This window comes from Lytechinus variegatus, chromosome 7 (genome assembly GCF_018143015.1).
Source record: "Lytechinus variegatus isolate NC3 chromosome 7, Lvar_3.0, whole genome shotgun sequence".
NCBI lineage: Eukaryota > Metazoa > Echinodermata > Echinoidea > Temnopleuroida > Toxopneustidae > Lytechinus > Lytechinus variegatus.
Window position 1 is genome coordinate 18,853,892 of NC_054746.1, and position 288,358 is coordinate 19,142,249.

A 288,358-nucleotide genomic window follows, 5' to 3' on the forward strand; every position below is an offset into this window, starting at 1 on the left:
ATTACACTATCGACTAGCCAAATTGACAATTTGATACTTACATGGTTTTCACTAATTTACATATCAGACATTTATGAATATCTTTAAATTGGTCTGATTTTATTCAAACTTTGATGACAGTGATTCGCTGAATTTTAGATTCATCAGAATTGACACAGCATTCTAGGCCTATAACACATTGGCCCATATTCTGAAGTCAGGTTTGACTTAAACTCGGGTTTAAAGTTGTGGTTTAAGTATGAGAAGCCAAAAGTGTCAATTTTTTTATTAAGTTGAACGTTTCTTATGTCTACTGTGCTCTTTCCTGATTTATCTATGGTGAAGACAATCTATTTATACTTCCTAGACATTTATGAATGATTTGAGAGCCAAATGAGCTGAAATATATCTCTACCATTAGTGATTTATGTAACAATTGGCTATCCATACTTAAACCACAACTTTAAACCTGAGTTTAAGTTAAACCTGCTATAAGAATACGGGCCACTGACACCTCCAAGTCTACATGTGACATAGTGTCAATTTTCTATTGTTTTTAAACTCAGTGAATGACTATGAAAACTGTGCACCAGACCATGGGAGCATTCGTTTATCACAGTTTGATGCAGAGGTTTTTTTGTCAGTAAGTGAGGACACTAATAGAATCGGGGGGGGGGGGGGGGGGGGGTCATTTCATGAAAATTTTTGTTTTCAGTGATTTTCACCGATTATTTTTCTCTGAGCCAATCAGATACAAGGATTTACAGTAGCTTATAACATCTGTCAGTGAAATCCCAAGGTCTGTCCTTTGTGCACTAGGACTTTTCCCCTGAGATTTCTTTTTACTCATTCCTCAATTTAAATATGAACATGAAGATACATCCACACATACACCATTTTGGAAAAAAATGTTCTTACATGGCTCGCCATTTCTTTATAATGTTGTACAGACAGAATTAACAAATACATATCGTCGCACGCATCACGAACCGTCCTCTCTGCGCACTTCGATGTGAAAGTTATTTTGGCAGAAAACACGTTTAGAGAAAAACTTTTCTAAAACCAGCAATAAGTGCACCTACAAGAAGAGCAAATTATTCACCGGCGTCTTCGTCCGATAGTTCAGATTCCAAAGTTTCATCCCTTATCTTTATATTTTCTTGAAGTGAATTATTTACGTTACAGCGGGCATCGTAACAGAGCGGACGGTTCGTGGTGAAATCGCGAGGCACGATAGCACACAGTATCTATTTCGCAGAAAGAACGGTTCGTGGTGCGTGTGACGATATAGATAGATGCAAACAAACACACACACACACGTATACCCACCCACACACCCATTCTCACACTTATGACACATACATCACACACATAAAAAGTCTTTCAGAATATATCAAACCTATACACATAAGCTGTTTTTAAAGGCAAGTACGATCATTTAATTGTGAATTACGTGTAACATCCCATATCTAATTCACTGGGAGCATTATGACAGGGACGGCATCGCCAAACTCCTCCTTTTTTTGAAGCTTGAAAATCAATGTCAAAAGAATGATGCAAAATGTACTGACTTCCAATAATGCTTGAAAATCGTGGATCATGCAGCATTCTACGGCTAAATATCATTAACTCCTCTACTGCAACTCCCTGATAAAAGTTTGAAACATCTTATTCAGTTTCACAAAACAGAACGTACAAGTGTCACAGCACAATGTCATCACATATAAATGGAATGGATAAAACATATGATTCATAATATGACTTTACTGATGCATTCATTGAAATAAACACACATCTAAATGTCAAGATTAGCTGACATGATCAACTATCCCTTCTTACTGAACCAAAAAGTTACAATACCATTGACTCTATAAAAAATTAAAAATTACCTCATAATTTGAAATAACTTAAAACATTTTGCAAAAAAACTATTAATATAAATATACCAGAATTAATTGAATACAAATATACCTAAAACAGCTTGCTAATATTGAATCAGATTTTGTGTTTACAAATAAAAAGTAAAGCTGAATATTTCTATTTCAAAGTTTAAAATATAAGAGAATAATAAATATTTCTACAAGTATCTAATAAAGGCATTAATAAATAACATACTATTTCAGTCATTCAAACTCTTTAAGTAATCAAAATAATTAATAACAATGATTCATGAGATGAAAGAATGAATATGAATGAATAAATTCTTTCACGTCAGTATTTCTGAACACTGCATTCATTAAATAAGTCTACATGATGCACATTTACAAATTCATACTTATATTAATATCTACAGAATAATGAAAATATATTATCATATATTGCAGAAATAGTACACAAAAATACACATTAACCTATTTTCTATATTTCTGTACACAGCAAAACATGTGACACTATTTATAAAATACATCTAAAAAGCAGTCAATTTTAAGGGGCACTTCTTTTTAAGTATTTCAAAGAATCAATAATTCATGGGATTTGAGAAAATAAAATGAGATACTTGAGATACTTGCATGCATGTCATTTTTACGTTAAAAAAAGAAGATTAAGAGATACAATAAATTAATCAATTTTTTTTTCAGTCTGACATGAGTGTTCCCTATAAATAGCAACCATATGACAAATTGAGTATTGAGTAATAACATGATTAGTTTACTTTCTTATCAGTTTCATTACCTCTCTGACATTATTCTTTTCCTAAATGTGGTGTTTGTTTCAAATCAATAATCTATCTGTGATAGAACACATGATCATTCATAATCCTTGAATACAGACTGTATATAGAAGTTTATGAACACATTATCTTGAATACATTCTACATGGCACAATGGAAGAAAGCACAAAAAGATAAGGAATCAATTCATGTCACAAAGATCAAACCCATGAAAAAAGTAAAGAAGACTTCTCACACATACCCATATAGAATCAAATCATAGCTCCACCTGTTTAATACCTTGAAAGTAAATGCACAATTCATCCTGATCGTCCTATATAATTCATTAATCTTGGTGCAATCAGATCCATAGGGAGAGACCCCTTCACATTAATCAGCTGCATTCACATTTCTTTACTTCACCATTCCATAGGCTCACACTAAAGCATCATATATACAATCATTAATGGATCATCTCATCATGTGAACAAAGCAGCTAATTAGCCTGTAATAGCAATGGCAATCAGGGTATTTGTTCACGTGACGGATGAATTCAATTATTTCACAAATAAAAACTTTATACAATGGTACAATCTGGATTCTTTCTGCTCTCCTTGGGAAAGCTCCCAAGGCTCTGGCATATACCGAGCAGTGATTTCAGGTCCGAATTAGCGAGGCACGTGTTGTTTCTTCAGCAAGCAATGAAGATCGGTCTATACAGTATTAATGCATGGTAAAACGTATCACTGCTGGATACTTGATGGGTATCAACCACCTTGCTTTCAGCACACAATGTGAGCATTAAATAAATTCTGTGACTCTTCAAGTATAATACACTGTGTACAATGGCATTCAATGATACATTACACGATCTCCCAAAACCAGTCAATCCAGAGGTCGATGATTGCTTGATTGCAACATAAGGATATGAGGCAGCAATGTCATTTGAATGGGGGAGGCTATACATACTTTACAAATTGCATGCTGCAATTGTCTTGGCAATGTCCTTAGCTGATTTCATTTCTGTCACGATAGATAGCATGTCAGCATGTAAAGTCAATGAGTTATAACTTGGCAGTGTTGATATCTGGTCAAGGCAGACTGAAATATGTTGACTAGATTGGGTGTGGTGGGCAGGAGGCAATGCCGAAAGGCCACACCCAAAGACGACACCCCTGGACCAAGGACAGCCAGGGGCAGCTAAAACTTCTCTTAAGACATTAGATGGGTGGAGGTCCATTGGTGTATCGTAGCATGGGATGTAATGAGCGAGCAAAGTTATTTGTGAGGGTGCAGCTATAATCTTCTTCAGTCATTGGTATAAGGCATGCCACACCTAGTAGTAGAAGCATTAGGAGGTGGAGTGGAAGGGCTGCTCGCACTGCTCTTGATAAGAATGGTCGTCCTCCTCTGCCTGCCAAAACTGGAGCGCTGTAAATGAGAAGAGAAAACTGAAATGAATTATGGGATTCATGTAAACATGTGGTCAAAATATTCAATTCAATTCATATTCTTTGAGAATATGCTACATTTTATTATTAGATTCTCTTCAAATTATAGATTTATCAAAATACAAAAACAAAAGACCTCTTACAACTGAAACCTCACTCAGTGTTCAAACTGACTAATCATATATCAAATGATGGTCATTATTGCCAATATCCTTCCTTTCATTTTTTTCCTACATATCTATCACTCTTTTTGAACGGGTGTTTTGTAAGTGTCAATTTATGACTATATACCGCATACTAGAATGGGGGTGGGGTTAGCAGCATGCATACATGTAATCACCAGTTTCTTATAATTTATGAATTTTGAATTATGAATTCTAAGGGTTATCAACCTATTGCAGAAAAGTTATCACTAAGTTGTATTGTTTATGTAAAGTTAGACTGCTATGATATGTTTTAATCTGCATTTTTGTGTGTATGTTATGTGTTTAAAGCTATTGGAAACTAAATTTTTCTCTGCATGCCTAGCATTCATGGACCAATAAAACAATCTTGAATGTGTCCTTTCAGACAACATCTCCCACAATAGTTACATTAAGGAGCACATTAAGAATGTAGTTACTCTAACATAACCAATGTCAGAGATTTTTCATAGGACCAACTACAATCATCATCAGAATATTTGTCACAGGTCATTAAGCATATATCACAGAGATAAATTTAGATCAATTGCTGTGTTTTAAATCGGTCATTTTCTGAGCAATAGGAGATATTTTGTATATCTATATGTAAGCCGCACTTTAAAATAATCAACCTTTTTGTATATCTGACTCCCATTTTTCTCGGATTTTTTTTTCACTCAACAAGCTGTTGAAGCCGTGGTAATTTCAGGGAATCACAAATTTTAAAGATATACTAGTAAACAGAGACAAATCATTTCGGTAATGGCCCACATAAAGGGGTCAGAGTATATACTTATGATATAGCCCATGAGAAACTTGGTTTTAACTCACCCAGCAGTGTCTGCAGGCGATCTTGCTGCTGCTGCAGCCGCTGCAGCTGCTCCAGCTGCACTCTGTCTTCCAGCCAGTGTACAGGTTGTGGCATCAGCATAATGTCTGATAGAATAGATAGGTGTACTGGTACGTCCGGCTATGGGACTTGAGAAGTCACTTGATACCTCGCCCATTGCTCCAAGCAGCATCACAGATCTTGGTTGAATAGGACTCTCAAAAACAGGCTGGATATAATAAAGAAAGTGAGTTTGACTTTAAATGCAATTAAGATACTGAACATCTGATCATATCCATGGCTGACGTTGATTGATATAACTTCAGGCTGGCTGAACTACATTTATTTTTTAATAAAATCCTACAATTTTCAAATCTGTAATATCCTTAATCACCACATGTTATAGGATTTTTTGTTGTCATTACTACTGAGGGATGCTGGTTAGATTAATTCACTGGACCTGAAAAGAAGCCAGAACATATCACAGCCCCATTAAACCTGGGAAATGGGAAGTTGTTAGGGCCTGAATACAGGAAAATAATCTTGAAGACTATTGAGTAAATATTTGTGTATTTTCTTGCATGGAGTGTTACCAGAGTTGATAGGAGTCAGCGCCAATGATGACGATTGACAAAAGTGAGAAAGTGGCTAAGTAATGGACTCAAGGTATAAACAAGCCTCCAGAAACTAAGAAGATAGACCTACCCTGTCCAGTTGGAACTGACTGGGATCCACCTTAGTCTCCAGGAGTTCTAGGTTATCATTGCATCTCTGAAGGAGAGAAGAACTCTTCTTGGCGATCAGGTGCAGTGTTTCCCTGGTCGCCCGACAGTCTGGTGAGTCCACATCAATCAAGAGCTGGTCTGCTGTGTCTTTCAAGGAGCTCACGCGAGGTATCATCTCCTCAAGCTCACGTTTAAATGACTGAAATAAAGAGAAAGGCAATGTTCTTAGTGTCTTACAATGATAATAATGACAAAGAAATAATGCAAGTTACATCATAACATCTGAGCCCTGTAACATGAACAAAGAGTTCATGAATCGTCCAGACAGAATTTCAGCAGATAAACATGAATTGTGTGATAAATGTAATGAAATTTATAGCATTAGTGTTAATGATACAGAGATGCCAAGTTCAAAGACCAGCTATGCGTGAGATTTTCTGTGAATCTGAGTGAGATCACAGACATTGTGTACAATGTATATGGGGATAGGCTGTGATAGTTGCGTGAGACAGAGATTTGAGGGGATGAACAAGAGTCCAAAATGCTTGAGTCTCACGCATAATGCGTGAGACTTGGAAGCTCTGATGATATGATATGTAATGATGTATTCATGTTTTCCTCACTTCTGTTCATTTATACCCAGGCAGTCCATATAGAATCAACAAAATAGAACTGAACACGATTGATTAATAATATATCTCAAAGAAACAGGGTGAATATGCTCTCAATTTTTATTTAAGTCTGACAAACATTAGGTTGATCGTCATTCTACTCAGTTTGGGGTAAATACATGTTTGCAATAAATCAAGGGAATATTCCTGCGACACTTTATGTTAGATGAAAAATACATTGATTCATATTAAGGATTATGTGTAGCTCTAAAATGCTCTGAGGAAAGTACTTATTCCCCTCCCCCAAAAAAAAAAAATCAAGAAAAGAAAATGCCAAATTTTTTTACATACGGCAAATATTCTGTATTGATTGTTGAGTATCTCTGGATCAGCATTGAGATCTATGGGTTCAGTCTCTGTCATTATTTCATCTATTTCATTTAGTCTTGTTTCAAGGTCTTTAGTTGTCTGATGAAATTCTTCACATTGCACAATAGCCATCTAAAAGGAAAACAAATGAATAAGCAAAACATATTAGGATCATCATTATATTCACACAGATTCATGGAGAGGAGTATCTATACACTTTGTTTGCAGCAGAATTTTATTCTTTATATATTGTTGTTGATCTTTGGCCTCTTGTTATTTAATTTAGAAAATATCAAAATAATTCCATTTTATAAGTTATCATTCTGGTCAAATACAAACGACAAATGAACAAACAAAGGATTATTTTCAAGAAGTTAAAGATGAATGTTACCTGGAGTTTCTTCTGCCAGTCTGCAGCCTTGGCACAGACCCCTTCCCAGCGTCTGTTCATGACCTGAAGTCTGTAGCTTAGCTCCTGACCTTGAGGGGTATCTGGATCCACAAACTGCTGGCTACACAGATTGATGGAGTATGCTATGGTTCGTCTTGCATTCAGACCTAACATGAAGTCCTGGTCATGGAGAAAATAGAAACTTTACATTCATATTTCATGTAATATCAAGATAGGAGCTGGCTTTGCATGCAATTAAGTTTGAATGAAACAATATTGAAAGTTATGATTGGACATATCAATAATCACTTTTGCTTTTTCATCATGTTGCTAATTCATTTGAGGTTTTAGATCATTTTTTCATTATTCATTCATTCTTATTCTCATCAACTTATTTCTTAATATTTTTAAATTTGTGAGTGGAAAAAGAATTATGTTTACCATGTTTGCTGAGATCAAATAAACCATCTTTGTCTTCTAAACACATATAAAAACCTTAATAATGGGATATAAAACAACATAGTATTGTAAAATGTAAAAATTTAGCCTCAAGTGTCAAACATATTTAGTTACATCATGTTAGATATAGGCTAAAACTTATTAAAGAAGAAGGAAAAGAATTGAAAGTAAATTATGATGCCATGGTTATGTGTCACGAGAATAGAGAGAAAAAAAAAACACAGAAAAGGAGAAAAAGTGATAGCAAGTATGACCGATATGCAAAGTAGAAATAGGGAGATATCAAAAGAGGGGAAAGAGAAGAGACAGACCCTTAAACAGAACTGAGAAAGATTGAGCAAAACAAAAGTATTCACTCTTACCCTGAACATTCTGATCATGTCTTCCAGGTCTGCGATATCCCCACCATTAGCTTGTGAAGTGAGTGTTGCTTCTGCTTGGTCTAACCAGGCAGTCAAATTATTCAGATCGTTATCATACTGTTGCCACGTCTGGTAATTATGTCTTAACATGGCTCCTTTCTCCATGAGTTCTCCTTGTAATACCTCCCATCGACCCACAAGATCTGAAACATCAAATCAAACAATATCATTATGTTCAGGTGGTAGATCAAAAACTGTAAGCTTTTCTGTAATTCTGACACATAAGATGATCTCTATATGCTTCAGTAGCTTTTGCCTTGGTAACACAATTACGTACACAAATTAGTACTGGCTGCAGAAAGAGCAATTGGAACCATTTTAAACACAGGAAAGGTTTGAATCTGCCACCGTAATGTAGGGAGGATGCTCAAATCACTTGTTCACCACAACACATAAAATGCAGGATGGTAAGCAGTATCTTACCTCTTAATATCAAATTTTACTCATCGCATTAATTTACTCAGTGGTTTCTTGGAGGTAAGTTCAAGGGTATAAAGATGGAAGCTTTCTCAAGATTGCAAACAAATCATATATAGCTCAGTTGGTAGAGCGGGAGATTCATATTCCGGTCACCCGGGTTCGATTCCCACTTGGTGCGCTAGTGCCCTTTGGTAAGGCATTAATCCTCAGTACCAGGTCCTTCAGAGAGGACCTTAAACCGTCGGTCCTCCGGTTGCTTGCTTACAAGCATTCATGCTTTCTTAGCAATCACGTAAAAAATTACCACCAAATATCACCAATATTAATGAAGCGTATCAAAGACTATGACAAGGACAATTTTAAAATGAGCAGAAAGCAATGTCTTCATGCGCTAACGAACTGAATATATATATGGAATCCAAAGAACTACAGCTAGCAATAAACTGAAGTATCAAGTTTCAATGTTAACCACCATTGCCGCACCATTTCCCTAATGTCATGCCTATAGTATTTACCTGATACTTGGCGGGCTAATGAAGGATGGTCACTGAGTTGAGGAGCCAATCTCTTCACTGCTGTTACACAGCTCTTACAATTCTCAGCAACGGTATCCTAGATAAGTAATGAAGACAAAACAAACAAATAAACATAAAGGTCACTGCTATACTAGAATACTAAAACTGAAACTATGTCATTCATATGGCCTGGAGTTCTGAGTACTATTCGTCGGATTGCATAGTTTCTAGTAAATGAAGCTTGGTATCATATTCACCATTGTTTTGGACAGGAGAACTATGTATTAGGATATTACATTTACAGCTAAACATGGAGTCAATATTTGGGTAAAATCCAATGAAAAGATATAAAATAAGTCCAATTCAGTTTATGAAGCTGAGGGTAGGACTAAAACTTACAAAGGTTGTTTTGACTTCTTCTACATCCGGACCAATGGGTGTTTTGCTGGTGACCATGTTCTCTGCTTCCTCTAGTTGAGATGTACAGCTGTCAATGAGCTGCTGGGCATACAGGACATCAACAGGTTCTCCACCTCGCTGCTTGTTCTTACCCCACCTAAGAAAATAGAATGAAAATGTGGTTGATAACGATGTTTCAATAAGTTGTTGGTCGTCGAATTTGTCTTCTTACACATATTATACATCTTCATTTTATTTTTGACAATGAATTTAAATTTTGAAAACTAAATCATCGTAAAAAGTAAAGCTTAACACAGGATTTAAAGATAAAAAAGATCTGATAAATGCTTCATGAATCTTCTGGTTCTTAATTTTCATTGACAAGTTGGCTCTCAGCCAATCAGATGCGAGGAATTTCAGTAGCTTGTAACAATTATGAAATGCTTTCCTGTACCTGACATCTGGATCTCCATCTGCATTGGTTGTCATGTACATGTCCCAGTCTAGAGATGATACCCCACTGGCCGGAGTTATCCTGCCAGAGACGTATTCACTCGGTCCGGGAGATGCTGACCGGGTTGCTGAACTGTCCCGAGACCTGGCCCTTGCATCGTAGGGTCTGTGATGGACTCTGCTCGGTGATAGGTGGGTAGGAAGGATTTCATCGTTGTCGCTCTCACTCATCGCCTCACCATCCTCGTCTTCCTCATCCGACGTGTCCGTACTTGAGAACTAGATGTTCAAATGTAACATTAAAGGTATAGGACATTAAGGATTTGTTTGTGTCCAGCCTATCGTAATATTTTGTACCCTTAGGATATCGACTTTGGTTTAACTTCAATCATGGTCTAGGTCAGTTAAAAATTATGGGAAGTCAAATTGTTTCCATTGCATGTTTCCTATGTTCATTTTGCTCTTTTCACATTTAGTGAAGAAAACTAGCATGCATTAATGATTCATGTGCCAAATGTACTATTACAACTGAGCACACACAAATAATATTTTTGTGTCACCCATTTTGCTAACCATTGTTATACCGAAATGTCGTAGACCACACATTATTTAACCTTTAAGAATGGTAGCCAAGTATTGTACATCTTTATTGTATTTATTGTAAGGTGGACAAGATAGTTGGAATGCTAGTACTATCAAATTATTGAACTTTTTGCTTACTAAAAAATATAATTGGATTAATATCATATGAACTTGATCACATTGTAAAGCATCAAAACTGCAAGGAAAAGACACTACATCAAATTCTTGGATTGGATTAAGATACCTCATATCAAAAGAAAAATTCTGAAATTGGCTTAACAAAGCGACAAAGTTACACAGAATTGGGCAAAAAAGGATTGTTTAAGTCAACATAACAGAATGACAAAAGCAGATGACAGATTACAACTCTAAACATACTAAAGACATTCTAGAAATGAAATTTAACACATAACAAACATAACTTTAAAAATTAAAGTTGTGAAATTACAAGCTTTTCACATATAAAGCCACAGCAAAAATTGGAATGACATAAGAGTCAAATATCATAAATAAAAAATAGCGCATTTGAATTAAAGAAAACAACTATGAGAATATAAGCAACAACTAAAAATAATAACACACACAAAAAAGTGATTTTGAATAGATTGGAGTGGTTAAAAGCATGGAATGACAAATCTTGTATTATCAATGGAATCTTTCGGATAAACTCGACCACAACAATATTGGTAAATTCATGAGAACCTGTTTAGATGGGGAATATAAGAGTAGATTTCCTTATCAAATTATACTACATATTTTTTCAAGAGAGTCTGAGAGCACCATATATTTCAAAGTACACAATCTTTTGTCTGGAAACTAAATTTCCTCAGAAATCATCACAGATAATAAAAACAAATCAATATAAAGTTTTTCTTTGGTTATAACTTTTTACTGTTTTCTCAGTGCTACTAGAAATCATAATGAAGCAGGTGGATACAAAACTTATGGACTAGACTTGGGATGAAACACTGATATGACAAAGTCAACATTCATACCTTAGTATTGCCAACCATGAAATAATCAAAAGGTATGCTAGAAGATTCACCCTTTAGATTAGACAGCAATGGATTGAAATAAACAGTAAATCAGTTTAAATCAGAAATGATTGGTCAAAGAGTGCATCTAGTTCATCCCCATTCTCATATAAATAGGGGGGGGGGGGTGAAGGGAAAATTTGAATAATCTGCTCTGTGTGGTCTTCCATGACAGGTACTTAATTAAAGTTTCTAAATTCAAATATTAAAATGTATAAAGTAACTTGGTACTTAAATCTCATCTTGTCATTATATACAATTTCGCTTTGTTCTTCCGTTTGCAATGCTAATTAATGCCTTCAATGAAACCTTTTTTTTTAATCTCACAAGAATCCCATGAGCACTTACTTTTACATTGGATGTGATGGCTCACAAATTTCATTTATCTTCACCATTTATAATGAAATTCATGATTTGATGAGTAAAAATTGTATATATTACAGGTTTTCCAAATAGTATTTTTAAAAACCTAAGCCACCTCATGTTGACTATCAAATTTTTGTTCATATAAGCAATAAAAAAAAACAGAAGGTTCATGTCAAGATTACAACACAATTTTGGTTTCTATGCAAGAAACTCTATGGGGAAGATAGGAAGATTAGAGCATTCACTGCACACAAAATCTACAAAGGAATTAGAGTTGAAATGCTCCTAGTCTACCTTAAGAATCATTAGTTAGGAGTCATCTATACAGAATTAGTATGCAGGTTGCATCACATGTGTAGACTATGCAAAGAGTGACAGGAAAGTATGTGATGATAACATTTCTGGCTAAGTCATACATTTGCTTCTTAAAATTCATACAATGGAAAGGTGAGAAACCATTCCTAGTTAAGACACACAATGCTTTAGTGATACTTTTCATTCATTTTTAATACATCATAAAAATTCAGTATCATCCTGTAATGGAATACAAACTATCAGTAATTATACAACATTATTAAGCTACTTCACTAATTCGAAGCAACATATCCAAAGTGATTTCTGATGACCTGCAGTCTTGTCAGAGTGTTGGCATATTACTTGATATCATTACTTGGATTAAGTTGGATACCTTGTCCCTGTGGTACCAACAAAAGAAGTCCTCCAAACAATTTTTTCTAGGGTTTATTTTCAATTGGTCAAATGCCAATTCGTCCACTATCCACATAGTCTGATTGCCATTTGGTCCACTCACCATGTCGTCTAATTTCCAGTTGGTCTAATAGCCATTTAGTCCATAAACCATTTGGTGTAATTGGATAAGTGTTAATTTGGCAAAATGAATGAAAAGAAAGTGGGTATTAGACCAAGTGGTTACGAGACAAAATGGTCATAGACGAATTGGTGATTAGATGAAGTGATTATTGGACCAAATGGTTGTTAGACGTAATGTTGATGGATGGAATGGCATTAGACTAAATGAAGGTAGACCATGTGATGAGTGGATGAGTTGGCAATAGACAAATCGGCAGTTTACATACTCCAGGATGTCAGATACATTGTGCTGATAACATGATATTTTTCACTTCAAAGTTTGATAATTACCTCAGTGGCTGTAATCCTCTCCAGCTTCCTCTGGAACTTGCTGACTCTAGCAAAGACCTCATCGGCATAGCCTCTAAGATCATCCATCTCTTCCTGTATCTGAACAGCATCGTTGGCATCACATCGCTGCATCAGGTTATGGGCATACCCATCGATTTCATCCAGTCTAGACTGGTTCAGTTCAATCTCATGTTGGAATGCCTAACAGAATGGAACAAGCAACATCATGATATATCTACATTTACCACACTCAACCTTGGTTTGGTTAATGTGTACTCAACTGGAATAACTTTCCTTGAAATGCTGAGGCACTTTAACATGTGAATAAGTAAGCAACCTATAAGACATCAAACTGAACACCTGGCACCTGTGAAAAGAAAAACTCTGGCAAATTTTTTGCCAGAATTTTTTTAATGTGTAAGTTTCAATGCCATAATTTTGTTTGCCAGAGTTATTTTATGGCAAAAGCTTTATGCAACGGGCCCATGATTCAAAGCTTTGCAATTCTCAAAAATGTGGAAGTCTTATGACTTACTTTCATTTGTTTTGTTTTGGTAGAGATATCCGACTGTGAGAAGTGTTCTATGTTGGTCAGCTGGAGGTCCATCTCTGTCAGCCATACTACCATACTCTCTCTCGTCCCTTCAAACTCATCTCTCAAACTTTGCTGTGAACGAAGACGTCTTAAAACGCTGCAGCACCTTCTTGCTAAGGCATCCCATCTGAAAAACAAACATATATAAATGTTTAACATTTTTGTCCAGCATGAAAATTACAAATCTAAGTAGACCCTTCACTAATTTGATATCATCTCATGCTTTACTCTGTTTGGCTAGCTAATCTGCAGTTGGTTCTGATATTGTCTAAATAAAGAGAACAAGATTGTGAAGGAGACAAAGACTGTCATTTCTGATTACTTCTAATGAAGCATTGATTTTTTTAAGCATTTAAGGATTGCATCTTAAATACTTCATTTTTCTAAACTGCAGTTCATAAACTGATAACTTGTATGACAGTCACTTTAGTTTTTGTCGTGCTTCCCGAAGTTAAGGATTCCCTTTCAATATATATGGTGGCAGCGGTGGGATAAGAAATTGTGTCTCAAGAACTCAGTGTTTCTTTTACACTATGAATTAATGAGCATGTTCTTACCTATCATTGGCAGCGTGGACAAGACCCTTGAGTTGATTAGCACCATCTGTTCTGCCCTCTCTTGCTAGACGACGGTATTGCTTGTTCAGCATCTCTAGTTGGGTTAGGTTTTCATGAACCTTACGTTGGAATGCCTGAAACAAAATTCATCATGTAACATGTTAAAATATTCACTTCTTTCCTACATCTGCAACTGGTTTATTGGATATTTTTTTTTTCAATGAATTTGAAAAAAAAATTGAAAACTAGAATTGTGTTTCTCTGACAGATAATAATGAAAAGTTCAACATTAACTACATGAATTATGAAATGCAAGCATTCAAAATGCCTCTGTCACTTCCAGATCAAGAATATACACATCAACTTCTCAATTTTTCAAATATTGACATCTGTGACCTTTGACCACATGATCCCCAAATCTCTCAGATCATCAGGGGTTGTTTCACAAATATTTAAGTATGACTTAGAGTCGCACTTAAATGCCTGGTTGCATGCGGTATAAAAGACATCTCTGCAATGATCTTATCACGCCAAGAGGGCACGCACTACTGCGTATTGATCAATAAGATTGCGTGTTTCATATCATGTACGTGTCAGCATTTAAGTGAGACTCTAAGTCATACTTAAATCTTTGTGAAACACCCCTACACTCCCATGCATACCAAGTTTGAAGTGGAATCCTCCAAACTATTCTTTGGTTACCAAGTTATTTTCAGGTATTAAATGATCTTTCCGGCATTTGATCAGATCATTATTCTTCTACTATGTACAATACATAAAGGATGAGTTGGAAACATGTAGGAAAAGATGGGTAAAGAAATGTATTCCCATCATTTAAATCATGATAATAGAGAGGCCTGTCCCAAACGACCCACTCAAAACCCTGTAATCCATTTAATAGACAAAAGAGAAAGAGTATTTACTTGTCAATATCATTTCAAACTCACTTCATATTTTTTAATTTCTTCTTTGACGATAATATATGGTGTAGAGGATGAATTGGGTGCAGCGATGGCTTGCTCACTCTTTTCTAACCAGTCAGCAAATCTCTCATAATCTTCTTTGAACTTCTGCCAAAGGCGCCACGTCTCCTCGATCCTGCACAAAAAGAACACCAAAACATAATTAACATTAGGTACACGCATCACTATCATTTCAAAGTATAATCACCATAGCATTACCGTGGGTTACTGAGTATACAATCTACAATTTAAAAAACAATACACTAACCATGGCCAGCTTTACTTGTCTACTATGACACTTCATCTTGAATTCTTTTCAAGGCATATAATGCAGTCAATCCTGATAAATCAACTAGACATAATAATCATCTCCGAAGTTAGATTTGCATTACAAGTTGCTCCCCAAAGAATAAAACTCTTTTTATTCTAATCTTTTTATAGCTCCATTACTACACTCTCAACACAATAAAAAATAAGAAAATATTTATGGAAAACCAATATTTGATGGTTCATTTTTTAAGAAAATAGTATATTCTACCAATTTCAGACCATGACTGACACATACATGTACATACACCTTGAAAGACCATTGAAGAAACTAGTGGAATGATTGACATGTCACATGAAAGTCTTGCATTGGAAACCATCTTAAAACCTTTTGGTATATTCTTAAGTAAATACAACAGATCATGAATAACATTTCTTTTCCTTCAATCAGAATCGAGAAAGAATGAGACAAACCTCATCTTCCTTTCTGCAGACAGAGTACAGATATTATGCCATCTTTGGTCTAACGTCTGAGTGGCAGTTCGGATAGCCTCACAGTCTGCATCGGTTGAACAGGCATCTTGATCATGAAGAAGCACTTCACAAAGGTTTAGTACTGATGCAACCCCACTGCTATGTCGGGTAATGTCTTTATGAAGTTCCTGATGAAGGAATAAAACAAAATAAGTGTTTATATGGAGTGGACATGTGGACGCCAAGTATGGTGGAGCAAATATAAAAAAATATTTACAAATATTGATGTTTTAATGGATATTCTGACTGACATGCCATTTGCCTCCATTAAACAGGTATCTATAACATAATCTCAAGATTGATCTCCAAAGGTTTAGTAAATATTCTTTTATCAACTTCTAGGGGAAGAATAGGAGAATTTAAAACTGAATCTGAGAGCAACAATGAAATGATACACAAGAACATGAAACACAATTACATCGATTCAAGGCTCTAGTTAAAAAGTGCATATAAAAATTACACAAACTGTTAAACTTAGAGACTACCTTTATGATGATAGAACATAAAAATAATTAAGATGACAAGCTAAAAAATCAAAACACTCTTATTTACATTCTGAGGAAATATATAAGATATATTTATTATTTAAACTAGGTATGTTTCACCTAATCGAGATAATGGTCAATATGGTTATCATGGGGCAATTCCATAAAAAAATATGTATGTCTGACCCCCTATATATGGGACCTTCATGAAATTTTCATTGTGTCCTATTCATTCCAGTGACACAAGGCCCAAAATTCACTGTTTCTTTTTGTGTTATTCCAACCTCTGGATGGCCTCAAAGTATTATGAGATGTAAAGACTGCACAATGAGTCAATCTGTCAGGCATCAATGGTTCTACTGCATGGAGACCCTATTTTTGAGCTCAGAGACCCTATTTTTGAGCTCAGAGATTGTTTTTCCAGTCCTTTTGTTCCCACATAGTTTAGAGGATGGCTTTCAAAGGGAAGGAATTTGAAAACCCTTTAGATTGAGAATACCTGTCCCGTGAGCTCTGTATCCCTTGACAAATGGAGGGATTTTCAAAAGAGTATTTTTTTTCATCAGACAGCCAAGTATTGTGGTGATTTTGATTCAGTATACATGTATATGTATTACGGTGGGGAAATTATAAAACTGTCAAAAGTGGTCCTATGGATGTGATTATTATTTAAAGGGGGAAATCATCAATTTATAATCTAAAAATGATTCTGAATTACCCACAAGCATCTAGTTTAAAAAAATATGATAAAATGTAGATGGTATGTAAAATTAAGACAAGCCAGACTGATTATCGATGGCATGCATGCAGTTAAAATTTATGCCTTTGCCAATGCCAGAGCATGAATACATTTTTCTAGGTGAATGTGAGCTTCATGCATCAAAGCAAAATACTACAAAATAAAAAATTTCCCAAACCAAGTATGTCATATTCCACTCATCAAAGTAACTTACCTCATGGAATTTCTGTTTGGTTTCTATCTCCAGCATATGACATGTTTCGTATGTGAGCGGAGTGTTGAGTTCTCTTTCTACTCTGCTCAACCATTCTCGTAGTTTACTCATGTCCTGTTCCAGCTGCTGGACGGCAGTCAATGTGTCTTTCAACTTCTTCACTCTGAAAGTATATTGAAATTTGATGAAATGTCATAAAAGCAATACTCACTTTAAATCTTATTATTCATTATCATTCATTTGAAAATTAAATAATATTTAGATGCATGCTCTTGACACAAGCAAACAGTGATTGCTTCTGATGATGAAAATTAAGGATTGACATGGGAGATCAGAAATGGAGAAGCCTCACACGTTCATCCATTTTGTGCAGAATCAATTTCAGAGCACGCAGATTGATTCTAGAAGCATACATCAACATCAAACATTCTCCACTTTACAGAAATACCCGTCAAGTACCATTTTACAAAAATTTTAACACCCTATATTTCAGCACTCTTTCAGTGACCTACCTAGGTTTAAGTAAGCTGAAAATATTGAATTCTTGGTCATCTTCCTCTTCTTCAACAATGCCCATGTTTATTTTGTACCTTGGGGTTACAGGAGAAGTAGCAGGAGAGGAGAGGGAAGAAGCCCTGAACTCCTTTACCGGAGTCTTTAAATCTGAATCCATGGTTGTATACTCCATTTGCATATAACAGTCAAGAATCAATCATATTTCAAGTTGGCACATTTTAGGATTTGAAAGTTTATAGGTAAAACCCTTGGCTGATGATCCTGGATCCTTCTCTCTGTATGTTCTCTAGCTTGAAATCAAACTTCCATTACTTAATCCTCAGAAATCAATAATATCAAGTCTTCTCACAGCCTTATTCCTCAGTGCAATATGTAGGCCCTACCGTATAGGCTATTTGGTCTTCCATTGAGTCATGTACAGAGAGTCCTATCTGCTGCAAACAATCCGTATATAATCCACATCAATGCTGTAAGGCTTTAGCATGTATTCCATCTGGATGAACGATATCCACAACTTGGAGAAAACCTGTGTTAAAAATCAACATTCTAATAATGGTGCCTACTTCACAATTACCCCCAAACCAACACACTTCTAAGAAGGCAGAAAGTGTGATTGAACTGAGGTCAAACAAACAACAAAACTTGGCATGCAGCCTTTGTAGATTTCGGAGAGATTTCGGAAAGAGTACCTTGGGAACAGCAAATTGAAAAAGCAGGAAAGTAAAAAGGCTTCACTGAATGCAAAGGAAAAGTTCTGAATGAAAATCAAATCCCTTTTATTCAGTACAGAGTACAGCTAGAGCAAAATGTTCTCCATACCAGGCCAATACTGGAACTCATCTACCACATTAATTGAAGCTTGGAGTATGTGCATGCCTGTCTAGTCGAATACCGTGTGGTCAATTTAATGACCAGCAATATTTGGTATGATCATGGCTGTCATCATCATGAACCCAGTGGACCAAAGTTTATAATCACTCCTTGAAATAAGATGGTAGATGGCTGGATATTGGCTCCCACGAATCAGTCAAGTTCTTTCCTTGATGTCTCACTCATGACAAATGACCCATATCCCCTTCAGACTAAATCTGTCTCAACTCTCCATCAAGATACTAGTCTGCAAATACAAGCATTGGTGGTGATACAGAACGATAACATTTGGTTAACTCATCAGTCTGTAAGTCTTTGGTAGTCTGATAAATCAAATGTTATCTCTTGCAGGCATATTTATATCACTGTATCACTGTGAAGTAATGTTATATCATGAATATGAACATATGTTCATGATATTTGCCTTGAAATGTTTTCGGGCTGGTGCCTTGGGTAATTAGGCTATGAGTTGATGATTCAGAGCCCTTTCACAACTTAGCATTGGAATGGTGTGGTGGTATACACAAAAATTATATTTTTACTCATCCAGCAATTAAAATAGGGAAAATATCAAGATAATGAATGGGAAATAAAATTTCAAATAACTCTTCAATATGCTGAGTATAATAAGAAATAAACAATGTTGCAGAAATCATTCGTAGAACAGGGGCCTATTACGCTTTGAAAGTAAGATATCATGTGCAAACATCAACAAGGGTCACAAACTGTTATGACCTTCCAAATAATTTAATCATGGCTGAACTTATTTATTGTTAAAAAGGCTAACACTGTAAGTACAAGAGCAAAGACACCCCTCCATTCTATATACTAATCCTATTTGAATAACCCCAATAAACCCATTAGGTGGTACCAGCAAATTGGTTATCATTCAACCTGTCTTAGGCTTATCACAGCTATACTGCTGGTCAATAAAAAGATTAAGTTTTGCAATTGAACTGCCCAAAGGATAAAAGCTATGTGATAAAACATAATACGGCTATTACACAAAGGTCTATGTGACAAAAAAATATAAGAAAAATACATACTAGGGCCGTCTGCACCATCCCGAGTTTTCAAATTAGCGCGCTATTTCTGATCCGCCAAATTATCCCGATCTGAAAAATCTCGAGATTGTTTGTAATGCAGACGCAATTATCGCGCTAGTTCGTAGGATTAATCTCGAAATTGCAATCCCAAGTCAACTCGGGTTTATTTGCAAAATAGCGCGCTATTTACGAATTATCGCGCTAATTCGTAGGTGCAGACGCACTCGGGTTTGGACTCGGGTTAATTTATTCATGACCTTCAGTCCATAATGCAATTCGCGTTCCATTTCCGCCTTGGTAAAAACATAAACAGCGATTATACCGAACGCATTCGAAAGTCAACTTTATCATAGCGTTCATCAATTCCCCAATCAGCAACGATGGTGTCAAGCCCCCGTGAATGGATTTTGGGAGAGACCAGACCGATGGGGGAGGCGCTCATTATCGACGATGGTCATAGTCAATAACAATACTGACAGCATTGTCGTCTTATTCCTTCGCAAAATGTGAGCAAATAGCATTTCTTTCCTCCCCCCTCTCTCTCTCCCCCTCTGTCGTTGCCTCGGAGTCCGCCATCATATTAAACGAAGAATACTTCACTCGCTTATAATTATAAGGCGGCTGAGCTGAGAGGATTGTTGCATAACAACGGTCGAATTCGGCGAAAGATTACATGTACTTGATTGCATATCGCGGGAAGTTATTCAAAAGCGCGGGCCGTTGAAACTCCAAGATCGAAAGTGCGCATGCTCGGAATATCGGGCTTGTTGCCTCGCTCGAGCAAGAATCGCTCTTCGTGCGATGGTGGAGACGGGGTTTCCTGAATCTCGAGATTAATCGCGAAGAGGGCTGATCGGGCTAAAATCTCGAGATTGAGCAAACTCGGGATGGTGCAGCACCGCCTACTGACTTTTAATAAAGTATAGGCTAAGCTGATACATTTGCAAAAAAAAATACAGAAAAAAAATTGGTTGGCAAAAAAGTGATACCTTCTTGTCTTAATAATTTATATAAAAAGTGTAAAGTTAGAGTAGAAGATCAGCAGCTCGAAGTATTAGTTGCCTATAGCTGATTTCATACACATTGTTTTCCATTTTCCTAGCATCAATAACAAACAACAATCAAATTACATAGTGCACCAACAATCTTCCAAAAGCCAAGGAAAAGGTCTTCACTTCAATAGAATATATAAAAAAATATATAGAAAATATCCAACGACATTGATTATTTAGTTTGAAAGGCAAAATAATTGCCAATGATAAAATACAACTCAAATGCTGGAGGAATCTTCATATAGAACAACAGCTTAGCAAATTTGACATCACTGTAATTCTGTAACAATTCACTTTCAGATACTGATCAGCAAAGGCTCAAATATCATGGTCACTGTACTGCAAACATTCATGACTCCCAAGACTAAAGACAGAAATCCTCTAAACTAATCCAAAATCGCAAGAAATAGTCAAAATCCTCTACAGATCCGGGCGTGTATGTCATACACTCTCTTGCAGGAACAGGTTGAAAGCTACATGGAGAGGCCTATACTGGTACGAAAGGATCAAAACTTTACCAACAGAGTATGTACACACAATTGTCAACTCTGCTCTCTAGCTGCTTGTAAATAATGCTTTTGTCAAAAACCAGTTGTTGTAAGGTGCTGATAGATGCTCACTGAAGGGGGTGGTGATCTTCTTCGCTAAGGGCACACAAGAAGCGATTCGCTCATGTCCTTCAACAAACCCAATCCTCATTATTTAGAGAATGTATTTGTGGTAAACACTTTCTATTGATTTTCTAACTTTTGAAATTTGAAAAATAAAAATCAATATCTTTTCTTTCCCTATTTGTTCACACTGACCAGAGAGCAAGGGAGAGAGAGAGAGAGAGAGAAAGAGGGGGGGGGGGGGGCTATACTCAACAAACACAATTATCACCTCAATCCATGAAGTAACATTATGCTTTATGTACCAAAAGTATACAAATGCAGCGAGTTCATAAAAAAAACTAGGGGATCCTTATCAAATTTACAGATCTTTATTGTATCAACTGATATCTAACCTTAAATCTCTCTACAAAATATATCCAGAAATAAAACATCTGTTACCATAACTGACAGAGAAAAAAGTGTGTGGAAGAAATAAACATCATGAATAGCATTTATTTCAATTCATGCACACACCAGGTAATTGATTTCTCTGCAGGATGTATTCTAACTGTGTCCTCTGCATACCATACATGCCATCAGGGAGTATATCATCAGTATATAGAGGGAGGCATTGACCTTAGGCAATATGGATGGTACACTCCGTAACTCCTGTCTGTAAGCTTGACCATGTACCCCCTGTCCTTGTATTTTGCATTACAGAAAAGCCCATAAGAAATTGATCATATCAAAAGTGGAACATTCATGTAGTCACGTGTCTCTCCTTTTTCAAATCTGACATGCCGCACATCCAAGCAAATGAATATCAAATAGATATCGGTTTTTATCTTTTTACACAGCCTCATCATTTCAACAAACAAAATAGATTTATTATAATATAACCATTCCCTATTTAACAGTCAAGTCTTTAATACAGGAAAAGGTAATAAATTATCGTTCATTTTAAGGCTTGTTTAATCATCCCAATAAGGTTTACTCAATCTCATATGCAAGCTCAAATAATTTATTTTTATAATCAAATCTTACGTGTCAACTAGATACTAATATAATAATAATGCCTTTTTCTCTTAAAAAAGAGAGCATATTCAAAAAGTTGTGAATGCATGCCTCCCAAGACCTTTGCCTGACTGGCATCCAAAATTTACTCGGATTTTACTCAACTTTTGCTCAATATCCAAGCTAGTGATACAATTTAAACTAAAGTGTTGACTCAACATTAAACGTTCACAACAAACTCATGATCCCTCTAAAACTCTGGTCAGCCAAATTATGTTTTTCTCTAACAGTGCATATCCTACGCAATTCAATATCAATATTATCTGCTCACTCAATCACAATGAATTAAAACATCTCAAACTCAACTTGCATCAATCAGCTACATGAATCTCATCCAACAGTCACTGAGTTTGCCTCACTTTTACTCAACACCCAAGCCAAGCTAATTAAATACATTCACAAATGTTGACTTAACTAAAAATCATTTAAGTTTTGACATATCCTGATTCCCATACAGAGTGTCCCACAAAAAAGGAAACCTGTTTTCAGAGATAGATTTCACAATCATTAAGTATGTTTTTTACTATAAATTTGAATCTCATCTCTAATTTGAAACCAACAGCGAAGCAATCATTCATACATGGCAGATAAGAAACAATAAATATTGAGGCATATCAGAAACGATTTGTGCAGAAACTCGCATGTGAATCTGAATCCACTCTCATTTCAGAGATCAGTCAGAGAATCTTAACAGAATATAAAAGAAATGCTAATAAGCCAATCGTCGAATAGGTACAGTCGTCGTTTCACAAACCAATCTTGTCCAATTTTTCTGAGCAACCTGGTTTTGAAATTAAAATTTCAAACTAGTCTTTTTAATGCATTAATGCATAAAAAAGACATATTATGTATGAAATTGAAGAGGAATATGATTATGTAAATGAAATATCATAATCAATTTGTCTTTAAAGAATAAAGACATGGGAATCCAGGTTTCCTTTTTCCTGGGGTGCACTGGATACCTCTTTCTCTTTGAAGCTGATTTATGTTTTACTCAAACAGTGCCTACCTTTCCTTTGCAAAACTCAATATGTACATGTGAGACTCAATCATTCACTCAATGACCAAAACAGTATTCAAACTTTCAAACTCACCTTGCATCCACCAGCTCCATGAGTCTCATCCAGCGGTCATTCAGCTTGGCCAACTTGTACTCAATATCACTGGCACGAGCCTCATTGCTGGCTGGAATTAGTTTCACTCCCACTGCTTCTAGATGGGTCTTGTTGGGCTTAGCTTGTTTGATCTCATCTTGATATTCCTAGAAAAATAAATCATTCAGTGATTTGAATTGAACGGAAAGTACTACAATAATTTAGATATCACTCACCTTGAGAGAGCATAAGAATGTAACAACAGAGACAATACAAAATAAAATAAACTGCTCTTCTGATAGATGTATCATTAACAAATATAAATAATGAAGCATACTAAATACAAAAACCTAAAGAGAAAGCACTGTTCAGGAATGAACTAATATTGTCAAATCTTCATCCTCATATATAATTATCGTACACATCTCATCAGGGAAAAACTCCTTTTTGAAATAACTCCATCCCATGATAGTGCGTCATTGTCATTATATTCACACTCATAATTTCTTTATTTAGACTGTCTCATAGTAAAATGGTTGCTTTTAATGATCACTAGGCTAATGATCACTCAGGAAGAACAGCATTAAACTACCCTGGGCGATAAAGACTTATTAAAACACCCATTATATTTTTCAAGTCTCTAAAAGCAATCTAAAAAAGCGTTTTTAACATAATCTATTTCCATTTTCACTGAAGTCAGAAAAACAATTTTTTCATGAAAAATATGAAAATCTTGCAAAGTGTTTCATAATCACAAATAAATGAGTTTTCACAACTGTACAGTTCTTCATTCTCCCAATTCTTGAGAACAGAATACTTTAAATATGCTATAGAATGTTATATACATGTGAGGATATGTGATAAACATCTATAGACAATACACATTGCTTTTTATTAAAGAATCTCTTCTTCAAATACACCGCTTATGTTGACCTAAGCCACTTTTAATATCTTAAAGAATGAAAAACAAAATAAGATACCATAATATCAAGTTGAAGCTCATCTAAATATTCCAATGTACTTGCTATGTCAGCCGGCACATCGACCATTTTGAAATAAAGCAACTCCATGACTCCTGAACTCACGGCAAAAATAAACGAAATCTAGCATTTGAAAGAAGTTCTTCTTGATTCCCATTGGTCAATTCTATTGTTCTCTGCAGGTTTACCCAGTCATTAACTACTTCCTTGAGTCACCGTTACACAGATAACTGAGGAAATGATTACTGTCTCTTACTGTCCTGTGTCGACGTATTTCCCTTTTACTTTCTCAGTCTCTCTCTCCTTCGCTATTATCCTTCAAAATGTGTTCCCTTTTACTCTCTCTCTTTCGCTTTATACTTTGTTGCTGCGTCTCCCTCTTACTCTCAATGTATTAATCAGTGTCTCTGCTGTGCTTTCCTATTTGCCATATCTCTATCACCCCCTCTTTCTAAATCTAGTACTCTCTCTCTGTGATTCCCTTCTACTCTCTCTCCCATGCCTCTTGAATGAGAATCTGTCAGATAATATCCCTGAAATGTTTCGAGTACAACGTCACTCAAGTTAATCTAAACAGGAACTAGTATGTCCATCTAATCTAAATTTCCTTCAGTGATCTTTGTATATTTTTTTAAACCCACTGTTTGTGATATCTATAATTCTACAGAAAGCATGTAATACAACATTTCCTTGTAGCTCTTAAATCCAATGCCACATTAGGCTCAACAGTAACATGCATTCAAATCTAGAAACAGAAAAATAATATTTTATTCAAAATTTTCATCTATTTATCTGTGCCCAATTTTATAGGCAATGAGTAATTTTACCATCCCATCTAAAACTACATTTTCATTAATATTCTGTGTGTGAATGGGTCCTATTCTAGATGGTTTGTCCTCTTTACAGCTTCCATCATTTACTTAATCCAGATTATCCACCCATCACCAAGAGCTTATTCTTCTTAACTTATCTTAAAAGGTAATTGTACTAATGAAAGGTAAACAAAAATGGATGAAACATCTAACCTAAAATCAAGCACTCAATATATTTATTAAAAAATTACTGTAACATATTCCCGGGGGGGGGGGGGGGGCACTCGACCAAAAAAGTGGTGGGGGTGTGCCGCGGGCGAGACAAAAAAACGGGGGCCTTGGAGCGGGCTTATTGTAAAAAGGAGGGTCCTCGGAACGGGCTTCGGAACGTCAAATGTTTGTGAAAACGGGGGTCCTTGGAACGGATCGCCAGTGTGTGAGCGCGTATGCATCCCTACGGAACGGTCATGCGTGCATGATGCAGCTAGCGCGGCCTCCACCGGGGAGCTCTGCGGCCGCTTTTCACCAAAATTGCAGCTCGTTCAACGCGATCGGAGCGGCGTAACGAAAAATATGCGAAGCTTTGGAGCAGATTTCTCTCTTCTTTTTTCTCGATAAGAAGAAAATGCTATGCCTTGGAGCGGCTTTCTTTGTTCTTTTTCTCAACAAGGCAAAAATGCTATGCCTTGGAACGGAAAATTTAAGTGTAAAAATGGGGGTCCCCTCCGCGGCACATACCCACTATGCATTATATACTGAGTGCCCCCCCCCCCCCCCCGGAACAAATTTCACTTGAAATTGGCCTTTATCAGATATCCAATAAATGATAAAAGAGAAACTTTGTTAGATTTTTTATACATAGAAGACATGTCTTAGAGTGTCTGAATGACATTCTATTCAAATTACATTTTTTTATCAAGAAGTTCTCATGAAATTTTATGAATACTTTACATACTAGTTTTAGTTGCCAAACTTGTTGAATTTAGACAGACAGCCATGAAACAGAAGTTCCAAAGGAAAGAGCAGAAATCCCTAACTGTTGATGGAGCAGGATACTGTTCAACTTCCGAGACTGCCGACTTTGAAATCCTTCAATTCCTGGATCAACACTTCCTTACAGAACACAACATCCAAACATCCAAGAATGGCTATCCAGATAGCTTACGGTTCTCCACAAACAAATAGATAAACTGATGGAGAAGCAGTTTCTTCTACTAAGTGCTGTGATATATCCTATAATTCCTTTGTAATATTCTTGAAGATGGCATGGTAGAATAAGCAAAGGCACAATGGTAACTGATTCTCTTCAGATGAATCTATCTATCCAAGTCGTTTCAGTCCTTCAATAGCCTCTTGACCTGGCGCAACCATCCCTATCAACTCGTGTGTTTCAGAAGTGCATAACTGCAGACCTTTCATCGCAATAGTGTCTTGTTGATACGCGACATCTAAGACGTCCCATGCAATAGTATTATTTCCGATGAACTCGTTCTTAAAATGCATAAATGGATAGGCTGTGACAGGAGACTAGCCAGACCTCAATGAGGGAAGGGGGAAATTAGATATCCTTTAGCAACCTCAAGAGGCATTCTGCGTCACTGCTACTGACAGGTAATGGTTGCTACCAGCTAGTACCTCCATGCGAGCATGCCACAGGCCTGTACAGGGTTGCCATCTCAAGTATGTTTGGACTGGGTCATGACATGGTGGGTGTGTTCATTTGCTTCATTAATGCTCTCAGCTTGATTTATAGCAAATGGCTTCTGAGATTTTTAAATTTCATTAAGATCAATTGTCCTAAAACCACAATTTTTCATCAACGAAAATTTCTAAATGAGATAGAGATATGATTTTACATTTCATTCTCCATTGACTCCACACAATGAAGGGTAATTTTCCCATTCATATAAATATCAAGTCTGATGAAATTTGAGGAACTCGTGGAAACCAAGTTTTAAGACTCAGATTTTTATATTACTCTGTAAGTAAATTCCATGAGAGATTTACTTCTCCAAAATAATTCAGGACATGGAATCTTCATGTACAAATTTCTATTTAATTTTCGGAAGTGTTCTTTAATTACAAAATTCATAAGGAAATTAATTTACATTATGTTTATCAATAAGAAAAAAAAATATCTTTCATAACCATTTCACAGTTTTTCTCGATCTTGACAGAAATCAATGCATATAACTGGAGTTCAATTTATGATTAAACTCATGACCTTTTTGAATACCTATTGTATGTGTGAACACTGCTATCCTACTGTGAGTGATTAGTAATTGTAGATGTTCATTCCATTTCACTGGCCTCCATTCTATTGAATCAGCCTCAATGGCCCACAGCCTTATTGCCTCTAATGACAAATTAGAAGGGTTATATTTCATGGGTTTGATATAGCTTGCATTGCTTGCCCGAACTATTCCCTTCAGAACTTGCTCCTGTGTGTTTACAATAGAGAGACCTACATAAAACAAACTAAAGGTTTGTTTCTCTAAACTTCAAGGGACGGTTTAATGCTGTCAAAATAGGAAAGGGCCTCAGTGAGAGACCCCACGCTTAATGTGCAAATGAATGCTGGCAGTGAGATTTCATGTTTAGGAAGTCTTTGGACCAAGATGAATCATTGCCAATGACATATGATCATTATAAGGGTTATGAAATAAATCAAGATGTTCCCTTCTAATTCTTAGGGAAAGCTTCATAAATAACACCATACAAATACTAGTTCTATAAAGAATTAGGAGTAATTTTTGAGACTATATTCAAACAATGTCATATAAACTGAAACTACATATAAAATGTAACTCCATTTTCATTTCATATTTTGCAGTTGTAAAATTTGATTGAGACAATATCCATCATATTTGTTGAAACTAGGCCTTGCTGAAACATACTACAAACCCTAGACTAATGCAACTGTCATGAACTCATCAGTGACTGAGTTTTACTCATGAATTAAAAAGTGGCAGGTGTGAAAAAAGTTCACTATAACAATTTATCACTAAAACACAAAGTATAATCAAGAGCAAAAGTTTGATACTAAGATGAAAGATGAGATTACATGTCAGATTAAAATAAAGAGAAAGTACCATGTCTGTCAAAATGGGTAAGCCTTTTCCAACAAATTTATTTGATCCCATGTACAAATTTTTGATGATCACTTATTGTCAGTAATATACAATTCACTTCAAAAAGGATGATAGAGAATTGTTAAGATTGAATGAATAAATTTGTTGAAAAGTTTTACTCCCTCTTTCTCTTTCCCCTTACCCCCTCTCTCAATGTATGTTCAAATATGGCTAAAAAAAATCTTTGAATATTCTAACTTACTTCAAGAAGCCGTACATCCTTCAACATGCTGAATCGTCCATAGAGCAATTTAAAGATTAAAGAGGAGTTATTACCAAAGACGAACAAAAGTTTGACTGTTATGAATCAATATCATGACTATCTTGGAATCACTACCACAAGCATGCAGTGGTGAGAATTGAAATTTTGTCTTCAAATTCAGAGTGATAATAGACCCTATAACACTACTGCTGGCAATTCTATAACAACTATTAAGAATTCTGTCTCAAGTACAATCATCAGGATTACATAACCTATTTACAAAAAACATGCAAAGGTGAAGAGACCTATAATTCCACTTCAAATTCATTTTGAAAATCAACCTAATTCACATCATGATTGGGATATCCATTGTGTAATATTATTATGCACTACTGCTGGTACTGTAGCTAGCATGAATGATTCTGTCTCAAGTATATTTTTATCGTGATTACATAATCAAGTTATCAATTTGTTATCTCTCTCTCCCTCTCACCACCTCTCTTTCTATTTCCCTATCTCTATCTCTCTTTCCCTCACCATGTCCCACATCTCTCTATCTGTATATATCTCTCTACCCCTCAGTCTCTTTGTTTTGTGAAGTTTAGTTACATTACGGATTAAATTGGTTTGTCTGGTACTTGGAGGTAGCATTATGCTGACATTTCTTATCAGCTCCGAATGCAAAATATACTACGGGAATATCTTTTTTTCACATATGGCAATGAAAGATAAAAAAATATTACCAATAATCTCATCAAATAACATAATCATGTCATTAAAAGTGTGTTGAATATGATAAGAATTATGCATGAATAAATTGGATAACTTTAAAGGTTATATAATTGATATTGAGCTTTATGTAAAGTTATGCATTGTGTTTAAAAACCTCCACATAATTTAATTATTTTGATACTTATAAATGAATTGAAATTTGACATGATAAATAAACATATACACAAATAGGCAAAGAATATTTGTATTTTCAAAGAATTTACTTGTTACTACAAGTAGCAAGAATGACTGAATTGATTTCCTAATAGTAGACAATGCAGTGACTTTATGCAGCACAAAATAACCATGGATATATCTTTTACAAGTACTCCCTCTGTTGACAAAAATATTACATCCAACAAATATGAATCTTGAATCTATTACACCAGGGACCCGTTGCATAAAACTTTTGCCATAAAAAAACTAAGGAAAACAAAATTATGCCATTGAAAATTACACATAAAAAAACTACGGCAAAAAATTTGCCAGAGTTTTTTTATGGCAAAAGTTTTATGCAACAGGCCCCAGGGGGCATTAAATCTATTTTATGATGAGGTATTTATATCTATAAAAAATTACATAAATATTCAAGAATTTAGGACAAAGGTGGCAAAAATCGAATTTTTATGAAAGGGTAATTTGCAAATCTTAAAATGGTTTCCTAGAACAAAATCATAAAATATTGGCAACAGGAGATAGTTGGAATTATTGCTAATTGATCATCAAATCTACACTCCAAGCATATATGCTACATATTCAAAATGTCTTTTTTGGCCCCTTATATCCTTTCCTTTAAATAAAATGATAAAAGAGTAATGTTTCTTCCTCCTACATTTGAAGAGTTTAATGGGAGAATGTAATAAAGCTACTTAAGTCAATCACTTTTAAGTACTCTTTAATTTTAACCTAAAATTTTGAAATAATATTGAACCGTCCAATGTCACTCACTGAGAGATGCCTGTATGAAAAGTGAAAAACAAAGTGTTATTCTTAGAAGTTATCAAATTGGAAAGAGCTTTGTTGGAAGAAAACTCTTCATAATAACAAAAAAGAAGAGAACTCACCCCTTGAAGCCTCTGTAGCAGATCTTCAATGCTGTTCTCTCCATTTTGTGACACCTTCATCTCCATCTCAGTCAGCCAATCGGAGAATTCCTTATATTTATCAGTGAAAGCTGTCCATTCATTAAGCTTGTCTGTGATTCGCTGTTTACGTTGACAGACCTGATGGTGCACTTCATCAAGCTGTTTGGTTAGAAGGACAATGCGCTCATGGAGGACAGACATGTCATCAGGACTGACTGAGGGGCATAACTGACTCTCCCTCTCGTACAGGATCTTAAGTTTACCCTTGGTGTTACCAAAACCATTCTCCGTCTCCTGCACAATCAAGGAAAAGAAAAAGCAGCATTAATTATCAATAACATACAATAAAAAAATGTATCAAACTCCAAATTTACCAGATACAACTAATCAATTTGATGTCCTAAAGAATAGCAATGTAATAGTTTATCCTTCATACAAAATAATCAATAGAAATGTTTTGGAGACAATAAGGATCAGCTATGACCTTTGCATAATTGACCATTTGGACTGAAAGAGCAGCAAGGTTCAAGACATATCTAACTTTTGGTACTAAAATTTTAAACTACACCAAGGCTAAAAGTGCCAATGAAAATTCAAATCTTAAATTATCTAAACATATGGTTATCATGGTCAGACTCACTTGCACAGATAAGACAGTGAAATGTTATGCATAACTCACTCTGATGCCAGTATAGGCCTACCTATTGCTGTCGCTTTTATTCTTTTCTGTTGATCTCATTTTTATAGTCATTATCATTAGCAATGCTACATTATAATAACCAACTCACCTTGCATCTTTGGAGTTCTCTCTGCAGTTCTTCATACTGCGTTGGTAGCTGTTTATCCAACATGCCATGTGCTTCTCTAAGCCAGGACTGAAGATCATCAATAATACTCTCTCCCTCCTCCCATCCACCAAGAATCTCTGCTAGCTTGTTGTCCTGTTTCCTAAGCCGACTGGTCAACCAGTGCCAACGGTTCTGGATCTCCATCAGCTGGTTGCGGAGGTCATCACCAGCAAGTCTGTCGGAATTCCGAAGAAGGGATTTGCCGGCTTCGTTGAGGGAGAGGTAGCTGCCTTCTTGAACACTAACCAACTTTTGAGTCATCTGAGATGAATAAATGAAATAATTTGTTTCCAGATAAATAGCAGTATACAAATGAGAGAAAGAGAGAGGGACATAGAGTAATATTTTCATCAGCAATGGCAATCACAATCTACTGAGTACTTTCAAGAACGAATGTATGACAAATCTGGATGAAAACTTTCATAACATGCTTTGAATATGTCAAGCTTATATAAACTCTGCTCCTTCCTACTCACCTTCTTTCCTCCCTCCTACTTACTATTCTTCTTGTTAATCTATCATTATCACGATTATCCTTAATACTGCAGCCAACATAACTATCATACCATTACCATTATTTACATCATCAACATTACCAACACCATCACAATCATTACCTTTGTCTGTTCATGGAGTCCTCTGAGTACTTGGAGAGGGGATGTAGTGATCCGATAACCTGTCACCTCAGCCTCCATATCTCGGAACCATTCATTCATCTTGGCTAATGATGTCCTGTAGGACTGCCAGTCCCTGTGTCACAATACAATTCAGGTCAAAGCATTTGGTCAGCAAAGTAACCATACAGTTTAAGTACAGCAATTGAATATATACAGACACAATTTGTCTGAACTTATGATTACCATAAATTATGAAAACATCATCAAATTTGTTATAAAGTATAAGTTATTCATAAGCTTTTAAATTTAGGAGCTTTCATTGGCTGAGAAAGAGTGTGAGATAATTTTAACATGATGACAACTTCATTGAGTACAGCTCATTACTGCATTGGATTATGCCCCTGATTCCAATTTGGAACATCAGCATTTCATTTCAAGAAAGAAAAACTTCAACAACATAGAACTTTGGCAGCATGTAGACTAGGAAAGGGGAGTTTGGTATACAGTCACACATGGTTTAGTGGTCACCTCCCTATAGCAGCCACCTGCCTAGAGAGACACCAAAACTGATTCCTATAATCGCAAATTACATACAATTCATACAGTACATGTTAAGTGTGACAGTGTCTTAAAGACCTTGTACTTTATCTCTAATCATCTTATCTTTGACTTTTCTTCTTACCTGATGTTGCGGTCAATGATCTCTTTCCTCTGGCTCGCCCTCCTGATGACACTCTGCCATTGGTCACTCAGCTGGGCTAGTTTAGTATGGAATTCATCGGGGTCATCGACCTCCCCATCATGAATCATCCGTTGACCATCGCTGATGATGGAAAACAGGATTTGCTGACGGTTGAAGATGTCTGCCTCGAACAGCTGCATTAGAAAATGCATATGTAAACACATTTTAATATTTTGTATTCAAGTCAGAGTGGACAGTACAAGCATCAATGGAAAACATTTTTTCTGGAAAGTTTCTGTTGTTCATTTCATTTCGATATGAAGAGAAGGGACCTTTCAGAGACCCCATGGATGAACTATCACTTCATGATATAACATAACATGTAAATGTACAAGACACTAACCTTACTACAAATCTGATCTTATATCAATAAGGGTGATTCCATGTGATATTCTTTATCTTCAGACAGTGATGCAAATAGCCTCGTGATCATGGAAGACGAGTATTGCAGTTGAATTCATAACTTGCATTTTGTTTACTTATATCAAGGAGAGCATTGTCTTGAATATAAAAGGAATGGTGGCAGCAGTGGGATAAAAAACCCAAGACATTGAAATGACCAGAAGGTGCCAATTTTCATGAGAAATTGCAAGCTCTTATGTCTACAGAGAAAGTACCTGTAAATGCATAATATCATTTGATGTATCCTTTGAATTACAAAGACACATTTGCAGACAAATTCACAAACAATGTAACATACCACCTTCATATGACTTTGTATGCAGAAGGGTAATATCCGCAAAGAAACAAATGCAACTGGAAACTCCACACAAGAAGTTCCAAATATATGTTCCAAAGACAGATGACAAAATTACTTTACCAACATCTATGACATGACAACTGTTGTTACATATGTTATAACAGGGGCAACTGTCCTTGATGCATTTCAAAATACAGTTTTTACAGTGCTATTGTCATATTTCTGGAGTAATACCCATGCAAATTATAATGAAAATGAAAAAAAAACTCACCTCATAGACTTTCTGTTGCTCCAGCAACTCATCGTAGCTACCGGCAATGTCAACAGCAAGGCTCTGCTCTGTGTCTGCAAGGAACTTCATCCAGGATTTGCATTTCTGAGCAAAGTTTTGCTGCTGAAGGAGCACTCCCTGAAGGTAGCGGTATTTCTCTGAGAGCCTGGTATAGAGCTTGTTCCACCAGTCGTTGAGCGTTGCTAGGTGACCTGAGTTGTATCTGTCGAGGCTGATACGATATCCTATCTCATTCAGAGCATTCACATGGGGCTGTCTCTCAGTGAAGTCAACAAGTAGTAACTGAAAGAGAGTCGGCACAATAAGAATTAAAATGCTATTATTTGTAATCTCAAAAGAAATCATTTTCAATTGATTACCTTCTTACATGAGGTACACATTTTCACAACCATTCATGGAATATCTTCAAGAATGTTAAAGAAGATAAAATAATTAACAAGTGGAATGCCTCTGGCCGTCTCACCTGCATCACGCAGTTCAATATAGCAGCAGTGCTGACTTTGAATACTACTCTAACTTGCACAAGATGTTCAGTGATACATGGTTACTCTTATGTCCACTTTTTATGAACTAGACCAATAAACTTACAGAGATATGATGGTTATTCAACAGATACACCCAATTCGGCCAAAGTTCATTGACCTTTGACCTTGGTCATGTGACCTGAAACGCGCACAGGATGTTCAGTGATACTTGATTACTCTAATGTCCAAGTTTAACGAACTAGACCAATAAACTTTCAAAGTTATGATGGTAATTCAACAGATACCCCGATTCGGCCAAAGTTCATTGACCCTAAATGACCTTTGACCTTGATCATGTGACCTGAAACTCAAACAGGATGTTCAGTGATACTTGATTACTCTTATGTACAAGTTTCATGAATCAGATCCATAAACTTTCAAAGTTATGATGGTAATTCAACAGATACACCCAATTCGGCCAAAGTTCATTGACCTTTGACCTTGGTCATGTGACCTGAAACGCGCACACGATGTTCAGTGATACTTGATTACTCTAATGTCCAAGTTTAACGAACTAGACCAATAAACTTTCAAAGTTATGATGGTAATTCAACAGATACCCCCCGATTCGGCCAAAGTTCATTGACCCTAAATGACCTTTGACCTTAATCATGAGACCTGAAACTTGCACAAAATTTTCAGTGATGCTTGATTACTATTATGTCTAAGTTTCATGAATCAGATCCATAAACTTTCAAAGTTATGATGGGAATTCGACAGATATCCCCAATTCGGCCAAAGTTCATTGACCCTAAATGACCTTTGACCTTGGTCATGTGACGTGAAACTCAGGCAGGATGTTCAGTGATACTTGATTAACCTTATGTCCAAGTTTCATGAACTAGGTCCATATATTTTCTAAGTTATGATGACATTTCAAAAACTTAACCTCAGGTTAAGATTTCGATGTTGAATCCTCCAACATGGTCTAAGTTCATTGACCCTAAATGACCTTTGACCTTGGTCATGTGACATGAAACTCTAATAGGATATTCAGTAATACTTGATTAACCTTATGGCCAAGTTTCATTAACTAGGTCCATATACTTTCTAAGTTATGATGACATTTCAAAAACTTAACCTCAGGTTAAGATTTGATGTTGACGCCGCCGCCGCCGCCGCCGCCGTCGCCGTCGGAAAAGCGGCGCCTATAGTCTCACTTTGCTTCGCAGGTGAGACAAAAATCAATGTGGGAGGATTTATGAATAACACTGGAGGAGATAAAAGACAAAATATTATCTGAATAACAAGGGATGGAAAAGTGTGCGTCACTTTTTAGCTTTGAATTATAATGCTTTAGGTGATGATTGCCTCCCAAAAGGACAAACAAATTTGCATGAAACAAATATGTGTTTGAGTTTTCATCTCTTACTCTCTGAGAGTAGATCAATTGGTCTTTTCCTGGACTGCCAATGTCAAGAAACTACTCTTAGCCTTCAGATGAAATGAAACATATCAGTTCAATAGCAAAATAAACCATAAACATTGACTCACTGTGATATTCCAACATCTTCCAATTTTAATCCTTTGTCTGAATGCATAATGTTCTGAGCCATAAGACACAAAAGATTGATATCAAACGCTAAATGGCATAGGCAAATCAGGATCATTGTGGCATGATCATTTTCTTCAACATATTGACAAACGAATTAGTGTTGTTCTTTCATATTTCCAATCCATCTCAAACCTATGCATCAACGGACCTGGTTTATATTATTCAGATATTTTAAGCTCACATAACGAACCTTGAGTTTATCCATCCTGTCTTTAATAGTATGTTCATCTGATGATCTATTAGGTTCTTCCATGTTGAGGGTGTCTTTGACTTCCTCAAGCCATTCTAGTAATTCCTTGGTCTTCTCCCGGAACTGTCTCTGATTCTGGATGTCTATCTCCTCCATCTTGATATGTCTTTGTAATGATTGCTGTAAGGTGTCTAGACGCTGCAGGTATAAACATAAACATGGGAATAAGATGGTCTGATATGCATCTTTTATATGACAGTAGCATGTAATGAATCAGAGTGGATAAATGACACACTGTATATGTGACACACCGAAATGTATGAAATATACAGACCAGGGGGGGGGGGGTGTTTCACAAAGATGTAAGGGTGACTTAAAGTCATAATTAGGGCCAATGTGTAAATGATATTAAACATACAAGCTCATTTATGCGGTAGAGCATTTCCTCTGAGAATGATTTGACCAATGCAGTGATTTGTTTATACCGCATGCAACTGGACATTCTTAAGACTTTTTAAGTCACACTTAACTCTGTGAAACACCCCCCAGAAGTAAAATTTGCAACAGTAAATTAAGACACTGGTTCATCCAATTTGCTTTCCTCTTAATGGTGTCTATCAAAATAGTTCCTGACCTGTTGTAGTACTTTTGTCCTTGAGGTAATATTGCTTGATGTACTAGAGTCCATGTATCTGACAAGCTGATTGACTAAGGTTCCTAGACCAGTTGCTACAGGGTAGCTTTCAACATCAACAAGGATCTCCTGTAAGAGAAAAGAAAAATAAGTTAGCTGCACTCAAAACATATAGTAAAGATGGGAAAATACAACCGTAAACATTGCTACTTAAATACATTTCAATGGAGAAATAGGACAGATTTGAAAAAGCAAATCTCTACAACCAGATCAAATGGTACTGCATTTTGATTCAATATCAACACAAATAAAAGGGTAGTTTAAAAGCAAGATGTGGATCGCATGTCCTTTCTCTCATCTTACTCAGTTGTTGCAACTCAGTTAGATAGTAACATGTGAGTTGGGCTAAACTTGAACAAAATAATAAGCATAGTTGATTAAAGACTATCATACCTGACATTTTGTGCATCTCTCTATCCTCTCCTGTTCCATCTCTTCTTCCGTTGGTCCTTCTTCCATCTCCTTACCAGCCAATACTTTCTCATCTTCTTTCGTTCCCTGCATGCACTCCTTGCTCAAGGTCTCCTTGTTTTCAAGGAACTGCTCAATCTCACTGTGTCTGTCTTCAAACTGTTGCCATAGCAATGTGGCCTTCTCAAATAAATTGATGTTGGACCTGAGCTCATCTTCTGCTTTGCTCCACCTATTGAAATAAAAACAGCGGAAATTTGTAATCTATTTATAAAATCCTTCTAACATACTGCCACTGGTATTTTCTTTTTCTGTGACTAGTAGCACCATCCAGAATCTGGTGTACGTGGGGGCATTGTGCGTTTTCTAAAAATGTACAAAAAATAATAATGATATCACAGTCTTACTCTTCTTCAACTCCAGGAAAAACCACAGTTTACTGCCCAACAGCCAATCAAACATTGACAATTCCTATGCAACTGTCATTGATGTAATTAGACCAAACACTGTTGCGCCATAGTACCATAGGTCTCCTGCAATCAAATCTTATTACCTGTAACATGTTCCTTGATAAATCAATTGAACTGAATCTATGCTCCCTAAGTACTACTGAAGAAATGGCAGCTCGAGCCAAGAAATAAAACTCTGTTGCTTTGAATTGTTTGGAAAAAAGTGCAACACATATCTTGTGATTAGTATCATTATCAATATATAAAGCTATGAAAGTGATGAATACCTTGAGGAAATGTTCTGGACTGTTTTGTCAAGCTCCTCACTGATCTCTGGAATGCATGTCCTTTGTAGTTGGTCAGCTAGCTTACAAAGAGTGTTTAGCTGGCCAATGCTAGATCTCAATTCTAATTGTACTCCCTATGACATAAACAGAGAAAAGAGAATGTTACTATCAAGCTTTATGTTGAACCACTTATGGATATTCACATAACCCTGCATATTGATACAAGCATCGTGTAGCTGTTCTATAGGAGGGTTGTATTAGACATAAGCATTTCATGTATTTGATAATTTCATTTTGAAACAGACACAGTTTCTAGTACATATACAAGAGCTGATAATATTCTTGAAAAATTTAACAAAATCTGAGTAGAGACACTTAACAAATGCACAGCAAAACAATTAAAAATTTGTAGGATCACAGCAAATTGAATAACGTGCAGTAATTTATGTCAGTATCGACATACACTAATATCTTTGTAAATATATAATGTGAGATTGACATATATTCCTCAAAAATTAATGTAGCATATCTTTAAAGTAGACATTAGTCAACCAAAATTAACTTTTCTTTCAGTTGGATGGAAGAAGCAAAGATTGCATTATTTGTTTAAATTCAATTTTCATTTTTGAAAATGCAGCCATAAGCATAATTTTGATCCTGTGAAACTATGGCTTGCCAACTGCATCACACACTGCAAACAAGATTGACAGCGAAAGGAAATGTCAAGTCTTTGTTACAGAAATTGGGATTAGCAATGATGAAAGTCAGAAATGGAAGATACCATCAGCAATAATGAAATACCAGAAGAAATACAACTGGAAAAGTGAACTGCATTCAAATTATTAGAGAATGTCACCTTTAATGATAGGAATTCCTGTGATATTCCATGAATGGGTAGGGGAAAGTGATAACAAGGGTAACAGAAAATAAAGCAAAATAATATACATTAAGCAATACGATATACCTATTTGACAACAGAGTTCATGCTATAAAGCTGGGCACAGGCAGTGCAATGTATTATCTTCTCACACAAATCACGTTGCAAATGTTTTTTTTTTAAATAGAATTAATCTTATAATGAATGAAAAGATACACAATGCAAACATTTGACACATCAAATAAAACCATTCCAAAAATGAATGAAATAGTATTTAATTTGGTTTTCATTAGATAGCCATCCTTCACATATCATTGAGTAAAATTCATTTCCCATATTCATATCCAATATCTTGCAAACAATACTTATGGCATAATGCAGGACAAGAAAACAACAAACATTGCTTGAGCAGAACAACATACCATCATAGAACCAGCTTTGGTTTAATGGCCAAATGTCTTGTCAATTACAGAAGAGCATTTTACAAAGCAAATAGTGATTTGTTTTGAGCCAGATGCAAAGATTTCAGTAGCAGTTGTAACAGTTGTCAATGAAAATTACTATTTGTATATTGAACTGCTCCCCTGCTGTCTAATAGAACACTCTGACACTATGACTAACAATTCTTCATCAGACAGTTTTAGATGACCACAAGTCCAATTTTTCTTTTCTTGTCATGAACAGTAGAGAGGCAACACTAATACAAATGGTCAAGAAACATTTGAATACTCACTGAGGAAAGCATTCAGAGGTCAATACTAAGCACAATTTAAAAACATGTTAGGTACTTACCCTGAGTTTAGTAGTTTGGACTTGGAGAGATTCCACTGTGCCCATGACAACATTCCCTCTGCTCAGGGTGTACTCTGCCTTGCCGAGTGCTTGCTGGACAGCGGTCAGTGTCTCTTGGTAGAGAGACCACTGCTCCAAGGCAGTGACCTGGTCAGCTTTCAGGTGCTTGACCAGACGTTGGAGGGCAGTCTGACGATTGACCAGTGGCTGGAGGGTTTTCTTGATGGAGTCTTGGTCTGAGGTAAGGGAGTGGGCTGTGGCCTTCAGTTGATGAAGCTCGCTGGCTTTGCTCTTGAGGTGCTCCTCAATAGCCTGTAAATGCAGCACATGACAATGATACACGCATTTAGGCATAACATTCACTTCCCTCCACAGAAATGGAATATACAATATGCTGGGAAATCTCCTAACTATAACACATTGAAACTATTAGAAACAGGATTGACATATCATCACAGATCATCATTACCATCATCACCACCACCAAAATCGTCCTCACCTTCATCATCATTTTTTACCTTTTCACATTTTGTAAACGTCTTTATCGTAAGTCGATTAGTTTGTCTTTTCCTGTGTTATATTTACATGTATATCTATGTAAGGGACCCCTCTGTAAAACAGCGTTGATATGTTATCAACGCTGAGTAGGGCAATCCCTCCGTCTTTTTAATGATCGTTTCTTTGTAACTGTAAATATATCTATCGTTGTTGTAATTTTTAATTGACGGAAAATAAATACAATACAATACAATCATCATCTGCATCATCAAAATAGTATAATTTTCATCTCTATTATTTTTGTCATAAAAGTCTGTTAACTACAATCACTGTAATTGTATTCCATCTCATCAACATTTTCATGACCACCTCTACTACAACTCTTTCAACAATGATGACAAGAGAAATGGTGTAAAAGATTGATTGAGTATACATACCTGACAGGTACGAAGTGCCTCTTTGACACTAGCCTCTCTGCCGATGGGTCCATCAAAGAGTTTGATTTTGTCCTCTTGATCTTTAAGTGCACTATTGGTCTCTGTGACCTGTTTGTCGAAGGCCTTCCAGCGCTGAAGGAGGAGTTCCAGTACTTTAGTCTCTTCACCAACTCTTCCGTTTAAGGCCTGTAATATCAAATATTTGGGTTTCAGACTTTTATGAATGGTCATCTATAAATTGATATACACACTCTTTAGCACTGTAGACTTTCCAGCATGATCCTATATTTATACTGTTTAGGTTTAAAATATTGCTATCATCAAGGACATTACAGGAAATTTTCAAGAGCATTATTGAATGATATAAACTTGAGTACTGAACTGCTCAAAAACATCTTGATTCTTAATCCAGATCTTTTTACAAAATCCTTCACATAAATATGTTGCTAGGATTAAAAATTATCATAGATAGGCAACAAATATATATTCTCATCTTCTGATAAAAATCAAAAGATTATCATATAACACATTTCCCATTACTTTATAAAATGTATGTGTATCAAAGCAAATCTATGTTACAAAAGTCTGTTACAGGAACCCCACTGTACAAATAACCTCCTACGAAGCGTTTCTTGAAGCAAATTGTCAGAATTTACACAGATTGTACAACGCCTCATGAGCTCTTTGTACGCAAGCAAATGGGAGGCAGAATGTCAAACATCCAGTTCATTGCGCTCAGTAGAAAATGAAGGTGAAATACACGTACAGCCTGCTGGCTAAATGCGCAATGCTGCCCGAGGTCATGTGCGCTAGTGGGATTTTTCTCTTTGCTTTCAATATTTTTGCTGCCTTTTTCATAGATTACTGCAGGGAAAAACTCTTTGTATCTTTCATATTTTCGCTAAACTCTGAGGCGTTGTACAACACAAAAAGCGAATATTCTTATTCGTGCAATGGTGCGAGATTTCGCATTCGTCGAAAGAGACACTCTATTCAACTTGGCTAACGCCTCATTGAATAGAGCATCTTTCTTTCACCTCTTGCGAAATCTCACACCATCACACTCATGCGTATTCCCTATTTGTATACTAATTTATCTGAGTCAATCAGATGCAAGGATTTGCAGTAGCTTACTTTATTTTTATTGCAAATTGACCATTTGTTTCATGAAATGAATGCTCCCCTGAAATGATAATATTTCAGTTCATACCTGCCACCTCTGGTTCATGGTACCAAGTTTTTCAGCAAAGTCTGTTTTATCTCCTCTCCGACTCTCAATATCCTGACTCATTTGAAGAATGGATTGATTGACAAACTCAACAGTCAGAAGATGACATGACAAGTCTACCTTGTAACCCTGTTAAAAGATAACAAATTATCAAGAGTCAATGCATGTGAATATAAACTTAGAATGTGGACATTTAAAATGTACGAAATTCTTCTATTTTATTACATCTCACTTTCGTTATTTTGTTGCCATCTTTGCTTTCAGTTAACTCTTATCCTGTGTATTATTAAATGCATGGCTGCTGGAATATTCAAAGTTGGTTTGGAAAAATGTCAAGTAATGGCAATTTGATAATTAAAAAATTAATGTTTTAAAGGTTAAACGAATAGTGAAACATGCATGTGTATTCTGTGTGTGTTAAGAATGCAAAAGATAGGATAATAATGGTCAATGCCTATGATTTGATTTTTTTTTTCTTTCTTCAAGAGCTATGACAAATTTCCAGTCTTTATTTTTATTTGAATTATTGATTTTTATATGTAAATTTATTGGCTTGACCCCTGTGTAAAAAACAGCTAGGTGTTTGGAATTATGTTTTTGCCGTATGTTGTACACAAGTAGGAGAAAAATTTGCATTAGAACTTAAAAAAAAAAGATGTCTCAAATGCTCATTTCTGCTTTGTTGAAAATCGAAATTGCATGATTACTGAAGATGCATTTAATTTCAGTTTTCTGTCACAGTAACAAATCATTTAGAAAGAGGCTCCTACATGTACTTCCGTTTCTAATGCACATGCTCTAGTCAATGGCTACATACCTTGTACACTTGTACGGCATCTTCTACATCATCGCTGCTTGTGTATATTTTATGTTTGTAGGAATCTAATGCTGATTCTAGATTATCCATCCATAGCATTAATTCATTTAAAGCTTGTCTTGAAGGAAGCAACTCCATCTGCAATAAAAAGAGCATTTTTAATTCATTCTCAAATAAAATTGACCGTATAGCACTCCTAGACCCAAATAATTTTTTTCTTCTCAGGGATCCAATAAGAAGATGATACCACCAAGTTTGCAAGAGTTTCCCATCCAAAATTTGCTTTTTGCAAAACTATGGATTCTCAAGTAATACTTCAAAAAAGAAGGTAATTATCCAGAATTTCTGACAAAAATACAGCTTTGAATATTACATTATATTAAAACTCAATATTGCAGCAGTGGAAATCATATTTACCTCTCTAAACTATTTGGGAATGGTAGAATCATAAGGAGGTATATAAAAAAGATATGACCATATGATTACAATACAATAGCACCGTGAATATTCTAACTGAAATCTACCTGTGTAATTTAAGTCAACAAAACTTACCCTCTGCCCAACTGACTTTATCTAACCAAAATGTAAGTAGTATATTGCTTTAAGCTGTTGATTTGAATAATTCCCTTTTATGAATAAAGCATCGGGATGCAGAATAACATAAAGCAAATATAGTCTATTAAGCAAGCTGGAAACAGACACGGGGATGAGGATGTCAGAAACCAACCTGAGATTGATGCAAGTCTTCCTGGAGCTGAGGTAGTTCATTTTGAATGTCTGTCCAATGAGACTCAATGCATGAGAGCTTCTCCCTGATTGGAGGGGTGTTGAGCTGCTTCAATTTCAATAGATGGTTGCCATGATTGCACGTTGATACCTTTTGAGGTGTGTGGGTTTCTATATCTTTTTGAAGTTTCTAGATATTTGGAATAGATATTCAAAATCACTAATTTACAGAAATACTTATCAAAGCAGGATCAAATCGTACTTGATTTGGCAAGAGAGACGGGAATTACATCTCTCACCTTTGGGTGAGTAATTTGTCACATCAATACAATAGTAGCAATTGCTTAAATTGAATGCATATGCGCCAATCATTAGTTGTAACACAGTAATTAACAGAATCATCAAATGTAATAAACTTCTTTCTAATATTGTACACATTTTCAAAATCTTTCCAGTATTTAACATTATTTGGCATAAGCAGATTTTGTTTCATTGACATGTTCGTTCACCCAGGGCTTTTCAATAAAGCTAAGGGATTCTACAAAATCATAACATTTAAGTAATAACATATTGATCAGATCACATTAGAGTGAGAAAACAATCTTATAAGTGAGGAATAATCCCATCGCTGCCACCAAAATAAGAATAGATTCCCCATTTTGTTATGGGGACATTTTCACTTTATTGAAAGTCCCAGAGCCATCTATTAGATATAAAAATACTGATGAAATGATATGGCATTGTTATAAAATGAAAGATTGAGAGCTTTACTTACAGAGAACTCTTCAAGTTGATCTGAGATAGGTTTTGTGGTGTGATCCTTATCCTTGAATGTAGCCATGTGATCAGTAACATTCCTCAACCAAGGTATCAGCTCTGAAGATTCCTCTTCAAACATTCTCCACTCCTCCAAGAGAGCAGTCCAGGAGGCTAGGTCATTCTTGACCCGTTGATTGACCGATGACCACTGGTCATGGAGTGAAGCCAGACGTTTGTCTAGCTGTGGTGATGTGAGGCTTTGAAGAAGAGCCTGGGCACTGGATTCTATCTGATGCAGCGACGGTTGTCTGCCCTCAAGTAGTCGTTTCATTGCCTGGGAATAAAGAACAAAATAATAATTTGGTAAGTCAGTTTCAAATGAAATTGATTAAAGTTAAGTAGACAATAGAATAAGATAATAAATGGTTACAGCTTGGCCTTATTCAACTTTTAAAAACCAGGAAATGGCATTTGTGCATTTCATAATACACGTGCGTATTAAGCTGTGCCCATATAATGACTCAGTGAGGGTTAAGGAGGTGGATCATTAAAAATACTGACAGGATTCAAGCAAACAAAATAACGAACAATCTTCAAGGAGATGAACTTTGCAGTTGGCAGTCAGCAGTGATAAATTATGTATTGTAATTGTGACTTTGTGCTTCACTTCAATTCACTTAAACAATGTTAAATTTTTTTCTAGGATGGACCATTACCTGATATTTATGAATGGCTTTCTGCACATTTTCCTGAGTATCATCGTTGATCCCACTCGGTACCTGAGCTTCAATAGACCCGAGCCAACTACTCAACTCTGTAAGACTGTTATCAAGGTCACGCCAATCACTGACCAATCCATCCAAGGTCTGGCCTCGCTCTGCAGACTGAACTGTGATGGCTTGGCTGCGACGGTCAAGCTCTGACCGCTGGGTATGGAAGAGTTGCTGGGTGAATGGGTCGGCTTTCTGAGCAATGGATTCTATCAGGATGTGGTGGGTGTCCAGGTCACTGAAAAATTCCTATATCAAATTCAAATCACTTAAGCAATTAATATATCAAATAATCAACCCATAATCGCAAATGCATTCCATACAAAAATTTGATGAGTTGCCAGGTCACTGAAGAATGACACCAAGGTCAGTTAATTGATTTATGAAACAAGTGGAATGCCTCTGGCCGTCTCACCTGCATCACACGGTTAAATATAGCAGCAGTGCTGACTTTGAATACTACTCTAACTCGCACAAGATGTTCAGTGATACATGGTTACTCTTATGTCCACTTTTTATGAACTAGACCAATAAACTTACAGAGATATGATGGTTATTCAACAAAAAACCCCAACATGGCCAAAGTTCATTGACCTTACATGACCTTTGACCTTGATCATGTGACCTGAAACTCGAACAGGATGTTCAGTGATACTTGATTACTCTTATGTACAAGTTTCATGAATCAGATCCATAAACTTTCAAATTTATGATGGTAATTCAACAGATACACCCAATTCGGCCAAAGTTCATTGACCTTTGACCTTGGTCATGTGACCTGAAACGCGCACAGGATGTTCAGTGATACTTGATTACTCTAATGTCCAAGTTTAATGAACTAGACCAATAAACTTTCAAAGTTATGATGGTAATTCAACAAATACCCCGATTCGGCCAAAGTTCATTGACCCTAAATGACCTTTGACCTTAATCATGAGACCTGAAACTTGCACAAAATTTTCAGTGATGCTTGATTACTATCAAGTCCAAGTTTCATGAATCAGATCCATAAACTTTCAAAGTTATGATGGGAATTCAACAGATATCCCCAATTCGGCCAAAGTTCATTGACCCTAAATGACCTTTGACCTTGGTCATGTGACGTGAAACTCATGCAGGATGTTCAGTGTTACTTGATTAACCTTATGTCCAAGTTTCATGAACTAGGTCCATATATTTTCTAAGTTATGATGACATTTCAAAAACTTAACCTCAGGTTAAGATTTCGATGTTGATTCCTCCAACATGGTCTAAGTTCATTGACCCTAAATGACCTTTGACCTTGGTCATGTGACATGAAACTCTAATAGGATGTTCAGTAATACTTGATTAACCTTATGGCCAAGTTTTATTAACTAGGTCCATATACTTTCTAAGTTATGACGTCATTTCAAAAACTTAACCTCAGGTTAAGATTTGATGTTGACGCCGCCGCTGTCGCCGTCGGAAAAGCGGCGCCTATAGTCTCACTTTGCTTCGCAGGTGAGACAAAAATCAACCACTAATTGCAAATAATGTATTCCTATTTTCAAAATCCACTGTATTATGCCATGTACATCTACATGTGCAATAAATATACAGATACCATTACATGCCTGTCAAATATATCCAAGAAGAAACCACAAGTATCAAAAGGACTGTATACAATAAGACTAGGTTTTTAGGTATTGGAATTGCATTACAAATTACAATGCATATGACATCACCGCCTAAAACGCATAAATCCTTTCAAAATGTTCTCTATATAATGATGAACATCTCTACATTCATTCTGGTTCTGACCAATCAGAATCCTCCTCCGTGTTTAAAACAAAGTTACATAGCATACATTTCCTAGATGAGGAATAACAATACTGATTTCAATCCATAGTTGCATCTGATTGGATCAATCACAACTACTTGTGAGACAGGACTAAGATTTAATACGGGAATGGTGTATATCGTACCTTGTGCTTTTGGAGTTGTTGATGAAGATCATCCACATCAGTAGCAGAGATGTTTTTATTCTGTAGCTTCCTCTCAGCTGTGTCAAGGAACTCCATGTAGTCTTTAAGGATCTTGTGATATTGTTCCTATTAATCAATGAAATTACAAAGACAAGCATCTTTAATCATTTACATTTCTTTTATTACAACAATAGCATTTAGCCCTATATAAATGTTGCATATCATTTTAATATTGTTACCATTGTCTCTAGTCTTAAAAGGACTTTCTGTCTGTTTATTATCCAGTAAACCGTCTTAAGAATGAAATACATGATATTAGGAGGGAAAAGAGAGAAATGCAAGACAATGTGAGGTGGTGTACAAACTTTCATTGAGAAGTCAATCCAAAAGACATTCATACCCCCAAGCACCATTTCATAAGGGAGTATTCTGAAAATAGATCAATTAGTTAAAAGAAAAAAAAGGTAAACTTCACATAGCTGACCTGTAATATCTTGGCAGTGTTGAGTTGATTACGTCGGTTGCCCAGCAACCTCTGAAGCTCCTCCCAGTTGTCCTGTAAGGTCTTGATATCATGTGCGATACCTGGAAGATGAGGATCTAGAGCTAGGAGGTCTTCTCCTTTCTGTACCAGGTCCCTGTACTTCATCTCACACCCGCTTGCCTCGCTTTCTAAGACCTGTCGCAAGCAAAAAACCAAAACGACAAATTGATCATCACCGATTTCAGTATATTGCACACTTCCAATATACATTACTCAAGCTTAGTTTATCTCATAAATAGGACATAATGGGTTAATAAACATTTACCTGCTAACAAAATTTTGTAACTTACCAAAGATTACCCACAGGGCTCGCCAAGATCATGTAATCTATGTATGTTTCAATGCAGAAATATGTATTATTATCCTAAGGGGATTTTATTGTGCTTATATATTTCTCTTTGTATCACTTGGAAAGTGAACGTCCTTGATGATTTTATGAGTGGAAAAAAAACCCACCATGATTTATTCAGTACATACAATGCATGCACTATGCAGATATTTCATGGCGGTGTAGATGCTTCTACAGAAATAGTGAATGAGTGGATAGATAAGAGGACCTACAATCACTAACCCCTATCCAAGGGACTTGGTAGAGTGTTATGATCTGCAATGCAGTGATCAGGGTTTTTAATCCAAATCTATTAATCTGTTGATCATTGAAAGTCATACTTCTGAGCCATCAAATCTTTAAGATGGGAGTATCATTATCCTCATCACACACTAGAATATTATTTTCTAAAGTATCAAAGTACAGTATTTGAGGATCACAAAATGTATGTATTGATTATCACTTGGGAGAATGTATATATGCATTAATACAAAGTCATCTATACTACATGTATATTCAGATCTGCAAAATACAATATCATTCTCCCTATAAGATGCTGAAATAGATGCAACTTGCTTTTTCACTAGTTCACGATGGTTATGCGCCATAAATATAATAACTTGTGTGAATATCTATTTTTGCTGAGATGTATAGCACCCACAACAAAGAAAGATTAAACAAAAATTAAAAAAACAAGTTCCATACAACCCTCATCCTATTTCCTATTCAAAGTGGTTCAATCTACAGAATACAGGTTTAAAGCAGATTTTAAAAATTCAAATAAGAAAAAAAATAATAAGTGTATAAAAATAACAAGAACAGCCCAACAAATAAAGCTTAAACAGCAAGAAAACGTAGAATTGTGGCAGAAACTGAACTGTATGAAAATTAATACATTCATTGTTGATTTATGTGATAGGAGGGAAAGAAAGGAGTTAGACAGATACAGAATGAGATGAAGGGGGGAGGGAGATTAATGTAGTGAGTGACAGGGGAAAGGAAAAGAGCAAGGGATACAGAGAGACAGAGAGAAAGAGTAAGAAAAAGAAAAGGAGAGACACATGTAGGGGGACTGGCAATTTGGAATACAGACAGGGATGATGAGAAATAGAAAAGGAATAAAGGGCGAAAATGGAAGACAAAGAAGGTGCATGAAACAAGTGATTAACTGGGGGCCGTTTCATAAAGCTGATCGTAAGTTAAGAGCAACTTTAAGAATGACTGGTGATCCTTTCTTGTGGTAAATGATATTGACCATTAAATGTTCATTGGTGATTATTTAGAGCATATGAAATGTTCACCACATCCTTAAAGCTGCTCTTAACTTGAATACGAACAGCTTTAGAAAAGTGGCGACAGGTAGACCTATCTGCATACCCATACATGTAGATACAAAGAAACTTTCCTCCAGAAGGAAACATAAAGACATGCAGGAAGCAAGAGCAGAGTGTTGAAGGAGGGGCAATTACAATCAGGAGGAAGATGGAATGAAATCTTGGGGTATTAGTGATAAGCAGGGAATATCAAGCTTCTTGCTATATAGCAGGATTACAAACGATGACATACATCAATGTGTCAGGTGCCTTTTGCTAAACCGAGATATTCTGCATAGCATGACAAGTCTCAGCAGATCATTTTTCTTAATTTTTCCAGAATTATAATTCCACACACTTCCAGTGAGATAGTTTAGAATACAAATTAATTTGTCCTTTACTAATTTTCACCTCAGTAAAAAAAAATGTTCTAAATCTTTGGTATGTAAATGTAAGCTGTGACTATGTTGTGAAAGTTGAAAGTGTAGCAAGTCCAAGAAGAAAGAGTGTGTGTGTGGGGGATGAGGCAACACTCTCCCATTGGTTGCTCTATAAAACTTAAGCCTCCTGTTCCGCCTATGCTGTATACTACATTACAAGCTTAAGCCCAGCCCAAACTAAGCCACGCTTTGCAGCTGCGACCCGACTTGTTGCAGAAAAATCTCAGATATTTGACATGTCGAATCTTCCTGTGATTTTGATCATTTCAGCCAATAAGATTTTTTCTAAATGATGACATCATGACTTTTTTCCTGAACCACTACTAAACAATAGACAAACCACCAGCTAAAATCATGGTCGTTCTTCTGGCCTGGCCACGCAGAGTCTGACACGTGACTACGTTGTTGCGCTGGATCTTCACATGACTCCACATAGTAAATTGGAAAATGACGCATCATTTTACTGGTCTAATTTGGTGTAACTGCTTGAATGGTCTTAAACTTTTGCATAAGATGGTTAATATGGCCAGTGACTGACCCATATATAATTTTCATGATAATGAACCACTACTCAAATTCATCAACTGAATAAAATCAAAGATATATATTTGGGATTATTAATCATATTTATGTTACTGTGACCACCTCCAGATCTTCTGGTGAAGAAATAGACCCTTTGGAGATGAAATCAGGAATTAGTGATTGATAACAATAGAAAATTGACATTCAAACAAATAAAAGAAAAAAGTATGAGACAGATGACCGCCACCTTGCAAACAATTCTGTACTGAAACTTTTAAACAAAATCTTCAAATGTGCACACTGCATAGAACGATGCAGACAGGAGTTCGTTTACTTGATACATGTAAATTGCATGAAAGCCTAAAGTGTTTCTTTTTCTATCAAAGGCACAGAGAAATCTATCAAGAAGGAATGACTGCAAGAGAAGCAAAGAAACTGAAATAATGGTCCTGACCTGGAACTTCAGTCTTTCCTCCTACGAGAGTGAAGGTACAGAGATTAATCACAAGAAATGTTAATGATAGTATAGACATGGACTTATCGCCAACAGCTACTGGCCTTACAACCTTCCCATCAGTGTCATCAGGATCCCATAGCACAAAGGTTAGCAATTAATCGTACGCTTGATTTTTACGATTGATTGTATATCGTAGTCAATGGAATCGGTTTTAGAAAAATGTTCTACGATCACTGCTAAGCTTTGTGTTACAGGCCCCTGATTCCATTTTATGACTGAGTGTGTATTCTCTGTTTACTGAGGAATGTTAACCATGTCTAAAACATTGTCTGACTGACAATTATGCAATGTCTCTACAGTCAAAACACATTTCAAACAATTTATTTTAGAAGGCAGTTACATGAAAGATAATTTTTATAAAGAGGCTATGCTGATTGACCTTGCACTTTTCAAATTCAGGTAATTTTGAGCTGGAGATTTGTTTGAATTTAACCGACTTAAAACGAGTTGGTACTTTAATCTAACCCTAACTTGTGCAGAAATTGGAATCTTAAAACAGATTTGGTTTCCCTTGCAAAACAATTGTTTATGCCTTTACAAAAGAAAACTCCATGGATTGTTTTCTTACATGGATAACTCATATGAGCATTTAGTAGCACTTTAGTAGTGACCATATAGTTTACATATTCAAATCACGTGCCACAGTCCAGGGCTAAAGCATTTTGACAATTATATGGACAACTTAAAAGCATTATACTTTAAACCAAATAAGAAAATACATGGTAAATAATGTTATATTCACCTTGCTTATATTGAAATCATATCCTAATACCAAAATATGTGGTAAATAACGTTTTTATTTACCTTATTAATATTCATATCATCTAATACACACTACATGGCATGTAATGTTTTATTTACCTTGTTGATAATGATATTATCTTCAAGTGAAGCCCCACTAACATTGCTTGGTGGGATGTTCAGTTGTTCCTTAGCACCTGTTAGCCATAACTGGAAGCTCTGTAAGTCTCTCTGTAATAAACAAATATCAAAGTAAATAGTCATTTCTTCAACTTAGTGGACATCATTAAAATTCCTAACAGCAATGGTTTACGAGCAGTGAGTCATATTGCTGGAGCTCTCTGCATATTTTGCAATGCAATATAAAATATTAGCAATTTATTTGTGTGTTTGAGAGAAGAGAGTCACAGATAGGAGGAGAAGGAGGGGGAGGAGGATGCACATGAAGAAGAAGTACATAATTTGACTTCACATCCAATCGTAAGGGGGGGGGGCAATTACTACAGTAATTGTAATGTTTCCAGCCAAACATAATACTCACAGGGATATTTTCAAAGGTTGAAGGGCCAAAATTCCACTGTCCACATAATTATTCTCAAATGTAAGCTTTTGGGTCTTTGGATATGGGAAAAACAAAGTTAAACAAAATTTTAAGAAAAAAATAAAAATGCTTTACCTGGAAGCCTTGGAACTGTCTGTTCTTCTCTACAAGCTGTTGTTCTCTTTGCCTAGCCTCCGTCTCTAGGGTGGTGAGTCTTTGATTGATATCGTCAAGGGACTGTTGCATCAACTGCTTACTCCTGGCTCCAGTTTCAGCCTGCACAAGGTGACATGCCTCGTTCATGCGCTCTAACTGGTCCTGGAAGGTTTTCATCTCTTCTTGTAGTGCCTGGAGAATAAAAATAGTAAGGAAAATGATCAAATGATGATTAAATGATCAAATCAATGATTATTGCAATCAGAATAATGATGACTAATCAGAAATCATTAGCCTTTCTTGCTCAAATTATAGAAAGTTCATAATGAATTTCAAATACATCACAAGTCACATAGATTTCAGATTTGTACATTAACTGCAGATTTAATCTCTCATGACAGGGTATTCATGAAGTAAAAGAGACCAAGAAGACTTCAAAATCACACTGTTTCTCTGTTTTACAGACCCCCCCCCCTTTTTTTTTAATACACCTGATCCTATTATTTAGCTAAGATGTTAAAGATTGACCGCAGCCAAACATTAAAGAACCTAACAATTACAAACTTTCTGCAAAGAATTCAATGACTTTAAGTAAAAAATGATCTTACAGCATGTTCCATGAGTTGAGTTTCTGTATCTTTACTCCAGTCTTCTGAGAAGAGTTTGAGTTGGACGCCATCCATCCATCCTGATACAGCTTGCAGGGCATCCTGGTATAAGGTCTGAAACTCATGTGCTTGCTCTAATCTAGACTGCTGGTCAGAAACCTGAAACATAGATCATTACAATTAGAGATGTTTACTGACTGATAAACCTTTAAAATAGCAGAATAGGATGATATTCTTAAAAGCATCCTGGTAACGGGTCTGAAACTTGCTCTAATCTAAACTGCTGGTCACATACCTGAAACATAGATCATTACAATTAGAGATGTTTACTGACTGATAAACCTTTAAAATAGCAGAATGGGATGATATGCCTAAAGGCATCCTGGTAACGGGTCTGAAACTTGCACTAATCTTGACTGCTGGTCACAGTATGCAAAACATTGATTATCACAATTAGGCATATTTACTCACTGATAAAACTTTAAGAATAGAATACAACAGAACATTCTTTCCTGAAGTAAAACATAGATAATCATTGACAATCAGAGATAACTATAATGATAATTAGCCCCTGTAGTGTAGATACCATTGCTTGATATACCGCAATGCTATGTTTGATAAACTTTTTTACAAAATATAGTAATGTTGCATCTGTTCATTGAGAGACTGTTAACACCAAATGTGAAATTTTCATAATTACAATAAAGGATACTGACTTCCTGATAAACTGTTAAAATGCCAGTCTGAAACTTCCACAACCTAGAGGAGGGCATAAATTATCAAGTATAAACCCCCTTAATCATAATGCTAGCATTTAGAATGCTTCCTCACACATGTTCAAAGCCTACACCACCCGTACCCAATAAGGCAAGAACTATCGCTTTGCTGTGTAGAATTGAATAAGATTGTAAAGCCCAGGTCAATGTCCCCTTCTATGTCTCTCCTATTCATCTGTCTGTGTCTTCCTGTTTCCCTCTGTCTATTCATCACTCTCTTACCCTTTTTCTTATTTCATGTCTTTTCACCTTTAACATTAATTTGATCTCTCTATCTCTCTCTCTCTCTCCCAAAACACATCTACAAGCTTTCAGCTTTCATCTGACAAGGTATGGCTGCCCGCTCCTTCTCTACCCCTCTCTCTCCTCCTCCTCTTTCCTTCTGTGTGTGATACATTTATTATTATGATCTTATTGACACTGCACCAATACAGGATGTCAAGCTGGCACTGGATGTGGATATTTTAACGGATTAGAAAAGTAAACACAGGCAAAACCTCTCAAAAATTGCAAAATAGTTGAAAAGCAGAAAAGCTCCAGTCAACCTTAAAGAGTTGATTGCAAATATTTGCATTCAAGGCCTTGGTCTTGCATGACTTAATTAAACTGAAGGTACAATTTAACTCCATGGGATGGTACATTCAATACAACAATAATTTCACATTGTAAACATCGGCTAGATGACAGAATAACAGCTCCATATTTAGCAAACTCTCCTCGGGACCTTTCCATGAAATTTGCCAGCACTGACTAAATAAATTATTGCTATGCCTCTCGACAATTTCAGTAAAATCATTGGTTTTGATAAGCTGAGAGAAACTGATCTCTGACTTTTTTATGGCAACTGCCAGAGAGTGAAAATTTGTCAGTGTTGAGAATCTTTCTTGCAAAGTCCTTTATATAAATTGTCAACTGTTTAAACTTTGCAAACTTTCTTTTATTCTCTAGTAGGCCTATATACCTCTCATTCTGAATGTTGAATCATCCAATGGGTATTGGATTCATGTTTTGAACTGTACCTTCAATAGAGTAAACAACTTGCAGAGTTAATATGTATAATGCTTGATACCCCAGGTGAGGGGCATACATGCAGCTAAATTTTGCAGAATTCCGTTTTAATTATGTGCAAAAGTTGCTTTTGTGTGATTACTGCAAATATCATTATAAATAGATTTTACACAACTTCCTGATTAATGTACAATGCAAAGTCCATGTGACAATGAAATTCAGTCCCTTTGAGTCAAATCAAACTATGCGAATCAAAGAATTCCATATAACTTCAGATTATTATTTATAATTGTGCTATTGAATGCAGAAAGGAAAGTCAATCAATAAATACTGAAGGCTTGTCATAATGCTCTCACTCTGATGACAAAATTAGATTATGCAATTCTAGCTAAGCATCTCAATCCTATTTAAGTCGTTAATGGGCAAATCAAAGGCATCTCAGGTACTGTATGTGTACTTAATGCAAGGCTAATATTCCTGCAATAACATTACCCTTGGAAAGTATAATTCATGAAGTAATAAAAGAGAAAAAGAGGAATGTTTTTATTAAATTTCATACCTATTTTAATGCTGTTGTTGTCACATCATCATCATCATCATCGCAATCACCACCATCATCATCATCACCATCATCATCGCAATCACCATCACCATCATCATCATCACCATCATCATCATCTTCACCATCATCATCATCGCAATCACCACCATCATCATCATCACCACCACCATAATCTTCACCATCATCATCATCACCACCACCATTATCTTCACCATCATCATCTTTACCATCATCATCATCAGTAATTTTATCACTTATATATGAGATTTTTACTACATGAATTCCTGGTATTTGGTAATTTCTTTCTTTTTTAAATGACGATGAAAAAGGAGAGTAGGATCCAGGGTAGCATTATATTTGAGACACTGCATGCAATAATCTGCACCATACTTCAGAATTTTGATTCTTTGCTTTTATTCCATCACGATGTCATTCCCATCATCGACTGACATCTTCAATGAAGCATGTAAAGAAGACACCATGAATAATAGGTTAGAGTCCCCTCTTCATTTCCTGATTTCCACCTCATCTGCTTGCCTTACATTTGCATGTGACTAAGTGCACATTTTATATCAGATGTTTAGCCATAGCCAGAATTGGCTTCTTAAAGGTCAAGTCCACCCTAGAAAATGTTGATTTGAATCAATAGAGAAAAATGAAACAAGCATAATGATGAAAATGTCATCAAAATCGAATGTAAAATAAAAAAATTATGGCATTTTCAAGTTTCGCTTATTTTTCACAAATCCGTTTTATATGCACAATTCAGTGACATGCAAACGAGAGAGTCAATGATGTCCAACTCTCACTATTTCTTTTGTGTTTTATTGTTTGAATTATCCAATATTTCAATTTTAAAGATTTGGCAATAATGACCAACTTGACTGAACCATTAAGTTTTTAAACAATGGTAATTACACATGTTCAGGGAGGACTGAAACGTTTCACAGAACAATGATGGAAAACTAGAATTATTCATATTTAAGATAATGATATGCAAAAGAAATAGTAAGTGATATCATCAGTCCCCTCATTTGCATATAGACCAGGATGTACAGATAACTGTTTTGTGAACTTCAGCAAAAATTAAAAATGTCATAACTTTCTTATTTTACATCCGATTTTGATGAAACTTTCAGTATTTTGCTTGTTGGATTTTTCTCTTTTTTAAAATTCAAATCAACTTTCTGTTGGTGTGGACTTGTCCTTTAAAATGCATCAGTCTATTAAGTATAGGGCCCCATCTCACAATCCTTGCTTCTTAGGGGTTCTACAAACCTTTCACAAATTTAATTTGTACTCCTTTGTCTGTTTTCTTTTTTCAATAAACTAAACCTGAATTTGAAAACTTGAACTAGTTACAATTTATAGTTGTATGCTTTTTTCTGCCATTCTGAAATGCCCATTGTAAATGCACAAGATAGCTCAGTTAAAAACTCATTTATTCATTTATTATTTTGTTTATAATGATGCAATGTCTATACAATGGACCAAACCAACAAGAAAAATCCATGGCTTCAAGGAGTCAGTAGATTGTTTAATGCACTCTAAAAAGACATTCTAAATCAGAAATTAAAATACTTTGGGTGTATTTTTCATCAGATAACCTCCGTTCTTATACTTGATTTTTTTTCAGAAAAAAGTGTATTCTTAAATTTCATTAGAGAAACAGTGTTCCTTTTATAACCAAAGTAAATCGTAAATTTGCTCTATTTATAATAGCTTTGTATATCACAAATAAACTTCAAATCAAATCTTATTTTCATGGTTAACTTCCCCAGCTTTCCTTCCACCTGAGTTGAGTCTTTTCCTTGAATGTTTGTTAGAAGCTCTCGAAACACAAGGCAGGAACAACATCTCCTCTGCCTCTCCTCAAATTGCAGTCCGAATCTAATTTTAGCAGCGGTGGCAGCAGCAGCATTGCTCCTGCCCATACATAATGCATGCTGATGTCCCAGTCTGAGAAGTGCTCAGTAGAATAAAGATACGGAGGTTGGGAAGGGAGTTGGGTTGAGGGGCCTCATATGATGGATGGTAAAATACACAGAGAATTAAACCAGAGAGCTGAATAGAGGGACATGCATGTATTCTATATGATGATATCCAATAGTCATTGCAGAATATATCTACTACTGAATGACATCTCATTTCTTGCAATGGATCAAAAAAGAATCATTGGATGGTATCTGAGCAAATGTTTTACAAATAATATTGCTATACACTATAAACAAAGTTTCATAAGTAAATATTGAATTGAGTAAAATGTATAGTGTTTTGTTCATTCTAGAATTTATATTTAATTCCCATGATTATTTTAACTTCTTTCCTGGTATGCAAAAGTACTGCTTCTTCTTTTCCATTGATTTTACGTTTATTTGTTACATTCAACTTTTTAACTTAGATTTTGTTTAAGTCCCTAGTGCTTACAAACAATGTGTATTTGCTTTGGGAAATAATAAATCATACGTTATCATAAAGTCAAGAAAAGCTAGAAGATTAAACACTGACTCAGCTTTTCAGTTAGGCCCACAAAACTCTGACTTATAGAATAACCACTGAAATATTGTTTTGATTGGAAAAATTATGAGTGAATATCCTGTTCCTTCTGGACATCATTGAATGATTTGAATGCCAATTGGAATATAAATGAATGCAAGATTTGCAAGCAAACACTGACTTCAACCAAATCCTTCACTCTTAATCCAGTTGGCGTAATCAAGATGTTAGGGACACCATCAGGTAGTAATTGGTGAGCTCCTAGGGTCCTACAGACGACTCTCCTCCAGGCTTCATCATCAATACACTCTATCATTCACCAACAGTACACTCAACTCTTAGTCTCCACGCTTAGAGGTTAGAATAGCCCTCTTTTTTTTAGTAGGGCATTTTTTTTTCAAAATAAGCATATCAAATACTGAACTAACTTTTCAGATTCATTTTCTTTCGATGGGAACATTTCAAGAAACTAGCATTGGAAAATTTCCAAGTTTAGCTCATAAAATCAATTACAAATATTTCAATCCACTGAAAGTTTGTAACTGTTTGCTGGACACATGGGCTGCTCCTTGCAAGAGAATTTCATAATTTGAAATCAATAAAGTTCAATAAAGTTTCATGGCTAAAGTTTCTTAAGTGTTTTATTTTATTAAAACATGGCCCAATGTTTCTTTATAAAATAAGCTTGCAAATTTGTTAAGTTCACATTCAATATCTGACAGATGCAACTATATACTTTTGCAACAAAGGCTTAAGAAACAAGGACTAATAATAAACTAAGTGTGCACTTGCAATTCCTCCACAGGTGGATACTGAGATGGGGCATTGATGAGGAAAGACAAAAAGAAGTACAAAAAAACCCTGTAATGCTCCCAGTGAAATTAGGCACTTTGTGAACCCTTGTTCAAATTAATCTTGGTCAATCAGAATGCATTATATTTCCCCGATATAATTATAATGAACCAGTTCATTGTAGTCTTCATTACCAGCGGCTTATACAACCCGGTGCAGTTTGTTGGAAAGGAAAATAGGTAAATTTCAAGGGTTTAATATGGGAGACTAGCACAAAAATAATATCTTCCTGAAAAGTGCATCTGTGACCAGATACTAGTATAATATGAACCTGGTTTTCTCTCCATTTATCTCCATCCAATTCTGTCACTTCTAATGATGCATATTGTGAATTTACCCATGAAAATCCACTCACTTTATCTTTCCTTTGAACCCTGTAAAGTTAATGTACCTTTAAATGACTATCAGTATCAGAGAGAGAATATAGTTTATCATGACAGAATTTAATTCATTAACTATGTGTTTGCTTCAAATCAAGGAAATAAATATCTGTTGTTGTGACAATAACAAATACAAATTCTTTCTCTATCCCTTTCTTTTTTCTCTATTCCTGTAGCTCTCTTGCTATAATAACTATAATAAAAGCATGTATATACAGTTAAGACATTGGCATATTTTAAAAGCTTTTCCCCATGAATCTATACAGCTTTACAGGTATGAATATATAATAATATTTGATGAAGTACAATTGATTGGACATTGATTACTAAGATAACAAAAAAAATCTGTTTCCTATTATTATAAATGGAATCCTACAGTAGGCCTACATAAAACATGAATATGAGCTCCAGCTCAGAAAAAAAATAGTAAAAAACCACAAACATTGGTTCTCTTTTCCATCACTTAAAAAAAGTATTAAAAAAATGCTGGTATTGGATAGAGATTGGCGACTTCCACATCACAAAATCAATACTGAAACGTGTATTCATCCATGTGGGTATTCATCACAAAGCACTTTAGCGCATATGGAAAGAGTTCGGGTTTATCCATATGGGTGTGAGGAAGATGAGAAGAGACAATGGAATATTGTGAATGATATTATTTTTTTATTTTACTGTAATACATCAATGGTTTAATAGCTCAGCCAGTTGTTGCCAATGATCAGCTGCTAAAACTAGATAGAAACAGTTCATCTGTTATACTAGGTAATATTACAACATACACATGCATTTAGCAAGACAGCAACTGATGCAGTGCATACACAAAGAGTTTCATTTATCACATTTGGGAAAATGCTAATGCAAAGCTAGTAATATTATCTTTAAATTTAAATATTCAAACCTCTCTTTAAATGTCTACTACTGAAACTTCTTGTATGTAACCTTATCTTATATTATTTGTGAAAAAAAAACATTATTGAAAATCATAAATATCATTCACATGTACATGTATGTATTCTCTATATTTCTCTCAATCCCAAACTTATTTATTTGATAAAACAATATCTGTTTTCCTTTTAAATGTGTGATTAGTTTCAATTATTGATGACAAAATCTGTGATATGAATTTACATGAAGGTACTGGAAAATGAGCAATTCACTGATAAAATATTGAAAGTGAATTTGGTAGGCAATTATTAACCTGGGATTCATGTTTGCTTAAAACCACTGGCCTTCCTAAATTATATAATTGCTTGCATTATTCACAAAGCAAACAGAAAAAGACAACCGATGGAAACAACAATTTTCAGGTATGCAGCTTGTGTGGGTGTGTTTACCACAAACCTGAATGGACAGGAATATTTATTGATGACAAATAATAGAAAAGCAAACGTGTCATTTGCCATTTTAACAATAAAGCAAGATAGTTTAGATTACCATAGAAAGTATGACCAAATCTATATCATAAACAGTATGCAGTGTGTCTAAAATAAATGTTGGAAAAAGACTTACAGGAATAGGCTTTCAAATTAAAACCTGCAATTCAGTTTGAATTTTTCTTGATATAATGAAGATGGTGATGAGAGTGATGATGATAATAATTTGGTGATGATGATAATAAGATGATGATAATGATGGCAATGATATGATGATGATGATGATAATGATGATGATGATAATGATGATGGTGATGATGATGATGTTGATGATGATGATGATGATGATGATGATAATGATGGTGATGATATGATGATGATGATAATGATGATGATGATAAGGATGATGATAAGGATGATGATATGATGATGATGATGTTGATGATAATGATGTTGATGATGATGATGTTGATGATGATGATGATGATAATGATGGTGATGATATGATGATGATAATGATGATGATGATAATGATGATGATGATAATGATGATGATGATGATGATGATAATAATGATGATGAAGATGTTGATGATGATGATAATGATTATGATGATGATAATGGTGATGATATGATGATGATGATAATGATGATGATGATATTTATGACGATGATATGATGATGATGATGCTGATGATGATGAACGATGGTGATGATGATATAATGATGACAAGACGATGATAGTGATGATGATGATGATGTTGATGAATGATGATGATGATAATGATGATGATGATATGATGATAATGATGATGATGATAGTGGTGGTGATTAACGATGGCCACATAGATCATGATGGCAAGGAATCGGTGATGTTGGTGTCATAATTATCATTTATACTTTGTATGATTTGCTTTACTTCTTCATAAATCACATATAACCCTACCTGAGACTCCATCTTAGCCCAACATTGATTGAGAGCATCCAGGGATGTCTTCAGGTCACCCTCTAGTTCATCATTGTGATTCAGGACATCAAGCTGAAGGTTCCTCCTCGCTGGCAGGTGATGGACAAACGGTGTATCCTAGCAACCACACAAACAACATGTTAATGATTTCAACCTATATCTACTATGGTATGTCATTATTTCCTTGTGCTTTCCCCTAACTTATGAGCCTAGTTATAACCAATGATATGTACATCAAAATACAATGATTTACTTTCAATCAAAGATACATGGATTATATAGTGTTAATAAACTTTTACAAATATAAATAAATTGAAATGAAGTGCATAACTAACTCCATTAGCAATCTGATCATATTACATATATACAAAAAAAAAGTTTTGTGCTTCCTAATATATGGAATGATTGATACATATCAGAATGTCTGGAAGTATTGACACGTTTTTTTTCTTTAAATAAATACTTTCCATAAGCACTTAAACAACATAAAATTTCAAAGAATTATGCAATTTTCTTACTCTTACCATTGATTGTAGACATAGATAAAGAATAATATATCAGGTTTTGAACAGTGATCAGAAAGTTAGTCCACATATATATCATTAGGAGTTTCAAATGATTGAGATAGAATCCCTAAGTACTAGCTGTTGACACATTGCTATTTCCTGGTCATAATATTAGCTCTTTGGCTTGGTGATATTAAAAACAAGCATTTTATGATTAATTGTATGACCCTTGTCATCCAAATACCACCAAGCAATGAACTAGAACAACAAGTAATACACAAAGACTTGAATTCCCAAAGGAACTAAATCCTTCTTTTAAACTTCATAGAAAAGGAATTTGATAATGTATGTATACAAGATTTTGTAGACGTGCAAGTATGGAAACATGAACTGAAACTTAAAGAGCCCTGTACAAAATCTCTCTCAAAACTTAGATACATTTAAATGTACCTAAAACAGAAAGTTAAAATACATTCTTTTAACAAAAGTTGATATCTGTCCTTATGGAATTAATCTCGTCCGCAGTGTCTCTGGTCATGCACCATGTCTTATACAAACAACCGTTACCAATCAGGCATAACACATAGTTTAACTGTAAAGTCACCTCAATAACCACCTACACTGTCAAACTTCCCACAATTTAAGTCATAACTGATAAAGTTATATAAATAAATTCAAATCACAACAAGAGTATTCAAATGACGGTTTATTTCATGGATATTCAAAAAGGGCATTTTACATATATTCCAGTGATGGAGTAAAGACTTGTCAGTTTATCTATGGTCTGAATTCAATATCAATAATCAATAATATCAATATATATATATATATCAATAATCAAAACTTTGCAATCAAATACTTTCAAAGTGTATTGTGGTTATTAATCTACATGCAACAGTGTATTCATTATCTTTATTATATTTTTTAATAAAATGATAACATTTTTATGCATACCTCTGGTCTAATAATTATGCATTACATCAGCTGATGATATAATCATTTATCTGCATACATTAATATGTGACACATGTGGTCTAATACATCCTAGTGTTGTATTCAATTACAGGCTGTAGTTGAATTATGTATTCATTTTGAGTGTGATTTTAAATATAGGCCTACAAATAATTCTGAATGAATGATACTGGATGACACTGTCTTATGTATTCAACAGCATTCACATACTTTAGCATTCAATCATATTGTTATTATTCATACATGTATTCTAATTTATTCATTAGCATAACATTGAAAAGTACAATCCCTATTTCATGATTTATTCCACCTTGTTTTCAATTAAACCTAAGACGTCAAAAACTATATAATTACCGGTATACATACCTGTGGTCTAATGTATTCCAGAGAAGCATTCAATTGTCTGTTCTTCTCAGCGACCTGCCTGGAGATCTCTTCCCATTTGGACCTTTGTTCTGCTAGTTCCTGGTCTATCTCCAGGTCCAGTGGGATCCCTTTACCCTCTTCATTGTTGTCAGATGGAGTCCTGCGCTTGGCTCCTCGTCTGGCAACAGACTTCACCAAGGCTTGGTGGGCCGACAGTTCCTCTTCCAATTTCTGAAGGGAAATAATTGTTAAAAAATGTTAATACTTTTTTGTGGGCTCAAAACTTTAAAACGTCATAACTTTCTTATTTTGCATCTGATTTTGATGAAATTTTCAGTGTTACATGTATGTTTGTTGGATTTTTCTCCTTTTATATTAATAAACTTTATGTTGGTGTAGATTTTTCCTTTAAATAGAAGAAACTAGTTCTATGAGATTACTACAGAATTTGAAGGTTTAAAATGAAATGCACAAGGTGTTGAATATACAAAAAAAAACATAACCAACATACATATCTTATTTTGTAACAACATGGAGATGATTACTTTACAGCCTGTTCATAGACAAGAGAGAGAGAGACAACAGACACCATGAAGAAGATTGACACCAGACAAGCTTGATTACTAAGGTAAACATTCCTAACTACATTAGTCTGTGTTATTAGAAACAGAACAAACATCACTTATGTAACCTCCTGAGAACACACCTAGATGAATCCTTGGATGACACGTTTAAAACCAATTTCCAAACATGATTATTAAATAAATACACAAAACAGGTTTGAAAGAGTCTGGGATTTATGAATTACATAAATTGACCATTCTATTTAAGCCTATTGCCAATATACTCCCTCCTCCATCACATACAGTTAAGTTAAAATAACTAAGAATAACACTGCTAAATCCATATTATGTAAATGTTGTTCAATACAATTTGATCTCAAACAAAATTTGTAGTCTAATTACAAGGGAAATACAAGTCGTTATGGCCTGGCAGACAAAACAGTGAGAAACATTATCACAAAAATTGAATACAATCGATAATATTTGCTAACTCAACTGCAACTATGAAAACAAAATCACGAATCCTTTCCCTTACAATTTCATAGGGGAAATACCAAAATAGAGGAAAACTTCCTGAGAGATGGGGGGTCAATGTCCACTATTTGATTCAAGGATGTAAGCCTAGTTTTGCCTCTAAAATGTGCTGTTTTCACAGCAAGCAGAAATCTGAGACAAATGGGTCAAACCAAAGTGATGAAAATATGGGGAATGCTGGAAAAGTTTGAAAGATATGACTGATGAAAATGTGTAAAGTTATACATCACTATAAGGCCAGAGGTTTATTTGACTGAAATGGAAGTAAGCATGGGTAGAAAATATGGCAATTTAAGAGCTAAGTGTGTGTGATATGATGTCTCTTCACTATCAAGCCAGTGCTTATAAAATAATAACCGGTGTGTTGGCTCAGTTGGTAGAGCGTTCGTCTCACAACCGGGAGGTCGGGGGTTCAAACCTCGGCCGCGTCAGACCAAAAGACGTTAAAAGATGGGAGTTGCTGCTACCCTGTTTGGCGTTCAACAATTTAAGGGATAGAGCCTCTTCGATCTGGCGCTGCACAGTGGCTGCCGGACCCACGATCAATTGGGCAAAGCAAATTTTCGGAGTAATCATTTCATGTCTATTTCGAACGATAAATTATGGATTTATCATTATCATTTATCATAATCTTAAAAAGTAAAAATATAAGGCCGCTTTCCCATTTTATATAGCTGACTTGGCCATTATTCTACCAATTAATTTTATTTGCAAGTATATCTAGTAGTTTTTGATGCAGGAAATACAGAATGTCAAGAAACACATCCAACATGCACAATATGAAAGATTGAGAGCAAGATTTTAATTGTATGAGAATACCTACCTTGTATTTAAATGAATTATTATCACCATGGCATGATTGTAGCTAATATTTCATTCACTTTTGCAAGAATAGACAATCTATCACAATCTGCATTGCACTTATAGTTCCAGATGCGCCTTTTCGCACAATTTTTCATTTTCCTAAGCCACTTGAAACCAATTTTTGTTTTCTTTTTCATGCCTGCACTGAGAGCAAGTTATCCTGGTAAAATCATAAATTAAACATTCTGTTTATGATAAAGGAAAGGGAACTCAATTGATACTTGTTCATTTCAAGACTAAGATTCCATCTTTTCCATTCCAAGTACATTTCACCTTGAGTCCATTTAATTAGTCAATAATGAGATTTGAATCATCAGTGAATTCCCATGCTAATCTACAACCTTATCATAAGTTCACAATCATTCCAATACTGTCTTAATTGCCATCCAATAATCACCTCATTAAACTTGTAATAGCCATTACAGATGATTTTTGGGCAATGATGAGTTATTCATTACACATTCTAGTAATTAATGAGCTTTGTTTCAAAATGATTTTACACCAACTACTAAATCCAGTGTCTTCTACAAGTGCTCTTAAAATGTGCATTCTATCTATAAAAAAAAACATTGTTTATAAGCAAACTAAAGTCCTTGTTGTTTCAACATGAATGACAGCTCTGTCTGCCTATCTCTCTCTCATTTACCTTCCAATCTCTGCCTCCTTAAAGTGTCTTTTTTACCAAAGTGGAAATGGCGCTATAAAAAATATGTTTATCATGATTGTAATCATTCTGCAAAAATATATGAATAAACAAGTTTTTCAATGCAGTAAATTGAGTCAAATCTAAATTTGTGTCAGAAAAGCTGTTACAGAAACTCATTCATACCATTTTAAACATCCAACACGGAAAATGGAAAGCAATGTAGGCGATATGACAAAGTCTGCACTTGTCTTAGTAAATCAATACAATAGAGGAGAAATACCAGCACAACACATTGATTCATTCTGGTCCTCTACCGGCAAGCTCTAATTAGTTCAAGCTTCATATTCATTAGGATCAAAGCTCTGCACTGTTTAACAAAGGAGGAAAGTGGCTAATTGCTCAGTGATTTAGAAACTGACTCATATTGTTTTACAATCTGAACTACAAAGGCACTTGTTCCTGGTGTCTGTCGATATATAAACAACTTGTACTGCAGTCTGTCATGGTGATGGCTTTGAAATAAGGCAGGTAAATTGCATCAAATATGAAGTGGATTAGACAGCACACATGAAGTGCTGTCAGGATTCATTTGGAAAGCATGGGGGTAACAATGATGCAGTGTGTGTACATTGGTAGATGGGCTGGATGGAGAACAAGGCACAGTGACTGCACAATGTTGACATAAGTCACTGCCGTACCTTCATTTTATCATCTTTCATTTGCCCGTTAACCAGAATGCAGTAAACAAAACTAAATTGTGATAATCATTATTTTAAAAAATTATCATGAAAAAATCAATTCCACCAGTGTATAAACAACAAGGTCATGAATGATAATGAAATTTTCCATGGTTGTGGTTAGATTCATAGGGAAACTTTGATCGGTTTTCACAAGAGTAGAAGTGTTTATGCCAGATGACCTATCATATGCTCAAGCAGCATGTGACCATAGAATAATTGAATTCACTTCAAAGTCACCACACACCTCATGTGGGGGAAAACAATGATCTGCAGTAATATGGGCTCCAAGCTAGATTTGCTGTGAGTTGTATAATGCCCTACAAACGAGTCCTGATAACAACAACTTGGTCATATTATTTGGCTTATAGAATAAAGTGCATATCCTTATCGATTATAAACAAAATATGGAATGGAGAATTTTGCAGGTACATATTTTATATATTGCAGAATGATAATATATATAAACAAAAATATGGTCTGCCAGTGTTTTGTTAAAATCCTAATGAATGCTTTGTAAACAATGCATTGCTTAACATCCTTACCTAATGCATGTATATAATCACACCCACAAGTATAAGGGGGTGAATGGCTGCAAAATTGGAAATTTAAAGGTTAGCAAGGAAGATAGCTTTCTAATCAAGATATGAAACAAGTGATTGAAAGAAAAGGTAACTAGAGAATATGTCTTGCCCAGGGATAAGTAATCTTTATTAATATACAAGGAATTTTTTTAAAGAGAAGATTTAATCAAGGCTCAGGGAAAAAATTTTTCATTGCATCCCTTAGATTGATTTGATATCAATATCCAATTCAAAGATAGTGTGTTTGTTTGCAAGTTCTTTGTACAAAAAAGTCCTTATTAAGTTATTTCTTGCACTATGCAGCTACACTGTATAGGCCTACATAAAAATCACCAGGACTATCAATCAATAATTACTGGTGCAAACTTATCATACCACATCACGATTGGAGTTGGAGTTGAAAACACGGATCAGATTGTAGCTTTGTTATATGTGTAGGGCCTTTGACATTTTATTGGTCAATCAATGGTTTCATTAGTCAGTGTTCAGATTTTAAAAAAAAAATCATTTTATAGCTGTAGCATTTTAATATAGCCCTGATGAAGAAAGGGTTGAAATTGAATGCCACTCTAAAATCAAACAATAGTCTCAACCAATCAGTGCACATTTTCATTAAATTACATTTAAATATAACTTTTTTCAAAAGGCCCTGATCTTCATGTGTGAACACGGAAGAGGAGACAGCAACCATTTTACCCTGGAATTTTATTATCATATCAAGGTTGTAAAAAGTGGACTTCATTATCAGTTGAAATGGATAGCAATTATTTTAGAGGACTGCTGTGAGAGTGTTGGCCTTCTCTCTCATCATCTGTCCCTGGCTGATTACTTGGTATGGATTTTGACCATCAATTAGCTAACTAGTGAGTGGTTCTGAGGTTTGTCCATCATGGAGATACATATAAACTACCAGCTACTATAACGAGGTTCGCATCACAAACACAACCATCCACACAATCAGGCAAACACTAATCTGCATTCTGTGATTTTATGACCCAAAATTACATTTGAATTTTGAAAATGAACAAAAATGTTATGGGTGAAGTGTGAATACATGAATACACTGTACATAGGCCCCCATGAAGTGAATTCAATGAAACAATGCTTCTCATTTGTTCCTATATCAGGTTTCACAACTGTAAACTACTTTATCTTAATGACTAACTTAAAAATTAAAATGGTATGATAAAGAATAAAGCTTTCTCATAAAAATACCTTAAATGCATGATAGGCAAGTTTAATTTTTAGGTCAAGGATGGATGAACAAGATAAATTATGTAATCTAATACAGAATTAAGAAAAACACATTTTCATTCTTTATATTACATTTCTACTCAATCTTTGTATTCCTAAATAATAAGGAAAGAAAGGGAACATATGGTTACTTAGAAACTCCCAACACTTGGGCATCTTGAACTTAACTTGATTTTTTAAAGCCCCCTTGTTGCAGCTCTATAAAGCAAAATATTATGAAAATGGTATAAAGGTGAATATCTTTATTTTACAATAAAAAGAGAGTGTGATCTGCAAGAAAAAGTTTAAATTTGGACTTCAGCTGTTTGAAATGTAACTTCCATCCTAACTTTCTGTGACTATGAAGTAATTAATTTGTGAAAATAACATCAAACAAAGCACTCAGTGATTAACAGCTGCACACTAATTTTCTAATTGCATGACCTTATTAAATTAGTGTATTAAATATACCCAAAGGAGTTTGACCTATGAAAGGTGACAGGTATCACTGGTCAGTCTGTGAAAGACATTGAGCTTGGTCAATGCCCATGTGGAATACTTAATAAATAAGCTCCTTCTAAAATCAAATTTTATTTGTGGAAAATACATGCTTACTCCAGAAAACTTTACTATTGAAATTAACACTTCAGAGTTTAAAACAAATAAGTCCAATTAAGGTCATTACAGATATAAAGTAATGTAGTGTCTGACTGATCTCCAGATATCACAAATCCTAGGCCACATTTACAATGGACCAGAATGGACAGACCTACATATATTTTTCACTATAATCAGAAATCAATATACATGTAGATTAATATTTGTGCTTTACCAACATCCACCCAGCATTTAACCTTTATTGGATAATCATGTAGGTATATAAAATGGAAGTAATGAAAAAGATGAAGCAAAATATTTAAAATGCAGCTCTGTGAAAGCTTGAATGCAGCTATAAAACACACCGAGTAAGATTCTTGCTAAAAAAAAAGGGTACAACACTGATTATTTGCAAAGGTTAAGGTATAGATAGATCTGGAGAATGTTTCGGAATATGAAAACTTTCAATTTTCCCTAACAGGCAGAGCAATAAGAAACAAAAATGCTCAAGACCAAAGAAACAGAGGACAAGGGTCATTATTCAATTATTGGACGGATACTCTGATTCATCCAGGACTTAAAACAACAGCCATATGGCACAGCTCATTGTGGAATGGCTCATGATGGCTGTAAGAAAGCCTACATGATTTACCTGAAATACAGCTATATGTTGAGTGTATATGGCTGCAATGCATGTGTGGAAGTAAATAACATTTCACTTGGTGTTGATATGTGAGATTATCAGAGCATGATCCCAAATAAAAAAGTATGCAGTAAAGATCAAAGGTCTATATAATCATCATATCCCTGGAACCACCATTGCATTCATGGAAGAAAAAAAAAACACCTTTGTCTGCATGGCTCAAATACACTCCTCCATGTACAAATCATACTTTTCAAAAGATTAAGAAAAGAACAGAGATTAAATTCTTAGTATAAACATGTTTCAAAGTGATTGGAAACTGTTTATTACATTGCACCTATTAGTGTATGCTGAAACATTAGGAAATCACCAAAATGATCAGCAGTTAACTCTGTATTACTTTAATTGCATGCACTGCAAGCATAATGCATTCACACAAATGGTGGGTCTTAAAATGTTTCTCCTAGTAAGTAGTATAATTCCTATATCATTTATGTAAGGGAATCAAATATACGCTCGACCACTCCACATGACTTTTTTTATTATATTTTTTCTTAAAGATGAACTAGTTGAAACCTTACAATGATTGTGTTCACCTACCCCATTATTTGAATTCTGTTCTGATGTAATTCAGTATGTAGAGAGCTATCAAACATGTCTTTTCATATAACAATAAAACACACATAAATTGGTCAAGAGTGTTATCACTTTATCTAATTCTCCATATTGCAGTAGGGGGTATGTTGCCAGGAGAATTTCCTACCAAAATACAGAACTCGTAACTTTTAAAGCTAAAGCTACATATTTCAAAGTCAAACAGGTTTTAAATCATCAATTATTCATCTGGAAGCAAACATTCTATTTTTTTTCAGTGTTAAAGATTATGAGACAATTATACCAACTACAGTATTGAAAAGTAACGGATGTCATTTATCATATCCACTGCAACAATTCATTTTGAGGTGAATGTAAGTCAGAGACTTGATACTAATAAAAAAAAGTATGACAATACTCTCTTCTCAAAGAAAAAACATGGAATAATAACTTGAGTTCATCATAATGCAAATCCCTTTATTCTATTCAGGACCCTCTTAAACCCTTCTAGCAATGTAACTAATTCTATGACCTGTAAAATTAGGTTCAGTGTGTAGATCATTATCAGTGCTGGAGAAGTGTTAAAGCTGACTCTAGATTTCTCAGGTCATCCATTTTGAAGCTTTTATCCAAAACTTGTTCAAATTTGTGATCAGAGTTCCACAAAGTAAACTACAGAAAATTTGATTTTAAAATGTGATAAGTTGAGTAGTTGACGACAAAATTATAAAAAGCTCTCAAACAGCCAGCTTAAGAGTTTGAATACAGAAAATATATATTTCATGACCTTGCCATGGAATAATACTAAGTTATTATGTTCAAGCCCAAGACAAAATGATAACATTGCTACAAATTAATATACAGCTAACAGTACATAGTTCCATCACTTAAAGTACAAACTTAAACATAGATTTAAAAGCCTGTTAATTCTATAGTGGCCCCTGGTTGCAAGTATGATCTATTAAAACTTTGTGAAACAAAGACATATGTTTCTAATAATAATTTGTCTTAAATGCCCTTAATTAAGTTCTTAGTATGATTTTAATTAAAAAGTATTATCAAAACAAAAATTAAAAAAACATCACTTGATGTGTTTGGATCAGTTTCAAAACACATGAAGAATAAGATCTTATTCTAATATTGGAGTATGACTCATACAAAACATATATTTTCTCAATGAATATTCAAGGGGAAAAGTAAAATTTAAAATGCTTCACCCCTTCCCCATAATAGGTAAAAATCATGTATTTACAAGACGAAAATCATATCCTCTCTAGTCTATATATATTAAGAAAATATATTTTCTAAGATTGAAATAAAAACAGCCCATTTATCTTTCAGTACACTTACTAGTCAAGTTTTGCAGTCTACCCTAATCTCTCATGGCACATAATACTTTGGACTGACTAAATAAATGATTATAATATCTATGATAAATAGCTTCTAAGATTCATTCAAAGATATGACAAGTCAATGCAAACCAAGCATGAGAAAACCTAGGGAACAGCACAGCTGACCTTTTCAGACTCCTCTTGCTGACCATATATTTGGCCTATTTTGTGCCGCTGTTTAAACACGTTTGTATGGGCTATGGTGACTTTGGGCAAACAAAACCAACATCACCATGATGTATTGTGTTTGCAATGATAAAACGCACATTCTTCCAAAATGAGTTGAAGAGAGAATTCGGACTTGATCATATCTTATATCAGAATTTATTATAAACAAAGAAAGAGTGCATCCTTCATTTAATTAAGCCTTTGAAATTAAATAATTAATTTAAAATGTTTACGAATCCATGAAGTTTGACATCCTCATTCAAAATGCATTTAATATCCTTATAATCAGTACCTAAAAATAAAGCTTTAAAGTTTAATTGACAGTTCCCACAATAAAAGTTAAGTTTAAAGGTAAATGCTAGTTTTGGTAACGATATCAAAATGAGTTCGTACAGAATCTAATAAAATGACCACCAAAGTGTCTGTTTGTATAAATGAAACGCATGTGCCAAAGGATTCTGGAAGAAATTGTGTAATTGCTGAGAAATCAGCAAATAAGCACAGGATTCGGGTAGGGCGTCGGGCATGACGCTCTAAGCAATAATTATATATTGTCCCACGTGCGCTTATCTGTGTTGGGGATCTTCGGTGTGAACATTTTTCAGCGTAGATTTCAAGATTTCACAAAGTTCAGTTAATGTAACTGTACCAGATCTAGATCCTCGATGATATACTGACTATTAAGCCTTGTTTTACAGACTTTCTCATGAAATCAGTGTTTACTGCAACTACTGGAATTTCTCTTTAATAATAAAATTGGAAGAATGCATTAATTTCCCACAAAAATATATTTTCTTTTGCATATTCAATTGACTTAAGAGACAACTGAATTGAATTCCATTAGCTTGATAAAATCAAACAAGTGAGATAACTGATGAGTCATATGTTTACTATAATGATATGCATGGAGTATTGATCATACTAATCTCTCCATACACATTTCTCTATGCATTGTGTATTATGAATAACTGCATACAGGATAATAATTATTTGTGTAATAATATCCTGAAACATCACATTACCATTATTTTTACTTCGTTTAACATTGTAAATGGCTGAAAGTGGTTATAGACTAATAATTCTACTGATATGTCAAATATCATCAGATTTAAAAACAAGTCCTCAGCTTGTTCCAATGACGTGTTTATCAGCCGTGTGCTTCTAATTGGTTCATTTATTATTAATAGAAGATGTGTGAGCAATGGCTCATGGTACTAGCTTAAAGAGGCACAAGTCCATAATATTTGATGTGTTTATCTTTTATATAATCTTGTATGTGTAATGTAAGACATATATGTATATCATCTGTCAGTGTTCTAGGTTGGCAAGATACATGTACTCTAATCTATATTCATGTATTTATTTCCATCCATTATCAGAGTGTGTTCAATTTATCAAACTCATTTTTTTTTCATTTCGTTTCTCCATTTCTTGCTAATTTCTAAAAGGATAAACCACATATTCAAATGAAATAGAAAATATGCCTTTCGTTGAGATGTGGTCACTAAACTGGTTTGACCCCGACCTATGCAGCTTCCAATTATGCAGGATTTCATATTGCTCCACATGCTAACATATGAATGAGAATTAAGCATTCAAGTCTCGTCTGTCCAAAGTCTACTACACTGCCTCAGTCACACCAACAAAACTGCCCAATGCTAAATCATTGGAAATAACAAAAGATTTGGTCAGTATGGAGTCAGTTTGTCACCAATGTGACTGAGGCTTAAGAAGCCATATGAACAATTGTTCAATGATGAGTGTAGAGGAGAGTGTAGGATTAGCTCAGTGCACAGATTAGGATCAGTTCTACTCTATAGGATAAGAAGCTCTTCTTTTTCAATTCTTCTGTGTCATCATGTATTGTTATTATTGGGGTATGTAACATAGAATTTGTAGGTACCCATCATCGTGATCGTTGAAGTGTGGTTCCTTCTTTTGACCTTACTTTGAAGGAAGATAGAATTGACATTGCCATGGCAACACAGGCCAACGGCAAAAAGAGTTGCATTTAGATTCAATTTAAAAACAATCAAATGCACGTTTTGAATGTGTTGTGATTGAAAAGAAAGTTTAATTGCTCAACAAATCAAATGCAGGTTCAAAATGAGCACCTCAGACTAGTTGAAAAATATTTTTTCCTCAATGGCAGTTAAAATTTATCGTTTGAATATGAACTTGTTTTTCTTTCAAAGTCGCTGATATGCAACCATTGTGTCCAGAAGAAAAATAAGTAGGAATGTGAATTTGAGCTTGACTGCTCTAGATAACAATATCTAGCCTTCAAAAACTGATAGAATAACATTAAAAAAAAGAAGAAAACAGGGTTGGGTCTCTTGTACTTAGAATTTACAAGAAATAAGAGAAAATAAACATAATTTCAGACATAAGATCTCAAAACATATATAGATTGCGTTTATTATATTAATGAATGATCAACATGACCTTTGCTGATTGTCTGCAAAATGCCAAGTATACAATGATTTTCAAAGGGAAAGTAGTTCAAAAAGTGCAAACAGTCACTGTTTGGAGACAAGAGATATACTAAATGTTATCTTTACCTTTTTAAATTTCAAAGAAGTTCTTCTTGTTAAAGTTGTACTAATTAATCATGCTTCGACCAAACAATAAATTATGGTATGCTGCCTCAACAAAATATAATGCAGTATTAATAAAGGATATTTCAATATGTTTAATCCTTGAATTGGTTTGGTTGTTATGTCTTTTTAAAATTCAAATTAGCTAACTTGTTGTTGTTGTTATCTTGGGTTTTAAGGCGCTTATCATTCAGATATGAATATTTACTTGACTTGCTGTCAAGTACAATTTTCTTAATTCAGTCCAATTTCTATAATTCTTTGATTTAATATAATACAGACACTCCAAAAATGAGATCTAAATTGCTGAAAAAATGTCATAAAAAGAAAAAGTCAGCCACACATTTGCAATACATTGCAAAAAAAAAAACAATTTTCATCAACCATAACAGAAAATTTGGTTACAAGAGATTGTCTCTTAGGGAAATAAAAACATAGATAAATCAAAACAAGCAACCCCCCTGATAAATATACTCTCCAGAACTTAAGTTAATCTGAGATTATTGTGAAACTGATCTTCTTGATATTTTAACTTCTCTGCCCATGGGAGACATTACTGAACATCAAAACACTCTCCATGTTTTATTTAGAAGTGAAAATCAAGTTTAGTTCCTCGACTTGTAAATACCAATGAACTTGGGTTGATAGGTTATCTACATCAAAAATCCCACTGATAAACAATGTTGAGTTTATTTGCTTTCAATTGGAAGTAATAGATTTCTATAGTAGTTTGAAGAATGTTTGTCTGTGGATGGTCATAGTCTATAGACTCTATTTGGGCCTATTTTTTACATTGTGAATACAAACAATATTTTATCAATATTTGGAAGTATATTAGGCCTATGTCATAATCCTAAATAATCATTAACACTCATTTTACAGTTTTACCTCATAGTATTAATTATGATATTTAAAAAATTCTCAAAAACTATCAAATTTGTAATGTAAAATAATTTCTGTTGCATGGTAGTGATTGTAATTAATATTAATTTGTAATTCTTTTTCAAGAAATGCAGAAGCTCCTGTTCATATGAGAAAAATGGATTACTTTCAGTGGTAAACTAAAATTTGTAATAAATGGTTTGGGACTGGGAGACAATTTCATGGGACAAAAAATAGAGTTGGTGAAGAAAGACAAATAGGTAAGCTATAAACAAATCTGAAGACTTTTCAGAACTTACTGTAAAGTATTAAATGTATCCAAAATGGAAATAATGAAATTCTGTTCTTACTAAAGTTCAAAACAGGAATTACACTATTTGAAAAAGATTACCTAAAAGGAGGTCAAATGAGACTAAAATTAGCACAATATCATCCCTCATTGAAATCAAACAAGAAGAGAATCTTGGTCAAGGATTGGCTATAGGGATCAACTTACATTTCCAAGCGGAACCAGAGTCCGACGCTTCGGGGTGATCGGGGACGAGAGCATGATTACGCATCCAGATTTTGGGTAGGGTCTTATCGGTCAGGGGTAAGCCTCAGGTCAGTGTCAGGTCATCACCTCTCTTATAGAATTATCCTTTTCTTCGGAGTCTATTTTCTTTAAGTTAGGAAGTTGTGTTTTCAGAGCAAAGAAAGGAAGATAGTACACAAGCTAATTGTTGCTTCCAAGCCACCTCTGCTCGGCTCTGGAGGGTCTGATAGCACCAGACATGCGAGTGGTGTGCGGATGTTAGGGATTACAGAGCAGAATTGATGAATGTGTTGAGGTACATGAAGGATGATACATTTATTGAGAATCAATATACAATTCCTCTATCTTTCAAGATTTCCAGGGTTTGAAAATTTGAATGAAGACAACATCAAATTACGGCCATATGGATGCAATATTCCAAGATAAGAAATCCAAGTGGTTGATCGGTTGATCAGTTATTCCTCCAACATACATTCGACTACACAGCTAGAAGAGGGAAGATTGGAGAGTCCGTTTTAAACGATGTACAGATATACATGCAGCAAGGATCAGATACATGTAATATCAGTCAAACATAATTGCCCATTATCAATAGAAAGAACAATAATGTAGCTGCAATGGATAGGCTCTCCTTGAATTCTGCAAATGCAAAAGGATTCATTTGACACCGCAAGTTTTATCCCTTTATAGACAGCTCCTATATATATGCTCTAACCACAAATCCTGCTGCGAGAAAGCTGTAATACTAACATCATCCAAGGCTCAAAGCTTCCATCATTACACTACATCCATCTCCTAGTCAACACAAAAGGCCACTATTTCATGTAATCTCGTGCCTACTGATGAAAAGTCATATTTTGTTTGATTGTAGATGCTTTAGTACACGTGATGCAGAGTGCAGGTGGTTTTAATTGCGAGGGGTTGTGATGGAGAGTAAAGAATCATGAATACAACAGCGCACGTCCTCCCTCCAGCCGTATCAGCAGACTAATGATTAGTGGTACGAGTAGTAGCTGATGGTGCAGTGCAGCACTGCATGCACAGTAAGACATCGACCTCACATCCACACCTGCACTCAATGAATGAATGAATGATGATGATTGGTGCGTTGTGTGTATGTGACTGTGTGTTTGTCTTGTGTTTACATCTGAGCTTGTGTGAGCATACTGAAGGGTGATCTCTGTTCTAATCTCTTTATTTGAATCTTTCATTCTCTTTCCATGAATGTTCAAAGGGGACTTCTTTTAAAATACTTTTACATGGTTGAATAAGACCTAATAGCTATAGCCTGAAAAGCATGTCCACTTTCCTTTGTTTCTCTCAATGCCAAAGGAATCAAGCTGCCTAGGTTTCATGGCCTGATGGCTGTATCAGATGAGCCTGTGATCACATGGTCTCCTGTCAAAAGATCAGTCTTTGCACATTTGGCAAAGCATGGCTCTACATCTGCCACACTACACCCAGGAAATGTAGATGTCCACCTGGGCTAGTTCTGTAAATGGATAGGGCCCAGTCTTTGAAAGGATGGATATTTCATATCACCTATTTATGCTATTCCCCATAAGATGGACTGTCCAATTCATTTTCAACCAAATGGTAAATTTATTTAAATCATTCATTCATACAACCTTAACATACAATGCATACATACATTCATTTCTTTAATGGTACAAATCTACTAGCAATTCTATAATATAATGCCTTTGGAAGTGATAGAAATTTGACATATAAAAGCATATAAAAACAAGGGCCTTGTTTCATAAAACCTGTTCACAATATCAAGTTAGAAGCCCCTGTTATAAGCTAAAGCTGAGGAACATGAATGATGAAATGTAAAAAAAAATATATAAAAAATACTGACATCTAGCTTTTAATCAGATTTAAGCAGATGGCAATTGATTAAGACTTCAGGAGAGCATTTCATGAAACAAATAGTGAGAGATTTGTAGTTACAAGCTACTGAAATCCTTGCAACTGACTGGCTCAGAACAAATAAGCCAGTGAAAATCAATGACTATTTCCTTCCTGAAACAGCCCCTAGGAATATAGTCCATCAGTTATCACATGAAAAAAGGAAAACAGTAGCAGGGAACAATATACTATCAATTATATTTGCCAATCTATTATATGTTATTGCTTTGTAAATCATGTTTTGCAGTGCTCGGCAATAAAACTACTGAACTTAATCAGACTTATTCTTCCACATAGAAAAGGCATGGTCCTCTTGAATACATAGATTTCAAATAATGACACGTAGACGAAGAGACAAATAAGTCCATATTCCATTAACTGTCGCTGTCATTTACATTGTTTGCACAGTTCAACGGTGAATAACCACCTATAAATTGTACATGTCATACAGCTTTCAGCATGATAAGGTGCAATTCATTTATACTTAAGTTTAATGTCAAGGCAATGAAGATTTAAGTTTTATCTGGCTTAATCCACTACAAAAATGACACTCAGGATATTCATAATATAACTATTTAAGGTGTCACACTCACTCTGCAGTAGTAATGAAAACAGGCATTCAAATGAGGGAAAAAAAAGTATTACCAAAGTTTTGAAAATTCAGGGTAAACAATATAGCGATAGGGAAGATGTAAGAGTGAAAACTTCTTTAAAGCAATAATTATATTTGCATATTTATCCACCGATTTCTAAGTTTATCTATACAGTCTTGAAGTTTTGCTTCGATTTTTTTTTCACAGGGAATAAACAACATGGTATCAATAGAACTTTCGAATGAACTAAACCAAGTAACTGACCTTAAAATATACTATATTTTCATGTTCTTTTTTGCATAACACCGAACATTGTTTAGATTAAAAAGAGCTGTTGGCTTCAAATGAGCTGTAATCATTGAACAAATATGAACACTTCTTCTTTGTTAGGATATTACATATTGCCAGATATAGGAGTACAACAACCAATAGGACTAGGAGCTCATTTATTGCATGGCACGTGCTCAGAAGCAAACAACTTCAAATTGTTTTGTTGTGAACGGAGGCCCCCGGGAGGGAGTGTGCTCGTTCTCTGTACATGTTTGATCATAAAATTGAACGAGAGAAAAGCTTGGAAGTATATGGCAGTTATTATTAATTAAATACACCAAAGGGAGATGAAGCAATGAAGAGAAAGGGATGGAAAGAGAAAATGAGGAGAGAAACTGATGACAGAAGAGATGGAGAGAAAATGAGACAGATCCAGGAAGATAGGGGGAGAGAGAAAGAGAGAGAGGGAGGGGGTGGGGCATAAAAGAAACCTTCAAATATCATATAAAAAATAAATGATTTATATATCAAATTGAATGAACAGTTTCAAAACATTTTAGCGCTTGATATATGATCACAAAGTCACAGACTCAAAGGAAGAACACTCATTTTTAGAATTTTACATAAAAATTGCTGAATCTGGCTATCATCCAAAATTTATATTATGTTTTACCACTCATTTTGTATATTTACATTATTTCATTGTTTCTATATGATTTCGAAAACAAACAAACTTAAGACACTCTCATCTAAAATGAATCATATAATGAAGTGTGAACTTAGTAGACGTACAGTACAAAATTTGCTGAGAGACAAAGGCATTCTTGAAATAGCAGAAAAAAGAAGTCACTAGAATTCACAATACAGCCTATGAAATATACACTATGATATGACACATAATATATTTCTCACCACAATATGACCCCCACTGACCCAAAAGCTATAGAACACTAATTTGATAACTGAAATAAATTATCAACCAATTTATCATCATAATAATCTGACTGGGAGAGTAAAGAGGCATGAATTATGAATGAATTGAGTTGTTTGGGGGAAACGAGCAACCCATAATTTTCTATTCTGTTCTTGCTCTACTCTTTCAAATAAAAGGAAATGTGGAAGAGGTGAATGTTTAAGAGATATTCATACCTCTTTAAACTTAAGAAAAAAGTCTAGTTATCAGTACAAAAATTGCTTATCTATCGCAATTATTATTTCATGGAAAATATATTCAGAAATGTACTCTAACCTATCCATTATGCCTAATACTAGAAATGTAGTAGAGAAGGATATCATACAACAAGGGACAAATCAACTTGTTCAAAATTAAAGGAATCAGCTTCTAACAGAATAAAAGTTATACTGTCATTTCTCAATTTATTTTAATAAGACAGAACAGTAGAGTTTTAGGGTCATAATCTAATAATATATGATTTTTTTATGACAATTTTTTAAATTCATTTATTAATTTATTTGATTGAAACATTATTGGATCTAACAAAGCATGTGGGTTTAGACAAATCAACTTCATTCCAGAAGTCTCATCGTTTAATACAATTGCATGTAATTTAAATGCCCAATAACAGCAATAACCAGAGCTTCGAAAAGAAAATACATGTAAGTTTATTCTTGTTTAGAACTCTGCATGCAAAGCTGTCAAGCTTAGGTTCCCCAACATTAAATAGAAGCATATATCCAGTTGCAAAAATATTTATAAAGAGGATATCAATGACTGAAATCATATAAAAAAGAATGATACTTTTACGTTTTTACAGTAGGCTGTGACTTGTATTGGACAATGACCCTATATATGGGGGGAGGGAGGGGATTGTTTGCAAATGATAATTAATTCTTCGCTGATGGCGGGTTTTAAAGTGGCTCCAATTCAACAAATTAACTAATGAATTCTGTTACTCAGGGAACACAATGTTACAATGTTCCATTAGGTACTAGGCTAAAAATAGGCCAATTTCATTCCACATAATGGGCCAATTTAGATTTTAATTAATTAATTCATAAATGAACTTTTTGTTGGGAGCATTTTAAAATTCTACTACGATTTTCAAAGGGGCCGCTCTATCACAAGACTTGAATTTAACAGTGATATAATTTACTCTTTTTTGGGGGGAGGAGATATTTGTTGATCCTCTTCCCTTGTTTATCATATGATGGTGCTCTATTTAGTGGCATGTATTTAACAACGAGTCAATTTATGATTTGGGGGTGTTTACAATATCTCTTCTTTTGCTCACATCCTTCACTGGCTCTCTAATCCTAATTTCAAACTTTGTTCCAGATTCATAGATCTTCTGAGGGCATGAGCAAAGATAGCATTTCCTAGAAAATCTCTGCAGTCAATACTTCACCTATATACCACTTGAACACCAAAAATACCTGACCTGTTTGATGATTCATCAAGCTTTCCTGTAAAGGTCCCAGGTAATCTCAATAGTATTCATATTTCATATTATGATGGATTTTTTCACGAATACTGCACAATATGATTAGTCACATGTGAGAAATCTACAAACAAACCTAGCTGTGACATGATTAAAATTTGAAGCAAAATCAAGGTTTGGGATTGCCCTTATTCATGCTGTCTCAGGACATTTTCAGATGGGTGCTCATTAAGTTAATTTTCCACGGGGATTTTCAGATTATTTACAAACTAAATAAAAAGCCAGACAACCCATTTTTGGATGGTGCAATTCATTGGTGATCATGAGGTATTTTTCAGTAATGCAATGAACATTGAAAATAATTGGTTTTAAAATTACAATTAGAAGATTGCCAAAGATGTAAAAAAATTCCAAGGGCCTCATCATCTTTTATTAAAAATGCAGCTCCGTATTCTGCATGCTCTCATAAACTGCGTCATTAGTATAGAACTAAAAAAAACATGTGAAGCTTCCAAAGTCATATAATCAACACGTAACCTAAACCTAACTTGGATTGAAAAAAACAAATTCATTCCAATTACAATTTCGGCACTTGTGTCAACACTCCAATTCAAACACATATCATGCACCATCACTCAAATTAGAATGAAGTTTAAAATACTGTGTGAAAGCTCTCGCAAAGTCAAAGACACCCCAAGAAAAGACGCTTCCTGACCTGACATGAACTACAAAAACCAACTCACCATGATGGCATCCGTGACCTATTTATCACACAGAAGGCATTTCCTATATGGAAACATGATTACATCAAGTATCTACTCTCTTTATTTTAATTTTAATGACTAAGTAGGTCAAATTCTAAAGCTCGATCCAGACAGATATCTTCTTTAAAAACCCAGTCATAATGGAGACACTTTGAAGGAAGTGGCATTAAATCACCAAGACAAGCAATGACACCAATGAGTCAAATAAACATAGAGCATGACATGCAAAATGGTATCATTTGATATGATTCATCACAAATGATTTAGTGTCCTATTAACATGGTACCCTAGATACAATTTAATTTTTTCAACATACATTTTAAATAGTAGTCTATTATTGGATACTTTCTTTTTTTACTTTCAAAGCAGGCAAGCCTCTTTTCATATCAATTCACATTTTTTAAAGACGATTTAAGGTAAAGCCACTGTTTCACATTCTATGTAATATCAGTAAAGCAAGCTGATGTAGAAGAAATGAGATGGTAATAGTAAAAAATAATAATGTATATGAAAAAAGGATTTCACAAAGGGTGAATATAAAGAAATGTAAATAAATCTAGAATTTAATTCGTCATGCGGACGAATTAGGTGGTCTGTCATGATTTGTCATTCAGTGTCGGCTGATGTATGAAATAAATCATTTAGATATCATTGATAATCTTGATCGTAGACATCCTAAGAATAAGTTTTGACCATTACTAAATGTGATTATTGATGTGGTGATGACAATCGTCAGACATACATCTTCAAACAGATACATACAAGATAGATGATTATACCTCACGGATCAACACGGCAATGCCGGCATGATCCGGGGAGGTCCGGGATAGTTTTGCCCCAGATGACTGTGAACACGGCATCAACACGGCAGCTTCACACGGATCTACACGGATCATGCCTGCAGAGCACGTCGTCAACACGGACCAATACGTCAGCAACACGGACCTACACGTCAGCTACACGGACCACCACGTCAGCAACACGGACCTACACGTCAGCAATACGGACGAACACGTCAAATGCGTTATCCATTGAGCTAGCATATTCCCCATAGAGATTACACGTAAGCAAATTTGAGAATTACAATTCCAATTTTGCAAGCGAAATACGGGCATGATCCCGGCATCTGATCAAAAAATGGAGGGCATATTTTCGAAAGCTTAGAATCTCGGCTACAACATACTAAAAGCTCAGGGAAAACTGACAAGAAACAATGGAGATATAGCTCACGAAATAGAGGAATGTCGAATCTAGTTTTGAGAAAAGGTCATGTCCCATAGAGATTACACGCAAAATACATGTGATATGAAAAAAAGTAATTATAATCTGTTTTATCTTGCTAAATTTAAACTTTTATACCTTTAAATTATCATAAAGGATCATGTAAGAAGTGGTAAAAAGAAAAAAAAAGTGAAAAAAAAATTCATCTTGTTCACCCCAGGACTCGAACCCGCGCCCTTTAAGAAGCAGTCAAAGCCACGATATTCCCCATAGAGAATACACGTAAGCAATTTTGAGAATTACAAGTCCAATTTTGCAAGTGAAATACAGGCATGATCTCGGCATCTGATCAAAAAATAAAGGGCACACTTGCGATAGCTTAGAATCTCAGCTACAACATACTAAAAGCTTAAAGAAAACTGACAAGAAAAAATGGAGATATGGCTCACGAAATAGAGGAATGTCGAATCTGGTTTTGAGAAAAAGTCATGTCCCATAGAGATTACACGCAAAATGAGGAAAAATGACATGCCTCTTTTCATCGCTGTTTTACGCAATGATGCGTTTCTCAAAACGAATATTCATGTTAAATAAGGAGAAAGAGTACATTCTAAACTACAACATATCGAAATCTGGGCGAAAAACGATCTATATTCGAGAAGTTACAACCAAATTTGCATAAATTTGATGACGTCATTTTTGAAAAAATGAAATTTTTAGTTTAGGCGCCATTTTGATGACGTCACGATATAATTTAGGGACATTGATGACATGAAATCAAATCTACAACTCATACTCTATCGATATATGAAAAAAAAATTGGGGGTCAACGGACTATTTAAAGAGCTACAGTGAATTTTCAATAGGCATGTTTTTGCCCATATATGGCCTATAGTGAGAGCTCGCGCGCACACGTGCTGCAGACTTTAACGGGTGTTAATTTCGTCATTAATGGTCGTAGAAGGTTGATCAAGGTATCGAATTGTTCAGAATTTTATTATCAATGCAATGATGTAAAAAAAACGGTGTTTCTGCGTTGCGTTAAGGTGTTACGCGCGGAAACGCGCACGCATGCGTGCGCGCGCGCAAATTTTTGAAATGCTTAGAATGACCTGAAACGTACTCTCGTTTGGTCAAAAAGTGATTTTGAGCATTTTGAAATTTTGACGCGCGCGTACGTGCGCGTCGTGACCTCCAGGTGACCTTTGATGACATGACCTGATGACCCTTGACCTGAAGTTGATGTGATGTAAATTTGATGGATTTTTGATAATTGATAATGGAGATATGATTGATAATGTGATTTTACAAAATGGCGCCTAGATGACGTCATCATGACCTGATGACCTTGAAAAGCTTATTTTGACGTGTCCATGACAGATCCCATAAATGACATGAAATTCAATGAAATTGATCAAGTCCATTTTGAGATAACTTGGCGACAAGAAAATCGTTAAAAATAAATAAATGTAGTAATAAAGAAGAAATTGACGAAATTAAGAGGTGATCTGTCATAAATGACAGACCACCTAATAAATCTATATTATCATTGTATCTATGGCAAAATTCAAGTGAAAACACAATATAGTTGTTTTTAAAATGAAACTTGAAATGAAATACAAATCCATTAACTCAACCCTTGACCTAGTAACTCCTATAATCCACAGTCTTAACCCTAAAAAGACTGGGGGGCTGATTCAGCCCCCCCCCCCTTCGACATTTTTCGCAATAAATCCGCCGCGAGAAATTTTTTGACCGCGTCGCTCGCTGACTTTTTACTTTCAAGTCTCGCGCAACTTTTGAGACCAAAATTGTGACCCCCGGGTACGCGGTTCCAAAATTACGCAACATTTCGTAAGTGCATGCAGACCCCAAATTACTCAAAAACGTGAATTTGTGTACAAATCCAATGCAAATAGTGTTCTTAGCCAAAATTCATAAATGTATCATTATTTTTCCTTTTACTGCTTAAAATCAATTAATTTTATCTTGTTTATGGTCAAAATAAAGTCCCCAACAATTTCCATTGAAAAAACAATAAAAAACAAAAAGTCGAAAAACAAAGAAATACATAAGAAAATAAATGTGATTTTGAAATTTTTTAAAAATCAATTTGATCAGATGCCTATCTAGAGTATGTGAAACAAAAATTAGCATTTCAGGGGCATTATTTTATTAATTAGAGTAAACTTATGATTTTACGCATAAATTAGCATAATTAATGAGACATGAGATTTTTTGCAGAATTTGATGTTATAGTTATGTAGATAATGCCATGGGTAACGCGTGTGCCAATTTTCGTCGCGATCGCGCGATCGACAGCCGAGATCATAAGGGGGGGCTGAATCAGCCCCCCCCCCCCCCCCAGTCTTCTTAGGTGTCGAAATAGCCCAGTCTATTTAGGCTTAATCCTAAAAATGCAAATTACATCCCTCAAATACATCACCACTAAGAGAGAACATGGACCATGATTTGCCTCAGCCAAGGCATACAATTAGCCCAACTTTGGAAATGTACGCATCTTTGAAAGCAGTGATCACATTTTGATTAAAGTATTTTCAGCAAACTGTCATATTTTCACTCTCAATTTTTACTTTGAAATCCATCCAAGGTGATGATCATTCCCAATCTCTAAACATGTATGATCCAAACATACACAGCTATAGTAAATACTTCTAACACCTGTTTGCCGGTGACAGGGATCTAAAAGTGCTTGTGAAGTAGGATCAATTTCAATCTCGCCTAATATCAGGAAGGTGAAATTTTCATTTACTAATGCTTGATCTTAGTCTAAAAAATAAACCTACCGTTAATCATGAACAGTTTTAAAGATGCTCTTGTGTATAGTTTTGGTAAATCCACCAAAATGCACCTATCACTATTCCAATTCATTGCTAGCTAATATGAATGGATATGCCCTATAACAGTTATGATGTGGAGGATATCAAATGAAAATGTGTTTTACAGGATAAATTTTGCGATTTTACATGGAAATTTAACTTTATCGGGTCACCCGATCAAATTAAAATATCTGTGTGTTTTTGTCTTTCAATTAAATCCTATTCCAAATCATGGAATGGGCTGAAACTTTCAAGATATGTTCTTTGTCTGTAACTTTTGGATATCTAATCACTAAATTTATAAGATAAGTGCTTGAATGCCCATTTTTTTTATTTAAAACAAGCATCACCGAAAGAGGGCGCTATATATCAAATATTTGAATATTTGAAATTTTCTCAGAGAAGTGCAGTTGGAAAAATATCTAACGGTCTCTACGCTTCAGTAAGACTGTCATATTAGATGATATTCGATTATCAATCACATTATTGACCCTTTACCAAAGCTATACACAGGCTTTAAAGATTATTTTTCTCTGTTGTTTTATTGATGCTATCCAAATGCACTCTTCTCTAATTCTTTTTCTTTACACTATGCATTGTTTATTTCAGGTATATTCATTATTTAATATCATGCCATTTCATGAATAGTTTCTATTTTAGAGTGCAACTTATATAAGAACCTATCTTTGCAGAAATAGAACAAAGTAAATACATGGTTAATTTGCTTCAGTCTGTTGATTCATACTGTATAAAGTGATATTTAATCCGTTAAACAAGAATCGATGTTGCAAAATACTCAATAGTAAAATGGGTATAATACTTTGAGTGCTACTGGTTCTAACAGGACAATAGTGAAGCAAAGAAGAATATATGTTGATGAAATTTTGATGAATACATCTATGTCAACAACTGAAAGTAAAAAAAATAAGTGATGATATTCACAGACACAACCAAACAAAATATCCATAAAATTGGGAGTTTTTCTTAAAAGAACATTTATATGATATAATATTAAAGAAATTAGTCACAAATAAAATAAAACAAAAAAAATAACAAAAATAACAATCACAAATACATAACAACAATGAAAGGGTGTGGAGTATACTATACTATTTGATGTCACTTTATTAATGCCATAAATACATTCTGTTTGCGATGAAGACGTGGACAAACATTCATTAATACACCACACTAATGGGGTGTTGAAAGAAACTTGTAATCAATTGCAAGTCTATTTTCGGTGGTAGAATCAATCATAAATTTTGAAATTAATTGCAAATTTGGAATTGATTGTTAATCTGCTTCTTGAAACAAATGGCATCATCTGATTTGCTACAGTTAAAATTGATCTATCACTTGTAAAATTGCAACAAAATATTTGCTATTGATTGCAAATATTTTCTTGCAACACCCCTTTAAAGTTTGTGAAATATGGTTTGGCTTACCTGTTGTAGTTCAGCCTGCTGCTGCAGCATCTCAGCTCCAACTTCCACAGGAGGCAGCTTGCTAGTCACTCCTCCATCTGGTGCTGACATCAAGCCTCTATGCTGCTCCAGCCAATCCTGGAGCTTGGCCACATCGCTCTGATACTCCTGAGCCAGTCGTTCGGTGTTCAGCAGCATCTTAAGGTGCTCCCTCTGGTCTGCAAGGTTTCTCTTACAGGTATCCATGCGGTTGTGAAGGTGCCGTACGGTGGTGTCAAGGTGCTCCGCCAGGACCGGTATCTGACAGGTGGCTGCATCAAGGGTCTGCTCAATGCTCTCCTCAATGTTGTTCAGTTTCTGGAGCTTGCGACTCAACTCCAACTGGTGGTTCTGGATGTGAAGAAAGAGGAAACAGTCAATGATTACCAGACAGGATGTTGAGAAACGGTTCTATGCTACGTAATGTCAATCAAAAGAAAACTGCTTAAAATTCCAGGTCCCTGTTTTACATGGTCTTGTGATAAATAAACCGTAATTGCAATTGATAGAAAACTCTTCAACTACACAATTTCCATCATCTCAGTTTATGACTGAATTGAATCTACATGTATCACAATTATTTGTGAGACAGGGCGAAAATCATATTGATGATCCCATTTATTTGTTTCTTGATAAATCAGGACTCCAAGTGGCCCAAAATTTTCACTAGGTCCCAAGGAACAATGTGGCTAAAGTATATAATATGGTAAGGAGGTGTTAAGTACAAGCCCAAATTGAAAAGAGCTTCAAAAAAATTGTTTGAAAATTGAATTCTATGTTGTTGGAATGCTCCACACTGAAAATCAAATGACATAAACTTAGAAACCTTAATAAGAGATTTCTTACATGATTTTGAAGGAGTTTTTCCTGAATATCTGAAGCACTTAATTCCTCTTCACCACTCTCTTTCTCTTCATCTGGTTCAAGCTGTTTGTTGAAGTCAGTCAACCAATCATCAAGATGTTGCAATTCTTGCTGATTGACCTCCAGTTTAACCTTCACAAGCATTTCATCTTCTTTCTCTTTCTACAAAAAAAACGGAAATGAGTAAAAAAAAAAATAGAAAACATAATGTTTAAAATAGGAATAGGAAAATAGGAGGTTATTATTCTTTTCAGAATAACCAACAACTACAGTGATGTTTGCAACAACAAAAAATGCTATGGGGAAGGAAGAGACTACCAAAAATAATTATTATCTAAAATTGTAAAATGATTTCTGATTTTGTGGCAGACCATGCCAAAAAAGTTAGCCCAAAAGACTACAACTACAACATCTACATATAATGGACAGTGTTTGCATATAACCTTCTAAATGTACGCAATCATTCAAGAAAAAAAAACAGATGAAAACTTGAGTATAATAAACTTGAATCCTGGTTTCTTACCTGTAATTTCTTGAGAAGTGCACTGGCATCAGTCTTAATCTTATCCACTCTATCCCTGAGATCATCTATCGTCTCTCGGACTGTGTCCTGGGGAATCTTCAACCTTGTGGCTTTTTCTTCAACCATGCTCACATTCTCATCTAAATCACTGCATTCGCTTATTAGATTCTACAATAAAACATCACAAAATAATGCCTTGAAACTCCAATTTATGACATGGATGACAATGATTCCACATTTACAAATACCTTATTACATAAGGACAAAACCTGAAAGTACTTTACAGACATATTTTTACCAGTCATAAGATTCTGGGGAATCTGCAAGCTCATGCGAATTTGTCGTAGTAATGGTTGGACCATCAGCATTGAGTTCTACTGATAATGAAATAGAGCAATATTCTATAGGCCTATAAAATTACTGTGATTGTAACTTAGTAACTGTGGTAACATAACAGCAGCCTTCAAAAACAGGGATTCCATTAAAGGTACCCTAGGCAAAGTTATCACATTATGTACTGAAGAACTGGGTAGGCTGGGTGATAATGGGAGTGTTTCATGACAGCACTTGCCATATGTTTTCTCTAACAAAGTATGCTTTATCCATTAGACCTGTGCTTCTCAGCGATTCAAACTCAATTCCCATTGTCAGGTCTGACTACTAGTCAGATACCAAATGTTGAAGAAATGCCTCCAGTCTGGGAAATAGTTGAACATCAATGAAATATGCCCACCTTGAGTTCTTGGATGTGTTCATCAAGGTTACGAGCCTCCATGGGAGTGTCTTTGATCTCTTTGAGGTGAGCTTCTGTGTTAGCAAGTCTAATGTTGATCTGGGATAGGGCATTCTGGTAATCCTCCTGCTTGGCTAAAGCCTCTTTCAGGAGACGCTCCTTCTCCTCCATCTATATAACATAAAACATACATGGGAAAGAAATAATGTGTATCACCTTTTACAAACACTTATTCTCAGTAATGTTAATTTATTCTAAATTGATTTCCTCTTTGAACCTGAAAACATTAACATGTGGTGACTTAGGGAACCTACCAGCATAGTTTGGTTGCAAATGTGCCAAATATCATTGCAAAGTTATCAATCTGAGTAGTAATTTCACAGCACTATATTTGATATTTGATATCTGACCAGCTGATATGACCAAAGACTTTTGAACCCACAATAACACATCTCTAAGGTCCTCCACCATCTTATTACTATGATCCAATATTCTCATTCCACCAAGGATTGTTAAGGAATACTTAATCATGATGGAATATTTATTCTAAAATTTGATGGAAAAACTCTAAACATTCAATGCAAGTATCAAAAACTTTCACAAGTTCATACACATACTGTAATATCAATCATATTACTGGCAAAACTATCAAACCCAAAGAATGCATGATAGTGCTGTACACTTTCCCAAATAGTTCAAAGTCTTGTTTCCTTTACACAAACATAGAGTTTTGTATTTGCTATAAAGTTAACTTAATTTATTCATATATTAAATTTGCAGTTTAATAAAATTTACCTTATGTTGTAGAGCATCCCATGAGCGATTGAGTTGGTCTATCTTCTGTGCTTTACCATCTGGTGCAGAAGGATCTTTCACATCTCCCATCAAGCCCTCATGGCGTATAACAGGAAGTGGCATATCCCTTGACAATGAACTTTTTGGCTCATCATCTGCAGAAGCATTCACTGCCTTGGCTGGTTTTGAAGATGTGTCTTTAGCTTCTGCAGGACTTTTGTTAGTTGTGCCTTGATGGTTATCCTTTTCCATCAAACCAGGAGTCTCTTCAGTGGGCGATGAATCCTTCCGCAAAACAACAACAGGTTGGATCTGCAGTGTTTGATCTAGGAGATCAGCAGCAGAAACAACGGGTTCATACTTAGGTTCATCTGGCAATGAGACTTGAAGGTCAAATTCTTGTGGAGCCGATTTGTGTTTTGCCTGCCATGGAACTGGTGATCCATCAGGAGTGTAAAAGTCAGTGGAATCAGTGTGATAGTGCTCGTCTGGAACATCCTCAATACTTGGTAAATTATTCAGTGGCACTTCAGCATATTCAGATGAATGTGGTATGTCTGATTTGGAATGGTGAGGAAGAGAATCTACCGAACTGTCATCCGAATCAGTAGTATCCTTCAATGTCACATCAGTAACTGCCATAATGCTTGGTCCTGAGTAAAAGCCTGAATCCCTGGTTGGGAGTGACTGAGCCTGTCCTAGTTCATCAGGGATCCGGTATGCTGGAAGTGCAATCATTGATTCCCCGGTTTGCATATCTTGTATCATCAAGGGATCATCCTTAGGATCATCTGTAAATCCAACAAGACCTTGCAGGTCATCTGACTCTGTGGCTGGAATAGCAGCTAGGTCTTGACCCGTCTTTGGATCTCTGACGAAAAAAGGAGCTACATCTTTTGTTTGCTGAGTGCCCGTTACAACTGGTAATCTCTTCAATTCTGTATCCTCTACAATGACATAGTCTGGCGATGTGGCAAGAGTTAAACTTCCAGCACCAGGAATTGCACCAGCCACCCCTAATCCACTAATAGCAGCACCACCATGATCATTTAACTCTGATACAGGAGTCAAAACATATGCAGCACCTCTGTCAGTGAGGATTTGCTCTACTGGTGGCACTGATCGAGAAGTTCCTGCAGTATCTGATGCGGAATCAAGCTGAGATTCTAGTATAGAAGGTTTCTTGTTTTCCTTTTCCATCCAGCCAAGTAAAAATGGTTCATCTGTGGCAGTATGAGTATCCCAATTTGATTCATCACTTGGCTCTAAGGGTTCTGGTTTGTCAATCTCAAACACATCATCATCAGAGTGAGTAGAGTCATCTTCTTGTCTATTCTTCTCTGGAAATAATATATCATCGCTTACACCAGGAGACTGACCACGAGCATTATTACTGTCATATTGCTGATCATTCTGATTAGTGCACTTGTCAACTGCAGGTTCAGTGGCTGGAAAACTGAATGTCAGTGGTTTCTCATCTGGTTTTAATCTTGATTCACTCACAAGTTCCTCAATTTCTGGTACACTTTCTGAAACTGCGATAGATGCACAACCAGTTGAGGGATCAAACACCTTCACTGCAGGGATATCTTTGGAATCAATGGCATACAGAGATGGATTTTCGTTCAGATCTTTGACGCTCTCTGCTGGTACAGCCTTGAAAGTCTCTCCCGTTGTTGGATTCCGGACAATGCATGGATGGTTGTGTGACAATGGCTGTGAACCAATAACAGATGGCATGTTGGCTGGATTCGAAGATGTAGCTAGAATGTACTCATCTGGTGAAGTGGATCCTCCACCTCCATCTCCCCCATATCCAACACTGTCTTCTGGTACTAGGATATAGGCTGGACCTAAATCGGTGACGAGCTGATGCTTGATAATTTCTGGAACAACCTTTCGCTTTGATGAATGAGGAACAGGAACAAGACATTCCTCATCTGCATCACTGTCGTCACTAGATAAACTGTGTCTCTTTTGCATCAGTAAGGTGGAATGAGGTCTTTGATGAGATCTTTCATCTCCTTCCCTAGACTCATCTTCATAAAACTTTATATCCTCTTCTGATTGAAGTGACCTCCCTAATGGAATCTCAGTTGGTATCTGGAAAATATCTGAAAGAGATTCCTCTTTCATATCTCCATTGGTGTTTTTATTTGGCGTTGTTGATGATGAATCTGGGAAATGAATCTGAATAGGTTTACTTGTATCATCAACAAATACAGTTGGCTGATTGTGTAAAACATCTAAGCTGTGAACTGCCTCTGCTTTGAATGTCTTTTGAGAGACGGGGTCCTCAATGAAGAAACTTTTCACCTCTGGTGTTGGTCTTGATCCGACAACCATTGGAAGATTGTTCAGAGGCTCTGTATCTGCTAAGATACAGGGCAAATCATCTGCATTGTCATATGCATTTCTCTTGGGCTGTCCCCTGTCACTTGGTGAAAATAAATCTTTTTCAGAATGTACTTTGCCAGCTTCAACCAGCTCCTCAATTGGTGTCAAGGCATATGCAGGTCCGAGGGATGTTAAAATCTGAATGGAGGCAGGTTTAGCAGGTTCATCTTTTTCATGAGCCAAATCCTCAGGGGCTACAGTATGCTGTGCAGGTGACTCCAATGCAGTCATTTTAGTAGGAATGGGTGAAAACAAGGGACAAACTGCTGATTTTGGATCAGATTCACCTTCTTCACATAAAGCTGTATCAGTGGATTCACCACTGCTTAGTTTGTTTGGAGAATCATCCATTATCTTGGCAGGGTCCCTGCCAGCTCGCATAGGAGATTGTTGGTCTGATGTCAATGGCTTTGGTACTGATTTATCCACAGTTACTCCTGGATCATTATGGGAGGAAGGAACTCCTCTTGATGAAGGTTGATGATATAGCTTTGCTGGCACAGCCACTCCAGTCTGCTTTGTTGCAGGATTATAGATAGTCATTTGTGGGTTACCATCATCACTACCAACAATGGCCATCACGCCAGTAAGGTCATTGACATCAGTCATGGGTTCTACAACCATAACTTGACCAGATTCAGGATCTTTAACATTCAAAGACTGGATGGGGGATTCCAGTTCCTGTTCCCCGATCACTAAAGGAGGCTCTTCTGATTGGCCTTGGCTGGCAAGGACAAAATCTACATCTGGATCATCATCACCTGCTGCTGTGCCACCAATGGCAGTAAAAGGCCTGAGGGTATATGCTGGCCCATGATCAGTTACAATTTGATGAGTAATGGGTTCTGTCATATCTTGTGTTATTTGACTGTTTGGATCAGGCTGGCTATATTGACGATCTGCAACAGGAACATTCATTGATTTCAAGGTGATGGCACTTGGAATATCACCTAGAGACTGATCTCGTGGGGCCATAACACCCTCAGAATCTGGATGGAATGTGCTTTCAAATAATGGTTGTTTAGAAAATTCACTTGGTTGAGGTGTAGTTGGAAATGCAACTATTTCAGTACTTGCTGTAGGATGGAAAATCACCACTGGCTTAGACAGATCAGCTGCCTCTGGCAGGTAAAGTGTGGGTTTGCTCATCAGATCATTGACATTAGTGGCAGGTTCTGCAACAAATTTCTGTCCTGAAACTTCATCCAGAATCTCTATTGGTTTGATTCCAGCTGAAGTTCTTGATCCAGTCACAACTGCAGCATTGGCCGGTCTTGCTTCATCTGCAATTTTGTACTCTGCATTCTCATGTTCTGATTTCTTACCAATAGATGATAGATCTTGAGGAGTTGTAGTATCTTCAGAGAGAGGTTGCAGCACATAGGCAGGTCCTTTATTTGTTATCAGCTGTGGAACTGGCCTAATTTTGTCTAGCTGGGGTGATTCTGAAGTAACAATCACTTCTGGTAAAGTTGTCGCAAAGGCTGTAGACGCACAGCCAGTTGAAGGATCATAGACCTTCACTGATGGACCATCTTGTGAATCAAGCACGTACAAAGATGGATTCTCATCAATATCTTGGAGGCTTTCTGCAGGGACAGCCATGAAGGCTTCTCCCGTGCTGGGATTCCTAACAATACATTTTTCCTCTTGTGTAAATGGTTTTGAACCAATCACTGATGGCTTAATTGCTGGGTCTGAAGATGCTGTTAATATGTACTCATCAGGAGTGGAGGATCCTCCACTACCATCTCTCCCAATTTTTAAGTTGTCTTCAGGCACAAGGGTAAAGGCTGGACCAATATCAGTGACTAGCTGATGCCTGACTTTCCCTGGTAATGTGTTTATCTTTGATAGTTGAGGTACAAGAACATCAAATTCCTCATCAACATCACTGTCATCTGACATGCTATCCATTTCGCCTGTTGTCACGGAACTGTGAAGTCCCATATGATGAGGCGCGTCCTTTCCGATGTTGGGTGTCCTGTTATAATCTTCTTCTATCCGTTCAGGTTTAATTAACCTTTCTGATGGTGAAATGGTTGGTTTCTGGAACATATCAGAGAGACTGTTTGGATCAGTCTGGCTATCAGTCTGGTTATTACCTTTCAAGGTAATAACAATTGGTATATCCCTAGAAGACTGGTCTCCATCTCGTTCAACAGCAGACCCTGTAATGGGTAGGTTATTACTTTCAAAATTTTGATTTGTGTCAAGTTCACTTGGGCAAGATGTTGGAAGTGCAACTATTTCTGTTCTAGTCTCAGGATGGAATATCAGCATTGGTTTATATACATCTGTCGTCTCAGGCCAGTAAAGTGTGGGCTCGCTCATCAGACCACTAACATTAGTAGCAGGTTCTGCAACAAATTTCTGCCCTGAGGCTTCATCTAGAATCGTTATCGGCTTGATGTTACTTGACACTCTTGAGCCTGTCACAACAGCAGGATTAGCTGGTCTTGCTTCATTAACAATATTGTAATCTGTGCTCTCTGGTTCAAGTATTCTCCCACTAGATAAGACATTTTGCACACCTGAACCTTCCCCAACAAATGGATGCATTACATACGCTGGTCCCTTATTAGTCAGAAGCTGTGAAACTGGTTGATTTTCATTCCATTCTGATAATCGTGACGAGGTTATAACTTCTGGTGCCCTTGATCCAAATCCTACAGATGCACAGCAAGTTAAAGGATCAAAAACTTTCACCTTTGGAACATCTTGTGACTCAATGGCATACAGAGATGGATTTTCATGAAGGTCTTGGAGGCTTTCTGCAGGGAGAGCCCTGAAAGTTTCCCCAGTGCTGGGATTCTTGACCACAAATGGTTCCTCCTGTGAAAATGGCTTTGAACCAATCACTGATGGCTTATTTTCTGGGTCTGAAGATGTTGCTAATATGTACTCATCAGGAGTGGAGGATCCTCCACCCCCATCTCCCCCATTTCCTAACTTGTCTTCAGGTACAAGGATATAGGCAGGACCAATATCAGTGATGAGTTGATGCTTGACCTTCCCTGGAAGAATGTTTTTCTTTGATGGTTGAGGAACAAGAGCTCTATCTGCCTGATCAGCTCCACTGTCACTAGTCAATACACTATCCATGTCTTCTACTAGCTTGGAATGGTCCAGTTCTGTTTGACACAGTGTGTCCTTTTCTTCTCTGCCTGGCCCTGCATTGTCTTGATTTACCCACTCAGGTTGAAGTGACTTTTCTGACGGAGTTTGAGATGGTGTGAGGAAATCTGACAGAGGTTTCCTTACTCGATCTTCATCAGCATTTGTATTTGGTAGTATAACTGATGCATCTGGAAAATGGATCTGAGCAGGTTTACTTGGATCATCTACAAAGACAGTTGGTTTACTATGTAAAACATCTAGGCTGTGAACTGGCTCTGCTTTGAATGTATTCTTAGACACTGGATCCTCAACAAAGAAACCTCCATTTGGAAATGGTTCACATCGAACAACCACTGGAAGGGTGTTCAGTGGTTTCGGATCTACAACAAGGCGAGGTACACTGTCATTATCTTTAGACTGCACTTTGCTGTCTCCACATGACTCAACTGGGGTCAAAAAGTATGCAGGTCCGAGCGATGTCAAAACCTGATTGGAAGCAGGCTTACCCAATGATTCTTCAAATTTACCAGAACCATCATGAGAATATGAAAGAGGATGTTCAGCTGAATGTTTCTCATTGACATCAATTGCACCAGGAGATGGCTCTAAACTTAAATTTAATGCAGGAGTTGATTCAACAGGAAACACTGAAAACAAGGGACATCCAGAATCTTTTCTTTCATGGGGAGATTCATCCCTACTGTTATCATCCTGTATATTGCCTCTGGCATCCTCACTCCTCACAGGCTTATTCACATCTTGTGCTGGAATCTGTTGTACTGAAGTAACTGGTTTTTGTTGTTGAACTTCACTAACTTCGCTAACTGGTTTTGTCACTAATTCATTAGGAGTCAAATCTGAATCCTCCTTGAAGTAAGGAGTCACTACTGGTGAAGGAGGGCAATATTGCCCTGTTGGCACTGCTACACCAGATTTCTTTGTTGTAGGATTATAGATGGTCATTTGAGGGTTACCATCAAGACTATCAATCACAGCAAGCACTCCACTGAGGTTATTCATATCTGTCATGGGTTCAGCAACCATAACTTGGCCAGATTCTGGATCTTTAACATGTATTGGTCGAACAAGCGAATCAAGCTCTTGTTCCCCAGTGACAACAGGAGGTTCATCTGTTTGTCCTTGGCTGGCTAGGACAAAATCCACATCTGGATCATCATCACCTGCTGCTGGGCCACCAATGGCAGTAAGAGGCCTGAGGGTATATGCTGGACCATGATCAGTTACAATTTGATGAGTAACGGGTTCTCTTACAACTGCTGATGCTTTACTGATTGGATCAGGGTGGCCATATTGATGATCTACAACAGGAACATTCATTGATTTTAACGTGATAGCACTAGGAATATTCATGAATGTTTGGTCTCTTTCTGGACCAAGAAGATTGCTACTTCCAAGATTTGATGGTTGGTCGTGCTCACTTTGGTCCGAAGCTGGAATTGCAACTATTTCTGTTTTTGTTTCAGGATGAGATATCACCACCGATTTGACCACATCCGCTATCTTTGGCAGATAAAGTGCGGGCATGCTCATCAGATCATTAACATTAGTAGCAGGTTCTGCCACAAATTTCTGTCCTGAAACTTCATCAATGATCTCTATTGGCTTGATGCCAGGTGATGTTCTTGAACCTGTAACAAGAACAGTATTTGCTGGTCTTGCTTCATCAACAATAGTGAATTCTGCATTCTTCTGTTCAGGTTTCTTTCCTGCAGGATCGATGTCGATCATGGGTGATGTTTCCTCATTCAGTGGATGTAGTACATATGCAAGCCCTTTATTTGTTTCAAGCTGAAGAGCTGGTTTATCTTCATCCAACATGGTCAAATGTGAAGTGTTGTCATCAAACTGCTCAGGATCTACAGCATTGGCCACATAAGATTTCCTCTGCTGAGGATCAATAATTTCTAAGGTGTTTGTTTGTGGATCAGACTGTACGTATGCAGTGACCTTATTCTTCAAATCATTAGGATCTACTATAGGAACAGCTTCTAAGATCTGGTCTGATGATGGGTCTTTAATTAGTGTAGGAAGTTGGTCCTTGACCACAGGAGCATGACCAACCACTTCAGGAACACCATCAAAGTAAGACGTCTTTGAGACAGTGTACTGTTTAGGTACAGGGTCTGCTGAAGAGGCTCCAAATGAGAGACCATCGGTTCTAAGATTTAAAGTTTTTGAGTCTGAGTCAAGAGGCCGCAATTCATATGCAGGTCCTTTGGTGGTTACCAATTGGTGCAGATCAGTAACTGGTTTCTTATTACCTTTTCCTAATTTGGATTTTTCTGCATCCATATCATCCATGTGTGGGAACAATGGCTGCTCCCCACTACATGTCTGAGTAACTGGTAAGTCTCTAGAAGGCTCTTTAGATATATCTTGTTTACCGATGTTCAGACTAGGCTGATAACCCTTTTTAACACTTTGAATGTTAATTGGTTCTTTGGCACTCTCAATATTGTCAACTTCTTTAGCACTATCTGTATCATCACACTCGATAGGAATCTGAACATCAGCTGGTCCTTTATCAGAAGGTGGTGACAATATCATCTCTTTTGTTGGGGCTCTGGTAGGTAAGCCTACATGACGTGTTTTACTTCCATGAGCACTATCAGCTATTGTTCCTCCATCAACATCACCTTCCTCTTTCAGTCTCTGAACAGGAGATTGTCCTTTGTCACCATCAGTACCAGAGGGATGAAAACTCTTCATCAAATCTGGAGCCAATTCTACAGGTGTGACTCTTAATGGAACAACAACTTCATCTAGCGGAACATTCTCTGGACTCTCGCAAGGTTTTGCCACAACTGCTACTTTATTTTCAGGATCTAGTATTTCCAATTCTTTTGTATCAGGGTCAACCATATAAGCTGTTATTTTATTCTCTATATCATCCACATTGTCAGTTGGTACAGCCTCCATGGTCTTGCCTGTTTTTGGATCAATGACCATCAATGGTGAAACACTTTCTGTAATCGGCACCCTCTGAACAACAACAGGAGAAAGATATGGTGTAGCTTGCTGTATGACGTATTGGGTTTGATGATCACCTCCACCGGGTGCATCTCCATCCTCTCCGGGTTGTCCAATTATGGAACTGGAGCCTGCTGGGCGAAGAACAAATGCAGGTCCCCTGTCAGTGATAATTTGAAATGGTACCTGTTTAGAAGGGTCTGATGTCCCTCTGGACGAGATAGTCTTTTCAGGATCTGAATCATCCAAACGTTTGTCAGCAGAACCTGGTCTAGGCGTAGATGTGGCAAGTATTTTAGGTGACTGTTCATGTTCGCTATCATCAAAAGATCTCTTTGAAGGTTGTTTAGGTGACTCTGACATATCTTCTGTTGACATTTTGCTGTCTTCACCTGACATTGAGGGAGGTACCAGTGAACTGTCAACTTCATCTCTGGGGCATTCATCATGTACTTCTCCTAATGAAGGATCACCATCAAAAAGAACCCTTTTCTCTGGAGGCTGCTCTTCAGTGAGGTCAAGATCACCATGAGGCCTCTTTGATTCTGGTGATGAAGTCTGCATAGGTTCTGGAGAAAATGATCTCCATGGAGTTCTTATAGGTGAACCTCTCCTCACTAAACGAGCACCAACACCAAACTCTGGAGTTGCAACCATAGGTGGTCCAGGAGGGGTGAGGGTGGAAAGATATGTCTGCCTGAAGTCTGTCCTCTTGGCTGCTTCCTCCTGGAGCTCTTGGGTCTTGTTATTGATAGCCTGAATCTCATCTTCATATCCTTGAATTTCCACTGCAAGTTCCTGAAACAAATGAAAATAGAAAATAATAAGTCATAGATATTTGTGTTATACATATTTTCCAACAATTGGAACATCAGATCAATTTAAGCACAATTAATATCTCTTGTATTTGCTGTGATGTTCAAATTCAAAATCCCTTGAAAATTGTTTAATCCACCAATACCTCATTCATATGAAAAAAGTGGAATGCCTCTGGCCGTCTCACCTGCATTACGCAGTTCAATATAGCAGCAGTGCTGACTTTGCATACTACTCTAACTCGCACAAGATGTTCAGTGATACATGGTTACTCTTATGTCCTCTTTTTATGAACTAGACCAATAAACTTACAGAGATATGATGGTTATTCAACAAAAAACCCCAACATGGCCAAAGTTCATTGACCTTACATGACCTTTGACCTTGATCATGTGACCTGAAACTGGAACAGGATGTTCAGTGATACTTGATTACTCTTATGTACAAGTTTCATGAATCAGATCCATAAACTTTCAAAGTTATGATGGTAATTCAACAGATACACCCAATTCGGCTAAAGTTCATTGACCTTTGACCTTGGACATGTGACCTGAAACACGCACAGGATGTTCAGTGATACTTGGTTACTCTAATGTCCAAGTTTAACGAACTAGACCAATAAACTTTCAAAGTTATGATGGTAATTCAACAGATACCCCCGATTCGGCCAAAGTTCATTGACCCTAAATGACCTTTGACCTTAATCATGAGACCTGAAACTTGCACAAAATGTTCAGTGATGCTTGATTACTATTATGTCCAAGTTTCATGAATCAGATCCATAAACTTTCAAAGTTATGATGGGAATTCAACAGATATCCCCAATTCGGCCAAAGTTCATTGACCCTAAATGACCTTTGACCTTGATCATGTGACCTGAAACTTGCACAAAATGTTCAGTGATGCTTGATTACTATTATGTCCAAGTTTCATGAATCAGATCCATAAACTTTCAAAGTTATGATGGGAATTCAACAGATATCCCCAATTCGTCCAAAGTTCATTGACCCTAAATGACCTTTGACCTTGGTCATGTGACGTGAAACTCATGCAGGATGTTCATTGATACTTGATTAACCTTATGTCCAAGTTTCATGAACTAGGTCCATATATTTTCTAAGTTATGATGACATTTCAAAAACTTAACTTCAGGTTAAGATTTCGATGTTGATTCCTCCAACATGGTCTAAGTTCATTGACCCTAAATGACCTTTGACCTTGGTCATGTGACATGAAACTCTAATAGGATGTTCAATAATACTTGATTAACCTTATGGCCAAGTTTTATTAACTAGGTCCATATACTTTCTAAGTTATGATGTCATTTCAAAAACTTAACCTCAGGTTAAGATTTGATGTTGACGCCGCCGCCGCCGCCGCTGTCGCCGTCGGAAAAGCGGCGCCTATAGTCTCACTTTGCTTCGCAGGTGAGACAAAAAGGAGGTATATATATCCACCACTTGAATCTACTTTTCACAACAATTTTATATATTCTGTCCAATAAAATGGAACGGCAGTATCTATGAAGTGTGAAGTGCAAAAGTCAAACTAACGTCAGATTACATATCAGGATATCTGCAACGTGCTCAGGTACCAAACACCAATGGTTAATTTGCTAGTATCAAAATACAAGATGTACCTTATGTTGTGCTATTTGTTTCTTGAGTTGTTCCATGCTTGTAGGTTCTACCGGTGATGCCATTGCATCTTGTGCTGTCTGCAACTTAGCTTCAAGTACTTCCAACTGCTTCTCATAAGCTTCCTGCAAAAAGGACGGATAAAACATATCCTTTTTATATGTACATTTTGATATAAATAAAGGCCCCAATTCATATTAAACCTGAAAGGGTACAGAACATCAATTCTCATAAAGTGCATTAAAGTGAGTGTGAATGAGTGCATACCATCAATATGTGCCCTTACGGAAAATCAATCAGATTATATTCAGTGTGTGCACATGCTTAAAAATGCTAGGATAAGATTTAAACCTCCTTTATAAATTAGGGCCAAACAGTCAATTTATAACAGTACACATTATGCAGAACTGCCAACTTTCATACAAAGTCCTGTTTATTTTCATTCAAAGACAAATAAATGGAGTAATCAATTGATTCATCATAGATACTTCTACTTGCATTTAGATTAAACTGTAGATCCTGAATAGTTTATAGAGCCAGAAATATGAGATTGATTTCATTTTCTTTTCATCTTCAGGAGGTAGAGGACCACTGACCTGTTGCACAAGAGATTTCTGTAGGACTTCACCGTGCTGTACAGCAACATCCTTGATCCTGGAGATGTTTTCCTGTAAGCTCAACAACTGAGGATCTTTGATCTCCTCACTGTCATCATCCTCATCATCATCACCATCAAGCTCGTTTGTGTGATCAGATGAGTTAGGGGCCAGGAGTTTGTGGGTATCGTTCAGGTCAGCTAGACGCTTGCTGGCAGATTCTAACTTCTCAAGAACCTCCTATCATTTAGAAATGAAATAGTAAACTGAGATCTTAAAAATGGAATTTATCTGGAATTTCTCAGGATTATTTCATAGTGTGTCTTCCCAATGACTTTCATTGAAAACCATTATAAGCCACTGAAATCTTTACATCTGATTAACTGAGTGCAAATTGGTCCAGGAAAATCACTGACAAGACACTTATGAAACATTTCCTGTAGAAGAGTCAGCAGGGTATTTCATTAGAGTGAAGAGGCAAAATGAGCCAAAGGTGAATTGACCTATTTCTTTTTATAAAAAAAAGCACTGCTTTGTTACATGATCAAGCCATCCCTTCTCTACATTTATTTCTTCTTTTTCCTCTTTTTGTTGTCATCACATGATTACATTAAAGCAACATCCGTGCTCTCCTTTGGCCCGTTTCATGAAGAGTACAACTATAGTAACTGCCATTGTTGAAGCTACAAGGGAAATCTTGTTTTTGATAGGCTGCCGAATCCTGTCACAATTGAAGTAAAGTTGTGGTTGCCTTCGGAAGCAAAGTTGCCATAATGGCAAAGATACCATAGTTATCACCCAAAAATGAAATGGACTCCGAGTAAGTTTCTGTTGCAATACCTTCTGATTTTCTAGCTGTTGACTGAGCGTCATTTGCTCCATGTCTGGTGAGAGCATCATGTCCTTGGCATCGGCTATCCTGTGGAACAGATCCATGAGACCACCCTGGTAGTTCTGCCATCTCCTTGTCTCCTCCTCCAGTGTTTCCTTGCGTTCCTGAGCAGTATCAACCATATCCTGGAAGTGTTTCTTCAGGTCATCGGCCTTGGCCTGGTGAACGGGGTCCTTCAAAACTTTGGCCAGAACAGGACTTGAAGACATCAAAGCCTCTACATTTTCCATTGTGTATGGCACATCTTCTAGTAGGGCCTAAGTTTGTGAAAAATTGATAATGGAATCTAATCATTTCAGTTAACTATTATTAATTCAGGATATTATTTGGAATTTTTGTTCTGATGTCACTGCAGCAAAAAGGCACTTTCAGACATAATCTTTCAATTCCAATACAGAAATTTACAAATTGAAATATATGTTCTACATTTTGAAGATGTCTAAAATCATAGTCAAAAGGTTACTCTTTCTTTCTTGTAAAGGCACTTTATACATATACTATGCCAATAATTTTTCTGCTAACTACAATGAACTAGCTCAATATATTTCTTAAAACAATATCTTAAATATGGTAGAGGAAAGAAAAAGTGGCTACACTGACCCTATGTTCCTGTAGTTGACGCAGGATGGTAGGCATACTACCCAGATTCAAGGTAGGCTTCACTGTATCAACCCCTTGATCAAGCCACCTTTCCACAGCTTCCTTGGCACTCAGGTGTTGTTTCCATGGCTCGATAGCTTTGGTCAGTTCATCGGTCATCTGGTCAGTGGTGTGGGTGACCTCTGCTAGATTGGTCTGAAGGGATGTAATGGTAGCGATGACAGCTCGTCGTTCATCTGGTTTGTTGGTCTGGTCAGTCAGTTGCTGGGCAATGTTCTGGACAGAGTGCATCACTAACTGAGCTGACTTCAAAGATTCCTTCAAATCCTGTCATTGATGATAGAGCAAGAAATATATTTCCTAAGTTTACAAAATCATCCAAAAAGAAGAAATAGCAATACCAGGGCTCGACACTAGCGGCGGTCCGACGGTCCCAGACCGGTAAAAATCGCTGTTGGGCCAGTAGATTTTCAGAAATTGGAAGATTTGCTGGTCCGACATGACCAGTAAAAAATATCATTGTCAGGCCAGTAATTTTTCCAAAAATAGCAAGATTTAAGGGTCCGACATTACCAGTAATAAAAACCATTGTTGGGCCAATAACTTTTCCAGAAATGGTCAAATTCACAGCAAACCATTTCCCCCGTGAAATTCTGGCATTCACACACAGAATACACACAGAATGAATCACACGTGTTACTAGAGTACTATACAGCATGCATATACAGTGTACATGTAGTCTGCCACACAACCCACATGGTAAATTCTCTATTGGCCGCACGAACGAAGCCTGGCTAAACTCTGGCAGAAATCTCTCACATAACTGTCAAAATCCAAGGTTCATACTCATGAAAGGCTCTTATAATGTCCATATTTCCTAAAAATTGGAGCAACTCTGTCATTTGTAAGCAGTAAAAGGAGAAATTTTCACTTCTGTTTTGGTTCAAACAGATCGGGTTTCGGGTGATATCGTCTGAATACATAATAGCCCCACATATGCATTTATGTGTGTGTTGATACACTAATGGTATCTGACTTTCTTTCGTAGCTATTTTAAATGGGAAAAGAAACTGATAAATTATTTATAACAGTTTTAGATTTCTTCCTATCTTTCTTTCCTTCTTATAAATCTTTCTTTGTTTCTTCCCTCGATTTTTTTGTTACTGTCTTTCTTTTTTAATTTCCCTTGTTTTCTTTAATTCATTTTTTCTTTCTATCCTTTTATAAAATATTTTCTCTATATTTCCTTTTTCTCTCTCTTTCTTTCTGATATTTTCTTTCTTTAGTTTTTGAGTCCATCCATCCTATATTCATCTCTTCTCTTCTTCCTTTCTTTCCTTCCTTCTTTTTACCCCTTTCTTCATTCTTTGTTACTTTCTTTGTTTCTTCCATCCATCATTTATTTACCCTTTCTTTTTTTATTTCTTTTCTCAGCCCTTTCTTTCTTACATTCGTTCCTTTCTTCTATCTGTCTTGTTCTTTCCTTTTCCCCTTTATTAATTATATCATTTTACCTTTCCTTTCTTTTTTTTTGACTGCTTGCTTCCTTTCTCTCCTTTATTTTTTCATTCCTTCCTTTCTTTGTCTCTCGGTCTTTCTTTTTTTTCTTCCTTTCATCTATTCTTTTACCTTTTCTTTTTTTATAATTGCTTGCTTCTTCCCTTTCTTCCTTTATTTTTTTCATTCCTTCTATCTATCATTTTACCTTTCCTTCATTTCTTCCTTAATTCCTTCCTTCTTTCACTCCTTCCTTTCTTTCTTTAGTCCGTCTTTCCATCTCTCCTTTTACCCTTTCTTTTTTATTGCTTCTTCTTTCTTTCCTTTACTACTTTCTGGATTTGTTCTTTCTTTCTGTATTGCTTGCTTCATTTCCTTCCTTAATTTCTTTTCTTTCTTCCTTTCATTCTTTAGTTCTTACTTTTTTTCTTCCTTCACATCTATCCTTTCTTTACCTTTTTTTCTTCCTTCCTTTCTTTTATTCTTTCTTTCTTTTCCTTCCTTCCTTCCTTTCTTTCTTTCTTTCTTTCTTCGTTTCTGTCTTGCTTTCTTTTTGTCCTTCATTTTCCTTCATTTTTTTTTTGGGGGGGGTAACGAAAGGCTAGAAAAATAAACTTGCGCCTTTTCTTAATGTTTTCTTTATTTTTTGGGACCAGTAGATTTTAGGTTCGGACCAGTAAAAATTTGAAAAACTGGGTATCTACTGGTCCGACATGAATAGGTTGGACCAGTAGAAAAAATGGGTTAGTGTGGAGCCCTGGTACCCTTTATCATATATCAAGGTATTCTGTGTCTAAATTTTGGCAGCGACTACTTTCATATATGAAGGGCCTTATTAAAAAGGTTTTGACAAAGATTAAATTTAAGCACTAAGATTTAATTCAAGGTCATAATATTAAACACATACGACCTCACATATTGCATTACATGATATAAGTTTATATTATAAACTTATCCAAGATTCAAACAGAAAAAATGGGGATGAATGTAAAATACTATTACAAGACAACCACTAACAGTGAAAAAAGAAAAAAAAAAACACAAGAGAGAGCAATTACCTCATGTTCCTTTTTGGCAACGGGAACATCCGAGATAGGTTTGTTCAACAGTTCCTTGGCTCTTTCTATGGCCTGCTCCACATCATATGTCTGTTGCTGGAATAGACGTCTGATCTTCTCAGCCTCATTCAACTCCTGGATGGTGGAGTCTAGTTTACTGTTCATCTCTGCTTTCTGTGATTGAAGGTCTTCAAGTTTCTCAGAGATGCTAGATGGAGGTACTGAGTGAAGGTCATTGTACTTTTGATGTTGCGTGTTACACAGCTTCTCAATATGTGCTAGTTTTGGATGGAGTTCTGATTTCACAGCCTGAAGTAAATAAATAACAAGTTGTCAACAAATAAAGACAACGAAAATCATAATAATGAAAATAGCAAAACTGGAAATAGTAGTAATGATATGATTTTTAAAATGCATCTAACTTCAAGTGTATAACTGGTTTTAATTGATTTCTAATGGTTCCAAGTACTTTACTTTATGAACTGTTCTAGATGTTTTATGAAGGTCTTTGAAGTATCTATGATTTCCTGGTAAAAAAAATTGATTAACACACAACATATCTCTCACATATATTTCCTGCTCAGTCAGATTACTAAACTCAAATAGCAAAGTGATCCAATACAAGTAATTTTCATCCTCACAAACTAAATTATTTAAAATGGGCTCCAGCACAAGAAGTCACTTATCAATAGATAAGAGCAAATCTTACTTCAAGTGTTTTAATTCTATCTTCTGCATCTGAAACAAGAGGACCAATACTAGCAGTCTGTTCCTTCAGGGTCTCTTTGCCATGTATAAGATCGGCTAATGCTTCCTCGGTCTCCGTTTCGAATGCTGCCCTCTCAGACAGCTCCTTCTCAATGTTTTCTTCAAGTCGGGTTGCAGAGTCATGTAACCTGACAAATGAGAATGTTTTAACATTTTGTTAACATAGGTGAATTTGACTTCAGAGTGCATTATGAACTAAGGTGGCTTTAAAGGGGGGAGGGGGGTTCCAAACAAAAACAAATGCACATTCAATGGATTGTGCAATGACCCAGGTGCGTTTCTATTAATTGGGAGTTCCATGAAATTATCAGATTTTCACATGCAACCCCTTACCCCTATTTTTCTCCACATTACCCAAGCGATGATAGATCGAGAGCATAACACTTTTTCAAATGAAGCACAAGTGGAGACATGTACAGTAGGGGGTTGGATGTACACATCTTATTGATTTGCACTCTAATCTTTCAATTTCTAAAAAGACAAAACAATCGCGGAAGAGGTTTACGGTACACCATGTGTAAAGTCCTGGAGGGACTGAGGTTAGAAAAGTGGATAGAATTGGAGGTGAATTGGAAAGGCGAGAAAGTGGAGGTTTGACAGTAGAGTCGGATATGGAAATCTGCTGTGAAACTGTTGCATCTGTAATACTAATACACCTTGGCAAAGTCTTTTTCTTTTCTGCAGGAATCCTGCAAGTGCAAACAATCTTTCATAACCTATACCTACATTTTATCATAAACAATGGACCTCATGGAAGGACAGAGTAATTATGTTAATGACCCAGAAATGGGCAATCCTTTCGATTATTTTATCTATTCAACATATTTGCAATTCATTTTGTTTATTTCCATTCATGCCATCTATGTTATTTATTTATGTTACATAATTATATTTACGTATTGTGTTTTAATAATCGGAATATAAATAAACAAACAATATAATGGAGAATACAGTGCCTTTGTAGTGAGATTCCTGTCAAAGGAAGATTTTTGCTTAAGAAAATTGAATCAAATTTGAAGATTGTTTATTTTACCTGTGGTATCTATCCAGGGATTCCTGTGTATCTTTGCTGACTGGGTTGGTTTCATCAGGCTGAGTTAGCATACCCTTGACTAACTTGATAGATGCATCTCTTACTCTTGGTGGTAGAGGCTCAGCATCATCTAAAATCTCCTTGGCAGCCTGAAAAATATTTTTAAAAAAAAGGATATACATTGCGATAGATAATCATGTCTAGCTAAAAGTATTTAGATTAATAAAATGTCTCCAGTCACCAAATACAAAGTATCACAAATGGTTGATATTACACAATTTATCACATATTCATTGAACAATAGCCAAGATACATACCTTCACCGATGCAAGTTTTCCTTGAAGATCGTTGATATCAGCTCCAAGTGAGATTGATACAGGCATTGCATCCTCAGCCTGACCTAGCACCTCTAGCAGTTCTTGTCTCCTGTCATTGTAGTCTATCCAGACCTGTTCCTGGTCCTCCACTCTAGTCCTGTCACTCTCTACCTGTTGCTGCAGAGAGTTGAAGAGATCCTCCAGGGAATGAATCAAGGAGGTTACAGCCTCTTGACCAGCAGGGTTCCCTTCCTTGTGGATTGGTTGAGAGTAGGAACGCAGGAGTTTCAGCTGGGTCTCTTGAGACTGTAGAATGTTCTCAATCTCCTACAAAATGAGAAACGGATAAGCAATTAAAGAGATTTTAAGACTATCATATTCATGTAATTCTGATTTAACAGGACTAATAATCACTTTAAAAAAAAAGGACTAATAATCACTAAGACAAATTCTTCGAACTAAGATACCAACAGAACCACACCATGCTTGTGCAAAATATTTTACTAAATGGATCCCAAGAACAAAGTTAACCATTTGACTTGACTTATAAACACTTCTACACCTAAAACAGATTGTACAGTTTACAGACTTACATATTCACTTTATGCTCCAATGAAAAGGTCATTCTACCATACCATTCAAAAGCTCATAATGTACACCCCTCTCATTCTAACAATAACTGAGTAATGAGAAAGAGAAATTCTAAAAACCTCAATGCAAATTATACCAATTTCAACTTTCATAATCTTACTTTATTGAGTTGTTTATTATCCTGTGCTTGGGGCAGACTGGTAGGAGCTCCATACACGGATCTCTCCTTGACGCCATTTAACGCCTTCTCCACATCATTGGCTCCACCTACTAGATCCTGATATTCTCCAAGGTATTTGCGCAGCTTTTCCTCATGCTCTCTAGCTCCAAGATCCAAGGATGAGAGCCTCGATTTGAGATTGTTCAAATCAGCTGTCACCTTTTCTCGTAGAGCATGGGTCAGCGATGGAGAAAGGCGATCAGCAAGATCTACCAAGTCGTCAAGTTTGTTCTGGTATACTGGCTCCCGTGACAAGAATTGCTGGATAAAGAAAATATTACTATGTAAGTGAAAATAATGCTGGAGAGCTGAGGATCTTGGAATGGTAAAATGCATTTGACCTACTGACATTGTTCAATTCTTACCTACTTTTTAATGTTAGTCACATTTTTTACTGATGCATCTATAACGTCTCTGACATTTCAAAGAAAATTATCAAAGTAAAAGATTAATCCTTTATGTAAAAAAAATCTGCAAAACACTCTTGTTCCTATCTGCAGCAATATCAGCTGCAGTTTTAAACAGCCCTTTTGCTTGGTGAATTTCACATCCCTGTCAACAGACTGTGGTTTGAAGACAGACTAATATATGAGAGTAAACTAATATTACTTCTTGTCCAGAAACTGCCCCAAGTTCTTTACTCTAATCTGTAATGACACAACATCAACCATGAACATACCCTGTGCTGATGCAGATCCTGCTCTCCTTGAGGATAGTTGATCCCATTCTCAGCCTCTTTCAGCATTCCCTCTCCTTCATCCACCCACTCCTCAACCTCTTCTCTTTGACCTTGGAATTCTTCTCTCAGGCTGACAGCCTCAGCCAGGTTGGTTCCCTTACTCCTAGAAGCCTGCAGAAGGTCAAGGTGAAGGGTGTCCAAGGTCTGTAGCTGATCCTGGAGTTTCGGAGTGATGGGTTCTCCCAGATCGGCAAACTTGGCATTGGCAGAGATGATGAGAGCTTGGGCCTGCTCTAGAGTGTTGTCCATCTTAGGTTGGTTGGTCTGTATGTCATGAAAATTCACATTGAGGTAATGATAATGTTATTATATTAATAAATGAAAATGATCACTACTTTGAAGAAATGAATAATCTTTGGGGTTTTTTTTACTTCATCCATTAAATACAGAATTATCTTGGGTTTTTTATGACTCCCAGCTACAGGGATAACTCACTGTTCATAGCCAGTGGGTAGGCTAAGCTCTGGTAACTTGATCACACATTGCATGTTTGCATCATTTCAATGAGATGACATAATAATCTGAACGGTACAAACCATGGTTTGGGTTTTCTGTCAACATATTTTACTTCTAAATCTTCCAATTTAAAAATTGACGTAACAGTGGATAATCAGTAAAGTAACTGAAGACAATGTACTTGAGTTTAAAGGTACCACATTTTTCTTTACAAGAAAATAATAAAGTCAAATATGAGCATGTTATGGATTCCTTAAGTGATATATAGTGTGCAAAGTAATTCTCTTATATTCCTGTATATGTATTTGAAAAAAGTTCCTTTGGATCATTACAAGTATTTTTACCTGATGTCTGGTGAATGCCTGTTTAACTGGTTCCACCTCCAGTTCAAAGATAACTGGCTCCTTCACCTCTTGGCTCCATTCTTCCAGCTCCTTCAAACATCTGTCCAGATTCTCCTTCAAAGCCTCCTTGTCACTGAGTTTGCCTTCCAGCGACTTCTGCCTCTGCTCCAGGTTGACCTTAGCTGCCTTGAGGTCAGAGGTCATTTTGTGGACAGTTGAGGTCACTGTTCTCTGGTCAGGTTGGTTGGCTGTTTGACATACAGCTTGACATTGGTCGGGGAGCAAAGTCATCACTTCTTCAAGGCAAATAATTTCTTCAAGAGCAATCTGGTGAGAAAAGTTAATATAAAATGAAACCAGCTGTGAAATTAGCTACCAAGTCAGGATTATAATTTTTGTTCAAATATAAAGTAGCTACTGATATCACAAGTTGGAAGCAGGGCAATTTTATTGCTAGCCCAGGCATCAGATGTTGGAAAGTTACACAATTTCAAAGAGCACCAGTAAGTGTTTAATAGATTATAATCTGTGCTCAGGAGTTGAATCCTTAAAGAAAACACTCGTGTATCATCTCTTCACCCTTATATAATCTTTTAATGATCATTTTGTATTTTGCAAATAAGCTTTTTTTATTATCTCAATACCATGGGAACAAGATTGCACAGCATGTCCATATAACAAGATTAAATAATAAAAAAACATTAATTTTCTAAATGTTGCCAGAGATGTTGAGGTACTTTTATGGTATACATGAAGTATTAATTGGCAAAACATTTCATTAATCTGAAATACCTTGCATTTGTGAAGTTTGGTCTCTGTATCCAGCCCAGGTTGTTCAATAGCAGGCCCTTCATTCTGATAATGCTCCAAGCATTCCTGTATCTTGGTCATGCCATCTTCATACCCTTTCCTCGCATCCTGGGCATCAGACAAACGTTTTGTTTGTGTCTCTAGAGCCTTCTTCAGTCCTTCATTGAGTTGGTCCAGTCTGGCAATGTCTTTGACATGAGACACCTGACCTTCTCTTGTTAGAAGATCACATCCATCATTGAGTTGGGTAAGAGGGGCTTGCAGCTTGTCAAGTCTTGCTTGCAGATCCTGTAAGTGACAGATAAAAAAAAACAATATTCGAAATTTCTCTACACTTGATATTGATATTTAATAGTTTATATAGGCACAAGAGCTCAATCTACGTTTTTGTTAGACCATTCATACCCTGCACTGCATGCTTTGTCTCATTAAGATGTTTCCTTGAATAATTCTCTTAATTGCCAAATGAACTTCCACTGAACTGTTTTGTGCCATATTGGTGGCAGCGGTGGGATCTGAACCCAATGCAATCGAAAACACTCGTAAATGTAGTGTGGAAATATTTATACAGGGCACAAAAAAATAACCTGAGTCCGAAAGAGGGGTATTGAAACCAATCAATAGGGCATCCAAAGTCATGGCCTTGGTGACCTTGAGACTAATTTAACCCCCAGCCATGATCGCCATGTTCTGGCTTGTCCGCATACAGTGTATACACGTTCTCCACTCTAGGGAAGTATTCAAGCAACAAGCAATCAAGTTACTCTAGAGGCTTAGCCAATAACAGTGACTTTCACACCTTACTTTGCCTGTATGCAGGGCACAGTATGTACATCTTCCATTCCCTGAACATTATCCAAGTAATGAGCACCCTAGTTACTCTAAAGGCTTACCTTGCATGTAGAGATCCGATGAGAAGCATCAACTGATGAGAGCCCTATGGGTTGATCAAGCTGGTCTACGGAAGATTTCAGATCCTGGAACTGTGTGTCACATTGACTAAGATCAGCCTCAAATGCTAGTCTGTCATTGTAAGCCTTGGTTAATCTGGCAAACTTCTCACCAGTAGAATCCACAGTCCTGTTTGACAATGACCAACAGTGAACAGTTTTTATAATCTCATTCAATTGTTCCTTCAGTTACAACCATAATGCTTTTATTTATTCTGTAAATTTAGCATTTTACAAGTTTGATTCTGAAACCCTATAAAGATTTACTGTTTGATAAATATTTGCAAGAGACTACCACTGAAAAATCTCATATTTGTAATCAGAATATTTTTTCATATTTCAAAATCCTAACATAAAACGAAGAACTCCTTTGTGAATCCAAACAGTCTTACCTATTAAATAAGGCTTGAATATCTTCAACATTTTGAGTGATCTGTTCCTTGTCATCCTCTCCCATTTTCTGTGCTAGGTTCTCCCCATCGGCAATGAGAGTCAGTAAAAGAGGCTTCTGGGAAACAGAGCTATCATTCACATTCTAAAAAAGGTTGAATCATGAAAAGTAATAGTCCAGTTCAGAGTTGAGATAATCAAGAAAAATCATCTGTTTTCACTGAATGTCTATATTAATTAAAAACCATCATAGGCAACATGTTCAGATATCACAAGTGTTATAAGTTTCACAGATTCATTAATTAACTTTTTGTTTATATAGCACATTTCAGACCCAAAAGGACACTGAATGTGCTTTACCAACAAAATATTAGCAAACATAAAATACAATAACAATTCTAAACAGTGGAATGAGCTAATTCTACATTTCAATAACAAAAACATCTAATAAAGTGGTGCTCAAAAGTTAGTGAGCCCAATCGACAGGGCAGCGGAGGGCAGTTTAACCAAATGGAACCATACATGATTGTTCCTCAATAGTAAACTATTACAAAATCACAATGGATAATTGAAAAGAACAGTGATATCCATATTACCTTGTGTTGAGAGATCTGCTTGTGGATATCGTCAAGTGGGCATTGGAGATTGATTGGCTGACTAACAACTGGCTGTTGTTCATCCAGCCATGTCTTCATCTGTTTAATCTGATGTTCTAATTCCTTGACCTTAGTCAAGCTGTCAGACATCAACTCAAATCTGGACACAGCTGCCTTCTCTGCTTTCTGGAATGTCTTTTCCAAGTCTGAGGAAATAAAAGATGGTAAATCATTGGCAATGCTTGTATAAACTAGAATCAATGATTGAAGGGTATTATGCTCGGGCAACTATACTTAATTTCATCCTTTGAGGAATTCAATAAAAGAAACAACTTTTTTATGTCCGATCCCAATTATTCTCCATTCTTACTTCACTTCACTTCACTTTAAAAACAAATGCTGCAGCCATGATGATTAAATATCCATGAGATCATTTGAGAGCATCACCATTTTTGTAAGAATCAGAAAACTATGACAAATCATTTCAGGAAGGTTCCACATGTAAGGGGTTGGATGTACATATTTTATGGAATTGCTCCATAGCAAGAGGTACAGTACTTTAATGTCAAAGGTTGCAACTTAATTGTACACAGGGTCTCAAGTTTTAATGGAGAATCCAAAGAAAAAATAAAATTTCCGAAAGCAGAACAAACATAAAAAAAACAGAAGTAGAACTTGGGTGGCTTAACATGCTCCAGGATAGTATGCTTGCATTTCTTGATAGTCTTTTTTTTCTCTCAAGATTTCCACTTTCAATAGGAATAAGCAACTTACCTTTGACTTTCTGTTGGACATCCTGGCTATCATTCTCCTCAGCTTTTTTACAGATTGGTCGACTGCTGGCTGATAACCATTGTACCCTAGAGTTGTAGCTCTTCACCTGGTCTTGTAGTGCCTACAAAACAAATAATCAATCTACAGCAACCTCTTTTCCAAGTGCATCTCAAATAAACCCAACAAAAATCAGATGATCTGTATTCCTATAAGACACAGCAATTTTACTAAGCTATCATTGAATCTGCATAGTAATATTTGTTTTTTCAACTGATGAAAAATTACTCAGTTTCTGAAGAGGACATTCTGATGTAATACTAAGGATTATATACTTGTATTTCGTGTTAACTAGGCAGTTCCTATGACTTGAGATAGAGGCATGCATGGCCATTGATGTTCTTTATGCAAAAGGGCCTTTGTTTAAGGTACCCTTTAAGTTTGTAAAAGTTTTAATCAAAGTGCAATGAATTGAATGAAAAAAACCAACACACTTATCAATTGATCATGGTGATTTTATCATTGAATTATGAATTGCTAAAGGGGCTGCTCCATTACCACAACCTGAAACCCAAATTCATACCAATCCTTAGATCAGCAGTGGGTAGGTGGAAAGCATTGAAATCGGGAGAAGTGTATCGACAATGTTGGGAGGAAGGAGTAACACTGGCATTTGTTCAGATAAGTGTGATAGAGTAGAACAGATGAAGCACCTTTCTTACCTTTGCTTCAAAGACCTGCTGTACTTGGTCTGGGATATCCAGCTTGGGAAATACAGGATCACTCAGATCTTCTTCTTTGGTTTCTAATCCTTTCAAGCAATCAGAATAGTACTTCCAGAATTCCTGCACAAGAATCAACATAATTCTGATGTTACAGTGTGTCATGATGTGTTGAACCACAAGGTACTAGATTCAAATCCCTGCTGCAGCACTGATGTTCTTTGACAAGACATTTTCGTACAGTTGCCACACTACTCACCTCATGTGAAGAAAATGGCAGAAAGTAATTCCTCGAAATTCTGTGTGCTGTAACAGGCTGCTTGGCTAAAGCTAGTGTAATAATATCCAATGTCCCATAGAGAACAAAATGTTATTTTTATTTAACATTAGAGGGTTGTGGGTTTTAAACCCAGCCACAGCATTAATTTCCTTCAGCAAGACATTCATCAATACTGTGCTGCACTTGACTGAGGTTAGGTAAATGGGTATCTGCTACAAGAAATTCCTTAAAAAGCTGTGATCAATTTAACTGGTAGCCACAGCTTTAGCTGGGATAACATAGGAGCGCCTTGAGCATCTGACAAGGTTGATTGAGTGCAATATAACTACCCCATATACATATTATTGTTATTATTGTCATCATCATTATTATCATTTATTACCTTCCTCTCATTAACACATGTCTGTAATTCATCTTGAGTAATGGAAACAATGTGTTCAATCTTGGTGAGTTGCTTGTCAATCTGCTGAAGATCTTGACGCACTCTTTGTCTCTCTTTGGGACTCAATTCATCACACAGAGATTCCTCCTCGCTCACCGCCTTGAATGTGGCTCGACGGCCTGCTAACTCCACACTGGAACCCTGCATACAAAATATATGGATGATAGTTAAGATTTATATTAATCAAATACTCTTTTCTGCTCTGCTTCCATTGAATGGTTTCAACAAATTTATGCAAAGTAACCCGGTCATGTTTTAAACAAATATGTAAAACACATTTAAATCCTTCTTCTTCACCTTCTCTGAAAAGTATTTTAACGGTTCACATCAATCTTGAAATTGATTTTCAATAAGTTTTTTTTTAAAGTCAGATCAATCATGTCAGACTGACAATTGTAATGCAATATCTCCTAAACACTAGGAATGTATCGAAACCCTAAGACCATTGTCTTTCGCTGCTGCTCCTCCAAATAAGAAAAAAAATTATCAGAATAGCTGAAAATGTTTTTTATTCAGGGATGATAAATGATGTACCTGGATTTCTTGCAGAACCTTCTCCACCTCCTCTGTGTATGGACTAATAGTGGTTGGTTTGGCGATGGACGACTGGAACTGATCCAACCAGAGTTTGAACTGATGACCTTTCTCCAGCAGGGCATTGTAGTCTGATTCCAAGCCTTCTAGCATGGCCTGAGTGCGCTGGATACGGGTCTCACTGCTCAGCCATTCTTCACGGATTTCACTGTGGGGGATTGATGTTCATTCATTGCGACATCATCACAGATATCATTTGTAAAGCAAATGGCCACCCGGGTGGGGGTGTTTCATAAAGCATTTCGTCTGACTAAAGGTTGTGCTTGCATGTAGTTACCAATGCATATTTAACACATATTTTATTGATATATATATATATATAGAGAGAGAAAATATCACAAGATAATATACTAAAGTTGTATGTACTGGATATGTATCTCACATTAAGGCCACCCTTTTGTTCATTAAGGTACCCTGAATGAATAACTGGATAATTCTAAAGATGACAGTGAATAACAAAATGATAATGATATTGCAGTTTTCTATAGTGAGTTGTACATCAGAAAGGTGTCTTGAAGTGCTTTACAATGTACTTACACACAATATATGCACTTTCTCCACTCCCTGGGGAGCATGTTAACAGTTTCCAAACTCAACTGTTATGCATAGTACATGATTAAGTGAATTATACTCACTGTAGCTGTTTCCTGATTGAATCTTCATCAAGTGAGCTCGCCATCCTACCAACCTCTCTGCTAGCTTCATCAACCTCATCAACATGTCTTCTTCTCTCAGGCATAGACAGACGCTGTAGGTGATAAACAGAGAGACAGACAGAGATTGAGAACATTTAATCTGACGATGGCATGATCCAAGGCTTTCAGATCTAACTGAACACTTTCTCTTCAAAATATTGTAAGGCCTACATTTTTAAGTTAACCATCAAAATTTATCATCTATCGGTGTATAGAAAACACTGGCCAAAAGTTTAATTAAAGCCTGAAAGAGTTTACATTATCAAGAATCCACAAAAATCAATAAGAAATTATGAGAATGATGTATGGAACATTAATACAAAATAAATCTACTATTGCAATGAATACAGACATTCTGGAATTAGAAATAAACTATTGTGACATTTACACGAAATTTGACTAGAACTTGGAAACAATTAATAGTGTGATATTCATACATATTTACTATGCAATATTATAGTTTCTTAGATCTTTGATCCTTCACCTCAATTTGTTTCCAACTCTTGGTTACACTTGAATACACACAACAATTTAAAATCAATACCTTATTACATAATCTCAGTGTTGTCTTTTCATTAAGTCATCTTTCTTCACAATGTCAAATGGGATTAAGCCAGTGTAATGACAGTGCTAATCCTTTTTATTCACTGGAGCATGGCAACTTTGTAACTGTTAACAGTTAATTCAGGAAGCAGAATCAATCATGAGGGGGATTAGATTCAGTAGGGACAGCTGATAAATTCATGCAATGTTTTTCTTCTATCTTTTTTGTTTCATTCAATAATTTTAAAGATTCCTTTACATCCTCAAAATAAACACTTGATAAAAGGTAACTACAAACTTCCAAAAAACAATGCAAAAGTTTAGGGGAATCACATGTATCTGGATATGAATGACTTATGTGGAGATAAATTATCACTGATGATTAGAATGCACTGTATTCACTATTCCCATTTCAATAGTGTTTCATTAAGAGCTGGTGTACACGATAGAACAAAATTCTGTTTTCTCAAAATTACCAGTCAAATAAATTACTTTTCTTTTACTGCCAAGTGCTGATGTTGTAAATAATTTCTTTTCCCCTCAGAATAGAATGAATGATCAATTTTCTTTGCCCTCTCTCAACAATCAACTCACATGCAAAATGAGAAGGAAAAAAAAGCAACATGTCAGGCTCTGCCAACAACCAAAATGCATTACTTAAGGAATACACAAAGTATGCAAGACTAACCCTGAATCTAACATCACTCTTAGATAGACAACTACTCCTGAGCTGGCCGAGACTTCTCCTCAATGGCCTTTTATGCAGATCCAAGACATGGTTAGCATTTTCATCACTGTTCCCAGGATTTAACATAGAAGCAGGAGGTGTCAGCTTCCTCCTTAGTTGGCTAAAACTTATCCTGGATGGTCTACCATGCTGATCTACAGGAGGTTTGACTGTATGGTCCACATCAACATTTCCAGGATTTTCCAAGGATTCAGGGGGTGTCCCTTGCCTCTGTCTCAGTTGGCTAAAGCTGGTTCTGGATGGTCTCCCATGCTGATCTAGAACAGGTTTGATTGTATGAACATTACTGGTTACAGGATTTCTTTCTGAGGTTAGGATTATCGGTTTATCACTTCGAGATAATTGGTCAATACTGCATTGTCCATTTCTCCTTGATGATCTTGTATCCTGATTGGCAAGAGGTTTGACAGTATATTCCTTATGATGATTACTATTCCCTGGATTCCCAAGGCTTCTTCTAGATGGTCTTCCATGGTAATCTACATGTTTGACTGTATATTCTTGATCATTGTTGCGATTCCCAGGATTTCCAAGACTTCTTCGTGATGGTCTTTCAGGATGATCTACAGGGAGTTTGACATTACATTCCTTAATATCATTGCTATTCCCAGGATCCATATTGCTTGTACTTCTCCTGGTTGGTATTCCATACTGATCAACATGAAATCTTAGCTCCACATCATTATTAATTCCAGGAATTTCATCTGAGCAAGGAGTCACCGAATCATTATTTTGCAAATTTTTCCTCGGGTTTTCCTCCGAATTAGGGGGTGCCACGTTACCAATTCTACTTGACAGAAATGGTCCTCCAAGCTCATCTTCAACAGGCATGGCTGTATAATCCAAATCATTACGATCTCCAGGACTTTCAAGCGGGGAGGGGGATGCCCCCTCCTCTTCCTGGGACTGTTCTGACCCCATAGCACTGAGGAGACTGTTCCTCCGACCACTACTGCAGCAGCGATAAGGTAGCATCTAATACTACCTGCAGTGTCAACAAGATGATCTAACTGAAACAGCGCGCCTTCTCCTCTATTCATCGCTATCTATAGCACAATTGGGAGATTCTTTGTAGAGTCTGTTATTGTTTGTACATCCAGTTAGAAGCAAGAGAATGTAAATAGGACTAGATGCCTGAGCCTGGATATCTACACATGACGGGACGGACTGAGAGTAAACAAAGCAGGGAGAGGGACTGGCTATTGAGTGAAAGTGCTCATAGAAGGCGGCATATTGATTAAAAGTTGTCTAAATTGATGTTATTGATCCTCAAGGTCTTGAGTTATAATGGAAATGATTTTCCAAGTGTCCTGCCAGGGCACATTCCTTTCCTTCTTAAAACCATTGATATTACTAGCCTATTTTATGACATATCAATTGATCTGCATTGTACATTCTTGTTTAGTTTTTATTGTTTTGTTCTAAAAAGTCACTGGAAAGTGTGATAAGATGCAGCTGGATATTTTTATTTTTTCACACATGTAGCTCTCTGCGACTCTCACCCAATTGTCCCCTCCCCCTCTCTCTCCCTCTCTCACTCTGACTATCTCTTTCTATCTTTCACTCACTTACTATACCTTTCTATCTCTATCTCTCCCTTTCTTTCTCTCACCCTTCTGTGTCTATGTGTGTCTTTGTGTGTTTCAATAACAAATTTAATATCTACATATTTTCCAAAGTTTCTTCCTGGGGACCTCTATGAATATTGATGAGCCATTCCACTCTCATATTATCATGAATTGAATACAATCAATATTCCTCAAGTAAGCCTTAGTTAAGCCCAAAATATAGGTGTGAATAATTGCAATCAACTTTTGTAATTAAAGTACGCTTAGATGTAATCTATATACTGTACACTGACTTATTATGTAATCATATGGACACAATTATCAAACCTATGTTAGATATACTTATAGTTCCACTTTACAGAGTCATGGTAAACACAACAGAATGTTCAATCACATAAAAACAACGAAATATCAATAAAAGAGAAATTACTAAAAATTGATTGAAATACTAGAAATAAAATTCATTGAAGGTAATCGTAACTGAGTATATCTGCACAGTCAAGAACTGACAAGAGGTAATGTTGCATGACCTTTCAATTTGAATGGCCTTTGTAAAGCTCTAAAAGGCTAAGATCTCATTATCACACTACACTGCATTATTGATTGGAATAATGATTGCCCATCAGGATGGGGTTTCAGGAGAAAACCATCAATGGGGGAGCCTTGGATAAAGATCTGTTGTCTTCTTATTGTCTTATAACAGAACATTACCAGAATAGGATTGAACCTTTGACCAATGTTAATGAAATATTATGCTCTGGGTGAATTGGGTTTGATTACTTTGCCTAGAAGAAAAAGCAACCCAACTTATCAGATTTATGCAGCAAGAATATTAAAGGTATTAAGCACAGGGCAATAAATGTAGTCTCAATGATCAGCCTCATTATGAAAAGATAATCACCTTTAGTTGATATGTGAAAACCTTCCATTAAAGTTAATGAGACACTGCTTAGCCTCAATGCACAGTACAACAAAAAGTTTTTAAGCATCCAGCCTTTAATATTGAGGATAATATCACATCACAAATTAAACCAAATTGACCAACTGTAGATTTATTTTTTAAATATTTGATAAATACAAATATAAACAAAATAAGAAATATATGAAGTGGATACACATATACACTACTAAAAAATGGCCAGTTCACATGTTTCTCAATGGTCCAGCAACATCACCAACCACCAAAAGAAATACTATACCACTATCATTTTAACAAATAAATGGAAAAACATAGAATGACACTCTCTCATAAGTTTATAGGTCAAAGTTCCTACTAAGCACATAGCTAAAACACTAATTGCAAGCATTTTGTTCACTTCAACAGTTGACTAAGATGATAATGGGAACTCACACAACTTTAATGCATTCATGAATGCAGATTATTTCAATTAATGAAAGTTTGAGGACCAGAATAATTTTAATTTTTGAGTGCTTCTCTTAAGACTTGATCTGCACTCGCTCAGCATTTCATCTCATCTTTGAATTGAGCAGGATCCTAAAATAGTGGGCTTCTGAGATCGAAGGTCAATCATTATTTCCACAGTGACACTGCACTGTGTGCATCCAATCCAATCAACAACTAATTCTGTGTGCTTTATAATCACTAGTGGTTGCCATGATAGTAATCCACACTTTTCCTTGTTACACTAGTAAAAGATAATACTGACTATAACTGAATTCATGAACACAATTTTTAATGCCAAGTGCGCATTCAATCCAAAAATTTGAGGGTGAATGAAAACGTTATTAGAAACTTTATTAGAAGCAAATGTGATCTTACAGGAAGATTCAAAGTTGAAGTTGAACATCACGTAATTCATTCATTTATCTCTCTAACTCACCTCTAGTGTCTCAATCTTCTCTCTACAGGTGTGGACTCTGTCATTTTCCACCTTCTCTACAATCTCATTGACCTCGGCAAGCTGACCCTTGACCTTTGACACTGCTTCCTCCAGCCTTTCAGCATCCGCCACTTGCTTGGTGCGTGCAGTCTTCAGGTCATTGGCCGATGCCAAGATGGTGTCTATGTCAGCACTCAATGCTTCAAGGTCAGGATCTGACTGGTCACAGAGATCTGCCCTGTGTTTGATCACATTCTTCAGGTCTGTCTGGTGCGTATGGATGTCGTCGATAAAGGACTAGTGATTCCAAAGATAAAATGCATTACTTACAGGTGGTGTCACAAAGCTATAATATTCATAACAATATGCAGTGCAACTTGAATTTAAACATCATCTAATGGAGACAAGAAATGTGGTCTTTATAAGCAGGTGGTCTTTGTGGTTAGTTCCTGTAGTTTTTCATAAGGAAAACTGATGACTAGAAACAGAATTTGTTGTCCTTCTATACAGGTGGTTGCTAACACCGGTCTTGTTAACCCAGGGTGGAGAGTGGCAGTCCTAGGCTAACACCACAAGTGTTTGCACAATATGGACTGCAAAATTGAGAACAATTCTGATTAATTCCTAGTCAGTACTTTGTACAAGATGCCAATGCATCAGCGATTTTGATAGGATCTCAGAATAATTGGGAATTTATTCCATCCTTTAGTGGCTGCAACAGAAAATGTTCATTCCCTTGCCCTACTGCAGCTTACTTTAATAAACTAATTTCAGATCGATTTCAGCAAACCTCTGTAAAAACATAGGTCACATTGGGAGAAATTTACATCATAAACAGACAGAAGATAAAGGTAAATATATATATCATGGGAATATATTGCTAACATTAGAACACCCAAGAAACTTACATTTGCATTTTTCAGGAGGTTCTTGGCTTCAGTAGGTTGGACTTGTGCTGGCTTCTCTTGTTCTAGAGCCAATGCTCTCTGAACCTGGTCCAGCCAATCTGTCAAGTCCTGCTTAGTCTTCTCAACTTGAGACCATTTATTGACTAGTTCTTCTGTCTGACCAAGCTGACTCTCAGTCTAAGGTGAAAAGGTAAAAAAGAAAATCATTTACATTAAGAAATTAATTCTCTAACTCACTCAGATGAATTGCAATAATATGTCACAGTGTCGTCATTATTCGACCACCTTCTTGCTATGGGTAGACCAAGTATTCATTTACAGTTTTCATCAAAACACTGACAAACCATCTAATTGGTCTGTTTAAAACAATCAAATAATCATTGCACACGTGAGAATTACAAAGAGTAGCCCAAAATCAAAACACTGTTGTTTACCTTTGTGGATAGAAAAAACTATATAATTCTAAAGCATCAATAAAGTTTCAGGCAGAAACTTAATTACCCAAGTCGCATAAGGAAGTTTTTTTTTAATGTCGAATCAAATTTTTTGAATAGGTGGACAAAAATAACAGACTTTGAATGAACCAGTAATTACCTGTTCTATGATCTGCTCGATCTCATTGTTTACTTTGGTTGCTAGGGCGGCCGTAGTGGAGTCTCCTGGTCTCTCTTCTACCCTCTCCTCTGCTGCCTGGACGAGCTGGCGATGCATCAATGAGGTGTCCAAGATACCCTACATACCCATACAGCAATGATATTAATACATTAGATACCTAGGGCTGCTTAATGAAGCCTTTTGATTTTGATTACAAGGCTAAATTTTAGAATTGATAGCAATGATCATTATGAGTGATCAATCACAAAAATTTACTGAACACATCACTCATCAAGCTTCATGTTAGTGTAACAGGGGGCTGTTTGTAATGCTGTTTGTAAGTTATTCATGACTTTACAAACAGCTGGAACATATTCGTGCACTAAATCAGATTCTCGATGGATTTATAATTAGCATCAGCTAAAGATGAAATATGTACACGTTGATACAAATTCTGGTTGTCAGCGAGCATTTGAATGAAAAATTTATTTCTGTCAAAATTAGATTAGATTACGAGGAAATTCAGTCCTACACCAACGAATACCAGGAAAAAATTTAAGTTATCTTATTCAGCACAAGAACATGTTCAAGTCATTTGCAGAGTCAAGAGTCGCAACATATATCTCTTTCAAAGAATTTCCAATTCTTTTTGCTATCTAAATTCACAATAGTCTGAGTGGCAATATCCAATGTGCATATTGACAAGCAGACATGAAAACGTGTACATTATTCGCTCCAAGAATTTGCTTAAAATGTGACACACCTACATACCAGTTTCATTTAAATCCAAAATTGCTTATTCTTGAATCCATGTGGTTATATATAAATTTCAAACAGTTTGGAATGAGCAACAAATTTCTTTGTGTGTGTGTGGGGGGGAGGCACTTCTGTGAAACAGCAAAAGTGAAACAAATGAGTGCTTTTTTGCCTTTTCTCTTTGGTGCTTTGATGTAAGATGAATGAATCAGATGCAAATGTTTCATACATTATTTGATTTGGATTAAACTCTTCACAACCATAACAACCCAAACATGATACATGCAAATACCTTTTCACAGCAATATCAGTGGAAAGAAAAGTGACGTATGCTTCACACAAACATGTACATCTTATATTATGAAAATTAAATATAGTACATCACACCTCATCCCAAATGCAAATGGAAATCCCTTGTTTAATCTGTTCATCGTTTCATGTAAAAAAAATCTCTAATTCCAAAATGAATTGCACAGTTTTTAATAATATCCATTACAGAGTATTAATAGTATTTTAATTATCACAATGCTTTACAAAATTTCTCCTCCTTTACAATAGTTTTATTCTTTCATTATAATGAAGATGTATGAAGCATGAAAAATCTGAATGTTGCTTTATATAACTAACAGGACTATGGTTTTGATTTGAAGTAAAAAAAAATAATAATTCAGTTAAATAGCCCTCCCCCCGCCCCAAAATCTTATACATTTTATGGAATATGAAAGTTAACCATGACAACCAATCACCTTAAGGACTTCAACCTGACGTTCCGCATCCTCCAAGCTGCTGGTCTCGACCTTTGACCCCAGCGACACCACTGGTATTTTCTGCCAAGCCTGCAAGAGCCAATCATGACACGACTGCAGTGTGTCAAGGTATTTCTGTTGCTGCTGGACGGCCACCTGCAACCGTGCCTGGATCTTTCTAGCTGTCTGATCCAGGGCTTCTAGCCCTTCCTCTAGCTGGGTTAGTTGCCCCTCTATTTGCCCGGACAGCTTGGGGTTGGCGTTAGTGCTGGTAGGGTCAGCTAGAAGGATCTGACCCTTGATGCGGGTGTTATCGAGTTTGGATGTGCAGGTTGCTAGTTCACGCATTAGACTCTGATGATTGTTATTAGTCAGTGCATGAATAAAACGGTAATAGAAAGCAAGGTACCAAACACCAGTGTTAATAAAGCAGGCATGGATTAGAATGAATAAATATATGTCTGTGGCAGAAAGAGTTGCAATAAAGTGAAAGTCCAAATATTAAATGCAACTTGATTATCAACCAATAAGAAGTGTCAATTTTGGACTTTCTGCAACAGACCTCAGGAATACAAACATGTTCCTAGATTTGTCAAACTGCTTTCTCGTTCTATCCCGTTTCATTAAACTTATGTTATGGTAACTTTTCTCAAGCTGTAACAACCATGGTGACAGCGCTCAACAGCCAATCAAAATCAAGTTTCCATGGTAGTATCCACAATAACAAAGTTACCATAGTCACAAATTCATGATGAAACAGACCCCTGATTTATAACTGTTTTAAACCACATTCAAAGTATAGTCATATATATCCCATATACGTAAACGTTAAGGATTCTCAGGAATTACAGAATGAATTGTATTCAAACATATCTCATAAATTGTATGTTGGCAGCCTAAAGAATTAAGGTTAATGCAGTTACAGATATTAGATATGGAATAATGAATGATGCAATACCTCAAACTTGTGACAAGGCCCGTATTCTGAAGTCGGGTTTAATTTAAACTCTGGTTTTAAGCTGTGGTTTTACTACGGAAAGTCAGTTATTACATAAATCTATAACAGTAGAGGTTCAACGTATCAGCTCATTTGACTCTCAAAACATTATTAACTGCCTGGGAAGAATATGTATGATAGTTGTCTTCACCATTAAAGAATAAGTAAAGAGCACAGTAAATGAGATGCATTCACTGTAAACAAAATTTTGAAACATTTGGCTTTCCATAATTTTAGCACAGAGTTAGACCATGGTCTAAGTTAAACCCCACTTCAGAATACGGGCCTATGTAAACAATGTTGTGAATGTCTTTCATTTTGTAAATTTAACAGGAGTAAAGCAGCAAGCTTTGGGTCATAAATATAAGTATATACACATAGCTATATAAAAGAAGACAGCTCCTATATTATTTACACAGATAATCATTGAGTTTGAATATTGATTTTATATGTCCTTAGCCATAAAAAAAACTATAAACAAAAATATGACTATCATAATATGATCCTCAAAGCAATTGAACAAATTGGTTTTAAAAAACGTTTTTGGATAAATCACAATTATTGAAGTAAATATACTTTTTAATGATCCATTCCGCCACAATTATTGAAGTAAATATACTTATAAATGATCCATTCCGCCAAGTGTTCACAGTGCTAATTGTCATCATTATATATGTTGTCAACAAAGTTGAAAGAGATTTCACTTAGAATTTATTGGGGAAAATAATATCAATTAGCCATTTTGAAAAAAAAAGTGTTTTTCATGAATGAAAATAGGTTGGGGGGAAAAAAGGATTTCATATGTTTTTGGGCAAACTGGCATCTATGAGTTAAGCACTCTAAACTAAAAGCATACACATCAAAATTAAAAGGCATTTTTTTAAATGACAATGTGATGTACATATGTAATTTCTGCTGAAGCTATAGAGTCTTGATTCTAAAGTTTTTAATATATCTGAATTTTGCTGCAAATGAACTATGTGAATATATCAGTTTATTATTTTACTCCCAAGAGCATGCATGTTAGAAATAATTTGTAAGATAAAATCTGATCTCAATAGGGCCAAAAGAAAATGTGACTGCATTGTAACGTCTATAGGTTAAAAGCTTCATTGCTCAAAGAAACTACTAATAATGAACATGAATTTGTTAATAACCATCACTGAAAAAATATTGGTGTTTCATTATTCCAAAGAAATGATACTCTTGTGACATGAAAGGCTTCTTTCACAATTTTGATATTCAAAAATTCTTTCTTCCTTTCTTTTGTGAAAAGTTTTTTTTAGTTTCTCCAAAATCATGAAATCAAAAAAGGTTTCCTTTTTCCTAAGTGGTATATAGTTGAATATGCTCAAACTTCTCTATTAAAATTGTCAGATTAATTACAGAAGGAAGTGCTTCATACACAAGTATTTGGTGTCATTTCTAGCATTCAGATTAAAAATATCTTATCAAGAAAGTTCACATATGCATAACATAAAATATGAGTGAAACATGTAAGTTCATGAAGAATTTAAAAAAAAAAACACAGCAAGAGAAAATCAATCTCTCAACGTAAAGTGCTTTAAAAGAATATCCTTTATATATGACATATCCCCCTCACTTCAAAAACATGTCTGTGATGTTACTTCAGTCCTGCATGCAATTGATTTTTGGAAATTGAAACAAATAGTCATATTGAATCGAAAAGAAATTACAAGGATATAAGATGCAAATTTCTCCTTTGCCAAGTATGAATCCATCTAAAGTTTACAGCAGGCTAATTAGCAATCTTCATGGCAAATGCTTGGTACCCCTTCAGGGTAGAAGGGAGGAATTTCAGTGCACAAAAACAAGAGACTAACCTGTTGCTTTGCAAGTTGTTCCTGGCCTTGTTCAGGTTCGCTGCCATCTTCACCAACGACCCCCTGGGAAGCAACGTGCTGTGATACCTGTAAGAGCGCCCTCTCAGCATCTCGCAATGCTTCTTCATATTCCTGGTGCTTGCTCACATTTGATGCAAGTTCTGAACATGTGGTCTGCAAGGAAAATCCAATATGACTGTTACTGAACAATTTTAAAGTTTATGTCATCGATTAGAATAGATCACTTTATAGATATGACAGTCATTTTTTTTTGCCTCTTTATCAACTGAAATAGAACTTTTAAAATTCAAAGATTCTTTAAAAACCATTCTTTTTATTTAGTGCCTATGAAAGATAATGCAACATTTACAAAACACTATATATTAATATCTTTTCAAATCATGATGTGTCTAAAATGCAGACATCTTCATGAACTAAAATTCTAGGCAAATTCAATATACTTATCTGCATATTGAGGTGTTCAACAATAACAAAATTTTATATTTCTGTTCATCATTTGATATTTCAATTCACCACTTAATCATTCAATTGAATCTGTAACAGGGCAATGAATTCATAGAATGTTCTTATATAAGATTTCAGAGATGATTTTTTTTATACACATGGCACAATATAACTTTGTTTTTCAATACTATGCAAACTATTATTATTTCAGAAAATAAGTCCTCATTAAAAAAAAACCTCCATTGTCCAAAATCTAAACACTGATTTTAATCTAAACTATGGTATAAAGATTTTGTTTAACTATGGAAAGCCAAATTTGACACATGTTCTATAAAAAGAGATATTCAATTGAAAAAAAACATCTGACACTGAAAGTATGACTGTCTGGGAGTACTAACCAAAATATTTTTTTCACCATTTAAGTAATAGGAAACAACAAAGATAACATAAGAAATGTAAAATTTACAAAAACAAGTTTTTTTTAACACTTTCAGCTTCTCATAATTTTAGTACAAACCATGGCCTAAGATAAACCAGACATAAAATTATGGGCATGTTGGTTTTAAAGTAGACATTTGCCTTCACTTAATCCATGTATAAAAATGAACTTTAATCCTTACCTGAGCTTTCTTCAAGAGGTTAGTATATCTCTGTGCCAATCTCCTAGAATCTCCAAGAACATCTTTGGGATGTGTGTTGTGTTCCAGGAGTGGCTTGGCCCTGGAATCCACCTCTTCCAGATTGCTTCCATGAGCGATGATCTCCCTCTCTAAGGCCTGTATCCAGTAAAAAAAATACATAATACAATCTCCATATCAAGAACACTGTAAAAGCATGCAATATACTTTGCGCAACTATCTGACTGACATGGAATATTTCCATTTTGTGGAACATGTTTAGGCCTATATGCATCAGTGCAATAGGTAAAATAAGATACAAAAATTTAAATGATCCTTGAGTAGACATACACGATATACTCTCTTCAAATCCAAACTGAAAAACAGTTATTATCATTATTACTTATTCTGCGCTTTTTCCCACAGGCTCAAAGCACTTACAATGAGATGCCATATTCATAGTTACTTATCTTATAGTCTTCTCAGCATACTTCTGTTACAGTGTATGATGTAAAAAAAAATGACTAGTCTTCCCCATTTCAGATCATTAACAACTGGTCACTACTTTTGTCTCTTGCAGTGAGAAACATGAACAGACATTTCGTAGTTCTCCATTTTTAACAGCGCCTTTGATAAGGCAACTAGATAATGGTCTTTTATAACATCCCAGATTAAACTGGATTGAAAATGGACAAGACATGTGTTGGATTAGATAAGATAAGACACGAAAGATTCATCTACCTTTCATAAGTATGGTAAATTTCTTCCACTTATTTATCAGAATCAATATAGGAACACTTACATAAAAAAAATCATATAAAATTGGTGGAAAACAAATACAAACCTTCCTTTTCTCAAGCTCATTGATCTTATCACTCAGCTCCATCATCTGCCCCATTTCCAAGGCAACAGATATCTCGGCATCATCCAGCCACACTGCAAATGGAACCTCTGACTCCTCATACTGTTCCCACTGTGCCATCTTATCCTTCAGGTCATTGTTAGTTGATGTCATCACTGATTCCAAGGCACTCAAAGACTGCATCATCTCATCCAGCTGCTCTCTGATGACCTCTTGACCCGAACCTGATGTCTGGGTCATGACCTTTTGACCCTGATCCTCTGCTTCTTTGACCTGGCTTCCAACATCGTTCATGGAGTCCAGCACAGGCTGAAGGATTGAAACAATATCTATGTTTCTTTGCACTTTTACAAACTACAACAATATCAAGTAAATACAGGCATTTCAAATATATGAGATTTAAAGAGTTTACATCATATCACATGTTGCTGAAACATTTCAAGATTTTTTTTCTCTCCTACCAAAAATTAATTCAATATAACAATGATCACTAAACACATTTTAGTAAAATGTTTAAGTTCAAGCCAAACAACCTCATCCCCTATCTAACTCAAATCTCATTTTCTATCATATATACTATTTTACTGCTACTAAACAAGAAACTGTTTAAACAGACTTCACAATGTTCACTCAGTTGAGAATAGCTTGCATTTTTGTTTTTATTCAGATGTGTTTTAGGGGAGCTCATCAATTCCTACCTTCAGTGCATCAAGTTTGTCTTGTACAGACTGTCTGTTGCCAGTGATGTCTTGTAATTCCTTGACAGTCATGTTGTTGGTTTGTATGGTGGCTATCATCCTGGCTACCTGGTAGTCCAGAGTCTCATGATCTGTGACATCCTCTTCTGATCTCTTCACAACATCCTATATTAATAAATATTGGAGAAACAAAATTCATTAATTTCTAATAAATTTGAAGGTTGCGATATTTAATAAAAGGTTACCATTCCACACAATAATACATTTGTTATTCCTCCAAAGGTAAAATACGATTAACATTATTTTTATGTTGACATATACAATATATTCATAATAATCATGAATTGCATGAAAATGTGTTTCATTGTCAAATGTGTGTGTCTGATGTAAAGAAATCCAATGCAGTTTTAAAAATTATTTTTGAAATATGTTTTTCAGCACCCTTTAACTTATGTTATAAGTCAGATATCATTAATCCACTTATTTCAATTTCCTATCAGGGTAGATTTCCTCTTAAATGAGTTTGATAACAAAACTGACCTGAGCATTTTGTAGTAGTGACCGGTATCGAGTGCTGAGGTCAGCTAGCTGAGGGTTAAGGATGAAGTTGGGTTGATTCTTTTCAAGAATTGGTTGACAAGCTTTCATCAGATCATCAAGCATTTCCTCCTTACTCCTCACTTCAGTTAAGAATTTCTGTAAATTATTGAATGAAGGATAGCATTTAATATATCATAAATAAATATACTAGGTAAGATGGTTGCAGAGCTCCTTTATCATAAGGCTCTATTTTAAGCCAGCTTCAGGTGGTGGAGAGTGAGAATATAGGATGAACGAAAAATGATACATCTAAGCACAATATAAGGTAGAAAAAAAAATTCTGTGCGTGTGAGGTAAATATGAATGCCCCTAAATCAGGGATTATATCCAATACTGTAACAATTGTGCACAGGAAGTTCTTATCTAAGGAATGAAGCAGCACACAGAACAAATAAACATACTAATAATGTTGAACAATTCGAAATGCAAGAAATGGTCTAATCTCTTCGGATGCCAGGCTATTTTGTGACATATTTCTAACTCCATCTTTCTCAAAGAGACAGATTTACCTTATCGTTTTCCATCTGTACAGTCTTCTCTTTAAGGTTTGACATCAGCTCCCGATCTTTAGATAATGTGCATTCTGCACTGGTCAACCAGGAGCTGAAATGGTCCTGGAGATTATGTACGATATTCCATTCCTCAATGGTTTTCTGCAGCAATGTTTGGACCCCTTTCACATCTAAAAAAAGAAATGGACAATATTTTAATTATCCAAACAAAACTATTGCATGCACTATTATGCATGTATCATCTCTGAAACATTTTCCACATATGACTGCATTTAATCTTACTTTGAATATGTATAAGTAAGTTGACAGCAAAATGAAATAACTATTCATATCAATTGATAGGGCACTCGCTGTTCGCTGGATGAAATGATATGTTATGATAAAATTAGTGGGAATTACCAAAAACGTAAGTTAATATGAAAAAAATATATATATATAGAGGCTTCACAGTACCATCCACTGTAAATTTCAACCAATTTGCGTGTTTGTTATGAATCTCACCATCATTCAAGGCACTCCACATCTGCTGCAACTTTTGAACTTCACTATCAATGATCACATGACCTTCTGTTGATGTCTCTGGACCAATCAGCTGCCTCAGATTCATCACCTGACCCAGCTGACCTTCTCCTTTGGGAAGAGTGTCAGTGAGGGCTTGTACATCAAGAAGTTTGTCTTTGACGGTCTCCCTCTGACCCTCTGGGTTGCAGAGGGTATTGAGCGATTGTTTTGTAGCCTCCAGCCATTCTTTGACTTTGGCAATATCTGAGTTGAACGCAATGTGGTTTGATGTCCTGGTTTCTGCTAATATCACATTATCCTGAAAAAAAAATAATTTCAAGACATATGCATTACAAGTAAATACCAATATGTTTAGATTGTTACAAAGTCAAGAAAAATATTAAGTTACAAATAACGACTCTAATTTCCAAAGGTAAAAGTATGAAGAGTTTAATTCATGCAATATGAAAGAACATACACTATATGCAAGCTGCACTTTTTCATGAATAATTCATAGACACAACTAATCAGTAGCACCATGCACGTAAACTCATTACTCAATCAATTAAAATTCAATAATCTATATTTTAACCTTGTTAAGAAACTGCTGCCACCATTGCAATTGGCTGAGGAGTGTTACCAGATACTTGTAAACAATGGCAACCTAATTTTACATCCTAAAATCAATTATAATTCTCTTTAGGTCTTATTGATGGTCTGCTTCTTACAACACAAAATCTGCATTGCTTTGCTATAGTTTCATAAAGTTCATATTTTGATTACATATAATTCTGATTAAAATTTGTCCAAGTCCAAGTGGTAATTTATCATATCTGTAAACTACATGTATGAAATATGATTTTGAGAACATTCATACAATATTAAATCATAACATTCTTACATGGCATCTCTGTTGTAGGTTTTCATAGGTCTCCGTAATATGTTGGATCTGATCATTGAATGGACTATATTCAGTCTGGTCCACCAACGACCTCAGCTTCTTCTTCAGATGTGATATAGCTGGCTTCTTCTCATTCACTGTACCCTCAATCCTCTGATTGATACACAAAAATCATGATAAAAATCATATTTTACCTTTGAAGTAATGAAAGTCGTGCATTTCCAGAAAGATTTACAATAATTCAAGATGAAGAATGAAGAAAATTTTAGATTACACCATATATACCTATTTATCCATGATTAAAAAGAAATATCAATAAGAACAATAAACATTTTCAGCATATTTTTACTATTAAGAGTCAAATTCCATTCTCAGATTTCTTTTCTTTGACACAAGACGTTATAAACAAATGTTACAATAACATAGAATTCCAAGTAACTTTGAACCATGGTGTTCAAGGTTTAGTACATACAGCATTGCTTCACTCTAAAGAACTCTGCATGAATAACTTTATAGTTATGCTCTTATTAAAATCAAAGGGAAACAAGACATGCATTTTAGAAAATTGTGGCACAAGTTTTTAAGCCACATCTCCAAAGATCTCCTTACAAAGAAAGTATGAAATCCTTACAAAATGTGTTATTGTACTTCTATTGTTGTTGTGTGCTAACATCACAATATTACCGTATTTTTTATATGCGCTTACAGAAAGCACATAAAATTCAAAAGAGTTTGAAATATTTTACCAAGATGGTAAACATAAAAGAAGACTTGAAATTCATTCTCACCCTACAATGGTCGACTTGTTGTTGCTTTTCATTGGCTGTGCTCAAAAGAGGAAGGTTATCAGTCTGTTCTTCCATATCCTTTAACCAACTACACATATCTCCATAATCTCTCTCAGCTTGGTCCCATAGTGCCAAACATGCCTGTATATTGTATCAATATTACATAACAATCTTACATCTATCGATTTCGAGATTTTAATTAATGAAATAAAATTAAGACACATTTGTCTTTTATTGTCATTCACTGCAGTAAAATTTGAGACATCAATATCTTTTGCACCAGACAGTGTTTGATCATCCAGCATTCACAGTTTGCATTATACTGTTCTCAATATCATTCTTTAAAAGATACAAATCGAAAGGAAAATTGCTGTTGTTAAACATAAGAAACCACTTAAGCATTAAGAAATAATAGAAGCAGGAAAGAGTACATGAAGAGAAATGATGAGAACATTGACCATTATCATCAATATCATCTCCACTTCTTCAACATCCATCATTCAATGTCCTGTACCCTTTTTCCTCTCATCTCCCTCCATTGTACAGACAAAATCTAAATATAGAGACTGGTCTCACGTTGGCATAGTCAAGTTTAATCAAGCAAATGAATATACCTAATTTCCCCATGTGTATTTCCATCTTATTCTCAAAGGCTGCAGTTGACTATATGCATGTACTAGAATACTGATTTGATTCATACCTGAAAATCCTGGAGAGCCTTATTGAGGGAGTCTTGGTACTCTTCAAGTTGTGTTCTGGCTGTATCAAGACTGGCTCTGATCAGGACCTGTCCTTCGGGAGTAGTATTGTGACTGGCCTTCTCAGCTTTCTCTTGCAATGAACCCAGCCTCAAAGCTCCAATACTCTCACATTTCTGAAGCTCCTGAAAATAAATGCATTTTATAAACTTTTATGTGATTCTGCAATTGAGGTCTGTCCCTTAAAATAGTAATTAGAACAATTGGGATTTCCAACAAATTTTACATAATCAAAACATTTTCTAAGGATTTTAATAAGATATTTCTGAGAATCCATTAAGTTCTAAGCTGCAATGCACAAGATACATCATGAGACAAATGACAAAATATGTGTTGGAAAAGAAATTAGGTAATGTACGTAGTTACAATGAGCAATTATTTGTATTTACCTTGAGTTGAGTGGACCTCTCTGTAAGAGAGTCTTTGTCACCAATCAGACTATCGTTGAACTTCTGTCCATCCAGCCAATCAGAGAAGGTGCCTTGGGCATCTAAGTACTGCTCATGTTCTCTTGTCATATGCTCACTTGCCTTCACAGCATCCTTTAGAATGAGATAAAAACATTTGAAAAGATTGAGATGAATGAAATAAAGCTCAAATGGCACTTGACAATACACCTCTTTATAATTGTGAACTGTTCTAGTTATACATTTTACGTTTCCTGAACGAACTGGGGTATGGTTTACTGCTTGACCTTTTATTACTGAAAATATCCAGCAAATACCTACCACTCTTAAAGCTACAAACATTTCTTTTCCAATAGCAGTAAAATTCCTTCAATTCCAACTTCCACTACATTACTTAAATACCAAGACCCCCCCCCCAACAAAAAAAGCGCCTAACACTTGTAAACGAAAAGAGACAATCAATTGTACAATTAAGTGTTAATATCAATTGGCTCTCATTATGTTACACTCCTGGTCTGTTTTATCTAACCCTGAATACTTAAGAAATAAAGACATTACCAACAATTCTACCAACTGTTAATTAGTTTCATGATTCTTGTTAAAATAAATGAAAGTATCCCCCCTAAAATTCATTTCATAGCTGGTACAGAAATTAAATTTCTTACCTTAGTTTTGAGTAAAATCATCTGATATTCTGATGTGATTCTTGTAGCTTCACTCACTACCCCAACATTCCCCATGCTACTGTCGAGTAAGGCTTGGGCAGCAGTGGAAACTGTTTCAATACTCTCTCTTTGGTCAGCAAGCTCGTCATGCACAGCCTAACAAAAAAACATAAAATAAACAAACTCATTTAGATCAATAAATAGTGCTTTGTGTAGCATTCATATCATTTATATGCTTGACAAATCATTCTCAGTAGACTACTTTTTTCTAATCCATTCATTGATATTGCTTTCCTCATCCTAACTGAGTGAAATCACTTACTATAATATGTATGAAAGTAGAACCTATTTTGAGTGAACATACTGCAGAAATGTATCTGACATAGTTAGTATTGTGACATGATATGAAAGAATGAAAAGGTGAAACTGTTTTTTCTAAGCTTTCTAAATATTTATCCGCACAGAATATCAAATAACTGCTAATGATATAATTCATGTAACTTAAATTTGTTTTTATATTTACTCTAAAAACCAAAATAAACAGCATGAAAAATATAGTATTAAAAGATAATATCAAACAAATATATATAAAGTAGATGGATCACTCTATTCAGAGCAATTAATATGATAGGTCTAAATGACGATACCTTGAACTTTTTCAGCTGATCTTGCTTAGCCGGCAGGTCTTTCTGAGGTTGAGCTCCTTGCTGATATCCTTCCCTAGCTTGTTGGATACCTGACTCAGCCTCGGCTTTCCTGGCCTCATAGGCTTGCCACCTGTCTGCACACTCCTGCAGCCTCTCACTGGATGTTTGCATGCTACTGTCCAGGGCACCAAGGTCTTCGCTGAACTTCTCCAGCTGCTGTTTGATGGTGTCCTGTCCTGGCGGTGAGGTGGATTCCTTCACCTTCTCCCCAAGGGCAGAGAGGGTTTCCAGCATCTCAGAGCAAGCTGCCTTTTCAGTTTGGAGGTCCTAGAGCAGGAAGATGGTATTTGATGTAAGTTCACTTAAAATCCAGACACAATTTCCAAAATGGCATGTCAGAAGAGCAAAACTTAATGGGAAACAGTTAATGCTAAAAGGCACATACTATTTACTTGAAAACAAAAGATGGTGTTGTATAAATCATGGCAGGAACCCTTCCCAGCATATTTAACAGCAGCTTTCCTGCAATACCCGTTTTCTACGGTATGCATACATTATAAACTAATTCTAAATGAAAAGACACTGAGCAGGATTCTGGCAAAAAGATGTAGCTCAGACTAAGAAATGCAGAGCTGCATTTTTCAGGCAGAAATCCTGCAAACATTTTATTACTCATCCTCACAATTTATTACAGACAAACAGTAGAGAAAGCAGGAGAGCCACTGTGAAATACACTTCATAGCAGGAATCCTGACGCAAAGCTTTAGTAGAGTACTTCATGGTTCCTTTACGAGAATCAATTACAAAATATATCTTTAATTCCAAGATTTATAATTTGACATGGAACTATTTTATCTTCATTAAATAAATGAATAAGTACAATGCACTGCATTTCACTTTGAAGTATAGGATGAGAAATTTGAATAGTTTCAATATGGTTTGGTAAGCCTTCATAACTCATCGTTTCGTATCATATACAGAAACTAAGTACACCAAACAAATGGGATCATCATATCCATGAAATTAACTCAAAGTGAAATATCATAAGAACTTGAAGTAGACGCAAAGTGAATACAATTTGAAAAAAAAAACCTGTTTAAGATATGAAAATAGCTGAAAAGGAAAAGGATGAACAGTCAATGACAGTGACAGGATACCAAAAGAGAAGTCAAAACCAAGAAAATGGAAATATTAGAAATAAAAAAGAGAAAGTTCAATACGATTGAAAAACAAAAACATGAATGAAGCCATCTTACAGCAAAGAATTGAACTGAAAAGAAGAAAATTAGAAAGCAAGTGAATGAAAGAAAAAAAAATAATGCAATGAGTGAAATTGGTTGAAGTGATTCAAATGCGGATAGAAGAAACATTTTTTTTTTCAATCTAAGAAATCAAACGATATGAGCAGAACCTTGAAAGTGATGATCTTGTTTTGTATGGCGTCCATGTTGCCTGACGTATCGGCCTTGGTGGATAGCTGATGTTTCAGATCTCTTATCTGCTGAGTGTAAGCTTGCTGGGTTTGCTGGAATGATTGGTGTTCTCCAACCATATCTGACTGTTTGCATGCACAATCCTGTTCAATACAAATATATTCATTCATTTCATCATTCTATCATTTTATTCGGCAGTTATTTTTTCAATCAATCATTTTCTGAATGGTCTCCTTTATTTCTTCATTCATTTATCTCCTTAAATCATTATACATTCAATTATTTCTGTATGTATTGATTTAATTTTTATCTACATGCTTTCATACTCATCTATTCATCTATTAATTTCACTTCTTATTTTCTTAGTTTTTACAATTATCAATAATATTTTTATAGCACCTTTTCTTGGAAAGGTACAAAGTATTTCATTATTTATGAAATGACACTTTAAAACATTTAGTCATTTATTCAGCTCGGCTAACAGACGAAAACATTGCAAATAGGTCTGCTTACAAGATTTTCTATTGATGCATTTTTTTTAAATGTACTTTTAGGGGCACTTAAAAAATTGTTTACCGTGAAATTATGTCAATAGTATTATCATCTTGAATTCCATGAAATGTTTCTGTTTTCTGTAAAGCAGAAAACTGGGACATCAGATAAATCAATATCAACATAGTCAACAAGGAGTTTGTTTAAAATAAAAACAGTTTCTCTATTGTTACTCACCTGACAATCTTTCTCAAGCTTTTCAAATTTCTCTACCAGCTCAGCAAGAGGTCCTGTGACCGATTCATTGTCAGGACTCTCCTCTCCAAGCTTTTGAGCATGCTCAGTGACCTTTGAAAGGTCATCCCGATGTCTGTCAATATCTTGTAGAATACACTGAACATAACAATGACAAAAGATATTGTACAGAAAAATTTCAAATCTCATGAAAATTACTAAACCAGTCATTTTAATTCTCCCCAGATTCAAATACACAAAAAAAATCAACCAATAGTAATTGATACATAGAAGAGAAACAAGATAACACCCAATGTAAATCTGATTTCATTGAATGCTATGTAAAAATGCAATGGAGATTCATTGCGGAAGACCCGTGGCATAGTGGTTCCGACTTTCACCTTGTAAACATAGGGTCGTGTGTTCGAATCCCACCATGGTAGCATCCTTTGGCAAGGCGCTAATCCACACGTTGTCACTCTCCACCCAGGTGCTGAATGGGTTCCCGGCAAGATGCGAAAGTTATTGTATGTTTGAATTTGCCAGCGCCATAATGAGGCTGCGATGAATGCAAGGAATGCTCCCCAAGGAGTGGAAATTGTGCACTTTTCATGCAGGATTGACATAAATCCAATGATCGGGGTAATAATATGCTATAAAGTGCTTTGAGCCAATATGGGAAAAGCCCTATATACAAACTAGCTGCTATTATTGTTATTATTATTTACGTCTTAAAGAAGTTAATCTACAATGTGCTGCACTCAACTCAGATGAGGTGAATGGGAACTCAGTAGGAATAGTTCCATAAACTAACACTAAGAAATGGATTCTAGCAGCTGGGGAGAAAGAAAGGGAAAAAATTTAGCTCACCTCCATAATGCCAGATATCATCAGTCACAGATCCAACTGGTTTCGACACAACACAATTTCACAGCCAATATTTGAGCACAATGGCTGGCCCAAATTGTGTCTCATCCAACTGGATATGCCACTGTACACTTGTAACACAGCTATCATCTTAATTTTTTTCAGACAGTTCATAACACAAGATTTGGGTGAGGATTGGGGAAGGGTATCATCTTACCTTGCATCTATCTAGTTGGGCTTTCTTTTCTGTCAGGGTTGCTTTGGGTTGTTGAGCATCTGATAGCTGTGAACAAGCCTCATCTAACCATCGAGACAGCTTGTCTTTTCCACCTTCAAAATTCTCCCAATCTTTCACGTGGGCCTGTGATTGAATAGAGTTTTTAAAAAAGTTGCTTACAAAGTATCATTAGCATTTGTGGAGATTTATATGCCATTTTTACTTTACTTAGCATATGGACATAAAACACATATCACAGTTACATATAATGGTCTGATGATGAAAATGCACCCACTTGTATTAATTTCTTTTCAAAGGTTGATTTGTATTACATCCTTTGCTTCTAAATGCACACATTCATGAGCTGGAAGGGGAATGATTCATGATACTTGACAAATTGTAAATAAAGAATAGAAGCTCATTTTTGGTGAATAATTTTGAATTTTCACCTGTAATTTGTCTTTAGTACTGTTCATTTTCTTCACCAGGTCATCATAGTCCATGGTCATTTCATCCACCTCTGCCTTCATCACGTCTTGACCGTTAGGAGCTGTGTGCTGTTGAGCTTTCTCTGCCTTGCTGACCATTGCATGCACAAGGCTCTGACCACGATGTCTGCTTGACATCAATTCCTATGGAAACCAATAACAATAAATGTGAACCATAAATAAATGAGAACACAGAGGGTCAGGACTCTAGCATTCCACATCATATAGGAAAACAATTGATAATTACCATTATAAGATTGCATTAAACATAATTTGAAATTGCAATGGATTAAATTTCCACTTTACATGGGGAGTCTCCTAATGCAACAAACATAATATTTGGAAATATGAGAAGCAAACATACACCATATCTTTCTAATAAAGCTATCTTTGCAGGCAAGTAAAAACCAGAGAACTAATGATTTCAAATCCTATTTGATGGACTATTTCATGAAAAGACATATGGGCATGAATTAGTTTTAAACCTACATGTACGGCCTTTGACTTACTTTACCAAAAATTCAAGGTTCATTAATTTTCAGATAAATAGGATGTGGAGCTGTACCTGTACGACCTGCAGTCTGTTTTTTATATCTGTTTTACTTCCTGTGAGGTCATCACAAGTATCTAACTTTTGACTTGCAGCATTCTGCCATTCCTTGCATTCTTTACTGGCTAACTGATACTTGTTCTCATCCTCAACTGCCCTCTCAAGGTGATGGTCCAGTTCCTGTAACAGATCACAAAGAATTTTTAAATAATCAGAACCCAAAATAAGTTAGCAAAATCAAATGTCAGATTTCTACACAGCTAATATGATAAAAGCAGTTCCTTTGAATTACAAGTGGAATGCCTCTGGCCGTCTCACCTGCATCACGCGATTCAACATAGCAGCAGTGCTGGCTTTGAAAACTACTATAACTCACACAAGATGTTCAGTGATACTTGGTTACTCTTATTTCCACGTTTTATGAATTAGACCGATACACTTACAGAGATAGGATGGTAATTCAACAAATACCCCCAATGCGGCCAAAGTTCATTGATCTCACATGACCTTTGACCTTGATCATGTGACCTGAAACTTGCACAGGATATTCAGTGATACTTGATTATGAATGAATGAATGAATGAATTACACTTAGGTCCAAGTTGCAAAAGTCAGATCAATAAACTTGCAAAGTTATGATAGTAATTCAACAGATACCCCCATTATGGCCAAAGTTCATTGACCTTTGACCCTGGTCATGTGACCTAAAATGTGCACAGGATGTTCAGTGATACTTGATTACTCTTATGTCCAAGTTTTATGAACTAGACCAACATACTTTCAAAGTTATGATGGTAATTCAACAAATACCCCAAATTCTGCCAAAGTTCATTGACCCTAAATGACCTTTGACCTTGATCATGTGACCTGAAACTTGCACAGGATGTTTAGTGATACTTGATTACTATTATGTACAAGTTTCATGAATCAGATCCAAAAACTTTTAAAGTTTTGATTGTAATTCAACAGATACCCCAAATCGGCCAAAGTTCATTGACCCTAAATGACCTTTGACCTTGGTCATGTGACGTGAAACTCATGCAGGATGTTTGGTGATACTTGATTAACCTTATGTCCAAGTTTAATGAACTAGGTCCATATATTTTCTAAGTTATGATGACATTTCAAAAACTTAACCTCAGGTTAAGATTTTGATGTTGATTCCCCCAACATGGTCTAAGTTCATTGACCCTAAATGACCTTTGACCTTGGTCATGTGACATGAAACTCTAATAGGATGTTCAGTAATACTTCATTAACCTTATGGCCAAGTTTCATGAACTAGGTCCATATACTTTCTAAGTTATGATGGTAATTCAACAGATACCCCCGATTCGGCCAAAGTTCATTGACCCTAAATGACCTTTGACCTTAATCATGAGACCTGGGGCCTGTTTCACTAAACAGTACTTAGTGTAACGGGACTTAGTGTCGCTGCGACGCGTCATACACTAAGACGGGTCTTACTGACGTCCTGTTGGTGCGTCAGTTCCACTAAACAGTTCTTTACTAAGTCCTGTGTGCGACGCGTCTTCAACAATAAAACGTCTCGATTTTGAGTCTACGAAGCCTAATTTCGTGACCTTTGACCTTGTGTGAAGATAAAAACAAAGTAATTTCCCGCAAGTTTTCGTCTGCGACTAAAAATTGAAAGGAGGAATTTTGTCACTTTTTTTTACTAGGCCCTACTGTAGGAGGATAATGGGGAAGGTATGGTATTAACCTTTTTCTTAAGACAACATAGAAGTAAAATATTGAAAGTGAAATGTATGCAGTGGAAGTTTGTGATGGAAGTTGTATTTGATACCTCGACGAATCGCGGCCGATTTAATAATTAATAATTAATTAACAGTGAGTGTGGCGGTAGCGAGCCCGCTGTCAGTCTGTGGACAGTGTGGTCATGGATTACGTTACAATCACGCTATTTCTCATGCACGACCAAACTATTATATTAACTAGACTAAGTTGTAGTAGGCCTAGGTCTAGTATAGTACTGGCCCGAGGTACTGGCGGTAGGCCTAGACCGAAATTGTTTGTCTCTTTCGTTCGTTAGCCTCTGATTTGGGTAGGGTCGGCTCCTCTCTTTAGTTTAGACCGACCCTACCCCCTCGCCTCGGAGTCGGAGGCTAACGAACGAAACTAACTTTACTAAGTAAAGTCGTAAATTCTAAGTTTAGTCTAGGCCTAGGCCTAAAGAGACATAATTTTTTCGGTCTAGGCCTAGGCTACGCCGCCTACAAGTACAACTTACAAAAAGGCCTAGTACTTCTAGATACTACTAGATCTAGTAGAGATCTAGATCTAAATCTAATGTTAATCTTAGTCTTACTCTTAGACTTTTAGTTGGGGCCTAGACTATAGACCCTAGACAAGTAGGGTCTAAGTCTAGTAGTAAATCTAGGCCTACTCCCGACCTACGCCACGGTCCTTAGTGAGCAACTTAGTGTTACTCTTAGATTTATTTAGATCTAGGCCTAGCCTAGGGACAGGGTCTATAATCAATACTAGCAGTAGCAGTACCATTGGCAGTATACCCAGTTGTTGTGTGTCCGGACGATCAATTTTAGAAAGTCATTTGAAAAAATTTACAAGCGAAGTTTCTTTAATTTTTAGTGCAAAATGTTAGGAAATATTATAGAGAACAAAATAGAAGATGATTACTTCCATTGAATTTGTATTTTTAGTGTAATCCAAAGACGAAAAAGAAGGCTTCAAAAATATAAAGTGTCCGGACACCCGACCCCCCCCCCATCCTACTACCAGTATCAAGTAGATTTCTAGATCTAGCAAGTAGCAGGATCAGGGGACAGTCACATAGAATTAGATCTAGATGATAGATCCAGAACTCTAGACTCTAGGCCTAGACTCTAGTAGATCTAGGCCTGCTAGTAGAACTAGAATAGAAGTAGGGCCTAGGAATTGGACAAGATTGTTAATGTAGGCCTAACTGTTACTCTTCGTGTTAGTGTTAGCAATAAAACTGAAAATGTTTCTGCATTATAGACCTAGATTCAGACTAGACCCTAGACCTATTTATAAATTGAAATTAATATTTTGTAGATTCTAGGCCTATATCTACACAATTGGTCGTACGTGAGAAATAGTGTGGATGTAGACTAGACCTAGAATAGATCTAGATCTCTATATAGTCTATGGCAGTACTATGGCTCATTAATTATTCACACTGTCTAATTAATTGCATGCCCCTGAATTTGATCATGATGATGCCATACGTAGGTCTACTGTACATGAATATAGTCTAGGCCTACGAGTATGATATCCGACTCTGTATCATTGAATGGGACACCCATTACTGCAATGGCCAACACCCATTACACAATTTAACACAATTTTAATTTCAGCCCAGTTGACACTGTACATAGTGAATTATATTGGTGACATAAATTGAGGATATAGAATTGAAATTGATGAAGAAATGACATAGAAGCATTTTTTGTGATATATGAATAAATTTCATATGAATTAAGTATTAATTATTATCTAGTCAAAGTTTCTTAACTCTGTGTAGGACCTTGGTTAATCTAATGTAGCTCTCAGATGGAACAAAAATAACCAAAATCAATCAACAAATAAGTAAGCAATTTTTGTGAGTTTTGAGAATATATACAAATAAATAGCAGATTCAATGAGTTTCAAAATTCTATGTTTAAATTTTGTATCACCACCTCGAGCTATCATATAAAGCAAACAAAACTGATCAACAAATGAAGAAGAAATTTTTTTTTGTAATTTATGAATAAATTTTTCATAAATTAGAATAAATAATTTTCCAGACAAAATTTCAAAATTCCGTGTACAAGTTTGGTGAACCTCATGAAGCTCTACCAGATGGAAGCAAAAAATATCAAAATCGGTCAGCAAATAAAGAAGAAGAGGCATTTTATGTGAATTTTTAAAAATATGCATAAATTAATTTCGCATAAATTAGCAAAAAATTTGGAGGTCGGCCATCATCGAGACTTCGATAAACTTTCAAATTTGGCGCGAAATTTATCACATGACATTACACTAAGAACAGTTCCTACGTCTCGTCTCGACGAGACGTAGGCTACGCTCTATATGCAACTTAGTTAAATGGGTACTAAGTACGGTACGCGTCTTAGTGGTCTTTGTGAAACTCCCGCTAAGATGCATCTTACACTAAGTCCTATAACCGGACTTATGGATGCTTAAGACGCATCTTAGCGCTTAGTGAAACAGGCCCCTGGAACTTGCACAAAATGTTCAGTGATGCTTGATTACTATCATGTCCAAGTTTCATGAATCAGATCCATAAACTTTCAAAGTTATGATGGGAATTCAACAAATATCCCCAATTTGGCAAAGTTCAATGACCCTAAATGACCTTTGACCTTAGTCATGTGACGTGAAACTCGTGCAGGATGTTCAATGATACTTGATTAACCTTATGTCGAAGTTTCATGAACTAGGTCCATATATTTTCTAAGTTATGATGACATTCCAAAAACTTAACCTCAGGTTAAGATTTCGATGTTCATTCCTCCAACATGGTCTAAGTTCATTGACCCTAAATTACCTTTGACCTTGGTCATGTGACATGAAACTCTAACAGGATGTTCAGTAATACTTGATTAACCTTATGGCCAAGTTTTATTAACTAGGTCCATATACTTTCTAAGTTATGTCATTTCAAAAACTTGACCTCAGGTTAAGATTTGATGTTGACGCCGCCGCCGCCGTCGTCAGAAAAGCGGCGCCTATAGTCTCACTCTGCTATGCAGGTGAGACAAAAATGATATGAAACTTGTTGATTATCTGTAAACAATACATGCACTTGGTTCACAAAGCATTTCAAGAAGATGTATGCACACTGTTAGGATAAAGCCTACTTGAGTGAAAAACATATTGCAATGGTCTCACAAATATGCCTATACATGTATCTCGGCTCTTGTTTTAGTACACAACTTATAGTTAGATAGAGGAAATATGTTTCTTTCTGATACAATTGTGTGATTTTAAAATTAATCAAAAGCCAGAAAAATATATTTTGGAGGCTCATTTACAGAGAACCTTACCTAGAGTTTTTTTTAATGAGTTTTGAACTGGTTGATCAGATATGCAACATGATGCAGTTTAAAACTTGATGTACAATAAAATTCTTCATCATCGTACAATCACAACTGTATTGTTTGTGCCTTTTTTCTGAATGAGATAATCAAACCGTTGCTTTGGAGAGTGCTGGCATAAAATTGTGCCTTGTAAACACATGTATGCACAAGTTCTTTCAATGTTTTATGACATGGATCAAGTCTTACTTTGAGTGTCATATGAAGAGTCTGGTACTGTACGGCTAACTTTGTGGCCTCACTGCTCATGTGAGCTACATTAGGGTTAAAGGTCACAAGACCTTGACCTAATGATGTCACTTCTTCTCTTAAAGGCTGCTTGTCCTCAGTATCAACAATCAGTTCCTGGAAATGTTGAAGAAACCATTACAAATAATTGTAATTCATTTAAATTTAATAAAAACACAATAAACCATATACACAATAAGAATAATGATTACTATGATTATGGAAATCTCAAGAACAAAGGCAATGAAAACAAATGAATAATGAATAATTCTAATACTACCACAAATACTACTGCTATTTCTACCACTACTACCACTACTATTACTACTACTAATACTACTACTACTACTACTACTACTACTACTACTACTACTACTACTATTACTACTACTACTACTACTACTACTACTACTACTACCACTACTACAACTACTACTACTATTACTAATACTAATACTACTAATAGAAAACTACTATTCCTATGAAGTAGTATATATTAGTAGCACTAATACTGTTACTACTACTACTTCTACTATTAGTACTACTACAATTACTATTACTATCAAGGAATATGAGTACATTTACCTTCACTTTCTTTAGCTTTTCCTTCTTCTCCAGCAGGTCATCACATTCTCCTTCCATGCTCCCTAGATCCTTCTTAACTCCCTCCATCCAGGATGACAAGAACCTTGCTTTCTCTTGGAATGTTCTCCAGAGGGAGGCACACTGCTCTAGGTTGGAGCAGGAATCCTGGGCAAGCATCCTCAGTGCATCCAGCTCATGTTCCAGGGACTGGACCTGTCTGGTGATGCGTTCCTGGCCTGGTCTAGTACTGGTCTCTGGGAGGACCTGGTCTGAGTGGGACGTGACTTGATCTAAGAGGGTCTCACCTTCTGGTAGAGATGCCAAGATGGCCTGGAGTAAGGAAGAGTGATAACGCAATGAAGTGTATGCAGCAGAAAAACTTCTATGACTATATTAATGAAGATGGAAATTGCATCCAAACAAAAATAAATTCTTATTCAAATGCACGTCATTGTTCAAATAAGAGGTTTGGAAGTTTTGAATAAATTGTTGGGTTACAGGGCAGTCCCAAAACAGATGTGAAATACTTTCAACAGACGAATAATAATGATGATGATGATGATAATGGTGATGATGATGGTGGTGATGATGATAATTATGATATGATGATGATGATAATGGTGATGATGATGATGTTGATGATGATAATGATGATGTTTAAAATGATGATAATGAGGTTGATGGTGATAAATGATGCTGTTGAATATGATGTTTATACTAACCTTGACCATATCCAATCTGGCTTGGTTAGTCTCCATATCAGATGCTACTTTACAGCAAGGTTCCATCTCTTTAGTCTTGTCCTGGATCCAGGATGACAGTGCTGCTAGCTCATCATCAAGTTTAGAATGGTCATCAGCTATCCTCTCCAGGTTATGCTTTGCATCCTAGAAAGAATTAACATACCACTTATCACATCTATAGAAATGGTTTACCATCCCATCCATGTTAACATCACCACAGCTCTGCCACTAATTCTTAACCCTGCGCACACTTAACAATCCGACTACAATCTGATTTTCAAACAAATCACACTTTGTATTAAATTTGAAAGTTTCAAGAAGTAAAACTATTTTATTTGAAGTTCAGCATGATGCCAGGAATACTAAAATCAGAATTCTACTTTGCTCCAAGCCTTGTGATCGGAATAAAGTCCAAATCGGCTTCAATCACAGCCAAAGATGATGTCATTACGATTTGGAATTGAATTCGTTTTTATTCCTGCAGGAGGCTCGAAATAGACTCAAATTTGATTTTGATATTCATCCTTCTATTTGGAACTTTGATCATTCAGATTTCATAGGTTGAAATGATTATATTAAATGCTATTATTATATCTTCGAAAATCACAACGGATCATGTAGTGTCTGCTGGGTATAACAATCAATCTAACAATGACCCGAAATCGTCCCAACTATTCTTTTCACCCAATTTTTTGCATGTGTTAGGGTATATCCTGTCATTAATTCAGTCCCTTTCTCATTTAAAATTGTCAAATTCATTAACTCTGTGTGCTAATTAAAGTCCAATGTTCTCATTTTCTTTTATTTTTGCCTCATTTAATTGAAAATTAATCATGTACAAATTTTCTGTTGCATAAAGTGACTTTACAAAAGTTTTATTTTTTTCCCTTTGGAATCTACCCCAACAGACCAACAACTTCATGCATATCTAAACTATATAACTATAAATAAACTTTAAAGAGTAATACAAAGATTTAAAATTGAAAGAAAGATAATTTTATGTATCATCTTTATATAATACACCCATAATTTACTTAGTTTATAATGAGAAAATCGTGTCTGGATACATTACATAAATTACAATACAGAATCATTACAAACCTGTGCTTTTTTGTGAAGGTCAGTGTACATATTGGTCAACTCAGTGACCTGAACTTTAACCTCTGGGTCACTAGCCCCACTGTTCATTAGAAATTCACTCTGTTGACCAACAGATTCCACCATTGGCTGATGACCGCTTATTGATTCACAGACAGCCTGTATTTGATAAAAAGAGCAGAAATTATTTAATAATTGAGACAAAATGACTACAAATGAAAAGTATTTTTGGTTTTGGATGACTTGGATGATAAAAATAAAATCAAACTACTGCCAAATTATCAAACTTCAACAACATAAATCTATCTCTGCTTGTACATATGTTTGTATCTACAAATCTAGTTGGAATTACAATGAAAAGATAATAACATTCTGCCATTAAACAAACGCTTAATATATATGAGCAATTTCTCTAAATGCTTTGCAAATGTAGTATTAACCCAGTCATTGGATTCTGAATAGCGTACATATGCAACTTCCTAAGGAGCATTCTAGAAAGAGCTTCCTAGCTTAAATACTAGAATGGCTTCTGCACGGTATACAATTCCCATTCACACATGAGTAGAGAGTAGCCAATTAACACCTAAACCTCATTGATATACATGTCTACATTGAAAGAGTACATGTATTTTGTCAAAAAAAATCTGAACAGAAATGATCTATACTGACATATAGTCACCCATAGCAACTTTGCTAAGAAAACAATTTTCAAATACTTTTAAAAAATAAGGCATACACTTATTTCCTCAGCAATGGTTTTCTTTTCTGCAGCTGTTGACTGAAGCTCCCCCGCTTTCTGAATGGTATCATCCATAACTTTCAACCAATCACGGAGCTCCTTACAGTCTTTATCAAGTTTGTTCCATTGGTCCAGTACCACCTTCAATGCTTGTTGTGAATCAGAGATTCCACTGTTCACCGAAGATAAGGTGTGCTGCATGAAGAAAGACAACAACAAAAAATATTCAAATTTATTTACATAATCTTACCAAAAAAATGCAAATGCTTACTAAAAATGCAATATGGCAACTCACATCAGGGCCACATCTTTTGGAATTATACATTCATGAAATGCATTGCAACATGTACACACTTGATAAAAAGTATTGGTTTTTATGACAATAATTGCACAAACACATCAAGCTTTGATATTCTCTGAAATGTTACCTTCAGTTGAGAGATGTCTTTATCAAGTTGTGATTGACCATTGAGAGATGTAGACTGCTTGACCATTTGAGCCTTCTGGTTAGTAGACTCCAGCATTTTTCCCATCTCTGTGATCTCCTTCTCCATATTATCCAGTGTCACTAGCTTCTGCTCCAGGTCTGGTTTACGACCTGATATCATTGAAGCTTCCTTAACCTGTGATTCCAGAGAATCCTGCCAACAAGAAGCTTCCGTGAAAGACTCCTGGTAATTTTTGTGGTCCATAACAGCTTTCTGACAGGTTTCTTCAGCATTCTGAAATATATAAACAGGAAACAATTATCGAGATTAATTTTGAAGGTATCTACATATCACTGTCCACATTCATCTAAGGTTGTGTGGAATCTTGGAGAATTTCCATAGGAATGTAATACCGCAGAAGCAGTTACTGTCTTTCATACAGAGAATGCCTTTCTACTGATAATAGTAATAACAATCTTTCAGAAAATGGACAGTGAACATGGAGAATTAAAAGATATCCTATTGTAAGAAGCACATAATAAACCTTAATATGTTTATGCAGCAAATATAGAATGGAATTAAGAAGAAGTTCCCTCTTCACTATTAAAATGGAATTAAGTTTATCTCATTCAGTTAAATTCAACTTGCACTTTTCAAAAAAAGGAAATGCATTTTAACAACTACTCACAAGTTTCCATACTTGTGCCACCAACTTATCAATATCATTAGCTCAAGCATAATGTGGGCAGCACAAAAAGTTGATCACCCTTTGTCTGTTTTTATAGAATGATGGACATAACCTTACGTTTGTCTGATTTTGGAGTTGAAAGAATTTGGTATTCAGTTCATTAGCACTGGCGAGCTGTGCTTCGTTGCTGAGCCGACGTGCTTTCTCCTGCAGAACTCTTGCCTCAGGTTCACGCTGGAGAAATTCAGTTTTTAAGACCTGGAAACCAAAGAAAAGAAAAAAAATCAATTTCATTACATATGTTCAAAACATACAAAATTGTAATTTTCTTTCCCTTTTACATATTTAATAAACATCAAGATAAAACATGCGTTGAAATATTTTTTGCTATCTTCTTTTCCTCCTCCAACAACAATAACCATTTTGTCTATTCTCTCATTCATTCTTATATGAAATCTTACAAAATCTGCACCACTGATCAAATGACAAAAACTGAAGTTTAAATTAAGAGATATTGCAATGAACCTCTGAACTGAGAGAAAATTAGTAGATACAGATGGATGGATGGATGATAGATAGATAGAAAGATAGAAAGATAGATAGATAGTTAGCAATACAGTGTAATACACACCTTACACTGGTCGAGGACTTGAGATTTTCCCTCCAAGTCATCCTGAGGTTGTTGAATCTCTCCCAAGGCTTTCTCAGCTTTTCTCACCCACTCCTCCAGTTCACCCATTATCCCACTGAACTCATTCCAGCCTGTCAGCCTCTCTGATAGCCTAGACTCCTCACCAGTCAATTGGGTGAGAGTCTGGTTCCAACTGTCCCTTGCTGCTATGACTTTGTCCTTTATTGCCTGTTCACCGGGGGCTGTGGTGGAGGCTAGTGTATCCTGGGCTCCTTCATCAATAGCATGAAGCAAGGATTGACCAACAGGGATTTGGGATTCAAGGGCCTGAAATTTGAAAAAATTCAACTTTTTATTGCATGAAAAATTCACACATGCATGTGTACAATCACAACTTTAAGAATTATTTCTTATTCTCATTCTGACGAAATTCTACTAAGGAATCAGGGACACAATCTGAATTAGTCACCTGATACTGCTTTCCATCAAAACAATTGCAAAAATACTGACTACCTGTAGATTTTAAATCTTAAATCATCAACATTTCATGAAGTTATCACAGATACACAAAATTTTTGTAATTATATAAAGAATGAAACAATAAAGAGATTATATACAAAAATGAAAGAAGAAAGAAAGTGATTTTATGTACTTTAATCATCACTAGGTGATGGAATTATACAAGAGATTTGACATTAAAAGGGAGACTTGACACTTAAGATATAAGAGATGAAATATGTTAGCAAATAGCAAATGATTTTAATATCTTGAAGAATTATTTTATCAATGTTTTAGCAATATACACTGACTAAGTAAATGCTCTCAAAGTGAGATTACCTTAACTTTCTGCACTGCTATTTCAAGGTTGTCCATGTCAGATGCACACTTCTTGATATCTACTAGACTCTCACTGATATCATCAATCAGACTTTCTAAGTCATTTACTTCTGAATCAAAGTGAGCATGATCTTTGCAGGCTTTCTCTTGGTTCCCAATGATGTCCTGAAGAAAAAGTCAGGAAAATATCTGCATTTCAATATTATATTCTACTATTAATAGTGTTTTATTTAAGCTGCTTATACAGTTCTGTATACATTTACAAACAAGTTGCACCATTATGTATTGTACTTTATTCTCATGATTTAATTAAATCGCTCATTTCATTGATTCACTTTATCTTCACCTTTTAATTGGACAAAAATACAACCTTAAGAAAATTACAAATTTATAAATTTACACTTTCTCAACCCTATCAAACATCACATATCAATCTGAATATTAATTCATAAATTCATTCATTTATCTTTTTATCTGCATTTACAGGAGAGCCTTAAAAGCATGATGGATTCAAAGGCCAATCCCTTTCCCCAATCGTTACAAACTGTGCTTTTAAACTAAATTGAAAGAATCATTCTGACTTTGCATACCTTCAATCTGTCCACTGCTGCAAGATACCTGTTATCTATTTGGGCAAGTTGACTCTCGACTTGTTCTTCCACATCAGGAGTATTTGCGGATGACACAGCCTTCGCCTTCTCTGTCAGCTCTTGTAAAATGGCTGCTTCAGAGTTTATACGATCCTGTAGCATCTGGTTCACATAACCAAAAGTAATAAATAGAAATAATTAAGGGGTTAAGGAAATATAGATATAGGGTGTACATGCCATAGATAAAGAACACATTGATAATTCATGACATGAAAATTCATGAAATGCTCGTGTGCCTTAAGTGGATGCCATGCTAAAGCCCATGTGATAATATCCAAATACTTTGGAAGTACATAGATAAGTTATATCATAATGTGATATGTGCTATACAAGAACAGTTATCATCATCATCAATAAATTCAAGGTAATTTGCAATATCCACTTCCAACAGTACTAAAAAAGTATTCTGGATTTATCATTGGTATTTAATAAGGAGATTTTATATACATAGAGATATTTTCCCACTCTCTCCATCTGTTCAAATTTTTATTTCATTTCATTAACAGAACTTTATGATGTAGATACACATATATGTCGAAGGTTAAATTAATACCTTTGAATTTTCAAGGTGTTCAGCTTTTTCTGGCAAGGTGTTTCTTAGTTCAGCTGCTTCATCCACTGCCTTGTCTATCCCATCCAACCATTGGCTAACTCTAGCATGACAGGCCTCATAGTCTGACCAATCATATATGCTCTTCAACACATCATGTCTGCCTTGAGTCAGCTGTTCTGAGAGATTGTCTACCTCCATCTGTAAGGTAGAGAGTTGGCCATTGATGGTATCTTGGGCGGCAGGGGTAGAAAAGGGCAAGAAACTGGGGAGGATGGTCTGTGCTTTGATCAGCTTCTCCTGGCACAATTTATTTTCATCTTCCAATGACTGTAATAAAAACAAAGGAATGAATGAATTATGATTAACCATATTTAAGTTGTTAGAATTAGTCTTTCAAATATGTGAATATATATTTCTATCACTGTTTTGTTCCAGATCCTGTTTGATGTTGCCTGCCTCATATCTTAATCCCTCTCGGCTTGAGGTCTTTCTTTTGCCTTACTTACACTAACTTCCCTTTGTGTCTGCATACTCCTTGTCTTTCATCCCCTTCATTAACCTGATTGGTCATCTCTTCTCACTAATGCCCCTTATTTTGTCTCCTTGTTTCTAGTGTTGCTGTTGAATATCTGTGGTCTATATTATGGTTGTTCCACTTTATATGTTTGTCATTTTGCCTCCGAAGAAGATTCTGCTAGGATCAAAGCTTAGGCCCCTTTGGACTCTGAACATATATTTGACAGTTATAATCTAAAGACGTTAGAAAGAGGATCCACGTCTGTCTTTAAGTTTAAGCTTAATATTACGGTCCAATACTCCATTCCTTTTACCAGGCTTGCTTATTTCTTAGCATGAATTGAAAAAATAATTGGGTAATTGAATTTTTTTTCATCAGACTGAAGCCAAATGATCAAGCATTTTTTAAAGACTTTTTTTTGTAATTTGGGAAGCATATCCTGAAGAATTAATACCTATAGATTATGGGAATGAATACTAAGTGGTCCTTTTAATTACCCTCATAATCCTTTAAATGTATTGAGACTCCATTAGTGACAAACTAGCAAAACAAAAATTGTGGGAAAATAGGAATATTATTACAAAAATTTTCAAAAAAAAAAACTTTGACAAATTCTTATGATTTTCACTCATTTTTATGATTTTCACTGATTTAAAAAAGAAGCTAAGATAAGCCTAATCAGTCATATTTACTATTCTGCAAAGCTTTCATGAATGCTAGAATTACCTTTATAGCTTGCAATTTATCTTCACATACATTCCTATCTCCAGTAGGATCCACAGAGGTGCCAATTAACTCTTTAGACTTGTCGAGTTTTTGTCTTACATCTTCTAGATTACAATGTAGCTGCTTCTCAGCATCCACACTGCCTTCAAGTTGGAGCCGAAGTTCCTAAAAAAGAAAGAGACATATCATAATTAACCACCTGCTTTGTTCACAAAGTACTGGAAAAAAAAACTACAGTCTGGAGACAGAAAGCATTATAGCACCAAATTATAAATTTGAAAACAAGAAGACAAAAATAAACAATCAATAATTAACAAACCTGATGTTTGTAATGTGTGAGGTCTAGGCTCTGGCAATTGTTTTCTGAAAACTGATATCCCACCATTTAAGATCATGATGTCCCAATTTCTCAAAACCCCATCCAAATACATTAGCAAATGCATGTATTTAATTTGTAGTTCCTTGAGGGGATTTTTATACAAGTATCGGTTTTTACTTAATTTACAACAGTTTTTACATGGTATTTATTTCATGAAGCATGATAGTGAATTTATTGCTCATATTTCATCTCTATTTTACAAATATTTATCATTTTGAATAATAACCTAGAAGTATAAACTCCTAGAAATTTAGCTTTGCGGAAATGCAAAAGGAATTACCTCAAGTATTAAAGTACAATGAGAATGGTAAAAATTGCACACTTTTCTGATGAAAATTGAATTCAAAGATAGGTAAAGGTGTCATTTCTTGAAACCATCACATCCTGGAAAAAAATGGAAATTTCTGTTATAGAATGAACATATATTTTTAAGGCATTGCTAATAAAATTATGAATTGATAGCTGATTTTGTTAAATAAATATTTGTAGGAGACTATAGACTGCAGGTATACCTCTAGATTCTTGAGCAGATTTTGATGATGTTGATTGATTTGTTGAGTCTGCAATGGAGTGGAGGATGTCTCGATAGCTTGACACACAGCATCAGTCTTGTCCTGAAGCTCATCCAGGGGACTTCCTTTCAGCGCTTCAAGCAATGACTGAGAGAGATAAAAATCAAATTAATTTAACAAGTTTACTGACCATTTTTGCAATATGGGACATGCAAAATGGAAAACTGCACATAATGACCAGCTTCCTAAAAACATCATCTACCTCAGCCTTTTCTTTGAGTTAAATGTTATTCATTTACATATTCATTGGAGTGGTTTTCTGTTTATGTAATGCTCGAATGTCTTAGCAATATCTAAAACATGCTACAGGAGAGTATTTCATTTTATAGTCAGTCACCCATTGGAAAAAGAGTTGCAATCAAGGCAACTCCCCAAGTAAAACCAAACTTGATTTTCGACCAATGAAATGCCCATACTGGTGACTTGCGCACAATGTTTTTAGCTACATGCAAAATAAAAACTCGTACTAAAACAAGCCCCACATCTGACAACTTTCCTTGGTTTTGAATGGCTGATAAGGACAGGTATCTTTTATTATGGAAACCATATAATATACAATCTTGTCAGGCAAACATTACAAAAAAAATGTGACAAGTCTTTTGCAAAACTCTCGCCTGATATCCCATTTACTTTGATCATCTGCTATTGGCTTGGCCTAACATTCTCCACTCCCTGGGGAGTATGATAGAGAGGTTCCTTGGTACACACACTGCTATGTAAACTACTCTTACATCCTACAAGTAACCAAACTGATACAACTGTGAGAGGGTACATGTAGCAAATTTTAAATCAATGTCTCCTCGAAGGAACTCGAATGACAGCATCTACTAAACCACCCCATATCTTTGATAGAGCATACTGGGGTTAGAATAGGAAAGATGATATTTATTTACATCCTACTCTTATTCTTTTAAATAAAATCCAATGTTACCATCCTCATCCTTAACAAATATAAATAGGAAAGAATCATCAGAATATTAAGCAAATCATTTTACCTCGACTGCTGTGAGTTGTTTCTGAGTATCCTCACAAGGTTTCATTAACTCCGTAGTCTTTTCTTCCACTTGGGCCAACTGATCTGTGATCTCTCTGGACTTGTCCTCATACTGTTCCAGTACCTCTACACATTGACGCAAGTCCGTCACCTTGACAGGACACTCACTGGACAGAGACTTGTAACGGTCATCCAGGGCTGCTATGGTTTCATTGTGAGTGGTCAGCCGATCATCAGGTAGGATCTCAGCAAGTTGAGATCCTTTATCTCTCATTGCTTTCCATAGGATCTCACCTTCTGGCATCTTTGATTGTAGGTCCTGTAAGGAATCAGGCATGGTAATGATAATCAATAATACAATTGGGCTTCACATTAGAAAGACCACATAACACATGTATAAGCACTCCCAGGGAAAGTAAATTCTGTACTGAAGTGAATTGAGCGCCTTGCCAAACGGATCCAGGCACTGAATAGCCCAAATTATATTTTTACATCAAACTTGTATTTGTTCAGTTAGTTACTCATCTTCTTGGTGTCACTTAGGGTAACAACACGATCTCTTACAAATTAGAATTCGGACTTGCTTTCAAACCTGACATGTCGAAATCATACACCCAATGGGCGCTGTAAAATAAAGCTTAGCTATTGACTATGAGGCTGATTTTGACGACTGATCATACAAAATTATCAATGCAATTAATCATAGAAATCATATCATTGAGAAATCACATTTTTATCATTTGAGCAGACGTGATATGTTAAAACGGAATGAAGTATACATGGTAAAAACTTCCAACCTTGACAGAATTGTGTCTCTCCTTTATATCATCCAGAGTGCCCTCTGTGGATGAGGATTGTTTTAGAATAGCCTCTGCTGAATTTAACCAAGATGCTAGTGATGCATTGGCTTTCATACTTTCTTCCTCAAGTACTGATGAGATTCGCTCAAGAACCTGCCAAAGTTGTAAAAAAATATTAAAATTAAAGCTTATAATTTTGTTAATATTCTTTGAAAATTTGGGGGAGATGTCCAAGGTAGATGAAAATGAAATTAGATAGAAAGAAAACACATGAAAATAATTACATGAGACAATGAACTTCATCTTGAAAAATAATCTTTTACACAATTTCATCATCTTTTGTGGGATATGAAGATGTTGCCAAAGTTACAAGTGACCCCTTTCGCAAATGACATGGTGTAAGGGGATGGATGCTAGTCCATGCTATAAAAGTAACTATTGGTCACTTCAATATTATAACAGTGGTGGCAGTGGGATATAAACCCATACAATAAACATGACTTATGACTGAACTCTTTTTTAACTAACATTGTGGCAGCGGTGGGATACATCCACAAGTAAATCAATACAAATCACTAACATACCATACTTTGATATTTTGACAAGTAAAAACAAAACACAATTAGGTACAGAATTCATTTAATGATACTTGCCTGTGTGCAAGATTCCAATGATATCTGATACTGGTTGTTGACTGAATCAAGGACCTTCATTATTGATGTTGTATTAGCTTTGGGGAACCTCTCCTTTAAAGAATTCACCTGCTGACACAATCCATCAATAACTGCCCTTTTACCAACAACTTCCGTTTTGATATCCTGTAATATGAAATAAGGTAAACATTCATAGTCAAAATTTGTAAAGAAACTGAAAGTATAATAGATTTATAACAGAGAGAATTATCTCAGAGGTTTTCTAAAGCACAGAGTAAACTTCATTTTTATCATTTTTTCAGCAACAGAAAAAACCTTCTTATTTACCTTGTAAATGCAGATTGAAAATGAAATCATAAGTTAGACAAGAATTTCACAGGAGACAATTATCATTCTCTTGAAACACAGCATTATGAAAATTTGAATTTTGAAAAAGTGATAGGAAAGTACAGGAAGACTCGTTATCATTTTAAAATAAAGAATATGGCATAATATTTAAATTTAAACATTTGTATGATAGACTCCTCACCTGACACTGTCTGTAATTAGACACAAGTTGATCCCCATCCAGGGAGGTATCATTGCATCTTTTAACAGCAGTCTCTTGGTCCTGTAACCATGACAACAGCTCAGATAGCTCTGCTTTCAGAGCACCAACTTGAGATGTGAATTCACTTAGGTTGCTTTCGGTTTCAAGAGCAGTCTGTGCATTTAAATTTTAAAATATGATTGAAAAATAAACAATTGTACTTTATACATGAAGGTTTTATTTTAATGTTGATTTATCAAGTATAAGGCAAATGAAGATAAATTGGATGTTGGTGCTGGATTTTCTTTTTGTCTCTAAGTCTTGGGGAAAGTGCTTCAAGTTATAACAATGATTTATGCAATGGAATAGAAAGTGTTAAATGATCATATAACACACTGACTTTTATCCTATTCTTTTCTCTATCGGCCATCAGTTGTGGCCCTATATCTAAATCTAATTGGTTTTTACAGTTAGATACCCATTTCCCCATCAGTGTTGAATCTGGGAAATGCAGATTAATGTCTCACTAAAATACAATTATTCAGTTATAAAAGAAAACCAACAAACCTGCTTTGCTTGGACAAAGTCTGCTTCAACTTTCTTGAAGGTTTCTTCAACTTCAGGGATTGTTTGATCAGGGTTGAATGACTTCAGTTCAGCAAGGCTGGCAGCAAGAAGCTGAAGCTCATTTTCACGATCCACTGCTTCATCCTAATAGCAATAAGTATTAGATTAAAAAAATGATATCTGTGAACAGCTCTTCTTTTGAAAAGTAACTCTCCTTTTACTTCTTTCTCTCTCTCAGTGCCACATTATTTAACTTTTGCTGTTCCATAACCACTGGCACTAACCTGTAAATATGAGTAATCAACTCAATTCTTTAAAACTCCTCTCTCTTCTCACCAATATTTGCAGACTGTCAGTCTGAAATCTGCCCCCCCCCCCCTCCTCCTTCCTTTATTTGTCCTTACCAAGGTAATGAGTGCAAATGTACATGTATACTTCACTAAACTTGAGAAGGCCAAGAGTAGGTTACTCAATGAAATATACCACTCAGGATGTCATACACTAGAAAGGAATCCAATTTCATGAAATCAACAAGAAATCAACTCTCTCAGATGAAATGTACTTGCAAGGAATCTAGTTTCATGAAATTAACTTGAAATTTACATTAAAGCCATCTGTCATAAATTCCAACCCGTCAATCAAAAGGTGAAATTAACTCTCAGGCCGATGAAATTGACAAGTAAGATATTTCTGGGTCCAGTGAAATTTACATCCAACTTGTAAACAAGGAGGAATCTGGGTTATATTTTGACCCTTGTTTTTTATCAGTTACAGGTTATTGTAAGCAGTGTTTTATTCCTTGAATGATTATGAAAATTTTATCTGTGTTCTGATAGTAGTAAAGTTGTTTCAAAATTATAAGGTCTTCGTGTAGATGTTAATTGGCTATACATGAACCTTTTTTTCTATTTTTTTAAAATGTGCAATGTATTCACAGCTTGGAGGACTCTCTGAAGATCATCTTTATGAAATTAATATAATTTTCCCCCAAGTTCAACTACAGTACAATTAGTAATAGAGAAAGAAGTATGGGACGGGGAGTAAGAGGCCAGAGTCTGTCTGTGTATAAAATAGTTAAAGATCTAAAATCACTTTACCTTGAACTGCTGTAGTTTGATTTGGACTTCATCTCCCTCGCTGTCATCCATGTTACCAGATATCTGATCAAGATTCACCTTGGAAGCACCCAACCATGAATGGAGTACCTTCTCTCGTTCCATCACTGACTCCCACAACACCCTCCCTCTTCTTAGCTTCATCAACCTCTCCTCCAGTAAGGCTGATACCTCATCCAGTTTCCCTGGTAACTCCAGAGGCTGTTCTAACATTGCAGGTTTGGCTGGAGATGAGGTTGCCGTGATTCTTGGCAGGAGATTCATGATCTGATTGGCTGATTCTGCGTAACAGCTTGCTGGGTGTTTGGCTGTTTCAACATCTGATATGGCAGCCTTTTCATAAAGAGAGAACCATAGTCATTATTTCAGTAGTGTGATTTACCATCCAATTTGCAGGGCTCCATAGCCTTGGATATCCTATTTTTGGCCTTGATGCCCCTCCCAGTGCCCTTGAATATTTCTTTGCCCTTTTTTATTTTTGCCATTCTTGCTGTACTATAGAAATGTGCCCCTAAAAAAAGTAACTTTGTCCTAAAATATTGAAATTTAAGGCTAGAGTTGGATTATTATACAAGGTTAAATAATCAACCTCAAAGTAACAGCATATTCAGATTTCACCCCACTCTGGAATTAACTGTTAATTCTGTCTCATTGTCTGTAATACTTTCTTAAGATATTCCACTAAAAACTTTTGAACATCTTTCTCTTTTAATATTGTATAATAATGCAACATGCTGCCTTTTTCAAACTTTATTGACAGTGTAATTTTTTCATTTGCATCACGACCGTTCATGACATTCATTTCTCTAACATTTTCTGAAAATCAAATGAATTTATATACACTTGACTGATAACCAATACAGTATACCACTATCCAGTATCAAAATTAGTATTTAAGATTGTAGGTAATATCATTTCACTTGTTTAACATAAATCACAATATCTAACACTAATAGTGTATCCTTACCTCATGTGATTTGAGTAGTTTTTCTGTTTCTTCTTTATTACTACATTTGATCGGTTCTTGGCACACATCTTGTGCCTTTTCTAGAGTCGAACGTAACTTTGTTTGTGATTGGTCAATATCTTTCCAGAGTTTCCTTGCAGTATGAGCACATTTGGTTGCCATGGTAACATTTTCATCCATCTTGCTCCAGTCCTCCCTCAATCCATCAACCTGCAAAAAAACCCAAAATATTTTCTTTTTGTAATATTAAAAAATAATCATTCTTAAAGGGATATTAATTAAATGGAACGCTTTTAACTTAAACACAAAGATAGCAAAAAATACATTATGCCTGGCTCTCATAATATTCTTGGTTTAACGACACAGTAACAGACTACAGAATTTGTACCACGGATAATAACATTAAGCAATTTATGCAATCAGATGAAACAAGCTTCCTGTAATATGGATTTGAATTATTCAAATGAAATACAGTATATAATAATTTAGATGCATCTATAAGTTTATCATATTTCAAAATCTTAAAATGAAATCATTTGGAAATATTTTCAAACATACTTTGGTATATACATTTACAAAACAATACTGTATATTCTCAAATGCATTTTCATAGTAATATACAAATTACAGGCAGTATTAACATCAAAGATATGAAGATTGTAATCACCTTTGGTTCAATGATTGGAACAAGTTTAGGATCTTCTTCCATGAGTTCCACTCCCAATCTAGTCAATCGATCGAGGTCCGTTTTATTTCTGGCCAACTCAGTCTGAGATTCCTGTGAATACAATAGTACAGGTGTATTACTCATAAGTTTTAGATTTTTCAGTGAATTAAAACAACTGTTGCGGATTTTATCAGAATTTGAAAATGGTCACCTGAATACTCAATCCAATTATTCTCCTGATTATCTTAAAAATGATGTACCTTTCACTTAGTTCACCCTCATATCTGAAACAGTGAGGAGAAGAAAATTGTATTTGATGAAATATTACACTCATTAAATGGATTAGGAGTAGTGATAAGGAGTTATCTTGTCTACAGTCTTCCACAAAATTGGCAGACAAGAAGAAGACAGGTAAAAGGTTTTATTAATGCAACTAACATTTTTACCAAGTAATATACAAGACATCTATATTGGTTTAATACTATTCATATTTTTGAAATAGTAATATACATTGTTAACGACATCATGCAAAAGCTTGTACCTCAAAAATCTGAGCAATCGGAGCAAGATCACTCAGTTGTCCAACATCTTTCACTGTGGTCATTGTCTTCTCCAGATCTCCTAGACACTGTTGGAGATTCTTCTGCTTTGCCTCAAACTCTTCCAGCTTCCTCTGTATATTGGCCATCTTGTCCAGTCTTGACCGAAGTTCCTTGGTCAGGTGTGAGTGAGTGGACACCATCTGACCATGGTCTAAACTGGCAAGAGTCTTGGTTGTCTGTTTGGGCTGATTCTGGGGGTCTTGGCCCACAGGAGGTCTGATAGTGAGCTGTGAGTCTTTGGCAAGTTGGTCCATATCTTGAGTCTTATGCTTCCACTCCTCTAGGACCGGCTCTACAGCTTCAAGATGCTCAAGCTTCTGAAGAAGTTCAGAATCAGTTGCATCTTCCTTGTCAAGAACAGGTTTAGCTTCTTGAAATCTACAGGGATGGGAATGATATCAATGGCAGTCTCATGTTAAATCTATGTATGCACATAAATATGTTTTGCTTCTTTCAGAGTTTTATAGATAGTAACATGAGGTTGTCTCATTTTGTTTATCAAATCTGGTGACTATATGCATAAAGAATTCAATAACAACTGTGACAATAATAAATTGTGTCAGTACCTTCCAAGAACCTGATACTGGATCTCCTCAAACTGTATGAAGAACTCTATGTAGGTGATTCTCTTTGAGACAATCTCCTGTATCTTCTCCAGTTTCTTGTTTAGACCAGTCACTTGGTGGGAGTAGGTCAGAGTTTCACCAGAGTCACAATGCTTGCAGATGGGTTCCAGCTCAGACTCCAAGGATTTCAAGTCTTGAGATGCTTCGGCAAGGACAGAGTCTTGTTTCTGGAGAAAAACATCAAGACATATTCTCATTCTTAACAAATGACTAATTTTTTCACTTGTTACACACAAAGGTTTACTCATTTTAATACTTGTCATATTCTGGAATTCCTTCCTGCCAGTTCTAACTCACATGTACATCTGGGTGAGGACTGGAAATATAGATTTTTTACCTTGCTAAGGGACAAAAGAACCATAATGGTGGGACTGAAATCTGGACCAAGAGACTGATGCTGGGTGACAAAACCAATGGACCAGATTCATGAAAGGACTTGTCAGATGTTTTATCCAACAAGTCTTCTGTTATCAGACAGATACCATAGTAACAATATTTCTTAGCCGATCACAATCTAGGAAAGTTGTCGGATCTGACAATGGCGAATGTTGGTGAAATGCTCTCCAGGACACCTATTTATGAGATGGGACTTGTTTTTATGATCATGAATTAAAAAAAAATAAAAAATAATCACTTTTAATGTTTTAATTATTAATATCAAACCTCAATTGCAGGAAGGCAGCTTTTCAATTCGTCTCTTCCCAATTCTTTCTGCTCATCTATCACTGCTTCCTGCTGATGAAGCACATCTTCAAGAGCCCCAATGCTGTCTCTAAACTTCTGTCTCTGAGCCAGGACTTCATCTAGTCGTGACAGACCAGTGCTCTGCAATGCCAGCAGTCTGTTATACTCAGAGGACACATGGTTTGCTTCGGTTCCCAATCTCTCCTTGCCCACAGGGGAACAGTACTGATTAAGGGTTTGATTCAAAGTCAAGACCTTGTTTATTTTGCCATTCTGACTTTGGCACTCATCTTTCATGTCCTGTAAAGAAGCAAACAGAAATGAAAGTAACAATGTATCTACACTAACCTGAAAAGAGCTGGAAATACCATAAAAAAGGGTTTTTTATATTTTTTCTCAAAATTGTCATACTGGCCCATGAACTATCACACTGTGTACATTTTTAATTATCAATTGTCAGAAGGCAAATCGGAAGGCAGATTCAGATAAACGACTCATCACCTGTTGAATCCTAAATTCTGTATACTAAGCATACACAGGTTAATTTTAATTTCAATCTTCTTGTACTTCTTCTCTTATATTCATAATGCTTCGCAATCATAAATAACCCAACCATGATAACAATATTTATGCTTTGCTTCCTCTGGTGAAAAACACTCTTTGAATCTAACTATTACTTTTACATTATTATTATTATTAAATTAAATTCTACCTGTAAAAGATGATGTCTTTCATTGAGTTGTTCCGTGTTTCCAACCACCTCAGCACTCTCTTTCTCCAACCTCCTGCCGATATCCTCCATCCAGGTCCCTGTCTCCTTAGATAGACCATGGTACTCCTCCCACACGGATCCTAGCTTCTCAATCTGGACATGGCTCCTACTGATTGCATCATCCAGGAAGTTCCATCTGTCTTCTAACTCATCATCATCATCACTAGATTCTTGCCTGTATTCCCTGATTGTCAGCATAATGGCTTGCTTCTCAGTGAACTGTTCTCTTAAATTCTTTGGAGTAATACATATGCAAAATAGAAATTATCAATTATCATTGGTAGATTCTTATTTCCCTCCCCATACATACATAATTCTCACATAACCTCTTCTTTCGATTGATCATTCAATGGTACATTGTAATAACTGAAAAGTATTAATTACAACGGAATTATTGTTAAAATGGTAACATATCACTGATCATACTGCATATTCAAACCTTATAAACCAAAGAATACATAAAACACAGACCCACATACAAAAAATAATCCAATGCAAGAGACCAAGGAGTAATTTTTTGATGAGGCACTGGAGCAAAGAGGGGATAATGAACAAAGAAAATTGGGAAGGAGGGGCAAGAAAGGTAGAGCACTTTGGAATGGATGTATGTATCTATATTTGTAAACTACCAATCACTATGAATTATTAATAATGATGTGATTGTAATGATAGGGGTCATATACATCTTTCAAAAAATGTCAATTACCAGCTGGTTAATATAACCTTTTAACTTGAGCTAGTTTCCTTTTGGCTCTCTCCGTGGCAACAAGGAATAAAAATGATATCTTACCTGAACCTGATCTTTGGACTGCTGCACATCTTGAGCTGAATCGCAGGGCTGCTCTGAGACAGCCTTCAGTCTCCTCTCTGCTTCAGTCAGCCACCCTGACAGCTCCTGGACAGACCCTTGGTACAGATTCCACTTGGACACCTGCTCAGACAGGGCAAGATCAAGAGCCTTGGCCCTGTCAGAGAGCTCTTCCCATTGGCTACGGAGACTGGTGACATCAGACTCCAGGACAAGAACAGCCACAGAGCGAGGGTAAGGAGAGATCAGCTCTTGAAGACACTTTTCAAGGTCTTCAAAGCTTGGGTACTTGGCACTTATATCAGCCAATAGGTCCTGTTGATAGGAAGTGGTAAAGAATGCCTTTAAGTTGTACAAAATAGAATTCGATAGCATGTATTTTTCATAAATCTAATGATTACTCACCCTCCAAGTTTCAATCAATTCTCATGTGAAATGGAAAATAATCATAAACACATGTATGCAAAAGTTGCCATCTTAATTTGATATATAAAGGTAAAAGTTATTATCAGAATTTTCAAAATTGGATTTGCCATAATGCTGTTATTTTTTTTGTTTGGTATGATCCATTTTTCAAACATGGAATGAGATGAAAATATCAGGACACAATATCTGCAAATAGCTTTCTGACATAGGGTACTTGTAAAAAAATCCTATTTTGGGGACAAGCGTACAGAGGGTCTTTAATTTAGAAGAACGTTTATGGTACTGTTCCTTCTCTTTCATTTTTATGGAAGGCCAAATAGGTACACTTGCAATTCTCTTTACTAAGAGACCATAAAGCCCTAAATAACCTGCATTCCTGTTTTAAAAATGATAGATATATTCAGTCCAATCATGCTTTACCTTAGCAGTGGAGTATATCTGATCAGGGGTCTGGTGAGATGTCTCTACTTCATCAAGTTTGTTTCTATATGCCTCCAACCAATCTACAAACTCAGATTTCCTGGAGTCAAGACTATCCCAGTCATCTGACAGCTTGTTAAGGCTGCATACATAAAAATATCCAAGTTGAATTAATCAATAAAATGTTCAATGTAGAGAAAATGAATGCACAAAATTACAGACAATTTGATGACTATGCTAGTACCTTACCTTAGATTCTTTCTTGCTAAAATATAAAGAGACAAGTATTTCTTGCATAGTATGCATTGTTTGCAGTTTGATTACATTTGTATCATTTAAAATGCTTTATTGCCATGTGATTGCATACCTCACTATCTATCTCTTTATCTCTCCCTTTCTTTATTTATCTTTCCTTGTCTTTCTGTTAACTATTTTTCTTCCAAATAAATCTCTCTCTCTCTCTCTTGTTCTCTGATCTTTTCCATCGTTTATTGCCCCTCCTCTCCTTTAGCAAATTCTTCCATTTGTCCTTTTCTCCTTTATTTCAAATCTTATGATGATCTGATGATCACTTTTTATATCTCACCTTGCTAGTCTCCTATCAAGCTCCTGTTTGATATTTGTACACTTGGTCTGCCTGTCGATGATGTCCTTTTGAATAGTCTCACAAATAGGTGTAGGAGCTACAACGGCGAGTTGCTGGGCAAGTTGGTCCAGCTTGGTAAGAATCGTCTTACATCTCTCATTAGAGGTGGAGATTTCCTATGAAAGGAAGTTAATAATTCAAACTATTGATTAACTCAATATATCCATAGTGTACCTTACACCAAATTTTAAGATTAGGTTGTTTAATATTAGAGCTCTGCTCCATCATAGGCAATATTCTTTGCCAAAATATACAGAAAAATTTATAAATGAGTCTAATTTCCCAGCATGATGACTTCAAGAACGATGTATTAATCAAGTACAAAGCATTGTTAGACAGACTTAACATTCAATGATAAAATGATGAATACGGAAAGTTTACATATTTTAATACTAGATAATTTCTTCTCTTTTCATGTATAATACTTCTTGCAAAAGTACCCCAAAAAAATGTATAAATGACTCTATTTTCTTGGCATGGTGGCTTCAAAAACAATATAGTCACAACAACAACTTCTTGATAGAGACATATGCTACAGTATGTACATCCAGTGGATCGTCATCATTCTTCTTCAAAAAACAATTTCACAATTTTCCAAAAGCTCTTTCATATCATTTGCAGATAATTCAGATAAATGGATAACTTATTTGCCACTTATTCTATACAAAGTTGTCTACTGTCCGTTTGGTCGTATCCTACATTGTCTAATACAAGATTATCTACAACCTATCCATCTACTAACCTTCTAACCTTATGGACTAACTGTCATTTAGCTCATTTGCCATTTAGTCTAATCGCTAATTGGTCTATTAAACACCACATAGTTCATATGATTACATTAACAGTTAATGAACCAAAATTGCATTTTGAAAAGGTGCAAAATAAGTAACTGGACAGAGTGGAATTACATCATCTGGGCATTACACTCAATGTCAATTAGACAAAGTGAGTTTTAGACCTGGGATAGTATAGGCCAATGAAAATTAGACCAAATATGGTCAGAAAAGTGGTCTTTTAATATTATACTATGAGAAATATACTGATACTTGCAGACCAAGTGGATTTAATGCAGACAAATAGCACTTACCTGACAGCAGGAGACCTCTTCTTGTACAATTTGTTTGCCAGGAGTTGGGGGAGGAAGTGGTTTACAGATCTCAGCTTCACAGTCACGAATCATGTCATCAAAATGCTTCTTCTCTTCCTCGTACTTGGGAAACAACATAGAACATTCCTGTTGAATAAAGAATTCACATTTATCAGAACACATCATAAAATAAACTAAACACACTGGAACTAATGACTAAGAAGTTCTCTCAGATTTATTCATGGGTTTTTTTTTCACAAACTGGCCTTGGGAAAAGTATGTTGTTAATTCTAGATTGCAAGAAATCATAATAAAGAATGGACAAAGACCAACTTCTACTACTCAATCCATACATCTACTGTCTTGTGGTAAAATGATTTGTGGTGCAGATGAGTGCCAGAAAGAAAGGCCAGTAACTCCAAAAATATACATAGGTATATTCTAATTTTTAAGCGATTTACATTGAACTAAGTGAAGTGCTGACCTTGAGTTTGTGTGACTGCTGCTGAGTTTCTTCATTTGTTTGAGTCCACTCTCTGTCCAGTGTGATGGTCAGCTCACTCACATACCTTGGACAGTCTGGCTCTTTCTGAAGTGATTGACCATTCTGGAGTTGTTTTTCCACTTTTGGTTTTAATCCCTTCATTGTGTCCTCCAAAGCCTGTAATCAACAATAAAAAACTTGTAATAGTATTTCCTAAAAAATACCATAAAATATATTCACCTCCATAAATCATATTAAACATTTTACTAATATTTGGGTAAAGCAATAAAACTAGTAGTTACAAGTACATCTTAGTTTTAGTACTAAAATATCATACTTGATCCATTATGGCACAGCAGTCAGTTCAATTGTGACAAAATGGTGAGGGACACAATACAATAAGATTATTGGGATGGGACCAAATTCCCGTAAGATAAAGAAGGAATACAAAATAATAAATCGTTCAATCAATCTAGGGTAATGGCATCACAATGATATAGATTAGAAGATAAAACTGTGAAACCTTACTTCCATCAAGGAATAAAAAAGCTTGTGTGCCCATAATTAAAATGAGTTCTTTCAAGTATGGGCCTACAAACTGAACTGGTAACCAGTATAGATGAGTGCCATACATACCTCCTGCTTCTTACAACACTCTTCCAATGAAGGGACATCACACCAGGTTCTAGTTTCTCTCACTTGCTTGCTGACATCATCCAATTCACTCCTAAGAACTTGACTGTCATCCCTGTACTCCAGCCATATCTTCTTTGAAGACACTTTACTGGAAGCATTCTCCAGTGAAGCCTTTGTGGCAACGAGATCAGAAGAGACAGTATCCAACCTTCTTCGCTGCTCCAGGGCCTTTTCTTTTGGGATGTCTTCACTCAGATCTGCTAAATCACCTTGAAGCTGGCGAAGAATGTCTTGGGAGATGAGACTGGCATCAAGAAAGTCCTAAAAACAAAGAATGAAATAAATCATTTTGGTACAAGGTAACAGTAAAAACAAAACTAAAGCTAAGATCTATCGAATTTATCGAGCAAACATCAACAAAAATTTTGAAAGGAACTTGGCTACAAAGTGCTGTACAACTCACAAAACAAATACAATCGGTAAAAACTTAAAATAAAACTTTACAAGATGAAACACTACTTGCAATATAATGTATCAAATTAAATGAGTTATGAGCATCTCTTTGAATGCATTAATAGAAGGGCAGTGCACACATTGTACACAGCACTGTAAACATACATGGTTTACATAGAATAAAACTTCAGTACTTGGGAAATGTTGATGTGTCAGATTTTTATGAAGCACATTAGCATTGACTAATCACCCTGGGCTATGGCTTCAGTCTTATACTGTTTATAACTGACTACACCACTAGTTTTTAAACAACATATACAAGCATAAGTCAGACAACTGACCTCATATGCTTGCAATCAAAATTTCTTGAGAATAAATTCTACCTGAATACTAGCTGCAGCTTGTTCTGTATCGTCTACAGTATCAGCCTCTTCTAAAGCTTGCAAAGTATATCTCATGGCATCGGTGCAGGATGTGACTCTCCCAATACTGAAAAAATAATATGATCAGGTAATATATTGAAAAACATTCCTTGTAATGACCCTATGCACTTTGTTGTATTGGTGATTCCTAGGCTGATCTTAAAAACCTAAAACTTATAGTTCAAAGTGCACAGATTTTGCTACTATTATAGAACAATAAGATAAAATTCATTTATTCACTCAGTCAGTCATTTAGTCTGTCAGTCAGTTCGTCAGTCATTCATTGAACATTCATCCATCAAATTAATTTTAAGAACACTAATAATGAATGTATACATACAAATTTAGAAAAAAATGCCTTATATCAAAATTGTCATTGTTTGGTACAAATAAAGTAAATATTAGTAGCATGGCCTAGAATTTGGTCCATCTTACTTCACATCTATAACAGGGATAGGTGAAAGTATTTATATAATTTATAAATGATAATTAAGTGTCCACAGAGAAGTAAATATCTTACTCTTCTTCATACTGCCTCCATCTCTTTGGTGCTTGGCTTAGTCTGTTCTCTAGACCTTCAGCTCCTTCTAGTACTTGTTCATATCTCTGTTGGTTTTGAGCAAAGACTTGGGCCATCTGTGCAGCCTGTTGAGGGTTCATCCTAGCCATCTGAGATTGCAAGGTATCTAGGACATGCATCTTACCAGCGAGGGATGTCAACAAATGAGAGTCTTGGAAGAACTCCTATATCGCAATGAAACATGGATGCCATTATCTTAAATTTTATTCTAAAAAAGATCAACAGCGAACCTGTTTACTACTGGTACCATATTGTATCCCTCCAAACTTGATATTATGAAAGTAAGTCTACCTGATACATTTCTAATGCTATAACGTATGAAGATCATATCATGATGTACTAAAATGTTGCATCCAATTCACCCATGCTTTTTGGTGGCAGCAGTGGGATTGTAGTAATTATACATCTTTTCAGACATTTCCATATAAATTGGTTGCACAACCTAATTGAAATAACACCTCAGCATTAAATTCTTACTTTTGTGGGTATTCTTAATTCAAATTCTACTATAACTGGTAAAATTTGTTTGACCTTGATCAGTCTGTTTACACAAAACCAGCACTTCTTTCTTTTAAAAGTAAAAATAAAACATCATCAGAGTAAGTTTATCAATATTAAGTCTACAACCTACAATCCAAATACGAACAAGTCACTATCATGACTCTGGGACTTTTGAACCTGTGTCCAAGAAGTTTAATCACATCAATGTCATTTTTTTGTAGACAAAAGCGCCCAGGTTGAAGTCAAACAGTTCTGAAGTTTTTTCCAGAATAAAAATGGAACAGGAGGGATGCACAGAACTATTGCCTGAAGACATGATGGAAGCAGAGCAAACAAACAAAATAGAGATTAACTTACCTGATGTTCCTGAAGAACATTCTGAGGAGGCTGATCTGCTTTCAATGCTTGTCTCTCAAGATCAAGTTGTTTCTCAGCAGCATCAAATTGATCTTTGAGCTGAATGCAAACATCTTCAAACTGCATTTCATTTGCTCTCCTTTGGGCTTCCTTGTGAACAGTCTATGTGAGAAATGATCAGAATATTCCAAACAATTTGTGTGAAAATGAAATTGGATTTATAGCAACTCATTGATAATTAATTTACGAATCTAGTCTCAATTCTTTTTGTGGATTAAAACTAGAATCTGTATAGGAATGGAAAAGAATGGAATAGAGAAGGAATAATTCCTGAAGAGTGGTGTTCAGTAATAAATTTCTCACATGCTCAGCTTCTAGCTAGAAATTACCAAAATGCTAAATTGTCAGGAAGATATGAATAAAACTAATACAAATGATTATAATAAAAATAATTGCAATAAAAACAATAATGATAATAACAATTATACAAATGACAGCAATGATGATGATAATACTAACAACCACAATAATAATGTTTTCAATGAAAGTAATAATAACATCAAAAAGCGCCCCTCCCATTTAAAACAATGCTCAAGGCACTCGGAAGAAAAAACAGAAAAAAGGGAAAAAATAGAAAAGAACATTAAAACAATATTAATTTGGCATGCAATGAATAGAAATTGACAAACCTGAAATCTCTCTTGAAGTACATTCATCCTAGCCTCTACCTCCTTCCTGTTATCAGCTGGTAAAGCATGGAATAGAGTCTGGCAGACTTCTAAATACTTGGTCATCACTTGGGGTTCAGCATCCTCAAACATAGCCTTCAAACAACAATTGACAAGTATTTTACTGGTACAAAGTTTTGTACCACAAAATCTATCAAATAGATGTGATTACAGGTAGGCATTGTGAAGTTTTTTTTTTTCATTCTGGTCAGTTGCTTTGGAAAGTGTACATCAAAAATCTTCAGGATGTCTATTCTTAGAGCTACTTGAAGGACAATATTCTTTTAATGATAAACCATCAATATTTAGAGAAGGCTGCATGATCTCTTCCAAAGAATTCTAGTACAGGCATGCAATTCATTTGTACTGTTGCTAAAGTTCTTTCATTTATTCAATGTATATGGTATAACATTCTTGATCTAACATCGCATAGATCATGCTCTGCAATTATCTTGTGTTTTATAGTTTTTGTAACTTTTTAAAACTGAAATGCCAAGATTTCAATAGTTCCTCAAAAGAAAAATATGAATGGGATATCTATGAAATGTTCCCCAGATTGTATATCCTTACATTATGTTTTTCCATTTGTTGCCTTGGTGTACCCTGTCTGACCTGCAGTTGTTTCTCAGCGGATGTCAGCCAGTTCTTCAACTCTACCTCATGAGCTTCAAATCTGGACCAGCTATCCATGTCCATTGAGACCTGGTTCTCAAAAACTTCCTCCTTCCTTAGACAGTCCTGTCCATTAACAATAACATTCATTTATGAATTACCATTCATATCAATACATTGATACAATTAATTTATCCATCATGTAAATCCGTTATCTGCTTGCAAGAATCTGTCATTTATGTTGAACCAATTGCAATGTTTTGAAAGTCCTTAATATTTAAAATGATCTACTTTACCTAGAGTTTGTCATTTAATGTTTGAGGCCTTCAGTTTTCCATTCTAGCACTTAAAAGTTTTCTTCACATTCTTCCTTTTTTGTAAATTATCAATATCCCTACATGCCATAAAAGTTGCACATACATGTACATTGTCATCTAAATGCTTTTGTATTCCTTGTCTTTGAAAATTATCAAACCTATTTCAAGAGGTCATGAAGCATTACTTTAACTTATATCAATGCAGATACCCCCACCCCCTCCCTGAAACGAAAAGAATCATCATTATCATCATCATCATCATCATAATCATCACCATAATAATTATAACAATAATAATAACAAAAATAATAATAACAGAAATAATACTCATACTAATTACAATAAAATTAAATCGACAAAATAATTTATAATTGATTGCACCCATTCTCCTTGATTTTTTTAATTCGGTAATTCTAGAACACAGCAAATGTCTTCCTTTGTATTTTTTTAAAACTTCCTGTCTTCTCTCAATTGTGTTCTTCCTTTTCTTTAAATCAAAGGTAATACTCATCATTTAAAAGATTATGAGACGATTATGATACATACCTCCACTCTGATATTGAGGGTTGATACATGAGACTCCATGATGGTGGTATCAATGTAGGTACATTTCATGTTGATGATGTATGTTACAATGTGACCCTTCTCCTTCAGTTTGACCTGAACACGAGGTGCCTTGGCAAAGTGGTCCTAAATTTGATAAAAATAAAAGCAACATTAATTTGGATATGTGATTGTTATCTTATTTTATCAAGTATATCCTAAGTTGGTACTTGACAATTACAATATCTGAAGGTTGTTATAAATCATAAGGGTTATAAGATTTTCAGAAATCATAAGGATAGAAGAATTTTTTATTAACAATATCGATATCTGAAGATTTTAGAAATCACAAGGATATTCTTTAGATAATCATCAAGTTATATTCATTATGAAACCATTCTATTATTCCTGAAAAGGTAGCCATGCAAGATGATAAAAGCATCCAGAAATAACTGCAAGGAATGACTCCGAGCCAAGTTTTGCAGGGGGAATCCAACTCCTTGCTTTTCATAGTCTTCATATTTCATCATAAAAAAATACACTGATGATGGATGCAGGAATTCTGCAGAAAAAAAAACCGAACAGGATTCTTCCTCATATACAGGGCACAGACTTTGGTAGGGTGCCTTATAAAACTAATAGAGCATTGCAAGGACCTTGTTTTCATTGCCTAATCAAAACCAATTATAGGTCCTTTGATTAAATTCAAAGCTTGGCTTGATTTGCATTTAATTGTAACTCAACTTTCAAGCATAATTATGTTTGAGATTTTGGGACTTACGCTTGATTTTGAATTGAATGTAAACTTTCTTTCAAAACCTAAAACAATGAGTAAAATCAGTTTACAAGTTTATGCTGTCCCACAAGCCTCAAGGGTTGTGATGAATAATGTTGAGTAATCTTCATTTCAAATTACAAAAAATGATGACAAACCTATCTGTTAAATTAGAAAAGAAAACTTAACAATAAAAATGGACTTACTTTGTGCTTTTTCAGTGTGATGTTCATAGTTGATACATGTTTGGTTGGTTCATTCAGAAGTCTTTCTGCTTCTTGGATCCAATCTTGTATAGCTCCCATTCCATCTTCAAACTCACCCATCAGTTTCAGAATCTCAACAATCACTCTCTTCCTCTCAGGCATTGATTCCCTATTTTGAATAAAATCATTTTAATTCAAAAGCCCGTATTCTGAAGTTGAGTTTAATTAAAACTCAGGTTTTAAATTGTGGTTTAAGTATGGATAGCCAATTGTTACATAATTCATTAACAGAAGAGATATCATATTCTGCTCATTTGGCTCTCAAATCATTCATAACTGTCTAGGAAGTATAAATAGGTGATTGTCTTCACCATCGATGAATCAGGAAAGAGCACAGTAAACATACATGTAAGAAACATAAAACTTAATAAAAATTTTGACACTTTTGGCTTCCCATAATTTTAGCACAGAGTTAGACCACAGTCTAAGTTAAACCTGACTTAAGAATATGGGCCCTTATGTTTGCATTTGCAATATACACTGCACAACATTGTACGTGGAGGTGCAATAAATGGATACTCTTTCTGCCATATATGCTCATAACAATTTTCATTAGTTTCTGTAGTAATTTGGTACTTATATCATACTAAAAAATCATACATGTATACACATTGTGAAAATGGTGATGACTTGTTCATGATATGGAAAGTAATATGTGACATATAACTTACTTGACATCTTTGAGATTTTCCTTGACATGCCTGAGTGCAGCCAGTATTTGAGTTGCTTGTTGTTGAGAACATGATTTAACCATCTCTTGGGCTAGCTCAGAGAGGTGTTTGAAGGAACGTTCTTGACCCGAAACCTCGCCTATTGCTTCCTGTTGGGTCAAAACATTCTTAAATTCTAATTTACTTACATACAAACATTTTATGCAACCTTTGCATTTTCTGAAAATAAAGATTTGATCAAAAATCCTTAAAGTTTAGCTGTATTTTCCAAACAAGACTTGTACATTCCATGCCTTTGATTCCTTGAAAATGAAGTCAAATTTCTCAGATATCTAGTGTCTGTTTCATAAAGCTTTCATAAAGCTTTCCATAAATTAAAAAACAATCTTTCCAATTTCCCTCATTCATGATGGATTAAAATGTTATCATTCATTGCATTATTGCAAGCATTAAAATAATGTGCATAACTTTTTAAATTAAACTTGATCAACAAATTCATCTTGAACTTACATCCAATTGCCTCAGATTGGTGAGCAATGCCTCCTGCGTACAAGGTACAACCTTCTTAGAAGCCTGGGAAGAGAGTTCAAGCCATGAACTCACTGAGGATAGCTCACTGTCAAACTGTTTCCTTATCTTGTCACCTTCTGCAGTTTGCATATACATCTAAAAATAATATTGTCAAACAAATTTATATTATAACTATTATAATTTTTATCATCATCACCATCACCACCACCACCATTCTCATCATCATTATAATAATCATTACCATAATGTAAAAAGCAGAAGTAGAAGCAGAAGTCATATTATTGGATAAAAATATGATCAAGCTATTAAATGTGTAAACATGCACTGAATTAGTAGCCCTTTCACACAGTAAAAAAAAACAGAATTTGAATGATTCCAGTGAAAAATAAGGCTACTAATTACAAATTTTTAACACATGTAAAACCAAACTAGAATCACACGCGCTAATCACAATCACAATTTCAAATTCTACTCCGCAGTTGAATTCCAGTTTTCACTCAAATTATGGTACAAATATTCTGTGTGAAAGGTCTGATGATTCTAAAGACGATTGCAATCATCATTACAATGATGATTCAAGATTTACATGTGAAAAAGCCCTAAGTCTACCAATAAGTCAGTGCGCAAATACCCTTCAAAGAGTATACAAATTACTTATAAATTTAGAACATAAAAAAAAGTTAACAAAGGCCTCTCTCTCAAGCAGATTAATTGTGACACCATTATCTACAATCAGGCCATATTGATCATGAAAAGTTTCATAAACAATATCCATGAGAGTGCATTGCAATTAATAACAAAGCTTCTTGGCTTTCTGAGTACCACAAGACTTCGTATCAATCAAACCAATGTATGTACCTTTCCTTGACTGTATACTTGGTTCCATTTAGTGTTGAGTAGATTGAGTTGTTGCTGAACTTCTTGTGACACGTCTGGCTTGCAGGTCTCCACAAGGAAGTTTCCATGGTAATTCAATGCAGTGTGTTTTGGAGTCATCTCATTTAGGTTGGCAAAAAATGCCTACAGATTCATTTGAAATAAAATGAAAAATAAAATCCCCCATTTTAAGAATTCAATCAGAGATACATTATTCATTTGAAAGAGAGGTAGCAACTACTGTTCCTCAACTTTAACTTGATGACACACAATATACCAAACTTGTAGCAGTTCATTTTACCAAGTATAGAACATTTTCCAATATTTCTAAAATTTTCCTTTTCAACAAATCATTTAACAGATCCAGTGTAAGTTGTAGTAATGCATATGAGATATAGAAATGCTTTTTTGACAGGATAACTAATGCACATGGTATGGAAAATTAGGGTTTTGTTTACAAAATTATAACATGAAGAGTAATCCACGCAGACATTTCCAAACAAGAATAATTTGGAAAATCATAAACAAAAACATCAATTACAAATAACAATTGAATCAGATAAAGTATAAACTAATAATTTTTTTTTCTATATTTTTGTCCCACAGGTTTAATTTGTTTAAGGGAACCCTTTGTTCCAGTTGGCAACAAGTTAAAATTCCATACTCAAAAAGCTTCTTACCACTTTATTATCTTGAGTTCCATGGCTGATAATTCTCTCTGCTTCTTTTAACCAAGGTTGGAGGTCAATGACCTCTGACCTGTATGACCTCCAATTCTCAGTGACCTCCTCCAACATGGTTTTGACTGATGCTACTTCAACTGTCAAGTTCTTCTTTTTCAATTCCATATCAACAACAAATCGCTTGCAAACCTCTTTTTCCTCAGCTGTAGAATACATTTGAAAAAGAAATATACTGGAATCAGTGACCGATATGCCAAACTGTCTTTTTTTCTTTCATTTTACTAATCTATATGTTCAAAGAGCAATCATCTCAATCATTTCAATCAAATATTACGTTGAACTGAATTTAATATTTTAAGAATTTTTTAATATAGTACATATCTACAATTTGAGTATGTATGCAACATCCTTTTCATTTTTCTCACAACAATCCTTGTTTTAATACAATGAAACAACATTATCGGTAATTATTGTATTGTCATAATATTGTTTCATTTCATATGTTTTTATATCTAAAATAATCTTATTCATTATTATGAGGCACCAATTATCTATTTGCCAATTCAATGGCGCACTATGTATTACCCCAGCTGCACTTGGTGCAGTCAGGTAATTAATCAAGGTACCCCTTCACCTCACCTGGGATGAGTGCAGTACAATGTGAGTAAATTTCAGTGTTAGAATATTGATATAAAATCTTGAATCATAATTCAAATCTTGATTCCTACGAAATACACTGATGCTTTCTGAGCACACCTTGACAGAATCCTTACCATGTTTTAAATTAGCAACATATATTCCAGTGGCTTCCTCCAGTAACTTAAATGTATGATCATACTGCTCAAAGAAGTTCTCAGAATCCACAAAATCCTGCATGATAAAAAAGTGATATAAAGTATAAGTGACAAAACAGTATGAAATAGACTTTTGTGATTTTGGGGGGTAATAGTAAATTATCAAAAACTCTTTCTTGTATCACATAACACAGTTGAATTTATTTCTATACTCAGGCAGCAACTATGATTAAAGTGTTACTTCTCTTGTAACATACCTTCATGTAATTATTAGTTTCATCAAAGTGTTATTTTATCTTGCAACATACCTTCTTGTAATTATTATTTTTTCTCTCTCTGTAAATTTTCATATATTTACCTTTTTGGGGACTTTTCTACACTAAATGCAATAGCAGAATGTTATGTTTGCATTCAACACAAACAAAAGCAATATAGAACACATGATAAAGCAAATCATACATAGAATAACATTGTATCATAAGAGTAAACCGGTAATTGAACATATAAATCTGCTAGCTTACCACATAACTCTGCAGCAATCTTTTCACTTCTTGCGCATCCCCGTATTTCACAGTCCATGTCTGAAGTTTCTTCTCTGCCATCACAACAAATGCCAGCAGACGATATTTAATTTCCTCGTATTCAAGGTGCCATCTGCAAGGAAGAGAGAGGATAGCATTTAATATCCCTCAAATATAAAACACCTGTGAATAACTGACTTTCTGTTTGTTAGATGAAAAGATATCTCATCATATTTTGAACATGGTTGTTTGAAGAAACTTTTATACACTTTATATTTGGCAAATTATTCTAAATAGTGAGGGAAAAAATGATATTTCATTATAAATTTTTGTATGATCACATAAAAATCCTTGAAGTTAAGATTTTGTTGACAATAATATGTGCTACATATTTATTAGAAAATATCCATCTCCTGTTAAAGGTTTTGTGCAATTTCATGAGAAATAAAGAAATTTTGAATACATTAAATAAATTGTCTCCAATTTGTCAAATTTTGTTTGTTTTTTCACTTCCCAATGTGCACAGTACTAGTGTCCGACTCAGGCACAGATCCAGCAAAATTAGGCACAACAGTTTAAAGGGGCCAACTATTGTGCACAAACACTGCTGACCCTGGAAATATATTTTATCCAATGTAGTTGGACCTGCCACTGTGACACTATCTTGTGCGTACCTGTGGGAATCCTTTGTTTCCATGACAACAATAAACCTCTCAGCCATACAATCAAGCATAGATTGTGGGATGTCTTGGCCATCCACCTTGATACCTTGGAGGTGGATTCTAGTAAAGGATTGCTGAACAGAGTTGGCATCTTTGAAGTGGTCCTAAAATAATTAAGATAAGGATAATCTTAAGAATGAGCCAACTATCATTATCATTACCATCATTATTATTAGTATTATTACATTATCATTATCATCATTATCATTGCAATTGATCATAATTATTATTTTGATTATTATTACTATTCTCATCATTATCTTTTACTATAATCATCAATAACATTAATATCATTATGATTATCATTATACTCAGTATTACTATCATCATAGCAATAACACAAGGGTTTCGGATAAAAGTAAATTTTGAACGATAATTCTGATTGGTTACTCGTAATCTTTCAAAGCATATTCATTGGATCAAGGATCATTGATTGTGAAATGGCCACTGCCTTTTCGCAGTCAATGGCAAACCTCTCCACGCATCTGAAAAATATCTCCATCTTTTACCTTGTGCTCCTCAAGTCTCCTCTTCATCTGGCTCCAGGTAGCATCCTGTGACTCCAGCGGCTCCACCTCTCTCTTCTTTAACAGCTCCTCTGCTCTATTCAACCAGGCTCCAAGCCGACCCAGTTCTCCAGGCATGTCACTCTCCAGCCGCTTCCTCCATTCCTCGTAGTCTCCTGCCACCTTTGTCCATCTCTCGATCAAGACGTCGCATTCCTCGGTGGTCATTGTAACAAAGACTTTCTTCCTCTTCTTGTCGATTAGCTTCATCATCATCTGATTGCTCTTCTTATGTTCCTTCTCAAACTCAACAAATCTCTGTACAAATCAAACAAAGTGGGGGGAGGGAATAATTAAAGTTCTATTTGTGTATGATTAGGGAATTGGATCAATCATAAGTTTGAATCATGCAGGAGCGAATGACCGAGTATTTTTGCTGAATTTTTTGAGATGCATGGAAAAAGCAAACACTCTCAAGGCATTTCTTATATGAGGGGAGTACAATATAAAACTTGTTGCCCAATCAGGGTCCCGTAACACAAAGGTTAGCGATTAATCGTACGCTTGATTTCTATGATTGATTTAACATTGTATTCAATGGAATCAATCGTAGAAAAATGTTCTACGATCATTGCTGAGCTTTGTGTTACGGATCCCAGGAGGGGAAAATGTAGATTCTAGAACACATCCTGGGCCACCTGGGATTTAAGGAAAATAACATCCGCTTAAAATAATTGCATATTCATGACGACATGCATCCAACTGTTTCGACAAAATAACATTACAATTCAGAATGAAGCAACTGGTATTTTCATTGATTGTAGAGAAATCTCCAATGTCAATTGTTGTCTTAATAATATTCCAGGTATTCAATTCATATCGATTTCAGGCTGGATCTTCCTATCAAAAGCTGAAGCCCGTATAAAGTCTGAGGATATTATGCATACATTTGGTATTGGTAAATACATAAATTTTACCTGATATTCTGACAATGATGTCGATGTAGCAGGTTGTTTTGTTGCTAATACAGCTTCCTCCACACTCAGGCAATCGTTGAGTTGTTTACAAACCGCCCTCTCTTCATCACCCTCTGTCTCTGTTTCCTTTTTCTGCAAAGTTCATAAAATAAGAATGCATGTTTATATAGTAAGAAATAAATGAGTAAAGAATGCAATCCTGCTGAGTATCTTTTTCATTTTGCAATATTTTCTAGACAAACCCTACCCAACCACAAGTGACAAAGCAAGGTACACTGTATCAAACTTCAAAATTACTAGACTGTATGAATGACCGGTGTGTTGGCTCAGTTGGTAGAGCGGCCGTCTCACAACCGGGAGGTCGGGGGTTCAAACCCCAGACCTAAAAACGTTAAAAGATGGGAGTTGCTGCTACCCTGTTTGGCGTTCAATAATTAAAGGGATAGAGCCTCGTCGATCTGGCGCTGCACAGCGGCTGCTGGGCCCACGATCAATTGGGCAAAACAAATTTTCAAGTATTCTATTTCTGGTGTCTATTTCGAACAATAAAATATGGATTGTAAGATTTTTTTAAGGTTTAAGATATGCCTAAAAAAAGTTATGATGTGGATTATTCATGATGACAATTTGTTTAGTTGCATAATTTATGCTTTTTTACTTGAAAATCTATTTGGTTGTGTGCCCAATCAAAATAGATATAAATATACTTATCAATTAAGTGTTTTTCTTTGATTAGGGGGCTATAAAACCACTAAAATCACTGAAAGTTTTAACAGATTTCACAAAGTATATGCACTTCATGCAGGAGCAAACATGACACTGCTTGTACACCACTCTATGCTTGGATAACATAAAAACAATCCAGCTCTAAAGAATAGATTATTAAACATGAGTAAATGAGACAGTTATTTATTTAAGGTATTTACCTTTGCAGAGGACCCTGTGTCAGGATAAGCAGTGAAGAATTGAGAGACGTAAGTCATGATTGACTTCTCATCTGGCTTATCAACATCAACATCTGGAGAAAGAAAAGGTAATGAATGATGAATAAATTTTGTGTCATTCTCAGTTTATCTGAGTTCCTAGCAAATACACACTAATTATCATCTTTTTTTTTTGATGCATCAATCAGATAAAAAATAAAACATCAGACATCTGTGGTTGCTAATATATTAATTCAAGTTATTATTCTTTTTTTTCTAAATATGTGAAAGATATATATCACAAAGTGAACAGACACAGGGATGAAAATGAAGCCTGCTGCATAAAACTTGTACTCTGCAGTTGCAGTTGACTCACTGAATATAGTAAACTTAATATAAATAAGAAGATTAATAATAATATTGAAGAAAAAAATAATTGTAATTGCCAAGAAATTCAATAGCAAATAGTTGACAGTCTACAATGGTAGACAATTGTACTATTAATAGAAATAATAATGCAGCTTATAAGTGCTTGTAACTACTTTACATTGTGCTAAAAGTGCTGATTAATTTCTTTTCCCTAGCTGCTATCCCAGCACCAAAGGATTTCAAGGAAAAAAATCCTACCAGATAGGCTACCTATTTACTACAATCATGTGTGCACCCCAACGTATTTCATGATCTCTGTCTCTACCTACCATTTGGATCCAGGAGTTTGGCGATTCCCAGCCTCTCTTCTGCTAGATCAAAGGCTTGTTCCAACCTTTCCACATTGGTCTGACCACCAAGAGACTGCAGGTCAATCAGACCGTGCTGGATGTTGTGAATCAGCATGTTGAAGGCATTACCATCTCTCCAACTAGGTCCAAAATCTTTGATCTCCACAGTTGGGCCACCAGGTACTGATCTAGATGGGTTGAGAAATAAGGGATAAAGTATTGGGGTTACTTTTCTTATTAATTCTAGGAGGGTTGTGGTCCAGAGGATTAATCTCTGGACTTTGAAACAGAGGGTCATTGGTTCGAATCCCAGCCATGGCGTTTGTAACCATTTTTATTTGAAGAGATTTGAATGAAGCTTGTTGGAGGGGACTTTTTTTGTTTCCATATCAAGACCTGATTAACTGTATTATTACATCCACCTTTTGTTCCTTTATATAGAGAACAGTAATCTATTTACCATTATTTTGTAGAGGCATGTGTGAAGAGAGATTTATAAGAAATGTTTTCTCATGGGTTCATGTTTCAATGACAGGTTCTTACCTACATGATTCCAGTTTGAATTTTAATAAAAGGGATGTAGGAAACGAGGGAAAAACATTTCAAGCATCTCACTTTCCTCCAAAATGACATGAAGCATTGGCAGAGATTGTAACTTAACTCAATCCTAATCCTTTGATATATTTTTTAATGTGATAAATAGTTTAACATCTCTTTTGCATTGAATTTTTGTTTGAAAAGAGTAATTGTTTAATTTTCTACATGAAGGTCTGAAACATTGAGACTACAAATCATAAACTGATGCTGAATGTGACAGTGTGATAAAGGTTATAGGGACTCATTCTAGGACACACATATAATAGTTGATCTAGAACAACAGACACATGCAGGGGGTCTACTGTATGTAATCTCTAGAGCTTTATGTCCCTCAAGTAAATATCACATGAAGAAAACAGGAAAACATACTCAGAGCCAGGGAAAAGAGAGAAACAAAGAAGAAGTGAGGGAATGCATGATGAGGAAAGCATGGGTAGGGATGGGCAGAAGTATGAGAGGGCTCCAGATGAAGAGAAGAGAAAAAGACAAAGGAGAGAAGGGTAGGATAGAAGGGATAAGTGGAATGGAGAAAAGAAAGACAAAGAGACACCTCAAGAGGAACAAGGAGACCCAAGATCAAGAGGAACAAAGAGACGTAAGATCAGGATAAGAAATTACGAAGAATGAGAGAGAGATCAAGGAAAGAAATAATAATACTAAGAGGTGAGAGATTGAAGTAAAGCAATGAGTTGAAATAGGCAAATGAATATCGGAGATGATTGAAACATGAGTATAATGAGAACAAGGGGTTAAAAACACAAGAGAGATAGTATTTTGCAGAGGTAGGTGGAAAAGAGACATAGAGAAGTAGCGTGTTGGCTCTTCTTTCCTCAATGAACAAGGATGATTCCAGGTCAACAAAGATCAAACCGAATATTTACAATGAGAGGTGGAGTATTTATTTATACTGCTCCATGAAAAAGACATTCAAACACGTTTCCCTTTGTCTGAAAGTAAAGTGTGCAGAATATGCGGCAACATTATCCGCCATTTATAAGCAAACACATATGGCCGCAGACTAGATCTGCCTGGCACAAAGCCAAGTGCATTCTTCCCTTTGCTTGCACATGGGCATGTTGAAATGGAACATGAACAGCATTATAATCAGGACTCTGTAACATGAAAGAAATGAACAGGAGCCCTCCCTCGAATGACCAATCAAGATCACTGTTGCATGAGTATTTTGTTCAAATGACTAACCATCAACCAATCACACTTGTTGTTTCAAATATCTAACTCATTGCACGTCTTTGTGTCAAAGGGCCCAGTTATCCATGCAATGATGCACATGCTGTGAGCAGAATTGCATGAAATGATTTCTATTTTGGTCTTCTTTGTGAACTAATCCTTTTAAATCATGTTCTGTGCATTCCATGTCATGTGTGTTCACATAGTATGGAAACAATTATATTCAAGTGGGATCTATTTCATTGCTATTTACAGCCATATATGCTTAGACATATTTCGAGATCAAATATTACAGTGACTATCCCAAGTATATTATCTTGATACACATATTTCAATTTAAAAGTATTTTTCCATTGTGATTTAATAAGAAATAGACTAGGCTTATTATCTGTGGGTGACTTTAATTCTCATCATATTAAAATGAAAAATAAAAAAAACGAGAAAAAAAAATTCTATCGACATTACAAATTCTCTTTCCTCTAAATTTATCAGAAACCTTCAAAAGGTTTGGTAAATATATTGACAACTACATGTAAAATAAGTCACAATTTCCAAGAAGCAAGAACTGCATCTTTGATATCAATAGATTCTCAGGAAACAATTCAGGAAATCACTCAATGAGATGGATAGAAGTACTTCCTATTTGACACTTCCACTGCAGCTGTTACTAGACAGTGAATTATGCATGACTTAAAAAATAAAGATGTCAAAAAATGTCTATAATATGGAATACTGTATACTTCTTGTAACAATTGCTATACTGCTTATAGTCTCTCTTATAATCTCAAGTATGCAGAAGTCACCAATTGTAACCACATAATATTTTTTCAAATCCAATTATTTATAATATATTTGATGTGGTACAACAAAAATCTGTATGAAGGTTATATATACTTGTGATCATTATAACATGAAAAGAAAAGTAATTTCAATTTGTCTTATTGAAGTTTTATAGGTAATAGGCCTGGGACTTTCGGGGTTTTTTCTCTTCGGGTACCCGTGGTAATTTTCGGGCGGGTACCCGAAAATCATGTCGCTCGAAATATGACTGGTGGAAAAAACCCCATTGGTGACGTCATCAAGCCAATGCGATGCAGGCCAATTTATGAATGAAAATATAGTAAGCATGCACATTGCAAGCCCAGCCCCACGCAGTATTCCGTCAAAACAAGTCTGCAATACTCTGTCACCTCGTACCAAAATCGACCTAGAATTCCACTTTTCTATATTTTATATGAATTATAAAAGGTATTCTCAGAGGATCTGTTTTCTCACCGATACCGCACAGGTAAGCAAATATTTATTACTTCTTGCTTTTCCGTCAAAATCGTACGAAGTAGCGTCGATATTACATCGTGTTCGTGAGTTTGTAGAATCTATCGCTACGTGAACAAAGTCAATTGATTTCCGGGTTTCGGAGCGTCAAATGCGCCAGCCAATCACGATCGTGTTACCATTTTCGGTTTATGATGAACTGAAAATGGTATCAAGAACGTGATTGGCTGGCGCCTCGTATGCTCCGAAACCCGGAAATCAATTGACTTTGTTCACGTAGCGATAGATTCTACAAACTCACGAACACGATGTAATATCGACGCTACTTCGTACGATTTTGACGGAAAAGCAAGAAGTAATAAATATTTGCTTACCTGTGCGGTATCGGTGAGAAAACAGATCCTCTGAGAATACCTTTCATAATTCATATGAAATAAAGGAAAGTGGAATTCTAGGTCGATTTTGGTACGAGGTGACAGAGTATTGCAGACTTGTTTTGACGGAATACTGCGTGGGGCTGGGCTTGCAATGCGCATGCTTACTATATTTTCATTCATAAATTGGCTTGCGTCGCAGGATGACGTCACTGCGCTGCAAAAGAAACATGGCGACGATTGAACGATCTCAGGCACATCATCATCACTTGAAAAACTAGTATATTTATGGATATTTCGAGGGTAATTGGTGACATAGCGGATTCAAAATGAGACTTGTGTACTTTTGTGATGAGTTTACAATCATGTCTTACACTACGCAATACAAATCAAATGTAGGTTATACTGGTGAGCAATTTTCGGGTATCGGGTATTGATTTTTCTACCCGGGTACCCGAGGCTTCCGGGCGGGACCCGGGTACCCGGGTTTTAGTCCCAGCCCTAATAGGTAATGTGATATTTTTTATCCCAAAATCAATCATAATTGATTGCAAATTTGAACTCACTTGCTGGTCTGTATTGTATTTCCAGAAAAGTTCAAATTGATTTGCTGCAGTTAAAATTGGTATAATTGATCTATAAATTGTAAATTTCTCACAGAAATTGGGATCTGATTTTCATAATTTTCTTGCAACACCCCCAAAGCCACTTAACCCTTTCAACCTGAAAAGCCAGAATAGTTCTGGCTTCAAGTCATGTGATTCGAAACGCAAAGGTTTTAGATATCAGGTGCAGTGTAAAAATGACATCAGTTTAGAGATAGTTTTAGCATAAAAAAATTACCAAAATATACTACCCTAACAAGGAAGTTCTTGAGATAATACACGGTGAGTTGTTTACAGATTATGCGTAAGCTATTGTTGAATTTACTTCCGTCAAAGCAGTGATTTTGAGAGAAAATTTTAGATTATCATTAGTACGGGAAGCTAAACCACATCAGCTGGGCCAGGCCTGGTACCAGCGGAGTAAGGAGCTGCTGACATGGCTGGGCTCGAATCATGAGAAGAGGAGATCATTTATTTCAAACGTCATGTATTCCTTCATTTTACCAATAATCTTGATGTCTGCAAATAATTTAGGCCAAGGGTCACCATCATCCCAATTATTTCAGGGTTCAAAGGGTTAAAAGATGTTATACAGACTTGGTTAAGGATCCTTGCTACATAACTTTGTAATCATTATTTGGACATCATTATCAAACTTACAGAGCTTTAGAAGCCTTCTTTGCCCAATTGAGGAGTGCTTTCTTGGCAGTAACTTTCTCTTTCAGTTTGGATGCCGCCCTGAAAGCCTTCTTCATGGGAGGAGGTTCGGTCGATTCGGACCCTCGTCTGGAGGTGGCTGGACTGGAGGCAGCTGAGCTACCAACACTGCTTGAATCATACTCAGCAAGGGCATCCAGCATACTTGAATTGGCTTCAATCTACGAGGCAAGATGATACATAATAATAGCAATAATGAAAATTTCTTGTATAGTGCATATCATATTTTGCTTTCAAAGGACTTGGCGGCCATAATTATTTACAGGGCACACACATTTCAAGGAATAATTTCCTGCCAGGTACCCATTTGCCTCAACTGGGTTGAGTGCAGCACAATGTGGATCAACATCTTGCTGAGGAAAATTATGCCACCGTAGGGATTCAGTTAGCCACAATACCCCATATATTGCAAGAGTTAACCCCTTCATCATGATAACAATGATAATAATATCAAGGTTTTATGAAATCTTCAGGAGACAGCTACCCTGGGTACAGCAAGACTGATAAGACTCCATGACATTAAAAGTATAATCAGACCAAGAATTCTCACAATTTACTTCAGGGTACAGCAGCATACTATGTTTCTCCATGTAGGCCCATAATAAGACAAATTATTTTGATGGCATGCATAAGTTTGTATAATATCTATATGTAGTGGTATATTGTGTCCATATGGTTATTAAAGCTGTAATATTACTCAGTGAATTTCTTTTGTATAACAAGAATGATCACTGACAGGATAAATGAAATTAATATTTTTTTAATCCCACCGCTGCCACCAAAATGCAAAAGAGTACTACTACATGATGCAAATCATTTTAAGTTTATTTTCAAAACAGGCTAAATGAGAAAGATGGATATCTAATCTTTATTTTTTAAGTTTCATAGGAAATGGAAATAAATAATGGGTTGAGAATCTACCTGAAAGTAGAGAATTATGGTCCAGATAAGACCAAGACAAATCGGTGGACGTCCATCTACAATATCACCAGCATTGATGTTCACAAGCTTGATCTGAAATAAGAATAAAATAATGAGAAGAAAAAATATGATGTCGAGACAAAGGAAACATTTTGATAATGATACGCTTATCATTCATTATATAATATATCGTCTACCATTTATGAATCCTCTACTGTGTGTAAAAGATTCATTCTTATTGCTCTCAAATTTCATTAAATTCATTTGTTTTTTCTTGTTATTTACCAGCATGAAACAGTAGTTACAAATCTTTCCTTTTTATTATGAATCAGGAGTTTTAAATTGTGGGCAAAAAATAAAATGCCATCAGGAAAGAAATTAATTGAAAAATGAAATTCCAGCGCAGTGAAACTGTTTAAATTGTACACTTTTCCCTGTTTAAATGGGGTTTTCTATCATGACCATAACAGGCAATCAAAATGGATTGTACATTACATGATTATCTTTGAAAATAATGAAATAATCAGGTTTGGCAGTGATTGATTCTACTCAAATCATAATCATACCATAGTAAGTACAGTGTTTACCTTTTTATCCTGAAGAAACTTGAGAGCTGTGTTCACATTTGACATCCAATGCACTCTTCTCATGTGACGTCCTCTTTCATAAGGCTGTACGGGAACACAATAATGTATGGGATTAGAGGTGTGTGAAGCATAGAGCCAAGTAACGAGTAGGAGTGGGGACTAGGGTGGGGGCAGAACTGGTTCCATGACAATTGCTCCGGCGACATTTGCTCCGCTGTGAATTCCACACACTAATGGAATCACCAACTTCAACCATGAATTTAACATTATAGGACTACCCTATCCTAAACCTAAGGCTAAACCTAAAATTAAACCCTATTACAACCCTATAAAAACCCTACATGTATATCTTAGACGAAATAAAGACTGGAGCAATTGTCACATGAGCAAATGTCATGTGACCAAACTAGGCTTTAGAGATGCAGCTTCCTAAAATATAAATTTATATAGCTAAATTTCAAATAAATGTACAGGATAAGTGCAGTGAAGTCCTCAATACACTCTTTGTGGAAATTTACCAAACATGTACATGTATTAGGGGCACAATCATACTGCACAATTATATCCTTATTCATATTTACAGAATCTCTCTTTCAGACATCATATGTGTAGAACTGTATTCTTAAGTTTTTTACTATTGTTGATTTCTACACTGGTAGATTACACATTTCAAGTTTTCATTAAAAAATGTACATTTAACTATTGAAAAATAATTTATGAATAGTCATCCTTGAAATTGGGTTTTATCATTATGTAACAAGAAAAACAATAATTTGTTTTACATTATTCATCAGAATCAGCATCATTTTCCCCGGTAGACTAATATTACAAATGCAAAGTAATATTGCACAAGTACACCCCTTAAATGCCAGCTCCCAATACATAAGAAAGATGAATGCATGTTATGAATAGTCATAAATCAATGTTTATGACCCCCATCAGCACACCAGACATTAAAGTAGTAATCATGATGGAGGGTATTACAAATTCTCACTTCATTGCAAATCAGACAGCACTTCTGTTCTCAATCACTTCACTAAATCCAGGTTCATATCATAATTGCAGGCCCTAAGGGCATCAGTCAGCTGATGCTATCATGAGTCACGAGACTTGTCACAAATTGCTGTTGATTTATTTCTAAAACCAAATAAGTTTCAATATCTCACATTGTCCAATTTTCCACAAGAAAATTTGATAATTTTCAAAAGAAATGTATACAGGTACATGTCAATATAAGTGAATGCCATAACATATTGCTTTAAACAACATATTCACATTTACATGTATCACTCATTTAAGACAATAAAACATTTCATTAAAAAAATCTATTTTTAATCATTATAAAGCAGTTTTATCATATAGGCTATTTCTGATACATTTTTTTACATAAACTTCCTCATAAAATACAATATTGTGACTGATATCATTCTTTTAATTTCATCTATGTACACTAGCCAATTTTCAGCTCTCAAAATTGTATAAAATGTGTAAAAAAAAATTGTTACAAATGAATGTTAATTCTATTTTAAATTGTGAAAAATAATCTTACGTGATTCCGAATATTAACAAACTCCAATTAAAAAAGATTTGTTTTTATTCATTTTAAAAATAAAAAAAACATGGTAAATAATTTTCTCATAGAATAACTTTTCAGCTCAAGGTGATATTGTGAGATCTATTTAAAATAATGATTGATTTTTAATGTTTTAAATCATCAATAGTGGGAAATAGTTATATAAAATAGATTGATACCCTTTTCACATCAAACACAAATGGATGCAATTTGCATAAATGACTCAAATACTGACTTGTGGGCTTTGTAATTAACTTTGGACAAAAATGACATGCAAAATGAATTGTGCAAACAGTGCACTTATTTGATGGAGAGATTTGATTTGTGTGATTCTGCGACACAATATTGATGTGATGTTGTGAAGTCAAAGACACTTATTGAGAGAGCTTGTATAAATTAAAGATGAAAATGAAAATTGGGACCAAAATTATGATTTCAATATTCAATGAAAATTTAGCCTTTCCATAACAAACTCACTGTACTGTATGAACATGTATGCATTTCTAAGAACTGAATTAAAGGTAAATGCTAGTATTGGTAACAATATCAAAATGAGTTCGTACAAAATCCAATGAAATGACCACCAAAGTATCTGTTTGTATCAATAAAACGCATGTGCCAAAGCATTCTGGAAGAAATTGTGTAATTACTGAGATATCAGCAAATAAGCTCAGGATTCGGGTAGAGCGTCGGGCTCGACGCTCTAAGCAATAATTATACATTGTCCCACGTGCTCTTATCTGTGTTGGGGATCTTCGGTGTGAACATTTTCAGCGTAGATATCAAGGTTTCACAAAGTTCAGTTAATGTAACTGTACCAGATCTAGATCCTCGATGATATACCGACAATTAAGCCTTGTTTTACAGACATTCTCATGGAATCAGTGTTTACTGCAACAACTGGAATTTCTCTTTAAAATCACTACTGATTTGTCATTAATATTATAATGACAATATTCATCTTCATCACAACCACACCATAATCATCATCATTACCATTATCATAATTATTATCATCATCATTATCATCAATACCATTATTATAATATTATTACCAAATATGCAATCATTATAAGTATTTTTGTCATGAAATTTGAATATAACTTACCAGGGCTTCTCCTGAGAGTATCTCAAGGAGTGCCAATAGTACTGTTCCTGTTTGGATGTCACGGAAGAGATCATCAATCTTGTGTGGTGGGTCATGCTAAGATCAAAGCAAAACAGTTGTAAAAAGTAACAGGATGTTCTGTTAAAAAAATAAGGAATATTTCACCTACAGTAAAAAAATTTGGTTAGTCTTTCTTTTATTTCTTGAAGTCTTGCATATACCTATTGATTTAAGCTTTTGATTACCTTGTTTATTAAAATGTGTGTACGGTGACAATATTAAAAGCTCTAATGGAATAGACATTGCAATACACATAATTTTCTAATCATTACTTTATGCAATCTAATTGCTATTAACTAATAGCTGCATGGCACTTATTATTTTAATGATGTACAGGAATAATGTACATTTCCTCTTCTACAACATAGAATGCAGAGTTTGCATATCCTTTTATGATAATGATTGAGTTATAGAGCATATTTCTAAAACCCCATCTAAATGCAAAATGAAATCTTATGCGTGTTCCTGTTGATAAGCTTTACCACAAATAATGTCATAAGAATTTAACTGAACTTCAACATTTCAGCTCTATCTTGCTAAAAATTTATTAGTTGGCTGCCAAGAAACGAACCAAACTTCCCCGAATTTCTGGAGAAGATCTTTAAAACATAACTTAATTGAATCTGTAACCTAATGTAGATTCTTTTCTTTTTACTATAAAATAATCAAATGGTGAAGTGAAGTTCTTAAGACCTTGCAATTATGGTAATGGGTTTCATTTAAACACACTCCGGATTATCTTGTCCAATAATACAAAAGAAAGAATATAATTTGTGATGTGAGAAAATACAATAACTTACTTTGGCAAGGTGAGAGTTCATCCAGTTTGTGAAGGTTTTCTTCTGTACCCTCTCTTGCTCATCTGAATAAAAAAAAAAACAATTGAAATGAAAATACCGGTAATCTTTTTCTAATACATTTTACAAGTACAAAGATCATTTTTAGATCAAGGCATTAAATTCATGTTATACTGACTCCTCATAAAAATTCTTCTTAAGCTTATCCGAGATGGCATTGTGGATATTCAGTGTAACAAAACGTTCATGAATGAAAAAAGTAAAGAATCACTGCAAGAAAAGATTTGTAATCTACACTTGTCAATGAAAAGTAACCAGTAAGATTTCTTCGGAGGTCAAATTTCTGGAATTTCCATTAATCATGATCAGGACAATCCTACTAAAAGTAGAATCAAATATTGATTTCAGAAAAAAAAACTATTGCTGGTACTAGATTTTTCAATACTGACATTACAAAAAAGCATCTTATTCATCAAATGCTAGTGATTTAACAAAACATAGGAAGCAGGATTAAAACAGATTTTCTGGAAATTTACACATGAATATATATTGCAGGAGAAAAATCAGCATATTGTATTTATCATCAATTGTTACCTTATCAAAAGATATCAACAGAACTGCCAACCTGAACAAGAACATTTCAGTATTTTTAAAGCTGAAAATCAGTATTTTGGTGAGGAAATTAGTATTTTCACAGGAATATCATAGGACAACACATAACTGAAACTTTAAAAATCAGTATTTTGCATGAAACCAGCAGTATTCTTCTCTATTTTCAGTACTAAATACAGAAAATCAGTACTACTTGGCAGCTCTGTAGCAACAATGTGAATTGCAAAACAAACACATCTCAGAATTCACATCATTTGAAATGATTGGTATTTTAGTTGTATCATATAATATTGTGTTAATGTTAAAGTTAATGTATTTGACATATATATATTTCTACATGTTAATAATTGCCATTTTGTATGTCCCTCTTGTTTCATTTGCTTAGTGTTCAAGGAATATGATACATGTGGACCCTCAAACATGATGAAATGAAATGGATATATCACCCCAAAATATTTTATTCTGTATATGAAAATAGCATACTATATCATTGCTACAATTCGTAATACCAGGAAGGTCAAGTTAATAATGACACAACAGATGTTGTCATGTTCATGTTGCTATAACGACAAATCTACATCCTATACCACATGGTTTCGATGCTTTATGTCCCATCATTCTGATGCACACAGACTATTAGCATTCACAGAGCTTTTAATGGAAAAACAATGTCCATGATCACTGTCACTTATCTTTAATTTGTTAATACCATATTCCCCATTACAAATGGAAAATTGGTCTTTTATTGTCTCCAGTGCAAGCAATTCTAATGACGGCTACTATGAGTATACAGCCCAAGCTTTCATAATAATTACTTTCCTAATGAGGATTTGTTTTTCCAAGAAATAATCAATGAAATATTCAGCTGACTTCTAACCTGTAAATTGCAGCAATGACTTACACTGCATGTACATGTAGAGCTAAAATGGTATCTTGGATAGGACAGCAGTTAGTACGCAAGGGGTAGGGTGCAGTATCCCTCACCGAGGGTTAAAGCATTGGTGTTGTACCAATTTCAAGTAAACCATTTTCTCCTACACATCAAATCTCATTAAATTGACTTTCAATGTTGAGGAAACCTAGGGCCCATTTCACAAAGGATTATAATGATGGTAACTTTGCCATTATGACAACTACCATGGTAACGGGTCTCAGTAAACCAATCACGATCAAGGTTTCCATGATGGTTACCAAAAAGACGACAAAGCTACCAGAAGTCATGAACAGTGGGTTTCCAAACCAACGTGGGATATGAAACTCCTTGGCAATGTTGTCATGCTGTGAGCTCACGGTGGGCAACTTACTAATATGTTTGGCTACAATCCTCCACCATTGGTGAATGCTCAGGTGTCAGCTCCATGTACACCCTCAAAATGAGATCTCTACCCTTTTTTTGGGGGGAGGACAAAATGACTATTACACAATTCAAACTATACAATCAAAAAGAAAGAAATGGAAGGTGTCCTTTTTGTTGGATTCCTCATTCAGGAATGATGCAAGACTCTTCTTTGTTATGCTTTCTCTTATAATTCTGTGCTGTAATAGGTAACTTTAAAAATCTAAACATGTACTTTGCATGTTACCCTAAACTATGAAAAAATCTGCAGTACTGAAAATGGATTTTTAACAAGGTTAAAAAATGAAAATTGCTCTCGAAATGCAAAAAGAGCTAATCCAGTCCCTAATCACACTCCTCTTGGAGTGATACTAGGGGCTATAATCACTTTTGGAGTGAAGTACATGTGCATCCTCTTGTAGTTCACTCCAAAAGGAGTTATAATGCACTCTAAAAGGATGCAGTTCACTCCAATGGGATTGGTCCCTAGTATCACTCCAAGACAGTGTGATTAGGGACTAGATTTTCTTGTGCATTTAGAGAGTGCATTCAAATGTGTGTGATAACTAAAATGGACTACAAATCACAGATAAAATGTTTTGAATATAAAATACATGTAGATTGACTTCCGTTCAGACAGAGCAATAGTTGATTTCATGAAATACAGAACATTGCATAGCGATGGACCCTGTCCCCAAACATATCTATTGCATAGCATTCTATTGATTCATTCCTTGTGTAAATAATGGGTGCAGGTGTATGGTATATATTGTAGTAATTCAAGGCTAGTGCTCAGACAAAATACAATACACTGATCTTGCATCATATTATATCCCAAACCTATTGACAAGTATTGGTTCTTCTAAACTTTTCGATCCTCACATTATAGGCTTTGGGAATGTTTTGGGCAGCAACTTTGAGACCGTTCAGGTTCTTGAAAGAGGTGGTAGTTCTGCACTGCTAAAAAAATTGTATTTCACTGAAGTATAGTCCAATTGTTCTGAACCCCTCATCTGTATTTGGGTCAAAATCACAATGACCATACAAAAACAGTGTTCAAGGTCAGCTATTAATACAAATAGTACTGATTTGAGCACTGACCAACTATTGTTCATTATTTACATTTTATTTGGGGTTTGTTTGGTCTGATGCACTACCAATGTATGGAAGCTAATAACCTTATTACAAAAACAATAAAGTAAATCAGAAAAAAAAACATAGGGCTAAAAGATCATCAGTGAGAAAGTATATCTGATGGGATGAGAGAAAGTGACAAATGAAACATGTTATAAATAATTTTTTTCATAAATACCCAAGTGAAAAAAGTAGAGTAACCATGTTGTTGACATGTATGTGATGTTTGCCTACATTCCCCAAAATGTTCAGCATTTCTAGTGCAACCAGACTGTGCTTTATATGCAGCACATATACTCAAACACCACAAGCTTCTTCACATATCTATCCATAGAATCTACAACTCAAATTCACTTACGTTGAAGTTTCTGTCCTAATTTCTTCACGTAAGACATATTGGTTCACTCATGCAAAACATCTACCTAGAAGTACAATCCAGTGACATGTCTCGTGATTGTAAAGTGCAAAGTATTCCATTTATATTCCAAGCATTCCTGTCAACATGTCATGTACTCCTGTCGGGGAAAGCAATGTTCACGGCACCACGGCCAACGCAAACATCATCTATACAGACGCTGGCATCATCTCTATGAACACCAAGATGCAGTCACATACAGGAGGTCTGGTAGTATGGCTCTCTCTGGAGAAAACCAATACACTTGTTTAGGACTCTGCGGGGGAACACTCACTCAGGAGGTCAGGTCACCAAAATGTTCTCCAAACACTCCAATGTAAGATAACTCCGCTCTCTTAAGATGATCACTCAAAATGTTCTCCAAATAAAACCACCACGGGATATACCTGCACTGTCTCATTACAATCTCTTCTGTAATTGGAATGAATCTCTGATAATACCACACAACATGCTGTAGTTGAAGTCACTACACATGTTTTAGAAGATACAGAAGTTTGTTATCTACAATCACAGTGTACATTTCAAACAATGTTTGAGGTTAAGATTTGTCTGTTCGGTATTTATTTCCTCTGGGGTCTGAGCATGTTCCAGCTAGGGTTGAGTAAGCAACTATTGAGGATTATTGTTGACAATACTTCTTCATCTCCCTCTTCAATGGGCTTGAAAACTGATTTTCTTCCACTAAAAAGAATCTTTTGACCGATTGTTGGTTAAAGCCAGGATTAAAAAGCCCTACCCTGGATTAATGGAAGCATTCAGGTTATTGTCCAAGAAGATTCACAGAACTGTTAACTGTTAGGGCACATCAACTAAAAGAACTTCACTCCTGAATGAACAAAACATAGCCAAAGTGAGCGAGACCAGGATAGGTTTCTGTTAATATCTTCAGACTTTGATGATGTAATAGTAGTGACTCAATAATTATTTGTGAATTCATAGCCTTGCTTACTATATTTCATAGTGTTTTTCTCTACCTCTGTACCTCTGAATATTAATGAAATCTTAGTACAAAATTACAATTTCTGAAGAATGGTTTGTCAAAAAAATAACGACAAATGGTTTCACAATGCTCTGATGAACAGCAATATTTGTGTCTAGTGACTGATTACAAATTGGCTCAGTGAACATGAATTGTGAACAAGGTCTGCATCTGACCATTATAGGATTTATTTAATCACTCAATTGACTGGCCTGTTTATTTTTTTTTTGCTAAAATAGCATTACAATTTAACTGAACAAAAATGGTAGGACTTTAAGAAGTTTACTAATTATATTTTGAAATATATAGGCTAATGTTCACAAATTTTCTCAATTTATGATATTCCCTGTCCCTTTTTACCTCCATTGTAAAAATTTGCCAATTTCCATTATCTTGGTGTATCTACTTTGTAAACTGTTGAATTTATTGAACCTTATTACATTTGTACTAGTATGCTCTACCTTTAATTAATTATTTTATTCATTTATTCATCTATTTATTCATATACATATTTATTATTCATTTATTTATGTATCTATTTATTGATTTTATCTATTCATTCATTTATTGATGTATCTATTTATTGATTTATCTATTCATTTATTTATTTATTTTGCTTCATTTATTTTATACTGCAGGGTTGGTCTGTTCAGTGTGCTTTACAAAGACACCCTGCAATTTAACCAACATCATTCAACATGAAACTAGAGTAAGATAACATCATCACCTATTTTTGAATAAAAAAATATTTTAAAAAAATAAATGAATAAGTAAATAAAAACATAAAAACAAGGTAAGGTCAAGTGGTAAGGTACCACGGAATAGACTATGTAAATCAACAGAACATGATTGATCTCAGAGAACCAGTTAATAATCAAAGCCAGCTCTCAAAAGTCAGGGTTTGACCCATTTATCAAGTACCCACATTCCAGCTTGTTCTATGCTGGGGGTGTTCCCATGGCAACACACAACCATGATCAGGAGTGTAAACAGAATGGCAGCAATGTCCCCTCATCTGACCTTTCATGATAGTCTATACGTGCAGACTCACTTCAATCATGACTTGACTTTCTGTGTTCATTTGCTAGCATTACAGACAAATCCTTTTTTTTTAACTCATGAAGATAATATACCTTTATATAGAATCTGAAACCCCAAAATTAGACAGATTGTTGACTTCTTCCAAATTAACTTTTATTATCACTTTTGAAAATACTAAGCTGATGGTGACAGATATGATAGACCTATATGAGGTAAATATTAACATTTTGCATAAATCAATTAAAACCCATGAGGGTTCATGCTTGATAAACTCTCTATTCATTATTAACTATGACCTTGAATTTGTCTTAACGCTAGTTTTAAATCATATTGATACATGCAGCGCAGCTCTTTATTCAATTTAAATTAATACCTGATATGCCCTAATTAGAGATGCATACATTGTATTATTTTTTTTATTAAATAAATTTTGGGGGAAAAAATGAAAGAATAACTAGGGTATGATAAAATTACAATTGTTTGTATGGTAGTCTAAAAAAACAATTCTGATTTCAATTCTATATCAATTTCAATGATAGAATTAGTCGTGAACAACCATGTCACATGGGCTATATTAGCAAATAGGGCTACAACTATCTTTTCCCCATTTTCAATGGACTATGACTAAAAGATAATTGATTATGACACCACAAACCATGATGCAATTTTCATTAGATTTATTTTTTTTCTTCTGTTTTAGCTAAGCCATTTTTGGCCTGTAACTGTATTGTGTAAATTGTGTTATTCGGATCAAATAAGTAACTATAATTTTGCACAATCATTAGATTATGATCAATCGTACTAAAATGCAACACTACACCAAATGGAAAAGAATCACAATGGTCAGAAGATGCTCTGGAGTTGGTCAGATACTGTCACTGAGCCGCAATCCCAAATTTGTACAGCCTACGGCATTATTGACATTGAAACAGGAAACCCTTGTATTTACAGAATGCAAGGCAGTATCACATGTATGGTGGAACCATGGATCCCACAGAAACCATGAATGGAATCAACAATATCCCACCAAAGGCACCACTTCCCTCATGAAATGAAGCCAGTCAGTGGTAATGGCGCCCAAATTAAAAAAAAATAGCTGTACTTCTTTTGTTTTCATCTTTCTTTAATTAAATCAAATTCCTATATTTCATCTCTTTAAATTTGTGAATATCAAACAATAAATTAAAAAAATGACCTCCTCTCCTTTAAATATAACTATTAATGGATCAGTGGTGAGCTAGATGATTTGTTAGGGATATTCCTACACTCATTAATCATTACATTTCTCATCAACATTGTACCTGTCACTTATCACATTTTTTAGAGTCAGTGCAATCTTAAAGTAGTAAAGTCAACCCAGTTTAATAAAAAAATATAAAAACATACATCTCTCAACAGAATATATCTTTATTTGTTGTAGGAACATATCAAGAGGTTTAGACATGATTTAGTGAGAACACATTACAAAGAACCAAATAGTGGTATTATTCACTGTTATTTTGGCACTAAAACAAAATATTTTTGTAAAGTGACAATTTTCCTAAAATGAATGCTCATCATGCATGATGTGAAGGATAAAGGATCAAAAGATATATGTTTAAAGAGGGAGAATTACATTTTCCTTGTGTTTATTAAAAAAAAAAGAATATCAAAACAAGATTATTGCTAATGTAGAGCAAACAAAAACTTGGAAAAGTTGAAATTGATGTAAAACTATAAATTCATGAAAATATGAAAAGTAAACTAACTATAAAAGAAAAAGGAGTTCTCATTCAGTAAGAAGTTATGGTGGAAAACTGTATCCAAGACACTTTTTGTAATATCTTGCAATGCAATATAAGATAGGCCGACTGTATAATGATCGTCACGGTGTTAAAATGATATGTCCATGATGATAATCTACTAATGACTTCTCCATCACTGTTACACCTGTCCCTCCTCACATCATACACGTAGGCTCAAATATCTAGAGATCGGCCAACCACATGACTTTCAAAGCCATGTACAATGATGTCAGATATACAACTACAGGGTGGGTCAAAAAAAGAATATCAAAATAATGATAGAAATAAAATCAAATTTTATTGAGGAGATTTATAAATTCATTACTTACATTATATTTTCTTGTAGACATTCAATCTTAACCACACCATGTACGTTAAATAGCCAGCAAATGTCAACGTACTTAGAGGACAAGTCCACCACAACAAAAAATTTATTTGAATAAAAAGAGAAAAAAATCCAACATGCGTCATATTGAAAAATTTCATCAAAATCGGATGTAAACTAAGAAAATTATGACATTTTAAAATTTCATGTAATTTCACAAAACAGTTATATGCACATCCTGGTTGTATATTTCAGCATGGGCAAAACGATGTACATGAGGAGACCAATAATGTCATCCACTCACTATTTCTTTTGTATTTTGTTACATGAAATATAATTTTCTCCTCATCGTCAAGTGAAACAATTAATTAGTCCCTGAACATGTGGAATTAGCACTGTTTAATGATATATGGTTCAGTCAAGTTGGTCCTTATTGTCAAATCTGTAAAAATATGAAATATTGTATAATTCAAACAATAAACATGTGGAACGCCTCTGGTAGTGTCACCTGCATTACGCGATTCAATATAGCATCAGTGCCGACTTTGAAAACAGCTATTGAATAATTGTTCACAATAGAAAACATTCATATGACAAAAAAATACTATGTCCATTGACCCAACATGACCTTTGACCATGATTATGTAACCTAAGACGTGTGCGAAACATACTTGATTACCCTTATGTCTACGTTTCATAAACTACGTGTGTAGATCAATAAACTTTCTAAGGCCGTGTTTATGCTTCCACTTTTCAGGCCAGAATCAGCGTTTCCAAACGTGATTAGTCCAAAACACCGTTGCGTCCATGCTTACTTTCATTTAAATGCTGTTTCAAAACGCTGATCGTAAACTCACAAAAAGGTGTGTTTGTAAATGTCATTTGACCAGAATCAGGCTTTCTGGGGAAGTATAAACAGAACCACGATCGTAAACGTGTTTAAATGATCGACGTCATTTGGTACATGCTTCCGGTGAGATGAAAATCCGCGGGCAAATACAGTCGCATTGCTCCATTGTCGCCTGTTACCTCCACGGAATTACCTCTCATCTCTCTTGTTTTGCATGTGTAGTACTATTACTAGTATTACTATTCCTAATTGTCATCACGATGAACGTTGAGGGACTTACACCCCCCCAAAAAAAAAAAAACACACCTGGAACATGAGTTATAATGAGACATCGCCAGATGTCCAGTAGCATAAACATATAGATATTTTATTATTTTGTATAGTTATTTTTAATTTTTTTCTTACTATAATCCTCCCCATGGTGGAAATTATATGGCTATATCAAGAAGTTCCATGCAGGGTTGGCGGATTTAAATCACGTTGATTTAAATCGTGATTTAAATCGCGATTTAAATCACCATGATTTTTTTTTAAAAATCATTGATTTAAATCACTTCCATTGAAACATGTACAAATCATGGACAAAGTATTTGTTCAATGCAGTTTTAATTCTTCAAGTCAACTGAAAAAACTTTGAATTAACTTTATATCAATAAAAGATCAACAAAGTCTTCATATCTACTTAAAACAAATTAAAATCAAATTAATAAAATCAGGTAATTCCTTAAAAACTACAGATGTATGTTGTCAATAGGTACTCATTTTTTGTAAATTATGTTGAGTTTTTCTTCTGAAATTTTACATTCTTTGTCAGTTATTATTAGTCAATTTCTTTCTTAACATAAAGTTTTCACATAATCCAACTTTTCAGAGAGCAGTTTGTAAAAAAGATATATAATATATAAAAGTCAATGAGAAAAGGTTTGTTGGCAGTTTTCCAGTTTTGATCCTTCGCCTACACATAACTACTTCTGTCATGTAAAATAAAAAAATGATACCTGCATGTAATCAACATATTTAACATGCCTCTTATTTCGTATTGTTACATTTATCATACATTTGATGTTTTAAATAACATAATTATAAAAATCACATTAACATAATGTAGTACAGTCATAAGCTTTCTCTTATAAACCTTTTAAGTCACTGCAGCCCATTTTATGTTCAGTGCTACAAATAATGGAAGTTTTGTATCTGCATGTAATAATGGAAAGAGCTCTATAACAACAATTTGCAAAACTCAGAATAAACATTTAACACTGCATTTTAATGTTAAGATGCAGGTACTTCAGTTACAATCATTGGCAGTTGTAAGCTGTGTCTCATTTAAAATAAAATACTTCTTTTTGTAATACATATGTTGTAATTTAAGCAGTTTTGCAGTTTTTATCCTTTAAGTTAAAAGTAAGTAGATTCTTTTTCATACTTCATGGATCAAACAGATTTTTTTTGTAGAGAATATGGGAATGAAAATTGTAGATTAATGTAAAAAAAAATCACAGTAACAAAATGTAGTATAGTCACCCTTTGACTAAGCTATCTCCTATATTGTTCTCCAAAACTGAGAGTTTTGCATCTATATCTGTAGCAAGAGAAGAGCTTTTTATCAAAAAGATCCTAAACATATACAGTTGTAGTCTCTCTTTGACTATTGTAAAGCTGTGACTAATTGAAAAAAATCATTGATTTGAATTATTTCTCTTACAATATACATGAATACTAGTAATTGGCAAAGGGTTTGTTGGCAGTTTTGATAAGGGATTTTTTCTCTTGGATTTTTTAAATATTTGAATGAAAAATCCCAGAGGGGAATTTTCTCTACTCACTGGGAATTCCCTATGGAATATTCCTTCATAGGCCTATGTATGATAGAATTAAGTTCAGATACATGATTCCTCAAATTTATCTTTGATTGTCCATTTTTACTGGATTTTAATTACAAAATATGTGGTTAAGAACAATATTAGGGGTGAAATGTATAACATCAATATTGATGTCATTGTAAGAGTAAGGGGGGGGGATAATTACCCTTTTTTTCGAAGGAACTTTTAAAAAATCAAAAAAATCAAAAAAATCTGATTTAAATCAAAAAAATCTGATTTAAATCAAATAAATCCGATTTTTTTGATTTTTTTAAAAAAATCAAAAAAATCGCCAACCCTGGTTCCATGCAATGACTACAATATCAGAAATTGTTCGATGTTTATATAACAGTCGATGTACCTTCCCCATAACACTCGGAAATAAAATAGAAAAAGGGCGCACCCAATTTGACCTCGCTTTCCTGCTCAACGAAAATTATGACGCGGAGCCAGCTGGAGATCGTGATTTCACCTCTGAAAAGTTAAGCATAAACAGCACTCCAAGAACCATGTTTACGATCGGCATTTTGAATCGACATTTTAAAACACTGATTCTGTCCTCATGACCCGGGGGGGCCACTTCCATTCACGAGTGGATACCATGCGCGACCATGGGGTCTCGAAAAGCACCCTAAACACGTAATTTCTATATTCTGAAAATGCACCCCTTAACAAGTATTGGCGTGTGAAACCTTACCCTTAACAAGTATTGGAAACAATACTCTTGGCAAATATTCCCTGAAATGAACCCCTAAACAAGCACGGGAATGTTTTATTTTTACGGGTCCTTCGGTCGTCGGCTTTACCTTATTTGGTTTAGTACGACCCCACCTTCTACACCTCGCGCAAATAGGACTCTAAACACGTAGTGTTGGGGGCAAAAGGACATCCTTTATAAAACATTTTAATTTTGTTTTATCATCCCCGCAAATTCGACCCTAAACACGTAATTTTCCTAGCGAAATAGATACCCTTTTTTCATTATTTTTGTGTTTTTGACACCCTTATCACGTTACGTACGTAACGTGCCCTATCGTGAAAAGGACATCCTTTTTACGTGTTTTTTTGGTCGCGCATGGTATCCACTCGTCAATGTAAGTGGCCCCCCCCCCCCCCCCCGGGCCTCGTAATGAAAGCATAAACACACCCTAAGTTATGATGCCAATTCAACAAATACCCCAACACGGCAAAAGTTCATTGACCTTAAATGACATTTTATATTGGTCATGTGACCTGAAACTCAGGCAGGATATGTCAAAGTTACATGAACTAGGTCCATATACTAGTTATGACAGCATTTTACAACTTAACCTTAAGATTTCACCCTTTAAGGTGTCTTAACAAAAAAGCCTGAGCAATGTCTTTCTGCATTATATTTCAGCATGGGCAAAACGATGGGGTAATGCAGGGAAGCCACTGTAAAAGATGATGAGTGGGATTTCAAACATTCAAGCTCAGCAGGACTCCTCCAAAAAGGATTGTGACAAAAATTGAAATATTATTCTGCCTCTATAATATCTTAAATGGAGAGTGTGTATTTGATGTTTGGGTTGAGTGAACCCAGTAATCACAGTTCCAAGGTTGTTGTAAACAGTCTTGCTCAAACTTTGCTTTAATTATTTTCAATCAATAAGGGTTATTTCAAAAAGTAAATAAACATTGAAATATCACAATTGAAAAAAAAAACTTTATGAATTCATGCATCACTCCAAAAAGAAGTTATATATCATTCACATATAGTTGAAAGGATGCTAAATCCTCACACCTCTTGACTGTGATGTCACTTAAGCGCATTTCATAAGGTATCATATTTATATGCTTCTTGAGAGAAGAGAGTTTTCTTCAAATAATTAGACTTTTTATTTGAATTAATTACATGATATAGCGAGGGCATATGTTCTTTTTTTAAGGGGGTTGGGAATATTTAGTGGCAAAAAAGCGCTTAAGGGCCTATGAAAAAATAGAGGATGTAATATACCCCCCCCCAAAAAAAAAAACATGGGGAAAACCCAAAGCTGGGATTGCAACGACAACACAATAGACCAAATTCACAAATGTGATCTAACTATGGGACAAAATACAAACCTCTTGTGCATGTTCAATTTGTAACATTATACTCAACTACCTTCACTCTCATTTCAAACTTAAAAAATGACAAATGGTTCATTGTGCGATAAGAACTAAGTTCAACTCACAAAAAGGAAAATTTTATTTTTAATAATTTAACAGCTAAATTTTATTGAATAAAGCAATGATGAAAATAAGGTTAACCGGACTACTTTGTATGTTACTAATTAATCTGAAATACTGCAGATAGATCGGTGTACAATTGAGTCTGTATAATCAAAGTGAATTTTCATATCAGATTCTGCACAACATTCACCTCTTTTGCATGTATAAAACTTCTCCTTGTTACAGGGCAGTTTCTACTGTCCCAAGAGATATGACTTTGGCAGAGCCACCTGTAATTAATATATCTACTATATAATTAGCATATTAAATAAATGTTTGTATCGCCAATGAATATATCAAAGGGAGTCTTTTTATCTACAAAGCCTGGGAAGGCTTTATTCTTTCATAGGACTTACAGCAAGGCTTCATTAAATTATCTCATGTGAGCATGATATGTAATAAAATTCAAATTTCAATTAAGTTCCATACAAAAAAAGTTGTTTTTCATCAATTTTCCATAGCCTCATCAGATAGTAATCCATAAACAGACTCTGCAAAACATGTTTCCATGACCTTCTGCAGTCTTCGTGTCCAGCTACTGCTAGAAGGTCCCATACTTTACAAGTCTTCAGTATGAGACTGATCCCACATCCATTCTGTTCATGGAACAGGCACTCAACCACTGAGCCATGCACATCCTGGTCTTTCTCTCAGCTTTTTTTTTGGGGGGGGGTAGAGGGGTATTATATACTCACCCAAGATGTAAAGCTCCACATACACTGGCTGTTTTTTCTCTTTCTTGGGGCTCTTCCTAACATGATGATACCTCCTCTGGGCCATATTCCCCAATCAAACACTATCACAACACCATGATTCCTATTAAAGTTCCTCAAACAAATATTGACTGAACACTGACAACTACTTGCATTCTCTCATTTTCCATGTTCTCCCCTCCCTTTTCCGGCCCCTTGAAAGCCATCCTCTACATGAGATTTCAAACTGCTACATTTTGCCGCCCACATGCAAAAAAAGTCATCAAAGTCATAGAATTAGTTTCCAATGATTGCGGAAAAGCCACAAGGTTCAAGAGCTTATCGGCTTCTCTTTCCTGCACATGTTCCTCTGTACGAGCCAACATGCATTGCTGAGATTGCGTTCCAATTACAGGTCCAGATGAACTGCCTCCTCACTCATTATTGTCGCATAAACGAGGGATGTAAATAAAAGAGAAGAAAGACTTAATCCTGGCCGTTACCAGAGCCAAGTGAGGAGGCGTTGGGCCCTCAAACATCTCTGAATGCTAGATCATGTTTGCTTTGGGTAAGAGAATAGCTTCAGTAACTTCTGACACCATTGACATTTCTCCAATGAGATACCAAATGTAACCCCATCGAGGGTATTGTTAAGCATGTATTGATCACCATACACCAAACATAATAAAGTGTCATGCATGTCTGGTCTTACTGTAATTAAATATAGCTTTAAGGTGAATGGTCACAACGTTCAAGCTTCAGGATTTCAAGGCCGAATATACCTGTATCCATGATACAAACGCTGGACCAACATCATAAACCAAAGACCATTTTTATATTCAAAGCTATCATTTGTCATTACAATAGTATATTGTAGTGAAGCAAAATAGACTCTACTTTCCATTTGACAAAAGGTTGTTCAGATGCTTTTTAAAAAACAGAAACAGTTTGCAAAGTTCATATGCGTGTTAATGCTAGCCACTGAACGAAAGATGGGATTTAAGTTTCTAGTTTTAGAGTGACCACCAAAATTCAATTAACTTTCATAAAAAGGTATCAAAATATTGAACTATGACTATAACTGAATTCCTGAATCAATTTTAAGATTATATGCCCCCTCTTCAAAAAGCTACCAGTTGTATATGCATACATCCTCAATACTTTTTAAAGAGCATTCCAAGAAAGTATTGATCATCTAAATCTGATTTCCATTACAAAACAGTACTAAGGTTAAAGGGGGTTGCATCTGAATTGTACACCTTATTCTAGAGGTAGTAGTGACTCTGATCAATAAACATATTATGATTTCATATTTTCACTGCATATTGTTCATGGACAATTACATCATATGGAAATTTGATATTAGTCCTCACAAAATTGTTTCATCTATGACACCTAAGCAAAGGAATTCTAGTATAGATGCTAATTGAAGATAACAGTATTATTAGGTCAAAGTTAATCACTACAATAGCATTTGGATACAGGGGGGGGGGGTAGAGAAGGCTCCCCAACCCTTTTTTCCCATGATTTAAACAAAGGGGAAAAAGGGCAAAAAAGGGAAGGGTTATGTCAAAGTATTATTTTTTGGGGGGAGGAGAATGTCATCTTCAGGTCCATTTTCCATCCCCCTTGATCAAACTACTTTGATGCCACTCCTGTAAAAAAAGGATTTCTCGGGCAAAAGAGAGGGGAGTTGTACCCCCCCCCCTCCATATACACACATTTTTTTCAAATTCCTTAGGAATAGGGGTATTATTCTTCACCTGAGCATAGTTTTAAAATTGTCCCCACCTCCTCCCTAAAAAAGAAGAAAATCTTTTTGAACTATGGCCCCTGAGTATATCTTAAAGTCGTATGCTTATCAAAGTCAATGATATTGGAGGATATATGGTCAAAACTACATTTTTAAAGTTTGAACTTTGAAAGGGCAAACAATACTATTCAAATACAAATATAAGCACCTTAGCCAGTCCATTCAAAGCATTATATCAGTAAAATAAACCTGTCGTATGAGCAGAGAGATTGTGAATGTGTCACGAACAAGTGGACTATTGACACTAATAAATTCCTTCAAACAAGGATAAAGGTAATGACAATATTTATATATGCATCTTATGCCATGCCGAAGGTTTTATGAATTGGCATACTGACAATATTGAGAAAAGCAAATGAAAATGCATTATTTTTTCATGTACCTCTCTGAGCATTGAGTTTCTTTTTTTTATGTATATTTGCAAATTACTGGGTGATGGGTGAACATCCTATAATTTTTATTGAGGAACCTTTAATCAAGGTCAAATGGGGGATGAGCTTTTTCAATCCCCTCCGTTTCGCCTATTTTCAGGATATTCAGGATGTTCATTATCTGAAATTGAAAACAGAATAAATTGAAATTGAATTGAACTGAAAAATCATCAGCATCACAACAGTGTTGTTAGGATATAGGTATTTGTATAGTGTATTAATAAATTGGAACATATATATTAGACATTCTAAGGGAATTTATCAAAACTTAAAAAGGGCTTTAAACACCCGTGGTCATCTGAAGTGTCTTGCCACTGATAGCATATTACAACACAATGTGCTTAGTCATCGAATAGCTTTGTGACAGTACACATTTCCAATGGAGAGTGGATATTTTGATGTGTATTGGATGGTGTTCTTGTGATGAAAATATTTTCATATCTTAGAAATTAAAAAAGCTCTCATCACTACATAAAGAATAGGACTCCAACTTTCATATTCAGCGAAACTCTAAACATACATGTATGTTGATCCAGAAACTACTAAAACGAAGGTCCACAAGTTATGAACTTCAGATGAATGCTGACAATTTGCCTTATAACTATTTACATGTAGCTGACAGGTGACAGCAATAGGCATACGTCAATGACACTTTCAACTCCCCACTCCACCCTAAATCACCCTCCCACACCATTACCATAGTATTTAAAGGAGAAGTTCACCCTAAAGAAATGTTTATTGTTAAAATAGCAGAAAAAAAATTATCTGAAAAAATTTGGTGAAGGTTTTAGGAAAATCTATTAAAGATTAAGAAAGTTATTGGATTTCTAAATTTAGAATTTGTGATATCATAAACGAGCAGCTGCCCCATATGTTATGTACCGGTAATATAAAATACATAACCTACGTTTTAATCTTTTGATCTTTTAATCTTTTTTTCATGATGAGGTATTCTTGTTTTCTTTTTAGGAATGGGTGTGAAATGATTTGTCTATTGATATATACGGAAAGTAAAGTAATAACCATTTTTCAATTTTCTGAGAAAATGAAATTTTATTGATTTTTTACCTCATATGTAGGGAAGCTGCTCACATATGACATTAGAAATCAAATAATTAAAATTCTAATAACTTCTATATTCTTTGATGGAATTTCCTAAAACCTTTGCCAATATATTTTATTATCTTTTCTGCTATTTTTACAATAAACTGATTTGTGAAATTCAATTTAAAGATAAATATCAGCTTTGATTGTATGTCAACAGACTCAAATATAGATTTTGTTCTTACTTACAACATATAAAGACCAGTCACTTATCATGAGTCCATGAGAAGTTACAGCAAGGGCGTGGAAACTCAGAATGGTATTTTCATATTCAGAAAAAAGGAAAATCCTTCATTTCAACTTCTATACAAGTCTACATGTAGATATCTATATCTAAATGAGGTGAAGAATCAATTGTCTCAATAAATTTGTGTACATGTAGTGGGCCTTTTATGTCAATTATACGGACATCAAAGCAAAAGTCAAACTTTTTCATGATACTACACTCCACTCCAGTGGCATACATGACCAAAAAAAAAGAAAGGGAAAAAGATAAGGGCGAAAAATGACATTATTTCGGAAATATATCAGTATGTAAAAATCTATCACAAAATTTAATTTTGGGAACGAAAATGTCAAAATTTTGCTCACTCGCAACTTTTTATAATTTTTTCCTGATACACCTAATCTTGCCCCTCCAAAATATCTAGCCCATTATGCCACTGCCACACTAGTAACATGTCAATATTGAGTCTGTGCTTCAAGACTAGGAGTATTGTCAATGCACAGAGATGAGTCAATATCTCAAGAAAGGAAGGCTGTGCCAATATGAAAGAGATATGCTCTGCTGCCCTCTATGTGAATAGACAGCACAACATAAATATTATTCTAGTTCTTTCAAGGTTTCCATTCTAATTTCAGAAGAGGCATCTGGTTGTTCTGTTGACAAATTATATACCTTTGTATGAATACATTTCACTGTTTGAAATGCCAAACCTCTATCTCAAAAGATATCAAATTCTCAAATAATGAAAGATAAACAAAACAAATAAAACTTTGCAAAAAATAAGAGTAAAACTATTTCAACATGGTACTCTTCTCTTTGCATAGGAATAGAGCAAAATGTGGGCAGGATATTAATTAGATACATTATCATGTAATTAAAAGAAAAAAGAACAAAACTTTGCATCTCAAGAAGTATGATGTTCCGAAACTAAGGGTGAAAACTGAAAACATAATCATGGCCAAAATTACAATGTTGTATCCAATGGTACACTACCTTCTCCAATTTCACAGGGCATAGTAGCTTCATTTTCCAGACAAAGAGCTGAGATTTGTGATTTTAACAAAAGGTGGTTTTCCACAAAACCTAGACAGGAGGTATTGTCACTAAAGCAAATGCAGACAAGAAAAGGAGTACCTGTAAAAGCTGTTCTCCTTGGGTTACAGACAACACAACAGGTGGGGAATTCCCACCATATAAAAAGTGTGCATCAAAATATTGATGTGAAGAAAAAAAAATTCTCTCTTTTTTAAAAATGTTGGCTTTGAATACATTTGATTATTGATCATACTATCAAAAGTAATACAAAGTCTGGTCACAAATATGAGAAATTGCATTGGATATTAACTGGAATCTATTGTAAACCTACATGTCTGTCACCCTATCTGATGTGAACTATTATTACTGAGGGGCAACTTATCCTAAATGAAGTTGTCTAATTAAATTACATTCTTTGGGAAAGGTACAAAATCACATACACATCAAATTGTTGATTTGTTTTTTTTCAGAAATAATTAAAGAAGCAAGTTACATCTTTCGTGTATTGCATTTAACATTGAATATCGGTTAAACATAATGGAAATCACTTAGAATAATGTAGAATGGTCAGTAATTATTAGAGTTTACCCAATATAATTGCTTATTTGCCTCATTCACAGGGCTTTTCAGGCATTATAATTACTTTAAATGCAGGTCTAGTAGACCTGCATTTAAACATTAGAGAGGATGAAATAGCCTGAGTACAAATAGAAATGCAATAAATGGGTAATAAATATAAAATGGGTAATAAATACAGAATGTTGATATCATACCATTTCTCTTAACATAATTACAACATTGTACATTGGACATTGAGTGTTCAGTCTATGTTTACACGCAACATATCTACTACCAAGTAACAAGAAAGCACATACTGAGTCATGTAATGGTAATAAATAATGAAACATCAAATTGTATTTCTCCACAGTTTGAGGTCTGAAATAATGCTCATTACCAGCATCCAGCCTTAAATTTTGATATTTTGCCCAGGCAAAGCCATGGGTCTCTAGATGGGATGCACATTTTTATTTTACAGCACAAACCAGAAAATCAAGCAGGGAACTAAATTTCAAAAGCCAATTGAAAGGCCAAATTCAGGCCAACAAATTTGACATCCAAGCCCATAGATTTAATGGCCTTCGATTGATTTAAGCCCTGCAATATTACCATTAAAGATATCATTGGCCTATATATGGATTACGCTCTGTGTATATAAATATTACAAATTCTATACAGGCGAACAGCCTATCTCCTACAGTACATGCAAATTTCCAGTGAATTGCTGCATAAAGATTTATGGTCTAAGTATTATCAATCCAATTGATGAATTAATATCCAACCCCACCCCCTGGAAGGTGCCTGCATCAATCGGTTGTATTCATCCTTTAATACGCACACAGGGAGTCCCAATCAACCATCTGCCCCCATTGTATACCACACAAAGACATTGCGCGTACCTCACACATCAAATGTGCCGTTGAGGCTTGGTGCTCGGAACATTGCCATTTTTTCTCACTAATGACCTTCCAATGTCAGCACATCCATGTGTTCTAGTATGCTTGACATATACTATATACCTTATAATGTCAAGCATACTAGATATATACCTGACCTTTCAGATTCAGAGAAATGTCTATTGTTTACCGTACCCCAATAAGTAGTAAATGTTAAAGTTTAGCATCAAAAGCAATCTTATAGTCATATGAGCCTGAATGATGAAACAATGTAAATTTATTTACACTAAATGAGAATAACAATCACAAAAACCTGATAGCAAATTCAATACAGTGATAATATTTCATTTCATTTAATTTATTTACATTCTCAATAAAAAACAAGAAAAATATGTATTATCACAGCATAGAAAAAAAACATATGTATGAGAATGAGGGGCCAATAAAAAATACCAAACATCAAAAACAAACATAATTAATATTGCAAAACAGATAACATTTTTTATTGAGAATGTAAACAAACTGAATAAATAACACCTTATAGAAAAACCACATTCTTGCTCAAGCTTGCAAATTCATGAAGTCTACATGTAGTCACGTACAAAGCAAAATAGACGAACAACGTACAATAAATATTATTTTGCCGTATAAGAAACCCATTCTCAAATAAAAGTTATCTATAATTTAGAAACTGCCTAATACAACCACCTTTCTAAACAATAATATCTATAATATACACTGGCTTATGCACTGTATGCTATTTTCTCTTATTTGCACTTAGCTACAAATATGATGGATCATGGCTGTAGGAGTCATTATTACAATGGATTATTGTTTGGACTTGCCAATAATGTTTGAACATGACTATGATATACTCCAGGTATAACAATCAAAGTTTGTTAAGCCATGGTTGAAATAATATTGTCTGAACATGCTTCTTAGTAAAAAAATGACAAATTTGTGAACATATATATGGCTTGGATTGCATCTTCAAGATGGCATCAGTAAATATATATATTAAATGATAGACCTAGATATATTTGCAAGGTTTCATTGACAGACATATTGTTATAACGTATAGACATTTCAGGCTATCAGTATCACCCACTGACTAAGACCATATATTTGACGATTTTGATCAGAAAAATAATATGAAATAATCCATGAACCAGCATTTTAACCCGTCATCTACTGGTCGTCACTCAGTGACTCTACCACCAGACCATTACTGATCTATAGAGCCTTTACAATGATATAACAAAATGGGCCCTCTGATTTTAATCTGGCTTGCATTCATTCCATCAATTTCCAAAGCTGTAATTTATGGCAATGACAGGGAAGTTATTATATCATTCATAATGCTCCATTATATATTTTTCTCTATATAACCATTTTATCTTTCTTAGGCAAACTGTCATGCATATATAGACAAACTGAATTTAAAGAGACTAATTTCAAACATTTTGTTTCAAGGGCTCAAATTTATTTTTTATAATGCTCACACTAAGTCCCAAATTGAGCAGTAATAGTTCTGTGTACTTATAAAAATTAAAACTCAAAGGTCCCATCATGATCATTATTTGTCAAGTCAATGAGCTATTATTAACATATTGTCTTTAACCACTGAGGTCTTTAAAATATTTGCCAGAAGTATATTCACTTTTGTATAAGAAAAGGCAGTACTCAATATTGACTAGTGCCAATGTAATAAAACTTGAGAGAATGAAACTAGTATTTGAATGAATGCCTAATGATGACAACTAGGATGTGGTCGCGTTTAGTTTCACACCTGTCCAATTACAAAAATAACTTATATTTTCTTTTGATGCAGATCTCATGCAAGAACAATTAGAAAAGTAAAATCCTAACACCAACAGAGAATAACACAAGTGATGATTTCAACAATTAGAACTCTCGCAAGCGATTATCCAAGGTCGCCCATTTGAGTGTGAAAAATAGGGATTTACAAGAACTTTTGATATAAGGCAAGAAAATTTTGTTTAAAGGGATGAAAATCCTGTCACAGTTGATAAAAAAAGAGAACTTTATCTGATTTATGTTGGTGTGAATCTGGGTCCATATTCAATCCTAAAAGATGTTTAAGCCTAATTATCAGCCTATTTTGTTCTGTGGCAGGTGTAATATGGTTAAAATCAGACTATTTCAGATTTTAGTTATTTGGGACATGTATTTTGAGACTTGAGCAAAGTCATATTTTCATGATGAGGCTGGTGTGAATATATCCACTGTAAATCTGTTCAAACAAGCAGCTTGTAAAGCCTCCTGTGTACACAATTCAAGTTGAAGCCCAAACAACTGTCTCCATGGTGGCAAAGAAGCTCTCTTGTTAGAACCATGGACCTAGGTCCATTGTAGAATATGCTTCATCACAGACAAATCATCATTTATTCACATGGTACAAAATGTGGGGAAAAAGTCTGACAAAGACAGAATTAATATTATGTCGATGAATAATTGATACCCATTGGGTAAATCATACATCATTATACACAGCCTGTAATTGATACCATCTATCTCCATAACATTCTGGAAAATGATTGGGTCATCTATTATTCTGGAGACACTAATTCATCTGTATTGTTTTTAATCCTTTGATCAGAACTCACGAAACAAATTAAATATAATTTGGTAGATCTTTTAAGTGAAAATACAGAGAGATCAACTTCAGTAAGTCTGGAAAGTGTTTAGATGGTGGTCTTGCTTTTGATTTCTCAACAACCAATAATTACAAGATCTGCACTTAATATAGAAATAGAATGTGTGAAGACCATGTACAGGTACATCAAGTCGCTATACACCAAGTCTTCAGGGACGACGAAGACAAAGTATAGTATGAACTTTCTAATGGGTAATCATGGCAAAACAGAGCAGGTAGCCATATCAGAAGCCATCATAAACAGTGTAAAATACAACAAAAACTGTGAAAACCAAGTCTTGAAAGATAGCTCAAAGTATGATAAGAAAAGTCACCACTGTCATAGGCCTACTTCCTTACCAACAAGCCTCAACTTCTTACTACTAATGCTTATCTCTACTACAAACATGACAGTAAAAAAGAGTCCCTTTAAAGATTCTTGCAATGTTTACAAACTGTTTCTCAAACACTTGTTTAATTCTTCTGTTCCTGTCTAACCACAAATTCATCTTATTTCTACGAGTGACTGAAGCTTTTTAAACCTAAAGAGATACATGTAATAGGCAACTTGTAATAGGATTGCCGGACGGTCACTTACAATTACATGCAAATAATTTTCTCATGATGGTTCATGGCTGTGGTTCCAGTACCTACTTTGGGAATAGGATGGAGGTTGGGGTTTGATCCTGGTCAGTAATATCAAAAGTCTTATAAAATCTGTACCTTTTGCCGCTTGCCTGGCGATGAGCATACTAGAATTTTGAGAAGGGTAACAGGAATTATGACACGCCAATGGGAAGAATGGCGTACATCTAAAGCGCGCTTTATTTGGTAACAAGTGCCATATTATTATTAATTTCAAAATTGGAGAAAATTTTAGTATGAGTTATATTATTAATTTCAAAATTTGAGAAAATTTTAGTCAAAAATTAAAATACTCTGTCTCATATACTGTAAGGATACTGTCATGCATTGTTCAGATATTCATAACCATTCACTCTATATATAATTTTCAAATCTTGTTAAAGTAATATTTAAAAATTAAAATATTATTTATCTTAATATAATTCTTAGTCTTAGGGCTATTTGAACAAAAAACAGATTTATGGCACATATCTTTTTACAATTAAAACAGGTAAAGGACATAGAGATAGCAACTTTTCCGTATTTCTTTTCATCAAATCTTTTCTGACTTTAATAGCATTGAAATCAATTTAACTAGTTTCACTTAAATCAGTAGTTTCTTTGATATGTGGTTGTTCATTAATAACTCCCTGCATATTTGTAGACCCAATGGTAGAATATTAGAGATATCTTCTATACTCCTTTATAAACTCAAATGACACTCCAATTTAAGCTTAACATGTGACTGTAAGCTCTTGTCTGAGCTATATCTGGCTTGGGATGATATGGATTAAAGTGGAGGGCCTCCACAGGAAGTCAGACTGTTTGGTATCGTTGCTAGGGTGAACGGTTGCCAGGAAGTGTTCCCCCTGTCAACACACTCACAGTCACATGTATTAAAAAATGCAGATCACCATCAAATCAATATCCTAGACAGTCAAGTTGGGTTTTTAGTTTCAAAGAAACATCTGCCAAATCTGGAAGGTGAGAAATATTCATAACTTGGACTGAATAGGATGGCAATGAATGAAGATCCATCAAAAAAAATATTCACTGCCTGGTCTACAAGATATTTCTGTGAATAGTTTAATCTTTAATATCAAATATTTATCTGACTTTCAGAGTTTTGATCATATTCACCATAATAATAAATCCCAGATGAAGTTCAAGAAGGCAAGCTATTGTTGTTGCTGGGTTTTTTTTACAAAAAAGTTCTCTTTAAAATGAAAAGAAAATTACATTATTTGTTACAATTTGAGGGTAAGTAGTTGGATTAAATCAGTCAAAGAAGATATCCTACTGATGATTGTAATTAATTGGATTAATATGTGTAGACTACATATTACAACCCTTACAAGTGATAAATCTTATTCTGTAACATGGAAAAGGCACATAAGATTTGAAAACTGTTTGGTTGAAAAAGTTGGAATTTAAGCAGTCATAAATGTGGAATCATAGACAAAGATGTGTATCCATGCCCCGGGGGGGCCACTTACATTGACGAGTGGATACCATGCGCAACCAAAAAAACACGTAAAAAGGATGTCCTTTTCACGACAGGGCACGTTACGTACGTAACGTGAAAAGGGTGTCACTGTCAAAAACACAAAATAATGAAAAAAGGGTATCTATTTCGCTAGGAAAATTACGTGTTTAGGGTCGAATTTGCGGGGATGATAAAACAAAATTAGAATGTTTTATAAAGGATGTCCTTTTTGCCCCAACACTACGTGTTTAGAGTCCTATTTGCGCGAGGTGTAGAAGGTGGGGTCGTACTAAACCAAATAAGGTAAAGCCGACAACCAAAGGACCCATAACAATAAAACATTCCTGTACTTGTTTAGGGGTTCATTTCAGGGAATATTTGCCAAGAGTATCGTTTTGTTTCCAATACTTGTTAAGGGTAGGGTTTCACACGCCAATACTTGTTAAGGGGTGCATTTTCAGAATATGGAAATTACGTGTTTAGGGTGCTTTTTGAGACCCCATGGTCGCGCATGGTATCCACTCGTGAATGGAAGTGGCCCCCCCGGGATCCATGCACTATCAAAACTATAAACATGGGTGAGTTCATTGTATATGACACTCCAATATAGTCAATTATCAAGGATTAATTGTAGTATCAGTCAATTAAAAATAAAGAGGCATTTTACTTTAAAAATCTAAAAGAGCGCAATGGTGCTAGTCTACCACATCATAAGGTAAATTGGTTTGAAAGATTAAGATTTAAAAAAAAACTGTTTCAAAACAGCTGAAATGGTTTCAAATGTCCATAAATCATTTGATCTCCTCTCCTCATCATCTCCTTTACAGAAAGTGGTATAAGCTTAGTTTCATTCACATATACTGATATGAATATTCTGTAAATGAAAATGACACTTTTTAATACTTTAGCTTTACCTTATGGAGAGTTCTTCTGTAGTCTTTTCATGGTTAAAACTAAGTACTGGTAGACCAGCAAATATTGTAAAAATAAAAATGATATTCTTCAAAGGAAATTGTAAAAAAAAATATCTTCGAGCCCGGTTCATTCACATTTCCTCAAATGATCAATGAATATGAGTGGCTGGGTGTCATTTATCTGCAAAGTTTAATAAAACACATTGAATATTTTAAAATTCAGTATGTTTTGAAGTATCATTACAAAAATAACATGAATTTTATACTTTCCATGTAGTCAAAAACTTTTAGTTTGCAAAGCCATATCTGGCTTTTCCAAAGGTTCTCCTTTTCCATTATCAATCTTTGTAAGTGATGAACATTCTTTATGCATTATTGTTTCGATTTTAATTATTGTATATACATATGCAATGTTTGTAATAATTGTGTAAATATGTTTTTATGAGAATGGAATAAATGATCAATCAATCAATCAAAATATAATACAAGCACAGTATAACTCCTATAATACTGCACAAAGTTTGCACTCTGCAGCTCATTAGCATACTGAGCGGAGTATGAGCAAGGACCTACTACAACGGTCCATGGTATGAGCATATACATGAGTTCTATCCTCCAGCCCTAAAACCCATCAATATTGTCAAGTATTGATACTCCATCTGGACAAGTCCAATCACTTTCCCTTTGCGGCTGATCTTCATTATCGTAACTGTGACAAAGCCAATGATTCCAATCAAATTCAGTAGGCCTTCTTGCTCTTTGTGGGGTACATATTAATTGCACAACACTCAAAAGAAACCAATTTAAGCTTTGGAATACTTGTTATCTGTACGAAATAATCAATGCATCACTGATCAATCATTGTCCATGAAAATAATTGTTTCATTAAAATGGACCTGCAAAATATACGTCGATATAACCACAATGCAGGTATCACAAAATGGTTTACAGAAATGTACTTTTTAGTGTAAAATGGCAAGAATACTCCTGATCACATTTTGCTTCTAAATGTTCAAAATCAAAGTATATTCACACAGATTTGACAGATTTTCAGATTCACATTATGAAGAAAAGAGGGAAAGAGAAGAGTTATTTTTAGAATGGCACCAAACAAGTACACTACCACACTTTTCAATAGGATTTACAGGCCTTGACAACTCCAATATTTATTATAATAGTAAATGCACTTCATTATTGATCAAACAAAAAAAAATCAGATTAAGCCTGAAATATGAACTGTAAACTATAACCAAACACAACAAACTTCATTTGCCTTACATCTCAAACCTCAACACTTACAATCTTTCACAAATAGATGTTAATATTTTTCATATGTTAATGATTCAAGTATGCAAATGAAAAGAATAAATGTATGTGTTGCTGACATGTATACATGTTAGAGTGGATGTTGCTCTGCTGTAGAGCAAAGCATGAGATTGCATATATCATAGTATTACCAAGGAGATGTCATCTCCTTGGTATAAGGCATCTCATAACATAACATGCCATTCTAATCCGTGAAGATTACTTTGTCTTCAGATAAGCACTGTCATAACACTGGCGGCAATCTACAGACCATAGCACAGACATAACAAACTTGACTACATGTAGCTTGTGTCTTCAAGAAATGTGTTTTCCCTGTCTGGTTAACGAGTGATTGTTTGTTACAAATAATTCACACTTAGTGTGATTTGTTCACTTGAGCTACATTTCCTAGAAATATCATCACCAACAGTTATACACAATTTTCTTTCCATGAGTCCCTTGAAAAGTTTTTGAGAAAAAAGGAAGAACAGATTACTAGTATCCTATCTTGTTTTGAACAAATGCCAGCTTTTGTAATAGTCTGAGCACTGTGTGTATTCCAGTTTGTTTGGTAGCAGCAGGGCTTTTAAGTCAAATTTACAAAGTTTTGATGACAGTTTAGACATCCTTCTGGCTCTGATCAGGCAGCATGTTCTCTCCAGGAACATTAGTCACATGATGTATCTGTCAACTGTATGTTAGTCATGATGATTGCACAATCATCCTACATGTCTGTAACGTGGCACGCCATCAATTGTATTGCCCCATGTCATCAACATGAATTTGTTTCTTCAAAAAAACACGTAACAGAAGGGTATAAAACATGCATGTACTGCAACTCTGAATAATCGATTAATAACAATCAATCATTTATAGTTGAATGTTATTCATAGTAAAATCCAGGAGCAAATAATAATAACTAAGTTTTCCTATTCCGAGCCTTAACAATATCTAAATTAATAAGTCCAAAATGTAACATATGCAAAGTGAATATCAAGTTAAATACAATAAAAGCTTGCACTGTTTAAAGATTAAAATTGCATTCTTCAAAGGAATTAGAATGCTAAATAAATCTGAATGTATGTAATATGCTGTGTAAATTTTGAGAAAGAAAAAAATTACAATCGTACTTATATCTATTTTAATAGCTCTCACTGTATGATCAGAGCAATTTGATTTTGGTAATTTATTCTACTATTTAGACCTATCAATATCAGCTCATTAGCAATATCAGTTAGCTTCTCTGGTAAAAACAAAACAAAGAAAACAAAAAGCAGAAAATATAAATGTCACTGCATATTATATGTGAATTGATGAAAAGACTACCAAAAGGGTGTATTAGGAATAAAATTGTTTTCTACAAACTTCAACATTCGTGTTTATGAATTTCTTTGACAGAAAAATTATACCCTAGACGACCTTTAAATTCACAGATTTTAGTATTTTTACATGGTTGATCAGACAACCATTCAAGCTGAAATTCAAGATTTCTAATTGAAATTGAAAGAGTATATGTCTGACAGATTATTCTTCACAAAGTATACAAAAAGTTGTTATGAACTAAATATGATATTCATTTAAACCTCCGTGGAAGACCACACACGAGTGAATATTGTCTGAAAGCCAGACAGAGTAATCAAACCAAGGAGATAGAAAATTACCCTCTCTGAAGTATAATATTCCCAAGTACTAGTGGGAATAAAAAAGATAATGGCCTTGACTTCTTAGTGTGTAAATACATGAGGTGTCTGCTCTCAATGTTAAATGTTTTTGTATTGTGATTGAATGGCCCAGGGTAGTGATAGCAATTAGTACAAGGGCAACTATTCATATCTGTTGATGTCCATCTATTCACAGGCCTCTACGATACATGCCAATTTAATTGGACGAACATGTTTTATAAAAAGGTTAAAAAAAAATTTTTAATTCACTGCTTCTAATTAGTGATAATGACTCATGCCTTATATTTCAAAGAATATGGAACCATTCAACTTCATGTTGTACGTCTATTTGGGATTAATTGTAATTCATATATCAATTTCCTTTTCAAAATGATTTCACAAATCCTAAACTCCACAATCAAGAGAAAACAAACTGAAAAGAAAATGAAAAAAGCAACAACAAAATGACAAATGTGTGTTGTCTGTATTTCATCATAAATAATGTTCTTTATCTACCTTGAAGCGCCAGGAAGACTTTGGAATTACTTTTGTGATATCTGATCCAGAGCGGAATTTTGTTCATCTTATTTTTCTTGCCCTGTGGATTTTCACACAATAGCCAAACAATCCAGTCAGTGTTTTCTGACTAGATATAGGATTACATATTGCTTGCTTGAATTGCTTCATAGTCTGTATACAATCAAGCATAATAGTATCAGAGAAAAATATTCCTCATACATTTATTTTGCATGTTCTTTATTTTCCTTATATTTTGAGGAAATGCAAATCTTTTAGAACTTACTGTATGTCTCTTAAGTTCAGCATATTCAGTGAGAATAATTTTCTATCCCTCATTCAATTCAGATTGAGTTGATGCCACAGAAAATGACAGATAATAGATTTAGTAATCTTGAATTGTGTTCATAGGATGGTCATTCCATTACTTATCATGCAATATACAAAATGTAATGCAACATTTGTATCATGGTCTGCAACCTTTTATTACAGAATACTTTGTGGATTTCGAAATTACTATATACTTCAGAGAAACCTCTGTTTCAATTTTATTGCCAATGTTGAATTTTCATCCAGATAAATTGCCTTTGGTAAAGTCATTAATTATGGATTATTAGTTGAACAACCCAATGTAAACCCTAAAATGGCATGACATTCTTCAATCCCAAATATATTTTGGTCAAGGTCAATGTCTGTCAATCTCAGAAGGAATAGAGGATCAAACAGGCTACTAAATGAAAGAGGTATATCCAGAGTTTAAAAAAACGAGGGTTACAACAGCAAATATGAATACAGAGGGGCACAGATTACAATTTTCTTAGAGTTACATGTATATAAATAGAGATTGCACCATCCCCTTCCTGGATACCATTCTAAAAAAATAGGGAAAGCTTATCACTACCCCCCCCCCCCTTCCAATATTTCCTCTGGTTAGAAATGTGTATAAACCTTGAATAAGCCTGAATGGTTGTAACTTGGTATCTCATCGTGACCTTCATTTTACATGACCTGACCTGGGTCTCACCGGGCATAAGATTGCACTACAGACATAAGAAAAGGGCATTCAAAAGCTGTTTTCATAAACTCTTGCTGTGCCCAATGCATTGTGCATGTTCTAATTTTCGGCAAAGTTAAATCTTGTACAGCCGCATCAGCGACTGTTTGTGAAATGCTTGAGAAAGAAGTCTATGACCATCAAGTCGAATTCTGAGTAAATTAGTTAATCAGCTCCTAAAAATCTTCTCATACATGTAGGCCTACCATTTTATGCTGGAGAAGAATTAATGGTGTTTTATTTCACACAGAAGTATTTATTGGAAGCAGCATATTTTGGAGTCAGAATTCTCCTCCTTTTATTACCTTCAGTCTCATCTTTCATAAAGCCATCACTCAGCGAATTATGTAGGGCATATGAAATGGTTGACCTGTCAGCATCAACCTTATAAATACACCAAGCTCCTAGTTCAGACCAGGGAGATGTATCGCCTTCATCTCCTTGTTCAGACTAATGTCAGAAGGGGAGGGACAGTCTCTCCTTGGTATTATCCTTTTTACAATCCACCAATGTGTAAATCTTCCCTGGTGTGAAGATGATGCATGCTGCAATGTCTGTCAATGGCACATCATTTCTACGCATTTTACACATGCCAACATTTGATAAAACAGCTGTACCCCCATCAGATCACACCAAAATTTGCTCTCTCTCTCTCTCTCCTTTAAATTTACAATTTGAACCAATCCATCAACTGAGAGAAAGAAGGGAAACCAACTGTTCAGACTACAAGATTGGAGGAGAATTCTCCAAGACATCAGAAATGCTCCTCCCCTTGGACAACAGTCTGAACATCACGGGGAAAGGATTCTAATGAGATGGAGACAGCATGTTATCCACCCAGAGCCATCTCATCGTACAACAACACACCGGCTCAAATGTCATCACTAACACTGGCCTGCTGGCCTATCAGGTTCTCTTCATAGTCCAGTGAATACAGCCAAGTTGACATTTATGTCTTCATAGAAATACCTCGTTAGGGACAGGCTAGACCTATCATAAACAAATTAACCATAATGGTTTTCTCATTTTCATATTCCTGTGCATATTCTAATATTTCTGTCTTTTTTTCAAAGGATTACCACTTATTGTTAGCATTTATAAGTTCATCATTGTACACGTTTCTCAAAAAAAATAATTAATGTATGCATGTTTAGTGCAATGATGTTAACATGCTTGAGCTGTTGCTGGTATATACGATTGAGTTATTAACAATATAATCCATCTCATTTTCATCACAATTAGAATAGAGTAAGACCACATATGATGCATCAATTATTACATGGATCCTACTAGAATGGATCTATAATTATTTGTAGATATGACATATTTATGGAAATAGCAACCGATTGACATACATGTATAAGAAATAGATGGTACAATAATTGGTAAGAGGTTGGATGACTAAATGTGTAGAGTAAAATCATATAGCTACAGCATGTATGTATATTGATTAACAAGAAAAAAAATTGAGGCATTGACATACTTCTTGTGGTAAATTATTTCGTAAAGGTCTTTCTTACATTGAGCACAATTTGATTTTAATAGGGATTATATTTAATTCTGCGTTTATGTTTTATTTCTAACTTCTAAGTAGTGTATAATTCTTTGTTGATATATAATGTTGCCCAATTAAATTCAAGGTGTGAGAAATTATTCAGAAATCTTCTCTTGATTGAAGTAAAAGTATTTTGAAACAATCATAATGAGTGCTAAATCAAATTTGATAATATCAAAAACTTACCGGCAAGCTTCTTGATTGTCTTTGCAATTTCTGCATCTCTCAAACCAGTGAAACCTTGGGGGCTTCCAAATCCTCGATTCAATCTCCTGGATGCCATCTCTTGATTTATCAAATTGCTTTGGTTAGGTGTTTGAAGATAAATCTACAAATGTGCAGCTATCAGACAGAATGATAGCTGAGTATCCCATTTTTCTACCGAAAATTCCTGAAAGAATAAAAATATAAACACAGGTAGAAAAGCAAATTAAAGTTTTATCAAGTGGGCCTAACTACACATAGAAACTTTTTTCTTAATTACTTTTACCTTAAGACATGATGAAAAAAAATATAACAAACAAAAATAGAGTTGGAAAGTTGGAAACGGCATAATTTATACTTTTTTAAAACTTCATCTCTCTGTTGCTTCAATGGTTTTTCCCTGATTAACAAATTCATAGACTGATTGTAAATAATCACCTCCATCTAGTTCTGCATGCCTTCATCAATCTTTGTTTTATTTGTAAAAATAAAAGGTGAAAAATGCTTGCACAGTATATATGTAATCGCTCACAAATCATCATTTTTACACAGAAGTAAACTTTTTGTGTGTTTACTAGAATTAACATAAGTTCAAATATTGCATTCAACACACATTACATTTATATCAAAACTATTTTCATTCTTAAAACCATCATTTGGAAATGAAAGAAGGCCCTCCCTGGCAATAATCATCTAATATAACTTATATCCAAGTAAATAATTTCTAGACATTCTTTTTGCATAATAATAGAAGAGAAATCTTGAATGCATTTCCCATCTTGTCAACAAGCTATGGTCAGCAGGAGACAGGGTGGTATTAGTTCTACTACAAAAGAAGATGCACAATGAATAGATCAATATGAAACAAAATCCATTCCAGCAGTCAATAACAAAATCTATTAGACATTCCTTTCATAGAAGCTTTCTAACATAGGACTTCATTATCACGGGTCTGGAGTATGGATGAATCATGCTCAAGTGAACCATGAAAGCAAGAGGAGTAAATGGGCAATTCCACAGGTTGGTGGACATGAGCTTAAAAATTCAAATTCAATATTTTCTTGAATTTTTTAATACTTTAAGTCCTTCATACATGATAGTTTCAGGAACAAGAAATAAAAAATTTATTTTCATATGTATACTTTGGAAAAAAATGGTCAAAAGTTGTGTCTTCCATTCTGTACCAAAATACAAGAAAAATGGTGAAAAATGAAATATGCCTAATTACCATTTTGTTATTGCAACAACATACCAATTTATATATTTCTGAAGTTTAGAAGAGTCAAATTACTTAAAATACACAACAACTTTTCGAGTAAATTTGTAGTACTCATTCAAAATTGAATATTGCAACCTGCTCAGGTGATGTAACGTGAGTAACCGAAAAAACTGACTTTGTTTTCTGAGAGAAAAAATCTTCACAGTTAATTGGTGGGATTTTAAATTCTCTTCCTTCAAACAATCTTTGACACAGTGATGACTATCAAAATCATTAAAAAGTACAATTTTTTTATAAAAATGATGAAGAAAAACTGTAACGTGAGTAACTTTGTAACGTGAGTAACCATCATGTAATGTGAGTAACCAGTAAAAATTATTAAGTTAGGTAACATTTTCTGTGGGATGTCAAGTTTTAAGTCTCATGGTGAGTTGTGAAGTTATTTTTGATTAATTAAAAGCAAAATGAGGGTACACCTCTTTGATGTGACTCTTTGTTCATCAAAATATCAGTGGTCATACAATCACACAAAAAATTGAATATTAGTAGAAGTATTCACAATGCGAGAGTGCATTAGTAAGACTTGGTTTTGATTAACCAAACTTTAAAGAGTGTTCAAACAACACATTGAATGCCCTTTACACCTGTAACCCTATCTAGGCCGGGGTATTTTGGGAGTTGATATGGCCCGGGGGGTGGGGGAGAGGGGGGGGCTCCCAGGCCCCCCTTGAGATCTAGGCCATTGGCCGCATGATCACGCCAAAAATTTGCGTGCAGGTTGTCTTGGACATAATCTACAATACTATACAGTAATTTATTTCATGCAAATTGGTATTCAGCGATTATGCTAATTTATGCATAATTAGTAAGCGAAATCATACTTTTCCCTCCTAATCCCTAATAAAGCTCCAATTGTTCCAATTTTTGGTATAAAATCTCTTTTTGATGTTCCTAGCAATGAATTTTACACACATTATTGAATTTTTAATGACATGTGTGTTGTTAACCATACATGGACAAAATGTAACGTGAGTAACCGTAACGTAACCATATTATCTGCACCCCAAGTAAAAACCATGTGTTCTTTATTTTTTTAATTATATACAAAGTTTGTCTCCCTAATATACTTCTTTGAAAAGGATATAATCAACTTTCATAAAAGCCTTGTATGAGGAGACTTTTCACCTATGTCGACTTTTCATTTTATGCATGTCCAAATCATGTAACGTGAGTAACCGACACATTCCAAAGATTTGCCAGGAGCATAATAAAATTTCCAAAGTTTTGTTTTTATACAAAGGATAGTCAGACTGTGTACTTTGTTGTGATAAGGAGATGTTTAGTTCCTATCAATAATAATGGAGTTACAGCTCCAAGAATGAGTCAAGGTGTCTCCAAATGTAACGTAACCGTGGAATAGCCCAAATGCTCTCTTATTAGGATGGTTTGCCAAGTATGTTTTAGTTTGTTTCTACAGAGAGGTGCTCCGGAAGGTGTTACTTTTTTTTCTTTTTAGATGTTATAAAAAATGTCTATTCATTGTTGACTATTAAATTGACCCATTGATAATTGATATGGGTATTCAAATGAATCATTCTTATTATCCATCATATAATTTACCCCCCAAAAAATTTATTAAATCATGGAAAATAGGTCCATGAGACCATGATTAAATAATGGTCCTAGGGTCTACATGTATAGACTCTCTGGATAAAGTGAAAGTTGAAATAGATCATAAATTTTGTGGTGCAAGTTGGATAAAAACTACATAGCAAGCTAGCAGAGATGCCAAGTTCAAAAACCAGCTATGCGTGAGATTTTCTGTGAATCTGAGTGAGATCACAGACATTGTGTACAATGTATATGGGGATAGGCTGTGATAGTTGCGTGAGACAGAGATTTGAGGGGATGAACAAGAGTCCAAAATGCTTGAGTCTCACGCATAATGCGTGAGACTTGGTAGCTCTGAGCTAGGGCTTTCTCAACAAAACTAATTAACCTTATTGATTTGAATACTTCTGTGACCTCTATACAATGGGGTGAACAGTAGATTCAAAAGACTGTATAATAACTTTGGGGCAATTGAGGCCATTCTTCATAGGTCATATTTCAATCACAGCACAAATAGACAGGTAATAACAATTTAAGATATCACTCCTTTGTCACAGCCTACTTGAATTATTTTCACATAGGAGTTTCAAGCTGATTTCAACTAAGTTTGACAGACTGAACTCTACACCTGCATTAATGTATGCATAAATGTAGTTTCATTTGCAATCTCATTCAAATAAAAAATTACCTGAAATTCATTTAATTTGGGATGGATTTTTTTTACAATCTGAATTAAATTTAAATCTTCAATTTCATTTCACTGAAATTACACAAAAATATATGACTATTGTAGTCTTGAGGATGCAATGATGATGATGACTTTCAAAATAATGACATATACTTCTTCATATGTCATTATTTTTAAAGTCATCATCATTGAGTCCTCAAGACTATGACTACTGACCAGATTCCAAGGAAGAAAGGGTAATGAAATGGACTGACTTGCAGTCTAGTACAGATCAAATGGACAATTGCTTTGGGGAGGTTATCCTGTATTCCCTCCTCAGACATTTTTTTTCTTTTTGACAAATTAATTTAATCACTCCTCGGCTCGCCCCATCCCATGCATCATTCATATATTTGAACAATCTCACAGCGACAGTATAGAGAGAAGGCATATTATTAATCATGGCAACTGCAATATTTCTTCAATTCAACCCATACAATTGGTGTTTTCCAGCTGCATCGGCGCATCTATATATGATTGAAGGGTAACAGAATTTAAACAAACAATTCTCTCGTAAAAGACGTACAATTGGTGCATGGACTCTAGTCTTCACACTGACAGTTTGCTCGGTCAGTTCACGGCCAGAGACGTTATGATAACAATGACAATTGGGTCGGCTCTCGAGGTCATCTGGGAGGAAAAGGAGATTGAAAGAAAATCAATCACTCACCAAAAACCACTTCGTACTGTCCTCATATATTCGCGGTTATATTCCTCAATATATAATTCCAAATGACGTCGAAATGTGTTGAATACACACACCATTTAACTGCAAGATCATATTAATTTGCATGTATTTCAGAGTCGCATCTCATTAGAACTAAAAAGATAGTGATGCTGACTCCTTTGCTGCAGCAATGCAGCATTTGTGTGTGTGGTTAATGAACACATTCACCTGCTGTGTGCGGTCCTGCGGCGTGTGCCGACTCTCCACGCAAATCAGCTGGAGACGAGGGGCCCCGTTTTCAGAGCATCGATTTGTGATGAGTTATAAAGTTCGCGCGGCTCATGAAGCTATCAAAAGGTGGAGCTATTGATACTTTACATAAAAGCCCATTTATCATGGCGGTCTTCATTAAACTAAAGATGGAGGTTCAAGTTCAAGTTTATTTATTAACCAAAATCATACCTATACTAGCAGAGCCCGTGAAAAATTCAAGGGAAGCTACATGTATAATGATTATTTTCTTTTATTATTGGTAAATAATAAGTGCTGGAATCACTCAGATGATCAGAACTCATTTTATTTCATCAGGGCATTCTCGAAGAGAAAAATAAGAAAAGAGGAACAGAAATAAAAAATTGATTTGTTTAGAAGAACAATTGATCAATTCTTTTTAAGAAGTTATTTAATTTCACAATCTAAATTGAAAGTAAAATTTTGATTGACTGTAAACAATTTTTTTTCTTTTCAATGACAAAATAATGGAAGAAAATTTATTCTTTAGAAAGTGACATATGATGTATATTCAAATTGATACAAAATCATACAAAAATATGAAGAATAAGTCGAAACTAGTTTAACTTTATTTTCTTCGAATTTTCAATTACTTTCTTTCCTTGAGGGAATATAATTATGTATATATATATATTATGAAAGAAATGGATGAAGAGAACATGGTAGGCGTAGCTTAAATCAACGTTCCCCAAGCAGAGCTATCTACCCTTTGGAAAAATTGGTGATGCCGAAAAAATGTCTCTCACGGTGGGGAATCGAACCTGGGCTCCCAGCTTTGAACGCTGGTGCATTAACCACTAGACCACAGAGACGGGTTAGTGGCTGAGGGCGACCCTGATCCAATTGACCATCAGATAGACAGATTTTCGACACTATACCTAGCCCTATAACCACTAGTCCACCTCCTGGACTGTTGTTATTTTGTACGACACGACTACCAAACACCCAGCACACTACAACCCCATAACAGTACACGCATACACACACCCTGAATAGATTTTTTTTTTCGGGGAAAGTGAATTAGTGGGTAAGGTGAATCACTGGGGGTAAGTGAATCAGTGGAGGGCGCGGGCCCGGGCGTGTGTGTGTTGGTTACTAGTACTTTTTGCCCAATCAGTAAAAATCGTCCAGGACGTGGACTCTATAACCACTAACCCGTCTCTGTGGTCTAGTGGTTAAGGAACTAGCGTTCAAAGCTGGGGGTCCAGATTCTATTCCCGGCAGAAACATTTTACCGTTTTTTCCAAAGGGTAGATAGCTCTGGGGTACCTTGGTTTAAGGCTACGTCTACCCTTGTTCTCTTCATCCATTTCTTTCACACTATTATACACTCAGCAAAAAAAGTTCTTGGACACTTATAAAAGTTAAAATATTCCATATTTGATTAAAGGCAAATTATTGAATGTCAACATGACCAGACAATATCCCTCTTCCAGTATGACATGACATTTTCATGTGAACAGTCATGCATGAGTGGTTAAATGCTTTAAACAATAGCAATGTCATTAAAAGAAAATTGCAAGAAATGGACCATTCAAATGCTAATGATCATGGCCATCCTGTAGGCATACATTCAACAATTTCAACATGCATTTATCATTTGAATTGAATGCATAATGAGATGGATCATTTGGACACTCACTTTCATGACCGAGAGCATGCAAGACCAATGGGAATGTTGCAGACTCGGCAGTCATTTAAACAAGTGGCTCGATATTTCCAAGTTTCACCAACAACAATTTCAAATTTGAACCAGCGGTATTTGGCTACCAATGAAGTTAGAGTCCGCCCTAGGAGTGGTCGACTTATAGGGCCACCACCCCTGCAGAAGATAGGATAAGGATAATTTTCTTTTGCTTATGCCAAGATACTGAAATTTGACATTTTTTCATCGATTAACTTTGACTTAGAATTCCAGTGGAATAGTGATGCATCCAAGGTGGATAACTTTCTCATCACTATGAGAGTGGTATTTGACTTTAAGTTTGCTTTTATCATTTGATGGATATATATGCCACGCAAACTTTCACAACTGAAAGAATGACTGATCGTTTGCTTGCAATTTTCTTTTACTGACATTGCTATTGTTTAAAGCATTTAACCACCCATGCATGACTGTTCACATGTAAATGTCATGTCATACTGGAAGAGGAATATTGTCAGGTCTTGTTGACATACAATAATTTGCCTTTAATCAAATATCTATATGGAATATTTTAACTTTTATAAGTGTCCAAAAAAATTTTTTTTTGCTTAGTGTATATATTTGATTACTTTATTGTGATCAATTAATCATTCGATATATAGCAATAATATCTTGGAAACAGAAATTAGATAAATCAAATATTCCATGACGATACAGGAAATGAAAATTGCGGTGTCACGCTTTTGCCTTTGTCATTTTTATAAGCAATCAATCATGACCACATGTCCATTAAGTGAAATTATTTGGATATTGTTTTCAGGATAGTGATTGTGGACCGACCAAGGCGAGTGAATGAAATATAAAAAGTTCCTATTCATTTTTATTTCATTTTTTTTTTGGGGGGGGGGGCTTTCGAGTCTGATTATGGGGGCTCGCGATATTCAGCCCCGACTACATCCCCAATTATTGATGGAAATGAAATTTAATCAATGTAATAACCAATCTCCCAATCGCCAATCAATTTGTTGACTTTCGCCTGTGTCTCATCAAATATTTATGACATCATTTTGCACTGGGTCTGTTTCTACGAATAAGATAATAAAAAGAAAATTAGTTTTCCTCATGATTGCCACGGCGGCTAACATCACAGTCACACCAACAAAGAGACTTCAGACTGATCAAAGCTTTTAAGTTATTTCCAATGACATGATTATTATCAATCGGTTTGGAGTCTGTTTTGTTGCATGGCCCTGCCTGGGTATGCTATCGAAATTTTACCAAAATCACCGTCATATTTTAGCACACTTTTTTTTGCCGCTCCCTTCATTTCAAGAATTCTATTCAAAATTGTTCCAAAAACTGGCAGATCGGATGTGCCCCCCCCCCTTGAGAGCCATAATGAAATTCATAATGTAAATGTGCCCTCTTTACCCAAGTGTGCCCCCCCTTAAAAGTGAGGACCTTTTTTGGCGGGGGGGTGTCAAATGACCTTCAATTTTAGGTGATTTTTTTTTTTTATTTTATTCTATTATTTATTTTGCTTGTCAAATTTTCATTGGGAAAATGTGCCTCCCTTTTGGGAAATCGTGGATCCGTCCCTGGTTCCAAGGGACCTGTTTTGTTCGTGTGATTATGTGAACCTTTACATAATCTAGATATATCAACAATTTAGACCTAGACGATAATTTCTATACATTTGACAATCCTTCCAAATATTGGCTGTGTGATGAATTCACTAAAGATAAAAGTGTAATCGGAAGAAAGAATATTTTTTTTGTTCTATACCTTAATTCATGAAGTTTATTTAAGAGACTTTGATGCTATTCTTTTAATTTCGTCTTCTTTTACCAAAGAGGCCGCCTTTGAGGAGATGCAGAATCATGCCCTTTTCTTTTGCAAGAAAGGGTGTTTTGCCAAAAGATCCAGTTAATGAGATGCCGTATCTCGTCTATTTTGGGGTCATATAGGTCGAGTTGACGACATTCTGAATATTTTTTTTTACCATAAACGTTGATTTGACAAGATGCCGAACTTCGTCTGTTAAGGCATAAAGATTGAGTTGACGCGATGCCGAATTTTGCCCCGGGGGGGGGGGGGGGCAAAGAGGTCGAGTTGACGAAATGCCAAATATTGTCATATTAGGCGTAAAATGGTCGGGTTGGCCACATCTCGACTTCTTTGACCGAAAACCCCCAAGATGATACGGTTCCCAGCCGTCGAATTGCCAAAATGTTGGCTCTCATTGTATTGTAACAAACATTCAAGTGGACGAGATCAGGGGCGGATCCAGGATTTTTAAAAAGAGGGGCACAAGAACATCGGGTTGACGAAATTACGAAACTCGTCTTCTAGGAACAAATTAAATCTTGTTGGCATTATCAAAGCCTATCATAATAAAAGGTTCGTGAGATGCCGAATCTTCTCTTCATTGGCCTGACCAAAATTATGAAGTCGACAAAATTCAAATCTGTTGACTGGGATACCAAAAGTTAAATTAACTAGATGTCGAATCGCAGTGAACCTCACGGGCCTTCCCCATCATTGTCTTTACCCAGCTTTTCTTTTCTTTTCTTTCTTTCTTTTATTTCTTTCTTTCACTCTTTCTTTCTTCCTTCCTTCCATTCACTTTCTTTCGCTCTTTCTTTCACTCTTTCTTTTGCTCTTTCTTCCGCTCTTTCTTTTGCTCTTTCTTTCTCTTTTTCGTTTTGTCTATGAATCCCTCCTATCCCTACTTCCTCTCTATTTCCCTTCCCTCTTTCAATCCGATTTGCTATCTTTTCAAATCATCCCTCTTCTTTTTCCCTTTTTTCTTTTCTTCTTTACGCGACCCCTCTTTTGGATTCAACTATTTCCTTTTACTTCCTTTTCATCATTTTTTCTTCTGTTTGCATAGTCTCTGTTTTGAAATTGTAGTTTAAATCGTTTATATTTAGTTTTTATTATATCGTTTAAAGACAAGGTATTGAGTTTAAAGATAATTAAAGTCACATTTAACCTACAGACACAAAACACGGACATATATCACGAGGACATAAACTTTTATATTGTTAATTTATTTACAAGCGGTCCATTCAAGTATTAATGATGATAGTATGTGGAGATCCCGGAATGTTGTCGAACATGTGTTACGATGCTGAAATAAAGGTATAACCTTGAGAGGTTGTCGAGAATTCGGTCAAAAATAGTGCTAGTGATTTTAAATTCGTGAGATGAGATAATGTTTACAATTATATACAGTCTTTCTTCATCAAAGGCATATTGCAGATGACATGATGTCTATATCAATTTAAGCTTTGTTGAAGTAGAATTTGGCGACGGTCCCGCCGACGTCGATGGTTGAGACGAGTTGACTTCCGACGATCTGGCGGATGAGCTTGGCGCCCTTCTCGCCGGTAAGGACCAGACTATCACCGTCCCATGATGCAGTAACCTGTAAAAGAAAAAAATAAAATGATAAGAAAATTTATAATTATAATCATATTCACGACGACAACATTAAACAGAATTAAATTTAGTAATAGATACATCTTCATCAATGTTGCCATTGATGAAGATGATGATGATGGTGGTGGTGGTGAAGACGGATGTATATTAGGTATACTGATGGCAGTGGTAGTAATGACGCCAGGGACGTGGGGGGGGGGGCTGGCGGGGCTTCAGCCCCCAACTTTTTTCATGGTCAGCCCCCACCTTTCAAAACCGTTCCGCGGCCCCCATGACAGTGATGATGATCGATGGTGAAATTCTATTCGACACAACCATTTGCCCACAAAAATCGTAGATGGAACTTTATTCTTTATATTAAATTTATGAGAAATTTTAGTTTGTAAGGCTACGTTATACCTATTTTAAAGTATAACTGCTAGTATACCAAAAATATTGATTGATGTATAGATTATTGATTGAACGATTGATTCATTTATACATTTATGGGTTGTTCTATTGCTGCCAAATGAAATGACTGACTAATCAAAACATCCGTTGGTTGGCTAATTATTTGATTAATTTAAATAGGCCTACGTATACGCGATTGCTTCATTTATGGTTGGTAAAACATCTCTCAATCTTAAGTGATCTTTACCGAATGATGCAAATAGGATTACTAATTGATTGATTGGTCAATCAACTGATTTATTTCCTGATTCTATTAATGATTGATTGCAATGGTTTTGTTTCTTTGTGTAGATGATTGCTCGAATGATTAACTGAATGACTAATTTCTAATGTAGGTCCGAAGTAAAGTTAATTGACTGGTTGATCACTGATTTCGACTCGCGAAACTCCAAAGTTAAAAGATATATCAAAGACATTTGATTACAAACCTTGACGGTCACGGTGCCCATAAGGAGCTCTGTCTCGAACTGTGTTCCTACGGCGAAAGAGGTTGTACGTGTTCCACGTTGTGCCGTGGTGGTGATCTCGAAGTTGTCGCCATCCTGTTTGATGCTGATGTCCAGCTGTGGGATTTGGCCGGGAGGGCGCTTGTCGGCGGGAATCTGAAGCTTGTCGAGGACAGCATCCAAGGAATCGTGGTTGGCGAGTTTCCAGTTTCCAGCGAAGCTAGGCATGGTGAATGATTGGATTCTAAATCAACTGGAAATAAGAAGAAATATTCATCATTAATTATTCCTTCTCTGACGGACTTATAGCGCAATATTTTGCTCATATCTGGAGAGCAATCTGAGCTTACTGCTGTCATGACAAAAGCAGAAAAGAGAAAGGCATGTCACAGAAATTCTTACGAAGATGTAACTTCTGTAACAGCTCTTACTGAATTTCAGATCAGAATTTAATAATGTCATATATTTGTATAAATAAATGATAAAAAAACAGAAATACATATTTTGCAAAGTGTGAAATGCCAAAATAAAACTTTTTAAAGAAAAGACCAACAGTTCACTTTTAAACTAATTTGACAAGAAATATATCGCAATTATTTTTTCATTCAAATCATAATGGTGAACTGAACTGTACATTATAATGAAAAGTAAAATAAACAAAATCAAAAGATGAAAGAATCGAACAGGGAGAGGGTCTACTCTCCAAAATTAACGTGAGCAAGTATGAATATAAATATTTCGTGTTCGCCTAATCAAACTTTTATAAAATGTTTAAGCATAGAATACAAAGTATCCGCGGGGGTATAACATTTAACAAAATATTTAATTGATCGATCTAGTGCAGACTTCCTTTGAAATTTTGTTGAATAAATTATGGAGATGACAACAATCCTCCTGCTTCCTGTCGCTAAGGCCAAGTAAAAGACAACTTATGAAAAAAAACTTGTGATCCAGAAGACAAAAGTGCAAACTAATTGAAGAAATAGGAAAGAAAATGGAACTAGGGGAAAGGTAATTAAGACGAGACAAACGAGAAAGTAAACTGTGGTGAAAGGGGAAGATGGAAAGGGACAATTGAAAAGACAGAGATTTTATTCAATATGAAAATGAGAATCTCAGCAGTACTCGTGCGACAACAATTATGAATAGTTTATCTTACCTGGGAGAAAAATGAGAAGAGACGATGACTCCTGGACCGTTTGTTGGAGGTGTGGGGACGAGCTCTCTGCGAGGCAAGTATTTATCGAGTTCCAGTCTTCTTTCCTATTGGTCCAGGGTCTAGGCAAACAGGGAAGCGTTGGTCCTCGAAGTCATAATCAAGGAACGTGATTAACAAAGCCACAAGATAACCAACACAAGAGTGCATATAGTTCTCACCAAAATTCACCTTTGATCTGGTATTGATTCTTGGTTTCTAGACCGAAGAGTTTGAAACGTCATTTACAAGGTGCTGGTGATTGGGGGTGGGTAGGGCAAGGGGTGGAGGAGACCCAGTAATGTTCATGGTACATTTTTTCCGAACATTTAAATTGCGTCATTTTCAGTCCTTAACCCCCCCTCCTTCAAACAAAAAATTGCATTCTTATATCTAAAAACACTGAGTAAAATTTTACCCAATATTGGGTACAAAGGGAACATGCATGTTTGCTGGGTATTTTTTTTTAACCTCATATTGGGCTATTTTAAGCAATTGCATACAATTTACAAAATATATCTATATACTCAACCATCATGCATGTTCCGATTTACCCAATATTTGGTAAACTCTTTTAGACCAACCGCGTAGCCAGGATTTCATTTTTGAGGGGGCGGTAAATGCAGGCGAAGCGTGCCAACACCATAGAGTTAAATACAACTCTATGGCCAACACTTACAGAGCGCGCGAAGCGCGCTCCCTAGCGCGAAGCTTTTAGTATTTCATAAATTGAAATGAAAAGGAGCCGTTTCTCTTGTCTCTAGTACCTCCAATTCGGTTGACTATATTGCGATTTTGAACCTTGTTTTCAAAAGTGATTGTGAACGCACAAAAGAGGTATACAATGGAGGAAATTAAAATGATAATAACTCCGCGCGAAGCGCGGAAGCTAAAGCGTTTTATCAATTTTTCTTGGCATAAAAAGGGAGGAAGATATTCCTCCCCGCGCAGAGCAATGAAACTCTGAAATTTCAAAGGGCGGACGTTTCATCAAATGTAGATATCTCTAATACCCAATCGGCTCTAATTCAATTGATTTTCTAAGATTATTGAACTTAATTACAAGGAAAATAGTGCGCAAAAAGTTGAAACTTCTGTGATTTATTGAAATTATCTTTCTATATAAAAAAAGGATGCCTAATTTCTTTGACTTATCCTGAAGCGCTTCATTTTGAATATAAAGAAACTTAAGTGTCATTCAAAATTTCAAACTGAGGGCGCAAAACAGGACAGGAGATAAATGTATACAGGGAAATGACATGAAGTTTAATACAATTTGATAAAAATATTGTACTTTTTTATTTAATACGACACGAATTTCTTACCTTCCTCTTTTTATATTAGGAACCTAATTGCTCCAAAATTATGATTGTTTAGTAATGAGCTGAAAAGCGGGAGAAGTTGACTTTATGGAGGTGACGGCAGAAACTGATATAAAGATTTTACCCGCTCGGAGCCGACCAGACCAGAAGTTGCGCGATCAATTGAAAAAAAAGATAACTTCATATATTTACTTCGGCCTAACATTACTCGAATTCATGCCCTAATGTATACAATTTTAACTCTAACTGGCAAGAAACACATAGCTGAGGTGGAAAAACAGGGTTAGAGAAAAGGTGGGGGAAACAATGGCGAACTTCAATATTGTCATTTAACCGCGCGCAGCGCGGAAGCAAAATTCATATATAAATTTAGATCAAGAAGAGTGAAGGAGTTTCTCTTTTGAGAAAAAAAATAAAGAATAAAAAGAAAAAAACACAAGCTACCTTTCTTCCCTTTCCTCCCTTCCCTTTTCCTTTTCTCCTCTCTTTCCCTTCTTTTTTTCTTTTTGGGGGCGTTTTTTTTTTTTTTGGGGGGGGGGGCGACCGCCCCCACCGCCCCCTGGCTACGCGCCTGTTTTAGACTGAATATAAAATATATTTTGCCGTGATATCAGGGACAACGCCATGCAGGGTATTTAATTGATAAAGGGGAGGACGAGAAGACATAAATCGTCTTAACAATTTATTTACATGAAAAATATAGAATTATACGACTAATACCCCTCCTTTTCCATTCCCCCTTTCACTACGTGCAAAATCATAACGTCTTTGGGTTGATCAACCCAGCACGCGCGCACCGCCCTTAATTACCCGACAAGATTAATTCGCAAATGTTCAAAATTAATGGAGAAGTTGTAAAATGACAATGCTGTTTATCTCTGGACTCTCATCCCCATTACCTTATGATGATCTGCTTATAACATATACATGTAGATCATTATTCATGTTTGTTTCAGATATTTAAAAACACACGATTACTATTACAATTTAACGGCGAGGAGACAATGGTGCATCCATGTATGAGTAAGATAATATTATCTTCTTTAGTTCCGTAGGTCCCTGATTTTCTGCATGGCCTGTTTTTCGTTTTGACACTCAGACATTCAATATTTACTCTAGAGAACTGTGATTACACGTCCCTCGAAAAATCGAAAGATCTTTCTCGTGTTTATGGTTTGGAGAATGTCAGGAACGATGAGTCGATGACAACGAAAGAATCGGGAAATGTTTCAGGGGACTTGTTCTGAAATCCAAGACAAAATTGTTCTCCCAGTCCAATGTATGCTGAAAAAAAGGTAAGGCTGAACTACCCCATGTTCTGTGCATGCATTCATGTAAAACAAACCTCAACATATTTTCTTTTAATAAATTAAATTCTCTTGTACGCTATCACTATAAATAAGCAGAGGCCGAACCAGGATTGACTGCAGGAGTGGGATGTTCAATGGTTTAATTTCTGCCAATCCCCATCCCCAAAGAGGTCGAAGGTTACCATCAGAGAAGGCGCAATATCCCCCACAAAAAAATAAATTGACAAGCAAAATAAAAGAATAGGGACGAGGCCCGTCTCCCCTTGGGTTCACCCCTGCTCATAGGGCATGGTTCCTAGTTTTTTTTTAAAAAGGGTCGAAAATATCGAGCTACTGCCTTTACACCTCGTCACCCCGTATCCCATGCTCCTTATTTTCATTTCTTATTCACGAATATAACGTTAATGCAGATGATCATTATCTAAATTCGTACAATATCACGCTAAACAAATTGTAAACTTCATTCTGATATACAGAACATTTGGGTTGGACTGTTTTGCCAGACACGTCTGCAAACAAATTTTTACCAGGTCATCAATATTGAAACCTTTAGTGATCTAGTTTGGGTAACCAAGGATTTTAGAATGAAACCTGTGCAAATTAGCTGAAGACCAACCTACTTACCATATTTTTAAATGTAATTTTATTATATAGATACATAAACGACTACGATTTCGGAAATGAAACAAAAGGCCTATAGAGTATACAAATGTGTATTTCCATGGTGACGTTACATACACGACCGTAAGCTTTAAAATTAAAGCATATTGGAATATGAATATGACGATGAAAACAATAACTAACTCTTTGGTCAAAAGACAATAATGATAATAAACGAAATATCATCATGTCCAGGATTTTGGGGATCGTAGTTTGGTCGCCCAGGAGCGCGATAGGAGCTTACCTAGCAACATTTATTGACAATTTAAAACTTTTGAAAATAATTCAACATACAGCTATATAATGAGCATCTGCTCTTCAAATTTCGTGTAAATTCAACAAGTCTGTGATTATGTTAAAACTACCATTTACTGACTGGTGGGTATAGATCAAACAGCATGCAAACTAAAATGACACCCCACGTCTCTTCCCATCCTTATTCACCTTCATTTTGTTTTCTTTCATTGCGTCTACCTTTCTGCAGGGACGTGGTTCTCCCTCTCACGTCCCTGCTTTCTGTCTCTGTGTTTTTTATTTTCTGTCCCTTTTTTTAAACTTTCTCCCTGCCCTCGTTTTATCGCGCTATATCTGATCATTTCTCCCTGCGTGGGATTCAAATATAATTTTGTTTGTTTTGGAGGGGTGTGTTATCATGTAACGATTATTATACATGTATGCATAAAAGAATGGAAGCTTGTATTCCATGACAATAGGATGTGACGTACGTAAATCATTTCATCACTATTCAGATGTGCTTACAAAGTTCACGTGCTGGGAAATAGGGAAAAAGTCATTTGACAAGTTCGGGGAGTTATTTTCTGTATTTTTTTTTGCTCAGAAACAAATTTTCTTCCCCCTTTTTTAAAAGAAAAATTATATTTTTGTAGATGTCGATGCTTGATTAACACAAGAGGAATAGTTGGCAACCATTTCCATGTTACATTTTGTTTCTTTGCCTGCCATGTATAGACATATATGTTTACTAAGTACCATTGGTATAAAACTTGTAGTAAATTGATTGAATATGTAACATTCCAAAATAAGCCAATTAGACTAATTAATCATCTGTTATAAATAAATTATCACCAGACTTGAGAACCTTCAGTCTGGGGTTTGGTTACGTCATCCATCCTTGCAGAAAGGTTACTGGGAGAACGACAACGTTCGCAGTTATATTCTCGACCAACGTCGCTATCGGCCGTTGCACGGTATAAAGTATAAGGTTTAACAGTCATTATCATTTGAAACAAACATACTTTATCAGATAGGTGTTGAGAAATCCTACTTCAGCAGGCTTGGTTGACTTTGACTTGAGCTAAGTGTTTAAACAAGATATTCTAAAGCGCTGATTTCCATTTGATAAGCTCGTAACAAATCTGGTCCTCTTAAAAATCACGTTTAATGTAATTCATGAAAGAATATTATGACTATGATCAATTTGAAATATTGACTATGCACTTCACTATTGAAATGAGACATGAATACACACAAAGTATTATATTTGAATGACACCCGAGGTGCTATAAACTCTTGTAAGACAGTGTGAATGTCATTCATGAATCAGAAATTATACCGAAAGATTTAGGGTGACTATTTTTAATTTTAAGATGATAGACTTACTTTCTAAGAAGTGAATGCTAATTTTCATTATGCCTGTTTCCTGTCTGATGGAATTTCTCACAATTCTTTCTTTCCTGTAGTTTTTTTAAATACTGTCTAATATCATTCATTACAATAAGTATACCCACCAAATTTGGGTCTGGCTCGTCTGAATATATCTCCCTACAAATCATTTCTTTTCTGTGGAACCAATACCTCCCCCCCAAAAAAAAAATGGAAGGAAAAAAGGGGAAGAAGAGAGCGAAAGGAAGAAAAAAAAGAAAAGGAAGAAAAGTGAATGACACAAGGGCAGGGGACTAATAGCGATAAAAACTTTCAGGTCATTATATTAAAAACAATCTTTAGCGTGTCGCGCTACCGATACCTAGAGTGTGGTAATATTTTGTTCAAGAGGATAATTAACTCGAGTTCCATTATTCGAGTTCAAAGATACCCATTTTGGTCATGGTTACAAAAATGCTTGGAATGTCAACTTTTCAGATCAGCATGTAAAAAATGCAACCCGCGCTTCGCGCACGCGTTATTTTGTTGACGAGATATGAATCCTCCCAGTGAGTCATCAAATCTCTCCTTTTTCCTGTTTTCAGGTCAGTGTGGTACAAATTTAAGTTCAATGAAAGTCCTTGGAGGTGAGCTTTAGCTAAATTGACTATATATTGTTGTGTCTTCATTTTATGAGAGAAAAATAACATAATAGTGCTTCAAATGATGATAACAATTAACAATGCATCGTAATGTTTATCCATTATCATGATACCAAATGAATTATAGGAATACCTTCCTTATTTAGCGTCATATCGGATACATAATTATCACCGGCCATTATTTCCTGAAAAGTGGAAATTGGGGTTACGTTATACCGATCAGTCTTGATAGTCGAAAACATAATATCACAAGACACACCGATAAAACGAAAGAGCGAATTTCATTTCATTATTAAAGCAAAGACATCCTTTTGACTGAATATTCTTTGTCATTGTTGATGAAAAGTAAAATTTACAGAAAAAATTCAAACAAGTTTCGATACGGGGAGGGGGCTGTGGTCGGTTACCACAACATCCATTATTTATTTGAAGAAAGATGATTGAGAGCTTCATGATTGTATTGTTCATCTCAAACCATCATTTTTCATCAAATTTCTTGTAATATCTGGTTGATACGTCCGTTCACTCCTCGTCCCATGCACTCACACTCTTTTTTTTGCCCTCTCCAAAGAAGCATCCTCTCTCACTAATCATTCCATTCTCCATACAATCCCGATCCAGCTTCAAAGAGTTTTTGAACGATGTATGAGTCATTTCTTCTCTGAGTCAGACGACTAATCCAGGTTTCAAAGCAAACACTCGACTTTACACCTATCTCGAGGGGGTGTTTTTCAAAGACTGTGAAAATCAAATATGAGATTTCATATTTGATAATGGGCACTTAAATCTTTCGATACGAGATCATATTATTAAGTAAGATGAAATGTGATAGACTTTGTTACAGGCAGTACACAGATGGGCGGACGGGGGGGGGGGGGAGGATGTAGGGAAGTTGCCCAAGAAATACCCTTTTATGCTAAAATTTGAAAAGATATTGTATTTGATTATTCGATTTCAAAGTATCCAGAATTTTCCAGGGGGTTAGCATTTCGGTTCAGCAAAATCTGACAAGCTAAAAAAAAAACAAAAGGTTTTATTCCCGATTGAAAGTTATCATTTGCAAATGCCCGACATTTTCCACTATTATGTTTTATGGAGGAGGTCATGGGAAGGATGTACAGATGCATCTTCATCCCCAATCCGCCACTGTTTCAATGGCACGTGATGAGGAAGATCTTTACTGATTCACCGTATACTGAAAACAAATATGACTATTATGTTCGTCATGAGGAACATTATTGAAAAATGGAAATATTGGATATTTCAACGAATGATGAAAGATATAGCGACTGTGTAGCATCACCAGGTGCCTCATAACGCCATTTTGTGAACATGAGAGCAAATTAATTGTCATAATTCATCTTAAATGCGATTTTGTAGACACTTCCAGTTTACGTTTCATTGAATTTACTTCATTCAACTCATCTTATTTGTTGAGATGGACTTGGCCTTTAATGAAGTAAAAAGGAAATATGGTTTAAAAAGTGGGGTTCAAAGCAAAAAATGTCAACAATGGTTAAATAATATTTTCGATAATGTTGATGGGGCGGGATTTTTTTTTTTTGGGGGGGGGGGCTGGCACAATTTGACCTTGATCCAATCGAGACATCGAGACAACTCTCTTATACAGATATTGTCAAAGAATTTTGAAATCTAATTCTCTAGTCAGTTTCCAAAGATCAAACATTTAATGGTGAAGTCGACAAACTATCCTGAACATTTTTGTTGATTTGCAGCAAAAATGTGCACTTCCTCACGGGAAAGGTGTGTTCGGCATAGAAGCGTTCCAAAATTGTTGGTATTGAAAAATAAAACTAAAATCTCTAAAGTTCGCCACCCCCCCCCCAAAAAAAATGCACAGGGCTGTATCTTTAGTTTGGTGATTCTTCGACGCATGTTTTATATCAGGTGGATATCGTTAACATCGTCGTATGAAGGGGGGGGGGGGGATGAGGGACTCTTGCCCCTCTCCAAGATTTTCAAAGCCTATTCTTCAATGGCAAATACCGCAAAATTCCATAAATATTGCCGACCCGGGCGTCCCCTCATGTTCACCACTTTATTTTCGCAAAAAAGGTCCGTGTGTTCCACGAAAACAAACAAACATGATCATATTGAGCAACTGTAAATTTGACCCCCCCCCCCCAATAAAATGTTGTACCCTCTCGATCGGACAGTGTCGACCGACCTAGCCCCTATTATAATGTCAAACTTGAGAACAGATCCCCATTAATTCAAGCATTCACATTTTTTATTCTACAGTTTGGGTAAACAATGACCCCCACAGAAAGAACATCTCTGTTAATGATTAATCCATTCATGTATGTTTTAAACTCAATAATACTACACACGACACCTGCACCCCAGCTCATACTCATTAGATATTCACGTGATTTCAAGGGACTGTATTGGTGAGTGCGGAGGAGTGGGTGGTTCATTGGTCGATCCGTACTATGGTTTGTCATTATTATGCAGGGGCCGCGGAACCGGGGGCTGTTGGCGGGCTTCAACCCTCCCCCTTTTTTCTAAATCCGTGTACAAAAACGTAAAAATTCCCGTTTGATTGTATTTTTTTCGCTCGGTCAACCCGGCTTCACTTTCGGCTCACCCCCCCCCCCCCTCTCACTTTCAAAACCGTTCCGCGGCCCCTGGTATAACAACTAAATACATGTACTATGGTAACAGAGCTCCGCAGCCAATGTAAGTTGGTATCTGGTTAAAGGAGACGTCCACCCCAACAAAAAGTTAATTTGAATAAAAAGAGAAAAATCAAACAAGCATAACACTGAAAATTTCATCAAAATCGGATGTAAACTAAGAAAGTTATGGAATTTTGAAATTTCGCTTCACTCATCACAAAACAGCTAGATGCACATCCTGGTCGGCATGCAAATGAGGTGACTGATGATATCATCCACTCACTAATTATTTAGTATTAATTTCATTAAACGAAATGTGAAAGGTATTTTATTCCTCCCTAGATACGTTAAATTACGACTGTTTTAACATCTTGTGGCTCAGTCAAGTTGGTCATTAATGTCAAATTTGTAAAACTTGAAATATTTCAAACAATAAAAACCAAAGAAATAATGAGTGAGGAAATCTTCGACTATCTCATTTACATGTCACTGTGTTATGCAAATAACTATTTTGTGAAAAGAAGCGAAACTTCAAAATGTCATAACTTTTTCATTTTAGATCCGATTTGGATGAAATTTTCAGCGTTATGCTTGTAAGATTTTTTCTCAATTGATTCGAATCAACATTTTTTCTGTGGTGGTCTTGACCTTTAACAGAGTTTTACCTATTTATGGAACGGGTCATGTACCCGGGGGTCACTTCCATTAACGAGTGGATACCATGCGCGACCATTGGGTTGCGAAAAGCACCCTAAACACGTAATTTCCATATTCTAAAAATGGACCCCTTAACAAGTATTGGCATGTGAAACCCTACCCTTAACGAGTATTGGAAACAAAACGATACTCTTGGCATATCTTCCCTGAAATGAACCCCTAAACAAGTACAGGAATATTTTATTGTTACGGGTCCTTCGGTCGTCGGCTTTATCTTATTTGGTTTAGTACGACCCCACCTTCTACACATCGCGCAAATCGGACTCTAAACATGAAGTGTTGAGGCAAAAAGGACATCCTTTATAAAACATTTTAATTTTGTTTTATCATCCCCGCAAATTCGACCCTAAACACGTAATATTCCTAGCGAAATAGATACCCTTTTTTCATTATTTTTGTGTTTTTGACACCCTTATCACGTTACGCACGTAACGTGCCCTATCGTGAAAAGACATCCTTTTTACGTGTTTTTTGGTCGCGCATGGTATCCACTCCTCAATGTAAGTGGCCCCTCCCCCCCCCCCCCGGGGGTCATGTATGTATATCAAGCGATAGAAGGCATGCCCTCTCTGCTTACTCGGCTCTCTAGCTCTAATTTCTGCTCCTCTCTTTCTTCCCTTTGCCTTTTCTTTTCTTTTGGTATTTGTTGTTAAGGCATTAGATAAATATAATACATGCACAATTAAACATGTTCAGGATTATGTTGAATCATGAAGCGAGTTATATGCACTCCACCAAGTAAGAAAATTACGTAGTATCCACTTTCATGGTATGACACTCCCCCCCCCCCCCTCTTCGACACAACATAGGGTGATTGAAACAAACGTATGTCAGAAAGAAGAAATGATAAATTGTGTTTTGAAACCAATCGTGTTAAATAACAACCGTAACATTCCCACTCCAGATATTACGAGATGGGGGGGGGGGGCTGAGAGAGACAGAAATTACTTTGACATTGGAAAACCATGGATCCTACCAGGGGCGGAAATCTCTCCCAAAATCTCTCGCCAATAGGGGGGGCCCGGAATTTTTTTTCAGCCATATTTCCCCCGATCGGCCACTCGAATATGATATTTGCCGGGATTTTTGGTTTCTTTAAAGGGGTAGTCCTATTAGTCACTTCTTAGCTTTATTCTTATGAATAAACATAAATATATAATACCATAATCATTATTTATATAATGCGAGCGCGAAGCGCGAGCTTTTTTGGGGGGACTTTTATTCTTATGTACTTTTTTCTAAAAGTTTTGAACATTCTGGGCAATCCTGAAAAAAAGATGTGTATGCAAGTGAATAATTATTACGAACGTGAAGCGCGAGCAGAAATGAACTGATGGAAAAGGTACTGTTAAGGACTTGCTTGCAGTTAGCCAGGAAGACGTTACATATTTTAAAAAATCAAATAATGCGAGCGCGAAGCGCGAGCTGAAATTTTTTGACATTTTTACCTATAAGGAATGGAAATTCTAAGCACTTTTTGTAACTTAACAGAATAGGTATATAACTAAACGATTGGTGCGAGCGCGAAGCGTGAGCAAAAAAATTCGTGATTTAGACCTACTGAACGAGACACTCTATTCAAGTTTTGTAAATCATGAAAAGGATGAGGAAGTGGGGATCTTCCTTACATTAATAATGCGAGCGCAGAGTGCGAGCGGAAAATTTTTATATACGTTTTGAGCTGATCGAAAACGTATTTGTTATGGACTGCTTGAACTTAGCCATGAAGACGTTACATATTTCAACATTCAAATATTGCGAGCGCGAAGCGCGAGCTGAAAATTTTTGACATTTCTACCTGAATAATGGACATTTTAAGCCGTTTTTGTAATCGTGGAAAGGATAAGACAAAAACTGAACATTATTGATGCGAGCGCGAAGCGCGAGCGGAAAAATTCGGGACACTCTATTCATGTTTTGTAAATCATGAAAAGGTTAAGCTATTGGAAATTTTCATACATTAATAATGCGAGCACAAAGCGCGAGCAGACAATTTTTTTATATTTTAATCTGAAACTGGATAATTATTTAAATGGAGAACAAGCTGCGTATCTGAATAAACGTGTGTTTGAGATATCGACCTAGAATTTGGGTATTCTAAATACCTTTTTTTATCATGAAAATCAATAAAGCGAGCGCAAAGCGCGAGCTAAAAATATATGATATTCAGATCTGAAAAGGGGTCACTTTAAGCTCTGTATTGCAAGCACTTTGTGGAAAAATTGTGAGGTGAAAAAGGATCACAGTTAAAACAGAGATGATACTTTCAATTACTTTGAGTTTTGACATAGGACCGGGATATTCTATAAGGACATTATGTCATCATAAGAAAATGATGACTATCTTCCTATTTCTCTTCAGCATGAGAGCGCAAATATATGGCATGAAAACTGGACATTTAAAGCACTAATTTATGAATAAGATGCATGAGTTTAACATTTTTCAATGCGAGCGCAAATCGCGAGCAGAAATTTATGATTAATTGTCATCAAATGGTGATTTTAAGTAGTTTGTTTTAGAATTAATATTGAGATATACATAACTCACTTATCAAAATGCGAGCGTGCAGCGCTAGCTGATACGTTTTGACAATCTGACCTAAATAGGGATATTTTGAGAACTTCATGGAATACAGGAAAATAATAGGTACCTGACAAATCAAATTTTGCGAGCGCGCAGCGCAAGCAGAAATTGTTAATGTTCAGACCATAAAACAGAAATTTTTACACTTTTAAATAATCAATTTGTAAATAAAACAAAATAATGAAAGTTCAATTTCCCAGCTGAAATATGTTTTGTATTTTGACTTCAGAATTTGATATTTTAAGGTCCATATTGAGCAAGATATCACCTAAAAGGCAATGCGAGCGCAAAGCGCGAGCGAAAATTTTATATCCCGACATGAAAGATTAAAAAAAATTAATTTCCAAGTCTTCCCCTTATCTTATTTTATTCACTCATCTTCCTCCTCTTATGCTTGCCTTCCTTCTTTTCTCCTCTCTTTTCCCTTTTTCTTTTTTCCTTTCTTTTCCCCTTTTTTCTTTTTTTTTTTGCTCCGCCAATAGGGGGGGCCCGGGCCCCTCGGGCCCCCCTGGATCCGCCTATGCAAGGGGCTGGAAAATTTGACTAGCAAAAATAAAAGATTAAAAAATCATGAAAGACCATAGAAATAGTAGGGGGACATTTGATATCGTGTCCCCCAACTGTTTTGAGTAGGGGGACATATCCCCTCCCCCTGGGATTTCTGCCTATGGATCCTACCAGAACGAGTATATAGGATCCATGGTAATACTAAATAATATTCTGAGGGTGATTTTTTTTCAAAGCGTGGGGGCGCGATTCAGAACAAATGAAAATGAAAATTGACAAAAACAATGACCAAACGTATTTCCTGTTGGTAAGTGAAGCTACTGCATAATATCCTACATTATACTACAAAGAAATAAATCAAGTTGCAATGTTCTTGATTAAACTAGTGTGTGATAAAACTAAAATTCATTAAGGAATGAACTATATAAAAACTTAGAATGATTCGTTTTTATTTATCGAAGACTGCACTATCGTTTTACAAACCCATCGTCTTCTTTTAGATTTTTTTTCTCGATGAGAGCCAATCCAGCCCGATTATGTTACCCATAGCCAGTGGCTTAGCTAGGATTTTTTTCCTGGGGGCACTGGGGTCCTTTCTAAATAATGAACAATTAAGCTGCCTATATCAATAAACATGCGTGCGCCTGTTTTAGATTTAGACCTAGAATCTGGATATTCTGTATTTTTTTTTACTCATGAAGATCAATAATGCCAGCTCGAAGCGCGAGCTGAAAATATTATATTCCGATCTGAAAAGGGGTCAATATAAGCACTATTTCAAGCACTGTGTAGGAAAACTGTGAAGTGTATTTGGATCACACTAAAACAGTGATGCGAGCGCGAGACACTAGCTGTACTGAAAAAATATATTATTTTGACCGATATATGACCGGGACATTCTAAGGAGATTTTGTCATCATATATGAAAATGATGACTATCTTCCTATCATTCCTTAGCACGAGATGAAACTTCCATTCTGAAAAAGGGCAAATTTAGTTATTAGGAATTCATGAAAATGTTTATTTTCTTATTCAATAATTTAATATGCTTAATGAGAGCGTGGAAATTGTTGATTATTAATGCTTGAAAAACTGGACATTATAAGCATTTTGTAGTTATAAATATATAGATCGCATTGATTAACACACGTTTTAACATTAATGTGAGCGCAAATCGAGAGCCGATTGTTTTTTGTAATAAAATGTAATGAAAATAGGATTCTAAGTACCTTGTTATAGAGCTGATATAGAGGTAAACATGACTCACCAATCAAAATGCGAGCGCGCAGCGCAGATATACGTTTTGACAATCACATCTGAAAAGGGATGTTTTGATAACTTTATGGAATACACTATAGGAACTTGCCAAATCAAATAATGCGACCGCGCAGCGTGAGCTGAAAATGTGTAATATTTAGACCTTAAAACGGACATTTACAGAGCACTTGAAAAAGAAAAATCAATTTGTAAATTAAGAAAATAATGAAAGCTCGATATCCGAGTTGAAATGTATTTTGTATATTGACGTTCTCATCGAACAGGAAGTGCGAGCGCGAGCGGTGACATACAAAGATCTCTTTGAAGGTCTTCCCCTCAGCTGATTTTATCTTCCACTTTTTTCTTCTATCTTCCACTTTTTTTCTTCCTTTCTCCCCCCTTTTTATTTTGCTCCGCCAACTTTTTTAGGGGGGGGGGGCTGGGGGCACACTAAATTTCAGGGGGGCCGGGGGCACGGCCCCCTTGGCGGCTTGGCCCCCATAGCTACGCCACTGCCCATGGCGGCTGCCCTCGTCGGAGGGAGGGGATGGGGTTGTCATCCTCCGACTATACCAGATGAAATATCTCCAGTACTTGTGTCTGGATGTTTTTATGAAAAAAGGTAAAAATATGCTATTCAGTAGCCTAGGGTTATATAGGCCTACACTTGCCCCCAGTTTTTTCTAGTCATACACCTGCCAAGTGAATCACTGATCGTTCTCTCCCAATTTTTTTAATCAATCATACCCTAGATTTATTGCACAACATAATGAACAGTCATATCATTACACGTGTACATGACCCATTTAACATTTTTAGGTGTCATAATTGATGAAAAAATTTCATGGAAAACAATATCTTAGATATACCATCACAAACAAAATTTCCAAAAATGTTGGTATTGATCAACAAACTCAGCATCTTATTACCCCCAAAACAACTTGACTCTGTATAACTACTCTTATACTACCTTATTTCAACTGTGTATGATCATAACACAAGAAACAAAAAATAAATATCATTTATGGACTGTTAATAGAAATCATGTATCATTTAGACATCATGCACCAGTTGTGTGGAACAATCTCTCTATTAAGTCTCTCAACTCAATGAATGTTTTGTTTTGGGTGTATGCGGACTATGTATTTTGTTTTGTTTTGTTCGGCTTTTGTTTTCACTGTACAATTACATGCCAAATTTGCCCATTACCTTTTCATAATTAATTCTCTTTACTTAAATGGATTTAATCTAATTCTATATTGTAACATTAAGGATGGTTATCTAGACAATTCCTTCGGGGTTTTTATGACCACCCTATTCCAATATTGATGTGTTCTTTTTATATTGTATATCATATTTAAATATCATATTTTAATCTTATCAAGTGTTCATGCAATTGTATATATTTATGTTTTATTGGAATTAAATAAATGAATTGAATTTGAAATTTGAAATGCTATCATAATTGCCTTTGCATAAGAAGTGACCAACACCCTCAGACACAAAAAAACCAAAGCCTTTTATTTACATGATTAACTTGCAAGTTCAACATGTTGCTCTTGTGAGTTGCATGATTTAATTTATAATACTCCTCCATTCACTTTATCGCCTATTGTAAATAATCAAGGAATGTAAATTTCCCTGGAAATTTATTTTAATAAAGTGTTTATACCGTGCCTACTTTGTTTGGATTTTTATTTGGCCCCGCCCGCCCCACCCCACCCAACCCAACTCATCCATTTCTGATTGCTGGCTCCCAATCTCAAGTCATCTCGATCAGCCTTTGCACTCAGCTCACGCAATTAACATCCAGCACATGCACAACACACACACACGTGGATCATCATGGCTGCCCGTGTAAATAACGTGGAATTGGGATTCGTTGAAAAATCACCACCGTGGCGTCTGCTCAGTCAATTTTTTCCAAGTAAAGTAGGTGGAAAACCAGCATGGTTGAATCTCAAGGAAGTCCCGAAATCTCAAAATTTGTTTTGTCCTAACTGCAACAAAACAATGGTATTTTTACTGCAAATATATTGCCCTCCACCACCGGGCGACGAGGATGACGCGACCGCAGCAGCGACGGGGCAGAGCAGCTGTTTCCACCGTACGCTGTACGTCTTCTGCTGCAGAGAAGCGACTTGTCACCAAACATCTAATTCGGAAGACCAAAAAAGTCCATTTGCAATATTTCGGTGTCAGCTAGCGAGGAGAAATGATTTCTACAGTTATGAACCACCGGATGAAGACAATCAAGTTCCAGAAAAGGACATAATTTCTCCCATGCAGTTTGATATTTTGTTGTGTGACGTTTGCGGGTGCAATGCAGGCAACAGGAAATGTGGCAAATGTCAGAAGGCAGTATACTGCTGCAAAGACCATCAAGTTATGGATTGGAAAATGGGTCATAAAGCAAAATGCGGCAAGGAATTTGGTAGGTTAATATTGTTAAAAAATAAAACGTTTTACTTTAAAATATTTGGAGAAACTGAGTCAAGTGTAGACAGCTGGCAGCCATCTGTTTCGAGGAGTTTTTCTATTTTTTAAATTTCTCCTCGTACACAGACGGCTCGCTATCATGCAGCCACCATTAGGGGACTTACAATGCAAACCCCCCCCCCGTCGGGGCTCTTCAATTTTTGTCTTTAATGAATCAAACTTTTGAAAATTACTGCGACCGAAATGCAAATTAATATTCCCTCTTGGCATTAATTGCCAAAAAACTGGGAAAAATCAAGTTAAAAGGAACAAAAACAGTGACTTACCTCGGCTGTCGCGAAACTTCACTTCCCCGTTTTATCCGAACTTAGTACATAAACATATGGCCATTGAGTCCCCTGTACAGATCGCGCTAGAACTTCGGTCTCCGTATTTGGTGAGTGAAGCCAACGAAGTTCAGCTAAACAACCAACATGTAACAGAGAGCGAAGCTTTGGTCTAAGTTGAGTGATGATGACGTAGTTATGTAGGACATAAAAAAAACATAAAAAACAGCATTACACCATTACCTAAATATATTAGCATTACTATCCCAGACATTGCTCAAAACTTTCCTCAAAATTCTCTGAATAGTGAGTAATATGGCTTGTATGCTCCATAAAATGTGATGGAAATGCATATTGGTGCATCCCGTTAGATAGGATGATGGGGTGTCCAAACTTTGCGCACTTTTCAAAAATATTCACCAGGTTTAATTTTGTTCACAAATTATTCATAATTTATACAAAACCAATTCAAGAAATAGTTACCACATTGACGGCAAGATCGTAAACTATAAAATCATGGATGAAAATGTAAAGTAGGTCAAGGGGTTGTGCCGGTATTGCGATCTCAAAATTCTATTCCATTTGGCGAATGCGGGCTGTGCTGTAAAACTGTTCAGAAAAAGTGTGACCTAACTTCGCGCACCAAAGGTTTTGTGGAGATTTAAACAAAATCTCTAGCTCAAAAAGTGAAATATTTATGTCAGATTGATGGCAAAATGCTATGGAATCGGTTAGTACCACATTTATCTCACATTTTTGATGATTTCTGCTTGCAAAATGGTGATGTGATGCTTGTTGCTTTCTTCGAAACGGGCGCTAACGGTGACAAAATTGCCGATCTTTTGCCAATATTTTCATTAATACTGAACTCATCCAAAGAAACTTTCACTAAAGGGTAATTTTAGGTCGCTTTTCACGTTGACGATGTCAGATTTTAAGGATATTGGCTAGTTTTTGAGATAATGACCGTCCGCGAAGTATGGACACGCACGAAGTTTGGACTCACTGCCATACAGGCTATACTGTGTGGGTTAGTGGCTAAAAGTAGGCATGTTAAAGTCTTGGTTGACCTGGGACTGTAAGACTGATAGAAACATGTCACTAGGCCTGGGACTTTCAGGTTTTTTTCTCTTCAGGTACCCGTGGTAATTTTCGGGCAGGTACCCGAAAATCATGTCGCTCGAAATATGAATGGTGGAAAAACCCCATAGGTGACGTCATCAAGCCAATGCGATACAAGCCAATTTATTAATGAAAATATAGTAAGCATGCGCAGTGCAAGCCTCCCGTGCCCCACTCATTCAATGAACAAGGTTATAATATAACCTTGTTCTCAGTTATATCTCCATGTGTGACAAAATAAGGGTGGCAATGTTTGGCTTATTTTCTCTTTTTCTTTGGGGCAAATGCTTGATTTTTTACACTGACAGTTTCCATTAGACCTGTTAATTTATACTGCTTGGCTCTTATTTAAATTTGATTCTTTATATCATTTTTTTCTTAATTAAAAATAGAGATCAAAAAATGAAAATTTTCTTGCCATATTACTTTCCACCAATAGAGGGCGTACACAAAAATATGCCCAAAATTTAAGTTTTTGAGCGCTCTGGTGAATACAAAAATTATTCCCACATTACTAATGATAAATAAATTAAAAATGTATGGAAATTAGTAATTTTGGTCACAAAAGTGATATTTTAATGATTTTTTAAAGTGTGTGCTCTATACAGCATTGGCATACCATAGTCCTACCTGTAGATTCTCCACAGGCCAGATGGTAGCAGTGAACAAGTGCCGTGCCCCACGCAGTATTCCATCGAAACAAGTCTGCAATACTCTGTCACTTTGTACCAAAATCGACCTAGAATTCCACTTTTTTATATTTCATGTGAATTATAAAAGGTATTCTCAGAGGATCTGTTTTCTCACCGAAACCGCACAGGTAAGCAAATTTTTAATACTTCTTGCTTTTCCGTCAAATTCTTACGAAATAGCGTCGATATTACATCGTGTTCGTGAGTTTGTAGAATCTATCGCTATGTGAACAAAGTCAATTGATTTCCGGGTTTCGGAGCTTGTTTTGACGGAATACTGCGTGGGGCTGAGGTTTCCAATGCGCATGCTTACTATTTTTTCATTCATAAATAATTGGCTTGCGTCGCAGTGGCTGAATGACGTCACTGCGCTGCAAAAGAAACATGGCGACGATTGAACGATCTCAGTCACATCATCATCACTTGAAAAACTAGTATATTTATGGATATTTCGAGGGTAATTGGTGAGATTAAAAATGTGACTTGTGTACTTTTGTGATGAGTTACAATCATGTCTTACACTACGCAATACAAATCAAATGTATGTTGTACTGGTGAGCAATTTTTGGGTAACGGGTATTGATTTTTCTACCCGGGTACCCGAGGCTTCCGGCGGGACCCGGGTACTCGGGTTTTAGTCCCAGCCCTACATGTCACATCGAGAGATAACCAACTTGACTGCCAGAAAATGTGAAGATGTTGCTAAGTTTAACTACATTGTTCACTCAAAATATAGAAAGAAATTTGAGGCCAACTCACCTTTTGACTTTTTAGACACATGTCTACAGCTACAGCACAAATTTAGACTCGTGACAGTGCCTAACATAGTCTACAGGGGCCGGCCCACAAGGCCAAGGGTTCAAGAGGGTCTATAATCTTATAATATGAAGCGTTGGTAAATCGGGACAATATGGTTTAGAGTAGCCTATACTCGGGTATCATCTCACCCACCATTGAAAAATATAGCCATTGAATCATGTTTCAGCTGTTAATTCTTTGTAAAAAAAAATTAAACATTTTCTAATTATTATTTTTCTGTTATGTTTTTATCTTGGATGTAGATTTTATTCCATTTCAGATCAGCAAGATATACATGTAGGCAAACATGAATAGAAAGAGTTAAATGTACCTATTTTGAAGAACGATCAGGAACTTGATATAAAAAGAATATTTGACCTGTCAAATTCTGGACTTAGATTCTAATTTCAAGTTCAGAATGTAATTTATTTGATACAATCTGAATATTTTGATCGAAAACTAATGAAATTTTAACTTAACAGTGTTGTCTTTGTTATTAGTTACGACTCAGTGGATTAATATTGATGAAGACAAACATCCTGATCAATAAAAGAATGTACGATTTGAGAAAAGTGTGCTTTACAGACCCTTGGTCTCATGGACTTACATGATTCTGAATTAAAGTCCATATTTTGACACAATTCTGATGCCATTAGACAAAATAAAACATGATGAGATTTGGTAGAAGATATTTATTTTGGATGTTGCCCTTGATAGATACGCAGTAGTGCGCTTCCTCATGACACGATCTGACCAGTTTGGTCAAGCCTTTCATACCGCAACTCGGTATTTAAGTGCGACTCTTAAGTCATACTTAAATCTTTGTAAAACACCCTCCACGTCAAATCTTTAGCTGAGGGTAGCTTTCTCAACAGCATTTAATTTTTAATTTGATAGGTCTTCACGATGCCACTCCCCCAGCCAGCAATAAATTCCTCTTTCCAGAGTTTGAACTTGTGACAGAGCCAGAAAGTGAGGAATATGCTGCTCACGAAGACGAAGAGAACATAGAGAAGGGATCAAGTAATGAAGACCTTAGACTAGTTGGTGCCAGTCTGGTCCAAACTGCAGTAGAACTGGAGAATGGCTGTATGAGTGCCAAAGATCTTGATAGAATGGCTAGGAAAGAGACAGAGGATGATGTACAGTTCATGAACTTTAAGAAGAGGATTTCTCATGATCCTGATCAAGTATGTTGCTTTGATGTAAAATGTATTCAAGTTTTATAAATCAGGGGCTGAAAGTTTAACCCTACAACTCCCGGGGAATTTTGATTCTTGTCATTAACAGGGGATAGGGGCCATTATTGCCCCCTTTAAGATCTCAGCCGCTTATCGTACGATCACAACTAGGCTTGTTTTTGGGTACACGTGTACACACACAGTCAAGTCAGTGCACATGTACTAGTTTCCATCACTGTGTACATGTACACGGTAGCATCTGCTTAAAGCTTGCATGGGACTACAAAGTCAGTGAACAAGCTCACAGCCTAATTACTTATATGTCAATATATTTCAATTAATCTAGAGTGAGTTCACTTCCAAAATCGCTGATTAAATCCACATTCATTCTGGAGACTCAAGTTTTTGTACCACGAAATGGGTCTGCTCCGGTCTCGAAAGCTCGAAAACGTTGCTCAATTTACACGCAGAGCCAATTTGAGAATCACCAATTGCGACAGCGATAATTGCTATAACTTACGTGTTATACGCTCGTACACATGTGCTACAAGCCTACGAACAAACGCTCCTCATATTGGCAACAAAATAATGAAAATCAATCGATAACTTCAGTTACACTTAATTCTCAACCTTAATTGAGAAAAGCAGAATTTTTTTCTGATTTCAGTGCAACCCCGAATTGAAGGGCTGTACAACTGACTACTGTCTATTATGAAGGGAAGGGGGTTAGCAATTTCTGCCCCTTCAACCTCTCCCCTCCCCCACCCACAAATTGGGACTAAGCCAAGATGACAAATACTCTTACTGTTTTCTTTGTCACAAGCAAAGAATGATGCTAATTATTCAATAAACTTTTATTTTTTAGGTTCTACGGTATCAAAAGGGCGGTCGACCCCTCTTCGTATCTGCAAATGATCAGCCTAGTGAAAAGGATATTGTGCCTTGCTCCTGTGGGGCAAAAAGACAATTTGAATTCCAGGTGATTTGATGTTCAGGCCTAGGAAAATGAAATGGTTCATTTGTCTGTAGATATCTCATAGATTTGTGTATATAATTATTATGTTTTGTATTTTCTCCATGTATGATCTTTCATGGGAAATTTGAAACCACTATGTGCTTAACCCATCAAGGATGGCATGAGTTTTATGACAAACAGACATCACCTAATAATGTACTCTTCATTCCATGCATATTGTTATATTGTAAAGTCATCTGACTTTCCATGTAAATTTTCAAAGCTGAGGTGAAGAAATTCTTTAATTGGTACAATGAGTTTATAGTTCCCCTTGTCTGGGTTTAATCTATTTATTTCCAGTTATTTTTACAATTTTGGATAAGTTATGATCTATTTCCCATAAATGCCGATGATTACAAAATGTGATATACATGTATATATATTTTTTGGGGGGGGTAGGAAGGGGGTTGACTTTGAAATGACACTATGTTATTTTGATAACAGTATTTGAAAAAAAAGAGAATTACATAATATGCATATATGTGAGTTTTTAAACTAATGTTTCAATCATTTAGTGCTATTGCACTCATGCACCACACTGAAATACATTTATGGGACTGCATACAAATTTGACCAAAATCTTTCAGCTATTTTTTGGTCACATTTTGATCGTTCAAGCATGTGAAGAGTAATCCTTTGCTGTGGACCCTTTCATGTATTATTCCACCTGAATTTACACAAAAAGAATGTGAAAACTCATTGACATTTTCACTTACCCCACAATATAAGCATCACTTCAGAAATAATTTTACCTTTTATTGGAGAAAACATCTGTTATTCTTTTTTTTTCCAGATTATGCCCCAGCTCCTCACCCACTTGGATGTAGATAGCCTTGATGTAAGTATTGATTGGGGGACACTGCTGATATACACCTGTTCAAAGAGCTGTACAGAAGGACCCCCCTACCATCCAGAATTCTTATGGAAGCAAGACTATCACAACTCGTCCATCTCATGATGTCCTGTTGACACTAGATTGACAGTCGGCCAAGGAAGACGACTTAAGCAGGTTACAAACCCAACTACAGGGCAAACTCTGTAAATGTTGGTCATTTAGACTGTCAAAATTATGTTTTCATGAGAATACAAATATCAAATCAATATGAATAAGGAATTACCTATGTTCAGTGGATGTCGAGTTTCCACTTCAAATGGTACCCTAAAATGCAATAGTTAAAAGCAAAATACTTTCATTCATTCAGCAGCTCAAAGTTAGTGAGATGAATAGAGTATTTGTAGCTTTATCAAACAAATATTTATTTACTCTAGACTGATAAGTCTAGCGAAGTGAATGATAAGAGAGAGGAATTGTGATTACCTTATATTTATGCTCAGTTTTCTTTTCACCTGTGCTGGTTTGGCTTATGCTTGGTTAATTTTTACAGTAAAATTTCAGACATCATTGAAAGAGACACTAAAATATATATTTTTCTAGGAGAAAGACATGCAAAACGAAAAAAAATAGGTAAAAAAGCGATGCATCTGTTGTAGATGTATAATAAGTATACTAAATGCAATACAGCTAATGAGTACTTTAACAGGTAACATAAATGCATCCTATTATTTCCAAGACATTTATGCAATAATATTGGTGAACCTACTGGTTGGTCCTATGAGGCTTGTCTGGCGTCACTGGCCATAAAGGCAGTTTTGCATCTTTGGACATGGGTCTGGAAGTCATCAGGGTCATTCCTCCAGGCACTGTCATTGCCATTGTTGTTGCTGTTGCCAGATTCACCTTCTCTTTGGACTTTTTATCAGGTGGCAGAATGATATATTCTATACAACCATACGTCTATATGGCAAAATCTGGCCGGCCATAGCTGTATGGTTTCTCATATTCTAATTTGTTAAAACTATACAACTTTGTATAATAATTGCGCCAACGGCCGGCCATACAAGCTGCACATTGATGACCTTCATTTTCATTTCCATCATGGCATAGCTTCCATATTTGGCTGAGTGCCCTGGTGAATCTGCATGACCATCTCCTCCCAAGACCAACTTTCCTCCTTCTGACTGTCTGAGATGAGACCTTTGTTCTCTTTGTTCAAAGACCCTTATGATTGCTGGCTGCAAGTAGTTAGACTGATACTCCAGGAAGGTGTTGTTAGTGATTGCCTTTAAATTCATATGCTGGAGTACTCGTAAGACCTTGGTTGGACTGGCTCCACCATACAAAATGGCTGCAGACAATAGCAAATTTCCGGCAGGAACATTCCCAACTTATGGTTGTCTATGCCATTCCTTACTCTTACAGCACTTTAGACACGTTTGCCTGATCTTAATCTGCGAGCCAAAAGATCTAGGGCAAATCTTCTCAACCTGTACATCACTGGAAAGGCAACTGAAGCAATTGTTGAACAATTCAAACAGGTTGGATTCAAAGACTATGTACTTTCCTTCTTTTCTGAAAGCTGATGAATATTTCATTTGAGTGAACAAAAGTATATAGGCTATTCCACGATTACTCACGTTACATTTGGAGACACCTTGACTCATACTTGGAGCTGTAACTCCATTATTATTGATAGGAACTAAACATCTCCTTACCACAACACAGTACACAGTCTGACTATCCTTTGTATAAAAACAAAACTTGGGAAATTCTATTATGCTTCTGGCAAATCTTTGGAATGTGTCGGTTACTCACGTTACATGATTTGGACCAACCTGTGGAATTGCCCATATACAGTCTATTTTGAAATCGAAGTAATTACAATTACAAGGAATGTTTTCTTGACATTAAGTAGCATAACTAAATATAGATTACATTTAAGCATCCAATTTTTAGCAAAATAACCCCATATACAATACATTGGATATGCTCATTTGCCCTCTATGCATGTATTAGAGATTAGCCCTGGATAAGCTTGCATGAGTATTGTAACACTTATACATAAATTTTGTAAACTTCTTGTTATTGGCATATTACCTGCAGAAGCTCTACATTAATGATCTTCTTTGTCTTCATGTCCATAAGGGCATAGCTGGTGAATCGGCATGACCATCTCCTCCCAAGACCAACTTTCCTCCTTCTGACTCTCTGAGGAGAGACCTTTGTTCTCTTTGTTCGTAGACCCTTATGTAGGTAGGTTGACTGATACTCCAGAAAGGTGTTATTGGTGATCGCCTTCAGATTCATATGGCGGAGTACTCGCAAAACCTTGGTTAGACATGCTCCAACATACGATGTTGGCTCAGACAGAAAGAGATTTCCAGCGGCAGCATTCCCAACCTTTAGGGGATATAGAAATGAATGAATTTATTTATAATCCAATGCAATGATAATAACAATCTACAAGTTTACAGCCAATCAGTAATGAATTCATAGAAAAGGAAGGATAATAGGAACCAGAAAATAAACATGACTGCTGGTCAAGCGTGGCCCCTTCTAGTTTAGGCAGATAGAAGCATGTTTCTTAACTTGTTAAGAATGAACAATCATGTGTCTAATAAATATACTCTGTAATATATATGTAAACAATGCCTCCATATCAAATTTAACAAAAACTACCAGTAATAATAGAGAAATAATAGAGACAATGTCCTCTTTGATGGCAGGTGTCACTGTTTCAGAGAGGAACTGAAGCCGCGCGGGTCCTAAGTTGAAATAAGAATCCACTTACCTGTACTTAGGCCTGCTCAGCTTGGTGTTTATCCTCCAAACAGCTCTTTCAGGAGTTTCGGCAAATATGATGCTCTCAGTTCGAAGGTCCAGACACATGTGTGCCATGAAGAGTATCCGACCCGCGACCCCTGGTCACAGGTCGGGAAACCCCGCCGAGTCTTCACGGAGTCCTCCGAGAACATCCGAACCCCGGCCCCCAAGGTAGTCGCTACTACAGGACTCCACAACTTTTGCCCGTAATACATTTATTTGCATATATTTGGGTCTGAAGGACTTTTACCTGCAGATGAACATTTAAAAAAAAATTGAAATATTGAATAATCAAACACAAGCTTTTTAAAGGTAGGGCTGATCATTTTTAATTACACAATGACTGCACCTGAATTTCTGCATGCTACGTATGCAGAGGATCAATAGGCTATCAGCCTTTTCACACTTGATCCAGTCCTTTTTCCAATTGCAGAACTGTCTTCTGCTTGAACACCTGCTTTCTTTGAAGAAGATGTTAAAGCAGAAGGCTGTTGAGATGTATTTTGATGCTGTGGAACTACGAAACGATCCATACCAAAACAATTAAAATAATACTACAGCTTGATTAGCTGAGTTAGATTATAAAAACAAATCACAGTCAGCAATAGTTCAGTGAGTTCTTCATTCTTAATTAGTTTTTCAACTCTTTGATTGATATCATGTATTGAGTTGGTATGGGCAGATATTTTGTGACCTTAACAGGAGTCTCAGCTAGTTATGACATTCTTAAAATCATTTCCATCTGTATTTCGCTTAACACAAGTTAATTTCAAGCTACCTTTTTCTTTCACAATTTCACTCACTTCACCATACCTCAAATTAATTTCTTTGATAAGTTTTGTCGAGCTTATTTGGCCTATGCATGTTTGTTTACCAACACTTCTTATTACTACTGCCATAGAGCTTTTTCTCATTTCTGATTTCATTCTGCTCCTTACTTCTTTTGTGGTTTGAATGTGGTCATTCTTTGTTTTCTTTGTTCTCCCTCATGAACTCCATAGCGTACAGACGGCTGTGCTTGAGGTCATTGTCCATCAGTCTGCAACCTTCGGGATAAGCCTCATGGATGAAGGGGAGCAGGTTGATGTTGTTCTCCCTCATGAACTCCATAGCGTACTCACTGCTGTGTTTGGGGTCATTGTCCATGATCACTCTGCAACCTTCGGGATAAGCCTCATAGCATAGTACCGTCAAAGATGACCAGACGAGTGGTTCGTCTTCTCGAAACGCCACTCCAAACGGGCACCTTGAAGGGGTGTTTTGGCTTCCCCACTGTTTTGTTGGCTGTACCGACTCTCCTATGATAGCAAGCATTGTTCTCCACCCAGAATGTACTTTCGTCTGTGTAGATGATATCGTGCGAACTGATCATTTATCTTGTACATTGGTAATGCGTGTATCCAACACATATCTAATTAAACGCAACCAAATTAACAGGCACACAGCCGACCTAGGCTTGCCTGGGATTATGCATAAATTGTGACATAAATTCCTATAAAAAAAAGACATTAGCTTGTTAGCTTGGGTTTCTCCGCCCTAATTTTACCAGAAAAATAAACAGCAGTATTATTATCAAAATCTCCATGAAGTTTATAGAATGTCATGAATCTTGCATTGATACCACAGGGTAATAAAGATGAAATCTAGACCTCAATAAAGACAGCGTATTATGAGTGTGTGGCTTGTGTGTAGATTATCGGCAACACAAAGCAGGGTCTAGGTTACGGTATGCGGTCTATTTATACTCTGTGGGGTCCACGTTGACCTAGATACGCGGATCAAATAACTTGACTACAATACAGTTAACTGTATGATAATTAGGTTGAATATGAATTTTTAATGTAATTAACCCCATTTCCCTACTAGTATAATTGCTCATTGTGACGTATGTGATATTTATTGTGACGTATTTCACAGCTGTTTCTTCACGCAGTGAAGTCGAAGCATTAACTATTTTGAACTCAGCCAAGTCTTATTTACAACCTCATTTAATGCTTAGATCAATTGCATGGGTATCAACAATTTTCTTGTTAAATTGATGGGTATAATTAGTTTGAAATTGACTTCCAAAAGGTAAGAATTATTCCAGAAAATATCAATTGTGTTGGTAGAAGTTGATCATTTTTCCAAGTGGTATCTAAAATTTTGCTTCAAAGAATCCTTAAGTTTTAAACGAATAAAAAGAGGATTAAATCCGCCACATTACCCCCGCCATTAAAATTGCCGTCCCAGCAATTGGTCAAACAATTTAAAACGAATAACATTCTGTAAAACTTTACAATGCATAATAGCATATATTTCTTTTTTATTTTCATTAATTTATTGAATCAATTTAACAGTGCATCAATCATCAGTGAAAAAGTTCAATCTTCATAGCCGAAGTAAGTTGGTGTAGTTTGGACGTTTCCTCTTCGTTCTTGTCCGTGTACATGGAAATAATTCTCGATTACTACCGTGATGGCTTTGATCTTCAGAGTTCCTATCTTGTTCTTGTTCTTGTTGTGTAGACTTCCACTTTATTTACTTGTATGCATCCTATCCTACCCATGCCTTTTTTACTCTCAAGGTTATATCCACGTCGTCCTCAGTGGTTACCATGAGTTCTCTCTTATGTGACGTGGAGTCCTTGCCCACTCCCTGACTAGATTCTCTTTGATGCATGGGGTCCTCTTCCTCCTCAGGTTCTCCGTCATCCCCAGAGTCATCTTCCTCAGAGCTTTCCTCTTCTGGATGGAGGTCAAGTATTGCCTCCCTGTTGTCTTTTCCTGTTTCCCCTGACTGTGTTCCTCCGTCTTCCTACTCCACAGGCAGGTACTTCCTCGAGCTTCTTCTCTTTCCTGCCTGTCTTGTCTGCTTTCTTCTGCTTCTTTTACTTCCTATTCTCTTCTTTCTCTTTCTTCTTTTCCTTCCTGTCATTCTCAACTTTCTCTTTCTTCTTTTCCTTCCTGTCCTCTTTTTTCTTTTCCTTCCTGTCCGCCTCTCCTTCACGCTTTCTTTCTTTCCTGTCATCTTTATCTTCTTTCCTTTCCTTGCTCTCATTTCCTGTCTTCTTTTCTTCCTCCCACTTGTCCCTTTTTCTCTCTCCTTCACGCTTTCTCAGGTGTACCATCATCGCCACAGTGTAATTTATAAACTTTGCCTCTTGGTTTTGGCTGTGGTGCACTCGTCTGAAACATCGGGTCATCTTCGACCTCCCTTCCGTCTTATACAAGCAATAAGTACATCTGAGGGTAATGGTGGCTTCATGCTCCTGCATGTGTTGCTGGTACTTATATCCCTTGATACTTCTTTTACATATCTGAAAGATTTATGTGATATGTGAATCTCTAAACCGGTGTTGGATGTGATGTAAATAGAGTCAAGGACCATGCTTCTGATGTTCTTGTATTCTCTTATGATTCTTGTCCACCGAGGAATGACTCTTTCTCACTGCTTCTTGTGATCCTGGTAATAGCTGCACAGTTGACTGATGTGCTCCATAATACTGTTGGTGTGATGTGGGTCAAGAATTGCTCCCAAGAAAGCATCTGTACAAGATAAGGGAAAAATAACTAAATTGAGAATGTATATTTAAAAAAAATCATGTATTGAATTTTTATCCAATGTTATATCTGCACAGTTGGCTGATGATGTACTCCATAATCCTGTTGGTGTTTGGTATGTAGGTTGGTCCAGAATTGCTTCCAAGAAAGCATTACACGGGTGAGGGAGAAATATACAAAGATAAGAATAAATCTTGAAGAACTCTTGTATTGAATTGTTATCCATGATTCCATAAAATGCCTTTCCTACTGTTGAAAATTTCAGTCTTTGAAAATTTTTACTTTGACATGTTGATCAATGTCTTATAACTGTAACTTGGTGATGGATGTGACATGAATTGAGGCAAGGACCGTGCTTCTGATTGTGTTCATGTGATTCTTGTCCTCTGAGGAATGATTTTTCCTTACTGCCTCTTGTGCTCCTGGTAATAGCTGCACAGTTGACCGATGAGGTACTCCATAATCCTGTTGGTGTTTGGTATGTAGATGGGTCGAGAATTGCTTACAATAAAGCATCACACAGGTGAGAGAGAAATATACAAAGATAAGAAGAATACTTGAAGAACTCTTGTATTGAATTTTTATCCATGATTCCTTGAAAATTTTAATCATCATTGAAGATTCTTATATAGATCAGGATATGTTGATTAATGTCTTAAAACTGAAATTTGGCATTGGATGTGACATGAATAAGAGGCAAGGACCCTGCTTCTGATTGTATTCGCGTGATTCTTGTCCTTTGATGAATGATCCTTCCTTACTGCCTCTTGCTCTGGGTAATTAAATTTCAGATGCCTTCAAAAATTTGAAACTCAAATTCTGTTCAAACAGGTCCTGAAAGCAGGAGGATATTTCCTCCTGCACGTCAACAGCACTGAGGGACTTTGAGACATTGATGGCACTCACCAGCCCCTTTCCATGTAACCGGTTCAGCTCATTAGCCGATGGGACAGTTGTCTTACCACAGATAAACAATGGTCTGACAGAGCAGACCACCGTTTTTGTGGTGGCCTTACCAGCCTTTTTTTTTTGGTGGTTTGCTTCATGCACATGTTCTCCTCTCCCTCTTTGTCTCATAAACTGACAGTAATACTACCGACGGCTGAAAAATAAAATTAAACTAAATATTAGCGAGCCTAACTAAAACTACAATCAGTGACAGGAACACTGAAGCAGGAGATACTGCAAAGTTAATGACAAAATGTACCTTCGAAATTTGAACTATGAAATTTCACATACCTTCAAAACTTTGAAATCCAGCTTCTTCTCAAACATCTACTGAAAGCAGGAGATTTTCTCCTGCACATCACAAGCACCATGAGACTTGGACAAGTTAATGGCACTGACCAGCCCCTTCCCATCCAGATTTCCCAGTTTGTTGGCTGAAGGTACGCTGGTTTTTGCACCAGCAAATGATGGTCTGACCAAGCAGACCACCGCCTTTTTCTTTGTATATGATATCCTCTTTGAAGCAGATGCACTCTGGGTGTTGGGTTTGACATGAATAGAGTCAAGGACCCTGCTTGTGATGTTCTTGCATGTATGATTCTTGTCCAACGAGGACTGACTCTTTCTCGCTGCCTCTGATGCTCTGGTTAATAGCTGTGCAGTTGACTGATGATGTACTCCATAATCCTTTTAGTGTTTGGTATGGAGGTGGGTCCAGAATTGCGTACAAGAAAGCCTCTGTATGAGGGGAGGGAGAAATATAGATGTACAAAAATTAAGGAATCATGTATTACATTTATATCCATGATTCCATGAAACACATTTTGTATTGTCGAAAATGTCAATCATTTTAGAAGATTTATGCCATAAATCTCATTGATTGCTACAGTAAACTCACTCAGCTGATTTTACGACATTTAAAACAAACAACAGCTTTGAGCGGTGACGTATTAAAGTGAAATTTTGAGAAGATTTTGGATAATTAATACTGGCTGGAGGTAAGCACAGATCTAAATAGAAATTAAAAGAAAATTTTGAAAAATTTTGAGGTATTTCTTCACACTGCCTCCTCTTACTGAATCGCTGTCCCAGCGATTCAAATGAAAAAAATAATATTGCAAAATATGCAAACTTTTAAAAGATTCAATCATATTAATTTCTTGAAACATTCAGATCTAAGAATGGAATACACAATATCAATACAATTAAAATCATTTCATCAACAAATCATCTTACTCTTTCATTCACATGTATATACAAGGTTACAAGATGGTCGCATTAACTTGGCTTCATCAGTCTCTTCACATGTCATAATATTTGGCTAGTAATGCTATTCCATTAGTTCAATGTCAAAATATGCTTGTAGAAAATTTTTACTCAAATTGTCAAATTATAAGCTACTTCTTTACATGGAAATAGGATACTTTCTTCATGTACCCTCCTCTCCCCGTATGCTGTTACATAAGTAGTTGTGTAGACCCCCCATTTCATTTACTTGTATGTATCCTCTCCATGGCTTTTTTACTTTCAAGGTTAAGTTTTAAATGGATAAAAAGAGGATAAAATCCGCCACATTACCCCTGCCTCAGTAAAAGTGCTGTACCAGCAATTGGTCAAACAATTTAAAACGAATAACATTTTATCAAACTTTACAATAAATAATAGCATATATCATTATATAATTTTTTTTTATTTACATTATTTTACTGAATTAATTTAGCAGTGCATCAATCATCGATGAAAAAATTCAATCTTCATAGTCGAAGTAAGTAGCGGTAGTTTGGACGTTTCCTCTTCGTTCATGTCCGTGAACATGAAAATAATTATCGATTACTACCGTTTTGGCTTTTATCTTTAGAGTTCCAATCTTGTTCTTGTTGTGTAGACCTCCACTTTTATTTAGTTGTATGTATCCTATCCATGGCTTTTTTACTCTCAAGGTTATATCCATGTCGTTCTCAGTGGTTATCATGAGTTCCCTCTTATGTGATGTGGAGTCCTCGGTCATCCCCTGATGATGAGGACATGTTGATTAATGTCTTAAAACTGAAATTTGGCATTGGATGTGACATGAATAAGAGGCAAGGACCCTGCTTCTGATTGTATTCACGTGATTCTTGTCCTTTGATGAATGATCCTTCCTTACTGCCTCTTTTGCTCTGGGTAATTAAATTTCAGATGCCTTCAAAAATTTGAAACTCAAATTCTGTTCAAACAGGTCCTGAAAGCAGGAGGATATTTCCTACTGCACGTCAACAGCACTGAGGGACTTTGAGACATTGATGGCACTCACCAGCCCCTTTCCATGTAACCGGTTCAGCTCATTAGCCGATGGGACAGTTGTCTTACCACAGATAAACAATGGTCTGACAGAGCAGACCACCGTTTTTGTGGTGGCCTTACCAGCCTTTTTTTTTGGTGGTTTGCTTTATGCACATGTTCTCCTCTTCCTCTTTGTCTCATAAACTGACAGTAATACTACCGATGGCTGAAAAATAAAATTAAACTAAATATTAGCGAGCCTAACTAAAACTACAATCAGTGACAGGAACACTGAAGCAGGAGATACTGCAAAGTTAATGACAAAATGTACCTTAGAAATTTGAACTATGAAATTTCACATACCTTCAAAACTTTGAAATCCAGCTTCTCCTCAAACATCTGAAAGCAGGAGATTTCCTCCTGCACATCACAAGCACTATGAGACTTGGACAAGTTAATGGCACTGACCAGCCCCTTCCCATCCAGATTTCCAAGTTCGTTGGCTGAAGGTAAGCTGGTTATTGCACCAGCAAATGATGGTCTGACCAAGCAGACCACTGTTTTTGTGGTGGCCTTACCAGCCTTTTTCTTTGTATGTGATATCCTATTTGAAGCAGATGCACTCTGGGTGTTGGGTTTGACATGAATAGAGTCAAGCACCCTGCTTGTGATGTTCTTGCATGTATGATTCTTGTCCACCGAGGACTGACTCTTCCTCGCTGCCTCTGGTGCTCGGGGTAATAGCTGTACAGTTGACTGATGATGTACTCCATAATCCTTTTAGTGTTTGGTATGGAGGTGGGTCCAGAATTGCTACAAGAAAGCCTCTGTATGAGGTGAGGGAGAAATATAGATGTACAAAAATGAAGAAATCATGTATTACATTTATATCCATGATTCCATTAAACACATTTTCTATTGTTGAAAATGTCAATCATTTTAGAAGATTTATGCCATAAATCTCATTGATTGCTATAGTAAACACACTCAGCTGATTTTACGACATTTAAAGCAAACAACAGCTTTGAGCGGTGACGTATTAAAGTGAAATTTTGAGAAGATTTTGGATAATTAATACTGGCTGGAGGTAAGCACAGATCTAAATAGAAATTAAAAGAAAATTTTGAAAAATTTTGAGGTATTTCTTCACACTGCCCCCCTATTACTGAATCGCTGTCCCAGCAATCAATTAAAACACTTAATATTGCAAAATATGCAAACTTTTAAAAGATTCAATCAAATTAATTTCTTGAAACATTCAGATCTAAGAATGGAATACACAATATCAATACAATTAAAATAATTTCATCATTTCATCAACAAATCATCTTACTCTTTCATTCACATGTATATACAAGGTAACAAGATGGTCGCATTAACTTGGCTTCATCAGTCTCTTCACATGTCATAATATTTGGCTAGTAATGCTATTCCATTAGTTCAATGTCAAAATATGCTTGTAGAAAATTTTTACTCAAATTGTCAAATTATAAGCTACTTCTTTACATGGAAATAGGATACTTTCTTCATGTACCCTCCTCTCCCCGTATGCTGTTACATAAGTAGTTGTGTAGACCCCCCACTTCATTTACTTGTATGTATCCTCTCCATGGCTTTTTTACTTTCAAGGTTAAGTTTTAAATGGATAAAGAGAGGATAAAATCCGCCACATTACCCCTGCCTCAGTAAAAGTGCTGTACCAGCAATTGGTCAAACAATTTAAAACGAATAACATTTTATCAAACTTTACAATAAATAATAGCATATATTATTATATAATTTTTTTTTATTTACATTATTTTACTGAATTAATTTAGCAGTGCATCAATCATCGATGAAAAAGTTCAATCTTCATAGTCGAAGTAAGTAGTGGTAGTTTGGACGTTTCCTCTTCGTTCTTGTCCGTGAACATGGAAATAATTATCGATTACTACCGTTTTGGCTTTTATCTTTAGAGTTCCAATCTTGTTCTTGTTGTGTAGACCTCCACTTTTATTTAGTTGTATGTATCCTATCCATGGCTTTTTTACTCTCAAAGTTATATCCATGTCGTTCTCAGTGGTTATCATGAGTTCCCTCTTATGTGATGTGGAGTCCTCGGTCATCCCCTGATGATGAGGACATGTTGATTAATGTCTTAAAACTGAAATTTGGCATTGGATGTGACGTGAATAAGAGGCAAGGACCCTGCTTCTGATTGTATTCGCGTGATTCTTGTCCTTTGATGAATGATCCTTCCTTACTGCCTCTTTTGCTCTGGGTAATTAAATTTCAGATGCCTTCAAAAATTTGAAACTCAAATTCTGTTCAAACAGGTCCTGAAAGCAGGAGGATATTTCCTACTGCACATCAACAGCACTGAGGGACTTTGAGACATTGATGGCACTCACCAGCCCCTTTCCATGTAACCGGTTCAGCTCATTAGCCGATGGGACAGTTGTCTTACCACAGATAAACAATGGTCTGACAGAGCAGACCACCGTTTTTGTGGTGGCCTTACCAGCCTTTTTTTTTGGTGGTTTGCTTTATGCACATGTTCTCCTCTTCCTCTTTGTCTCATAAACTGACAGTAATACTACCGATGGCTGAAAAATAAAATTAAACTAAATATTAGCGAGCCTAACTAAAACTACAATCAGTGACAGGAACACTGAAGCAGGAGATACTGCAAAGTTAATGACAAAATGTACCTTAGAAATTTGAACTATGAAATTTCACATACCTTCAAAACTTTGAAATCCAGCTTCTCCTCAAACATCTGAAAGCAGGAGATTTCCTCCTGCACATCACAAGCACTATGAGACTTGGACAAGTTAATGGCACTGACCAGCCCCTTCCCATCCAGATTTCCAAGTTCGTTGGCTGAAGGTAAGCTGGTTATTGCACCAGCAAATGATGGTCTGACCAAGCAGACCACTGTTTTTGTGGTGGCCTTACCAGCCTTTTTCTTTGTATATGATATCCTATTTGAAGCAGATGCACTCTGGGTGTTGGGTTTGACATGAATAGAGTCAAGGACCCTGCTTGTGATGTTCTTGCATGTATGATTCTTGTCCACCGAGGACTGACTCCTCCTCGCTGCCTCTGGTGCTCGGGGTAATAGCTGTACAGTTGACTGATGATGTACTCCATAATCCTTTTAGTGTTTGGTATGGAGGTGGGTCCAGAATTGCTACAAGAAAGCCTCTGTATGAGGTGAGGGGGAATATAGATGTACAAAAATGAAGAAATCATGTATTACATTTATATCCATGATTCCATTAAACACATTTTCTATTGTTGAAAATGTCAATCATTTTAGAAGATTTATGCCATAAATCTCATTGATTGCTATAGTAAACACACTCAGCTGATTTTACGACATTTAAAACAAACAACAGCTTTGAGCGGTGACGTATTAAAGTGAAATTTTGAGAAGATTTTGGATAATTAATACTGGCTGGAGGTAAGCACAGATCTAAATAGAAATTAAAAGAAAATTTTGAAAAATTTTGAGGTATTTCTTCACACTGCCCCCCTATTACTGAATCGCTGTCCCAGCGATTCAATTAAAACACTTAATATTGCAAAATATGCAAACTTTTAAAAGATTCAATCAAATTAATTTCTTGAAACATTCAGATCTAAGAATGGAATACACAATATCAATACAATTAAAATAATTTCATCATTTCATCAACAAATCATCTTACTCTTTCATTCACATGTATATACAAGGTAACAAGATGGTCGCATTAACTTGGCTTCATCAGTCTCTTCACATGTCATAATATTTGGCTAGTAATGCTATTCCATTAGTTCAATGTCAAAATATGCTTGTAGAAAATTTTTACTCAAATTGTCAAATTATAAGCTACTTCTTTACATGGAAATAGGATACTTTCTTCATGTACCCTCCTCTCCCCGTATGCTGTTACATAAGTAGTTGTGTAGACCCCCCACTTCATTTACTTGTATGTATCCTCTCCATGGCTTTTTTACTTTCAAGGTTAAGTTTTAAATGGATAAAGAGAGGATACATCCGCTACATTACCCCTGCCTCAGTAAAAGTGCTGTACCAGCAATTGGTCAAACAATTTAAAACAAATAACATTTTATCAAACTTTACAATAAATAATAGCATATATTATTATATAATTTCTTTTTATTTACATTATTTTACTGAATTAATTTAGCAGTGCATCAATCATCGATGAAAAAGTTCAATCTTCATAGTCGAAGTAAGTAGTGGTAGTTTGGACGTTTCCTCTTCGTTCTTGTCCGTGAACATGGAAATAATTATCGATTACTACCGTTTTGGCTTTTATCTTTAGAGTTCCAATCTTGTTCTTGTTGTGTAGACCTCCACTTTTATTTAGTTGTATGTATCCTATCCATGGCTTTTTTACTCTCAAAGTTATATCCATGTCGTTCTCAGTGGTTATCATGAGTTCCCTCTTATGTGATGTGGAGTCCTCGGTCATCCCCTGATGATGAGGACATGTTGATTAATGTCTTAAAACTGAAATTTGGCATTGGATGTGACGTGAATAAGAGGCAAGGACCCTGCTTCTGATTGTATTCGCGTGATTCTTGTCCTTTGATGAATGATCCTTCCTTACTGCCTCTTTTGCTCTGGGTAATTAAATTTCAGATGCCTTCAAAAATTTGAAACTCAAATTCTGTTCAAACAGGTCCTGAAAGCAGGAGGATATTTCCTACTGCACATCAACAGCACTGAGGGACTTTGAGACATTGATGGCACTCACCAGCCCCTTTCCATGTAACCGGTTCAGCTCATTAGCCGATGGGACAGTTGTCTTACCACAGATAAACAATGGTCTGACAGAGCAGACCACCGTTTTTGTGGTGGCCTTACCAGCCTTTTTTTTTGGTGGTTTGCTTTATGCACATGTTCTCCTCTTCCTCTTTGTCTCATAAACTGACAGTAATACTACCGATGGCTGAAAAATAAAATTAAACTAAATATTAGCGAGCCTAACTAAAACTACAATCAGTGACAGGAACACTGAAGCAGGAGATACTGCAAAGTTAATGACAAAATGTACCTTAGAAATTTGAACTATGAAATTTCACATACCTTCAAAACTTTGAAATCCAGCTTCTCCTCAAACATCTGAAAGCAGGAGATTTCCTCCTGCACATCACAAGCACTATGAGACTTGGACAAGTTAATGGCACTGACCAGCCCCTTCCCATCCAGATTTCCAAGTTCGTTGGCTGAAGGTAAGCTGGTTATTGCACCAGCAAATGATGGTCTGACCAAGCAGACCACTGTTTTTGTGGTGGCCTTACCAGCCTTTTTCTTTGTATATGATATCCTATTTGAAGCAGATGCACTCTGGGTGTTGGGTTTGACATGAATAGAGTCAAGGACCCTGCTTGTGATGTTCTTGCATGTATGATTCTTGTCCACCGAGGACTGACTCCTCCTCGCTGCCTCTGGTGCTCGGGGTAATAGCTGTACAGTTGACTGATGATGTACTCCATAATCCTTTTAGTGTTTGGTATGGAGGTGGGTCCAGAATTGCTACAAGAAAGCCTCTGTATGAGGTGAGGGGGAATATAGATGTACAAAAATGAAGAAATCATGTATTACATTTATATCCATGATTCCATTAAACACATTTTCTATTGTTGAAAATGTCAATCATTTTAGAAGATTTATGCCATAAATCTCATTGATTGCTATAGTAAACACACTCAGCTGATTTTACGACATTTAAAACAAACAACAGCTTTGAGCGGTGACGTATTAAAGTGAAATTTTGAGAAGATTTTGGATAATTAATACTGGCTGGAGGTAAGCACAGATCTAAATAGAAATTAAAAGAAAATTTTGAAAAATTTTGAGGTATTTCTTCACACTGCCCCCCTATTACTGAATCGCTGTCCCAGCGATTCAATTAAAACACTTAATATTGCAAAATATGCAAACTTTTAAAAGATTCAATCAAATTAATTTCTTGAAACATTCAGATCTAAGAATGGAATACACAATATCAATACAATTAAAATAATTTCATCATTTCATCAACAAATCATCTTACTCTTTCATTCACATGTATATACAAGGTAACAAGATGGTCGCATTAACTTGGCTTCATCAGTCTCTTCACATGTCATAATATTTGGCTAGTAATGCTATTCCATTAGTTCAATGTCAAAATATGCTTGTAGAAAATTTTTACTCAAATTGTCAAATTATAAGCTACTTCTTTACATGGAAATAGGATACTTTCTTCATGTACCCTCCTCTCCCCGTATGCTGTTACATAAGTAGTTGTGTAGACCCCCCACTTCATTTACTTGTATGTATCCTCTCCATGGCTTTTTTACTTTCAAGGTTAAGTTTTAAATGGATAAAGAGAGGATACATCCGCTACATTACCCCTGCCTCAGTAAAAGTGCTGTACCAGCAATTGGTCAAACAATTTAAAACAAATAACATTTTATCAAACTTTACAATAAATAATAGCATATATTATTATATAATTTCTTTTTATTTACATTATTTTACTGAATTAATTTAGCAGTGCATCAATCATCGATGAAAAAGTTCAATCTTCATAGTCGAAGTAAGTAGTGGTAGTTTGGACGTTTCCTCTTCGTTCTTGTCCGTGAACATGGAAATAATTATCGATTACTACCGTTTTGGCTTTTATCTTTAGAGTTCCAATCTTGTTCTTGTTGTGTAGACCTCCACTTTTATTTAGTTGTATGTATCCTATCCATGGCTTTTTTACTCTCAAAGTTATATCCATGTCGTTCTCAGTGGTTATCATGAGTTCCCTCTTATGTGATGTGGAGTCCTCGGTCATCCCCTGATGATGAGGACATGTTGATTAATGTCTTAAAACTGAAATTTGGCATTGGATGTGACGTGAATAAGAGGCAAGGACCCTGCTTCTGATTGTATTCGCGTGATTCTTGTCCTTTGATGAATGATCCTTCCTTACTGCCTCTTTTGCTCTGGGTAATTAAATTTCAGATGCCTTCAAAAATTTGAAACTCAAATTCTGTTCAAACAGGTCCTGAAAGCAGGAGGATATTTCCTACTGCACATCAACAGCACTGAGGGACTTTGAGACATTGATGGCACTCACCAGCCCCTTTCCATGTAACCGGTTCAGCTCATTAGCCGATGGGACAGTTGTCTTACCACAGATAAACAATGGTCTGACAGAGCAGACCACCGTTTTTGTGGTGGCCTTACCAGCCTTTTTTTTTGGTGGTTTGCTTTATGCACATGTTCTCCTCTTCCTCTTTGTCTCATAAACTGACAGTAATACTACCGATGGCTGAAAAATAAAATTAAACTAAATATTAGCGAGCCTAACTAAAACTACAATCAGTGACAGGAACACTGAAGCAGGAGATACTGCAAAGTTAATGACAAAATGTACCTTAGAAATTTGAACTATGAAATTTCACATACCTTCAAAACTTTGAAATCCAGCTTCTCCTCAAACATCTGAAAGCAGGAGATTTCCTCCTGCACATCACAAGCACTATGAGACTTGGACAAGTTAATGGCACTGACCAGCCCCTTCCCATCCAGATTTCCAAGTTCGTTGGCTGAAGGTAAGCTGGTTATTGCACCAGCAAATGATGGTCTGACCAAGCAGACCACTGTTTTTGTGGTGGCCTTACCAGCCTTTTTCTTTGTATGTGATATCCTATTTGAAGCAGATGCACTCTGGGTGTTGGGTTTGACATGAATAGAGTCAAGGACCCTGCTTGTGATGTTCTTGCATGTATGATTCTTGTCCACCGAGGACTGACTCTTCCTCGCTGCCTCTGGTGCTCGGGGTAATAGCTGTACAGTTGACTGATGATGTACTCCATAATCCTTTTAGTGTTTGGTATGGAGGTGGGTCCAGAATTGCTACAAGAAAGCCTCTGTATGAGGTGAGGGAGAAATATAGATGTACAAAAATGAAGAAATCATGTATTACATTTATATCCATGATTCCATTAAACACATTTTCTATTGTTGAAAATGTCAATCATTTTAGAAGATTTATGCCATAAATCTCATTGATTGCTATAGTAAACACACTCAGCTGATTTTACGACATTTAAAGCAAACAACAGCTTTGAGCGGTGACGTATTAAAGTGAAATTTTGAGAAGATTTTGGATAATTAATACTGGCTGGAGGTAAGCACAGATCTAAATAGAAATTAAAAGAAAATTTTGAAAAATTTTGAGGTATTTCTTCACACTGCCCCCTATTACTGAATCGCTGTCCCAGCGATTCAATTAAAACACTTAATATTGCAAAATATGCAAACTTTTAAAAGATTCAATCAAATTAATTTCTTGAAACATTCAGATCTAAGAATGGAATACACAATATCAATACAATTAAAATAATTTCATCATTTCATCAACAAATCATCTTACTCTTTCATTCACATGTATATACAAGGTAACAAGATGGTCGCATTAACTTGGCTTCATCAGTCTCTTCACATGTCATAATATTTGGCTAGTAATGCTATTCCATTAGTTCAATGTCAAAATATGCTTGTAGAAAATTTTTACTCAAATTGTCAAATTATAAGCTACTTCTTTACCTGGAAATAGGATACTTTCTTCATGTACCCTCCTCTCCCCGTATGCTGTTACATAAGTAGTTGTGTAGACCCCCCACTTCATTTACTTGTATGTATCCTCTCCATGGCTTTTTTACTTTCAAGGTTAAGTTTTAAATGGATAAAGAGAGGATACATCCGCTACATTACCCCTGCCTCAGTAAAAGTGCTGTACCAGCAATTGGTCAAACAATTTAAAACAAATAACATTTTATCAAACTTTACAATAAATAATAGCATATATTATTATATAATTTCTTTTTATTTACATTATTTTACTGAATTAATTTAGCAGTGCATCAATCATCGATGAAAAAGTTCAATCTTCATAGTCGAAGTAAGTAGTGGTAGTTTGGACGTTTCCTCTTCGTTCTTGTCCGTGAACATGGAAATAATTATCGATTACTACCGTTTTGGCTTTTATCTTTAGAGTTCCAATCTTGTTCTTGTTGTGTAGACCTCCACTTTTATTTAGTTGTATGTATCCTATCCATGGCTTTTTTACTCTCAAAGTTATATCCATGTCGTTCTCAGTGGTTATCATGAGTTCCCTCTTATGTGATGTGGAGTCCTCGGTCATCCCCTGATGATGAGGACATGTTGATTAATGTCTTAAAACTGAAATTTGGCATTGGATGTGACGTGAATAAGAGGCAAGGACCCTGCTTCTGATTGTATTCGCGTGATTCTTGTCCTTTGATGAATGATCCTTCCTTACTGCCTCTTTTGCTCTGGGTAATTAAATTTCAGATGCCTTCAAAAATTTGAAACTCAAATTCTGTTCAAACAGGTCCTGAAAGCAGGAGGATATTTCCTACTGCACATCAACAGCACTGAGGGACTTTGAGACATTGATGGCACTCACCAGCCCCTTTCCATGTAACCGGTTCAGCTCATTAGCCGATGGGACAGTTGTCTTACCACAGATAAACAATGGTCTGACAGAGCAGACCACCGTTTTTGTGGTGGCCTTACCAGCCTTTTTTTTTGGTGGTTTGCTTTATGCACATGTTTTCCTCTTCCTCTTTGTCTCATAAACTGACAGTAATACTACCGATGGCTGAAAAATAAAATTAAACTAAATATTAGCGAGCCTAACTAAAACTACTATCAGTGACAGGAACACTGAAGCAGGAGATACTGCAAAGTTAATGACAAAATGTACCTTAGAAATTTGAACTATGAAATTTCACATACCTTCAAAACTTTGAAATCCAGCTTCTCCTCAAACATCTGAAAGCAGGAGATTTCCTCCTGCACATCACAAGCACTATGAGACTTGGACAAGTTAATGGCACTGACCAGCCCCTTCCCATCCAGATTTCCAAGTTCGTTGGCTGAAGGTAAGCTGGTTATTGCACCAGCAAATGATGGTCTGACCAAGCAGACCACTGTTTTTGTGGTGGCCTTACCAGCCTTTTTCTTTGTATATGATATCCTATTTGAAGCAGATGCACTCTGGGTGTTGGGTTTGACATGAATAGAGTCAAGGACCCTGCTTGTGATGTTCTTGCATGTATGATTCTTGTCCACCGAGGACTGACTCTTCCTCGCTGCCTCTGGTGCTCGGGGTAATAGCTGTACAGTTGACTGATGATGTACTCCATAATCCTTTTAGTGTTTGGTATGGAGGTGGGTCCAGAATTGCTACAAGAAAGCCTCTGTATGAGGTGAGGGAGAAATATAGATGTACAAAAATGAAGAAATCATGTATTACATTTATATCCATGATTCCATTAAACACATTTTCTATTGTTGAAAATGTCAATCATTTTAGAAGATTTATGCCATAAATCTCATTGATTGCTATAGTAAACACACTCAGCTGATTTTACGACATTTAAAACAAACAACAGCTTTGAGCGGTGACGTATTAAAGTGAAATTTTGAGAAGATTTTGGATAATTAATACTGGCTGGAGGTAAGCACAGATCTAAATAGAAATTAAAAGAAAATTTTGAAAAATTTTGAGGTATTTCTTCACACTGCCCCCCTATTACTGAATCGCTGTCCCAGCGATTCAATTAAAACACTTAATATTGCAAAATATGCAAACTTTTAAAAGATTCAATCAAATTAATTTCTTGAAACATTCAGATCTAAGAATGGAATACACAATATCAATACAATTAAAATAATTTCATCACTTCATCAACAAATCATCTTACTCTTTCATTCACATGTATATGCAAGGTAACAAGATGGTCGCATTAACTTGGCTTCATCAGTCTCTTCACATGTCATAACATTTGGCTAGTAATGCTATTCCATTAGTTCAATGTCAAAATATGCTTGTAGAAAATTTTTACTCAAATTGTCAAATTATAAGCTACTTCTTTACGTGGAAATAGGATACTTTCTTCATGTACCCTCCTCTCCCTGTATGCTGTTACATAAGTAGTTGTGTAGACCCCCCACTTCATTTACTTGTATGTATCCTCTCCATGGCTTTTTTACTTTCAAGGTTAAGTTTTAAATGGATAAAGAGAGGATACATCCGCTACATTACCCCTGCCTCAGTAAAAGTGCTGTACCAGCAATTGGTCAAACAATTTAAAACGAATAACATTTTATCAAACTTTACAATAAATAATAGCATATATTATTATATAATTTTTTTTTATTTACATTATTTTACTGAATTAATTTAGCAGTGCATCAATCATCGATGAAAAAGTTCAATCTTCATAGTCGAAGTAAGTAGTGGTAGTTTGGACGTTTCCTCTTCGTTCTTGTCCGTGAACATGGAAATAATTATCGATTACTACCGTTTTGGCTTTTATCTTTAGAGTTCCAATCTTGTTCTTGTTGTGTAGACCTCCACTTTTATTTAGTTGTATGTATCCTATCCATGGCTTTTTTACTCTCAAAGTTATATCCATGTCGTTCTCAGTGGTTATCATGAGTTCCCTCTTATGTGATGTGGAGTCCTCGGTCATCCCCTGATGATGAGGACATGTTGATTAATGTCTTAAAACTGAAATTTGGCATTGGATGTGACGTGAATAAGAGGCAAGGACCCTGCTTCTGATTGTATTCGCGTGATTCTTGTCCTTTGATGAATGATCCTTCCTTACTGCCTCTTTTGCTCTGGGTAATTAAATTTCAGATGCCTTCAAAAATTTGAAACTCAAATTCTGTTCAAACAGGTCCTGAAAGCAGGAGGATATTTCCTCCTGCACGTCAACAGCACTGAGGGACTTTGAGACATTTATTGCACTTACCAGCCCCTTTCCATGTAACCGGCCCAGCTCATTAGCCGATGGGACCGTTGTCTTACCACAGATAAACAATGGTCTGACAGAGCAGACCACCGTTTTTGTGGTGGCCTTACCAGCCTTTTTTTTGGTGGTCTGCTTTTTGCACATGTTCTCCTCTTCCTCTTTGTCCCATAACCTGACGGTGATACTACCGATGGCTAAAAAACAAAATTAAACTAAATATTAGTGAGCCTAACTAAAACTACAATCAGTGACAGGAACACTGAAGCAGGAGATACTGAAAAGTTAATGACAAAATGTACCTTAGAAATTTGAATTATGAAATTTCACATACCTTCAAAAATTTGAAATCCAGCTTCTCCTCAACATCTCCTGAAAGCAGGAGATTTCCTCCTGCACATCACAAGCACTATGAGACTTGGACAAGTTAATGGCACTGATCAGCCCCTTCCCATCCAGATTCCCAAGTTTGTTGGCTGAAGGTACGCTGGTTTTTGCACCAGCAAATGATGGTCTGACCAAGCGGACCACCGTTCTGTTGTGGCCTTACCAGCCTTTTTCTTTGTATATGATATCCTCTTTGAAGCAGATGCACTCTGGGTGTTGGGTTTGACATGAATAGAGTCAAGGACCCTGCTTGTGATGTTCTTGCATGTATGATTCTTGTCCACCGAGGACTGACTCTTCCTCGCTGCCTCTGGTGCTCGGGGTAATAGCTGTACAGTTGACTGATGATGTACTCCATAATCCTTTTAGTGTTTGGTATGGAGGTGGGTCCAGAATTGCGTACAAGAAAGCCTCTGTATGAGGGGAGGGAGAAATATAGATGTACAAAAATTAAGGAATCATGTATTACATTTATATCCATGATTCCATTAAACACATTTTCTATTGTTGAAAATGTCAAGCATTTTGGAAGATTTATGCCATAAATCTCATTGATTGCTACAGTAAACACACTCAGCTGATTTTACGACATTTAAAACAAACAACAGCTTTGAGCGGTGACGTATTAAAGTGAAATTTTGAGAAGATTTTGGATAATTAATACTGGCGGGAGGTAAGCACAGATCTAAATAGAAATTATTAAAAGTAAATTTTGAAAAATTTTGAGGTATTTCTTCACACTGCCTCCTCTTACTGAATCGCTGTCCCAGCGATTCAAATGAAAAAAATAATATTGCAAAATATGCAAACTTTTAAAAGATTCAATCAAATTAATTTCTTGAAACATTCAGATCTAAGAATGGAATACACAATATCAATACAATTAAAATAATTTCATCATTTCATCAACAAATCATCTTACTCTTTCATTCACATGTATATGCAAGGTAACAAGATGATCGCATTAACTTGGCTTCATCAGTCTCTTCACATGTCATAATATTTGGCTAGTAATGCTATTCCATTAGTTCAATGTCAAAATATGCTTGTAGAAAATTTCTACTCAAATTATAAGCTACTTCTGTTTACCAAAATAGTATACTGTCTTCTTTTCTTCATATACCCTCCTCTCCCCATAGGCTGTTACATAAGTAATTGTGTAGACCTCCACTTCATTTACTTGTATGTATCCTCTTTGTGGCTTTTTTACTCTCAAGGTTAAACAAATAAAAAGAGGATAAAATCACCACATTACGCCTGCCTCAATAGAAGTGCTGTCCCAGCAGTTGGTCAAACAATTTAAAACGAATAACATTTTATCAAACTTTACAATAAGTAATAGCATATATCAATATATCATTCAGCTTATTCTGTGTTGCTGTCTATTCAATTGAGGTATGCCGTATGATTAAACCTTAATACTGTTTTCAATGTTTCAATGTAGTAAAAGACTACCATGTTCTCTGAGAGCTACTCCATCCAGGCTCTGTGTCATAAAAAGTGACTTTTATAGTGACTTTGTCATCAACTATAACTCTAATGAAATACTAAATATTGATTAGCTGTTGGAAAAAAGTTACCAACGGGTCCCTGCGGGGACCCGTTGCGCGCCACTTCCGTAATGTAGTGTTTGGGCGCGGCTGTAGTGCTAGAGCCGTCCGAGATAAAGTGCATGCCGGTGACTGTCTGAAGTTATCAATTACAAGGTAGAATCTAAAGTTATATCAATTAAGTTCTTACAGGCATAAAATGAAGAGGGTGTAAGGAAAAGATAAAATGATTCGATAAAAATTAGTTCTACTCACATGTCCAGCAAGACAGACAGAAACTGGTCATTGATGAGTCCTCTAGCTCCCAGAAGCTCACTCCCGCGATCGAAAACCTCACTATGTACTCTGATCGTCCCCCTCTTCGTTCGCGAAAGTTCATACACTTTGCTAGATTCTCTCCTTACAAGTCTGGTACCTGGAGAGGCACCCTTCGGTCCCTTCTTTCCTCGTCTCCCATATCCTCTGAATTAGCTGAATTCTACTTGAATTTTTATGTGGTGAGAATCTCTTGCCTTCGGCTTCGGTGAATTACAGTAGAGCGCTTTGTGTTGGTTGCGCTGGTTGCGGGCTAGTGCTCGATCGATTGCCGGCCTAGCTGAGCCAGCTACACTTACTGGTAGATGCTGACCATGCATTGCTGCAGCAATTATGCACTTGACGAAAAATAACATACATCTTTGCAAAAAAGTTAAGAGATGAATAATTTTTTAGTAAAGGGGTGAGTAAAAGTCAAGAATGACTCAGTAACAGTAACATGCACTATCTTTTTATAGGTGCACGAACACCATCGTGGTGCAACGCAAACCATGTTTGACTTTCTATTGTAGAGGGAGGTACACAGGATTTCAGATACAAACCGCTGAGCCGAAGAAAAAAACCCTGCCGGGATACCCGTACTTAAATAAAATCAATTTCACCATCAAAACACAATTTATGTCCATTTATTTCACGTTGTATCATTTTTAGGGCAAACACAATCATATAATGCATAAATGAAGTGAAATTTTCCAATAAACTTCGAATTTGAAGTCTTTAAGTTCCTTATTGCTGAGTGAATTTGCATTGAATACTTAATGCTTTTATGCTATGATACTTTGACCCTTTGTGTGGGACATAAACTGATCATATCAAAATAGAAAATCCTTCCAAGTTCAGTTTAACCCATAAGATATAGTCTGACTGTGTATGGTCAAAATTTCAAAACAACTCATAAATCTTTCGGAAATAATTATTGCTAATCCATGAGACCCACAAATAGTCCAGTCAATATAGGGTTTGACCCACCACTAATTGCAACACTGGATATTCCACTGCAATGCTTTCCAGGAAGGTCCCCTGAACAACATACTAAAAGTCCCAAAAAATCCAAGCAGTAGAGATTTATGAAATGTGCATATTATGCAAATTAGCCACAAAAAGTTAGAAAAATAAGAAAAATAGTCAAAAAATTACAAATTAAGTGTCCAAAACAATTTTATTTGAGCAAAAATTCATGATAAATAACTTTAATCAATTTTTTAATCAAAAGAGCAAAAAAATCTACCTCATTTGCATAATATGCAAATAAGCATCCCTATATGGAAAAAATGTCAAGAAATTGCGATTTTTCTCTCATTGACTGCTTGAAAATTTCAATAATGTTGAAGTTAACATGCTGCTATCACTAAGGACGTTGAATGCATTTATATTAAGCTTAGAGTCTGTAGTGTCATTTGCATATTATGCAAGTAAGTATCTAACATGTAATAAATATTCAAGAAAACACACTGGTGATAAATTCCTCAAAAATTGCAAGTAGATTATCTATTGAAATTGAAATATGGTAATACCTTGCAGGAAGTTAACACTATATTAAAAGTCATTGAATAGACAAGCATAGGAAAATCAGAAAATTTGCATTTTATTCAAATTAGCCATATTAATTTGCAAATGAGGAAAATAATCCAAAATTTGGAAATCAAGTGTTGAAAACAATATAAATTGAACGGAAGCTCATGAAAAGTTTTACAAATTAACAATTCTTTAAAAAATGTAAATAAATCTACATCATTTACATATATAATTATGAGCATCCTTATGTGAAAAAAAAAAACAACCCAGAAATTTTGATTTTTCTCACACAAACAGTTAAACTCCCATTCCATAGAGAACAAGACCTCTGAAAGACTGCATTGTAAGACCATAAAACTTGCTTGATCTTTCAAGGGTCTTTCAACGAACATTCAAAGATCTCCGATGACTTCCATGATTCTTGATAGATCTTTCAATGGTCTTTGTGGCCCTTGTGAGTCCCAAAACCTTTTGAAACGGTTCAAAACAGTCTTTCAGCGGTCTTACAAGAAAATTATTTTGATGGTCTTTCAGTGGTCTTTCAAAGTGAACTTTCAAAGTTCTTATTAGTCTTTCTATGATCTTTCGGCTGTCTCTCAAGTTTTTTTTTTGTGGAAATTACTGTAAGACTATTGAGAGATCATCGATAGATCATCAAAAGATAATTAAAAGACCAGGCAAAGTCTATGGAAAGAATTCTGAAAGATCACTTGATGCATAGACATCTCTGAAAGACCATTGAAAGATCTCTATAGGACAGGTGTCTTTCAGAGTTCTTTGAGGGGTCTTTCTGAGCCATTCCACAGAGATGACAAATTTCAGTGATCTTGGAGACTGCTGTATAAGACCTTGCCAATTTCTGGTCTTTGAAAGGTCCTTCAAGGGTCTCCCCTCTGTGGATCTAGATCAATATGATGTGATCACTAAGAATGCCTAGTACATTAATTATCAGCTTAATATCTGAAGTAGAATGTACATGTACTTCCTCTAAAATTCCACGTAGATTATGTGTAACCATGTTCATCCCTACACTTCTTGCTTGGTTGATATTGACTTTTTTCATGAGCAGTTACCACCGGGCCAGATACCCCACTCATATCGTCCAATGATGAGTCAGTTCTACATGGGTCCCATTGTTTGAATGCTTCATATTTCAATCCAAGTCTTGCTCTCTCCTTGACTTGGTAGAGTCTTTGCGTTTCTTGCTAGTATAGTCCACGCTAGCATGCTCCTTGACTGTCAAGTGATCAGCACAAGATGTCACACCCAGTACAAATAAAAGCTCGTTAGCTTCAAATATTTGTTCCTTGTAGCACACCACTTGTATTGGGGATAAAGATGAGTACTTCCTTGGATCACAAGATCTCTGGGCATGGTTTGTAAGAGTACCAATGAGCATTAGCGCAAACGAGCGACATGAAAGCCATGATAAAGGCTTAAAGTGTATATAAACATCTTTCCCAGATACAGGAATCATGATTAGACTTTCTTGCTGAATCCAGTTGCTGCTTCAGGATGAAGAATCCATTTTCTGTTCTTTCTTCTTTCATGAATCTCATTAGGATGGCAACTATCTCTACATATTGTAGCTATAGTTTCTAAGCAAATCGTATGCAAATAATATCAATTTCCTGATATTTATGGCAAATGGAAATTCCTCAGTGAGACAATAAACAACCAAGTAGACGTTAACAGATGAAGGAGTAAACCAGATTACTACCTTTCCAACAAGAGGACACAACACAACGGAACACCCTTAACATCACCATCAAATACCATCAAACAATCATTAAACAGTGTGTACCTATTCCAGGATTTGTTTGCCACTTTGTGTTACTCATTGGTATACTGTGAGGGTATACAGAGGAATAAACCTTTCATAAATTATGGTACGACTAAGGATGTTCGTCTGGAGGAATGCTGACTTTCATAGTGTCATGCAGATGTACTTTGGACAATCATACAACTCTCTGTACTGTAATCCGAAAAGTCGAGCATAGGAGGTTGAATGTCAATCAAGAGGACTTTGACAAGAACCAAACCAATACCCATGTCTTCTTCCGACACAAGTTGCCTCAATGAGACACTGGACATAAGTTGTGTTGGAAGAAAAGTTTTATAGGAAGGCTTGCGCATGGTGAGCTCCTTAAGCATCAGTAAGGTGAAGCTCAGAGTTGCTACAATGCATTAAAGAGGACCATAGAATGGTTTGTAGAAAAGCCTATAATACACAATTTGTTTACTGGCAATGATCCAGGCTGTAACAACTAGCATGTTGGAAGTCCTGACTACATTGGAAGACAACAAATTTTAGTCTTAGTATTTACCACTGATCATGATGATGATGACGCTGCTCTGCAAGTCCTGGAACCCTGATTTACTACACTGCGCTATACTTACCTATACCATCTCATCAAATTGCTATTCGTTACCCTGACTCGAATAGCCACCGGTAAAAAACTCCCCGAAAGAGGCTAACTGCAAACAGATAGCCTGGGAAACCCGTCACGGGACGAGACCCATAAAACCCCCTCGCCACATATAAGCCTCCTCTTTCGTTACCGCGACGTCGTTGAGTACACTCGTAACGTTTAGCCACCGCGCAATTTTTTTTTTTTTATGAATCACAATGTCTGAAGAAATAACTGAATTAAACATTATTAATTCCAAAGCCTCCCCCAACCCAAAAGATCTCAATTAAAAGGGGAGATCAATTCGGTCAAGATAAAGCCGAGGGCCTTTATCTCGGTCAAGACAAAGCCGAGAAATAATAACAGCACGATGATAAGGCGGCCAAGATAAAGCCGAAGAATAGGAAGTCTAACACTTATAACCCGGCCAAGACAACGCCGGCTAATGACACTACACAATCAGACACCCAGCCCCTTAGGCGGGAGGTAGACAAGGGTACGGATAAATCGGAAGAGCCTGTTTACACTCCTTCCGATCGGGGTAGCTCCTCATCAAAGACTAGGGCGGGCAAGAAGAAGCCTCGCGATGACCACTCGTGTTCTAATGACAATCAGGCTCGAGTTAACGACCCACTACAACCCCTATATTTCTTATAAGAAGCTTCGACTGGCCCGGGATTGTGACCGGTCAGTCCATTCATTGCCAGACCCCGCCGAGACGGGTCATCATCAGTTATCTGTAGTACAGTCCACCAGGTTGGTGTATCATCGTACTTGTAGAATTGTGCAGGAGTTCATACAGTGCTGTGGAATTAAGATCTATTCTACGTACATGCGGTTTAAAATAATAATAATAAAGAGGAAGTATTAACAATTGTAGTAGTTGGATCTTGGAAGCCTTGCAGGCGGTCCTCCCCCATCGGGTGCTGCAATCGACCCATCCCGAGCCGCCCGAGACAATGGGCTAATGAAAACTCGACTCATTCTAGACCATAATTCAATGCTCTAGACGTAGAGAGAGAGGCCTAGATCGCCTCATACAGATCGCGGAGTTGGGGCTAATGATAACTCGCCTCGTACTAGCCGTAGATAATAGGAGTTTTCTATCGTGGGAGAATCTGATTCGGAATTCGATTACCACCGACCCAATTCATTAGAAGAGATTGGGGGCGATTTCCCCCCAACAAATTCTTATAGCAGCTCCTTGCATTCCCTGAAAGCTGCCCAGAAAATGGGATTCGATCGAAGAGATTCACCATTAGGGGTACGAGAGAGTTCTGGCTTACTCAAACGCGATACTCCGACTAGTGGGAACATGCATTTTAAATACTGCCCTCATCTTCGGGCCGAAAACAGTATACCAGTAGCGTAGCGAATAATGAGCTGAGCGAGAGAGAAGTCAATCTTCCGCCTGAACTCGTCCGTCTGCGATCAAGATGGACGCTCCGTATATAGATCCTGCTTTCGGGACGTCCGCTCCCAGATAAGCAACACTCTCGGCTTATACCCATCAGTAAAGAAGTCTCGAACATTTATCGGTTTGCCGCTCAAGACTTTGAGGATTTTTTGTGCATCCCTTCGGCCCCGGACGTTGCTTTCCGTGTCGGGGATGCGGGAGCGAGGTAGACTAGATCGGGCCGTAACCCTCGCCGCGGCACTGGTTACCACTCAGCCGACTATCAGCTTACAGTTTGCAGCGCTGGACGTGGCCGTGGCCGCCCGGAGCGGTATGGTTTTCGCGATGTACTAGGGGTATCTGATATCCGCTCGTAGTGAGGCTGAGCGGCTTGGACTGAGTCTCTACCAATGACAAGAACTTATTGCTAGAGTCACAAAATCGCTGATCTCCAGTATGAGCAAGCAGCAATCAACACTGCTATGCACAAGGGCAAGGAGGGCTAAAGACTAGATGCTCTCAAGATGATTGAGAAAGGGGCAGCTACTGAGCTGGACTTCTCATTCTCAATAAGTTTCCTTGCAAAGGTAAGGACTTGTTTCATGGACACTTTCAAGAAGTATTGCACAAATCTTTTTCAGCCAGCACCACAGCTGACAAGACATTTTATAAGCTCTCCTCGAGTAGACCTAGTCCAGGGCCAGACCAGAGACCTCCATACGCTAGCTCTAGCTCCATACCCTAGACCTATAATGAACTTAAAGGGTCATCCCCCTCTTCCCTCGCTCTGGTAGTGACGCCAGGAATGAAAGGGGCCGCTGGGAAAGTCATAGGAATCCTCATGGTGGGGGACGGGGCCGCCAGGCGTTCTTTCAATGCACCAATTTCAGGGCCCCCACTCATAACCGGGACTTATGACAATCTAACACTAACCCTTCCCCACAAGCAGTAGGGAGAAGACTATTTCTTTGCCTTTACTTTTCATTATTTGAAATCTGTTCCAAGCCCACAGCAATATGTAATATTGAGGTGTTCATGTGCAAAAAAAAAAAAAAAAAAAATCCTTTCATATCAGAAGAACATAGAAAGGAGGAAATAGTGGTGATGGATGAGGTTGTCAAAATCATACCAGGCAAATCATACAGGCATAATGGTAAAACTTGGGTTACTTACAAAGTTGCGTTCACTTGTATAGAATGTAGACCTAGTAATATTCTTGATAATTTTGTGGCATCTGAGGTATATATCTACACTATTTTTGGCTTATAAAGCAATGACAGAAGTAAGTTGTAGATGTGGTTTATGGAGTGGTCCTTGGATGCTCAGACAGTCTTGAGATCTCAAACCAAGGCCTGAGGGTGGTGAACCCTTAAGAATTGCTGCTATTGTCCATCAGTTTCTACCACACTTGCCATAATGATATCAGCTTCTCCTTGGAAATATTTATGACATAAATCTACTGTGTGTTCCAATGATAAAGATTCCCATACAATCCCAGAGTTCTCAATCAGGGATTGCGATTAAGATAATATTTTAATGTTCGTAATAGAAATCTGAGTTTAGAAATATTCCAAAATTCTTTTTACCCAATTTATTGTGAGCCCGGCAGCCACTGTGCAGCTCCAGACCGATGAGGCTCTATACTCTAAATGTTGAACGCCGAACAGGGTGGTAGCAAATACCCCCCCCCACACCTGTTTGTGAGAAGTACATTCTACCAACTGATCCAACTAACTGGTTCTGAAAGTGTACAAGGGGTGGTCAATTTTTTGCCTACATCAAATTGAAGGCCAATATGGTATCTCATATATTTTGCCTGCAACTTTCATTAGGAATTGGTTAATGATATTAAATCAGTTCTTGTTTAGCACATATCACATTATTTCCAAAGACCTGGATATTATTACCCTGGGTTTTCGAGGAATAAAGTCCTGCCAGGTACCCATTCATCTCTCTTGGATTGAGTGCTGCGCAATGTGGATTAAAAAAAAAAAAAAAAAAAAGTTAATTATGCCATGACTGGGATACGAGCCCACGACCCTCTGTTACAAAGTTGGAAGACTAATCTTCAGGGCCACAAAGCCCCACATCATCTGTACGATATTCATTACTATGCAAATGTCATTGGTTTGATCATGAAGCCCTTGTCTGATATCAAAAAGTCGCTATGGACCTTGCAGCAATCCAACAACTATCAAAGGGTTGAGCAAGTGCTGTTTAAAGAGGTTTCCATCCAAAATAACTGTTTGAAAAGGATAGAAAAGACAATTCTAGATTTGTTAGGGATTCCACCAGAAAGGTTATATCTTATGATATGACAGGTTTGTTCTCAAACCAGGGCCCTGTCTTACAAAGAGTTACGATTGATCCAATCAATCGTCCAATTAATCGTAACTATATTGAAATCCATCAGTGTCATAAAATTTTTTCTACAGGAAATTTGCATAATGTCATTTGTAAACGAGAAGCTCACTGAAATTTTAAGATAACAATGAATGCATGAATATACATCATAATTAGAACACTCATGATTCTAGACTCCAGAGATACTTCAGATGGTGTGGCAGTTTACAAATTGATCCAATTTCTGCCTCTTTAAGTCAGATAGCAGATTTATTTCCTTTATTATTTGATGAAGGTTTATCAGTCTCTTTTATAAGGGGTTACTGGTCAACCATAGCAGCCATTCATTCAGGCTTCTATAATAGGGAAACTACCTCAATTCAGCTGTCCTTACCAGACTAACAAGATCCTTCTTAACAGATTCCTCCCAGCCGAAGACTCTTCCCCAATTGGAACCTGCCAAGAGTCCTTCGGTGCCCTAGCCAAATTCCCCTTTAAACCCATACATAATTGCTCCCTTCTTGATCTTTCCATTAAGACAGCCTTCTTGTTGACTATAGCTTCAAGTCTAAGACGTAGTTTGCTTCATGCACCACGGTGAGACCGGGTCATATTCGTTGGGAGAAGGACAGAGTCCGCTTGATCCCTAGACCTGATTTCCTAGCTAAGAAAAAGAAACCCCTAAATCCTGTGATGTTGTTCTTCCAACCATTAGGGGGATATCATGGCTGAATGGATAACGCACTTGACTAGCGTCCTTGGAGTCCCAGGTTCAAGTCCTGGGGTGAACAATGTGATTTTACAGTCTCTCGTCAGTTTCCGAAGATAGGTTATGTTGTCCTGTACGTGCCTTAAAGTGGTACATTGATTAAAGTACATTCGCACTTCCCACCAACTGTTCATTAGTTCAATAGAACCTCACAGCCCTGTTAATCCAATTACAATTTCTCGAAGGTTAGTGCAGGGGATCAGGTCAGATGGAGAAAATGCCATTTTATCAGGATCCTTTAGAGCCCACGATTCACGGGGCATAGCAGCATCTTGGGCGCTTTTCAGGGTACCTCTTTGGAGGAGATCCTCCAGGCATCCTATTGGACCTATTCAATACCTTTGTATCTTATTACTTATTTGATGTAATAGCCAAGACACAGGTTTTGCCTTGGCGGTTCTTGTCTTGTCCTAATTTTTCCTAGGCTATTTCCAGTTGATATATTTCATTAACGTGGTTGATGATTCTTATCCCTTTATTACAAGAGTAGCTTCTCCAGTTGGGAGACTACTCCATTTTATAGTAAATCAGTTTCTTTATCATTGTTATGCCTACTTGTCTGGAAAGGGTCTCGTTTCTGCCCCTCCTCCAGTTTTTCCGTGCTATTCTAGCAATTTGATGAGATGGTATAGGTAAGTATAGCGCAGTGTAGTAAATCAGAATGCTCAGTAGTGAGCATATTATTTACTAACAAGCTATACTTACCTATAGCTCCCCACCCGTCCTCCCCAGCAGACCTCGCCCCTCCTTGGCAACGAAAGAGGAGGCTTATATGTGGCGAGGGGGTTTTATGGGTCTCGTCCCGTGACGGGTTTCCCAGGCTATCTGTTTGCAGTTAGCCTCTTTCGGGGAGTTTTTTACCGGTGGCTATTCGAGTCAGGGTAACGAATAGCAATTTGATGAGATGGTATAGGTAAGTATAGCTTGTTAGTAAATAATATGCTCACTACTGAGCATTCTGTTCTGACTCAGACATGGCCAGGAAACATATTTTTTGGTCAAGCGGGTGTAGCCAAACTACTGAAGAAATTGTTAAAGAAAACAACCTGCATGAAGCTACTAGGCCAGACTGAATCTCTGCCACACTTCTTAATGAGACTACTCATCAGATTTTACCTGCCATAAGTTTGCTTTTCTTGGCCTCCCTT

The 288,358-nt window shown here is 35.8% G+C and overlaps 4 protein-coding genes across 7 annotated transcripts; 1 reads left to right on the plus strand and 3 right to left on the minus strand.

Annotated features, from left to right (window-relative positions):
• Positions 1 to 2,673: 2,673 nt before the first annotated feature.
• On the minus strand, positions 2,674 to 130,972 carry LOC121418655 (nesprin-1-like). Of its 4 annotated transcripts, none has more exons than XM_041612636.1 (77): positions 130,774 to 130,972; positions 130,270 to 130,442; positions 129,701 to 129,856; positions 129,161 to 129,325; positions 128,445 to 128,771; positions 127,604 to 127,759; positions 126,519 to 126,692; positions 123,678 to 124,031; positions 122,176 to 122,313; positions 121,582 to 121,758; positions 120,674 to 120,970; positions 115,914 to 116,026; positions 115,219 to 115,426; positions 114,625 to 114,825; positions 113,963 to 114,085; positions 113,244 to 113,364; positions 112,470 to 112,675; positions 111,876 to 112,018; positions 111,427 to 111,613; positions 110,516 to 110,821; positions 109,724 to 110,050; positions 108,864 to 109,187; positions 108,125 to 108,445; positions 107,374 to 107,700; positions 107,057 to 107,205; positions 105,965 to 106,151; positions 105,256 to 105,564; positions 102,701 to 103,027; positions 102,049 to 102,357; positions 101,209 to 101,448; positions 100,615 to 100,737; positions 89,652 to 98,957; positions 88,857 to 89,027; positions 88,124 to 88,291; positions 87,583 to 87,762; positions 86,719 to 87,087; positions 62,708 to 62,938; positions 60,843 to 60,980; positions 52,447 to 52,605; positions 51,818 to 52,030; positions 51,262 to 51,372; positions 47,221 to 47,415; positions 46,737 to 46,862; positions 44,737 to 45,039; positions 44,037 to 44,354; positions 43,263 to 43,451; positions 42,536 to 42,673; positions 41,701 to 41,847; positions 40,491 to 40,676; positions 39,556 to 39,867; positions 38,743 to 38,760; positions 37,887 to 38,020; positions 37,133 to 37,382; positions 36,680 to 36,808; positions 36,046 to 36,243; positions 33,756 to 34,058; positions 32,725 to 32,918; positions 32,043 to 32,175; positions 31,366 to 31,686; positions 30,557 to 30,871; positions 23,597 to 23,763; positions 17,352 to 17,514; positions 15,854 to 16,041; positions 15,098 to 15,248; positions 14,151 to 14,284; positions 13,534 to 13,720; positions 12,999 to 13,199; positions 11,433 to 11,483; positions 9,857 to 10,134; positions 9,403 to 9,559; positions 9,004 to 9,100; positions 8,009 to 8,211; positions 7,188 to 7,367; positions 6,779 to 6,928; positions 5,797 to 6,015; positions 5,094 to 5,320; positions 2,674 to 4,060 (listed from the first exon to the last, which is right to left on the minus strand). In XM_041612636.1, the coding sequence occupies exons 1-77, from the start codon at positions 130,877 to 130,879 to the stop codon at positions 3,850 to 3,852; spliced, it is 24,693 nt and encodes an 8,230-aa protein (XP_041468570.1). In that variant the 5' UTR covers positions 130,880 to 130,972; the 3' UTR covers positions 2,674 to 3,849. The 4 variants fall into 4 exon arrangements, with proteins under 4 accessions (XP_041468570.1, XP_041468569.1, XP_041468571.1 ...); XM_041612635.1 differs by lacking the exon at positions 38,743 to 38,760 and adding an exon at positions 50,338 to 50,358; XM_041612637.1 differs by lacking the exon at positions 11,433 to 11,483 and adding an exon at positions 50,338 to 50,358.
• A 687-nt stretch (positions 130,973 to 131,659) lies between these two features.
• On the minus strand, positions 131,660 to 204,684 carry LOC121418074 (nesprin-1-like). The gene is made up of 66 exons (XM_041611779.1): positions 203,730 to 204,684; positions 190,468 to 190,529; positions 189,608 to 189,703; positions 186,927 to 187,010; positions 186,340 to 186,432; positions 185,362 to 185,579; positions 180,642 to 180,850; positions 179,947 to 180,038; positions 179,021 to 179,152; positions 178,047 to 178,361; positions 177,490 to 177,641; positions 176,816 to 176,948; positions 176,229 to 176,370; positions 175,498 to 175,703; positions 174,800 to 174,961; positions 173,921 to 174,076; positions 173,411 to 173,559; positions 172,680 to 172,848; positions 171,702 to 171,845; positions 170,839 to 170,964; positions 170,188 to 170,322; positions 169,499 to 169,660; positions 168,581 to 168,804; positions 168,022 to 168,127; positions 167,186 to 167,506; positions 166,550 to 166,726; positions 166,066 to 166,212; positions 164,919 to 165,094; positions 164,333 to 164,474; positions 163,469 to 163,801; positions 162,619 to 162,912; positions 161,886 to 162,206; positions 161,163 to 161,389; positions 160,536 to 160,974; positions 159,995 to 160,105; positions 159,328 to 159,537; positions 158,343 to 158,693; positions 157,246 to 157,389; positions 156,679 to 156,852; positions 156,150 to 156,314; positions 155,494 to 155,649; positions 154,698 to 155,015; positions 153,643 to 153,789; positions 152,752 to 152,916; positions 151,509 to 151,835; positions 150,896 to 151,057; positions 150,306 to 150,470; positions 149,469 to 149,795; positions 148,955 to 149,095; positions 148,150 to 148,443; positions 147,719 to 147,916; positions 146,986 to 147,141; positions 145,864 to 146,028; positions 145,142 to 145,471; positions 144,518 to 144,673; positions 139,236 to 139,400; positions 138,668 to 138,814; positions 138,183 to 138,326; positions 137,102 to 137,257; positions 136,351 to 136,515; positions 134,940 to 135,266; positions 134,293 to 134,448; positions 133,610 to 133,762; positions 133,163 to 133,345; positions 132,463 to 132,603; positions 131,660 to 131,827 (listed from the first exon to the last, which is right to left on the minus strand). The coding sequence occupies exons 1-66, from the start codon at positions 203,812 to 203,814 to the stop codon at positions 131,660 to 131,662; spliced, it is 12,396 nt and encodes a 4,131-aa protein (XP_041467713.1). The 5' UTR covers positions 203,815 to 204,684.
• Positions 204,685 to 230,956: 26,272 nt separating this feature from the next.
• LOC121418656 (fatty acid-binding protein type 3-like) lies at positions 230,957 to 233,532 on the minus strand. The gene is made up of 3 exons (XM_041612639.1): positions 233,424 to 233,532; positions 232,247 to 232,517; positions 230,957 to 231,354 (listed from the first exon to the last, which is right to left on the minus strand). Exons 2-3 carry the CDS (start codon positions 232,490 to 232,492, stop codon positions 231,211 to 231,213), a joined length of 390 nt encoding a protein of 129 aa, XP_041468573.1. The 5' UTR covers positions 232,493 to 232,517; positions 233,424 to 233,532; the 3' UTR covers positions 230,957 to 231,210.
• Positions 233,533 to 248,530: 14,998 nt separating this feature from the next.
• LOC121418657 (programmed cell death protein 2-like) lies at positions 248,531 to 256,739 on the plus strand. Its single transcript, XM_041612640.1, has 4 exons — positions 248,531 to 249,152; positions 252,993 to 253,285; positions 254,142 to 254,255; positions 255,085 to 256,739. Exons 1-4 carry the CDS (start codon positions 248,564 to 248,566, stop codon positions 255,247 to 255,249), a joined length of 1,161 nt encoding a protein of 386 aa, XP_041468574.1. The 5' UTR covers positions 248,531 to 248,563; the 3' UTR covers positions 255,250 to 256,739.
• Positions 256,740 to 288,358: the final 31,619 nt, after the last annotated feature.

What these genes read in the sequence shown, in the direction of transcription:
- LOC121418655 (XM_041612635.1), bottom strand. Translation starts at nt 130,879, where the DNA reads ATGAATCTGAGGCAGCTGATTGGTCCAGAGACATCAACAGAAGGTCAT. An exon ending in AACAGCTAGAAAATCAGAAG is followed by an intron (nt 101,449 to 102,048) that starts GTATTGCAACAG and finishes TCTAAATGATAG; the next exon opens with GAGGTTCTTGAGAAGTTAGA. An exon ending in ACATGATCAGAATGTTCAGG is followed by an intron (nt 7,368 to 8,008) that starts GTAAGAGTGAAT and finishes CTCCATGACCAG; the next exon opens with GACTTCATGTTAGGTCTGAA.
- LOC121418074 (XM_041611779.1), bottom strand. Translation starts at nt 203,814, where the DNA reads ATGGCCCAGAGGAGGTATCATCATGTTAGGAAGAGCCCCAAGAAAGAG. An exon ending in TGTGGAGCTTTACATCTTGG is followed by an intron (nt 190,530 to 203,729) that starts GTGAGTATATAA and finishes TTTTTTATTCAG; the next exon opens with ATGAGCAAGAGAGGGTACAG. An exon ending in TCAAACTACAGCAGTTCAAG is followed by an intron (nt 157,390 to 158,342) that starts GTAAAGTGATTT and finishes TATTGCTATTAG; the next exon opens with GATGAAGCAGTGGATCGTGA.
- LOC121418656 (XM_041612639.1), bottom strand. Translation starts at nt 232,492, where the DNA reads ATGCCTAGCTTCGCTGGAAACTGGAAACTCGCCAACCACGATTCCTTG. An exon ending in TGGGCACCGTGACCGTCAAG is followed by an intron (nt 231,355 to 232,246) that starts GTTTGTAATCAA and finishes TTTCTTTTACAG; the next exon opens with GTTACTGCATCATGGGACGG.
- LOC121418657 (XM_041612640.1), top strand. Translation starts at nt 248,564, where the DNA reads ATGGCTGCCCGTGTAAATAACGTGGAATTGGGATTCGTTGAAAAATCA. An exon ending in AAAATGCGGCAAGGAATTTG is followed by an intron (nt 249,153 to 252,992) that starts GTAGGTTAATAT and finishes TTAATTTGATAG; the next exon opens with GTCTTCACGATGCCACTCCC. An exon ending in TTTCTCATGATCCTGATCAA is followed by an intron (nt 253,286 to 254,141) that starts GTATGTTGCTTT and finishes TTTATTTTTTAG; the next exon opens with GTTCTACGGTATCAAAAGGG.